Source organism: Arvicanthis niloticus, chromosome X, assembly GCF_011762505.2.
Source record: "Arvicanthis niloticus isolate mArvNil1 chromosome X, mArvNil1.pat.X, whole genome shotgun sequence".
NCBI classification, from domain to species: Eukaryota; Metazoa; Chordata; class Mammalia; order Rodentia; family Muridae; genus Arvicanthis; species Arvicanthis niloticus.
Window position 1 is genome coordinate 63,461,520 of NC_047679.1, and position 244,195 is coordinate 63,705,714.

The 244,195-nt window shown below is 36.0% G+C and overlaps 1 protein-coding gene and 3 pseudogenes across 2 annotated transcripts; 2 read left to right on the forward strand and 2 right to left on the reverse strand.

Moving 5' to 3' along the window:
- Positions 1-4,957: 4,957 nt before the first annotated feature.
- LOC117695271 (peroxiredoxin-1 pseudogene) lies at positions 4,958-5,608 on the forward strand (annotated as a pseudogene).
- Positions 5,609-84,976: 79,368 nt separating this feature from the next.
- LOC117694626 (pre-mRNA-splicing factor CWC22 homolog pseudogene) lies at positions 84,977-87,667 on the forward strand (annotated as a pseudogene).
- Positions 87,668-90,300: 2,633 nt separating this feature from the next.
- On the reverse strand, positions 90,301-201,405 carry Hdx (highly divergent homeobox). 2 transcript variants are annotated; one of them, XM_034485528.2, is made up of 10 exons: positions 201,269-201,405; positions 177,704-177,850; positions 167,452-168,558; positions 158,063-158,116; positions 130,197-130,343; positions 112,124-112,331; positions 104,496-104,575; positions 101,328-101,411; positions 95,141-95,263; positions 90,301-90,600 (listed from the first exon to the last, which is right to left on the reverse strand). In XM_034485528.2, exons 2-10 carry the CDS (start codon positions 177,848-177,850, stop codon positions 90,475-90,477), a joined length of 2,076 nt encoding a protein of 691 aa, XP_034341419.1. In that variant the 5' UTR covers positions 201,269-201,405; the 3' UTR covers positions 90,301-90,474. The 2 variants fall into 2 exon arrangements, with proteins under 2 accessions (XP_034341419.1, XP_034341420.1); XM_034485529.2 differs by lacking the exon at positions 177,704-177,850 and having other exon boundaries at positions 90,317-90,600; positions 201,269-201,392.
- A 30,573-nt stretch (positions 201,406-231,978) lies between these two features.
- Positions 231,979-232,332, reverse strand: LOC117694565 (large ribosomal subunit protein eL34 pseudogene; annotated as a pseudogene).
- Between the last annotated feature and the right edge of the window lie 11,863 nt (positions 232,333-244,195).

Genomic DNA, 244,195 nt, shown 5'->3' on the forward strand with positions numbered 1-244,195 from the left:
CAATAGCTTTCTGTATATATTGTCATAACAAGCCAGTCTTATTTTATCAACATACAAAAGTATTAAGGACATGGGTAGATTGGTATTAAATAACAATATTAAATATTACCCAAGTTAAAACATACTTGGAAACTGGCAACATGATGAATCTCTGTAATTTTAGCACTCAGAAAGTTGAGGCAGGAGAATCACAAATTTGAGTCCAACCTGGGCTACATAGTACAATGTCTCAAAAAAAAAAAAAAACCCATAACATCTAGGGATATAGATTAAAAAAGTAGAACATTTGCCTAGGATGTACAAGGTCCTATATTTTATTCTCAGCACTCAAAAAAAAAAAAAAAAAAGGAAGAAAGAAAGAAAGAAAAAAGGTATTTGATATTTTAGTTTGTAAATTAAATTATAATTTACAACAGTAGGACAGTACATATAGGACACAAGACAGGTTGGATATAATACTTTTTCACTTTCTCTTTCCTTGTGTTTCTTTTCGTTGCTTTTTAAATTTTGAGAGTCTTAGTATGTAGTTTAGGCTGGCCTCAAACTCTCAGCAGCCATCCTGTCAGCTTCTTAAGTGCTCACATTTAAAAAAATGAACTACCACACCTAGTTTAAATAATACAAAATTTATAGTTTATTTATTTATTTATTTATAACTTATACTCGGCTGATGTCTTTTTTAAAAAAGTATTAAAGGCAAATGAGATTGAATTGGAGATTGCTACAATCAACCATGTATTAAGTTTTTATTCAAATATTTTAAAGTGAATGGCTTTGTATATTTTTACTATTGTCACGCTCATCTAAATGACCCCAAATAGCGAGGTGGCAATATTTGTTACCCTTTTAAGGAACTGTTGCTGCTGAGAGGGATTGTGAAACAAACTTCTTAAAGGACAGTCTTTCATTGTAAGGACTGTATAGATAACAGAACATTTTTCTTCATCAACCTAATGTTTCTCTATCTCCTTCCTTCACATCTATCTCCAATGATGTAATATAATAGAAAAATAGAGGCCTCCCCATTAAAGATAAACATTGTTACTATTGTCAGAAGGTGTCTTTCCCCCCTCATTCTTTAAAGTTACTCTTTGAGTAGCACATATCTTTACATTAGCTGATAAAATCAATTATCAAAGCCACTAAATTTGTTGGTGGTTGTGACTCTGATGTAAGTTAATAGTTAGCTATAGGATTTGTGGTTTATAGAAATAAAAACAATGGAAAAGTATACAGTTTTATAAACAAGGGTAGTTAGAGTAAAAAATGAAAATGCAAGAAGAAAAAAGTGTTAGACATTTATATACATATTATCTCATCAAATTCTTGAAATTTTACAAAGCAGGCACCATCAGTTCTACGTATCAAATAAAAAACCCTAAGTACAAAGAAGCTGAGTGTTAATAGATAATTTAGTAGCATAGTTTAAACTACAATCACAGTTTGTTCACATCCAGTGGATTTCTCTCTTCCACTTTTCCCACTGTGAAACAGAATGAAGACAGGTGCATGAAAACAGAAACTGTTTTTCTATTCAGTGACTGCGCATTCCTTTCTCCTCAATTTTTCTACCTTTGTTCAAGAAGAAAGCAAAATGAATTTCTCTTTCATTATAAAAATACATTCTTGACCTGTACCTATATAAGTTATGTTCATAAATTTGAATATGAACTTTGTATTTTTTCATTCAGAAATGAGGGCCAGACCTCTGCCCCTCAAAAAAAAAAAAAAAACGATTTCCAAGGATGAAGTGATTTTGATCATTGTCTTTCAGATAAGACTATATAACCTACCCAGTTAGTTCTATGGAGCATTGAAAATTTACCAATGTTTGCAAAATTCATACTTGCACTAAAATGCCCTTTGAAACCCAGTCAAGGGAAATGAGGAATTGAGACTATCCCTGTCTCAACTTTTTGATCAACATAAATGACATTATTTATTTAAATGACTTCTTTTTACAATTCCCTTGTTTTTTTAATCATTGCCTTTAGATAGCATGAGTATGGTGAAATGCAAGCCATCTATTGATCTAAACATCTCCTTCTCTGGCTGTACAATGTTGAGATACTCAATGGTGGTGGAAAATATAGCAAATTAGTTTGATGCAAATTCTTGGTCTCTAATCTCAACTTGCATTCAAGGTTACCTAGTAACATTTTTTCTTTCCTTTTCTTATAAAAGCTATTTTAAGCCTCTTCTGCTCTCTTGTTATCACAACCCATCTGTTTCTTCATTTAACTTATTCACCTCACACTGTGTGGTTCTCACAAGAGAACCCTTCAAATTTCCTGGCATGTCACCTATAATCATACTTGCTTACCACTCTCCTCCTCCTTTCCTTTTTTCTACAGGAAGCAATGGAAGAAATGACCTAGCGCTGGTCTAAGAAGTTGTTAACACACATACTCTCTTAATCTTGACATCTCAGTTGCCACATGACAATTGCCACTTGAGATGTTTCCAGCTCGCCCCAAGTGCCCTCTCTTGATCACTTGATCACTCTGTTTATCTTGCCTTGTCTTGTAGCTTTATCCTTACCCTCTCTACTACTTTTCTTCACATTAATGGAAAATGTTGTTTTTTATGTTAAAAACAAAAACAGATAACATGATTTTACTTTGATATACACTTCTACAAACAGCCAAATTTATTTAAAGAGGTTTTCTTATTCTCATTTTTTTCAGTGTCCATCACTCCTATTCACCCTGAAATTTACGATACCTTTTTTTCCACCTCACTGATTCTTGTTACTCAGTGATGGCTATATGGTTAATACATTCAATGGTCACACTAATATCTGTTACTTTCTAAAATATCCCTTCTCATTCTTTTGGTTATGACATTACAATGTTGACATTACATGTGTTTTCTCCTATCTATATTCCATGGTTAATCTCTCTTTGTTTGTTTTTGTTGGTGGTGGGAGGGGTGAGATTTCATTAAAAAGTTTTTTTAGATGTTGCTAGTTGATAGCATTTCCCCCTCAGCCTTCTAAAAGCTCTTATTTTACATTCAGTTCTCTGTGTAATCTTATTCATATATGCTAATACAACACAAATTTCATCTCCAACCCAGATCACCTTTCTAAACAAATAAGTCTCTCATTTTAACACCCCCTAAGCTATTTCATTCAATATGTTCCATGGGATTCAGTCAACAAATTTACATTTCCAAACTTAAATTCCTAGAATCTCTTGTTTTTAATTAAAGTAAATGATATCATTATGTACCTTAATGTTCTAACCCAGAATAGTATTTCCTATGCTTCAAATGCACTTTTGTTTCCCTGTTTACCTAAAATATTTCCTGTTTATCTCACCCAGGTTATTACTATAAGTTTTATACTAAGAATTCTTTCAGGGCTTCACTTTTCTGAGCTCCTGGAAGAACCTATTCATAGATTGGTTTCATTCAGGGCTCTATACTTTCCAAAGACTGTAAGTACAAATGACCCTCAACTTACCATGAGTAATGACTAGATAAAGCCCCTGTGAATTGGAAATATATTTAGTATACTTTCCCTATTATGCACCATAATTTATCACAGTTCACATGGCTGACTCAGGTATCTTAGCATTGCAAAAGAGTATCAGGTCACATAGTGGTAGTCAAAGAAAAGATAGAAGTTCAAAATTTGAAGTATAGTTTCCTGTGAATGATATTGCTTTTGTATCATACTACAGCTGGAAAAATCATTAGGGTACAGTGTTGTAAGCCATGGGACATCTGTAATATGAAGGATGGTGTTTGCTCTTTTGTCTTCCCACTTACTTCAGTATTATCATTGACACTTAAAAGTGGTCATTGAATATTTTTAAAGACAATCAGAATTTTTAAAAATTGAGGCAAAAATCAAAGCTAGATGAAATCATCAAAACAGTCTTAGTAAAAAAGAAAAATAGAGAACTGTTCAATTTATAGACACTTGAGGTTTTTCTTCCCATAGTCAGTAGTAACCATTTTAATCACCTTTTATATCATTTTAAAACATACACTGGCCAGGCAGTGGTGGCGCATGCCTTTAATCCCAGCACTTGGGAGGCAGAGGCAGGTGGATTTCTGAGTTCGAGGCCAGCCTGGTCTACAGAGTGAGTTCCAGGACAGCCAGGACTACACAGAGAAACCCTGTCTTGAAAAAGCAAAAAAAAACAAAAAAAAACAAAAAAAAAACAAAAAAAAAACATAAGCTGTTGGCTACAAGATTACTAGAAAACATAGATAAGTTTTTAAAAGAAAATAACACCCCAAAATGTTATTATTACTCTTTTTGTTATCAAGTGTTTTTATAATAAAAACTTGTGACAAGTATAGCAAATGCTCCACATATTAACTGTTATCTTTCTCAAAAATTCTGAGACTCCATCTTTCTTATACATTTCATTCCCACAAATTTCTTACTATTCTGTTTTCAAAATAATGCCTTAAATTTTTGTTTTGCATAATAAATTAGAGAAATTAGTAAATTAAGGAAGTGTCCCTACGTGTGTGTGTATGTGTGTGTGTATTTGTGTGTGTATGTGTGTACATGTGTATGTGTTAAAGAAATTTAAAATAAGATGTAAGATGTTTGGGGCAAACCAAAGTTTATCCTGTTTTGAAATTAGGCTGTGGAAAGTTTTCTCCTCTCCAAAAATATTCATGATCATACAAGACTATGTATACATGACCCATATCTCCTTTTCCTCTACATACACTTCATTCATTTTCTTTAAACAGCAATTATGTTACCCTTATCATTCTCCTCTTCAGACAGAATAGGCTTAATTATGTTATGGCCTAGTCTCCATTTTGTTTATTATATGGGTCTGGTTCTTGCAGAGTCCTTCCTGTTTTTCCAAGCCTTAAACCAAACAGAATGATATTTGGTATTTCCACAAAACAGAGAAGCTAAATAGTTATTTGGTTATAATAAAAAGACACTTAATAGGACGACCTCTTCCTGCATTCTCATGGTTGGTTCTATTCCTGAGACCTGTGATTCCACCCTGCTGATAGCAAAATGTCTTCAGGAAATGCAAAAATTGGGCATCCTGCTCCCAACTTCAAAGCTACAGCTGTTATGCCAGATGGACAATGCAAAGATATCAGCCTAAGTGATTACAAAGGAAAATATGTTGTGTTTTTCTTTTACCCTCTTGACTTTAATTTTGTGTGTCCCAGGGAGATCATTGCTTTCAGTGATAGAGCAGAAGAATTTAAGAAATTTAACTGCCAAGTGATTGGAGCTTCTGTGGATTCTCACTTCTGTCATCTGGCATGGATTAACACACCCAAGAAACAAGGAGGATTGGGACCCATGAACATTCCCTTAATATCAGATCCCAAGCGCACCATTGCTCAGGATTATGGAGTCTTAAAGGCTGATGAAGGTATCTCTTTCAGGGGCCTCTTTATTATGGATGATAAAGGTACCCCTCACCAGATAACAATAAACGATCTTCCTGTTGGCCGCTCTGTGGATGAAGTTCTGAGACTAGTCCAGGCCTTCCAGTTCACTGACAAACATGGTGAAGTGTGCCCAGCTGGCTGGAAACCTGGCAGTGATACCATCAAGCCTGATGTCCAAAAGAGCAAAAGAGTATTTCTCTAAGCATAAGTGAGCACTGGACCATTTTTCTGCCAGGCAGCATTGAGCAGCCAGAAGAAAGTCTCTTGTACTATACTCATGCTTATACACATGATGTGATGTGATTCCAGATAAGCCTTTTCTACAGGGCTGGGTGTGGGTAGCCTTTCTTCCGCTATTGGTAATAGTCTGAGCTGTGTTTGGGGCAGACCATCTTATATGAGTCACAAAAATCAACCTTATAATTCTTTCTTTCTTTCTTTTTTTAAAAAGTACCTATTAAACTCGAATTCTGAAAAAAAAAAGACATTTAATAGATAAGCTGAGAACTTGCATCTTAACAAGATAGTATAAATGCTTTCATGGTTTTTTTGTATTCTCTATTGAGGACCACACAGAGGCAATTTCTCTTTTCCTCTTAAGCCATGCCTGAAAATAAGAGTGTTTGGGGGTTAAAAAACATTAATGAATTACTCCTAGTATACAATTTGCAGCCCTTTTTAACTGTCACTTTTCTTGTTCACAGTCATAGTCCATGCAAAGGCATTTGAAGATTAGTAATAAAGTATTTCTGCAAGCTGATTGATTTCTCACTGACTCACTCTAATGGATTGAGGTTGGTATTTTTCGTTCCACTTCCACTTCCACCTACGCTATAGAGACTAAAGTGTTTCTCATCATTTCACCTCTAACACTTGACTTTTCACAGAATCAATTCACCCTCCACCCCAAAGTGACGCAATTGTTTCCAATTAATTGGAATTCTGTTCCATTCTTTCTTTAAAACTTTTCTCTTCAACTTCATAGTCAGTCAGTGCCCTCAAGGGAACACAATACCCTGGCATTCTGTGAACCAGACTTGTTTATCTTTTATTCTTGTCTATGACACTGAAAAGAAAGGAATCAGAAAGGCAAAAGATAAGGCCAGTGGTTATTAGATGCCATGTTGTACTATCATGGCCATCCTCTGGTCAACAAGAGCCTGAAGAAAATAGATCCAATAGACATGAAAACACTGTACTTGAATAGATAACCATTAAAGGAGAAATGTAGAAGTTTATCCTTGTCCTTGTGTCTTCTTTTTCTCCTCGTTTCTTCTAATTCCGGCCCTAGTCTTCCACTGCTTTTGTAGCATCAGCCCAGCTGCTCGGGTTCCCATTGAAACCTATTTAACTGAAGCAACAATTTATACTTTGGACGTTTTGCCATCTATTACTTTCTTTATCTATGGTGCTTTTACTTCCTGCCCAGTGCCTTGAAATCAACTCCAGAAGGTAGCTCATATTGAGATAACTTAATTAGATGACAAAGACTAATCAATGTTTTGCTTACTGAGTATGGCGAAAAGAGACTTCCTACCTTCTTCACTATAACATTTTGATACACTGTGGAGGAACAATTTCTAGAGATAGATGTGAGGCCTTCTCCAGTATCCCTTAAATCATATTCCATATATGGAAGTCAGAATTTCTCGAGCTTTTGATGTGCTCCTTTGCCTTTCCCTTTTATTTATATCTATCGAATTCTCCCTGTCAGTGACAGAAAAAGACCTCTATCATTTATGAAATATTGCCTGGGGATATCTCTCTTCTTCTCTATCACTAATAATGTGATTTTCAATGTTTGGAACATGCTTAAGTGTCTGGACAAAGAAGCCCATGTTATTAATTATGAATACATCCTCAAGAGCCTCTGCAATAGCCCCCTTTTCCCAAAAGAACAAGTAAACCAGTAAAAGGATCACATTGCTTAGCACTTAGGGGAAAATGGACATTTTTGAGTTCTGCTCCACTTACAATACCACCCTCCCAGCAATACCCAATTAGTGTGCAGTGCACGGAAAGGCCAAATGCAACTATGCCTCTTCAGACCTCTGCACCGCCCTTGTAGAGATCCACTCACCACCGCACTAATCAAGTCATTAGGCTGCACTCTGCAAGTTACATACATGATAGGGCTCGCACTTTAAAATGTTAATGTCATGGATAAATCCAAACCCATTTGAAAACTGCTTGGATACACAATTGAAAGCACTAAAGTTCAGAGCACATTTAATTATTTCCCATAAACATAATTCTGAAAGCTTTCTTTATTTAAAAAGGAAGAAAATTTATTTTCTCTCTGCTGTTATTAACTCAAATAAAGGATGGGGAAAATATTTAATTTGCTATTTTATTATCTCACCTTGGATTTTTGTACCTCAAGATGTGGTTTTATTTAGTACCAGTCACAGAAATTTGAAAATATAAAAGTCATAAAAATCATCCAAACAGGGTTTTTGAAGGAAAAAATATTTGATATCAATATGCACAACAATTTCTCTTTAGTGATGACTTAAATAGGCTTATTTTATAGACTGTCACCCATTGCTTTAAAATTACTTCTATTTTTATACTTGCCATGAATCACTATTAGCTCTCCATCTCCCTTTCTGTCTCTAGGTCTCTTTTCTCCCTCAGTCTCACACCTACACATTGATTCACAGTCCACAATGTTGGAAACTAAATGGTCATTCTTTGCTGTTGCTGTGGTCAAGGCTTCTGATTCTTCAGAGTCATAAGGAAGCAGCTAGAAGTGCTACAACCCTTTCTGCCCATCTGTCTAATTACTGACCAAACACTACACCAGAAAATGCAATAAATAATCACAAAAAAGAAGCAGAAACTATCAATTATCTTCTGATAGAGCAAGCAAGTATGCGGGGATTATGGGGCACGTTTCCTTTGGATTTTAACTGATATTTGTAATTAAATGATTGGTGTTTTTTTTTTTAAAGCCAGCCAATGGTTTGTACCTGAGATGTGCAGTGCACTTTGCAGCAGCATTTCCTAGCACCCAGAAAAATGGAATGATATATTGCTGCAGTAAAAATGAAAATGCTAATGCACATATGAATAATGTTTTTCTTCTCTGAACAGTATATACTAACTCCGGCTCTGTGCAGTCATTTACTGATGCATGCACTGATTTAACTCCAAATATCCTTTAAAATTAACAACCTATTTAACATTACTGCAAAGATTATGGTCAGGAAAGCAAATGTTATTGTCTCCCTTGAAGTATTGTCTCCCAGTAACCAGTTCAATATCTTAGATTTGTAATCAAAATTAGAAATCGAAATAAGCTCTTATTTGACAATAATTGGCAAAATACACAAACTCTGTGGCTCAATTTTTTATCCCAATAAGCTCAGCATGTACATAAACACATATCCCCTGAGCTTCACTATTTGTTTAATGGATGAGATTCAAGCTTTTGGTTTAGTTGAAGGCTTTGTGTATTCAGTCTGGAATAAATTGCTATAGTTTTAGAAAGAACAGTTGTTTGGGGGTGGGGGCAGATATAATATTTAATTGGTTTCTAGATTTTTTACTTATTGTTTTCATAACTATAATTCCTGGGATGATTAAAAAGTGAAGTCTGAAGTGAGACATGAAGAGATCCCAGAGGAAAACAGTGGATTGAAAATACTGGATTGAAGACAGTGACACCAAATTCCTTTATAAACCCTTTATCCTTTCTTCTACTTGCAGAGTAATAGAAATCACTTTGCTGTGCTGTGACTACTACTATACACCATATAAAAGTGGCCAAAGGAAAAGTGGTCCAAATCTCAATTATAGTTTTAAAAATCTAGTTTGCATTATGTGATCAATAAATAGTTGTTTCCAAGAGTCTCAATTTTCAAAAGAAAACACAAGCTCTAAACTGAATTCTCACACTGCCTTTTGCCCTTATGGCTTTGTCTTCTCAGATTACAAATACAGTCTACTCCCTGGAGCTGAAAAAAATCAAACAGTTCATACTTGTGAAGCAGTAAACACAAAAGGACCTAAGGATAAAGCAATCCACAAACCAGAATCCTTTGTTTTCTAATGTACCTAAAAAGCTCAGTTTACTGTAACTAGATATGAAAGTATAAAGAGGTGGATAAAGCAGTTCATTATTCATCACTTAAGGCAGTCACAGAAAGGGACACATTTTCATTAACAGTGGGTTGAATTATTAGAAAACCTGAGCTACTCAATCCATATTCAGTGCTTGCTCTGTTCTGCTCTGCTAAGCGAATACTGTGGAGGTGGGGAGATGGCTGTTAAATAAGATTCCAATTGAGAGCTTATTTTTCTGAGCCCAAACCAAGAACTCAAAACTTCAAAGGCAGTTAATTTTGATCATCTTTTTAGAAATACTAAGTTATGAGTTTATCCCAGAGTTTCCAGATGTCTTTAAACTGTACCTCATCTAACAATAGCTTTTAATAATGTTTGAACCAGTGAGTTGTTCCCTTATATTTTTACAGAATGCATTGCCCCTTAGTATGGTATTTGTGATATTTAATGTTGATTATCAACTTGATATAATGTGAGGCCACTTATGAAATAAGTCTTTGGGTGTATTCATGAGGGATTTTTGTGGATCGTATTTATCGATATAGGAAGACCCACATTAAATGTGAATGGCACCATACCATGACTACAGTCCCTAGACTAAATAAAGGGAAGCCAGTGAATTGTACACAAACATTTGTCTTGATCTGATTCTTGATTATGGACCAAATGGGTTCAGCTGTTCATTTGCCTGTCACTATGACCTATGTGCCATGATGGACTACACCTTAAATTGTGAGCCAGCAACTTTTACTGTGTCAGAAAACTGTACTATGTAAACTGAATAAGACTGTCTTATTAATCTGTAAACACTATGAACTATAATACCTACCTGCAAGGAAGATATGCTCACATGTGCAGTAGTAGCATGACTGTAATGGGTGTAATCAACCATTCTGTGTTTGGATTTGCAGCTTGATCCTCATTAAAAACCCATACATTTAATGTACAATTGGTCCAATTACCATGCCTAGGGAAGTCCCCTGAGTGAGAAGCTATGTTGTTTAGCTAAATTGGCATAGCATCAAACTGGCTTCTTGAAATTTATATTTATACCAATGAACAAATGGTACTTTCAGACCTAATCAGAGAAGCCTCTCTTTGCTGTGAACAGCAGTTAAAGGAAAGATCAAGGACTATCAGAGATGCTCAAAATAAGTGATGGTTGAGGGTTCATCCCTAAATAAGACAGTTATACCATTCTCTCTAAGGTTCAGGGAACATTGCAGAAAGAATGTGAGGGACAGAAGAAACCGAGAAAGGCTGTGAAAGGCCATCCACTAAGCTTGACACAGCCATTGTAATCATGAACTCAGAGCAACTGAGGTTACTGGCACCTGACCTTCATGGGACTAGCCTTGCCAACACAGTCAGTCATGGATTGAGAAGGGGTTCACCAGTCCCTATTACTCCCTGATGAACTATTGGACACTGATGAATTCTGGGAGAGGGGAGCAATTTTCTTCTGTTGTGTACTTACAGGTGAGCTGATCAGGATCCAACAGACAGTTGCAAACTCATGGTCACACATATGACACTGGTCAAATTCAGTAACTCGTTAATAAAACATAAGTAAATGAATAAATGAGTAATAAAACATAAGTAAATGCATAAAAGAGATTAATAGCGAATAAGATGAAAGGAAAGAGGAGGAATGGAATGAGAGAGGGATGAATGAGTGCAATCAGAATGCATTATACCCATGCATAAAATTATAAAAATAAAATGTGGGGCCTAGAGAAATGGCTCAGCAATTAAATCACTTGTAAAGTGTGTCTCAATAGCTTGTAACTACTAAATGGTACAATATATTTAGTACCATCTTCTGGCCTCCAAAGGCATACACACAGATCTCTCTCTGTCTCTCTGTCTCTCTGTCTCTCTCTGTCTCCCTCTCTTTCTATCTGTCTCTCTCTCTCTCACACACACACACACACACATGCATACACACAAAAGAGGGACAGAGAAAATAATAATAAAAATGAATCTAAAAGAATAAAAAACATGAGCCAAAATAAACACACCCCTCCTTAAATAGCTGTAGTCCAGTATAGTTACAATGAGAGACTAGTACGACAGTATTGCTTTCCACCTGCCCAATTTTTGTTTTTACATCTTTTCCTCATTCCCACATATTTCTACTTTAATATCTTCTCAATATATTCCCATTGGAGTCTCTTTGAAATATATTTTTACACAGTCTAACAGTTTACAATGCACCATTTCCTTTTCTGAATAATTATTCTTATTCTAACTTCTTCTAGACCTTTGGCAGCACCAGTTCCATGCAGGTGAGGTAACCTTATCATTTTGAATTCAGAACTGACCTCAGTTCTTATTATTATGAAAAGAAATAATAATTGTGGAGGAAATATTAATATAATGTTCCTTATCCTTTATTCTTGGTAATTGGAGTATTAACTCATCAGTTAATAAACTCTTACCTCTATTTCCTACAGACCATCATTATAGGAATCTTACAGTTATCCATCCATTTTCCAAAATAACACCTATCTCTTATTGTAGTTTTCTCCCAACTCTTAAAATATTACTATTATTTTAATCAAGTTTATTATGTGTAATTTTAAGCTATTATGGTTTACAACTTGAGAGTTTTGTAACACATTAACTTTCTTGCTCAATCTTTACAAATAACTTTGAAATAAGAATTAATTTAAGGGCTGGAAAGATGGCTCAGCAGTTAAGAGCACTGACTGCTCTTCCAAAGGTCCTGAGTGCAATTCCCAGCAACCACATGGTGGCTCACAACCATCTGATGCTCTCTTCTGGTGTCTGAAGATAACTACAGTGTACTCACATAAATAAATAAATAAATAAATAAATAAATAAATAATTCTTTAAAAATAAAATAAAGATAAAATGTCCTAGTACTTACTAAATATTCTCTTTGAACAAGTTTTGACTGAAGCCCCTCATTATGGAGAAGTTGATATATATTGAATATTATTTTAGTCACTTTTATAAAAGGGTAATATACTACATCCCCTGTATCATAACTCATAATCTCTTATTTAGAACAGGCGCCAAGATAAAATGAACTGCTTATATGCTTTTGTTATTCCCCTATGCTTTTCCTCATGTTTTTCCTTTCTTGGTATGACTCTCAACCACTAATAATAGTAATAATAACCATCCCCTAAATATACAGCATCCTACAGTTCAACTGATTTGGGTCAACTGTCCTCAACAGTAAAGCAAGTACACACTATTATACCCTTTCCTGTGTAGTCTCCATTTCATGTAGTTTAAAGGTTGAAGGGTTGGCAGGTCAAGCAGTATCTTAAAACACACAATCTTCTCTAATGTTTATATAAAGACTGAGAAAAAGGAAATTTAAGCAATAATCTGGTTCAAGAGGCAAATATTTCCTTAATCTGATGACATATAATCCCTTGCAATGATAATAAGTCTTGAGTTCTTCATCTCTGGTTTAAGCTCTAGTTTCTCTAAGTAATTTAAAGATTATGCCTAAAAATGAGATGTAACTGTCTAGCCTGAAACCTACTAATAAGTGTTGCTCATCACACTAGTTGATATGATGGATATCATAGTACCATCTACAAGAAATGTCAATGAATTGACCTTAAAGACTTGCTGAAATTAAAACTGTAATTTAAGGAGAGCACTGTACATACAATATCAGCCTTAATTATGTAAGCCCTTGTTTAAAAGAATCAGAGCAACAACACAAAAATGAATTTAACACAAACTCCAGTCTCAAAAATGTCCTAATAATAATGACATCTCTGCCAATATATGCTCACTGGTGCAATAAATAATATGGGAACAACCAAACATTTTCTGATTGGGTTTAAAGTGTGATCCACAAAATGAAACCCAGACCTGGCACTAATATCAGGTCCACGAAATTGTGAGTAGTTACACAAAAGTCCCTAAGGGAGAACATACTATTATTATTCTACTAAACAGACATAGTACAAAACCAACTCTCAGTGACTCTATCCACAAATTAATGCATCTCTCCACCTTCATTCATAAAACTTCATCTTGCAGTAGATGGCAATTAATGCAAACACACACAAATGTTCAATGTTCAGACAATAGAGATGGCAGAATGCTCAGCCTGAAATGGAACATGTATATCACATATGATGAATATGATCAAAATACATTGGAGGAAATTCTCAAAGAATTGATAAAATACTGTATAAGAACAAACAAGTACACTAGAATGTACCTTATCAAGTTCTACCAGGTAGACATTTAACATCTAACAAAAAAATTCTAGAAATACTCAAGCTGTGGCAAATTTACACATGATGAAAGGGACCAAATTTAAATTAGTTGAAATAGACATTTGTCTATTTGGTGTGGTTTCAAGAGGAATTGAAAAAGGTTACATATCATAAACTGCCCCCTTCATTAATGGTTGAAATAATTTTATGGACTTGTTTTTGTTATTATCTTATATGAACGCATGTTTTGTTTGCAGATATGTATATATACTATATTCATATCTAATCCCTGAAAAGGCCTGAAAAGATCAGTAGATACCATGGCATGGAGTTACTGACAGCTAGGAGTCACCATATAGTTCTGGGAACTGAACCTTGGTCCTCCTCTGAAAAGGTAGCAATTGTTCTTAACTTCTGAGTCATCTCTTCAGCCCTTCTGTAGATTTTTAAAAATATTTATTTATTTATTTTGTGTATATAAATACATTTTAGCTGTCTTCAGACACACCAGAAGAGGGCATTGAATCCCATTACAGATGGTCTCAAACCACCATGTGGTTGCTGGGAATTGAACTCAGGACCTCTGGAAGAGCTCTTAACCGCTGAGCCATCTCTCCAGCCCCTGTAGATTTCTTAATTCAAGGATTTCTAAATTTGTGGGTTTAGCACTTTTCTCTTTTCCAAATTAAAATATAATTATTTCTTAAGAGGTCTATTGACTAATCTTTCTGCAACCATCAGTTATATATCCTGTAGTAATATATTTGCTATATTTGGTTAAAGGAGCTACAATCTATATTGCAAAAGCCCATATAGCAAAACTGCCACATAAGAGGATATTAAAATAAAGAGGCAGGAAGAAAACTTTCCTTACTTCACATATTATAAGTTAAGCTTGCTGGTAAATATGATGAAATATGAGGCAAAATTCTTGTAAAAGCAGAATAAAAGTAGAAGTAATAACATGAATGTAATAAATGAAAAACTCTGGTACTTCAGATAGAAGAGAATGTAGAGAGAGAGCAAAGTGGAAAGACAGAGATTTGACATGGCAAGATTGGGGTCCTTCATTTACCAATTTCAACATAAGGACTTTTAAGAGGGAATGTGAGGAGGCTCAGGTTAAACTTTCCTGTTTAAGAATACTAGAGAGAATTTGGAAATTTGTCAGAATTTTCAGTTTTCTTCAGTTGAATATCTAGATATAGGAAGAGAAAAGAAAAACATGCAGAAGCATCAGATTGCTAATAACAAAATACCATATGGCTCACATGAAAGCTGTAATTCAATGGTTTTTCACATGAAGACAGAGAGGTCATTCAGACTAAGAATTAAAATTGCTTCCAAACTGTCACACTTGAAGCAAACCTTTTAGAGCAAGTATGATTATAATCTATGTAATAGTGTTGGGAAAATAACTACCTCTATACCTCCAAAATGGAGAGTAGGAAATGGCCTGTGGTTTCCTTGATTATACTGTAACAACCTAATGGCAAAATCGGCCTTGAAAGTTGAGTTTCACTGTTCTGAGTTATACTGGTTTAGTAAAGGTTTTAAACGTAATGCTACAGTGAACTCTTTTAAGGCTAAAAAGAACTTGCTAAGAGGCACTGAAGAATTTGATGATAATTTAGGATAGTGATGGTCATTAAATATGGTCTTTAAAAATAGCATTAAGAGTGAACTTCTGGGTAAGTTATGGCCTGGGAGCTGCCTCCATGTGACCCAGTTAAGAAGAGCCAATACAAGAACAAATAAGCCACATTTCAGAGAGAGAAAGATAGGGAACTGAAATTCACGAATTTCAGGTATAGAGCAGGTGGGTATAGAGCAACCGAAAAGGGTCCAGAAAATAGCAGCTGATATATTAAAAAGAAGCTAAGCTGCACATAGCTCCAGCAGCCCAGTTTCCTAATAGAGGAAGGGGAAGCTAAAGAAATTCCAAAAGGTGAGCCTCCTGAGAAAAGACTTGAAGCCCTAACCTCAGCACAAGCCCATACAAGCCTGAAATCCAGCTGCAGGTTTTGGTGAAGCTGATTCCCCCAGTGAATGCAGCAGTAGAGAAGAATCTCCTACGGATTTGGCTCTGAGTGCAGCTGCCAGGCAGCATCTTGAGAGTGATCTTTTTGTTTAAAACTAAGCTACTCTGGGGGCCAGAGAACAAGGAATAACCTTAAGTCAGAGAGCTTGAATTTAAATTACCATGGCCCCTGACAGTTTTCATATTCCAAGACAATAGAAAAAAGCTGCTACAACTCTTGTTTTTAACCGGTGAACATCCTGATTCTTTTTCTTTTTGCTAGGATTTTAGCAGTATTTTTATTTAAAATAATTAATACTATAATTCAATTACATAATGTAATCCCTTCCTTTCCTCTCTAAACACATATATCCCTGCTTATTCCCTTTCAGATTCATAGCCTCTTGTTTCACAAATTGTTGTTTTATATATATGATATGTGTGTATGCCTGTACATATATATTCCTAAATACATAAATATAACCTGATATTTAATTTTTCATAGTTTTAAAGTTATATTTATAGCTTTCAATTATTGAGCAATAATTTTTCTCTCTTCTTTCCCATTTTCTTGTTTGCTCTGTATTTTCCATTTCCCCTCTCACTTGACTTTGTTTCTTTAAAAAAATCATATATATTACTTTTTATTACATTTTATATTAATTTAGTTTTGCTCTGAACTTTTTCATAGTGATAATTTAAAGATTATAAAACAGTATTACTTTGTTCATTATTGTTGTTCAAAAATATTTTAGCAGATTAGTCAATTTAATTATAAAAAAATCTATGCTTGGGCTGGAGAGATGGCTCAGTGGTTAAGAGCACTGACGGCTCTTCCAGAAGTCCTAAATTCAATTCCCAGCAACCACATGGTGGCTCACAACCATCTGTAATGGGATCTGATGCCCTCTTCTGGTGTATCTAAAGACAGCTACAGTGTACTCATATACATTAAATAAATAATATATATATTTAAAAAATCTATGCTTTTTTACTTCTCTGAAATATATAATGAAGAACAGAAAGATAATTTCTTCCTTACATGACCATTGCTAATATGTTGTCTTATGTCTATAAGAACATGGCCGGAGTGGTCATCTGCATTAAAACACTAGTTGAACCTATTCTTTTGCTCTCCATAATGTTGTATGTATACTTTTCCTAAATAAATTTGTTCTTTAGTAATTCCATACACATATTTAAAGTTTTGTGATTATTCTCCTCACTCACCCTCCAACCCATGTCAGCCCTATATAAAATAGGAGAAAGCCAGCTGAGAGCAAGTATGCATGTACTCATTCCCAGTCTTGTCCTACTTGTATGGCCTACTGCTCTCTCCTGCACACTTAAATCTAGGATGTACATATAATCAGAGACATGCAGTATTTGTCTTTCTGTTCCATGCAAGTAGAAAAGGGACTATGAGATAGGAAGAAGAGACCTTAAGGGAGGGGTGTAGATGGAAAGTTAAAACAATATAATTCATGTGAAATGAAATTTTTAAAAAGAGGCTTATTTGGGAGAGATGAGTTACTAGCAAGAAGAGCACAGGGTGGGACACAGTGGGGGAAAATGGATAAGAACAAAGTGTTGACAGATGAATGAAAATGCAATCATAAAGGCCATCGTTTTGTATGCTAACTTGAAAAATTGTTTTAAAAAAAAAGAAAATAGACTAAACTACTATTATCTTAAATTGATAAAATCCCATATGCCATCGGAAAAACTAAAGATGTTTTACTTTCAAGACATAGAATAATTAAAGTGTATATTATAAAAATAAATGTGGTAATTCTTACAAAGTATTGGGCTAAAATAAATAGTACCATGACTTAAGCAGTCAATTAAGAGAAATTGGCATATGAGATACAAAGGGTTGATATAAAATAAAAGACAAAAATTCACTGTATCTGCTTCCTCAGGCACCAGCTTCAAATAGAGCTGATAATTCTATGAATGTGCTTGATTATAATTATAATTAGAACTGAGAAAGAACTGTAACAACAAATCAATAAAGTCTGGCCAAGCGACAAAGAATTTGTCCATTAAGTAAAACCTCTACACAATAAATACTCAGATGTAGCTATTAAATGCAGTAAGCCAATTTCAAGTAACACTTTCACAGGATGCAAAATATGTTTAAAGAGTCATCTCTGCTAGTCATCACAACTACCCATGTATAATTGGTTTCCATAGACTATGGAAGTATGCCTAAGGTCATAGAGACAGGGCCAGCACATGAAACCTGAACCTGACCATCATGCTCTAAGTCTCTTTCACTTTGTTGTTCTACAGTTTTCTTGTAATAAATATATTTTCAAAACTTTCCCATAAATCAATTAGTATATACCTTTGGCAAAAAGAGGAAGAAAATTACCAAGCATTAGTTTGAAAACTATAAAGTGTTCAGAAATCTGGATATCGATCATGTTCTAGCAACAATAGGTGCTATTTAAAGATACCATTTTATGTTATCATGAGCTTTCCACTAAAGATAAAATCACTGTAATAATATTAGACAAGTGATTTCACATTTTAAAGAATTCATACTATATCAATATATGAGGGGTTTTGATTATTTTATGTTTTAATTTCTCTGAAAATGGCACAAACAAGATTGATAAATTTCTCATTATGTTTAAATGAAAAGTAATGCACCTTTTAGGAAATAATGTATTCTTTAGTACTTATATTTGGGTCCTACTAGAGGCGAAGTCTTTCATTCTCATCAAAAATTCAGGAAAAGCTAGAACTCAATAACAAATTTACACTCAGGTCTGGAGACATGGCTTAGATGTTAAGAGCATTGACTGCTCTTCCAGAGGACCTGGGTTCAATTCTCAGCACCTACATGGCAGCTAGTAATAATCTATAACTCCAGTTCCAGGAAATTCTATGTCCTCTTCTGATGTCTGTGGGCCCCAGGAGCTTATATATGTGTTTAAAACACTTATACACATAAGAAAATTTTTTTAAAAATCTATTCTTCACTGAATTTTAAGACTTTAAATGAGTAGCATCACTTCTGTAAGCTTTGCTTCTGCTTGCTACAAAGAAGGAATCATGATGGTAAACAACAGCTATAGGTTATATGACAATATATTGCATATATTATATCATTTTCTAAGTGTATATATTATTTATAAAAGGTAATATATTTCATTGTGATTTCATACTTGCACATAATCTAGTTAATACTCATCCCGTTACCATTTCTTATCCCCTTGCTCATTTTATCACTTTTCTAGTTCCTAATAGTCTAATGTATATATAGGGTATATATACATATATATGATGTATATATACATCCAACATATATATGCATATATGTGCATATATATATGTGTATATATATGTGTATATATATATATATATGCATATATATATATAAACATACACATCTTCTAGGTCCATTTGAGAGAAAATAGTATTTAATTATGAGATTTTTCTATTTTTCTCCAGATGATGCATTTATTAGAGGAAGTGGGGCATTGAAATCAAGGAGTATTATTGAGTTTGTGTTAATTTTTGAATTTAATTTTATTATTATGTTTTTTTATGAAGTTGAATGCACTAGAGTTTGATGCAAATATGTTAAGTATGTGGTATTTTCATGATTGATTTCTTGTTAATAGTGACATGCCCTTTGTCTCTGATTAGATTTACTTGGAAATCATTTTCTTAGATATTTGCGTGGCAATTTCTGATTGTTTCTTGATCCCTTTTGCTTGCAATACTTTTCTTTTCATTCTTTCATTTTAAGGTAGAGCCTATCTTTAAAGCTGAGTTTCTCAAAAAGTGTTCATATTCCCTAGCTGTTGGGGAAATGTAAATCAAAACAGTTTTGAGAATTCATCCTGCCTCAGGCAGAATGGCAAAGATCAATAAAACAACTGAGAAGTGCTAGGGAAGATGTGGGCAAAACTGTTGGTATGATTCAGAATGGTCCAGCCATTCTGAAAATCAGTGTGAAGAGCCCTCAAAAACCTAATATAAGTATAACATATGATCCAGCTCCTCAGGATATCCCCAAAGGACTCAGCATCCTATTCCATTCATACTTGCTCAACAATGTTATTGCTGCCTTATTCACAGTAGCCAGGAAATGTAAACAATCTAAATGTCTTGTGATAGATGAATGGTTAATAAAAATTATTACATATATACAACATACTACCCAAACTCACCACCATGCCACAGGGGTACATGCTTCACAATGTTCACAATGGCCTTATTTGTAATAACCAGAAGCTAGAAACAACCCAGATGTCCCTTAACCAAATAATGGGTACAAAAATTGTGGTTCATTTACACAATGGAATACTACTAGAAAATCATGAGTTTTGCAGGCAAATGGATGGAACTAGAAAATAACATCCCAAGTGAGGTAACCCAGACCCAAAAGGACTTGCATGGTATGCAGTCACTAAGAAGTGAATATTGCCCAAAAAGTACAGAATACCTAGGATATAACCTACAGAACTTTAGAAGTTTAACCAGCAGAAAGGCCCAAGTGAGGGTGCTTCAATCTCACTTAAAAGGGAGAAGAAAATAATCAAGGGAGGCAGAGGGAAGGGATCAGAGAGAGGAGGGGAGAAGAAAGAAAAAACAGGATCAGGTATGGGGCTGTAGGGCGGGGGCAGGAGAGAAGCCCAGAGGGACCAGCAGAATAAATGAAAATATGCATTTTCATTTGGGGAGGGGGACATTTCCTATAGAATGTGCCAGAGACCTGGGAGGTGAGAAAGACTCTCAGGACTCAAAAAGGAGGGACCTTAGATGAAATGCCCAACACTGGGGAGAAGGAACTCAAGTCTACCTCGAGTAGATAGACAGGTCCTCAAGTGGAAGGATGGGATTGCCAACCCACAGTCAAAGTTTCTGGCCCAGAATTGTTCCTGTCTAAAAGAACTGCAGGGATAAAAATGAAGAAGAAACTGAGGAAAAGGGGATCCAGTGACCAGCCCAAATTGGGATCCATCTCAAGGGAAGGCACCACGGCCTGACACTATTATTAATGCTATGGTGTGCTTACAATAGGAGCCTACCATGGCTGTCCTCTGAAAGGCCCAACCAGCATTTGACTGAGAGAGAAGCAGATGAAGTCCGTGAGCCCTGTGGTTGAATTAGGGAAAAACTGGAAGAAGCTGAGGAGGAGGCGACCCCATAGGAAGACCAGCAGTCTCAACTAACCTAGACCCCAGACGCTCCTAGACACTGAGCCACCAACCAGGTCCAAAGCCAAGCCCTACTCCCCCAAGACAGGACTGCCCTATTTGGTCTCAGTGGGAGATGAGCCTAATCCTCCTAATCCTTGAGAGACTTGAAGCTCCAGGGAGGGGAAAACCCTGGTGTGTATAATAGGGAGCATCCTCTCTGGAGACAGGGGGAGAGGAGGAATGGGATGAGGAACTTTGGAGGGGACAACAGTTGGATTATAAATAAATAAAATAATAATAATTTTAAAACGAAAAATAATTCCATAAAACCTCAGCACCAAAAAGAAAAAAGAATACTCTCCTCAAAACTTTAGTTACTGGTCTTCTTTGAATATTATGTAGAGCTTGACAAACAAGATAGTTGCAGAAACTTATTCAGATGTCTTATGTGTAAAACAAACAAACCAAATAAAACTCTGATGTTATAGTAACGTTCATTTAACAGTTAAGGCTCAGACAACCTCTTATAATAATAAGCTTAAGTAGAAATACAGAATGGAGACAACTGCAGAGACCTTAACACCTTTAGAGAATAAAACCTCACTCAATAGGACTACTAAAAGCAGCAGATCGAACGCCAAACTTAATTTCCACAAATTAGAAGCCGGTCAAGAAAATGCCTCTGGGATATTCTCAAGTTAAAATAAACAAGAGAGCATACCCTCTTCAGTAGTACTGCATTACCTAGAAATTTGCTATAGTAACTGTTCTGACATGACTCGTAACAAGTAACCTATATGAAGAAGCCCTACAGTATGATATAACTTCCTGCAATTTATCAAGGAAGATGTGCATACAAAGAGAGAGTGCATCATTCAATCATGTGGGTGGGAACACCCATGCATTATACACAGGCTCACTAACGATTTTTTAAAAATATCTGATTGATGTGGCAGCTTAGAAACCAATTGTATCCTTGTAGCTTCAAGTTGCAAAAATCAATTTTATACTGATTTAACAGATTGCTTTGGCGTGGGAGAAACAGAGCAATCAATGGTGATGTCAGCAGCCTCTTTGTCATGCAGGCCTAAAGGAGTTGGCTATAATCAGTCTGGAACAAGGAGCAGCCACTGCTGCCAATATTAGCAATGGATGTTCAGTTTCTCTGGTGCTGAAACAATCTCATATAAGCAAAGGAAATAAACCTTTTGGGTTTAAAATAAAACTACAAATAAGGTATATATGCTGAAAACAGGAGAGATTTACAGCAAGAGTCGGACTTGTGTTTACATTTTTCAAATATCATAGAAAAGTGAGTTTGAATTGTTATGGAGTCCTCAAAGGGAAATGTCAGAGCTGATGGTAGAATGCTAGAGGGATATTGTACAAAGAAAAAAATTCAATAATTAGTATTTGGAAGGGGGGCTTGTATATAATAATAACAACTAGAAAGGGAAGGGAGAAGGAGAAAACTATTTTTACTCCAAGTCCTTGACAAAATTCACTCACTGTATTTGTAACACATTAATAAATGGGGAAGAAAATAGAAGTATTTATCCATTCAGAAACTTGTCCATATTGAGATCACTTGGTATACATTATTTCTGAAGGTTTTGTAAAAATGAGATTGCCAGTCTAGTTGTTCAAGAATAACAGAACTGGCTAGATCTACCTTCCCTTCCACTTTCTTCCCAAAGTACAACTTCCTATCACTATACTGAATTTGCAGAGGTTTTCTTCTGAGAATTCTAAGTCATGTTAGATTTGGGATCACTTCCTATGATGTATCTACAGGAAAGTTGTAAATAATGGAAGAAAAAAAGACCTGATTATTTTTGTAAATATAGCAAGCTTATGCTACCCATGCAGGTAATCATAGGACGATAATAAAAGGTAGCCTGGAATTCAACTCATGTACATATGTGAAATGTCATTGAAAATACACAAATATTTTTTATAGTTTTTTTCCCTCAGGTCATGTTACCAATCAGCATAAATATTTAATCAGAATAAGTAGCTATCTGTAAAAGAACTTACACAGAAACATTGCTTGTAGATGATGGTCAGTATCACTTTAATCTTGTTTGACTCTATGAACTTGGAAGATCACGTGAGTTCCAAAACCCACAATTTTAAGTTCTGAACAGAAATTCAAACCCAATGCAATTTTATCTATTTAGAAACAACTGAATGTCTATCACATGGATGGCACCATAATGAATATATTAAAGATGCCAGCCATGCCTTCTTGTTTGAAGCAGCCCTTACTCTAATAGTAGGGCTGAGACATGCTGGCACACAAATAACAATGGAGCAAGAGACTGGAGACAGAGAGGAGGCTATTAAAATACTGCAGCAACCTTTTTATTTTTAAAAATCTAACTGAAACATGAACTAGCATGGCTAGCAATAGAATTAGAAAAGAATAAGCAAATATGAAAGCTGTTTCAGAAATAGACTGGGCAACTAATTTTACATGATAGATAAGAAAAGAAAGTTAAAGATGTCTTCCAAGTTCCCTGTTTGGGTAACATGGGGAATGATATTGATAGAAATAAAATAGTTCAAGAGGACTCATTAGAGAAATGGAGGAATTTGATCCAAAGTATGAGCTAACAGAAATTATCTATGTATATATTCCTTCAAAGTAGTGATCTTTAATTATTTTATGTTGGCCATAAGCTTTGGCTGTGGGTTAAATTGGTATGCTGATTGTATTAATGTATCAATCTAATTATATATCCAAAAACGTAGAGTGAGTTAAAAGTGACTAGAAGTGCCATACTAGTTTCATTTCCACACTTCAATAAGTTGTTGTGCATAACCCCAGTAGTGTAGGAGACAACATAATTGTATAATTATTTTTGAATTTAATATATAAGAAATATTGATTTTCCTAACCCAAATTAGTGATAATAAATTCATATTACAGGAAATAGAATATTTTGCTATATGATAAAATATATGTATATTTGTGCATATTTGTATTAAAATGTCCAATATTACCTTAATAATATCTTGACATCACTTTGAAAGAGTGATGAGAATCTGATAAACTTGATTTGGTCCACATATACATATTTCATTTGTGAACTGTTAAAAAAAACTAAGATTTCCCTGAAAAAGTTCAAAAGTAAAACAGTAGGATGTGAATCACCATTGAACAATTTTGTTTCATTTTTATATCTCTTGTAAGAAGGAGTCAGGAATTTAGGCTATATCTTGACTCTCCTTTAACCATCACAACACAATCCACTAGATACTGGCTGTGTCTATAAAACACAAAGCTAAGCTTGTTGCTTCCGTGAATAATAAATGATTGGTCCAATGTAAATTAGCTACTATGTGTTAGAACTCAGATTTTAATCCAAGTCTTGATATAAATGTATTCTCTTTTTTAAAAAGATTTATTTTGTGTGTGTGTGTGTGTGTGTATGAGTACACTGTTACTGTCTTCAGACACACCAGAAGAGTACATCAGATCCCATTACAGATGGTTGTGAGCTACGATATGGTTGCTGGGAATTGAACTCAGGACCTCTGGAAGAGCAGTAAGTGTTCTTAACCACTGAACAACCTCTCCAGCCCTCACTCTTTTATTATACCACAGTTGACTTAAGCCATTGGCTTCCTTTGTTTTTCAAAGTTGAATCAATGTTATCAATATGTGGTCTTTAAAATTTCACCTGGTCTCTAACACAAATACCCAGGGAGGAAGAAGATCACTCTTGAAAGGAAAAGACTACTGTTTCTTCTCCTGCTGACTATCTCTCCTCATGGAACATTATATTCTCTCAACACTGTCTGTTGTGTTGACTTGCAGGTAAGATTTTTATTTAAAATGTTTGATTCTAAAACAGAAGATCTATCAACTCAAATTTGAATTCTGTTTGAGAATGGTTAGTGTAATAAAAGTACTCGGAGGGCTGGGGACTTGTGATTTAACTCTGCTACCTCTATATAACAAACTGGCAAGACAGAGACCATTTAAAAAGATAGCATGGGTTAAAAGGCACAAGTCAGGCCAAACTAACCTTAATTCCTTTTTGGAAGTGTAAATAATCTTAGAAAATCATATCAAAGCCTTACACCTAGAATTGAACAAAATACAATGCCCCTTTTGTTAAGAGAGACAAAATGTGGTTTGAAAAAATAGGATTTATATTTAGGAGACTAACCATTCTCACCTAATTGTTAATAATGGTGGAAATTTATAAGGTCCTCTTTTTTTATAGTCACATTGTGATCAATGTCACAACTGAATAATACAGAGAAGCAGTCCTTTCGAAATTGTCAGTTGACAAAACTGGAAAGAAAGGCAATCCGGTTTGAGACTGGTTTAAAAGGAAGGGCAAATCTAACCATATTTAAAAGATTAAGAAACAAAGACAAAATATACTAATTTAGTTCCAAAAATTAACTATACAAGGGGAACTGTCTTGACAACAATATACAACTACATCTATAAGACATTGAAAATATTCTTGCTGATCATAAGCATAGCCTGACAGCAGTGAAAAACAAAAACACAAAATGAGAACAGCATGTTAGGGGCATTGTCCAGTTGATAAGCTGTTTACCTGGAATACACAAAGCCTTGTCTTTGATACATAGTCCTACATAAATTGGATGTGGTATTGCTTGCTAATGATCGCAGCACTTCAGAAGTGGAAACAGGAGAATCACAAGTTCAAAGCCAGCCTGGCTACACAACAATGTTGTAGCCACCCAGAGCTATTTGAGATAGTGTTTCAAGAAAGAAAGAATAAATAAACAAGTAAATAAATCACAACCACCAAGCAAAACAAGAAGTCAATTTAAAACAAGGCTAATTTCATTCAAAACATTACAGCATTCAAATCCAGCTGTAACACATTCTTCTGTATGTACTATACCAGACGGAATGGGGGGTTGTTATTGGGCACACTCACAGATTACTGGCAAACTTGTAAGTAAATGAAAACATAAAAGCTTTTTTGAGGAAGAGATTGAAGACCAGAGGAAGGGAAATGACACTGTGCACAGAACAAAGTATTAAAAATCTACTTCTTAAATATGAGATCTCAAAGGTTTTAAGGTCTGCAACATATTGACTATATTTTTTGTTTCAATGAAGCAACATTTAAATTATCAATGAATGAATATAATGTTTTTGATAACTGAACAGTGAGACTTAAATGAGGTAATGTAATAAAATTTCTACAATATGTATGTTATTGACTGATTGCACATGATGTACTTTTGGCACTTTTTGGGTACTCTGCTCTTATGCTTTCATTTAGTTTTCTACAATAACAACATACCTCTGGAACAAGAGCAAGTCAAAGCTACAGAAGCTTCCAAATTGCTTTTACTTTTGATGCTGGATCTCACTCTGTAGCACAGTTTGGTACTGGACTCCTGGCAATATTTCTGCCTCAGCCTCTTGAGTGTTCATGTTCCAAGTATTGTCATCATGTCTGGCTCAAAGGCAAGTCACAATTTACTTGACATCAAATAAAAAACATTACTACTGTATTTGTGTGTGAATTGAGGGCCATCCTCACATGTATAAAGCAGAAAAATTCTGACTGCATAGCATCTGCCCCCAAATACCTATGTTCAATAACCTGCCACACATCAAGATCATTCTTAGTAGTTTGAAGAATTAAGAAAAATCATTCAATGTCTGTACTATTTCAAAATTTGAGTTTGGGCAATAACAAGGCAAATCTAGGAGTGAACGTAATTACTTAGAGGTAGGTCATCCTGACAGTGTACTCATGAAAGAAAGGAAGAATAAAATTGTCCTTGGCTGCTTTGCCTTGAAACGAAGGTAGGGATGAAGCATAAGGAGAATGGTATGTCATGTATCTGTACATATATGTCTCATCTATTTAGAATTAGTAAATGAAATGTTTGCCTCACTCTCTATGCCCCAACAAAGTGCCTGAAACTGCAGCTCTAGGAAGAACAAATCACACTTATCTTATTAAAACCAGAGCACCAATGGCTGGCTGTAAAGAGAAGTGAGCCTTGTGGCCCCCACTAGGTATGAAACTCACTGTTTATTGCCAAAGCTTTGCAGTTTGGGCTAGGGCGGCTCAATGGTAGAGCAGTTGTTTGGCATGAAGAGGCCCAGACTTTTATCCCCAGCACTGATTAAAAACACAAAGTACTAATTCTGTGCTGGTAAAAAGGAGAAGAGGCTAGCTACTGAAGAAAGCAATTTTGAATGCTGAAAAGTTGTTCAGTTATACTGAGCCACATTAGCTTGTAGTCCCCAGGAACAATCAGTGACAAGATAGTTTTTCACTCTGAGGTTTCCATGCCTGTTGTGAGAACACTTGAAAAGCTACTCACCACAGAGAAGCTGGCCCTTCCCATTCATCCAGAGGCTGCCAGCCTGCTGCAGTTCGAGGGCACAGGACCAAGAATCAGGAGTCCTGGTTTTGGAGTTCCACCTCTGCCACCAACTTGCTTTGTGACCTTGCAAGTTCCTTTACCTCTAACACCGGATTTAATCACAGACCTGAAAGCACTTTGCAAAGCACAGAGCACTGCAGAAGTGTGAGGGATGATTATCCAAACAGCTTTCATGCCAAGCCTTCTGGTATCACCCTAAAGGCCTCCTCAGCTTTGGCACAGATTTCTCAATTCCCTGGTTGCTCCCTCCAAGCCATATCTGGCTTGGGAGCAAGAACCCTAACCCTCCCTTCTCTTGCCAGCTTCCTCCTTAATGGATACAGCTGAATATAGTTATTCTTCATCAGCTCTAGGCTATCCTGCAAAGGTCCAGTTTTTCTCAGGAAAAGGAACTACCTTTTAACAAATACCAACAACTCTTCAGAAATAACATATCAGTGATAGGTGTGAGAGAGGGAATAAAAAAAAATTGGAGCAATCGTCGGCTTCGGGGAAGAAATAATCGATTTGAGTGAGACTTGCTCAAGGAGCTCTGAGTACTCAGAACCAGAAAGCGTGCATGTACGCACACTCATGCATGAGTGCGCACAGGCACACAAGCACACACACGCAGGCACTCACACGTGTATACACATACAAATCCTTAACGATTTCACAGTCCACATACTAGAGCAACCAGAAATCTTACCTGAATGCTGCTTTCTGCTTCTAAGCCTGTGCTGGCCACTCTGACTGCCTTCTCTCTACCACCTGTGAAGATTCTAATTCAGTGCAGCCCATTTATACCCTTTTGGGAGTGGCAGGACTCCAGGAATCCCTGTCCTCACCAATCACAAGTGAGGACTCCTCAGTCTTTGGCCATGTCTAATTTAACCCTGTCTATGTAGACATATCAGTGTTGTCAGCTTCCTAACTGGGAGGCCGACTTGTCCTCAAAATTAAGGAGCTGCTGTCTCCTGCCTGCTGTGGAGAAATTGTACCTGGTTTCCTTAGTTCTCCCAGACAATTTGGTGTACCAGTGAGGCAGAAAGCATATTCCGGTGAGCAAGTCTTACTCATAAGCAGTTTGTGGATAATAGGAAGAAGAAATCAACTGCTGCGGAATAAAAGGGGCAAGACATAAAGGGTAAAGCTAAGGTCAGAGACTGGTTCACTTGTAAAAATGGAGAGAACAGGAAATAGACAGAGTTAAAATAGGCAGTGGGCTTAATGCTTTCTGATCCAGGCTTGGCACAAAAGTACATACCAAAGCAGGGTCCTAACATGCAAGCAGCACTTGGTAACTTGACATCCTAACTGGCACAGGCAGAAGTGGATTTCTGAAGATAACACATGAGCAAAACTGAAGGCACAAATTGAGCCAAGGAGGATGCTCTCAGCATCCTCCTTGCAATACATCCCCAAAGTACCGGCAGAAGAGAAGCCATTGCATGTCTGAAATTCTCAGGCTGGAAAGTACAATTTTCAGCAACTGGATTGATATAAAAACTCATAAAAGACATCACAATTGAAGCTGTAGTATGGAAATACAGAGGACAAGATCAAGCCTAAGTAAATCCTGAGTTGATGATGGAAGTGTCTCAGTTCACTGTCAGTCCTGGCAATAGGATTAGTGGGCAAATAAGTTCTCCTTTTCTCATTTTATGTTCTCTCCAGCTGTTTCATCTTTTAAAATTTATCCCAAATTTAGGCTTATTTGTTACCGAATGTTCCTCAAGACCTGGATTTCCATGTCAAAAAGAAGTCTACTTTGCTTTTATTTTTTACAGTCCAGAAATACCAACACAAGGTTAGATAGAACTCATGGAAGAATAGAATTAGCATCTTGATTTTATGCAGTACCAAACTGGTTCCCACCAGCAGTGTTTGAGTTCATATGAGTGCTAAAACAGAGGTTCTCAACCTTTGGATCGCAACCCCTGGGCAGACTCAAACAACTATTTCACAGGGTTTGACTAACTTCATCGGAAAACTCAGGTATTTACATTATGATTCATAACAGTGGCAAAATTAAAGTTATGAAGTGGCAATAAAAATAATTTTATGGTTGGAGTCAGCACAACACCAGGAGCCGTATCAAAGTCTTTCAGCATTAGGAAGGTTGAGAACCAGTGATCTGAGGCATGCTGCTCATTCATAAAAATAACTAGAGGCATCACTATTCACCATGAAAATGGAACAGATGAATGCACTGCCATAATAGGGCCCAGGTGGTAGCAAATATTATGCCAAGGGCTGAAGCTGTGAAAGGCTGAGCAGATGTTGAGACTGTGTAGAAAATCACAGGAAAAAAATGTGTTCTCAAGTGTCTCCATTTAAAATAATATTCACATAAAGGTTTTCTTGTCACATAAAGATGGCATGGTGCCTACTTAGCACAGAAAGTGACAGATAGTAAACCCCCAGTAAACTGTTGCTAATTGAATGAATCATAAATTATACATTAAAAAACCCAGGGAAAACTTCCCAAGTCCTTTAATTACAGCTGGTGAAAGATACGAAGCTGTAGTAAAATTCTTCATATAGTAAGTAAATCAATTACTTTTAAGAAGTAATTGTACATTTTGGAAGTTTTATTGTCTCCTATCATGGTTTGAAGGACTCAGTTCTCTACAAGTATTTTCGTAGGTGTAATGGATAAAACTATTTAAGACTCATGTAGAATCATAGGCAGTGGGAAAGAGAAGTTCTGAAACTGGAAGAAACCTATCTTTCACTTTGGTAATGTAATAGTAAAAGTTTGTATTTTAAAATAAGTGATAACTAAAGATAAAATGGAGGGCTTGGGTTCTCAGTAGTACAGTACTTTCCTAACATGGGCAAGACCCAGTAAGATGATGAACAAATGAAAGACTGAATGAATCAGTGAATGAGTGAATGAGACAGATACTCTGATTTCTACTGTCAGCAATTGCTCTTATTTTGTTCAATAGTATTCTAATACGTTACTATATCACATGGAAAGAAGACAGCAGGATTTATGTGTAGTCCTAAATTAATATACAGACTGGATTTTGAGGTAAGCAAGGTCCAAGGGAGTAGAAGGCTGAAATTTGGAGAAAAAAATCATAGATAAACCAGATGAATTATTGTTAATATGAGGGCAGCAACTATTTGATTTTAATCTATTTCTAGAATGTAGTTGTACTGGCATGAATCACAACTAAAAGAAATTAAGAAACCATTAAGTGAAGACCAAAGAGATGTCTCAGTGGGTAACAGAACTTGCCATTGTCCACAAGCTGTTCTCTGGCCCGTACACACAGAATAAATAAATAAATAAATAAATAAATAAATAAATAAATAAATGTAAATGTAGAATTTTAAAAAAGAATCTTGTAAGTGAACTTGGCCATTATTGAGCCAGATAGAAAAATGATAGATTCAATTCTATCTTTGTTCATTTGCTTCTTTCTCATAGGATTTCTATCCTGAATCTTAGGGTTAAATTTTAGGACCTGTCTTCTTGCTTACTTCCCCAAGTTTGCTGTCTCTTCCATTCTGAAGATTCTCCACTGGGCTGTTTTTGTCCAACTCCCTAACCATTTTTACTTATTCATTCCTTGGATCTCTGGAATATGTTAACATCATGGAACTATTGAAAATCGTTGTCTCTAAAGTTATTTTAAACCTGAATATATCTGGATGCCCTTGGCTCATTGTTCATTTGTAACCCCACAGGTACCAAGTTGACAAGAAAAAAAAATAAAGAGAAATGAAACCAACTTCTAAATGTTGAGGAAAATATATCCATCTACCTGTGTACTATTTTTTTTTCAAATTTTAAAGGTATTTTACCTAATTTTAATTATGAAATTTGGACATTTGGTGATTTTTAATTTTTTTTCCATTTTATGAAGGAATGTCTATTCTCAGATTGTACTATATATCAATTAAACATTATGGTTGTGTTGAAGAAAACTTGAAGTACTCTTAAGGAGAAAAAATATCACTAGATCAGAAGTTTAGCATAAATTCTAATCTCTATATCATTTTATTCTCTCATAGCCTTGAATAAGTGGTTTGTCTTCTTTAGCATAAGAACAATAATTATTAGTATAAAGACATATTATTTGCTAAATGATAAAGGGAATAATTTAGGTGGTATAGCCTACTCAATATTTATAAAATCACTACAAAATAAAAGCTATTATAATTACCATATTATAAATTTAAAGTTTAAGAGGTTGAAAACATTGCTCAATGTTGAGAACTGAAGTTCAAGCAGCTCTCAGGGAAGATTCAGGTCTGTCTGACTCCAGGGCACACTTAACCACTATAAAATGATGTTGCTTTATAGCACTTTATTGAATCTTATTTTCTTTATTTATAAAAGAGTTTCTTAGATGGATGCCTAGAGTTTGTTTCATTTCTAACAGATTAAAGGTCTAATACCAAGCAGTACTCTGACCTTGGCTATTATCTGAGAGGGCAATAAGAGCAAAATGCTGGGAATAAATTCTTACTTTTCTATCACATGGAAGCCTTGCCAAATTATGGCTTTCCTAATGATTTGGGGAAGAAGGAAAAAAATGTATAGCATCAAAAGGTTCTGAGTCACATGGACCAGGGTGTCCAGTCTTTCAACTGGGAAAGAAAGATCTGAGAGAAACATTCAGGTTCTCCGTTCATGAATCTATGTTTGGTAGGGTGAAATAGACATTCTTTTCTAAAAATGGAAGAGAAAAATCCCTGGCCCTATTGGTAACCAATAATAATGAAGCAAAAAGCCTCTGAACTTGCTAAGGAGAATTCAGAAAGGCTTGGCTTTCAAGGAGGAAAGCCTTGGTATATTAATTTCAGTGTCATAAATAACAAATTACTACCAGGGAGTAATATTCCAGAAGAGAAGTACATGCCTCTGGTTGACATACCAAAAAGGCATGAAGCCCTAGTGAGGCCAAGAGTTATTCCGGGAGTTATTCTCCCTTCACATTCTCTTCCTTTAAGATCTTGCCCACTGCTGTAGCTTCAGCTATCATATCTATGTGGATGACTCCCAAATCTTTATCTGAAATCATATTCTATCATACTAGCTCCAAATCTGTATCTCAGCTGCCCCTTGGACAATTCCACAGCGACATTTTGACGCCACTTCAAACCCCTGAAGTGCCAAACCTGATTCATTTATCTTTTGCTCAAAGCCAGTTCCTGATAAATTGAAGAAAGCCCTGCATAATTTGTAAAGGCAAGTACAAATATGAACTATTACTGTTTGTGTTTGTCTGCTATGATTTCTGGAAACAGTGTCTTTCTTGTGTAGCCTAAGCTGGCTTGCAGCTTTCACTTTCTAGTGACAGCTTCCTGAATGATGGAGTGAGTACTATGCTGTCAATGACAGCACTGTTGTTCTAGGAATCCAAGTATGAGACTCCAGAGTAGTCTTTCTTTACGTTCTCAATATCATCAATCACCACCACACTGATGAATCTTCAATCTTTATTTCTCACCTTACTTCAAGGAATGTACATTTGTAAATCACTTGGCACATGGTGACCAAAAACTTTTAGGTAAAGCCAGGCATAATGGGACATATCTATAATCCCAGTACTTGGGATGTAAAGATAATGGGATCAGAAAGTCAAGGCCACCCTAAACTTCAGGAGACCCTGTCTCAAAAATATTAGATGTACTTTCAAGTACCAGCTATCTCTCCTTGGATGTTTTTCTGGCACCTCACTCTCCAAATATCCCCAATTAAATGACTTTCTTTCCCTAAATCAGTTGTTTCTGACTTCTCAATATTAATTATTAAACACTACAGTCTATTCAGTCACTTAAAAAACTCAAAGATAAGTGTGGAACTAGAGCTCAGTGGTAGTGGGTACATGCATCATACCCTGGGGGGTATTTTTTAGCAATAAAATTAACAATAATGACAATGATTGTGATAATAACAATCATCTTCATCATTAATTCTAGAGGCAAATTGTTTCTGAATTTCTTCTCTTTCTTGGTACCTACATCTACTATCCTCTGAGCCACCAATATTAAAACAACAACAACAACAAAACAGCTTTAGATTCAGACCTAGACCTAAATTTGGTTTGACAACTTACTGTCTGATATTGGACAATTTTTTAAACCTTTTTGAGCCATGATTTCTTCCTTTGTAAAATGGTGGTGACATACTTATTTCATGAGGTTGCTTTCTGCAATAAATGAAATTATTGTGTATACAGTTCTGGTAACAAAGTAACTCTCAAAAAATGTATTCCCTCTGTTCAACTCACAATTCGATTACAAATAGCTTCTTTTCTCTATTTCATTTATCTCTGCCATGGTCTGTATTTCCTTTCTTCTACTGGCTTTATGTTTGGTGTAGTCTCCTTTTAAATTCTTTAAAGTGTAAAGCTAGGCTGTCGATTTGAGATATTTCTTCATTTTTTTCTGACAGAGCCTTATTCTGCTACCCAGGCTGGTGTCCAGTTCTGCAATTTGTGACCCTCCCAAGTAGCTGAGCGAACAGATGTGAGACACTACACTGGCTCCCTTTCTCCATTTTGTAATATAGTAATTTATAGATATGAAGTTTCCCTCTGGATACTGTTGTCACTATATTTTACACATTTAAAATAGTGTTTTGCATTTTTATTATTCTTAAAGTATTTCTGAATTTCTCTAGTAGTTTGTTCTTTGACCTGTGTGCTGTTTTTAAAATGTTTGCTTTGTAATAGTGAATTGTTTTATATCCATGTATTTGTGAATTTTTAAAACTTGTAATTACTTTAAAAAGTATTTTTGTGCATTGGCATTTTGCTTACATGTATATCTGTGTGAGAGTGCCAGATCTTGGACTTACAGACACTTTTGAGGTGCCATGTGGTTGCTGGGAATTGAACCCACATCCAATGGAAGAGCACTCAGTGCTCTTAACTGCTGAGCCATTCTTTAGTCCTGTATTTGCTAATTTCCAACCTTTACTTTTCTCTTTATTATTAAGTCTGTTTTGACTAGTATTAGTACAACCTGCTTTTTTTATTGGTATTTGTAAGAAATACCTATATTTCTTTTCACTTTCAATTATCTTGTGACTTTGTGTCTAAATTTTAACAATGTTTAAGCATGTGCACATGTAATCCTGGCACTCAAAAAGAAGCAGGACAACTGCCATAAATATTAGACTAGCATGTTATTCGTAGTGAATTTCAGACAAGTCTGGGCTATAGAGTGAAACCTTGGCTCAAAATAAAAATGTATCTCATAGGCAGCATATAATTGGAGCACATATTTTTACCTTTATGATGATATCTATTTTTTTGTTGTTTAATCCATTTACAGGTAAATGTTTACAAATATTTATGGACTTCTGCTGTCTTTCTACTTACAAAAATATTTTTTATATATTCTTTAGGAATTTCATACATGAGGCTCAGAAAGTTGGCTCAGAAGTTAAAAGCACTGGCTGTTCTTCCAGAGATCCTGAGTTCAATTCCCAGCAACCACATGGTGGCTCATAACCATCTGTAATGGGATCTGATGCCCTCTTCTGGCCTGCAGACATACATGCAGGCATAATGCTGTATATGTAATAAGTAAGTCTTTTTTTAAAAAAAAGAATTTCATACATGTATACAAAGTATTTTTATTGTATTTACCCCACAATCTACCTTCAAACTCTTAAACATCTCTAGTCATGATTCTCTCCCAATGACATACCCTCTTTTTTTATAATCACTTAAGTCCAATTAGTGCCTCTTATATGTGTACAGGTATAGAGCAATTCTAAAGCAGTGACAAACTATGGTGGAGCACATTCCTGAAAAAAAAAAAAAAAACTAGTTCTCTAGTTCTCTCTTTCCCTTTTTTATGCCAGTATTTTGTTTGTGTGTGTGTGTGTGTGTATGTGTATGTGTATGTGTGCATGCATGTGTTTGTGTGTGTGTGTGTGTTCCTTGGTTTCTCCACTATTATATTTTTGCCTTTGATTAATATTTTCTAGTATACAATTTTGATTTCTTCTTCATTTTCTTTTCTGTATATGTTATAGTTATTTTAGTAGTTACCATGGGGATTATAGTTAACATACTAAATTTATAATAAACTAGTTTGAATTGATACCAAATTAACTTTGAACATTAGCCACAATCTACTCTTGTCTAGCTTTAGCTCCATCCTTTTCCCTTACATAAACTTAATTTTTATATATAATTAATCTTTGTATATATACTCTTTAACATTGATTATGATATATACTTGCATTTGTCTTTTAAATCATATATGAAACAAATACAAGACTTACAAATAAAATATAACAATTCTAAAAATAAATATAATAATGCTAACTGTACAGTTAAACTTATCAGACATCTCTTTTTGTTTGTACAACTTTAAGTTGTATGTTGTTTCTATTCATTTCAGTCTAAAACCTTCCTTTTGTTTCTTCTTATAAGGACTAGGCATGCAGCTACCATTCACTATATTCCCTTAGCTTTTACTTATCTTGGGATGCCTCAATATCTGTTTCACTTTTGAAAGACAATTTCCAAACATATTGTTTTCAGGTTTTCCAAGCATATTATTTTCAGTTGAGGTATGAGTCAGCAACACCATTTCTAGGCATATAACAGAAGGAGTTGAGAAGAATGTTCTCAACAGAAATCTTCATAATGTTGGAGAAATAAATTCAGGAAAAATAATATTTGAATAGTAATAAGCTAGAAACAGCAAGGATATCAATAAAATTCATAAGATTAAATTAATCAAATAGAAGAAAATTATATGATAATCACAGTGAGTGCAGAGAACAAAGACAAAGAAATGCCATTAAAGAGAAAATGATATAGGGGAATAAGAAAATGATCTAGTAAGTATACTGTAAAGGAGGATAACATTTACAAATGGAATTAAACATTAGAAAGCGAACAACCCAAATTCCCAAACTAATGCAAGGAATTGATTTGCAAATCTAAAGGCTACAGTCTGTACTTCAAGCAAATTTAGTATATGAATTGAATTACATCATTACATTTAAAGAAGACAGCCAAAACCAGAAAGCAGGTCATGTACACAAAAGAAAAACTGCTTGATATCAGATGTGTTGCACCCCTTCAGATATAGGTAATATCAGAAGGCAATAGGAAAGTATCTATAACATTATAAAGCACAGGATGAATCAAGTATGAGGAAAATTTTTCGATGACATAAATTTCAGTATTAGTAGTAGTCACCATGGTATGTGTGTGACTGTGATGTATGTGGATGGGAATGTGTGCAGCCATGTGCATGGATGGAAATGAAAGGGCAACTTGTGGAGGTAGCCTTTTTTTAAACTTCCACCTTTATCTGGGTTTCAAGCATGGCACTCAGGGCACCAGGTTTGTGCAGCAAGTGCACAATGAAATATGTCACCACCAATTCCTTCCTTCCTTTCTTCTCACTTCCATCCTTCCTCCATTTATTTCTTGTTTTGTTGTTTTCTTAGTTTATTTGCCTGTTGTTTTTGAGACAGTCTTGCTATGTGGCCAAGGCTGGCCTCAACATTGCCATCCTTTCTCAGTTTACTAACTGTTGGGCTTATGAATGTAAGTCCCTAGACTTAACTTAATAGGCATTTTAAAGCCTAAAATAGCTCAGAATGCCCAGCAACCATGAACCCTCCTTGAGGGAGAAAAATAATTACTGAATGATGTTATATGCCATTAAATTAGTTAATGATGAATGACTAACCAAGAGAGAAGAATGTGTCAACTATAGAGAAAAGATTGGTAGTGAATATTTATTCTACTTAAACATAGCCTCAAGAATAAACTGTAGGCTATAAATGTATGAAACATGCAGGCTATAAATGTATGAACAAAATAATAAAATAATAAATGATATGTATTATAATTACTTGTACATATATATAACATGAGTAAGTGTGAAAATATCACACAATCATAAAATGGTTGATGAAAATATAAGAAATATACAAGTGTTATTTACTTCATCTTTTATGTCAGGGCATAAAGATATATTACATAAAACTGAAGCATAAATTTAGTAATTAATAATTATGAAATTTATTTTTATTTTTAATTCTACATTTTTACATTGGTTAGTCATAAAACATTCCCACTTTCCCAATTAATGTATGATTATTATGAAGGTTACCAATCCCGACTTATAAAAAGGAAGAAAGTGTATTTTGAAGACTAGAAATAAGAGCGTAGAGTTCAAATTAAACATCCGCCAGAATTGCAAACCTCTTATTACTACACAGTAGTCCCTTAAATGTCATAGCCTCACCAGGACTTATAAAGCAAAGGTAGATATTAAGGATTTGACTCCCTAGAGATTTAGGTGCATTAACCAGATAAATAAATCACTTTAAACATAGTACTGGAGTACACTAAGATGAATTCAAGATTCCTTACTGTGTCCAAGCGTGGAAAGAATGTCGTTTTAAGAGAATTGCTAAAAGTAGAATGATTAAGGGGTAGTTATTGATAAACTCTAGGGCAGGGGTAAAACCTGGATGAGGGCAGGTGACCAAAGGTACACAGACAAGGTATATCTTCACCGGGCAAAGTTCTTCTTTTTGGAAGCTTCCAGAGCAGTAAACTATGAGGTAAGTCGTGGTTCTACTGCAACTTTACAGCTACGTGACTGTGGACACATTTAAATTCTAAACTCTAGAGGCCACTACTTTCCAAACACTGTTCTTAGTTTTTACATCGCTGACGCTCTTATACCCAGGATCCCTCTCTTCCAGGGCAGGCTGCATATAGAACAAAGCTTCCTAACCAGGATTACTAGGCATAGCATTTTTATTCATGGTCTTTGGCAAGGCTCTGAAACTGGCAAGGCTTATGATTAAAACTCGTCCATTTACCTTGTTCCAGTTGAAACTCTTGCACTTTTTTAGTTGAATGGACACTCCTCATCCTGCTGCTTGCATCAATTCCTGTCCTAATCCTCCACCAGCTAAAGTCCTTCAAAGATTGGCTGATAACAGAGCAAATAGTGAAGGTGGGGCAGAGATTAGGGAAGCATTTATAGGGAGAAGTTTTAACCTAGTGGGATTATGTGGGCAAAGGGAATAGTCCAATTTGCTGGACATGCAGGGTAGATTTCTGGGAGAAAAGATTAGGAGCAAATGTGGAGACTTTGTTCCACTGGGTTGATGCTTTTAAAATTAACTTGTTTGACAATGGGTAGGTTTAGAAAGTTTTGTCTTGGGGGTGATATGAACAGGGTGAAGTGCTGTTCTCTAAAAGCTCCGGTTAAAATGTAAATTGTATTCCCGGAGAGGGTAATGTTTAGTTCAACACCTTAAAAGGTCTATTATCAGGGAGCAAGGTGCCTTAAGGTACTGGCTCACAGGCATGGGGCAAGGTAATATTGATTATAAAGGAAAAAGGAAAAACTCTGCACCTAAGGTGGAGGGACAAGACCCCCTCCTTTGGTGTCAGACTCATGTTTGAGGAACAAATAAATAATGTATTATAGTTCTTTAGCCTCATCTTTCTCACAGCCTCCTTTGAAAAATCTAAAATGCAGGGCTGGAGAGATGGCTCAGCAGTTAAGAGCACTGGCTGTTCTTCCAAAGGTCCTGAGTTCAATTCCCAGCAACCACATGGTGGCTCACAACCATCTGTAATAGGATCTGATGTCTTCTTCTTGTGTGTCTGAATACAGTGACAGTGTGCTCACATATTTAAAACAAATAAATCTTAAAAAGAGAAAAATCTAAAATGAGACTAATGGCTGCCTTGTCTAACATATATTTGAGACAATCAAATGAGGCAGCAGGTTTTATAAAATTTTGCAATTGACAATTGCTGGAATAGTATAAGTGATATAGCTTATTTTTCTAACACATAGTACCTAGTAGAGAGGTGGACACTCTGTAACATTTATTAAAGTTTAAATTTACTGTATTTATATATTATATTTTATAAAAATTATATGCAGATGAAAAGTTTCTTAAACAGCAAAGACTAAAATAAGAAAAACAGTCTAAGGTGATGGTCAATTTAACTTAGATTTCAGAAGATATAAGGATGCTTAAGAAAGAGAACGAAAAATTATTTACCATTACTCTCGTAATAGCTGCTGAAAGATATATGAGTGCATTGCTAATACCCAACTATTGCTTAAAAGCCTATCATTACTGTGTAATTCAATACAGGCTCTGAGTAGTTCTCTGTGTTATTTAATTTTAAATAAGTGATCCAGTATGTTTTGCATATTAAAATCATTTATTGTTTTTAGTTTTTAGTATAAGAAGTGGTAAATTATTTTGCTCAAAATATTTTATATCAGTAGTTATCAGTTTCATTATACCTGGTTTTATTTTTCCTGGAGTGAAGTGATCATTTGAGGGCTTTATCTAAATTTAAGGAGGATAAAATAGGGTCTACAAATTTAAAAATATTGTCTAATTTTCAAGCCGCAATCTAATAGGACCTGCATTGGACATTGTGAAGTGCCTTGACAGTGACTTGTGCTACACCGTATTTGCAATGATTTTGTTCTTTGTCTTTCTTCTGCTTGTCTGCTTCCTTAACTATAGCTTAGTCTGTTTGACCCCTCTTAACTTCATAAAATGCTCTCAAATTGATATAAATCAGTGAAATATATAGGAGTAAAGGAAGAAATGAGACTGATCTATGGAACGCTCATTTCTTAGAAAAAGCATTGTGAGTTTCCAGACCTCAGGTCCAGTACTGTTTAGATACTTACTGCTTTTGCTAAGTCACTTTCTGTCTCAGAGCCACAGTTTCTCCATATGCAAAATAAATTACTTTAGTAGATTATACAGAATACATCTATCTCTATCAGTTGAATTTCCATGTGTGAGATTAACATTGATAAAATCCTGTTCATTGCTCATAGTGAGTGATATCAAAAGGCACGTAAATATGTAGGTGCTGGCCCTCATGATTTCATTACTTTATACAGAACTCTTGGCAAAATAATGTGGAAGTAAGGCCATTTGACTAAGTATTCAGTTTGTAAGATTGGGACTTTTTGATAGTGCACTACACCTTTCGAAACACTTGGTATTTAAGTTTATCACAACCCACAGAGCAAGGAACATATAATGGCACAGGCTTATAATCCAAACCCCGAGGAAGCTGGGGTTGTAAGATCTTGGAATCTGTGTCAGCGTGGGGTAAATGATGAGACACAGTGCTAAAAGATAGCGTAACTCTCATAGGAGTCGATGGATGCTTTATTATAATGTCCTTTCCACAGCTCCATTTTAGACCTGTTAAATAAGAAAGGTGTAAAGGTGGAGACTGGGTTTGCACACTAACTAGCTCTTTAGCACAATTCTAACACTTTGATTACAACACAATACTTGCTTGCTGCAAGAGTGAGGGTGAGGAGGTATTTATTCAGGGCACTCAGTACTTGAAAACAAAAACCCTGTTTGAAGAACAAGACATGCAATAGAATGTGTAAGTAACAGTAGGACATAGTAGTATACACCTAGACTCCTAATGCTTGTGAGGCAGAAGTACTTACACCAGCTCACCAGAGTCATATCATACTGTGACATATTGAGATTCTACTTTGAAATAAAAAATAAATAAAAATTAAAAGATAGCAAATATGGTAAGCTTGAAACATGATAAATGTCACCTGAGAAATGGCCTGAGTGTATCTTAGTGGTAGAGTGCTTTCTCAGAATGTACAAGGTCCTTTGCCAGACTCCAGAATTAAAAAGTACAAAGACAGAGAAGGAAATACAGAGGAGAGTGACATTTTAAATTTTAGACACAGAAAAATAATACTCTGTAGCTACATTTTCAAAACTATCCCCACCTCATCTTCTGGGATTCCAAACTACATGAATACTGAAATCTCCTATATAAAAGTAGTATATTTGCAAATAGCTTACATTTATCATCCTACATATTTTTAAACACCTCTAGATTATTATAGTACCTAATACAATGGAAATTATAAATGGTTATTGTATTGTTCAGAAAACAATAACAAGAAATAATTCATACATGATCAGTACACGTCCAATTAAAAATACTTTTCAGAGAGCAGTCAGTCTAATCCCGTAATACAGAACTCACAGATGAGAGAGTCTAACCATATCCATTACATTTTCCTAAAAGACAGGATCGTGACTGTCTTACTGAGGTGTTGAAAATTTCTCTTTGAAAAAGAGGATTTCCTGACAGTTTTCAAAGCCAACTTGTCAGCAGCTTCTCTGCACTTGAGGTTCCTGATAGGAAAAAGAGTGGAGAAAAGAAAAGAAAAGAAGAGAAAAGAAAAGAAAAGAAGAGAGTAAATGAGAGGGACAGAGAGACGAGAGAGACACAGAAACACAGAGAGAAGGCAGAAAGGCAAAACTAAGTCGTATAAAATAAAAAATCAGTGGCTATGAGTGATTAAATAACACTGGAAGGAGTTGAAAAGCAATAGGCAAATAGCTTTTTAGTTTAAGTAATTTGTCATATAAAGAAAAAAAATTAGTTTGACTTGGTGTCTAACCTGCAACAGGATCCACTGGAGATCTTGGTGCTCATCCAAGTGACTCTCTTCATGAAGTGCTGAGCCCGTTTCAGGAGGGCTTTCGCTTTAGAATGCTTTTAAAGAGGTGGTGCTTAAAAAAAAAAAAGTATCCAAAGCCTTTTGCTCACAGCTATATACTAATTTACCAGACAGACAAATCCCTCTGGGTGACAGTGTTAGCCTGAGGTACAATGAAGAGCTCTATCTTGTGACTTTAGGACAAAGGGACATCCCACCCAGAATTATACTCCTTACTAGGCTATCTAAAATTCCCAGCCTCTGTTAAAATGCAAATATCATTCCTGGAAGCAGTAACACATTAACCAGTTCACACCATTAACATTAAATAGTTTCCCAGATGAGTTTTAGCAGGTTTTCTTGCAAGAAAAGTTCTAAAAGCATGGAATAAATGCCAGGGAATTTAGATTCTTATTCAGAAGAAGGAAAACAAGGAGAGGAAGATGATATTGAGAAAAATGCTAGGAACTGAGTCCTTTTGGTAGGAGGCCTTGAGCTCTTGAGCTACCTCTTGGGTTTCTGGAAAGTGTTCCAGAAAAGGAACATTAATGGAAGATGCTTGGGGACAGGAAGATGAGGTGGGAGGAGAAAAGTCCGTGAAGACCAATTTCTTTAATAACTTTGTATGAGTTCTCTAGAGTTTAGTATCTTTGTTGATAAAATAAGTGAGATTGATGAGATAATATCTGAACTCCTTTGCCAGGGTTACATACTAGGATATTTTGTCAAAAATTTTTTTGCTCCCCTACAAAGGACATTTAGCTTCCAAAAAAGTTGAATTCCTAGGACCTTGGCAGGTAACAAGCACCGTGATTAGAAATGGGAGACAAAGGAAGAACTTAGCAATAACTTGCTGCATGATTTTTCTGCTGATAAAATTTCAATAAATCACCCATTGGGTTGAAATTACTAAAGAAACTGTACTCTGGCCGAGATTAGATACCTATACATAAAGACAAATAACTAGAAAGAATGTGTAAAGTTTTTCAGTTCCAACTATTTTGTGGCAAATGAGCAAGAATAACTCTATCTGAACCAGCAGAAAGGAAGAGCTCATGAGTCTTCAACCTGATGATATTACAAAAATTCTCTAAAGAAAAAAAAAGTCACAAAGAAATTTCTTGGCCATTACATAACACTCATCTCACAAGAAATAATGTCATTGTAAAGTCTGTGTGTGTGTGTGTGTGTGTGTGTGTGTGTGTGCGTGCGCGCGCGCACGCTCTTTCAGGGGCTTACATTCTAGGATTGTTTTGCTTCAATTTTTTTTTTTTTTTTGCTCCCCAACAAAGAACCTTTAGCTACTAGGAAATTTGAATTCCTAGGACATTGGCAACTAACAGGCACTGTGATTTTTTCCCCTCATCTATATAAAAGTTCTGATACTCGTAGGATAATAAAGAATCTCTAATTCATATATTGAGAAACAGTGTAACAACAAAGTAGTTAAGGAAGATATTTTAGAAACCTCTACTGGTGGCAATGGGATTAGCAAAACAGAGCAAGGGAATTAAGAAGGGTAAAAGGGATAGAAAGCATATCTACTTTTAAGCAAAATTATGACTGTGTTTTTTTCTTGAATGCAGCTAATATTCTCTCCACCAGTCTTTTTTTCTTTTTTTTTTCTTTTTTAATTATAATGTCAGAGATCAAACTTGAAGGCCTTGTACATGCTAGGCAAGCATTATAAGTTCTGGGCTATGTCCCCAGCCCCTAGTGGTAGCATTTCTACCTCCCTTCTGAACATTTAGTAAAAGCCTTAAGTAAGAGAGAGAGAAAGCTCTCTGTGCACCTCAATGACATAAGCCACTTCTTGGGCAAGGGGTCTTACCAGGGTGCAATTCCTTCTGGTATTCCAAAAGACAATTTTACTTATTTCTTTACATTAAATATCCAACTCCTAGATAGCTCTTTAAAATTAATTGTTCATATATATATATATATATATAAAATATTTACATATATAATATTTTAATATATAAATTATATATTATATAATAAATAATATAAATACATACTTTAAATATTCATATACATTAAATATTTTATACTTATAGTATAATATATATTATATAAATAATGTGATAATATAATAAATATATAATAAATATATTTATATATTATATTTTATATATGTATAAATATATATTATACATTTATATATTTACATATTTATATGTACATATTTATATAGTTATATAGTTATCATACATGTTTATACATAAAATACATATGTTCATATATAATATATACATATAATAAATAAATATATATAATAAATATAATACAGTATATACATAATATAATAAATATATTAAAATGTATTTATAAATCTAATATCTAATAAATATATAAAGTATTTATATATAATTTATATATAATTCATGTATATTTACATGTTCATATATTATACATACTTATATTTTATATATCACATATAAATAGTTATATAATTCATGTATTCTTACATATAAATTATATATAAGTATATATAGAAAAACAATTAACAGTGGCCTAACGGTGGCCTAGAACATATATATATACATATATATATATATATATAGATATATATATATAATTAGCTTATGGTAGCCTAGAACTCACTCCACCCCAGGGTGGTTTGAAACTCATGATAGTCCTCCTGCCTCAGCCTCCTGAGTGCTGGGATTACAGGTATAAGCTACCAAGCTCAGTTTAATTTATAGAGCTGTCAGCGATTAAAACACGTAACCTTCCTAATCCTTTTAATGAACCATTCAGGTAATCTTTACTCTCAAAGTAGGTTCTCATGAAATACAGAAGTACCTATGCATAACATTTTCTCATCTAATATTTTCCCAGAGGTTTGCTAGCATATTTACATCTGAGACATCAAAAAGTAGTGAATCTTGTTTCTAATTCCTCTAAGGAAAGCAGTGGAAGGACCCATGGCTCCAGCTGCATATGTAGCAGAAGTTGGCCTTGTCAGACATCAATGGAAGGAGAGGCCCTTGGTCCGGTGGTGAAGGCTCGATCCCCCCAGTGTAGGGGAATGCCAGGGCAGGGAGGTGGGAGTGGGTTGTTGGGTGGGTGGGGGAGCATCCTCATAGAAGCAGGGGGAGGGAGGATGGAATAGTGGGGTTCCAGAGGGGAAACAGGGAAAGGGGATAACATTTGAAATGTAAATACATAAAATATCCGAGAGGGGGAGAGAGAGAGAGAGAAAGGGACCGGGACGGAGGGAGGGACGGAAGGAGGAACGGAAGAAGGGACGGAGGGAGGGACAGAGGGAGGGAAGGAAGGAGGAACAGAGGGAGGGACAGAGGGAGGGACAGAGGAAGGGAAGGAAGGAGGAATAGAGGGAGGGACAGAGGGAGGGACAGAGGGAGGGACAGAAGGAGGGACAGAGGGAGGGATGGAGGGAGGGGCCGAGGGAGGGGCCGAGGGAGGGACTGAGGGAGGGAGGGAGGGGGAGAGAGAGAAGAGTCAAGAGGGGGCGCTAGTGAGATGTCTCTATGGTTAAGAGAACTAGCTGCTCTTCCAGATGTCTTGTGTTCAATTCCCAGCAACCACATGGTGGCTCACAACCACCTGTAATGTGATCAGATGTCCTCTTCTGGCATGTAAGTGTACACACAGATAGACCATCCATATACGTAAAATAAATAATTCTTTTAAAAAAGAAAGTCAAAGAGGCTTACACTCAACCACTTCCTTTGTTTTCAAATTGCTACCATTTAAATGGAACTCTAAACATAAGAAAATACATCAGTGATTTTCATTTTCCCCATCCCTTGCTATCATGTGTGAGTCACTGTTCAAATCGCTATTTTGCTAGGCAACCCAAGGCTGTCTGCGTCTTTCTCCTTGCTTTAGTCATTCCACAAGGCGTGACTTCCCCTGAGATTTGGGAATTGCAGTTCCTGTTATAACTGACATAGTTGTCAGATGGATTTGTACAGCACAAGCTTTTCACTGTCCTGATTCAGGCCATAGTGACAATAAACCAGGCCAGTGGAATGTTTATGTCAACAAATAGGCTTTGAGACTATAAAAGAGTATCAATATCTGCTAACATGTCACTGCTCTCCCAAAATGAGGTTAGATTTTGTACATGAAACAAGAACTGAGCTCGATTCCCCAGTGTAGGGAACACTGAGGCAGGAGTAGGTGGGTGGGGAAGCACCCTCTAGAGGCAGGGGGGAGGGGGAATGGGATAGGGGGGTTCCGGAGGGGAAACCGGGAAAGAGGATAACATTTAAAATGTAAATACATAAAATATCCAGTTTTAAATAAAAGAACTGAGCAAAGCAATAAACCCTTTCCTTCTACAAATTTATCTCTGGTCTTGTCAGTGATATGAAAGGAAGCTAACAATTGTAACTTCAAAATAAAATTAAACAACTTAAAAATCTACTTAAAAATCTTTCGCTTTTCAGAACTGTACAAAAAAAGAGAGAGATGTAGTCCTGGATGGTCTGAAACTATGTAGTCATTCTGGCTTTGAATCAAGTTCCAGAATTACAGGCATATACTTCTACCCCGGCGTAAGATTGCATTCCTGTTTCTGCAGGGTTTTGTTTTGTTTGTTTGTTTGTTGTTGAGACAGTTTTCAATATGTAGCCCAGGCCGGATCTAAACATTTGTTAATCTTTTCTCCTGCTTCCTAGGATTCCAAGTCCCGGGATTCGAAACTAAGAAATTCATACGGAGTCCAGAATGTGAGTACATGCCTGTAATTCCAGCACACGCACGTGCTCCGTGGAGGCGGAAGAATCAATTCTAGTCCAGCCTCTGTACAGTGGCTAGTGTAGACTCTGCCACACCATACCCTACATCAAAATCAGTAATAAAACAAATTTGGCATTTTATTCCAGTTACACCAGTTTTCTGAGTTCACAGAAAGACAGTGTAGGGGAGCGCATTGCTCTCTCACTTTACCTGTTACCAACAAAACAGAGAGTAAACAATTATAACAGTAGCAACAAGAAATAACAAGAAAATAATATTACCTGAGTGAGGCTCTAAAAGAAACGCTCTGCCTGCTCTGTTGCGAGCTTCACGGCGACTGTTGCGACTACTGCGACCGCGGTGACCTCTCACTAAGGAAAACTCCCAAGCCTTTCTTTCCATTGGGAAGATAAGGAAAGTGGAGCAAAGAGGTAAGGATACAGGAAGTGATATAGGACTGGAACGCAAGCCAGTGTGGCTCCAGGGTTAACACTTAATCAATGGGTTAAACTGCCTTAACACCTTGTAGCACTTTAGTCCCCAGGCCCATCCTAGAGTAGTCAATGGCCTAAATTAGTACCTTTCAAATCATTGTCACAATCTCACTCACAGGAAAATCATCCAAGACATTTGTTTAAAAAGTATGCTGCAAATGAGGGCATCCCACCAGTATACATTCGAATCCCACCAGTGAGCCTTGTTAGTTGGGTTTTTAAATACAAATATTCCAAGCGACTTCTCCCCGTTTGAGAATCTTTTTGTACAAACTCTGTGCTCCGATGTGCCTTGAGGGTATGTCGGTACAATCCAGCTACCTATCTCCTGCCAGGCTTCCCAGTGAGGAACACAGTTCTTTGAATTTAGTGGCGTCTCGGGTCTATCAGCCTGTATCCTCCAAGCAGATAGAATCTGATTCTATAAGAAAGTCCCATTATGTTTTTACCAAGCTATTGAAATTCTCATCATTTCTTTCCCCTTGAGCTCTTAGCAGCTTTCAGATCAAGTGAAATGATGTTGTTACCTGTTATTTTGTATTTCCTGTGAGTAACTGCTAAATACTAACAATCTGTTAAAAAAGAATCGAGTTTGTACCGTAGCATTTAGAATTATTCCTGAAAACCATAACAGATTTGTAACAGCAGCTGTTTCAGAAGAACACAAAATTTCAATTTTATAAAGGCAGAAAAATATGATTTAGGCAGAGCTAAAGTTTACAAATGTTGATGGTACTGTTTTAGTTAAATTGTCACATTGCTAATAGTTCACTCTTAAATAGAATACATCTACGTCACTGCCTTATCTACCTTTCTTTCCCTCCACTTCTCTTTGTTCAGCGGCTTTTGCTTTACGGCTTCTACGGGAGAATCGGGCATTAGAAAAGTCATCCAGGGCCTTTACTATTGCAACTAAACACACCGCTTCATCTATATATTCTGTATCCCCAGATCTGGTTCTAACTGGAGCAATGAAGGACTTATAGGATAGGAGAAAAACTATAGGATCTTTAGGACAGACTGTTCTCAGAGTCCATGTGATTGATCCGCCCGGAGCCATGTGAAACTTCAGGGGTCCAGATTCGCACAGGTGACTTTCCCGAGTCTCTGAGAGGCACCCAGGCAAGTTGCACATGTAGTTATTTTTATTATACTTGCTAAAGCAAATAATTTATTACTACTGGTTCTAAAATAATATACCATAGTTTAAGTTTCAACACCCCCCACCAAAAAAAAAAAAATCTTCGTCTACCATATTGCAAGAATTTCCTATTTTCTAAGTAATCCAGAACCTGTGAAATGCATTCCAAATAGACATATTTTTAAACTAAAGTAAAAATATATCCCGCTGAGACTGAACAACCTCACTTACCTGAAGTGAGACTTCAAACTGCAGCTCCGAGGTCAGATCAGATTGTGCAGGAAAGAAGCACCTTCGGTCTTTCACCTAAGGCCGGTCTTTCTGGCTCTGGAGGCTACTGTGGGTTTTCTGCCCTTTGGAGTCCCAGAGCGAAGTGGCTCAAGCAGAGAACGTCTGTTCACCGGTCTCCCAATTTATATGCTCACTCCCAACAAACAGGAGGGGTCATGACCCAGTCCCAAGCTCTGTTTTCTCTTATGTCCTACTTATCAGTTCTCAATCAGGACCTGAGTTGAGATGAACGGGTTTGGTATCTTCCATGCAAAGCAGAAATGCTCAGTAAAAACCACCAGTGATCCAATCTCATCTAAAGCAACGCCAGCATTTTTTACTTCCTTGTTCTGTGAGCAGTGCCTCTAGACAAGTTTTAAATGCAAAGAACTTGATTCAGTACTCAATATGTGCAATGGCAAAGGAAATAATGCCTGCACATATGTCCCAGAGGAAAATTACTTGTAATAAACCAAAGTTTGGTCTTTTATTCTGTCAAGGCTTCAGAATAACCTGCTTCAGTAACAAAAAACATTTTTTTTTGTATACTACTGGGCACATGGCATTATGCTAGATGTCCTCATGATTTGATGTTGTTTAGGGAAAATTGGCCTCCTGCTTTTTGAGTAGAGAAACTCCAATTAGGAGTAAAAGCTTCACAAGGCTGTTCCTAGGTCAGTAAACAGAACTGAATAAAACCAGAAGAGAAAAATTTCTCTTTATAACTTGGTCCAAGCAAAATAAAGAACCACAGTGCTGGATTATAACTCACTGTGTATATGAAATAAAAATCCACACACAACAGCATCTCTATTTGATATTATCATCTGTAATGTAATTTTCATTATTTAAAATTTGAAAATATTGTACATCAACTCAAAAATACTCATTTTAGTTTAATGTGTAGCCAATAGTTTTATAAAACCATATTGAAAATAAATATATTACTAATTTATAAAAAATATCAAACCACATTTTGTATAAATAAATTAATGTATAAGTAAGTTAAACGAAAGTATGTATTAGGTGGGGGGAATGGGGAAAGGGGATGCCATCTGAAGTGTAAATAAAATATCTAAAAAAAAAGAAAGTATGTATTAGTAAAAGTTCAGCTAGTAGGTATAAAAAAGAGTGTAACTAAAAATTGTTTTATTGAAACTACCACAGTAATAACTATTTCATTCACATATGAAGAAGCTAGTGACTGAACCATTATAAAAATAGAATGCCTAGACCAAAGCATCTGCCTATAAAATAATTATCAGAGAAAAAATGACTTTAGAACAGAGAAACCAAAGGATCAAAATTAATATCAATTATAATAGGACATATAGAAATCATTTGTTTCATGAGATGATAAACCTAAAATGAAGAAAATTCTACAAAATAAATATCAAAACTCTTTAAAGGTGTCAAGGTCCTGAAAGTAAAAGGAAGATCTTAACGTCACTTCACTTGAAAAGAAACCAAGGCAATTAACGTAGTATACGATCTTAAATTTACATAGTAGATAAGAAAAAGTTCATTGCCAGGCTTGGTGGCACCAACCTTTAATCCTAGCACTTCTGGAAAAGAGGCAGGCAGATCCCTGCAAGTTTGAGGGCAGCTAGGGGTACATAGTGAGATTCTGTCTCAAAAACACGTTCATAGTTGTAGCCATTGGTAGATTTTAAAAATGTCTCTAATGGGCTTAGAATAAATCATTTAGATCAGATATTACTATCCTGTAGTTAATTTCATGATTTAAAAATTATGCTATGGTTATGAAAGATGACGATGACTGGGGAAGTTGATGAAAAGTATCTAAGTATCTGTTCTACAGGACTAAGGGTAGTGGAACAATGGTCCCGTGTTCAAAACAAAAAAGTAAGCTGAGTATGTAATCTCAGCACTTTCTGGGATGGGGGTGGTGGTGGTGGTTGGAGATCATTACTGATTCAAGGTGACCCTCTGCTATAAAAAAAAAAGCATTGCAACTATTCTGATCTCCATTAGACTCTGTCTTTTTAAAAAAGTGTCATATAGCTGTTATGATTTTTGTCTGAAATTATAAAAGGCAAAAATCAAGACAAAAATACAATTACAAGTTGAATTGCTAATGAACGCAACACTTGTCTTTGTTTCCTTATTAACTTGCTCCAACATTTTGGATGTGATGTTGCTTGGTAATAATATGGGCTTGGAAAGATTCAATATGTATTATGTTGAACAAATCTCATCTTCTAGCTACACCAAGGCACAGAAGACCCCTAAGTGAAGTCTTTTCTCAGAGTTCACTATAATTAAGAGTAAAGACATACTCAACTAAGACAAAGACCTGTAATTAGTGTTGTAATAGAGATTAGATAGTGTATTATAAACACTCAGGAAGAGTTGATTTCTACCTTGAGTGTATCAGAAAAAAAGGTCACTGACAAATTAATTTTTGGGTTAGGATTTAAGAGCTAGCAGGATATTAACGGGCACAGTTTGGGAGTTATTTGGTAGTAAAGGATGTACAGGGCTAAGAGAATGACAATAAGAAACCTCAGAAAAGGAAAGAAAGTTCAAAGACCACTCTACCTCAATGGCTCAGCATAACACATTTGTACTTTTTCTTCTAAGATACAAACTGCTATCACTTGATTATTATGCTTTTGGTTACTGATGAAATTTTAGGCTCACATATTCAAAATGCTCAGTTTGTGAGGTATCTTAGGAATCTATCTAATGACTTTACCTTTCTGCTGAGCTAACTGTGGGGCTCATCTAAGACCTTACAAAAGGAGTGGCAACAGAAAGTCTAGGACTTCAAGTCTGTCTCCAGCTTTATCACTCCATCTCCTCTGACGTTGTGAAACTTTCTTTAAACTTTGAGATCAGTGGGATGCATTGATCCTCATGCTGGATTCTCCAGGTTCTTATCATCCCAGGATTAGGTCATCCTGCATCTGGCTCCCTTTCTTTGTGCCTTTCCTATCTTTGTGATAAAGTTTCACAGTGAATATAGGCATAAAGGAACAGTTTCAAGGTACTCTGTGACAGCCACCAAATAGCCAGCTATTAGCTAACTTTAACGTTCTATTGTCAGGTAAGCCCACTCATATGTTCGTTTCTTCTGGTTGTAATTGGCTGATGAATCATTCTTCAGTCTAAAACAAAACAATCAACAGAAAAGCCAAATTATCCTGTCATTTGCATCTTTTCAGGTGAAGTCTTCTTAGGCAACCTACACACCACTCCCTCAGAATCATGTGCTTACTTTCCTTTTTGAAAAGATGACTTACAAATTCTAAAAATGCACTTGCTGAAATAGTAATGTTTCCAGAAGTCATGAAGATAGTCCAGGACATGAGGGAGGAAGTTAGGTCAGAGGCTGGAAATGAATAATTTCTTCTCTGTACCTACACAACTGTCTGTGTGCTCACTGAAGGCTTATCTCTAACAATTTGCTCCTTGCTGTAAAAGCAACCCTATCATCTCTCAATTCATCACTCTCATCTATGTGCATGTAGGTCAGATTTATGTGCCTGGCATAGACAATTGCTGGAGAAAGGGAGTAGGGATTTAGAGATCTTCTCACCTCGATGCTCACTAGGCCTGCCAGGTCAAAGGGACACCGAGAGCTCCTTCTGGAATTCTAAGCTGTTTGCCAGTAAATCTTGAGATTCAGATTGCTGAAGAAATAGTCCCTGTTATTCCAAGAGACAAAGTTAAATCCATTTAAATTTGAAACCAAACATCCAAGCTTGCCTTGAATAACAATGAGAAAAGCACAGAGACATGGACAGAAGCAAGACACCGTGGCCAGCTCAGCAAAAGGGACACTGAGGTTTCCTTTGTTAATGAGTAATTAAAGGCAGAAGAAACTGCTAGTTTTCCTACTCTTCTGTTTAGAAGCAGCTGCTCTTATGATCAGGATCACAATTAGAATACATGAAGGCTCTGACTTTTAGTCTGAGACACACATATCTACCAAATTAATGGAGATCATATTGTCTGTTGCCTTTCTTTCATTCAGCATGTATCTCCAGGATTCCTATGTCCTGCAAGCCAGTTTGTTCTCATTGAACAGAAGTTCTAAAGAGTGACATGCTTGTCTTCGATTTTCTTTTCCTATCTAATACTTCTGTCTATTTCTTCCTCTCCCACCATCAAATGTGTCTGTCCATTGTCATATTTTGCCAGGATATTGTACAAAGAACTTACTTAAATGGTTGAGACTGGTGATTAGATACATTCTCCATCACAGAAATATTCATATTTTAACAAGACCTATTGATCCTTTAAAGAAGGAGTTGAGGGCTCCAGAAGAGCAGAACAAGATACCACATTTTGGGTAGTGGTTTTTTTGAAACAGTAACTCACTGTATACCTAAGATTAGCCTTGAACTGGCAATCCTTATGCCTCTTAACTTCTGGAATTACAGGTGTGTTTCATCATACTCAGTCAAGATACTTAAGAAAAGTAGACAGCTTCTTATATACTTCAGGCTGGCCTCAAGCTCATCATTTAGCCAAGGTTGACATTGAACCCCTGATCCTACAGCTTCTACCTTCCAAGTGTTAGATTATAGGTATATGCCATGACTCTTTAAGAAACTTTTTTTAGCTCTTCATATCACTGATTGAAGCACAACCTGGCTACCGATTTTACCCTATGCATAAAGATATCCCAATACAGTAGAGAGCTGTATAGATGGTGCTATGATAGCAAACAGTGTGTTTATTGTATACTCCATATAAATAACCTACATGAGTTAATAATACAGAGCACAAACAAATTAGGTTTCTAATATGGGTTCACTGAGAAGATGAGCAGTTACTAATTGAACTTTTTCTTCAATAACCCATCTTCTCCATCCACATACCCCTCTTGTTACTTCCCCTAGGACTGCTAAAATTGCCTCCAATATAACATTCATTATCCATCCTGCTCAAACCCACACCACTTTGGATGCTGCTAATTAGCTCTCTTTATGGATGGACACCATCTGAGAATTATATAATGAGAACAACCACGAGGTATATGACTTTTAATCTTTAGCTCATATAGCTGCTTTGTAGACATTTCTAGCCATTCTGAGGCAGAGAACATCTTCATAATTTAGATGCTATCAGAAGAATAGGATTTTCTGTTTTATATCTTAGCTACAAAACAGTTTCTGAGATGGCAAATCAAAAATTGGAAGCCACTTCAAACAAATTAAACATCATCATAGTCAATATGTTTTTCCTTTCCTTTTACTGTTTCTATAATAGGTTCAAAGTCACAGAGTTGGGCTTCTCAGCCCCGGGGAAGCAAATTATCTCCAGGGACAGCATGACATTTTCCAAAAGGAAATTATCTTTAATTCTAAGCTGAAGGAAATAAATATTACCCAGACAAGCATTTTTTTAGGAAGCAGGTGGGGTCATATGTGTATTAAAAATCAAGCAGATGACAAGGTTGTCTTGACTTTCCCCTATATCAGAAATAAATAAAGGGGAATACGTAGGTAGCGAGAAAGCTGACAATGGAGTCCTCTCAACTAATTCTCTCAATGTAAGAGACTCAGGCATGAGTGGAATTAAAAATATATATCTTACACAGTCATCTGAAGGTCGATGCCCCAAGCAGACTCCTTTCTGGAGTAGAGAGTTCCAAAGGCAAAAAGAGCTGTTTTGGCTTAAGGCAGAGCAGAACATCCTCAGGACCTGAGTGGCAGGTATACATTTTGGGTGACAACATGGGGCAAGATGCCTATCCAGCAACTATGTATGTAAAAGAGGTCCTAAGAATGAGAGATGTGTGATTCACCATTGAAATAGGAGCCCAAGGAATTCCATTCTGCCATTGTGTGTGAGGGTATGGATTAAAATTAACATTTCTTAAGAGGCAGCAATAAGCACTGTAAACTAATATGGCAAGAAAATCCATGTGACAGTTTAAATATACTTATGAACAGAACTTGTAAAGTTAACTTGTAAGGCCTGTCAGTTTAAGGTATCAAGGAAATCAGTAGTGTAGGTTAACGATTAAAATTGAGGCCTGTGCTCTTGGTTGACTATTTTGTTAAAAAAAATCCTTTCTTTTACTAAAAGTTTCTTTAATATTTTAATAAAATTGATTTGTTCTTTATTTACACTTGTCAGATCTAATGAAAAGGTAAGTTTCAAAATTTATGCTTGCCTAATTTCTTTCTTACCAATAAAGATGTGTTTAAAGGAGGATATAGCTCAGTTGGGGAAGTCCTTACCTTGCAAGTATGAAAACCTTTATCAGGTTCCTAGAGCCCATACTAATACTAATACTAATACTAATACTAATACTAATAATAATACTAATAATAATAATAATAATAATAATAATAATAAAAACACCAACCTTGGTGTGGTAGCCTGAATACCAGAAAACCAGCACAAGAAAATTGGAGACAGGAAGTTCCTGGGGCTTACTGGCCAGCCAGCCTGGCCTACTTAGTGAGTTTCAAGCCAGTGAGAAAACCTGTTTCACAAAATAAGATAAATGACAACTGAGGAACAACAGCTGAGGTTGTCCTCTAGTCTCTACACACAATCATACACCACACACACACACACACACACACACACACACACACACACGGAAGAAACAGAGAGACCAAAAATCAAAAGAAGAAAAGAAATATCCTACCATCTACTGTTGCCATTATCTGTCACCTGTTAACTCTTGACAAGATGATACATAATCCACTGAGTTATTATGAAGATTAGATGAGTCAATACACATAGATGTTTAGAAGACTATCATAGTGAATATTTAATTCTTGCTATTTTATGCTCATCATTAACTCATTATATATAATGTAATTAAATACAAAATTATAAAACAATATGATTATAGACAAAGTTGTTCAGTGAATTGAACTTTCTGAGTCAGTTTTGGTGATAGACACCTGAAATCCCAGTATTAAACAGGTGAAGAAAGGAAGATTAGGAGTTTAATGCCTACCTCAGACAGATAATGAGTTCAAGACTAGTTATAGCTACACGAGATCCCATTTCAAAAGAATAAAAAACAGCTTGATAAATAGTTCAATTTGACCTAACAGTTCTTTAAAAACACTCTTATAGGCCAGGACAAATTTATTATTTGGCAATCATTCTACTAGGTGGCGTTTGACTGTTTGGTGTTTGTTTATGAGACAGGATCTCATGTAGCCCACTCTGTCCTTAAAGTGCTGATATTCTTGATTCAACTTCTTGGAATTCTAAGCATGAGCCATCATACCGGCTGGATAAGATGATCTGAAACATTACTCCCAGCACTAACACATTATTCCTAGAGTCCATTTACAATTTTACAAACAACTACTTAGTAATATAACACATTGAACTTTATGGAACCACACAAAGCATTTACCAGGATTAATTCTAATGAATTATAACAAAATTGAGAAGTATTTAAACTTGCTTTATCACCCCTTTTCTAACATTAAAAGATGATTTTCTCTTCTTTTATCCAGAACGGATGTCAGTCATTCCTACTAATATCTTTTAGACTTCCATGTCTAAGCCTTTAGGATTGCTCTTAGTCAACTGTGATAATCACTGATCCGCTGATTAGACAGAAGTGATTTGCTGGCCTAGGATTCACTATGTCGGCTGGCTTTAAAACCCACAGAGATCTGTCTGCCTCTGCCTTTTTTTCAAATGCAGAACACAAAGGTGAGAGCCATCATGGCCAGCTTAACTCAAAATTCTTAATATGTCACTGAGAAGGTGAATTTTTGACAATCCTTTAGGTCCAGATATCAGTGGGTTAAACCTTTGCCTAAAAGGGAGTAGTGCTGACTCCCTCAATAATTATATTTGGCTGCCAGAGTTCAGTAGGTCACTGACAATGCATGGTTTTGAGAGGAACTTTCTTGTTTCTGATAACCTGTGTATAGTGGGCAGTACAGTACAGTTTTTCATGACAAGGTACATTTACAAAACCATATTCTATATAACTCACTGGAGTAGAGGAGGGAAGATTCAAATGGACAGAGGAAACCTTGAGTCAAGGTATCATAGCCAATCCAATGAATAGGAAAAATGATTTAGCACACCTGCAATCTAGTCCTAATGACTAGCCTGGTTTTTAGTTGGGAATTTCTGGCACACATCACAAAATGGTGGCATGATGGCAATAACCCGCCTTGGCTTTGCGAAATCAAGTGATGTGCCTGTTAGAGAGGCTGATTCTCAGAGATGCTATACATTGATGTTGGTAGGTAGAAGAGACAGCTAGTGAAAGGATTTGGTGGGAAGTACAGGTTTAGTGAGTCCTTAAACCTGTAGGAATTATAATCTTAAATTGTTACTACTTGCAAGAATACATAAGTCCAGACCACTGTAAATAATCAGATGGATAGTGAAATAAACAAGAGAAAGAATACAAGAGGCAATGGAAGAACAACTCATTTCCAGGATAACCAGGGGTGAACTATAGCCAACTGGATACTCTAGCAAGTTTCACAGCACAATATTATTAAACTTATAAACCACACAATCTTAATAAGAAGACAGGAGTTAAAATTGAGAAAACATTTCTCTTCACAAAGAGAGTAGTTATCAAGACAAACCTAGGGCTGTATAGGTTGTTGTTCGACACTTTTCCTTAACGGTAGAGTACTAAATAAAGTAATACTCCTATAAGTTGAAACATAAAGAATTACATCTTTGTGGGTGCTTTGGCTTCTCCACTTCACTCATATCTGGAGTTTATTTTCAAAGAAAATGTGATTTTCAAAGCTCTTTTCAGAAATCAGACTAACTTTATACTAAAGGTCAGGCTGAATGTCATTGTAAAAATTGTGCCTGACATTTTTCCACTTTGCTCAAATAGAAATTTTACACAGTCATGAAGTGAAAGTTCAGAAAGGTTCTTTGGGAGAACTTTAGATTTTCTATGAGCTTTCAAAACAAAATTATTATGCTTTAGATGCACTATGTCCCAACAGACTCATGTGTTTGGACACTTGTTCTCTGGCTGGTGCTTCTGTTTTGAAAAGTGGTTGGACCTTAGGTACTCAAGGCCTAGGTGACAGATGTTCATCACAAGAACTAGTTTTGAAGGTGATATCCACTTTTGGTGTTCTCATGAACTGTTTGTCCCTGTGAATATGTGGTACTAAAAGTTTCTGCCACTATGAATGTAGCTGACATAGCCAGCATGTCTTTCCCAACATAATGACTAGATGGATATCCTCTGAAACTGTGAGCCAAAATAAATATTTTTTCCATTAAACTATGTCAGCTATTCTAGCACAGTGAAAATAATGCTAGCTAATACAAATGCGAATTCATCTGTATTTCTGTATTGCCCTTTAGAGAGAATTCAGACAAAACCACCAATTAACAAGGACCATATCATTCTTTTCATTTCACAAGTCAGTCTGTGCACAACCACTGAGATGAATGAGACATAGAACTGTAAAAGACAGAATAGTGATCAGTTACTCACCATAATCATGTTGGCCTTTCTAAAGGTTGTATGTAGATGGGGATATCAGATTGGCTCTTCTGTCTAGGTTGATAGATCAGTAGAGTCACACAGCCAAAATATTTAATAGATTATTTTCACCTCACTGACAGAATTGATTGATCATTTTGCTGTCAGTAGACTCAGCTTCAGTATTTTCAGGGACTCATTCTTGTGGGCATCTGTTAGACAAAATGTTTCATTATATCTAGAAGAAGTAGGCTTAGAGAATGCCTGGCATTATGTTATGAATATAAAAACACACACACACACATACACACGTACACACACACACACAAGCATGCACATACATGCACACACATTTTCTTTTGCTTGTTTGTTTTTTTGAGACAGATCCACAAAGCTAGCCTGGAAATCAGCATGCAGCCCAAGCTGACCTCAAGCTTATGTCAATCTTTCTACCTCAGCTTTCCAAGTGGGATCTAGTGTATCTCATTTGTATTACCATTTTATATTCTTGGTTATAACACAAAATAGATAGATTATTTTTGCCTAAAACGTGAAAAAAAATCAAAGTGGTATGGTTCAGTTATCTCAAAAAACTAGAAGGTTGTACTATTTCTGTTTAAATTATTTTAGAATACTGCTCTCATGTTGTAGATTATCAGTAATACAAGGAGTATAACATATAACTGTCTTGTCTTTTGATTTATGTATGCCATTATCCTAGTATTATAGAGTATAAAAATGTCTTTTAAAATAATGTGCTTGTCCATGCAGCAATCAAGTTATTCTGTGCAATTCCTAGAAAAATATCAAGGAGAGGGTTAACAGAAAAGAGAAATAGAAATTAAAATCAATCAGTATAGAATCTCAGAGAACACCAAATTGCAAAAAATCCTGAAAAAAATGGAGTCAAGGGATTCACATACACACACACAGACACACACACACAGAGACACACACACACACAGAGACACACACATACAAAATAGTTAAAATAATGTGTTATTCACACAGATTCAGATGCATTGGCCTAGAGAATATAGTAAAGAACCCAGAAATAAATCTGTATATATGATCTAGGGTACAAGAATGCCAAGAGTAAGAGGGCGGTTTTCTTCAAAATCTGGTGTTGAGTGATTGGCTGCCCATGTGAATTAAGTGATTAAACACCTAAACATATAAATTTATAAAACTCTTAGAGGAAAACATAGACAAAAATATTAAAAGAAAACATTTGTCACAGATTTCAAGGACATAGGCAACAGCACCAGAATGGCCACGTAGGACTGCACACTGAAGAGAAACAGTCATCAGGGTGAAAGGCAATCTATGGAGTAGGAGGAAAACAATAAATGTTATGAAGAATGAAGACATCAGGAGTTGTTCAGGCACATGGATGGAACTAGAACATATCATCCTGAGTGAGGTAACCCAGTAACAAAAGGACATGCATGGTATGTACTCACTAATAAGTGGATATTAGCCAAAAAAGTACAGAATACCCAGGATACAATCCACAGAATTCAAGAAGGTTAACAAGCTGAAGGGCCCAAGTGAGGATGCTTCAATCCCATTGGGAGGGAGATGAAAGCAACCACAGGAGTGGGGAGGGACCTGGGTGGGAAAAGCTACAGGGAGGGGAAGAGGGGAACATAATCAGGTATTGGAGAGGTGACAGGAGTAAAACCCTGAGGGCCAGCAGAAAGAATGGAAACAGGCAACCTAGGGAGGTAAGAGGTAGGGAGACCCTCTCAAATACACCAGAGACCTGGGAGGTGAGAGACTCTCAGGACTCAAAGGGAGGGACCTTAGATGAAATGCCCAACAGTGGGGGAGAGGGAACTTGTAGAGTCCACCTCCAGTAGAAAGACAGAGCATCAAGGAGAGGGATGGGGTTGCCATTCCATAGTCAAAAACTCTTAGCCAGAATTTTTCCTGTCTAAAATAACTGCAGGGACAAAAAACGGAGAGAAGACTGAAGGAATGGAGGTCCAGTGACAGGCCCAAGTTGGGATCCAGCTCAAGGGGAGGCTCCCCTATTACTGATACAATGGTGTGCTTACAAACAGGGACCTATCATGACTGCCCTCTGAAAGACCCAACAAGCAGCTGAAAGAGTCAGATGCAGATATTTACACACAACCAATAGATGGAAGCTGGTGATTATGTAAATAAGGAAAGAGAAAAACTTCACAAAGCTGTCTTTAGATCACCAGACATCAGCTTTGGTACATGCACACATACATATTCTCTCTGTCTCTGTCTTTCTCTCTTTCTCCTCCCCCTCCCTGTCCTCCCTCAATAAAATAGTTAATAGTTAAGAAGGTACATTTTATATTATCTATTTTAACATGTGTTTGTGTGTGTATATTTGAGAGAGAGAGAGAGAGAGAGAGAGAGAGAGAGAGAGATGACGAGGTGACACTGAGTGTAAGAGCAGAGATCAGAGAACAACTCTCAGGAGTAAGTTCTATCACCACACTGTTCCCAGGGATTGAACTTAGGCTGTCAGACTTGGTAGCAAGTGTCTTTTCCTGCTTAGTCATCTTGCTGGCCCCTATATTACATTTTAACCACAATTTAAAAAAATATTCTAGAGGGATTATCTTCCTTGAAACTATTCTATTAGTGATTAAATAAAGAATTTCCATGAGACGTCATGCTGCCTGCTCCCAAAGAAATTTTAATTAGGTATTTTAAAGGTTCACATCTTGGCATATGTTTCTGAGATATATTATATTTTAATATTTAAAATATGGCTTAATTGTGACATTTTGCTCAGTTCCATGATCTGTGTAAATTAGTTTATTTCTTTAGTTCTAGATACTGCACATTCAGAGATACAGTGTAGCTCTTTCGGCATCCTTCATCTCATCTCAATGTCCTTATATCATCACTTTACACTCACATGTATAATGTGCAAGACAAAATGGCGCACTCATTTCTTTCAGTGGAAACTCATCTGACATTCGCTCCACAAAGTCATTGTAAATGGGGAAAACTTCTGACCTGGTTGAAATGTTCAACTACTTCCTTAAAGTTTATCTGATTGCCCTCAATCAGATAGTCTCCTTCCTCTGAACACAGGAATATCACAGTAACACCATTCTTAAAGCACTAAGGTCATATTGTTGGGCTAAAGTTAATTCTACTTATTTCCTGCTTTTAATCCTAAACTCTTGAAAAAACACATTTCATTGAACTTTATATTCTCTTTGCACTGAAGGCTAATAAATATTTCTTGAATGTGTACATAAGTACAAGGTACATTTAAAATTGAATAAAGAGGTTTTCTAAGTCTTTGACTCAAATATGAAATTGAACACTAACAAATATTTCTAACCCATAAACATGTTGTGAGGATCAAACCAAAAGGGTCTAAGTTGATCAGAGACATGGGAGGTGAGAGGATCACCTCTGATCCCTCAGGATCAGAGGGAGAGACCTTAGATGAAATGCCCTACAGTGGGGAGAGGGAAGTTGTAAAGTCCATCTCCAGCAGAAAGACAGGGCATCATGTAGAGGGATAGGGATGCCATTCTACAGTCAAAAACTCTGACCCAGAATTGTTCCTGTGTGAAGGAACTGCAAGGACAAAAATGGAGAAGAGACTGGGGAAAAGGAGTTCCAGTGACAGATCCAATTTGGGTTCTATCTCAAGGGGAGGCTTCAAGGCCTGACACTATTACTTATGCTATGGTGTGCTTACAAATAGGAGCCTAGCATAGCTGCCCTCTGAGAGGCCCAACAAGCAGCTGAAGGAGACATAGGCAGATACTTACACCCAACCAATGGACAGAAGCTGGTTACCTCTGTAGTTGAATTAGAAAAAGGCTGAAAGAAGCTGAGGAGGAGGGCAACCCCATGAGAAGACCAGCAGTCTCAACTAACCTGAACTCCCAAGATCTCTATGAGCTGGTCTGAGGCTCCGACACATATACAGCAAGAGGACAGCCTGGTCTGACCTCAGTGAGAGATGATGCACCTAACCCTCAAGAGACTTGAGGCCCCAGGAAGTGGGGAGGCCTGGTGGGGTGAGGTGAGGGTGGGTGGGGACATTCTCTTGGAGATAGGGGAGGAGGAATGGGATGAGGAACTGAGAGAGGGCAGACCTGGAGCAGGGTAATGACTGGACTGTAAAAGGGGATTAAATAATAATAATAATAATAATAATAATAATAGAAATGTGAGCTACTATTAAATAAGTAGTATTTTATTTAATGGGCACTGTGACAAATTAAAGATGAACCTGATAAGTTCCCTAAACTCAATGAGTTTCTTAACCTTTACAATACTTTATTGGTTTCCTTAATTATATATATGTATACACACACACACACACACACACACACACACACACACATATATGACTCTTCCACTACAATGAAAGCTTTAAAAATAATGATGTCCATAATAGCCAGTGATGTATCACCAGTAAATATTTGTCCAAAGGATAAAAGAATGATTGGCAATATCTAAGGAAAAATTGACAGTATTCAACAAATATTTACTAAACTGCTGTTATGAGCAAGATACTGAAAAATACAGAAGTGAGTAAGAAGACAGAGCATACAGAAAGGTGAGAGAAATTCTGTGAGAATCTGTAAGATTTCATGGTGTGAGTGTTTGCTTTGGAGCTTGAATTACAGGCTGAATTTGAACTATTAGAGATGACAAGAAAATATGTAATCAAAATAGCAGCATGAGTAAAGGCACAGACTCTAGGAGGGTAGGTACACTTGGCAAATTGAGAGAAAACTCTATAACTTGGGCATATGATCCAGAGGCAGTAAAATGACTGAGATACTTCTGTTCAGGGCTTTGAATGAGCCAAACCATAATTTGTCTGAATACAGAAGAGTTTTGCACAATATTGCAGGGAGTCCAGGGTTAGGCTTGATGACTTAGAAATTCACCCTCGACCCATTATTTTCTGACCTTTAATGCTGTTACCAGTTTCGTTACTTTAGTTTAAAATCCAATTATAAAAAAGGTAGGGTCCTAGAGGTGAGTTTTAATCAAAGATATTTTCTGACCCTGTCAAAAATAATCTTGGCATTTGGGGAGAAACTGTGCTTTTGCCAGCAAGAGAAAAATCTAAAGTAAAATAGCAAACAACAGATACAAGGTCTGCTGACTACCCATCAGACATTTGACAAGGTATTTGCTTATAGTTCATCTTGTTTTACTGTCCATAGATCAGTACAAATGAAGCAATACAAATGACATAGAAAATGCAAATGAGATTTTGAGCAAATACCTTCTAAAAAATTAATGATCAGAAGGGAGACGTAAAGAGCAAATCACCAAGGTCAGATTCACCTGACTGCCCAATTTGAACAGTAGGAGGGACATGCTACATTCTTACAGGGATGATTATATATAAACACAAGAACTGTTCTTTTATTTGGGAAATTTGAACAATGATAATTCTGTCTCTTCATGCTAGCCCCAGTTTGTTTCTGCACAACCATCCTGCAAACTGTTTCAGAACAGAATTGTAGCAGTAGCTTTCACTACTGCTGAAAATCAACCTCTGAAAACAACAAAACAGATTGCTTTAAATGTCCTCTTCCCTGTACACACATACTCCTACAGCACTGAGTGCTTGATATGTACCATCATTATCCATTCATTAACCCATCCATCTATCCTGTGAGTATATACAGTCAATAAACAAGCTTCTACCCAGTATGAACTCATTTCCATATACTCTGGCAGGCTCGAAGGTAATTGTATTTTCTGTTATTAAAGTGATGTACATTGATTCCCAGCATATTTACAGCCAGTCTACTATGGGTTTAGAAAACAAATCTATTTGCTTATATTGATAGCTACCTAAAATTTTGAACACTTATGATTTGCTTTTAATTGATTGGTAATTCCCAGAGGCTAAATGCATTACTTAAAAAAACATTCCAAATTAGTTTCATTGAAAAGCTTTGATAATTAGACAAAATATTTCATTTTTTATAGGAAATACAAGAGTTTTCTACAATTGTAAAGAATCTTGTAATCTGAGTGCTTTGCCTGGGCACCTAGGTATTTCATTCAAACTGAATGAGAGTTTCTACCATAACAACATCCACCATTGTTATTATTTCTTAAAGACAATCCATACCCTGTGTAAGTAGCTGTAGTGACTAGGATCTACTGATCTCTTTTTACTAACAACTTCAGACTTTTCCCCTTTAGAAGATGTAACTAAAGTATTGAAAATTCAATCTTTAATATTTCTTTTTGATGGAAATAACCAATTCTCATAAACCTCTCATTTGTCATAAAGATAATATTTTCCTATAAAACAGTCCATTTTTATATGAATTCTCCTATTTTATAGCAAGCTGTTTTGTGGTATAGAGATAGTGAATACAGAAATCCAGTTTGTTTGTGGTTTTTTATTTTTTGGTTTGTTTCTTGCTGCTTTTTATGTTTGGTTGCAACAGTGTCTCCTGTGGCCCAGGTGAGATCCAGGATCCTTGTGTTGTTAAGGCTGCGCTTTGAGCTCTGGCTTTTCCTGCCTTAACTTTTTAATTGCTGGGGTTACAGGTGTGCACAGCTGCCCTCTTGTTTTTCTGTTTTTTTTTTTTTTTTTTTTTTTTTTTTTTGGTTTGCCCTTGCTATCTCTGTTTTTCTCCGGACCAGCTAAATTTCAACTGGAAGAAGATAAAGTTAATCTTTTGGTCCAGTGATTTCAGCTGTTCTTCTAGGCTAGGCAGATTTTGAGTCTGATTTTGGAACCACCTGCCTAATTGTTGGAAAAGACCAGGCCCTCTGGACATTGCAAAACTGCCCATTAGGGAAGAAAAACTGAACAGAGAGGACTTGAGGAGATTCCACAAACCATGACAAAGAGTTTTTCTGTCACTAAGGTAGTAAAATGTGAATTAATAGGTAGAAGGTAAATGAAGTCAGTTTTTTTTAAAAATATATTTAAGGTTCTTCCCAGTAGGATTGAGTTCCAGCTGACAGAGTGAAATTCCTATCACTGGATGAGCTCTGGTAGAAGTTTAAAGATTATGTGCTCCTGGTATCTGCAGAGATTTCTTTGTTTTTGTGAACGTTGACCTGAAACTGTTTAAAGTGGCTTCTGCCTTGGAGACTTTAAGACTCTATTCCAAATCCTCCCCAGTGGATTTTGTCCCATAGGATCAGAAGTTATAGAGTAACATGCTACTTTGGCAAACTTTTTGTTTTTGAGTGACTATGGTATACAGGGTCCTTTACTCTTTAAATATATGGACACTGCAATATGTTATTAGATATGGTAATAGATTATACGCCCCCAACCCCATAGGTACAATGTATGTATTTCCAAGACATTAGTGGTTTTTGTTATCCCATTTTGTACTAATTGGAATTGTTAGCTTCAAAGTGTTTAGCACATGAACCTAAGGTTCTTGAATTCTATCTTCACTATTTTCTCATCAGACTGAGATGAGCCACTTGTGTTGTGCTGACTTTTTTCAACAGTCTTCATTTCTAAAGTACTTCTGTGTTACGACTGTTAGTGTTCAAGTATTGTGCACAGTCAACTATCTAAACTACCCCTTGGCAGACACCCTCTCCAATGCTGAGATCATGAATGTAAAAGTGAAGGACAATAATTTTATTAACTAGACTCATAAAGCTGGTTGGAGAGCAGGCTTAGTCTAAGTGTTTAATATGAGTCTTTTCTGTTGGGTGAAGACCCAATCCACCATGTCAATCTCCAACAGGATTCTTCATATAGGAAATTCAAGTGATGTGGTTGAGAGGAGGAAGGTGAATACCATGTATTTTGTCCTAACTTTCTTTTCTTCTTCCTTTTTTTCTACCAATAATTTATTTCTTAAATTCACTTTACATCCAGATCACATATCCCTTCCCTACTTCTCTTCACAGTCCCACCCTTATAAGTCCCTCTCCCAACTGCCCCTCCCCTTCTCAGAGAAGGGGAACCCCCACCTTGGGTACCACTTAATGATGGGAACATCTAGACCCAGCAAGATTAGGCACATTCTCTCTCATGAGGCCCAACCAGGCAGTCTAGGTAGTGGGAAGGGGATTCAAGAGCAAGCAACAGAGACAACCCCTGCTCCACTTTGTTAGGAGACCCTCATGAAGGCCAAGCTGCACATCTACTACAAATGTGTGAGAGACCTAGGCACAGACCCAGCATGCTCTCTGGTTGGTGGTTCAGTCACAGTGAGTCCCCATGGGCCCAGGATAGGTAACCCTGTAGATTTTCTTGTAGTGTCCTTTACCCCTCTAGCTTGTTCACTTCTATCCCTCACTCTTCCAAGAGACCCCCAGAGCTCTGCCTAATGTATGGCTACTGGATGAAGCCTCTCAAGAGACAGTTATGCTAGGTTGTTTCTGTATGCAAGCATAGCAGAGTATTAGTAGTGTCAAGGTTTGACTCTCTCACGAGGTGGGTCTCTCGAGTTGGGCTGGTCATTTATTTGTTGGCTGTTCTCTCAGTCACTGCTCCATCTTTACCCCTGCATATCTTATAGGCAAGAGAAATTCTGCGTTGAAGGTTTTGTGAGTGGGTTGATGTCCCCCTCCCTCCTCTGGAAGTCCTGCCTGGCTACAGGCAGTCTCTCTACCCCCCTCTGAGAGGAATCTGACTGAGGGTCACCCCTACAGACTCCAGGTGTCATCTCCTATTTTAGGCTTTCAGATAGTCATCAGAGATGCTCCCTGCTGACTGCTATTCTCATTCCTGGCCCTCTCCCTGAGGCTTCCAGATCCTCACACCTGAGTCTTATCCTGAGTCTTTCCGCATTCTTCTCCTCTCCCCCTCTCCTACCTAGTTCTCTGTTTTCACCTGCCTCAGATTTATTTTCCCCTTCTGAGTGAGATTTAGGCCACCCAACCTTTTTAATGCTACAAGCCTTTAATACAGTTCCTCACAATTTGGTAACCCCCAACCATAAAATTACTTTTCTAAAGATTTATTTATTTTTATGTATATGAGTACAGTGTAGCTGTCTTCAGACACACACCAGAAGAATGCATTGGATCCCACTACAGATGGTTTTGAGCCACAATGTGCTTGCTGGGAATTGAACTCAGGACCCCTGGAAGAGTAGTCAGTGCTCTTAACCACTGAGCCATCTCTCCAGCCCCATAAAATTATTTTCATTGCTACCTCATAGCTGTAATTTTGCTAGTGTCGACTCATAATGTGGATATTTTTTAAAATAGAGGTTTGCCAAAGGGGGTGCAACCCACAGTTTGAGATCCACTGATCTAGGGGATGAGGCTATGGATCAGATTTAATTTTGGATCTGTAGCACCTACATAAAAAGCCAATAAACCAGATGCAGTATGTGCCTGTGATCTCAGCTCCAAGGAGGCAGAAATAGGTGGAGCTCTGGAGCTCATTAACTATTTAGCCTAGTTGAATTGATAAACTCCATGTTCAATGGAAGGGCCTATCTCAAAAAATAGGGGTAGTGGTTAACTTGAAATTGTCCTCTAGCCTGTACATATATACGTATACACACACACACACACACACACACACACACACACACACACACAAATACATGCATATATTGTTAGTATTCTGTCTAAACTCCACCTCCTCAGTTACCTGGCAACAGCCAGGTATGCTCCTCCCCAGTTACCTGGCAACAGCCAGGTAGGCCTGGCCCACTATAAAAGAGGCTGCTTGCCCCCTCCTCTCTCTCTTAATCTCTTGCTCTCATGTCTCTAGCTTCTCTGTCCCCTCCCCCCTTCCCCCTTCCCTTTCCCCTCTCTCCATGTGGTCATGGCCGGCCTCTACTTCTCTGTCTCTCTGTCTCCCTGTCTCTGCCTCTAAAACCCTCCTGGCTCCACTCCCCATGCCCTCAATAAACTCTAAACTCTATTCTATACTGTACCTGGGTGTGACTAGTCCCTCAGGGGGAAGAGATGCTTCTGCATGGGCCCGCTGAGACATCCCCTTTCCCCATACCTCTCCACACACCCACAGAACATACTCTACCTCTTTATCTTTTTATAAACACTTCATATATGGCATAGGCATGCATACATACACAAGAATAAAATATAATTAGAGAAAGAATCTTCACATACTAATGTTTACTAATGGTTATTTCCTTATTTGCTTATTTGGTGGGGGAGGTTTGTTCATTGAGACAGTCTCACTTTGTTCTCATTCTTGCCTCTAACTTGCATCAATCCTTCTGCCTCTGTTAAGATACAGGCTTTGAGTCACTATGCCTGACTTATCAGTGACGTTTTCATGCATAATTTTCTCATCAAATAGCAACAGGTAACCCAATTATTGCCTTAGATACAGTACTTAGTGACATCTTTCTGTGGATTGTTATTATGGGTTCCATGTGTTTGCTATTTTGTATTTCTTTTCTTTCTAGGATGCTGACTAACAAATTCAGAAGGTATGGAAGTTTCGCTATAAATAATATTTTAATTTATAATTTGAAAGTTTCCTATAATTTTCAATGTATTTTTATCATATCCATCTACAACTACCTCCCTTTAACTCTCCATAATGCTGGTCTCCATCTCCCTCCTCACTTCATATTTCCTAGGTACTGTTTATCTTATGTTAGTTTCTTTTGTCTTTTCTTTCATTTTATTTTACAATGTTTAGTGTTGAGCTCAGAGCCTTGTTTGTACTATGCAAGTACTCTACAGTGGAAGTACATCTCTAGCCTGAAGTGTTGCATTTTAATAGAATTGTAATGGCTCTTTCCATGGGGCTTGCATTTATTGTTATAAGACATCGTTGTAGTTTTGTGAGCACCAGGTGCTCCATTGTAATACAGAGTTCTTTCTTACTTTTTGAAAACACCAAACAGATATTGATTTATGAGTAACAATTGAGTCTGGGGTCATTGCCATGGTGGTTATGAGGTAGTCACTTCTGCTAGAGGAACTAGAAATCTCAAGAGTATAAAAGACTTCCATATTAAGAAGAAACTTAAAATTTAGACTCTTCCTATCAGCAAAGGCAAAAGCAAAGACAAAGACTAATAGATATAAATGAAGTTCTTAATATCATGATGAATTTTAAGTACAATAAGATCACAGAAAAATTGAATATATAGTCACTACTTGCAACTTCAACACAAAGTTTCTTTGAGGATGATATGAGGAAAGCTTACATTTAAATCACTTGGCTAAAGAGTCATAGACAGGGCTGGAGAGATGGCTCAGTGGTTAAGAACACTGACTGCTCTTCCAGAGGTCCTAAGTTCTAATTCTCAGCATGGAGATCTTGAGGCATAGTGGCTATGAAAAGATTATGCCCTGCCAAGGTAGTACCTTTAATCCCAAGAGACTAAAGCAAGGAGATCTCTGAGTCCAAGGTCAGTCTGGGACAAAACAAGTCCCAGATCCAGGCTTGGTGATACACACCTTTAATCTGGGCTACACCTTCTGCTGGAAGACTTCATAAGGACATTGGAAGAAGGAAGATTTGCTCTTCTTTGCCTGCTTGCATTTACTTGACAGCACATCTGTTGGAATCTACTCCTACAGAAGTCCAGCTGAAACAACCAGCCTTGTGGGACTGAGCAACTACTAGATCCTTGGACTTCCCTTTCACAGCTGACCATTGTTGGGGAGTTAGACTACAGGCTTTAAGTCATCATAACAAATTCCCTTACTATATAGAGACTACCCATAAGTTCTATGACTCTACAGAACCCTGACTAACTAATACAGAAGTTGGTACTGGGATCGGTTCTAGAGGATCAGAAGTATAAGAATGAATCTTTTAAGAATCTGAAGTCGGCTTAATAATTGACTAGCACCTTCTACTGAAACTATTCTCTGTCCTGGGAGCTCGAAAGATATTGAAGGCCCACAGTGGAAACTATATTTAAAACTTAAAGAAGCTAATGCCTTTGATTATCTTGATCCATCAATTGTAACTGAATTAGGTGACCCAGTGTTCCAAATTTTCTACAATTTGGGAGAAAAAATCAGAAAATGATTTTGCTGGCTTGTTGCTCTTAGTATTTCTGGAAAAATTGATGAAGGAAAAGAATGAAATGTATGATAAAATTGAACGGCTCCAAATGCAAATAAACAATCTAAAGCTTTCTAAATGTCCCCCTAAGAGGATCCTCTCTCGAGCATTTGTAGAACTTGAGTTGCAGAAAGTCATACTGGAGCCCTCATTATAAGATTGACTGAATTACAGTGAAAATTCAAGTCTCAGCCTCAGAGTATGTCAGCAGTTAAAGTACGGGCATTAATTGGCAAAGAATGGGATCCTATATCTTGGGATGAGGATGTGTGTGTGAGGACCCTGTTGAAGCTGAGAACTTTGAATCTTCAGATTCTCAAGGGCTTACCTCACCTGAAAAAGTAGTACCCTCAGCCCCCACCCCTTGAAATAATGCTTGTTTTACATGAGGAAATTAATCCCTGAATCTGATAAGCCAGCAGTGACTTTCTTCGAAGGAAATGCCAGGCAAAACAATACTGATGTTCTCCAAGGCCCACCAATAGTTTCTTCTAGACCTATAACCAGACTCAAACCACAACAGGCCCCTAGAGGGGAGGTAGAAAGTGTGGTCCATGAGGAAATGTGCTATACTTCTAAGGAGCTTAATGAGTTTGCTAATTCATTCAAACAGAAGTCTGGGGAATATGTGTGGGGATGGATTTTAAGGGTGTGGGATAATGGTGGAAGAAACATAAAACTAGATCAGGCTGAGTTTATTGACATGGGCCCTCTGAGTGGAGACTCTGGGTTTAACATGGAAGCTCACACAGTTAAAAAAAAAAAGTATCAGAAGTCTGTTTGAATGGTTATCAAAAGATGACCTACCAAAAAGGAGTTGGAGATGCCTGATATCCCTTGGCTTAGTGTTGACAAAGGGATTTTAAGGCTCAGGGAAATTGCAATGCTAGAGTGGATACGTTGTGTAAAACTAAATCCCCCACAATGGGAAGGCCCAGAGATATGCCCTTCATGAAACCTAAAAGACTCAAACTGGTGAGAGGGGCACTAGCACATTTGAAGAGTTTTGTTCTTGCCCTTTACCTTCTGGCAGACCTTACGGTTGGAGATGCTGCTGCTCAATTAGATGAATTAAGTGCAATGGGTTTAATTGGACCCTGAGATAGCAAGGGCCAGGTGGCAGCATTGAATTACCAGAGACAAGGTGATCATAGTTATTATAATGGGCAGCTCAGACAAAATGTTTATAATGACTGAGCCCATAATGTTCAGCACAGGAAAGGTGAATTTATAATGGCATGACACATATGGACCTTTGGTACTGACTAATCAATCATGTGTTTCCAGGCATGAAATAGATAGGCAGCCTACTGCATATCTGTTTGATCTATATAAGCAGAAAAATTCTCATGAAAATGAAAGAAAGGCTACATTGAATCATGGGAAAAGGCAATTTTGACCAGTGTCTTAGTTAGGATTTTACTGCTATGAACAGACACCGTGACCATGTCAAGTCTTATAAAGGACAACATTTAATTGGGGCTGGCTTACAGATTCAGAGGCTCAGTCCATTATAGTCAAGGCAAGAACATGGCAGCATCCAGCCAGGCATGGTGCACACAGAGCTTAGAGTTCAACATCTTTACTTGAAGACTGCTAGTGGAAGACTCACTTCCAGGCAGCTAGGATGAGGGTCTTAAGCTCACATCCATAGTGACACACGTACTCCAACAAGGCCACACCTCCTAATAGAGTCACTCCCTGGGCCAAGCATATACAACCCATCACAACCAGTAAATCAATTTCCAGACTTGAGCCAGTTTGCAGACACAGAACTCCTTGAATGAGGGGTGGCCAGGTTCCCCTGAGGAAGGATCTTGATCAGACACCTAAAAGTTTTGCTGTTATCCTTTCTCCATTTCTTCTCCAGAGGAACCTTATACAAGGATAATTGTACACTGGGGAAAAGAAAATAATCAGACTTTCTGGGGTCTATTGGATACTGGTTCTGAATTAATTTGAATTAATGCTGATCCCTGGAGATCCCAAGAAACATTGTGGCTCTCCAGTTAAATTAGGGGCTTATGGAGGACAGGTTATTCATGGAGTTTTGATTGATGTCTGACTCATAGTAGATCCAGTAGGTCCCCAAACACATCCTGTGGTTGTTTCCCCAGTTTCAGAATGTATATTTGGGATAGATAACCTTAGAAATGGACAGAATTCTCACAGTGGTTCCCTGACCTGTGGAGTAAAGGCTATTATGGTTGGAAAGGCTAAATGGAGGCCTTTAGAGTTGCCTCTGCCAAAGAAAATACTGAATAAAAGACAGTATCATGTTCCTGGAAGGATTACAGAAATTATTGCCACCATCAAGGACAAGAAAGTTGCAGGGGTGGTAGTTCCCACCACATCTCCCTTTAACTCCCCTATCTGGACAGTGAGAAAGACAGATGGATCATGGAGAATGACAGTTGACTATCAAAAATTAAATCCGGTAGTAACTCCGATTGCAGCTGCTGTACCAGATGTAGCTTCATTACTTGAGCAAATTAACACATCTCCTGGTATCTGCTATGCAGCTATTGATCTAGCAAATGCCTCTTTCTCAGTACCTGTTCAAAAGGACCACCAGAAACAATTTGCTTACAGTTGGCAAGGCCAGCAGTATACCTTTACAGTTTTGCATCAAAGATATACTAACTCTCCTGCCCTGTGTCATAACTTAGTTAGAAGGGATCTTGACCATCTGTTCTTCCAAAAACTAGCACATTGGTGCACTATGTTGATGACATTATGCTGATTGGATCAAGTGATCAGGAAGTAGCAACCACTTTGGACTCATTTGTAACACATATACATATCAGAGGATAGGAAATAAATCCAACCAAAATTTAAGGACCATCTACCTCAGTAAAATTCTTATGAGTCCAGTGGTGTGGGGCATGCAGAAATATTCCTTCTAAGGTGAAAGATAAGTTATTTCACCTGGCCCTTCCCACCACCAAGAAAGAAGCACAACATTTAGTGGGTCTATTTGGATTTTGCAGACAGCACATTTCTAACTTGGGTGTGTTGCTCTGGCCCATTTACCAAGTGGCTCCGAATGCTGCTAGATTTGTGTAGATCCTAGAACAGGAAAAGGCTCTTCAACACGTCCACGCTGCTGTGTAGGTTGCTCTACCACTTGGACCATATGATCCAGCAGACCTGATGGTACTTGAGATGTTGGTGGCAAATAGAGATGCTATTTGGAGCCTGTGGCAAGCCCCTGTATGTGAATCTCAGAAGAGACCTTTGGGATTTTGGAGCAAAGCTCTACCATCATCTGCGGAAACTATTCTGCCTTTGAAAATCAGCTCTTGGCCAGCTATTTGGCCTTAGTGGAAAATGAACATTTGACAATAGGACACCAAGTTACCATGTGACCTGAACTGTCTATCATGATCTGGGTGTTATCAGACCCTCCAAGTCATAAAGTAGGATGTGCACAGCAACAGTCTATATTATCCATTATCAAATGGAAGTGGTATATATGTGGTTGGGCCTGAGCAGGTCCTGAAGACACGAGCAAGTTACATGAAAAAGGTTGCCCAAATGCCTATGGTTTCTACTCCTGTTACAATGCCATCTGCTGCCAAGCATGCACCTATAGCTTCATCATCGGGTGTTCCCTATGATTGATTGACTGAAAAAGAGAAGACTAGTGTTGGGGGCCTGACTTTTAGCAGAAAGTGGCTATCAGCTTTGCAGCCATCTTGAGCCATATACCCTGACATGAGACTTGGATTACAATAGCCTACAACAGCTGAGCACACTCTGATAATCTTGGTTTAGATACCTTGCATGTGTAAGATTAAAGGTGTGTAATTTAAGAGTGTGACTTAGAAGTGTAGAGATCAGATTTAGAGACAAGACCTAAGGGCATGATTAAAGGTGTGACCAAAAGGCATGGCTTAGAAGTGAGACATATAAAAGGCAGAGGCAGACGATAGAGAATCAGACTCTTTAGGGAGACTCTCTAGAGAGTACAGCTAGACTTGGGACTTGGACTAGGAAGAGAGACTGAAGAATAAACGGGATTGAATCACACTCTGTCTGGTCTCCATTCTTCGAGTCCGTCCTCTCTCTCTTGCTGAACCCCGACCCGCAGACCGGATCGGCAGCTTGGGCCGGGATACAGTGGCCTCCAAACGCGAGGCAGCCCGGGCCTCAACATTTTGCTCGGGCCGCGACAGACTAGGACCTGGTTTGCTGACGGCTCTGCATGTTATGCAGGCACCACCCAGAAGTGGAGAGCTGCAGCATTACAACCCCTTTCTGAGACAGCCCTGAAAGATACAGGTTAAGGAAAATCTTCACAGTGGGCAGAACTTGAGGCAGTACACATGGTATTACAGTTTGTTCGGGAAGAAATGGCTAGATGTACGATTTTTCACTGAATCATAGGCTGTAGCTAATGGATTGGCTGGATGGTCAGGGACTTGGAAAGATCAAGATTGGAGGATTGGTGAGAAAGACATCTGGGGAAGAAGTATGTGGACAGATCTCCCCAAATGGGCAAAGGATGTGAAGATATTTGTGTCCTATTTAAATGCTCATCAAAGGGTCACTTCAGCTGAGGAGGAGTTCAGTAATCAAGTGGATAAGATTACTCATTCTGTGGACACTCAGCCTCTTTCCCCAGCCATCCCTGCCATTGCTCGATGGGCACATGAACAAAGTGACCATGGTGGCTGGATGGAGGTTATGCTTGGGCTCAGCAACACAGGCTTCCACTCACCAAGGCTGACCTGGCTGTTGAATGCCAGATCTGCCAACAGCAGAGACCGACAATGAGCCCCAAATATGGCACCCATTCCTCAAGGTGACCAGCTAGCAACCTGGTGGCAGGTTGACTACACTGGACCACTTTCTCCATGGAAAGGACAATGTTTTGTTCTTACTGGAGTCGATACTTACTCTGGTTGTGGACTTGCCTTTCCTGCACGAAATGCTTCTGCCAAAACCACCATCCATGGACTTACAGAATGCCTTATCCATTGTCATGATATTCCACACAGTATTGCTTCTGAGCAAGGAACTCATTTCACAGCCAGAAGTGTGACAGTAGGCCCACAATCATGAAATCCACTAGTCTTACCATCATCATCCTGAAGCAGCTGGTCTGATAGAGGGCTGGGGCAGAGTTCAGAAGGCAGTATATGCATTGAATCACCATTGAATATATGGTACAGTTTCTCCCATAGCCTGGATCCATGGGTTCAGGAATCAAGGGGTGGAACAGAAAATAATAGTTCCACTCATTATCACTCCTACTGACCCTCTAGGAAAATTTTTGCTTCCCATCCTCACAACTCTAGGTTCTGCTGGCCTAGAAGTTTTGGTTCCAAAAGGAGGGAGTGCTCCTACAAGGAGCCAAAACAAACATTCCATTGAATTGGAAGCTCAGACTTCTCCCTGGTCATTTTGGGCCCTTAAACCAAAAGACTAAGAAAGGAATAACAGTGTTAGGAGGGGTGATAGATCCAGATTATCATGGGTAAATTGGATTGCCTCTCTACAATGGAGGTAAGAAGGATCATGTCTGGAGTGCAAAAGATCGCTTAGGGCATCTCTTAGTACTACCATGTTCTGTGATTAAAGTCAATGGGAAACTACAGCAGCCTAATCCAAGCAGGATGACAAAGGATGCAGACCCATCAGGAATGAAGGTATGGGTCACTCTTCCAGGAAAAGACCCAAGACTTGCTGAGGTGCTTGCAGAGGGTGGAAGAAACACAGAATGGGTAGTAGAGGAAGGTAGTTATAAATACCATCTAAGGACACTTACCAGTTGCAGAAGTGAGGATTATTAAGTAATATGAATGCTTGTTTTATTTTGTTAAGAACACATTTGTATAGTTATTTGTGCTTTCTTCCAATATCCTTAACATCAATTGGTATTTAAGTTGAGATCCCAAAGGAATGTTCCCAAGGACATTGCCCCATTGTAAATTTACAAATGTGTTTGCAATTGTAAGAGTAATAGTTATATAGGCTTATTCATGACCTTGTTATTATTTCATGTGGACATGAGATATTGTTTGTGTCGAGTTGACAAGGAGTAGATTGTAATCCTGGTTGTCAACTTGACTGTATCTGGAATGAGCTACAATCCAGAATCAGAGTGGACCTTGGCATGGAGATCTTAAGGCACAGCAGCTATGAAAAGCTTAGGCCCAGGCAGGGTAGTACATGCCTTTAATCCCAAGAGACTAAAGCAAGGAGATCTCTGAGTCCAAGGTCAGTCTGGGACAAAACAAGTCCCAGATCCAGGCTTGGTGGTACACACCTTTAATCTGGGCTACACCTTCTGCTGGAAGACTTCATAAGGACATTGGAAGAAGGAAGATTTGCTCTTCTTTGCCTGCTTGCATTTACTTGACAGCACATCTGTTGGAATCTACTCCTACAGAAGTCCAGCTGAAACAACCAGCCTTGTGGGACTGAGCAACTACTAGATCCTTGGACTTCCCATTCACAGCTGACCATTGTTGGAGAGTTAGACTACAGGCTTTAAGTCATCATAACAAATTCCCTTACTATATAGAGACTACCCATAAGTTCTATGACTCTACAGAACCCTGACTAACACAGCTTTGGTTGTTGCCTTGTTATACAGGACTTAAAGAAATCCAGCTAGGTATGATATGGAAACCCTCTCCTGAGGACTAGTTTTCAGAGTACTAGTTGTGATACCTATGGACCACAAAAATGATCAGTGCAGATACTTTGCTATTCAAGTGCTCTATCAGTGAGCTACAACTCTAGTCAGAAAGTGTTGTATTTAATGAACTTGTACAGTGCTAATATTTTGGTGGTAGCAATCAGTTGTTTAATATAGGTAAGGCCCACTTAATAGGAGAGAATTCATGCCATGCACTGTGACATCAGGTTGGGAAGCCATAGAACCTACAGTAAAATCTTCTACTGCCACTTCCCTAAACCAATATAATTTCTACATTCATTATAAATACTTATAATCACAGGTAAGTGTAGCTCTCAACCTACACCAAAAAAAAGGGATTCATTTTTTTGCAGCAGATAGAGGTCAGACCGAAAGCCACAGCTTGTAAAAATGTGCAGAAAAACTATGTGGTGTCCATCTCTATTGGATATATCTAAATTCCCCTATAAGTAAGGCTCAGGGAACATTTCAGAAGATGTGCAAAGATTATAAGAGGCAAGAAATCAGTAAGTATACATGAAGATATTATCTTTGTCATGGCAGGGAAGCTGTACCCACAATATCTCAACAATATGGCTGTCTAAATAAGACCTGCATAATTATTTTATAAATTATTTATTTTATCTTTGAGATTGTGATATAATTACAACATTTTCCTTTTCCATTTCCTTTCTCCAATCCCCCCACTCTCTTGCTCTTTTTCAAATTCATGGCCTCTATTTTCCCATTAATTGTTGTTACATTTAGCTTTGAGAATCATTGCTTTAAAGACATATAATTTTAGCTCAGTAAAATACAGTACTATTCTCTGATCTAGCATAATGGGAAATATAAGAACCTGGTAGGAGAAACCTAGGATAGAGTCTAGTTCTAATTTCACCATTTATTATCTGGGAGAGCTTGGGAAGATGCTATTGTCATCCCTTTACTACCATTTTTTTCTTGGTATAATCCTGACAAATTTGATCCAGAGAAACACTAAGATATTTGTCAGTATTAACATTGTATGGTTGTACACAAAGAACCATAATCAAACATTCCAAGTGATCATAGAATCTAGCAACCAGATTTATGGCTGACAAATAATATGAATTCAATAAGTACTAATTATATGAATGTAGATGTAAACTATGAACAGGTAAGAATTAAATAGTAGTCAAGTGATGAATATATAATGACCATTATGGTCCCAAGGAAAACTAATATGTTTAGAAACTACTTTTAAAACTGTGAAGAGAATCATAAGTTTAATTCATATCTCCTCTTTGTAGACATCAGAAACTTAATTGTCTGAGTAGTTGTATTTGGATCCAAACCAATTCAAACTTATATTTTACATAAAATATTGCGTTTCTTTTCCACTCACTCACCACTGTTCTTTTAGCAGTCTATGATATAAATTTTGTTCAATTGTATGCTGTTTTTCATGTTTCATTTTATGTATTTAAATGTAAATTTTTAAGTTATTACAAACTCCAGGAGACTGGAGAATATATTCTGTTTTTTTTTTTTTTTTTGCCTCAAATCCCAATAGTTTTGAATGTATAGGTCAATTGCAATAGTTTTAATCTTTTACATTTCAAAGTGTCTTTTAAGTTATAAAGTTTTCTTACAACCAGTTTCTTTTATATCCATAATCAGAGTTGTAATCTTCCAGAGGAAGTATATTTATTACCATTTAATAGATTAAGAAACTGGAGCTTAAAGAATTTTATAACGTGCACAAGTTTTCACATGAGGTTCCAGTTACTTCTTCCTACACACCTCCCCAAGTTATATGCAGTTCTGTCCCAGATGCATATGGTGTCCATGGTGTTGGGAAGTGATAGAGTATATAGAGTGTGGAAGGTTAACCGACGTTGGGACTCCATCTATGCAGCTATGGGGAAGGCACCCATATTGGGGTAAGAATTTTCAGAAATACTGTTGTTTTGCAATGGCTTATGCTCCTGCAAGTAATCCATTTCCCATATGCTAGTTATTATTTTCTGTCAACTTAACACAAACTACAGTCATTTGAGAAGAGGGAGCCTCAGTTGAGGGATTGCTTCTATCAGATTGGCTGGCAGACATGAGTGTGGGACATTTTCTTGATTGATAGTTGATGTGGGAGGGCCCACCTCAATAAGGGTAATCCAACCCTATACTTATACAGTCCTGGGCTGTACAAGAAAACAGGAGAGTAAAGCAGCAATCCCTGTTCCTTCTTAGAGTCAGCTTCAGTTCCTACTTCCAGGTTCTTGCTTTGAGTTCCTATTCTGCATGATAGACTCTAAGGTGTAAGATGAAGTACTGCCCCACCAATCTGATTTTGTCATGGTGTTTATCACACCCACAGAAAGAAAACTAGGACATCCAAGTTTCTGTGAGTAAGCCCAATAAATCCACTGGTTCATCAAAGCACACATAGATAGAACCATTAGTTTGGGTTACTATTAGTGCGTCATCTGAAATCAGTAGGTATTTCTTTACATCTCTCCCAGAAAGAGTTCATGCAACAGTAGATATGCCAACACTCCTCATGCTTTAGCCTGTTTTCTTTGATTTTTTCCTTTCTTTATTCTTTATTTTCTTTCTTTCTTTCCTTCCCTCTTTTCTTTCTTTCTTTCCTTTTTTTTTGTCTCAAGACAAATATAAACCCTGTAGCCAGGCTAGTCTAATAGACCAGCCTCAAACGTAGAACAATCCTCCTGCCCTAGCCCACAGTGCTGAGATTATAGACATGAACCATCATGCTTAGTGTTCTAATGCTTTTGTTAGTAATATAATACCAGAGTATATGGGGTTTTGTTGGACAAATGAGAGGTTGAGGGGTAGCATTTACAATAAAAAATTTTTCTACAGTCAAAAATTTCATAACCTTCTAGTAAAAATATTTGCATCATGAAAAGAAAAGGGAGAGACAAGATTTAAGCCAATTTGAAGCATTAATTTGTGAGTACTAGTTTGATTGCATTTCAAATGGCAACATCTTACTTCTAAGGTATTCTAGGTTTATTCCACTGAACTCTTGTTTTCCTTTTGAGTTTTCATTTGTATTCAACTAGATCAATGTTTATTTCAAATGAACTTGGAGTTTCTTAACATTTTGTTGTTTTTCCAATTAAGATATCTGATAATTATCTGAAAATAGAAGGAAAATGTTATAAGGTTAAATAAGAATGAATTCCTTAAAATATTTAATTGGTTCAGAGCCTCTTTTATGTTTAGAAAAAATAGCTCTGTGTGTACTAAACAGGCTTTACAAAAGATCAAGTGACCCTTTCCTCTGACTCACTGCATCATCGGAGATAGAGGTTATATAATTTTTCATATATGTGTGAACTAAGTATTTGAAATGGTATGCAAAGTGTGTGTTCATGAATAAAATAGGAAGAAAACATGAGAGTACCAAACCTGTACTTACGAAAGCAATGATGCAGATCCCAATGAGAAATGAAACATGCTTGAACAAAGGGTGCTAGTCTGCTTTAGAAGCAGTAATAACTAGGTAAAAATTACCCAGTAGGAAACATAATGAAGTAGAACAAAACAATTGCACTCAAATTTCTGTAAGTCATTAAAAAAAGTTTCAAAAATTTACCAGAAATTTGCACATACATTAAATTAGGGAGCAACATTTGATAAAGTGAATTAAAGTTTTAAAGAAATAGCTTTTCTACAGTGAGTCTAATTATGCAGTTTTATCAAATATGTAAAGATACCTATACATAATGGGCAGTAAAAGTGGATGAAATATGTTACATGGTATTAATACCTCATTCAATGCAAAGCAAAGAGTCTGTGTAGCCCATTCCTCTAGCTATGAGAGGAACCGCTAGAGTCTAGCAGTTCTTTGGTAAGGAGAACACCAAAGGCTCCCTAAGAAAAGCAAATTACCTTTTGAGTGTGACAGCTGTGCTAGTCTTATTCTATATGTAGATGAGACTTCTGAATTGTTTTGGATCCACCTATACCCAGGGCCAATTTATTTTTTTATTATTTTTATTTTTTATTCATTTTACATCCCAATCACAGCCCCGCTCTCTTCTCTCTTCCCAGTCCCACCCTTAAAAATCCCTCCTCCTTTTGTCTCACCCTTTTTCCTCAGAGAACGGGAGCCCCCCCCCCTGTAGTACCATCCTGACCTTGGGCATCTAGTTCCAGCAGGTCTAGGTACATCCACTCCCACTGAAGCAGTCCTAGTATGGCGGGAAGGGGATCCAATGGCAGGGAAAAGAGACATAACATAGCAAATTCTTGAGTCAAAGTTCTTGAGTTTCTTCAATCTTTCCTCCCCACCTTTTGTTTTTGGAAAGCTATAATAATAGTATTGGTATCCTAAATACTTTGTGTTACTGAGGCATTGTGATAAGCACTATATAGCAGGTTATCACATTCTCATTGCCACATGGATACTATCTATCATTATCCCATTTGCTAAACAGACAGGTCAAACAACTTCTCACATCACTGCAATTTAAAAAAAATATTTAGTTTTAAAGATTTATTTATTATATGCATGTGAGACTTTGTGTATTTATGCATACCACATGCATACAGGGGCCCATGGAGGCTAGGAGGTGTTAGATACCCTGGAACTAGAGTTACAGATGGTTGTGAGCCACCATGTAGGTGCTAGGAACTGAATCTAGGCAAAAACAAGTGCTCTTAACCAAGGAGCCATCTCTCCAGCCTCTTACATTGTTTTAAATTACATGTTTATGTGTAGGAATGTATACATGTGTGTACAGGTGCCTGCAGAATCCCGAAGAGTTTATCAGATTTCAGATTTGCTACAGCTGGAGCCACAGACAATTATGATCAATTAAGTGTAGGTGCTTGAACCAAATTCCAATCTTCTACAATAGTACAGGCTTTTAACTGCAAAGCCATCTCTCAAACCTTACACCCTCACATCTTAACTCCTATAATAATCATCTAAACAGTTACTGAACTTGGCTATCAAGCATTATACACCTTGTTGGTCCAGCATCTTGACTACCTCTTGCCCCTGCCCACCGGTCACTTACTGTCATCTATTACAATGGTTCTATTAAGACTTTGGAGAGGTTCTTTATTTATGTGTCTTCAATTTTAATCACCTCCAACTGTCAGAATCCTGGCTATTCATTCAAATATTGTAAAGAATGCAGTTGATTAAGCAAATACCATCATATGAATGAATGTTTGATAGGTACCTCTACCTTTTGTTAGGAATGACTGCATTATGACAAACTATCCCCAATGAATAGCAACTAGTAAACTTCCCACAGACATATGTAGTAGAAGACTATATAAGATAGCCTCCTCAACATCCAGCATTTCATTGATTGAAGTAACATGTAAGATTGACTATATTGCCTGCTGATCCTATGTGATTAGTGACAGACTAAAAGACAAGGTTCTGAATAGAAATACATTATGATCCTACAATAGAGGGATTTTTTTTCTTGTATAAATAAACTTATCTAGATGACATTCAAAGCTGTGCTCTGGGTATTAGAGCTGTGAGCTATACAAATTAAGCTAACAAGAATTATTGATACAACATCAAACATTGGAGGCATGGGCAGAAAAAGCCTTTTAATAGCTTGAAATAGTAATTATTTTTAAAGGTATAACATCTTGTGTTTGTATCCCTACAATCTATTACATTTTCCTAGACATTCTTGAGTGCCTATAATCCCAGAATTTGAGAGAACAAAATATGTGGATTGCTGTAAGTTTGAAGATGGCCAGGACAACAAAGTAAGATCCTGTTCTCAAAAACAGAATGACAGCTGGAAAGATGGCCGAGCAGTTAAGAGCACTTGCTGCTCTTTCAGAGGACTTGGGTTTGATTCTCGGCACCCACACAGTAGCTCACAAACATCTATTTAACTCCAGTTCCAGAGGACATGATACAATTTCTTGGCCTTTGTGGGCACCAGGCATGCATATCCGATACAGGCATACATGCAGGCAAAATACTCATATACATAAAATAAAAATTAAAAACAAAGTTTGTCTTTTAAAAAATGCTAACAAGAATATTAAAACTTCTTTAGCTTTGAGGAGTGTGAAAACTATCATGTAGTCTTATGAGCATATTTAGTCATGAATTTGTCTTTTAAAGAGATAATGATTTTCCTTCATTTGTATGAAAACAAAAATTTTTACCATCTTATGTCAATTCTGTTGAAGAGCTTGGAAGGACCTGAATCATTTGAATGTTTGTATGTGATATTTCTCCTTGCAACAGTTTTGAAAATCTATCAGCTGGGAAGAAAAGCTACTTCTGTGCTATTTCAAACTCACACTTTGCCCTCCTGTTTCCCTCCTCCACTAGTTAGGCAACACAGAGAGTTTTAATTGGTATCAGGCTTTGACAAAGGAGTCATAGGCATATTTTATCCAAATTAAAAGCATGCCAAATTAGTGTCAGAGAGAAGCAAGGCAAGTCAGATGTCACTTCAGTATTTAACAAAAATCTTATAAAACTGCCATTGTTATTTGCTGTTTATACTGTAGCAGTGTATTTGGTTGTCTTACCATTTAAGTATGCTACTAAGGACAAACCTGTTACCTGTTACAGAGTATTCACTTCATCCCATTGATTCTGGCATTTTCTGGCTTTGTACTTATCTATGGAAAGCTCATTAGAATGATATACATGTGAACTTAAGACGTCGACCAAATTTTCACTTGAACATTATATGAGTCCCAAACACCCTATTATTTCTCTCCTTATCAGAGCCTTATCTGAGGGAAGAAATAATTCACTTTTAAAAGGAAAAACACAACACAAAGAAAAATGAGCTTTAAAAGAGAGGTCTGTTAGTTGGAAATCATTTATTGCCTCTATAAAAGTTTAAATAAAAACTCTACAAAAATTCACATTACAATCTGATATGGTTTTAAGGAGATAATATGTTTCAGAGGTAGTACCAGTAAAATGGGATGCAGGATTGCTAAAAGGGATTACTCAGTAAGTTAATGCAAAATAAAATTTCAATGAAGAACAAAATATACCCAATATACAATTTAATGGAACAATCATAATTATATTAGCATGAAAATATCCCTTTCTTCTCCCACCCCTTGGCAAATCTGTTCTTAATAAAGGCTTGTTTATGTCAACTGTAGGTTCACAAGTTAGTAGGCTATTTCATTAGAGTATTACAAAGCATACCTTGGCAAAGGGCATAGCACAGTGCTGTTGTCAAGGTTAACACAACTTCAAAAAGAAATCTAGCCACCATTTAGAAACAGTGGCACAGGTAACACTTCAAAGCAAAAATTTTTTTTGTTTTAATTTGGGGGATTTGATTAAAAATAAATTTTATTAAAAGGACACACCATTCCTGGTATTTTATCACTACCTCATGGATAAAAGGCAGCAGTTAAAAATTTCAGGATTTCATTCAAAGGAGATTGATAAACAATCAGGCTAAGCGGCTGAACACCCCCTCCACAAAAAGGGAGACAAAGTCATTTTGACCACTGTCTGTTTATATCCACCAGTTAACTTACAAACTGGTAAGGCCCCCTAACAGAAGGGCCCTAAAAGTAGCTGTTTCTGTCTTTGTAGAAATGAGCTCTTGGACATCTTTTGAGGCTTGAGATTCACAATATACTGAACACAGGATGTGACTGAGCCACAGCATTTTTTCTCCAATAGTAAGAAACATTTCTAACACTGATTACTGTTGCTGTGTAAAAGTCCTGTTGATAGCTGACCTTACAACAAAACATCCCCAGGTTCCCCAAACAGGCCAATTTTCGTTTAACATTTTCTTTGCATGTGTTAATTTTCCTATTCTCCAGGGCAACTGCAATTTTCATTTCTTGCAACTAATTTTAGCTTCACTGAATGAGGAAGGTACCTTCTTTTTGTTGTTATGTAGTTTTAGCACTGTGCTTTTAACTTGAATTTTAGAAGATAAGTACTCTCAGATATACATTAGAAAGTCCTTGATATCCTAAGTTAAGCATTTAAATACAGTAAGTAAGAAAATAATTTCCCATTCACTTCAGCTTCTCGGAGTAACACTTCTGATAGTGTAATAGGTTTTAATACTGTCAAGGAAATACTAGTTAGTTGATTTTCACTATAAGCCACAAATATGTTCATAAAACAGCCAGTAGTTATTATTTTTCCTGTTTTTTTTTTTTAAATCTCAAAACCAAATCCACTACATATATATGAAAACTGTTCCCATAATAGTTTACGGTTTTCCTATTGAAGTGCTTGGGATTGAACCTGGGGCCTTGTACCTGCTAAGCCAATGTCCCAGTTTGATAGTCATTTTATAATACTTGATCTTAATTTCTTCAAGGTCATTGCTATATTTTCAATCTGCCAAAAACCATTGTTTTTGCATTGACAAAGCTATTTCCTTTGGGTCTGGCTATAGAACACCACCATTTGACACTTCCAGAGTGACATAGGTTTGGTGGAGCTTTAGGTGACATGTGGAGACAGAAAAAGAAAACTGTCAAGGAACTCAGACCATTGAGGACAAGTCACTTGAATGAACCTGAGGCATCTGGTTTATTGGGTCAGCTGACAGCAGAAAATGAAAAGTAGTGTGGCACACATGAAACAGTCCTCTGGTCACGACAGAAGGGAGAGCCACAAATCATACCACCATACCACCAGAGCTCCTCCCCAGAAGACAAATATGCAGAACAAGAATGGTTCTCCCTGGATAGAGACTACTCTGATTACAGCTGGTCAGACCATGAGCAGCTCTAGAAGAGGATACTCTTATGATGACAGCATGGAATCACAAAATAAGGACCAAGAAAAATGCAGAGAAAGAGATAGAGATGCAGATCATTGGAAATGATCCTGGAAATCCCCATCTCCTGAAAGAAGGAGCCTAGACCAAGGAGTAACCCAGAGTTCTACTCAGAAAGAACCTACATCGAAGAAGAAAGGTGAGCTGGATCTGCTGCTCACCTGCACTAGGGAAGCATATATTCGTCCTGCAAAGATCAGGATGATGCAGAAACAGATAAAAACAGCTTAACATACCAGATGAATTGAGAGGCTCTGAAGAAATCAATCAGTGGTCTCATCAACAAGGTCAACATCTCCAATATAAGTATTATCCAAAAGCTCCTTCAAGAGAACATAGTCAGAGGGAAAGGATAGCTGTCCAGATCTGGACAGATATCTGTCAGATTCTGCAAACACAGAATATGTCTCAAACTTCACTCATGTTTATGCAGCTTTGGTGGCAATAATCAACTCAAAATCTCCACAGATTGGAGAGTTAATCCTCAAGAGACTAATTCTTAATTTTTGGATATTGAAGAAATGATAAGCAACTTTGCCTGACTGCTTGTGGCACGTCTTATTAACCAAAATGTGGCATATGAGGTTCTGTGCCTGGAGATGTTCACTTTGCTCCTCAAGAGACAAACAGTTGACAGTGTTGATGTAGCTATCGGTTGGCTTCCTCAAGGAGGGTGGTCTCAAATTAACCCAGGTGAACCAATGCAATGAAAGGGAATCAATATAATCTTAGAACACCTGCAAAACATTTTACATGCATCTAAGATCAACAAAAGAGTTCAGTACATAATTGAAGTGATGTTTGTTGTATGGAAGGATGGATTCAAGGACCATCTTGTTATTCTGGAAGGACTTGATTTAGTGGAAGAGGATGATCAGTTTACACATATGCTCCCTTGGAGGATGACTACAATTCAGAAGATGTTCTTAATGTTTTCAAGATGGATCCTAATTTTATGGAGAATGAAGAAAATAAGGCTACTAAAAAAGAAATTCTTGATGAAGGAGACAGTGATTCAAACACAGACCAAGAAGCTAGAGACAGTGAAGATGAGGAGGAGGAAGAAGAGGAAGGACAAAAAGTAACTATTCATGACAAAATGGAAATCAACCTAGTCTCATTTCCCAGTACAATATATCTTGCCATTCAGTCAAGTTTAGATTTTGAAGAATGTGCACACAAGTTGCTGAAAATGGAATTTGCTGAGAGCCAAAGAAAAGAACTCTGCAACATACTTGATTGCTGTGCCCAACAATGGGCCTTTGAAAATATTTTGGCTTGTTAGCTGGGCAGTTTTATATGCTGATAAAAGAATACGTGGAAACATTTGAAAGTATATTCAAGGAACAATATGACACCGTCTATCGCTTTGAGACAAACAAATTGAGAAATGTTGCTAAGATGTTTTCTCACCTTCTATAGACAGATTCACTTCCATGGAGTGTTCTCAAACGTATAAAGCGGAGTGAAGAGACCACAACATCGTCTAGTAGGATTTTTGTCAAGATCTTCTTCCAGGAACTGTGTGAATACATGGATCTTCCTAAACTGAATGCGAGTTTAAAGGATGAAACTCTTCAGCCATTCTTTGAAGGACTGTTACCCCGAAACAACCCACGCAATACCCGGCTTGCCATCAACATCTTCACTTCCATAGGTCTCGGAGGTTTGACGGATGAACTTCGAGAACATCTGAAAAATACACCCAAGGTCATTGTAGCCCAGAAACCAGCCCTGACATCTTCATCTTCAGAATCTTCCTATGCATTTGATTCTTCTGACTCAGACTCTGACAGCAGCAAGACCAGCTCAGAATCCTCCAGTGAAGCGAGCCACTCCTCCTCCTCCAGCTGTCAGAGCTCTGCCTCAGTTAAAGGTACAAGAAAGAAGAGACAAGGGAAGGCCAAAGGCGAAGAAGTTGATAAGTTAGCCAGAGACCACCAAGTACATGACAGGAGGCAAGAAGGGTCCTAGCAGGGAGGACCAAAGGCACCAGGAAGGGAGGACTGAGTGAGCAAGGTCTGAAAGACACAGAGCTCCGAACTCACAAGATGCAGATAGGCAAGATCCCCTACCAAAGCACATGGAGGACAGAAGCCGTGAGAATAGTTACAGCAGAGTTGGCAATGGCCGAGAACAAGGCTCGCACAGAGAGCCAGAAGACAATCATAGCAAGCAAGAACAAGCGGCAAGAGAGAAGAGGTTCTTTTTCTGAAAACGAGAAACCAAGAACTCGAAATCAGGACAGTGGCAATGTTAGAAGAAAAGACCGATCCAAGTCGAGGGAGAGGGGTAGAAAGCACTCTGGTCATGAAGGAGCTGACGGCAGCTGTCAGAACGGTGCCAAGAGATGCTGGGAAAAACCTAGAGATAGCTATATAAAACGCTATATCTACAGAATCAAAGAGAAGTCAAGACTGGAGGAGAGTAAAGTCTCCAACAAAACAAAAATAATTCTAATGGCAACTGAACATGCCTTACATTCAATCCAATATCTTTTTTACATTGATGGATTTTATAGAGAACTCTTGTATAAAGTACCTGTTTGTAAATTTTAAAGATGCTTTCTTTTTGACATGTTTTATAATTGATATATCTCAAAGTCCTTTGTGTAAAATCATAAATAAAAGATTTAACAAAGGGGTAAGTCATGTTTTGTGAATAAAAGGAACAAATGTTAAAAAAAAAAAACAAAAAAAGAACACTGCCATTTAATAGTTTTAAATGTTTTAATCCCTATGTTAAAGATATAATCCTGTGGCTAGAAGAAAAACACCAGGATAAAAGTAGTCCTAACCAGACTGTTAGGACCTATAGCTTCTATTTTAATGAAACTTTAAATAGGAATAAGAGAACAATTTATGCATCCTCCCAAAATTACAGATGTAAGATTCTTTCTAAGAATTACATCTATAAGAATCCTTAAATCAATTACAACTGCTAGTTGAAAAATTTTTATTAATAGACATGAAAAGGTTAACAGGAAATATTTCTTTATGTTTTGAAGGGCAGCTTTCCTCAGCCTTTGCAGTGCTAGAGTTATCACTATGTGCCCTAGTACCCAGATGAAATAATTCTTTTTATAGTTCATAGACTATTTAAAAATCCAGTGTTCTTCCTATAGCAAGAGCTCCAAGGATATTTTTAAAAATGTAGTAACACATTTCTAAGATGTGAAAAATAAATTTTTTTTGTGTGTTAAAACACATAGGAAAGAATCACCTGCATTTACTCTGTAATGAAAACCAACTAGGAGGAGTCTTAAACTGAAGCAATTTAAATTTAAAGAGAAACTCAATGATACTAAAGATCACAGAGAAACTTGAGACTAGAAATGTGTTTATACTAAAAGAAATGGTACCTAGGTATGGTGGGGCACACCTGCCATCCTGGCATTTGGGAAACAAAGGTAGGAACAGCAGGACTCAAAGTCATTCTCAGCTATATTGGAAATTAAAGGCCAACTTGGACTACAGGAGAATTTGTCTTAATCCTCCATGTCATAAAATAATGGTTTCTGTATTTATTCTATATAGTGAGGACTCTTATTTTATGGAGAAATTTATGTGACCAAAGAGCTTAATTTGAATGTTTGAGCTTCTGTTGCTCAGTGGTCTTTTCCCTGAATGGAATTTGGTTTGTCAGCAAGGAATACCAAAAGTTGTTTGCAAAGAACCACATGACTCTCAGTTAACAGACATGTCTAGCTGACTACTAAAATATTTCTGCTGACAGGAAGCCATAGAGGTTGTGTGGCAACAGTGTAAAATCAAACATTTGATGAACTGAATGGTCATCAATGAACTTTACTTGTATATATCGATGAGAAGGGACATTTCCAAGCTAAAGGGATTTATGAAGGCCTTTCTGTAGTCATAAATTGGTATCAGTAAATTCTGAGATCAGAATAGCTTCAGTTAAGAAACAAATGTATTTGAAACTTGACAACTGAAACAGATATCTAGATGCTACATGCATCTTTCAGGAATAGATCATTTAATCGTGTAATATAGTTCCACAAAACCTAGTTACAAATATATGACATTGTGAGTTTAGGCAGAAACTAGTATCTTCCCATCTAAAATCCTTAGCAATGCCATCTGGTATCCTAAAAGGGAAGATACAAAAAGATGTCTACAGTGTGCTGCCATTTGGTACCTACTAATAGTAATAGCTGGGTACCATGCCCATTTTAGGTGTGTATTCATAGAATAGCATCCAGGAGATTCAGAGGACTTTGATTTTATAATCAAAGTACTATAACTCTTTTTTTTGACATTATTGTTGGCTCTGTGCAGGCCTCATATGGAAATGAGGTAAACTTTGTGGCAAAGTTTTATGTCTAGAATTAACTAAAAACAACCAAATATCAGTGGCATTTGATTTCCTGTTTCACAAATTTTAAGATATGAAAAATATTATGAAAATGTTGGTAAACTTGAAGTATTTGTGCAATATTTTGTCTGACTCAATTATATAAATTTACTCTATGGTAGAATATGAATCATTAATACTTATCACTTACTGTATACAAGAATTGAGATTAAAAGTATTTTTTTTATAAAGTACAGTTTTTGTACACTTAAATGTTTTGATGGTTTGATGATGAATCAACTTTTCAGAGGAGTTTCCCCTCTCCCCAGTGTCAGGGGAATACCAATAACTTACAATTACATCCTACTAATCGTTTCAATTTTCAATCATTAACTTAGGTCAAATGCTCACAGGAGTTAAAAAATAAATCCCAGGATTCATCCAGGTTAAATATATGATTAGGTCTGTTTTAAATTTTTAGCCCACTTTCCTGAGTAAAAATGTATATGAATGATAAGAAAATGAAGTAGAAAGAAAGCTGTAATGGCTACAAAAATAAAACTAACCAAGTCTTAACAACTCAGGAATATTGAGATAAGCTTATTTTTATATGTCTGGATAAAATTAAGATTCTTCTTAAAGAATAAGCAAAAAATTTTTTCAGAAATCAGATATAATAGATTTTTATACCTGCTTGGTCAAAATTAAATATAATTTTCTAAAATTTTATGTAAGTTTTAAAAACAAACCATTTCAAGTATTTTACATGCCTTTTTTTGTTTTTGTTTTGTGTTGCAGCCATTATATCTTGCCATTCTTTCCCAGCATACCTCTGTTTTAACAATGCTTTTTTCCAGTTGAAGACTATTTGGGAAACATAGTACAGTTATCTTGAAATGCACATCTGTTAGGCAACCAACAGACTATATCATATTCCCCACCCCCAATCACAAACTGTCTGAGGCATTTTTCTCTGATAAAGAAGACACACTGAATGAGGTATCATCAGGATCCGGTGAGGCATGACTGAAATCCACCTCTTCTAATTCCGGAGGTAAATCTGACAGCAGTGCCTATGTCAAAAAAAAAAAATCAATTGTGTTTGATTAGTATGCAGTCAGACATTTTAAAATAATTTTATGTTAATAGTTATAGTTCTTTAAATTTATTATTATCGATTTAAAGAAAAAATTTTTAAGGATTTTACACAATTCTTTACCTAAAACAGTAAGTCTTCATATAATATTAGGAAAGAACAAAATATAGATGCCAAGTATGTGGATTAAGTAAAGTAGAATCTTAGACAAAGGGGCAATCAAAAGGGAAATGAGGAGCTCTTCTGATGACACCAGTGACATCTAGGGAGGCATGGTTGTAGACATGAACAACTATTTCAAACCAAGGACCCTTAGCAAAGGGCTTTTAAGTGGTTGAGGCAAGCAGTTTTTGTGCTAGTTTAGTGTGTTCACTTCTTACTCATAAAAAGCTTAAAATTTCATTCTTTATTGGAAATATTCATGCTTCATTACCCTTTAAGGAAACCTACATTTCAACAAAGACCTATTTTGTTTTGTTAAAAGAATAAATGTAGCAGTTAGGGAAGATATTCTTCTATTTTACTTTAGCTAAAAGGCTAACAATTTGAAAAGACCATGTGGAAATTTTGTTTGTTTCCTTTCCTTAGACTACGTCCACACAGGAGGCAAAGCACCCACTAGGGACAGTTCAATATAAGATTATGGTGGGTTTAATGATGTATTTGCTTATTTCTTTACTGGAACAATTAGATATTCCAACTTCTATGAGCTAAGCTTAACCATGTTCTAATTGTTTCTAATTGTGTATTTATAGAACATGTGTCTATATTAGAGAAATAGTCAAGTTTTATGTGGCTGACAGTTCTGGTACCCACTTAACCATAAGAAATTGGACATAAAATAACATAGTCTATATGGAAATTTTTCAACAGCATCACTTGTATTGTGGGTTTGTGGAGATTAGTAAACAAGAAGCAAGGGAAAAGAAACAAATGAAAGCTGACTAGAACCCAATTAAGGAACAGAAAGATGGGACATGCTGGGGGAACATAAGAAATATACTGTTGAAATAAGATCTGATTCTCTTAATATAATAGTTACAATTATACATCCTGTATTTTTTTGCCTTGTAGCACACAAATAAGAAAAACACATTCTACTTTTTGTCAGGCTATATAATGAAAAACTAACATATGTGGAAAAATTTATTATTTATTTTTGTATCACTAAATTACTCATGGGTGTATACTGAAGATACCACATGCTTTCTGAGGTACTAAGTTGCAGTAATATGAAACATACCAATTTCTTTTAGGACACCAAGCTACTGTGGATCCAGTTCAGGTACAAAGGGGCCTTTGTTAATACAAGCCGTTCAGAATGTAACATTAGTGAATTCAGTTCATGATGCAGTTTAAAATATACCATGTTAATGATGGAAAGAGGTTCAAATTGGCACTGACTGAATATGAGCTTCATATATTGGAAAATCAAGTGAATTAGAAATTTTCATGATATTCCAAATTCTAGTCAAAAGACCCTCAAACTAGAGAGTGGTGTTATTTATTTCTTCTTCATTGCATTAGATACAGTTGACTGACTAAAATTGAGAATAGAACTTAAAATGTTCATTATATGAGGTAGTTCATAGCACTGTTGATGCATGGATTTCACTTCAAAATTCTTTCAATATCTTACTGGACAGAAATACTAGGACATTAAGCAATTCTGTCAATGATTGAAACTGCCCTTTTCACAAAGATACAAGTAGGCACAATTAAATTTCTTCTATTCTCCCTTCCCCCATATTGCAGATTGAACCCAAGGTCTCATTTACTCTGAGAAAAACACTCTGTCAATGAATCACACATCTACAGCCTCAATATTTTTTATTACATGTTTTTCATCAGTAACAAGTATTTTCGAGCTCTGACCAAATGCCATTTTTCCCAAGAGATCATTAACACTTTCTCCAAATAAACACTCAGTCTCTGTAATACTTATTCTAGGCTCTAAGATGCGAATGTAAAATTGATAATCATTCTTATCCTCCTTGCAGAGTGGAGAAATTGAAGTTTAAGAAAGGCGATCGATCTGGCTAGGATCACACAGTGAATTATCAGGGGAAGAAAGACCATAACTAATGACTTAGAGCAATGTTGGCAACATTATCTGGATGTTAAAATGGCTATTATTGATTTTAAAAAGACAACCTTTAGGTAATCTAATGTTTCAGTTGTAAAGTAATATATATATATATATATATATATATATATATAACCCTGGACTTCTTTATAGGGGCAAAATATCCCATAGATCACTTATCCTACTTATCCAAATAAAGATTAATGAAAAAAATACTGTATATTTTTTAAAGAATAAGAAAGTAGTGACAAGAGTTTCTATTTTAGTAAATCAGATAAGATATATTTCCAGAAGTAAACTTCTGAGTATTTCAAGGGTTAAATATCATCAATTTAAGATATAAACTGGATTACTTTGTTTATCACTACTAGTATCATATATATGTAACTATATGTATAATTCATTCATTTTTCTGTTTAGAGGCTATACACATGATCTTCCTGCCTCAAGTTTCTAAGTGATTACAGGTGTGTGTATCCAGCATAGCTAGTGTCTTTTATGCTTGGAGAAATTAGTTTGAAATTCATTATACTAAATGAGAAGTACAAAATAATCAGTTTTTATTTAGGCTGCTGACTCTATAAGCTGTGACATTTAGTATAATTTGGTATAATTTTCTATTTCAACCAATGCTTTGTTCATATCTTATTTTAGAAGGTTTTTATCAGAAGAAAACTAGAAAAAGAAAAGCAACATGCATGTTCCTTTCTTATTTGTTAGTAATCTTTGGGAAAGAATGATAGTAGAGCTGAAGTTGGAAGTAGAAATCCAGACAATGATTTATTCTAAGATGCCAAGAGACAATGACAACTACTGGTTAACTAGTTCTAGAACTGAATTAAAAATGATATAAGATGTTTCAGACAAGAAACATCTAAGTTAGTCTAAACTTGGGGCCTATTTGTGTGTGCGTGCATATGTGTGTGTGTGTGTGTGTGTGTGTGTGTGTTCTACAACTATTTAAAGCTATGTTACTAATGGGATTGTGTTCAATACTATCACTCTTATTCATTTAAAAATCTGTATTTTAGGTTCTTAAAAAAACATCCTTTTTCTTTGTTTTTTAATTTTTTTCTATGCTTTGCTTGCTTTTGTTAGTTTTAAGGTAAATTCTCAGTTTATAGCCAAGGCTGAACTCAAACTCACAGCATTTCTACCATCTGAGCTTCCTTAGTGCTGGAGTGATGGCATAAGCCACCATGCCTGTCTTATAAACACGTTTTCAATATGCCAATATCATGTATAATGAAGCAATAAGTTTAACGCTGGCCCAGGCAACTAGAGGCTTCTGAATTGTGATCTCTATATATGGTCAGAGCTGAAAGAGTAAAATTCATCAATCTGGATAAACAATATTCATGATGGCTTTAGTCTTTTGAAGAGACTCATAACTTAAATTTTATGTTTCAATATAACAGTTAAATATACAAATATACTTTCTTTCTTTGAAAGAAAGGAGAATTATGGGATGTTCAGACATTACTCTAATCGCTGGGATGAGCTATGTATGTATAATCTTCTTTGGGTGTTTTGTTTTGTGGTATGTTGGGGGTGTATTTTTATTTGGGTTTTTACTTTTGACATTTTTTTGATGAATACAATTTTCTAGGATAATTTAATAAAAGATACTTACCTATATTTCATATTACTCATATATAACTTTTATGATAAGGAATCAGCATGGTGTGATATAACTCAGCAGCAAATTTGATATCATTTAATATTAAATGTAATATTTTATACAATCAGGCTTAAATATCCATATATTATATTATATTATTTATATTATATTGATGTTGTCTCAAGAAAGACCTGAGGGCCAAAATTAATTTGGAAGGAATGTATAAACAAATATACATAGCAAAAAACAAAAGGTATTTCATTTTTGGATAGGAAGACTCAACCATTTTTACTTACATTGCAAAATGTGATACACTATGGTCACAAAGAATTTCATGAAGTAATTTCATGCTTTCTTAGTGAGGAGCAACATATTATAGAACAGACTATGTCCAAACATTTGTGAGTTCCAGCAGCTGCTGGTGAATAAATAAATGCCCATTTTTTTTTCATGCAGAAAAAGTTCCCCCAAACACTTAGTCTAGTTACGGGTGGAGATAGCTGTATCTCTACAAAAGTTTTGTGGAATTTCTTGAAAATTAATTTTAAAATTTGGTTTTCTCTACTTAAAGGCTATCCTACAATTAAGAAAATATTCTAAGCAGCTATTTAGACTTTGTATTATAGTAGCACACACACAGAAATAGGAACCTCAAAAACTATGTTTACAAAGATCATAAAATAACCATTTGCTCCATGAAATTCAAAGCTGGAACACAGACTACAAATGAAGAGATATGAAGAATCCATATATGACATGCCATTTTTCAACTTGACACACTGTGGCTTACTCGTCTCTCATGGGACTTACCTGCTGCTGTTCTTTATCATCAGCTTTCATAGCGAGAATCAGGTTTCTAACAAAAGTCTGGAGCTTAAAGTATTTTTGCTTTTGAATCTCTAGCTCATTTTCAATGAATCTGACTTCTTCATTCTAAAAAAGAAAACATCAAGCAATACAATTATGCCATGTAGACTCAAGCCTGTACACGTTTGATGAACAATAAAGCACAAAAGTAATCACAGAATAGGAACAATAAAGAAAAGAAAATTTTATCATAAATAAAACATAGAAGGACATTATCCTAGTATTCAAAGGCTGCATTTTAAACAAACCATCAATAGAAAACAATTTGCAAATAGATTCCAGGAAGAGAGGAAAACAGGAAAGACTTATCTTCTTGGAAACAACTTTCCTATATCAAACTTAATTAGCATTTGGATTAGTGTTAAGGATACAGTCCAACTAACCCCGAGAACAATAGAAGATGAAACAATATTAAGTATATTATTCACAAAGTCAAACTCTAAAGTGAATATTTTGTACCAGGAAGGAACTGAAATTACTAAATGCAAAATCTAAAATAATAAAATGCCAACAATAAAATAGGAGGCAGAGGCAGAGGATCAGGAGTTCAAATCCAGCCTTGACAGTCTACTGAGTTGAGGCTACATGGAGACTTAAATAAAACAACAACAACAAAACAAACAACAACAACAACAAAAAGAATTGAAGGAATCATTAGAAACATGCTCTAAAATTAAAACACAAACTACATACTGGAAGAAAATACTCTAATTCACACAAAGAAAAAAAGATATCAAAAATTTTAAAACTAGTCACAGAAAAATGTAGGCAGAAAAATTCAAGCAGACATTTCATGAAAAAAGTTATACATTCAAATCATACTTAACATAATTCTCATTAAGAAAATGCAGATGAAAACCACAGAGAGCTACTATCACAAGACTCAATTGCTAGTGAGAATATGGAGCAATCGAAAGTCTCAACATGGCTTGGGGGATGTCAGATAATAAGGGGATTTTGCAAATATTTATCATAAAATTCAAGGTATTCTTTCTTAGTAGTTCTACTATTAATTATTTAGTTTACAACAATGAGAACACATAAATTTGTTTTTGCATGGTTCAGGCTGCGTTCCATATTGTTGTAGTTTGAATGTGAAATTCCCGCCTTAGGCTCCTGTCTTGGAGGCTGTGAAACATTTATGAGCTAGAGCCTTGCTAGAAGGTGTGAGTCACTGGAAGCTGATGTTATTATAACTGCTACCACTTCCTGTCTTCTGTCTGCTTGTGGATATCCATGCACTGTGACCAAGCCCCTCACACTTCTGCCCGGTGCCTTTCCTGCCCTAATAGGCTGTGTTCCTTTCAACTGCACACCAAAACAAAACCTTAAATTGCTTGTCAGGTATTTGATTACAGCAATGAGAAAAGTAACTAATACACAAACAAATAAACAATTTGTCAAATTTGCTTAAAATACATTAAATTAAAAATGTGAATGTCTCTGTATGGATATTTTTACTGTTTGGGAGCTATGTACACTGATTAATTCTTGTTGTCTAATAGAAGCTTTGCACTATTTGACTATTAACCATCTTCTGAGCCTCTCACTGCAGCCTTGAGTGGTCACCATTCTGTTTCTTTGAGTTCAATTATTTGAGATACCAAATGTAAGTGGGAAAATGCCATATTTATCTTTCTGTACATGACTTATTCCACTTAGCATAATTTATGTTCTCAAATTTTATTCATGATTTCATAAATGGCAAATATTATTTTTGTTGAAAAGTACTTGTAAAGAATATTGTAAATAATATGCATTCCATAATTATTGAAAAGGCAAAATTTAAAATTCTTATTATAGAAAATAAGTACTCAAAGTGATGGATATGTTAATTCACTTAATTTAATTATTTTACATTGTATTCATAAATCATACTATAACCTTGTAGCTCATGAATAAATAAAGGTATAGTTTATCAATTTACAATTAAAATATAAATTATTAATAAAATAAATAGAATAGAATAAATTATCACTCATTCTCCTTGACAAAAACTGTATAAGTAGATGGAATATTCTTTCTAGCTGGAGACCTGGTCTGGGAATACAGCAGGAAAGGACTTTAAACAGGATCAGTTCAAAATGCTTCCTAAAACCATATTAAAATTAGTTGATTGTATGGCTATTTTGGTATTTCAGTCAAGTGGATGTTGTGGTATTAATCATATCCAATCTGTGGACATGTTTTCTATCTACTTATTAGTTCACTTCAAATCTTAATTTGTGTGATGAGACTGCTTCCTTCTAGGCCACTTAATAAGTGAAACATCTGTCCAAGCTAAATTTCTGTTCAGTCACTATACAACTAAGCTAAAAGTAAGCATTCTAAAGAAATTCAACATGCTTCTGCCATTCTATGTTTTGCAATTCTAAACCTTTGCTTTTATTAGAAGTCATTGTCAGAGTGTTAGAAAAATGTTGACCAGAAAATGGTTTTCTCTGGTTTTGCTTTTTTGTTTCATATTTCATGCATATACATATGATATATGGATAGTACGTGTGGTATGTATGTGCACATATGTGCATGTGAGTGCATGTCTGTGTCTCTGTGTGTGTGCATGCGTGTGCATCTGCATTAGTGTGTGTTTGTGTGTGTGTGTGCATGCAAGCATATGTTTAGTTGCTTGCCACCTTAATTTTTGAAACAGGGTTTCTCACTGAGCCTGAAACCCCACTGTTTTAGCTATGCTCAGTTTGTCTTTTGTCCCTGTATGTCCAGCACTGGGTTTACAAGTATGTGTCACAAGGCTGGGCTTTTCATATGGGTACTGGGAATCCAAGCTCAGGTCCTCGTGACTTTATAGATTGAGCTATCTTCCCAGGCCCTGTTTTGCTTTTGCTGTTGAGGTTTTTGAATTGTTATTTTATTTTTCAGTCTCATTGAGACAGAGTCTCATAACTAGGCTAGCGTTGAATATGCTGTGCAGTGAAAGTACCCTTGAACTTCTGATCCGTCTGCCTCCAGTTCCTAAATTGGATGCACTAAGCACACTAGGCACAAAGTCATTTGAATACAGGCAGTATCTATCATCATTTAATGGTGGCTTATTTGCACACACACAGTCCTCATGAGCTATACTTATAGTCCATCAAAAAACATTTTAAAAATATTAGTTCATATTTGCAAAAGTCATGAAAGCATCTTTTCATATGCAGATCTCTAATTTTCCATGCAAATATTTCCCTTCTTTGGTATTTATGAAATGTTTGAAAAACATAAACAGCTTTAAGATAATTTAATATTGCAGACACTTTCTTCTCAGAAATGCTTTTTGCAAGCCTATTAAATGCTTCCTAGATTACAGGCAGTAATTTATGTGTACTTTAGAGATTTTCCTTAGTAAATGGAGTACTTGTGAAAGCATTGAGTAAGACAATAACAGTCACCAAGTTTTACAAAATAATGTCTACATATTTTGGTAAAAATATTCTCTACATTCCCAGTAAACTGTTTATATTTTGCAAGATGATTGTTGTGAGACACAAGGCTGCAAATATGCCAGAATTTTGATCTCTGGGAAGGCTATTAATGGCTACCAAGTCTGATGTGCTATTTTATGATATAGTTACTCATGCCACAGGTATTGTGCCCATCAGCATGCCTTCTAAGGATTTGGAATTAGTTACAACTCCCAGAAATATGGGTTTCTAATGATGTATATCAATCAGGAATGCTACCACATCTAAACTCTGTGTTAATAAAATGCACTATAGATATATTCTTTTAGATTGCTATAATAAATCTCAAGCATAAAAGATGAATTCAATGTGGAAAAGTTTAAAAATGCTGTAGCCCCCAATACTAAATGAATTTATATCAATAAACACTTGGGAAATGGTATTAAATATATTTCCAGAGACAAAATAATCTATTCAATTACTTTCTCATCAACTGCTTGCTAAACATATATGTGTAAGGGTCTCCCAACCAAGTAATACCGAGGCAATTAAAATACGTTTCTGCCTTTGAGAAACTTATGTTGAATGTACTTAAGAAATGAAAAAACACTTTTACCCTTAACAATGTGTGTATATTTCAATAAAGTACAGCAATTTATTTCAATATATTAAATTTCTAAACTGGCATGTTCTACACCACAATATGCGATGGCAACTCCAGGCACAAATTTTAAAATAATGTATATACATACGTATGTATGTATGTGTGTGAATATATATATATATATTTCTGCATATGCACAAATAGAATGCAAGAAAAGAAGTTTAAATATGATAGAGATGATTATGAATGTCCCTAATGACATATTATGATGACATTATACCACAATATTTCCCACGTTTGAAAGCATTAGGTTACTAAACTGTCTTTTAGAATTCAGTGCAAACATTCACTGACATTTCTAGGCTGGCTAATAATCTATGCTGCCTTCCTTGGTCTTTAACTGCAAACCTTCTAAGTAGACTGGCACTGAAAAGGGGAGAGGTCTTGGAAAGAATCCTCTAAGTCTTGAGCCCAACCCTATTTGACCTGTTCAAGAGTGCTAAGTGGGACACACTTAACAGCTGTGCAATCCAGTCCTCTCGGCTGGACTTTCCACAGCCTGTGCCAAGTAGTGACCTGGCCTGCAGAGTCATTTTAATCCTGAACCAGTATTTAAAAGTATTATATGACCATGGAGGAGTCATTTGTGTGATCTCTTCTAATTCAGAACTAGCAACTTTATTATTAAGCTAGTTGAAATACAAGTTTATTTTCTATTGAAAATGTATTTATCAATTTTTAAGAAAAGATCACTTTCTAGAACCCAGACTGATCTTGAATTCCTGGAACTTACCCTGCCTCAGCCTGATGACTGCTGGGATTACAGGTGTGTCAGAGCATATCTAGCCATCAATGTAGCTTAAATATAGAATTTTATTGTGCCTTCTGACCACTTAGCAAATGAAATTCAAAAATCAATTTCCCTCTGTGTTTATAACACTCAATATTTTAAAGCTTGCCCTGTTGCGAACATTAGAAAAACAATTTTCACAATGGCATCAATTTCAGTTATACTATACTAAAACTGAAAGGATTTTTCTGAGAAAAGTGACAGCTGTTTTCTAATTAAATGGTGGTCTTTGTTACTAGCATAAGCTGTAAACGCTGATTATGTTCCACAAAAAGAAATTTTGTATTTAGAAAGAAGCACTGTGTGCCAAAATTTCAGAACGACCAAAGAGTTTCCTAGCAAGATAAGCTGCCGAATATCACTGGGAGAGAGCACTGTACATTTATCCAAAAAACATATTGGTAAACAGACCGATAACTTATGTCAAAATTGAGTAAAAACAAAATTATGCATGACACACTATCAAAGGATGCCGTCCAATTTAGTAACAAATGACATTAAGAAAAGGCCATCTTTATTCATATTTATCCCATATTTTCTTTGGGAATTGTGTTTTAAATTCTCATAACAATTGGGTATGAGTATAGTCTTTCAAGAAACTGCAATCCCCTGGGTAGTGGTGGTGCAGGCCTTTAATCTCAGCACTTGGGAGGCAGAGACAGGTGGATTTCTGATTTCGAAGCCAGGCTGGTCTACAGAGTGAGTTCCAGGACAGCCAAGGCTATACAGAGAAACCCTGTTTCGAAAAAACAAACAAACAAACAAAAAACAACCCTAAACCTGCAATCCAATAGAAAATTAGCAATGGACACTGAAAAAGAAATTCTCCCCTTAAATACTTAGCCCTCACATGTTACTGTTGTGTTTATTTTGTTTGAGGCAGGCTTAATGTTGCCCAACCTGATTTCAAATTTCTGGGCTAAAGTGATGTTCCTGCCTTATCCCCACACATAGCTGGGGCTCCAGCAGCTTTACCACCATTTAAAAGAAAACAGTCTTTCCCATAAACTTCACATTAATTGTCACTATGTGTTGTTATCACTTGCTGAATACTATTGATGTTAAATTTTGAGCCAGTAAACAGTTGGTTTAAAACCATAAACAACTACATAAGTCAGAATTATGAAAGTGCCCAACATTTTGACTAATTTTCAAGATGCCTGAGAAAAATCAGTACAGAAGACCAGTCTATCAGACAGAAAACTGAGACGCACCCTATATCTTTTCTATTCACTAACTTTCCTTAATAAAGTCAGGCTTTGAAGTACTTTTTACCTTGTAATCCAGGAGAGTATTCTCTTGTTCAACCTCAGAATTGCTTATCATGTCACTTTCTTCATCATCGATAATTTCTATTTTCTGTAACACAAGCAGAGAAACTTTCATATATATACATATATATATATATATATATATACACACACACATATGTATATGTATGTACATACATCAGATCAATACATACAAAGTATACAACATATCTCTTCAATATTTAGTTTGGTGACAGAGTGATCTAGGCTATCTAGATTAATTAAACTTTGATAATTGGCCCCACCATGTTATACACAGCATGTGTGTTGACCCTCATATCTTTAATTGGTGATTTGTAGCTCCTTCCAGTGATAACAAACCAGCCTGAAGTAAGGGTAATCTATTTTAATTATACACAGGCACACACACACTATAAAGGGGTTTCCTTTCTGTTCCAATAAGGCTCTTCCTTCTAATGAAAAATGTTAACATATGGCATGCATCCCAAAGGAAAACACAATGTCTAAAAATTCACATGTTTATTGCATTCCATTAGCTACACAATTGAAAGCAGACATCTATGATATGATGATGAAAATCGCATGATGATTAGTTCTCTTCATTGGACAGTAACAAAGACAGTAAAGAGAGGACAGAGACAGGGAGAGGGGCTCCCTCAGCTTCAGAATTAGCACACAGCAAAACATGTGCAGTATCTTGTGCACAGTACATACTTAAATATCTGTCAAAATAAACAACACAGCACAGTGTTGATAAAAACAATGACCAATAAGCTCCAATCAGGAGGGCTAAGCAAATTCTTTAATTTCTGTTTTCAAAAAAAGGAAACAAAAACAAGATCAATGAAAATGTTTTTCTTTATATGTAAAAAATGAAGTTAAGGCAAAACAAACTATGTTAAAACATTTAAACACTACCAACCCAAAAGAAAGTTTCAAAAAGGAGGAAACTAAACCTTATTTAGTCACTAGACAGTCTTTTAAGAACAAGCACCTTAATAGCATCATGCCATAGGCAGAATATAAAATTAGATTTCTTACCCAGATATATTGAATATATGTGTATATAATCCTAGCGTTTTCACAAGAAAACTTAAAATGATCGTACTTGGTATACTGCCACTAAGGATATGATACTACACAGTGTTTCTGACCTGTAGTCTATGAGTCAGAAGGACAGCTGTAGTGAAACTGCCTTCTACCACTGCATGGACAGTAGCCTAATTTTTTGTTTCCTATTGCAATCACTATAAACTTAAGTCTTAATCAAATCATACTTCTTGTTCTAAGGTCTTAAGCTTTTCTACCTATTTTAATTGTTTCTTGGAAAATGGAGCTAGGCATTTAAGAGAAGGAGGCCCCAACGGCCACTGTATAGATTGTGCATATAAATAGATCTTATGTGTCTTGGATTTGTCATCCATGACTAATAATTGGGGGCACTCAAAACTTACAGGCAGAGGAGATCAACCTTTGAAAGTTTGAAGTTTTGTCTCTGAAAATCAATTGTTCTTGAAAAATTAGGTGCCTAAGTGACTCTGAGTCATACCTCACAGCTTCATTTGTTATTTTCAGCTGTCTGCTGCTGATGAGATGCGATGCAGAGAAATTCAGGCTAAAAATGAACACATCTTTAGGGGAAAAGATATTTAAATTGTAAATAATTGTTTATATTTTATACACTATAATTTACATCTAGAGCAGAAGGAGATATTTGCTGAGGTTTAAAATATTAGGACAGTTTGTTGTGGAAACAATGATAATTAGCTACTTGATGAGGAAAATGACTGCCTCAAAACCAAACCTAAATTTTCAATATGCCTGTTGAATTTAGTGTTTTGAAGAATCAAACATGGACTTAAACTGGGAGTTAAAAAGAAAAAAAATACAATGGAATGCAATTCTGAAGTCTATTTTATATGTAGAAAATGTGAGATATTGTTGGTATTTAAGAAATATGAGCCAAAATGTATAATTTATGTGCTCTGTTTTTATTGAAGAGGTGCTCAGGATTATAATGCCAAAGAAATTATGATTGTGATAAAAGCCAGAGTAAATTTTGACATCATAGTTACTTTGAAACAGAAAAAAAATCCATTATAAGGTCTGTTTTAATGAGAATCACACATAGAGCATTGATTCAAAAGCAAAAAGAAAAACATGATTGCATTTCCTTTTGTGTCTGGCTCGGTTTAATACTGTCTTGATTCCTATATAACTTTATGTGGCCAACATCTAAACAAATTCTGCTAAAACAGCTGCTAAGGGAACATCACTACATGTTTATATTTTTACAAAACCCAATTTAATCCACATACAGCCTGTTCCTGCTGCTATTCAAATTCTTAAAATACCGCCTTTCAATCTTTGCTGTGATGTTGAAAGCAATTAACAGAGTCCAAGTTAACCAGAAAAAAATAAGTTTCTAAATACAATATAGATAGTGTGATGGTTTATATATGCTTGGCCCAGGGAGTGGCACTATTAGGAAGTGTAGTATTGTTGGAGTAGGTGTGTCACTGTGGGTGTGGGCTTAAGACTCTCATCTTAACTGCCTGGGAGTCAGTCTTCTGCTAGCAGCCTTCAGATGAAGATGTAGAACTCTCAGCTCTGCCTGCACTATGCCTGCCTGGATGCTGCCATGTTCCCACCTTGATGATAATGGACTGACCCTCTGAACCTGTAAGCCAGCCCCAATTAAATGTTGTCCTTATAAGAGTTGCCTTGGTCATGTTGTCTGTTCACAGCAGTAAAACCCAAACTAAGACAGATAGGTATGACCTGAATAGGGAAATCCTTGGATACAAGCACCAGCACTAACAAAAGCTTCCTTCATGATCTCCAGCTAAACTCCATTTCAATTCTGCCATCTGCCCAATGGAATCAATCTGCTCCATGCTCAGTGTGTTGAAGAAATTAACTTGTTATATATAAAATATGTCATACTTGAACTATTAGGTTTTCATACTTGGAAATTTCCAAAAGTTAAAAAAGGAAGTATTTTAAATTACTTATTGAGTAGTGAACGAGGTACTAAATTCATATAGAAGTTCTGTTTTGGTTTACAGAGTAAAGCAAGACTTTATCCTGACAATACAGATGTTGTCATCAATTGGCACAGTGTCCTTGAAATCCATCCTGTAATGAGGAAAGAATCTCAAACTGTACATACCACATTATCTGCGGATACTGCCTGATGCTCTTCATCCTTATGTGCCCTGGTCTCATTTGGGATAAGTTCATTGGACTCCTCTATAGGAGAAAAAAAAAAGTAGAGTTCATATCTTGTATCTCAAAATCTTAATATATATTTTTTAAAAATACTTAATTTGTCTGTTTTTTCAAAACCATACACATGGCAAATCACAAATATGCATTGTTTTTAACTTTATTCCTATCTTATTTAGTCATACATTTTTGTTAGTTATACAGATGGGTAGAAATATATAAATAATCATCACTCTACTATTTATGATAGGAAAGATAGGAGAAACCTGTTATCTTCAGCAATGAATAAATACAGAAGCCACTTATGTGGTATGAAGCTGCTAAAAATAAAGTATAATGAGCTACTTGCAAGTGACAAAACTGAAAGATAAAATTTATGATGTAGGTACACACAATCTTATATTTGTAAAATACACACACAAATGCATATTATGTGCATATATAAATATGTGTATTTAATAAATGAAAACAAGAGAGGACACTAGTTTTCCAACTATTGTTTCCATTATTATCCCTGGCTAGAATTATATATAATTACAAAGGATTTTTATTTTTAAGTTTTTAAATTTTGTTTGGTTAAGCTTTTTGTATAATATTACTCATTTTTCTTTTCTTTGGTGGATAATGTCTTGCTACATAGCCTTGGCTGGCAAAGAACTCACTGTATAGAAACTTTAACCTTAAAGTTTTAATAATTTTTCTGTTTCTGCATCCTAAGTGGTGGATTTATTTTCAGGCCTTTGCCACCACACCTGGCTTTGTTCATTATAATAAGATAAAAACAGCAAAATGATTGTTTAATAAATAGTATAAAAATTTAGATGCAGATTTCCAATTGTATTAAAAGGCAGGATCATTTCAACACTTGTATACACACATCACCTTTGTACATCTTAAACATATGCAAAGAGATACTACTCATGAAAATATCCCTCTGCTCTTGTTTATATAAAGTTATTCTCTAAGGAATAAGATTATTTCTGTTCCCATAGTATTTCCAAATATTTTCAACAATAGACATAATGATCAAATTAATTATTTTAAAATAGAAAATAATAAAGCAGTAAGAGAGAAACTAATTCAGAACAACTAGTCTAATGAAAGCTGTCTGTGATGAGCTATGGCAAGTGTCTGCTTCAAGGCGCTGGGTGTGTCTACTACATTGCCCCTTTATTTTGTAATATCCTTGCCCAGATGCCTTAAAAATAGAGTAGGAATGTTTATCTCTGTGTCTCTCTTTTCTACACAGCAATTTCATGGAGATTATTTGGATAAATACTAGTAAAATTTCTCAGATCCTTGGTAAATAACATTTCAATTCAACTTAGAAAGCAGAACAAAAATATACATCATCCCGCCTAAGATTTTCCCAGTCCATTCATTCCCATGTATAAGCATGAAGACGGATTAGGAGAAGTCCATTTTTAAGGACTGTTTATGAGAATTCAAGTGTATGATATCCATGAAAACTTCAGCAGAATTTTAATACAATGTTCTGTATAAATTCAATTTAACTTTCTTATCTCTACCATATATTTTAAATTAAATTTTATTGTATGTTCTTGTGGTATATAACACAATATACATGTATATAGCACAAAGATTGCTACAATGCAACAAATTAACATATTTATCATCTCACAGTTTCCCATCCCCCAGGCAACAGCTGCTATCGTCACTTATTGAAAATCCTGAATACACAATACACTATCATTAACTATGGTCTTCATGCTTTTTATTAGATCTTTCCCCTTATTCATCACACACATTGTAACTTTGTACCCTCTGAATTCCATCTCCCCATTCTTATACCCCATTCAAAACTCCACTCTTTTATTACATTTGCTATATTTGACCTTCCTTGCCCTCCTATTTGCTGCAACACGGATGAACCCGGGGGATGTTATCTAAGTGAAATAAGCCAGACAGACAGAAAGAAAGAAAATAAATTGCATGATCTCATCTATTTGTGAAATGTAAGAAAAGTCAATTTAAAATTTTATAAAAACAATGATTCCTACACAAAGAAAAGTTTACCTATTCATTAGTTCAACATTTCAAGTCACAGACAGTTCAAGTCCTATATAATCAGTCATGAAATGAAATGGAAAGAGAGAAAATTGTCATTAGATTTAGCTGCAGTTCTAATATTAGGAATAGAGGTCTCAGAAGAGGGGTTATATTGCTCATCAACAAGATCATTACTGATACTGTTCCTTGTGGGATTGCCGTATATTCTTCTTCATATTTACTCATAATTTTATACACAGTTCCAGTTCACTGACAGCATATGTATGGTTTGATTATTTTAGAAAATTTATATAAAAGCTATTTTGAGGCTTCTGCAATAAAAAGGTGTAACATGATATGCTAAATAAGGAATGTTTTCTTCTGCATATAAATACTTTCAACATTAGCAAAATTTGGGATATAAAAACTGTCAGTGTGTCTTTGTAATTCCTCATACACACACAAAAAGGCCAGCTTTGCTAATTGAAAATAAAAAGTAGAATTAATCAGTGAAGACTCCAAGGGCACTCTATGGGGTAACTTAAGCTCACACTAAGCCATATAGAATTTATCTTTTGTTGCACACACCACATATAACCCACACATTAAGATATAGCTGTAAAAGATGCACTGCTAGAAATCTAAGGTTGTAAATATTATTTACTTTAAACAATTTGAATCTCAGGATAGTGAAAACCTTTAAGATTTCTCAAGTTACCCAGGCATTATTTTTGCTACAGTCTCCAAATTGCAGGAATCAATCCCACCTATTTTCACTCCCTCCCAGGAAAACAGAATAGAAATGGGGGGAAAGGAAGGTCAAGTGCAACGCAGAACTGACTGAGGTGATTCAGAAGGTCTGTGTCAGGGACCTACATGCTTGTTCAAAAACAAAGGATTACATGTGAAACTGTTAAAGAATCATGCACACTTTCTGTTAGCTGGCAAAGCCTGTGTCCTTTTGGAATTTGAAGGATAATATTTTCCCTTGCAAAGACACTGAAAGAAAACTGTATATTGTTTTTATGTGTTCATTTTAACATGTATTGTAATATGGAAGCACTAATTTAAAGATATTTTCCCTTTGAGATAGTTAAAACACTCCACTCTTTTTACATAAATAATTGTGTTTAAGGACTCTGAATTGTAGTAGTTAGGTTGAAAAATATCTCTACATCTCTTAGAAGGAATCAATGGAAATCTCAATGTAAAAGTAATTAAGCTACATTTTCACGATCAGTGTATTTCAGAGGTAGGTTTTAGCCTCAGCCAGATGATACAATTAGTTCTTACAAACGGGTCACAGAGTTGACACAGACAGATTAGTATTCTCCATCAGTGAAATGAAGAAACTGTACAGACCTAGTAGGAAACAGCACCACAAGGGCTCCTTCCAGTCTTTGAAAATGCTTTTCTGCAGCAATTTCTGAGGAGAATGAAAAGGTTACTGTTTGCTTGTGAAAAACAAGCCACTGGGAGAAATTCTAGGCAACTGCTTACTTCTCATCATGTGTTTTCTGATTCATACATTAAATTCTCTCTCTCCTTTTTCTCATTAGGTCTTGATTACTATGCTAGCTATCTAGACAACACACTATTATATGACAAAGGACCCTAGTACAGGAGCAGCAGTTTATTAAATGGGGACCATTAATGCAGACTTTAAAATTAACATTCGCTGTTTCCCCATTAAGTGCTTATTTTCTAAAATTCTGTTTCAGGAGGGGAAGCTGCAGTTGGGAATGGAAGTCTGCACTCAGGCCTATGTATTTTGCTTATCAGAATAGTTCCTCACAGCAATCCTGCCCTTTCAGAGAAACATACAGACCCTTCTTCCCTACCTACTTCAAATAACTGTAGGGCATTAGGCTCTAAAGACTCCATCATATAATTATTGGGAATAACCCAAGGATCTCCTGGCGCGTATTATTTTGGAAAGACTAACAGAAGATAAACATATATTTACTGGACCAACTATATGAGAACAAATGACCTTAGAAATCATGAAACACATTTTTCTTGATGATTTTTAAGCCTGCATCAGTTTTCCTATATCCTAAGCTCCTTTATCATTTGCAACCACAGGTGAGGAGGAAGAGAGGCAGGAGGGAAAAAGGAGAGGAAAGAGAGAGAGAAAGATGGAGAGAAAGAATATTCACATTTGATAATCTTTCAAACACCTGGATTTAAAATTCATTGCCCTCTTCACAATGACAGCTTTTCTATCCCTTTCATTATTCTACCCATTACAATTTGCCTGCCTGCCCCCTGGGCATGCAATTAATTGCTTTTGCAAAGAACCTCTTAAAGACTGATTCAATGGCCTCTCCTTTCTACTCAATTTCTATGAGATCATTGAGATAATGACCCCTCTTATTTCTGAAATCTTTTTCTTTTCTTGGATTTACTAATGGCACACTGTCCAGTTCTGTTGTTTGTGAATGTTCTTTCAGTAGCTAATTTTTTTCATGAGGCCCCAGCATGTAAATATTTCTCAACACACAGCCCTTCTCCATTGTCTTGTCTTGTTTTGTTTTTGGATTTTAATTTTCTCAATTAAAACTCTACTTCTGTGGGTAGGTGCTAATTGGCCTCAGTTTGGCAGATTACCACGTTTCTTGTCCTGATTTAAAATCTCTTTTGAGCTCCAGACCAATATTATCCAACAGTTCTCTATGTCCTGCTATTATCTAAAGTTCAGAACTGCAAACTGAATTAATCTTCCTAATGATAATCTTTCTACATAATGTTCTGGCAATAAAAATTTTGAAAAATTTTAAGGGGAAAATTGTGAAAAGACATAGAGCTAAATAATTTTACAGTTTTTCTAGAGTTAAAAGTAAAACTTCATCAGATATTAAGAGATTTTATAAAGTCATAGTTTAAAAGAGTTTAACCTAATACAATATGAAGCTTATAATTTTCACATGTGTACATGTATGTGTACCTGCATATACATATGCATAAACATATTTTATTTGTAAAAGCTACACTGCAACTAACTAAAGAATAAATTATGCAATAAATAAGTGTGCACTAATTGCTTAACTATTTGCAAAAATAAAATTAGGTATATTCCTCATACATCTTAAGATGAAGTAAATTTCCAGTGAAATTATTATACAATTGCCAAACTAATACCATAAAGATGTCAAATATATGAGTTTCCACATCCATAGGGCAAGAAGAGACTATAATTAGTATTACAAAGTCAGAAACCACAAAGAAAAATACTGCTATGTATGACAATGTAAAAATTATACGCAAAAAAATATCTACCACCAAAAATTCCAAAATGAAGGTGGTGACAGGAGGATCAGGAGTAATGAGAATTTCTTTTTTTATTGGTTATTTTATTTACATTTCAGATGTTATCCTCTTTCCCCATTTCCCTTCCAGCCAGGAACCCCCAACCCTGTCCCCCCTCCTCCTGCTTCTAGGAGGATGTGCCTCCACTCACCCACCCACTCCCACCTCCCTACCACTTCCTCAACACTGGGGCATCCAGCCTTCATGGGACCAAGGACCTTCTCTCCCACCTATGCCAGACAAGGTCATCCTTCCCTACAAGTACAGCTGGAGCCATGGGTCCCTCCCTATGTGCTCCCAGACTGGTGGTTTAGACCCTGGGAGCTCTGATTGGGTGGTATTGTTGCTCTCCCTATGGGGCTGCAAACCCCTTCATCTCCATCAGTCTTCTCTCTCACTCCTCCATTGGGAACCCCATGATCAGTTCAATGGTTAGTTGTGAGCATTCACCTCTGTATATGTTAGACTCTGGCAGACCTCTAAGGAGACAGCTATATCAGACTCCTGTCAGCATGCACTTCCTGGCATCCACATCAGTGTCTACCTTTGGTGACTGCACATGGGATGGATACACAGGTGGTACAGTCTCCAGACAACCCCTCCTTCAGTTTCTGCCTCACACTTTGTCTCCATATTTGCTCCCATGAGTATTTTGTTACTCCTTCTAAGAAGGACTGAAGCACTCACACTTTGGTCTTCATTCTTCATGAGCTTCATGTGGTCTGTGAGTTGTATCTTGGGTACTGCAAGGTTTTGGGCTAATATCCACTTATCAGTGAGTGCATACCATGTGTGTTCTTTTGTGATTGGGTTACCTCACTCAGGATGATATTTTCCAGTTCTATCCAGTTGCCTAACAGTTTCAAGAAGTCATTGATTTTAATAGCTGAGTAGTACTCCATTGTGTAAATGTACCACATTTTCTGTATCTATTCCTCTGTTGAGGGACATCTGGGTTGTTTCCAGCTTCTGGCTATTATAAATAAAGCTGCTATAAGAATTTCTAATTCAAAATAATCAAACTCAAATATCATCACTTCAAACAATACATCTTGTGTCCCGATCTAATGTCACTTTGATAAACCTATTCAATTAATACGTTGTTTATTTCCCTAATCAAAAACAAGGAGCAGTTCTTCACCTCACTTTTAAACCTAGGGTGATAGTGTTTCCTACTTGATCCAGAATCCTCTCTACACTGGAGCTTCTCAGGTATACTAAGTAATTGGCTAACATTCTAGAGCTCAAAGAAAGACTCAGTAATAGCACATAAGTGAAATAGATAAATAAACCAGAATCTAGTTGCCAGTAGTCTGAACCAATAGCTGTGAAAAATAGAAAAAGAGACAAGCAAGTGTGCAAATGAGTGGTTCTAAATTCCTCAAGTACAGACCGAAAAGACTATAGATTTTATTACCAGATTCAGAGAAAGTACACAGAAAAGACACTTACATAGTCAGAAAGCAGATTAATGTGCCTGAAGCTGAGGACACCAGGGGCACTGACTAAACATGGGATGTTTCCTGGGGTGATAAAAAATATCTAAAATTAAACTTTAGTGGTACAAATCCAGAAGCTTTACTAAAAATAACTGGATTGTGTATTTACAGAGAGTATTTTATTCTATGTAAACAGTAATAAACATTTTAATAAAATGACATTAGGAGTATTTATTTCTATGCTTGAAGTCAAATAAAATATTCTTCTTGGGTAAATGGTATTAATCTATGCTATGGGGTTCAGTCTCACTCAGAGATGTATTGAGAGGTATTGTAAGATGAGCCAGTTTAACTTCATTTAACAGGTGAAGAAAAGACTAATGAGCTGAGTTAAATGCTTTGCCCGAAACTGTACAATTTGCTAGTAGAAAAGTTTTGAATAGCACCTATTATTTCCGATCACAAGCCTATTTTCATTATAATATACCATATTCTATTTTGTTCAAGTCTTTGTAATCTCTCACCTAACTGACTAAGCATGCCAAATATAATAATTTACCTGCTTCTTGTATAAGGACTATTGTAATAACTAATATTTTTTAAAGTAGGGCATCACTATTGTGATAGATGAATGTTCTTTGTGATGACTTGATATAGAAGACTTTTTACATAGAAGCATTATAAAATAAATCTTTTTCTTTTCAAATGCTTGGTCATATGTTTTGAACACTCTAGACTTAAAGTGGAGTACACTGAAAAGCAAGTAAAAATACATCAAATTTCCAAAGGCTGTTATTAGAGGTGCAGAAAGTACCTTGAGAGCTTGCTTCGGACAAACAGATGGACACTTCATCATTTCTGTCATTATCCTCTCCTACTTCAGGCCCAGCTTCCTCTCCTGGTGTGAGTGCAGACAAAGAACCAGACTCAGACTGCTCAGAGAAATCAGCAGGGCCTCCTCTTGGAGGTGGGACTTCAATTCCCATTAAACGATATTTTCTTCTTCGATTCCCAATCCAAGTCTTTGTAAGAGAAATATAAGCAATTTTAGAAAATCTGGGCATTAGAATAAGAAACAAATGAGGCATAAAATATGATTAGAAAAGACATGTAACAAGAAAAATTTCATTAATTTTTTTTTTTAGCAGAAGAGGGTTTTTATTTAACTATTTAGACTTTCAAATGATATACAGGCTATTGAAGATTGAGTTTGTTCCTGTTTTTGTTGTTGTTGTTTGCAAGGAAAACAATTTACCAAATCTTTAAATAGGAAAAAAATTGGTCTTTTTTCAATGAAATAAGGCTTATAGCTATAACTATAATACAGTTCATATTCCACTTTGAATTTTGCTCTTTGTAGTTAAAACTGTGCCCTCTCTGTGTGTGTCTGGCTTCAAAATACTTGTTCCTAATACTCTGATTTTTGTTTTTATTACATGTAAAATCAATTGAAGATTTTTTTGTCAATATTTGAGATTAAACCCAGAGAGCCAAACATGTTACTACTGAGCTACATCCTTAGACTTGACTTTTGTTATTTTTGAAACAAAGTCTCAATCTGTCACCTGGCCAGGAGCTCACAATGTAGCCTGTGCTCCCCTTAAACTAATCCAACCCTCCTGCCTTAGACCTTGCATTGCTAGGATTATTGGTATGAGAAACTATGGCTAGCTCTAAAATTTTTATCTTAAAATAACTGGAAAGTCAACAGAAAAATTCAAAATTCAGAGCAAATTTTGTCTATTATTAACTTTGTTTCTTGTGACTTATGTCTTACAGAATTATAATACACTATTCAAAACAGTAGACAAGGTATAGTGGTGCATGCCTATAATTCTGGCACTTGGGAGGCTGAGGTATAAAGATTGCTGTGAATTTGATGCTAACTTGGGATACACAAGGAGTAACAGGCCAGCCAGGGCTAATTAGCAAGATAGATATATAAGAAATAATTGGATATATGCCTTGCCCAGCTCTTGGCTATTTCATATAAGAAGCCCTATGTAATCTATTTTGTGTTAATGTATGTTTTCATTTTATATTCTTAACAATCTATATGAGATCTTGATTCATATATATGTATATTATAAAACCATGGTTACCATCATGCTAAGCAAGTACTCATCAATAAAATTCATGGAGTTCTTTTTCATTTTCTTAATGATTAGAAATCTTAAATATCATTCCACATATTTATTTGCTACTCATATAGCCTCTTTAGTGAAATGTCTCTTTTCTTTTTTATTGATTATTTTATTTATTTACATTTCAAATGTTATCCCCCTTCCCAGTTTCCCCTCCACAAGCCCCAATCCCCTCCTCCATCCCCCTGCCTCTATGAGGGTGCACTGTTACCCACCCACCCACTCTTGCCTCAGTGCCCTAGAGTTTCCCCTATCCAGGGTCATCAAGCCTCCACAGAACCAAGGGGCTCCCCTCCCAGTGATGGCAGATAAGACAATCCTCTGCTACATATCCAGCTGGAGACATGGGTACCCCTTGTGTAGTTTTTGGTTGGTGGTTTAGTCCCTTGGAGCTTTGGGGGTCTGGTTGGTTGATATTGTTGTTCTTCCTATGGGGTTGCAAACCCCTTGAGCTCCTACAGTCCTTGCCCTAACTTCCCCACTGGGATCCCTGAGCTCAGTCTAATGTTTGGCTGTGAGCATCCACACATTTGTCAGGCTCTGGCAGAGCCTCTCAGGAGACAGCTATATCTGTCAGGCTTCTGTCAGCAAGCACTTCTTGGCATCAGCAATAGTATCTGAGTTTGGTGTCTGCAGATGGGATGGATCCCCAGGTGGGACAGTCTCTGGGTGGCCTTTTCTTCAGTCTCTGCTCTACTCTTTGTTCCTGTATTTTCTTTAGACAGGAGGAATTCTGGATTAATAGTTTTGAGGTGGGTGGGTGGCCCTATCCCTCAACTGGAGGCCATGCCTATCCACTGGATATGGTTTCTACAGGTTCTCTCTTCCCTTTGTTGGGTATTTCAGCTAAAGTCCTCCCTGTTGGGTCCTGAGACCTTCTTGGGTCCCTGACAAGTGTCACGTTCCTAATCGAAGATATTTAACTGAATAACCAAGATAGTATTTTTAGAGTTCTTTAAATACTCTGTATTAATTCTTTGTCAGATATGTGGTTGACAAATATTTTATCTCAATGTATAACCTGAATTTCTATTCTGGGTTTGCTGCAGCACAAATATAAAACATCTTTAAAATTTTAAAACACTTTTCCTCAAGTTGCTGGTCAGAGGTATGTCAGACACCCTCAAAACTGCAGACCATTTTCATTGCTCTTGGTTGCCTACCAGACCTTGATGGTAAGACCTTGTTGTTGATCACAGAACTTGGGGAAATCAAGCTGATACTAACTAGGAAGCTTCCTCCTGGCTGGCCAGCTTTCATGGTACCAGAAAGTGTTATGTTGGTTGCTGAGAGCAAAAAGTCATCAATAGTCTTACCCAGCTGTGAATGCTGTGAGCTACAATAATGGTCAACATGGCTAAATACTCTCTTACCACTGATATAGTGGCACAGATATTATAGGAATAATCAACCATTTTCTGATTGCACTTAATTTAAGGCCTGCTCCATGGGAAGAAATGCATGCCTAGTTTTATAAATCTGATTAAAAACTCATAGGTGGGGAGCTCATAGGCACTACAGGTGAACATACTATTATTATGTTGCTTAATGGACATAGTGTCAAACTGTTCCCTAAGTTTGTATATTTCTACCTATAGATTAATGTAGCTCTCAGATCTTATTAGAGAAGTGTCTGGGCAGTGAAAGGGAGTTAATATAGAAACTCATAAATAGTCAAAGTGCAGAGAATAAGAATCTACTGTTTGAAAAGCAAAAACTGAGACATCTATATTACACCCCTTCCTCTAAGGCTCAGGGAACATTTCAGAAGATGAAGGAATGTAAGAATTTGTGAAGACCAGAGTGAAATAGTGTACCCTGGACACGACTTAACTGTTGTATTCATAAACTCATGGCAGACATAGCTGGATGCACAATACCTGCATGAGCTCAAGCCAACCAACATTTCAACATGGAGGGTACAGTGGCTCATGAACCCTGAGCTGAAGAGCTATTAACAGTTGATAGTTTCTGAGGTAAGAAAAGTGAGTTGTTTTTAAGGGTGAAGCCATAGGTAGGGTGACAGCTTCCTATTGATGGCTTTACATCCATGGTATATAGCCAATACAAACTGAACTCAGTGGCATTTTTTAAAAGAGGACATGCAGTACAGAAAGGGAGTGTGCATCAGGATGGGAGAGGATGTGGAGAGGAACTGGGAGGAGTAGAGGGAGGGGATACTGTGTTCAGATTATATTGTATGAGAAAAGAATCTAAGTAAAATAAAGGAAAAAGGACATGAAATTGGGAGGAAGTGGATCTGAAAGAAGTTATGGGGGATGTTGGGGATTAATATGATCAAAATACACCACATGCATATATGAAATTATCAAATAATAAAAATGTTTTTAAAATAAAATTTATTAATGTTTTTGATAATGGGTTCATTGAAATGATCAGTGACATTGGCAATTAGACTCACAAAGCAAAAGAGAAATGGCCCCCATTATTAATATTAAAAATAAACCAGAGTATATCACTGTAGACTTTGTAGACACAAAATAAATAATATGGGGACATATAAACATCTCTGATCAGACAAATGGATGACTTGGATAAAATGCAGCAATACTTTCAAAACTGCAAATTACCACAGTATAAACAAATTACTTGAGAACAGCATCTTAACTGTTAAGAAAATTTACTTCATCATTAAAAACTACCCTGTAAAGAATTCTCCAGGACCCCAAAGCCCATAGATAATTTTATGTTTAATGATAAAAAGTAGAATGTAAAAAATTCAAGGAATGAGAGTAAACAAGATATTCATTCTAGCTACTTATACTTAACATAGAAGTGATTTTAACTTACATACCAATTAAAGAAAGTATAGGACTATATACAGACTGAGAGGAAAAACTGAAGTTTGCAGATTATAGGATATAATTTATACAGAAGATCCCAAGAAATACTCCTACAAATAATAAGTGAAGTCAGCAATATCTGAGAATACTAATCAACACAAAGAAACCAATTGTGCTCCTATATAGTAAAACTAAATATACTGACCTGTGTATGGTGGCACATACCTTAAACCCAGCACTCTAGAAGCAGAGGCAGGAAGATCTGTGAGTTCCAGGACAGCCAGGGTTACATAAGTAAGACTTTATATCAAAAAGTGAATATATTAAAGTTATAATTTAAAATATTATATTATTTTCTCCCCATCCCTTGTTTTTGTGGTGTTGAGGATTAAATCCAGCTCTTTACCACTGGACTATACCCCTAGTCGTAGACTATATTCCATCCCTCAAGAAATATACCCATAAACTTAATAAAAATATGTGTAGGACTCATATGCTAGAAATTACTGTGTGTGTGTCCATATCTAAATACCAATACATGCCCCACTGTGTTTGTGGGGTCAGAGAATAACTTTGGGTGTCAGTCTGGCTTTCACCTTGCTTGAAATAGTGTGATTATAGACATGCATTATCATACAGGCTTTTCACTAGTTCTGGGTATTTAAACTCTGGTCCTTACATTTGCAAGGCAAATGTTTACTCATTGAACTAAGCCCCCAAGCCATCTTTCTAAGTTATAGTTTTGTGGGTGTAGATTAATGTATGTCCACCCACTCAGGAGTGTTTAAATATCATTTTTAGGTGTTGTTCCTCAGGCACCCTTGGTCTTTTTGTCTTTTGGAGAAAGGGTCTCACTATTTAACCTCACTATGTACAGCAAACTGGCTTCATACTCAGAAAAACAACTGCTTCTGACTCTCAAACTCTAAAGTAAAAGAGGGGTATGTCACCACATCCAGCCAGTTTAGACAGTGTTGCTCACTAGCCTAGGGCTTAATGGCTAGGCAAGTCTTGTCTGGCTGGACTGACAGCCCCAGGGACTGGCCTGAATCCATCTTAACTGTTCTAGAATTCCAGGTGTGTGTGTATGTGTGTGTGTCACCATGCCTGGATTTAAAAAATCTTACTTTTCATTACATTTTTTTCCTCTGAGCATTTCATACCTGTAAAAATGAAACATGAAATATATGTACCTCTCAACTCCTCCTTATTTTTCCAATTTCCCTGTAACCCTCCTAATACATCTGTACTCCAAATTTTATGCTTTCTTTGTTATTACTGTTAACCGCCTAAATTTAATTTGTTTTGTTGTATTTTGTTTTTTTTTATTGGATATTTTATCTATCTACATTTCAAATGTTATCCCCTTTCCTGGTTTCCCTTCCAGAAACCCTCTACCCCATCTCCTCTCCCCCTGCTTCTATGAGGGTGCTCTCCCAACCTACCCACCCACTTCTGCCTCCCCGCCCTAGCATTATCCCCCTACACTGGGGCATCGAGCCTTCACAGGACCAAGGGCCTCTCTTTCCATTGATGTCCGACAAGGCCATCCTCTGCTACATATGCAGCTGGAGCCATGGGTCACTCCATGTGTATTCGTCGTTGGTTGGTCCCCACAAGCTCTGGGGGGTGGTCTGGTTGGTTGATATTATTGTTCTTCCTATGAGATTGCAAACCCCTTCAACTCCTTCAGTCCTTTCTCTAACTCCTTTATTGGGGACCCTGTGCCCAGTCCAGTGGTTGGCTGTGAGCATCCACCTCTGTATTTGTCAGGCTCTGGCAGAGCCTCTCAGGAGACAGCTATATCAGGCTCCTGTCAGCAAGCCCTTCTTGGCATCCACAATAGTGTCCAGGTTTGGTGACTGTATATGGGATGGATCCCTAGGTGGGGCAGTCTCTGTATGGCCTTTCTGTCAGTCCCTGCTCCACACTTTGTCTCTGTGTTTCCTCCCTGAGTATTTTGTTCCCCCTTCTAAGAAGGACTAAAGCATCCATACTTTGGTGTTCCTTCTTCTTGAGCTTTATGTGGTCTGTGAATTGTATCTTGGGTATTCTGAGCTGTTAGGCTAATATCCACTCATCAGTGAGTGCACACCATGAGTGTTCTTTTGTGACTGGGTTACCTCACTGAGGATGATACTTTATAGTTCCATCCATTTGCCTAAGGATTTCATGAAGTCATTGTTTTTAATAGCTGAGTAGTACTCCATTGTGTAAATTTACCACATTTTCTGTATCCATTCCTTTGATGAAGGACATCTGGTAGCCTTCCTCTACTCGAAGGATACACAGGCTGAGAAAGAAATTAGGAAAATGACACCCTTCACAATAGCCACAACTAATATAAATACCTTGGAGTGAATCTAACCAAGCAAGTGAAAGATCTGTATGATAAGAACTTCAAGTCCTTGAAGAAAGAAATTGAAGAAGATCTCAGAAGATGGAAAGATCTCCCATGCCCATGGATTGGCAGGATTAATATAGTAAAACTGACCATTTTGCCAAAAGTAATTTACAGATTCAGTACAATCCCCATCAAAATTCCAAATCAATTCTTCACAGAGATAGAACAATTTTTAAATTCATTTGGTATAACAAAAAACCCAGGATATCGAGAACTATTGTCAACAATTAAAGAACTTCTGGGAGAATCACCATCCCTGACCTCAAGCTGTACTACAGAGCAATAGTGATAAAAACTGCATGGTATTGGTACAGAGACAGGCAGGAAGATCAATGAAATAGAATTAAAGACCCAGAAATGAACCCACACACCTATGGTCACTTGATCTTTGACAAAGGAGCTAAAACTATCCAGTGGAAAAAGGACAGCATTTTCAACAAATGGTGCTGGTTCCACTGGAGGGCAACATGTATAAGAATGCAAATCGATCCATTTTTTGTTTATATGCACATGAGTGTGGCTCCATCCACTGGAGTATGTAAAACCTACGATTGGCCATACCCTCAAATAATAATTCTTTTTCTCCTGGTAGCCTTCAATTGCCAATAGCTTCTCAGTAACTGATGAGGTTTGGAAACTACCCCTCCCCCCTACAATCTCTGCTGGAATATTGGCTGGCCAACAGTACCTCTCTTAGACATCTACCCACTTACTTTTTGTTTGTGTGTTTGTTTGTTTTGTGTTATCTAGGGATGAAACATGGGTTTTCATATTTATACAGTTAGCATCTTATACTGATGGGGCTATCTTCCCAGACTCTATCTATCTATCTATCTGTCTGTCTGTCTGTCTGTCTGTCTATCTATCTATCTATCTATCTATTTATCTATCTAAACTAGAATTTATTCAATACAATAAAAGCTACATAAATACAAAGCCATCATAGATACTTTCCAATGTAAATAAAATGTGATTAAAGTTAGTTTTATACTTGGTAAGATTTTTCAGAAAAAATATGTCTGGCACAACAGAAGAACTATTTAGTTTAAGAAGGCTAACTGTTGTTTGTATTTCCTGGGTTTGGGAGTAGGAAAACAAATTCAGAAAATAAAGAACTTTAGATGTATTTAGCAGTGTATACTAAACACGAAATCTAAAAACAAACATATTGTGTTAGATGAAAAGTAATCCAAGAGAAAATTCTTATAGATGTCAGATAATAATTTTTTTAAATTGGCTAGTTTTCCCACTAAGGAAAAACACTAGTTTAAAAAGTAGTTTCCATTTCACTTAATGTTGCCTCATTACAAATAAATTGCTAGACTTCAGAAAATCTAAAGAACTTGACCTTCTTACCAAAGCTCATTTTATTTGTCATGTTCTTTCACTATTTCCTATCTGTTAGTACTGCTGCTAATGAAATGTAATGCAGACCCGTTTACTACAATCCTAGACAGAGACCCTGTGTAAATGAAGGCATCGGCAACAGGAGGAAGATACCTTCTCTTTAGAAGGCTTGTCTTATTTACATCATAAAACCTGAAGAAAAAGGAAAGAAAAAGAGAAATCAAATTTCTGCTTATCTTCAACTATTTTGTACCCTTCCTGGAAGTGGCGAGTCTCTCATGTATAATGACAAAAGTAAAATACGTGATATGAATATTGTGAAATATTTGAGAGGTGGGTTTTTTTTTGTATTCTAAGGTTCAAAATATTTTTAGATGCTCTTCAAACTAAACAACAGAACCCAGAGTGGCAAAATGCACCTACAATGAGTTTCCAGTCAGCCCAAGTTATGTAGAGAGACTGCTTTCAATGTCCGCACCCTGAAAGGTGGGGAACAATTCAAAAGAGAAATGCAATGGTAAAGATCTCATTTCATTGTGTAGACTAATAGAAAAAATGGGGTAATCTTAAAAGCTGCTCTGATTTGAATATTAATGTTCTCTAACCGTATTAGTATGATTAGTTTCTAACCTGTAGGTGATAGGTATTAAGAGGTAGAGCCCTGGAGAGGTAACTAGGTCATGAGGGTGAATCTCAAGAAGAGATTTACTGCTGTCTAAAAAGAAAAACAAATGGATGTCATATCTTCCACCATGAAAAAGATAGCTCTCTAGAACCGGCCCTAGCCAGACATTACATATGCTAGCTGGCACCTTGACCTTGGATTTTGTAATCCTCAAAAGTATGAGAGGTTTGTTTTTTTTCACTTGCTTTACACCCATTTAATGATATTTTGCTCTAGCAACTTGTGATGGCCACTTGACTGAGTGAAGGGATACCCAGAGAGCTGATTAAACAGGATTTTTTTGTTTGTTTGTTTTAAGAGGGCCCTCTGGAAGGCAGTAGCACTAGAATAGCTCAACTGAGGAAAAAGATAAACATACTCCATTGAATACTAAGTTCCCATTTAGTCTTTTCATGAACATTTCAAAAACATCAAATATACCACTCTTTAAGGTACTCTATTCTAGGTTTTGGAAAGATGTGGGATCTTTAATTAATTAATTAATTAATTAATTAGCTGTTATTCTCAAATATTATTCCTAATAGTGGAAGGGCTACTTATGTTTAATCTGACACAAACTAGAATCACCTTGAAAGAAGGAACTTTCATTAAAAAATTGCCTCCATCAGACTGGCCTGTTGGCAAATCTGCGGAGCATTTTCTTGATTAATGATTGCTGTCATGTTGGAGAGTCTAATTCACTGTATGCAGTACCACCAGCCCTGGTCAGGTGATACTAGATGGTCTAAGAAAGCAAACTGAGCAGCCATGGGAAATAAGCCAGTAAGCAGTATTCTTCCAGGGTTTCTGCTTCAGTTCCTGCCTCAGCTTCCAAGGATGATGGACTGCAACCTGTAAGCCAAATAAGACTTTCCACTCCCAAGTTGCTTTTGGTCAGTATTAAATCATAGCAACAGAAAGCAAACTAGGACAGTGGATCAGTGTCTAAGTATTGTATTCAATTCTTTGCTCCAGATTTTCTTCAACCCAAAGTCCTTTCTTCACTCCAGCTATTGAATATATGTAAAGATAAATTTCATCTATTTCATATTAAACTTGATTAGTTTAGAACTATCCAGTTTTTTTAACATATTTTGAGACAAAGTCTCACTATTTAGTCTGGTTGGCCTTAAAATTGCTGTGTAGATATGAATGGCTTCAAACTCCCAGAAATCCCTCTGCCTCTGCCTCATGAGTGCTTGGGTTAAAGGAGTGTTTCACCATGCCTGGCTGTTGTTCTACTATTTTACATGATCTTTTGGCAAGTTATTTTATCACTTGGGCTCAAATTCCTTGTGTGCAAAATCAAGGTTTTCTGGTTTCAAAATCCTGTCCTTTTTAAGAATGATAAGTATCCTTCCAGGATGGTCATCAATCGCTAGAATAGAATTGTGTCTTTTTAAGTAGAACACCTGTGAATAATTTCACAAGTATAATGGCTATTAAAAATAAAGACTCTTAGAGCATAAATTTCTAATAATATTTATATTAAGCAATGTGAAAGTATACTCTTAATTTTTAGTTCAGATGTATGTTATCATATAGTTCATTTCTCTATGTGATACACATATACATGTATATATAAATATATATAGTACACATTTCTGTTAGATATTTATTTGTTCATACCACAACCACAAACATTACTGACTACTATACAGCAAGCATATATACAATAGTGGAGATAGCAAGCATTATATATATATATATATATATATATATATATATATATATGGAACTTGAACTTACAATATAGCACTGGTGATACATATAAAAGCAAATGCAAACTAAATATTTTGACCAGATGTTACAATGAGAGCCAGCTAGACTATTTCACTATAATGATTTATTGTAGAGAAGACTTTTTTTCATATTTAACTCAGTCTCTCAATTTTATAAAAAGCACTGAACTAAATCTGAATTAAATCTCAGGGTACTTATCAGCATATTTCCTGTACTTCCTGTTCTTTATTGAGACAGTGTATCTCTATGTAGCCCTGGCTAGCCTAGAACTTATTATGTAGAGGATGCTGGTCTAAAAATTATAGGTTATCTTCCTGCATCCTCCTCCTGAGTTTTAGGTCTAAAGATGTAAATCAAACACTAGCCTGTAAAATGTATTATCTTAACCTTTTTTTTTTTTTTTGAGTGCTAGGCTTGAAACCAGTGTGCTGTGCATACTAGACAAGCACCCTAGCACTATGCTCACTTGACTTCTTTTTTTCCTGCTGAGGATTTAATCCTAGGCTTTGCAAAGCATAGTACTAGGCTTTGCTAGCACTTTTCTGGGTAAATAAGTGCAGTGCTTCAGTGCTCACTGGCTAAATTAATGTCTAAGACAGATAATAGAAGCCAGGCTTGGTAGCTTTTATCAATAATCCCAGTACTTAGGAGGCTACGGGAAAAGGGTTGTTGTGAGTTCAAGGCTAGTAACCTCAGCTACTTAGCTTAGACTATAGAAATACTGTTTTAATAAACAAAACAAAAAAAAGATAACAGAATTTACTATATAATCGAAAAATTATGGTCTGATTAAAGACATTTCAAATTTAGCCATGCTATTCTGAAAATAAATGTAGTCTTAAATTTTAAGATGTTCATGTATTTATCCATGTAATTAATTTAAATTTCACAAAATCAATATTAAATATTTAATCATGTATTGTTCACACTAATATCTGGTCATAAATGAGTATATTTGGACCTGTCCACCATAAACAACACACAGACGAAAAAGGCAGGTATTATAAGAATTATCACAAGATAGGGGCTATGTTACTGCTTTTTGAGTTCTGTTCCCATATAATTTTATAGGCTTTGTAAAATATCATCCAACTTATGGCTAACTGAAGCTCAGAGACATTAAAGCACCTGCAAGTTCCTTAAGAAAGCTGCAATCTTCATATAGCACAGAGTTCTGGCACATGGTAGGTTCAACATGCACAGTTGCTAAATGAATAAGTTAATAAACAATAGACAGGAATCTAGAAATAATATTTAAAATTAAAAAAGTATGTGCACTGTAACTATAATACTTAATTAAAATCACACGAACGGTGTACCAAGTTTTCTTCCCAGGCTTCTTACAAGTACAGTAATCCTCTCATATCTTTGCTTTTGCTGTTTGTAGTTTCAGTTACTAGTAGTTAACTGTAGTCTGTGAATAGAAACATTTGTCTTGACTTTTATCAATGAAACCACAGTCACATGGCTTTTTATCACAGTATAGAGTTATAATTGTTTTTGTTTGTTGTCAATCATTGTCGTTAATATCTTGTAGGTAATGTAGAAACTAAACTTTATCATAGACATGTATAAATAAACTAAAATCAATATACAAAGGGTTTCAGTTACAGAAATTCACTGGAGGTCTTGGAATGCCTCCATGAATCAAGGATATAACAATGTGACAGAACAAGGAAAAATATCTAAGATGTCAAAATTTCATCATAAGCAATAGTTAACTAGCTTAATATAGTTATCTAGAGGCAAAACTCATTTTAGTAATCAGGAACATGAACGCCCTCTGTACTAAGATTTCTCCTGAAATCTCAAGAAGAGAGGATAGGTTGTTAAAGGACTTTTTCTATAATATTTAATAAATTGCTCTGAGCCACCAAACAGGCAGCATACAACAGCTGATATGAGGCTCCTGATACATATACAGCAGAGGACTGGACTGTCTGGTGTGGCTTCAGTAAAAGAAGATGCATCTAACCCTCCAGAGAAACTTGAGGCCCCAGGGAATGGGGAGGTCTGGTGAGGTGGGAATGGAGGGGTGGGGACATCCCCTTGGAGATGGGGCGGAGGAGGTATGAGATGGGGACCAGTCAGATGGGTGGACTGGGAGGGGGATGACTAGACTATAAAAATGGAGTAAAGAAAAAAATAATAAAAAAGAAGTTTTCACTAACTTTAAGCAAAAACTAAATCATCACTTCATCTTTGTCTTACATATTGTGAGTTTCTGTAGGTACAGATTATGCACATAACTGATGAGGGACTTCATATCAATAGCACTAGCTTAAAAACATACTAAGTACATGCCTAAAACCCACTGAGAGAATCCTAGCTGTGAATACTATGGCTATATCACCTTGCATTTGGGAAGTGTATATTTCTGAAAATAATCTGTCCTTACATATTTTCTTTTGAAGTGGGGGGGGGGGGCAGGTGTCCCAGGAAAGCCCTGAAGCACAAGCTCCTTATTATTATCAATGGCAGATTAAACAGAACATTTGAAAAAAATATTAAATGTTCTAAAGAAAAGTTAGAAGATAAATTTGAGGATACCTTACTGAAGGTAGAGTAAAAAGAAAAACAGTTTAAAAATACGAATTACAAAGAGACAGTTGTATCCCTGTAAAGGAAGTAAGCAATTCAGATTGAAGTGAGTGAGTCATAAGATTCAGGAAACATATCTTCAAGGTGATGAAACTGTTCTACTGTCAAATGTGTGGGGATGTATTGAGAAAGTATCTAAAGAAACTAGTATCAAGTACTTAGAAGTAAGCAAACATGTAAATATCAGAAATACAACCTAAGAAAGATAGTGTGGTAGCATTTTCTTAGGTAGCACTTGGAAGGCTGATGTTTCCACAAATTCAAAACCAGCCTAGGTTACATGATGAGTATCAGACAGCTAGAGATACAGAGGAAGGCCATGTCGCAAAAACCAAAAGCGAAAACTACAGAAGTTATAAGTTCCATGTGAATAAAGTATATAATACATAATGAAAAACAGTATTGCACCACATAATTCAAAGGTGTCAAGGATTTACATTATTATCATATTAGTATTTTATAAGTTTGCTTGGGGATTCTAGAAGGGGAATGCCATTACTTCTATAGTTTTCACAGAAGAATGGTCCACCTCTGTTGAGAATGGTTGCTGTCTTTAACCAAGCCTCTGTTTCAGGAGGAACACATACAAAGTTGTAAGGAAGAAAAGGAACCTGCATAGCTGACCAAATTGGCTGAATCACCCCTAGTTTGTCAGGCCAGATCACCCCAACAACCCAATGTTAATATTGAATGCCACGCTAACCAACATTAAAGGAGGATGGGAAGGAAGAAAAATGAACAGAAGTGAATGAAATGATTCATAAAACAATGTCAGAAGATTTTTAAGGCCTTGAAACATAATGCAAAAATGTAACAGACACTGGTTAACATGGAAAAAATGAAGTAGCAATATAAACAGGATTGTGAGGGCTAGCTAGATATGCCTTATATTTGTTTTCCTTTCTTCTAAACTAATAGCAGGTTTATCTGAACACAAGATTGACACAGTAAAACTTTATTTGCAGCTTCCCTTGCACTCAGGTTATGGCCATGTGAGTAAACTTTAGCCAATTTGATGGAAGTGAAAGTGTTTAATGATAGTTTCTACTGTTTCTTTTTGAAAGGTAGTTGGTATATACCCTTGATATTTTCTCTGCTCTCTGTTGTACACCTTGGAGTTATATATGCCACTATAATGGATCTTGAAGAAGTGTTGGACCACAGACGTGGCAGAAAAATCACTAGGCTACCATAGCAGGTTTACAAAAGCTGTAGACAGCATAGCAGCTGGACAGAATTGGAAAGGTTTGTCTAAATCATTGTTATTTTGAATCTTTCTGTAATTCACAGCTAATTCTAATAAATATAGAACATCATTCACAGATGGTAGTAAATACCAAAGAGACTATCTAATTGAGTAAAAACTAAAAGGCTCTAGTTACTGGAAAAGGTAGGAGGAGAGGAATAGGGAGAGTTTTTCAAACAAATTCTACAGAACTTGCTAGCTTGGTTTCTCAGTTGAGCTAAGGCTAGAAGCCCTGGAGACCCTGAAGAGACAGTAGGAGCTTTGCCTGCTCCCAGGCACCAGGCTTCTGTCACTGTCCACTGCCCCACAACAATTAGCCTGACAATGTTCCCCACAGCAACCATAGCCTAATAAAAACCTTAGTAGCAGGCACAAAAATCTTCCTTTTGGATGGTTGATCAGAGTAGTTCAAGTAACTACCAAAACAATATAGATTTTGAAAGTAGCCTCTTCAGGGTGTATCCCTGTTGCTAAAGACATAACACGCTTAGGGCAGAGCCTCAGATGGTTTGAATTGGATCTGACTTGAAAGCCTCTAGTTTCCATTGTTCTAGAACATTTATCCAAACTTCCAAGGAAGAGAAGTGGATAAACTGTCCCTATCTACCTGCATCACCTGTGAACCATAATAATTATCATAATAGCAAGATGTGCATAAAGGTACAATAAGAGGCCTTCCCATGTATGTGGCAGCTAAGAGTTGTCTAATTAGACCTGAACAGGGGATGCTCCAGGGAGTCTGTGAAATCGACTCTAGCTAGGACTCCTCGAAGTGGGGAATATGGAAGCTAAAGTGGCCACAACCTGTAGCTTGGCAGGACTCCCAGTGGAGGAATAGGGACACCAACCCACCCACGAAACATTTGACCCAAAATGTATCCTACCTACAAGATATGCAGGTACAAAAATGGAGCAGAAACCGAGGGAATAGCCAACTAAGGACTGGCCCAACTTGAAACCCATCCCATGGGCAAGAAATAATCCCTGACATCATTAATGGTACTCTGTTATGCTTGTAGACAGAAGCCTGGCAAAACTGTTTTCTGAGAGGTTCCATCCAGCAGCCAATGGAAAGAGTTGCAGAGAGTCACAACCAAACATTAGATAGTGTTTTAGGAATCTTGTGAAAGAGTTGGGGGAAGGATTGAGACTCCACATGAAGGCCAGCAGAGTCAGTCAACTAACCTGGGACCTTGGGGGCTCCCAGAGACTGAACCACCAACTAAAGAGCAAGCATGGGCCGGACATAACATCCCCTGCCCTGCACATATGTAGCAGATGTGCAGCTTGGTTTTCATGTTGGTCCTCCAACAACTGGAGCAGAGTCCCTGACTCTGATGGCTTCCTGTGGATCCTGTTCCCCTAACTGGGCTGCCTTGTCTGGCCTCAGTAGGAGAGGATGCGCCTACTTCTGGAGAAACTTGATATGCTAGGGTTCCTTGGTACCCAGGAGGGCCTCCCATTCTCAGAAGAGAAAGGGAGAGGGAGGGAGAGGGGCTATGTGTATTGGGGGAACTGGGTGGGGGGCTGCAATCAGGATGTAAAGTGAATAAATAAATGAAAAAATAAAATAATAAGGAATAATGTTTTTAAAAAGTCTCCAGTCATTTTTTGTATCATTTCTCTTGCTATTTTTGAAACTCCTTTAGAACAGGATGTGTCTGATGCATTTCTCTCTCATTGAAAGTATACACTTTCACACAGCAGCATACTTGGCAAACACAGGATGAAACCTGGTTTTACATCTGGATCACAACAAGAAGGAAAGCACTGACTAGGACAGTAAGTGTTTTTAGAGTAGTATTTGAGAAACCTTTGCCCTTTGTCTTCTCTTTATGTATTTGAAAAAAATGTTATTTCATCTGGAAGAATTTTATATTTTGTTACTTGTTCTTTAACAGTACCTCCATCTTAGTCTACTGAGATGAACCTCAAGTATGGCTGATGCCACATAATAACTTTGCACAATGCTAAATGTTATCATTTCTTCCTGAGTTGAATGAGACTTGGAAACTCAATGGTAGAAATCTCCATACCAAAGAAACCAGCATATGGTTAAAAAAAAGAGGCATTTGTCCCTTGAAGAAACATTAAATATTTAAAATATCACAATTATCTCAACCTCCTAGAAATGTCTTTCAAGTGGAATATAAACTAATTGTCCCTACAATTGATCAATACAATTATTTTATTTATCATTTATTATGAATGCATGAAGTACTTTGGAGAAATGTTTATTGTACCTTTTACAATTAAAAAATGCTTTATTTGCCTTTCTAATCATTCAGTTGTGTTATTTACACACTGGATATAATTTCCTTATCTGATACATAATTTAAAAAAAACATGTTTCCCATTAGTAAGGGGAATACTACTGCAAGTTGATGGGAATGCAAATTACTCTGTCAATCAATTTGGTGTTTTTTTCAGAAAATTGAAAATAATTCTACCTCAAAACCCAGCTATATCACTCCTGGGCATATACCCAAAAGATGCTCTACCATTCCACAAGGACACTTGCCCAACTATGTTCATAGCAGTTTTATTTATGATAGCTAGAAACTGGAAACAGCCCAGATGTCCCTCAAATGAAGAATGGATACAGAAAATATGACTCATTTATACAATGGAATACTATTCAACTATTAGACACAAAGACATCATGAAATTTGCAAGCAAATGGATGGACTAGAAAATACCCTGATTACATGGTATGTACTCACTATTAAGTGGCTATTAGCCATAAAGTGCAGGATAACCACACTGTAATCCACAGACCCAAAAAAGTCAAATAACAAGCCAAAGGAGGATGCTTGAATCTTTCTCAGAAGGGGAAACAAAATAGAAATAGGAGGTGGATGGAGGGAGGGAACTCGGTGGGAGAGGGAATGGGGAGGGAAACAGGATGAGTAGATCAGATGTAGGGAAAGCAGGGGAGAGAGAATAGAAAATGGCAATGGGCAGGGGTGGAGGGGAGGTATCTATGAGGTCTCATTAGCTGAGACTCCTAGCAGTGAGAGACATAGATCCTGAAGTGGCCAACTCCTATAGCCAGGCAGGACTCCTAGTGGAGAGATAAGAACACCTACCCACCCACAAAACCTTAGACCCAAAATATATCCTTCCTATAAGATATGCAGAGACAAAGATGGAGCAGAGACTGAGGGAATGGCCAACCAATGACTGGCCCAAAATGAGACCCACCCCATGGGCAAATACCAATCCCTGACACTTTGATATTCTGTTATGCTTGCAGAAAGGATCCTATCTTTCTCTGAGAGGTTCCACTCAGCAGCTAATGAAAACAGATGCAGAGACTCACACCCAAACATTAGATGTTCAAAGAGTCTTGTAGAAAAGTTGGAGGAAGGATTGAGGGACCTGAAGAGAATAGGAACTCCACATGAAGTCCAGCAGAGTCAACTAACCTCTACCTTTGGGGGCTCCCAGAACTAAACACCAACTAAAGATCATATACATGGACTGAACTGAGGCCACTGACACATATGTAGGAGATATGCAGCTTGGTCTTTATGTGGGTCCCCCAACAACTGAAGCGGGGACTATCCCTGACTCTGTTGACTGCCTGTAGATCCTACTCCTGTAACTGGGCCGCCTTGTCTGGCTTCAGTGGGAGAGGATGTGCCTAGTAATGAAGTGACTTGATGGGTCAGGGTGGGGTGATAATGAAGGGGGCCTCTTCCTTCTCAGAGGAAGAGAGGGAGGAATGGGTGGAGAAGAGGGGGCAAAATGAGTAGAGGAGCTGTGTGAGGTGGGGATTGGGAGGAGGGGGGCTGATATTGAAATGCAAAGTGAATAAATAAATTTTCATGTCATTAATGATATTGTTTGCAGTACCCCATGCTGCTAGTTTTCAAGCTCTCATTTTTGCTGTTCATTAAATAAAGCGTGAAAATTATTGAACATGTCTTACCCGAACTATTTCACAGTCAACATTTAATTCAGTTGCAACAGCTTCAATCTTCTCTCTACATACAGAGCCCAGGCTGGTCATACCATTGTCCCAGTACTTCTTAAGAGTAGCCAAGTCTCGGTCACTGAATTGAGTGCGGTCCTGTAGCTAGAAAATATATTTAAAATTTAATACAAGAAAGTAAACAGGGTGGAAAATAGCAAGCTAAGTTCAATACATAACATTGTGACAGTGATCTAGAGATATTTTAAAAGACATTTGATTTGTGCCTCTTCTTTCAGCTATCAGACCGCATTTTTTTACTTGCAAAATTAGCATGTTTAAAGGGAACAGAGGTGTCAAAAGTTCAAACTGACCTATGAAAAGGTACAAAAGGCTGGCATTTCCACCTCTCAAAGCAATAATGGACTTGTAACAAAGAATTCTTATCAAGCCCAGAATGGGTAAGAATCTTACACTTAATAATATCATTTTCTCTTTCAAAGTGGTGGGTCTTTAAGATTTTGTGTTTCTCTATCTGAATGTAAAATAAAACAAACAAAACACTTTCTCAGAGAAAACTTAGGATCCAGGTCTCCTTGTTCCCACAATAGGGCCCATTGGTCTATCTCACAGTTAAATTGTGTATGCTTGAGCCTTGTCTCCTGGCTTTCTATAAATTATGAGATGCCTACAGGCAAGGTGGAGAAAAAATTTGGTGCTCCCCACACTTTGGCCAAAACATAAATAAATAAATCCATTTGCTTTGACTAATTTCTGTTTCTTAGATTGTCTAAAATCCAGAAAATCTGAGACTCTGAGTTTATGAACCCAAGTATCCAGCAAATATAACAGATAAAATTTTTTTACAAGTTTTGCCATATTTCTTCGTTATTAAAATATACATTTTCACTGTTTTAAATTTGCATAATAAGTATGCTAGGACTAAAGAAGTAGAATTGCTTTTAAGTGACTGGAATGCAATGCTCTTCACTCTGCGAACATGTTCATTATAGCAAACAAATAAACAAGAAGATGATTTAAATTAACAACCTAGAATAACACTTATCATTTTAATTTATATTCTTTCAAACTTTTACTTATAATGCACACATTCCCACTCATATATTATACAAAATTAAAAAAGATAGAGGCTGTGGATAACAGGTTACTCAATAAAGTGCTTACTTTGCATGCAAGAAAATGCTTAGCTTTTAGTCCTAAACACCCATATAAAAGCCCAAAATGATGGGGCACTCTTATAAAGCCAATGTTGGAGAGACAGAGACAGATTTTCTGGGTCTCAATGGTCAGTCAATCCTAGCCTAATTGTTGAACAGCAGGCCAATTTGAGACTCTGTCTCAAAGGAAGTCTATATTATTCCTGGTGATAGCAGCCTACACTATGAGCATGTGTAAATTTATACATATATGTACACCTGAAACATATAGAAACATACATACACACACACACACACACACACACACACACACACACCCCAAAGATAGCCTAATATCATAGTGCTACTTGCCCTTTGGTTTTAATCTAAAGTTGTCTTACAGGTGGAGAAAAACTCTAAAGGCCCCCAAAGCATTTGCTTCCCAAGAAGAACTTTCACACAATTCTAACAACTTAAATTAACCAATATATATTTCATAGCTTATTTCATCTTTTCTATAACATCCTAACACTGCTATAGGAAGTTTAGAAACTATAAATCTCTTTTTTCCTCCAAGTTTGTTCAAACTGTGAGCAAATCTATTTGCTTTATCAATTTGTTACTTAATTCTTTTATAATGTAGCAGGTTTACAAATTTAAGGATTTTTGGTAACATGATGAATTTAAATGACAAATTAGTCTCCAATAAACTTAACATGTTTTGTTCTTAGGCTTTAAAAAACAATATAATAATATATGCTTTATACACTTTTTAATTCAATGAGTCTCAGAGGTGTCCCTAGGAAGTAAACTAGAAAAATGATAGAATAATGACTTTCATTTTGCTGATAAAGCATCAGGAAAAGAAAGGTCAATGAACTTGTTCAGTAGGTCACAAAGGGTCCAATGTAGAAGTAGAAATAGAGAAATATCTCTAATTCTTTTTCTGTAAGCTTTATCCTATGATATACCAAACTATATTGTGGAATACTGGAAAAATGGGCCTTACATATACAATTATATGCAGATTACATATTTTATGTTATATATTGAAAATCTGTGTGTATCCATGTTTGTGTGATAAAATAAAGGAGAAAGAAAAAGGGAATGAGAGGTAGGAGGTAGGGAAAGAGAAGGGATGCAGTGAAGGGAACAGGGAGTTGGGTAGATTGACAGGTGGAAAAAAAGAGGGAGGGAGGTATGAAGGAAGGCAGAGATAGATAGATAGATAGATAGATAGATAGATAGATAGATAGATAGATAATTGAGAGACCTAAAGAGGAGACTATAAGAATGATGTTTGGGGTATGTGGTTGTTTTAGTATAGTTAGTTCATCTGAGCATAACATGACTTTCTTATTACCAACATAGAGCAGAGATAACCCTGGCCCACTCATCAGGCAAGGAAATAAAACAATATACTAATAGCCAGGGCTCTGCTAATAGTAGTGGGGCTGCTAGTAGTCTCTAGTAGGGCAGATGGAAGAGTATAGGACTTCAACTGGGAATATAACCAGTACTCCCTCCTGCCTCCTCACTGCAAGTGACCTTCAGAAGTGCTAAAGTATAGTGCAGGGTAATTGAATGCAGGGCTCTATGAGGCAGTTCAGTGAGTTTGGTCTCACGGATGCTGGGGTGGGCCTTTTGTATGATGCAGGTGGTTCTGAGTCATTGTGCTCTAGGAAGCAAACCCAACAAACCCACTTGTTCCGCAGGCTGGATTTGAATGGAATCTTGCCTTTCGTCTGTCTTTGTTGCTAGATTTGGAGTGAATAGACATTTGTTCACATCTCCACAGGAGAAGCAATGCAATAGAGGCTCCAGTGCTGCCTTTTGCCTAAGATAAAGTTTATTTAGTTCCCCATTAAGAGTGCCCTTCAAATACTTCCTACACATAAACTCCTTTTTAATGTGCTGTTTCTAACTGCAATTTAATATGGAGGACCTCCTAAGTCAGACTCAGAAGTAGGAAATAAAAGATGTACAAGGGCTGGGGAGATGGTACAGTAAGCAAAAGCACTTGCTGTGTAAGCATGAGGACCTGAGCTCAAATCACTAGCTCCCACATAAAAGCATGCTTGCCTATAACCCCAGTCCTGGGAAGTGGAGCTACCTGGATTCCTGGTGTTTATTACCCAAGCAATCTTGGCGAAATGGCAAGTTTCAGATTCAACGAGACTTTCTTCTTTCTGTCTCTGACTCCATCTCTCTGACTTTATGTGTCTCTCCATCTCTTTCCCTTCCTCTCCCCAACCCTCTCTGTGAACATGCATATTAATAAATTCAATTACAAAGGGATAGAAAGATGGCTCAAAAGTTAAGAACATACTGTTCTTTCAGAGAAACTAAATGTGATTTCTAGCACTGATACTGGGTGGCTCACAACTACTTATCACTATACGTCCAAGGGATCTGACCACCTATTCTGGTCTTCACAGGCAATTGCAAACATGTGGTGCACAAGCATATATTCAGGTACACACAAACACATACAATTAAAAAATTAAAACTTGAAAATAGTTACTAGTTAAATCTATTTCTCCTTACTTAAAAATAACATTTATTGTAAGTACTATTATTAAATCATAAGTTTTCAATGAGTGAATCTAAACATGCCATCTAAAGTCTTTTGTTTCTCATCAAAGGGGTCTAAGTTAAGTTATTTGCAACATAAAAATCACATCACTTGTTCATTCTACATTGATTGCACAACAGTTGTGGAATTAAAATTCTAAAAACCCAGGATAAAAATCAATTGTAGAAGATTCTAGGAAGGTTCATGACAGCAACTGCTGTCATGAATATTCCCGTGAATTTCCATTGCAGCAAATTCTCTAGTGCGAGTTAACCTACATTACTGTCAGAACGGAAGAAGTAATGAACAGAACACTGAACACACTCAGCCAATTAATTTGTAATTCATTTAGAGGACATCCAGAGCTGATTCATTCTTTAAATTGAACTAAATAAAACCTGATTTTATTTGCTAGAAATGTGCTGGGGTCTAAGCATTAGCAATGCTAAAGGCGACCTATTATGACAATGCCTATTAAGTAGAAGCTTATGAAAGAAGCGCAGTTCTTTTTAAAGCTCCTAAGAGCATATTTTAACTAAGAAAATAAATAAGGTAATAAAAATCAATTAGCATTAAATTTTCAAAGACCCATTTAGAGAGGGAACAGAGTGAGTGGACATTGAAAGGCTAAGGTGAATTCTCCCCTAAGGAAGATTGAAATTGAAGTCAAATTTGTCTTTCTATTGGACTCTCAGGTCAACTTCGTTTTAGGAAACACACTGAAGCCTAAAGTTCTGGCTTAGGTAAAGGACAGTGTCAATAATTCTGTTGATTCTGTGCAAAGGGCTGCATTCCAAAAGTCCAGGGCTTCCTAAATGTGACATAAAAAACGTGTTGTCGGTGTGCTACCCTCAAACAAGGCCTTAATATGAAATACAATCAAATAAAAATAAAAGAATATAAAATCAATTCCTATTTTCTTTTTCTTCACCTGAAAACCTATTAATTTTAACATCCAACATAACCACTAGCAATAGATACTTCAGTAATATTATAGGACTAAAATGCATATAGAGAGTCAGGTTCAATGGCTTACATTGTAATGAGCTTCATAGCAAGCACTAGGACATGCACAGACTATGTGTGAGATTCTCCCTCTCTTCTCAGCACGCACACACACACACACACACACACACATACAACTATATGTGTGTTAGTATATGTGCATGTATGCATATATATATATTCTTACTTGAAAACCTATAAATGTAATACCAAAAGTAAACCACTAGTGATATATATGTATATATATACATATATATATATATATATATTAGATATGATACCATAACTTAAACTTTTCTACCTAATAGTATACTATGCTAAATTTTTTGTATCAACATTTACAAATATACCTACATTATCGCCTAGGCTAGCCTGAAACTCCCAATCCTCCTTGGTTAGTTTCCTGAGTCCTAGGTTTATAGGTTTGAACCATTATACTTAGCACATTTGACTATTTTAAAAAATCACTCATGTAAGTAAAAACATGCACTGTTTGTCACTCTGTGCCTAGCCTACTTCACTTAACATGACACTTTTCATCATTATTCATATACTTATAAGTAGCAAGGTTATCTTTTATATGGGGTGAATAATATTTTATATAAATACCTACATACAGTGTAATAAAAGGTTATGTGCATGTATTCAGAAAAACCACATTTTCTCTATTTATTCATCCCTTGACAAAATTTATGTTGTTACCATATTTTAGCTATTTCAGAAAATGCTGCAGTGTAAGGCAGGTATATCTCTTTGGGATTTTCCTTTCTAATCTGTTAAAAATATATTATTGTTGCTGTTGCTGTTGTTTTTGTTATGTGTACATGGATGTATAGGTGCCCATAGAAACTAGAGGAATCTCTTATTCCACAGAGCTAGAATTACAGTTGTAAATCTAGGGTGCTAGTAACAACTTGGATCCTCTAAGAAAACAGTAAGTACTCTTGGCCATTGAGCCATCTCTCAAGGCCCAGTTTTCAAATATTTTGATTATATATCTCAAAATGGCAATTCCCAAACACAGGCTACTTCTATTTTCATTTTTCAGTTTCAATTTTTAGCTAACATATTGTGTTTCATCCTATGGATACACCCATAACAAGTTTATCTATTGCTATGTGTGGTGGGAAGAAATTCCCAGCAGTGTGTTTTGATATTTGATTATTTCCTCTTCATATTGTTAGAAAGAGATTCCTGCCACTGGATCATGAGAATGGCTAAAATCATGACTTCCGATACTATGAAAATGAGATGGGCAATAATAAATTTGCTTCTAGTTGCAGACACTGTACTCTATGTAAAGCCATATTAATGTGCATTTGGGAACAAAGTGAACATTCTGAGGTGGTGGGAGACAGGATTTGTAGAGAATAAGCACTGATGGCAACTAGTTCCTAAGCACGGTTCAATATTCTGTGAGCTAATAGCAAACTAAGACCTGTTACTCTGAGATCAGGTATTGTTCCTAGTGTCCATGATAAAGGTTGTTTAAATAATGTAAGTGCAGCAACACAATGGAGCAGACCAGTTGAGACACTCCCAGGTTTCCACAGATACTTAGGCATGCAGAATAATGCTTTTACTTTAGTAAATATGAGCTTAAAATTTTTATTAATCATTTTCATTCATTTATATTTCAAATGATAAGCCCCTTCCTGGTTACCACTCCATAACCCCCCATCCCATCTCCTCTCCCCCCTCCCCTATCCCTCTATGAGAATGCTTCTTGACCCACTCACCCACTCCTACCTCACCCCTCTAGCATCCCCCTACAGTGGGGCATCAAGCCTCCTTATCCTCCCACTGATGTCAGATAAGTCCATCCTCTGCCACATCTGTAGCCAGAGCCATGGCTTGTTCCATGTATACTCTTTGGATGGTGGTTTAGTTCTTGGGAGCTCTGGGTTGTCCAGTTAGTTGATATTGTTCTTCCTATGGGATTGCAATCCCCTTCGGCTCCTTCAGTCCTTCTCCTAGCTCTTCCATTGGGGTCCCCAGGGCTCAGTCCAATGGTTGGCTGTGAGTACCTGCATCTGTATTAGTCAGGTGCTGGTAGAACCTCTCAGGGAACAGTCCTATCAGGTTCCTGTCTGCAGCGCTTCTTGGCATCAGCAATAGTGTTTGGGTTTGGTGTCTGCAGATGGGATGGATCCCTAGGTGGGGCAGTCTGTGGATGGCCTTTCCTTCAGTCTCTGTTCCATTTTATTTGTCTCTGTCTTTCCTTTGGACAGGAACATTTCAGAATGGCTAAGAGCAAAGACTCAGGAGACAACAGATGCTGGCAAGGATGTGGAGAAAGAGGAACACTCCTCCACTGCTGGTGGGACTGAAAGCTGGTAAAACCACTTCGGAAATCAATCTGGCATTTCCTCAGAAAATTGTTAATAGTTCTACCTGAAGACCCAGTTATAGCACTCCTGGGCATATTCCCAAAAGATGATCCAACATATAACAAAGACACATGCTCCAGTATGTTTATAGCAGCCTTATTTATAATAGCCAGAAGCTGGAAAGAACCCAGATGTCCCTCAGCAGAGGAATAGAGACAGAAAATGTGGTACGTTTACAAAATGGAGTACTACTCAGCTATTAAAAACAATGAATTCATGAAATTCAGAGGCAAATGGATGGAACTAGAAAATATCATCCTGAGTGAGGTAACCCAATCACAAAAAACACACATGGTATGTAGTCACTGATAAGTGGATATTAGTCCCAAAGCTCACAGTGCTCACAATACAGCCCACAAACCATATGGAGCTTAAAAAGAAGGAAGACCAAAGTGTGGATGCTTCAATCCTACATAGAAGGGGGAACAAAATAATCACAGGAGGTAGAGAGAGGAAGGGAACTGGGAGGAAGAAAGAAGGGGAAGGGGGAAAGCAGATCAGGTATTGGAAAGGACAGGAGAGAGGTACAAAGGTAATTAAATAGAAACATGTAACAGTGGGGGATGGGGAACTGGGGGTAGCCACTAGAAAGTCCCAGACTCCAGGGAAGTGAGAGGCTCCCAGTACCCAATGGTGATGGTTTAAGCTGAAATAGGTAACAACGGGGAGATAGAACCTGTAGAGACCACCTCCAGTAGATATACATGGCCCCCAGTTGAGGGACAGGGCCACCCACACATCTCAACATTTTAAGCCCAGAAATGTTCCAGTTCAAAGGAAAGGCATTTTAAATTTTAAATGCAGTGCTACAGATGAATTGTGAGTCTCATTCATGCATGGCATATATGCTCTCAGACTGAGTGAGATTCTCAGTCCTTAATTTTAAAAATAAATGCAGTTGGTTCTCCATGTCTATGGGTTGTGCATCTATAATCAGATTGTGGATTGAAAATATATGAAAAATAATCTCAGAAATTTTATAAGACAAAACTTGAATTTAACAGTGCTAATACCATGCTTACTCCATAGGAATGAAGTCTCTATCTCTTGAGTTTTTCCATTTGAGGATTGTTCATCTTCTCTCTTAGTCATGTTCTATGCAGTTAGGCCTGTTGTGGTTGGGTCTGCACTAAATAAACCAATTTCTTCTTATTATTAATAAACTAAATAAACTAATTTCTTATTATTATTACCTAAAACAAGATAACACCTATATACAGCTGTACACTGTGTTAGATATTATAATATAGGCATAATGTGATATGTTTGGAAGGATGTGCATATCTTATATACAAAATAATGCAGATTTATATATAAGGGAGTTGAGCTTCAGTGGACTTGGATGTTCCTAAGGAGAGCTGACATCATTGTGTTGCAGATTCCAAAGGGATGACAAAATCGTTAAGTACTCTGGAATGAGGGCAGGAATGGATAATAGACCCTAGTTTTTGCTATCCTCATCTGGATTTTGGCTTTCTAACATTGTAGAAAAATGCTTTTTTTTCTTTCCTTATTTTTACTTTCCATGCTTCTAGTGTCTAAAATTATCTGAATTATATATTTGAGTTATTTGTGTAAAAAATACATACACACATATGTGTGTATGTGTGTGTGTTGGTTCTTTGAGAATTTTATATTTTTTTTTATATTTTTTAATCATAAATACTTCCTCAACACTTCTAAAATCAATCTTCCCTTTCCTACCTCCAACTTGGTGTCTTCCTATCAACTGGACCAATATATGCTAATATTCTTAGGTATGTGGCTTTTCACTTAGAGTGTGGGTGACTCCTTAGTGGCTATGCTCTTAGAAACAGCTGATCTTTCCTTTTCCAGTAGCTAATAGTTACTAATAGCTCATCTGATAGAGGTGGAACTGAATGCCCAGCTCTCCCTCTCTATGCTGAGGTTTTGTCTGGTCTGATCTTGTACATGCTGTTGCAACTGTTTTCAGTTCATACAGACCTCTGCTCTACTGTATCTAGAAAACAGTTTCCTTGCAGTTTTCCACTGACTTTGGCTCTTATATTTTTTTTCTGGCCCTCTTCTTCAATGATCCCTGAGCTTTAGGAGGAGGAGGTATGATATAGGATGTGTTCATAAAAAGATAAAGAGAGAAGGGATATGTTCTATGTCAGGTGTAGTCAGCTATGGGGGCAGGGGGTGTCTAAAAGGGCCCATGCCAAGGGATCCCTTCCCCCTGAGGGACCAGCCACAGGAGGGAGGATGGTATAGCATAGAATAGAGTTTATTCAGGGCATGGAGAGGGGAGTTAAAAGGTTAGTAGAGGCAGAGAAAGGCAGAGAGAATAAAGAAGAAGAGTAGAGGCAGGCCATGAGCACGTGTAGAGAGAGGGGGAAGGGAATGAGGAAGGGGAAAGGAGAGGCAAGAGAAACAAGAGAGGGAGGAGGGGCAAGGAGCAGGCCTATCTGGCCGTTGCCAGGTAACTGTGGGGTGGAACATACCTGGCTTTAACCACGTAACTGTGGGGTGGAGCTTAGACAGAATGCTAACAATATAGGTGTTTTATTTAGGTCTGAATATTCTTTGGTTTTAGTCTTTGCAACTTGAACAGATTTGGGTCTCTGTGCTAATCATCAACAACTGCAAACCTAAATTTCTCGGATGAAGGTGGGGATTACATCAAATAAATGTTTCTGTGATCATCAGTAGAGTCCCCTTTGAAATAAGTATATAATTTTTTCCATAGAAAATCTGCACAGACATATATTCCACTTACTTTGTTTAATAATGTCCCTCTCTTCAGTGAAAAATTCCACCAACAGTTAACAAAGATTATGATTTTGTTACACTCTCACCAACGCTTGTCTTGCTTTGTCTGTGTTTATACCTTTTAGAATAAATATTTTAACTATATTGAGGGGGTACCACCACAGATTTTGAGACTTCTCTGACTCCATATTTGAGTGAGTTGATTCTTTGTCTTCATTTGTTGGGAACCTAAGACATGAGATGACTATGCAGTTTTAATTTAAAAAAAAAAAAGAAGAGGAAAGAAAGAAAATCGGTTTCTTTCATAGCTAGAAGCTGGAGTTGTCCTTGTCAGATAACAAGGACATCTGCCTCTGCACCTGGCCGGAGACCTGGGATGCCTCGAAGTAATTTTCTTATCTCTTTCCCCTTCAAGGTTTACCCCTTTCTTGAAAACAGACCTGAGAACATTCCTGAGACAGTGAGGCACCTGGACACCTGAAGTGAATAGTGGAAAACCAGAACAACCAGCTCACTCCCAGCTTGATTCCTCAGGCTACTGAAACCTTATTAACTCTAAGGGAATGATCCTCAATGGGGTCGCATTCTCTGAAACTCTTCCTTCTTAGTCATTCTGTTTTCTCTTAAGCTCCCTACAATAAAATACTTCTTTCTAAAACTCTCTCTCTCTCTCTCTGGTCTATGAATTTCATTCTTCAAATTTTGTGAGAAAAGAACCCCAAAGCTGCTGGTATGGGGTGGCTTTGAGATCCATCAAGTTTCTAGGACCCAGCATCCCCAGCAAGGCACACCAAGGGCTAAGAATGGCTGTCACTATGAAGCACATTCCAAAATTGCAAATTCATTCACTTGGATTTCTTTCACTAGAGAAATCCAACTAACACAGGTCACAGGTATTTGTAATTCATTCTTGAGAAACCGGTTTCATTTCACAGCCTGAGTTTGAGTAAAGAATATCTTGGGGTTTTTTTGTTTGTTTTATGTTTTGTTTGTTTGTTTACTTTCTAGAGTACATTGGCTTAACTTAAACTTATTGCATGCCAGTAAACCCATTATGAATAAAAATATGTTTTAAATGTATTTAATATATCAAACCTCTTGAATATCACAATTTAGTAACCAACTGTTTACCCTCAAAACCACATGGCTGACTGGAGCAGTGGCCCTTCCATAGATGTCCAGAATTATGTGTATAGTGTGTTACACACAATTTGCCCATAAAAACAAAATTCTAAATCGCAAACACATATTTTTATTGAGTATGTACTTTGTTTTGTACAAACGTAAAAATTTAAAAAAGTATTGTAAGTTAAATTACAATAATTTGGGGACTTCCAATACCATCATCTAAGTTAGTGATTCAAATCTCTCCTAAAGACACAACATGTGGGAACTTGGTGTCAGGCGTTTTTTCTTTCTTTTCTGTTTGTCATGCTAGAAACATGAGTTTTGCATATAGGAGGTTTTTCATACAGTGTGCAAGGTCTCTATTAACATTTGCAGATGTCAGTTTTGGGTTTAACTTGTCTTTAAAAAGTGAATGTTTTCTTGCCCTTTTGGCTATTATGGTAGTTCAGCTTACAGATATTAAATATCTGTATGACTAGAAACCCACTAAATACTGCCTCACTTTTTCTAATAAAATTAAACAATATTTTCCTTTGAACATAGTAGGAAGCAGTTTCAATAAAATTAGATGAATTTTGGCTTTTGATATAGCTCAATCAGCAAACTGCTTCCCTAACATGCATGAAGTACTGGCCCAGTCCTCAGCACCTCATAAATAGGGTGTAATGCTAAACAGGTATAATTCTAGTACTTGGGTGGTAGAGGCAGGAGAATCAGAATCTCACGGTCATCCTTGGCTACATGGTAAGTTTGAGGACCCACTAGGCTACATGAGACCCTACCAATATTTTTAACTTTAAAAAGAGGAATTGCAGGTCTTCCATATGTATAAGAGAAAACTAGAACAATAATAATAAAGCTCCCCAATTCTTTAGCCCTATCACCTCTCTCTCTCTCTCTCTCTCTCTCTCTCTCTCTCTCTCTCTCTCTCTCTCTCTCCCTGCAATTTTTCTCTTCAATGAAAATTAGTGAGAATCTAGAAAATCCTAAATTTAAATCTTAGCTCCCTGTCTTCCTAATTGTGGGCAAGTAACTTAATTTCTGAGACTTACTTTCTTTATCCTATAATGATGTGATTAAGATTACCCCCTAGCACCACTAAAGTGATTAAATAAGAAATTCTGGGGGCTGGAGAAATGGCTCAGTGGTTAAGAGCACTGACTACTCTTCCAGAGGTCCTGAGTTCAATTCCCAGCAACCACATGGTAGCTCATGACCATCTGTAATAGGATCTGCTGCCCTCTTCTGGTATGTCTGAGGACAGCTACAGAGTACTCATATAAATAAAATAAATCTTAAAGAGGGAGAGGGAGAAAGAGAGAGAGAGAGAGAGAGAGAGAGAGAGAGAGAGAGAGAGAGACCAGTCTCATAATCATAGGAACTTTATAAATGTTAGCATCCTACCTATATCCTAAACAAGAAAAAGGTACAAGATATTTAGAGGTAAACTTAATTCCATTGAAAAACCAGATACGTCAGGGGAATAACCACATTTTAAAAGATCAGAATTAGGTATAAACACTGGGAATTGCCCCAGCCTTTTTTGTAAAGAGCACCATACCACAAATACTATTTCTGTGATTTTAGAAAGTAACCCAGTCACAAAAGAATACACATGGTATACACTCACTGATAAGTGGATATTAAGAAAAAAGGTCACAATACCCACGATGCAACTCAGAGACCACAGTAAGCTCAAGAAGAACCAAATTTGGATGCTACAATCCTACTTAGAAGGGGAAACAAAATAATCATGGGAGGTAGAGGGTGGGAGGGATTTTGGAGGGAGTGAGGAGGGGGAAAGGGGGCAGGATTGGGTATGAGAGGAGATGGGGGAGATGTACAGAGAGTCAGGAAATTGAACTGAGGTGTGTAGCAATGGGGAATTGGGGAACTAGGGGTAGCCACCAAAAAGTCCCAGATACCAGGAAAGCAAGACACTTCCAGGACCCAACAGGGATGACATTAGCTGAAATACCCAACAAAGGGGAGAAAGAACCTGTAGAGACCATATGGAGAGGTTAGGCACAGCCCCTAGTTGAAGGATGGGGCCATCCACCCATCTCAAAAATTTTAACCCAGAATTGCTCCTGTTTAAAGGGAATACAGGGACAGAGGGTGAAGCAGAGACTGAAGGAAAGGCCATCCAGAGACTACCCCACCTGGGGATCCATCCTATGCAGATACCAAACCCAGACACACTATTGCTGATGCCAAGAAGTGTTTGCTGACAGGAACCTGAAATAGCTGTCCCCTGAGAGGCTCTGCCAGATCCTGACAAATACAGATATGGATGCCTGTAGCCAACCATCAGACTGAGCACAGGGACCCCAATGGAGGAGTCATGGGAAGGAATGGAGTTGAATGAAGGGGTTTGCAACCCCATAGGAAGAACAACAATACCAACCAACCAGACCCCCTCCAGAGCTCCCAGGGACTAAACCACCATCCAAAGAGTACACATGGAGTGTTCCATGGCTCCAGCTGCATATGTAGCAGAGGATGGCCTTATCGAACATCAGTGGGAGGAGAGGACCTTGGTCTTGTGATTGCTCGATGCCCCAGCATAGGAGAATGCTAGGGCTATGAGGCAGGGGTGGGTGGGTGGGTGGGGAAGCCCCCTCATAAAAGCAAGAGTGAGGGGGATGGGATAGGGGGGTTGCTGAGGGGAAACTGAGAAGGGAGACATTTGAAATGTAAACAAATAAAATAATTTTTTAAAAGAAAAAAAACACAAAATAGTAGGCATGGCCAACGTGTTACCTATTTACATTTCAGCTGCACTCTTCATATAGTACAGATGCCCATGGATCATTTTGACTATGAAAAGAATATGATTTATTTTCTTGACAGTATCATCAGGATGCAGTTAAAGCTTCATTACATTTCCTTCCACTAAAATCTATGTAGGACCCAAGATTCTGTGCAGTAAATTTGAACCTTGATAGATGTTTACCTTAAATTCTTTTTTCTTTTACTACCAATCCATTTTATAGATTTTCTTTTATTCTCTATCTGGTTTTCTCTGCTTTAAATGTGTTATGTAAAGAAAAAACAATATTTATTTAGTTCACAGTTCTAGAAGTCCAAGAGCACAGTATGCACATCTTCATGAAAGCCTGAGGGCCTTCCTACTGGGTCCTTGCACACTGGAGACCAGTGTGTTACAAAGAGCCTTGTATATTATGTTTTAAATATTTTCAGCCTCATTCAAGGAAAGTACAATAAAAAGGTAAAAATGAGAAGCTCATCTTGTAAAATGTACTTAAATTCTCATATATCATAGGTATGAGTTAGCCATGTTCTTATTTGTGAATGGGAAAACTTCTGCAAGAAGTATGAAATATCACTTATAATATACAACAAGCAGTTAAATTTAACAAAATATGCATGTACCAGGAAATTATCTTGCCATTCCGTCACTTGTCTAAAAGTCCCAGGTGCAAGACAAAACAGTGGTAATTACTTTGACAATATATCTAAAACATGAAATAGTTTCAAATTGACAGTGTTAAGATAGTTCCTCTCATTAAATTGCCTGAACTTAGACCTTTTTTGCTTGCATTAAAATTGCCACTTTTCTCTGTAGCTTCTTGTCTTGTCATTTGATTTCTCCCTCCTGCACTTGCTCCCTTCATTATGATACAGCCTGGCCATCACTAGAGCTGAACTGACCCCAGGACTATTCCCATAAACTTTCAGAAATAAACACACGAATCATAAGTGATTAATGTGAGCAACTGGGAAATGGGAAAGAAATGGATAATTTTGAGAACCATATAAGCCAACCATAATGAATTAAAAAGAAATTAAAAAAATCTAAGTGGACCAATAACAGGTAATGATGGAATTTATAATAAAAATCTCCCCAGGAAAGAAAACAGCAGCCTAGACATGGAGTCAGCAGTGAATTTATTCAAACATTTAGAAAGAATTAACATCAATTCTTCTCAAAAGCTTAGGAAACTCCCTCCAAAATCTCTCCCACCTTCTACCTCCCATGATTATTTTGTTTCCCCTTCTAAGTAGGATTGTAGCATCCAAACTTGGTTCTTCTTGAGCTTGCTATGGTCTGTGAGTTGTTGATTATAACAATTCTTTACCTAAGACAATAAATATATTGTAAAAATATCATTGGGATTTATATAACCATCAAAATATCAAATCTATATTTTTACACAAACAAAGGGCTTTGTGCATGAAGCATTCTATCAAGTGAGCTATATCCCAAGCCAAATATATGAATTAAAAAAAAATTAGGGTCACATTATTATGCAGCCCTGGTTAGCCTGCAACTCACTAAGTTCATCAGGATCACCTCAAACTCACAGAGTTACACATACCTCTGCCTCTAGTGCACATGATTTTAAATTTTAATGTTTTTTCTTTCTATTTTCCTGGTTATCTATAACATATTAAGAAAATGTCAGTGTCCCTATAGTAGTGAAAAATATTAAAAGGAACACCATTACAACTGTAGATAAATTGAAGAAGTCTTCATAGTTCTATTAAACTTTTGTAAAGAGTCATCTAAAGTTTTATTGAGATTAACTTGGTTCGATTAATACCAGGCAGCAAAACCTGATCAGTGGGCCCACAATCAGTAGAGCCAGGAGAGTATTCCATAACATCGTCATAAGAATCACACGAGGCATGTATTAGGAATATACTTTCCAGGTTTCTCCCTAGAGATTTTGAATGGATAGAGGATAAACATGTCCCGTTTTTAATAAGCCCTTAGACCCCACCATGCTAACATACATATTTCAGCAGTTCCTATGGTCAGACGGTGCTGGAAACAATGTACCCAATTAAGTGGATCTCCCTGTTATTGCCTCCTTCCACCAGGTTTGTTCTGAATTTTAGAAGCAAAATTTGTTTTCAGTTGGCTGGTTAAGAGTAGATAGACTTCATTATCCCTCCAAACTTGAACGAACAAACACCTAACCGACTTCTTCATTCCACTTGTTTATACAAGCCTATCGAAAACACAAAGGAATAAAAATTAAAAACCTGTTTCTACAAAAAAGAAGGAAGGAAGGAAGGAAGGAAGGAAGGAAGGAAGGAAGGAAGGAAGGAAGGAAGGAAGAAGAAAAAAGGCCCCGAAACTCATGCACAAAACAGACTATAGCTTTTCCCTTTCCTTGATTATACTACAAGGGAAAGCAATATGATCACGAAATGTAAATGAGAAATGACCTGAATTCTTACTCCATTCAATCATTTAAAAATGATGTAATATCTTAGCCACCGTGACTTTGGTTTTTTCATTTACAGAGTCACCATAAATGCTTGTCCTATCTCCTACACTATATTTTTACAAGGGTTAGAATGAGAAAATCTGTGTAACTATTAGAACAAAACATCAACAACAAAGTAAACAATCTTAAATTGCTGTTAAATAAAAATAAAAAGCTCTCAACAAGAAGGAAAACATCACTGAGTGATGAGATAACGTAAAAGGTTGGAGTAAATATATGCAAACTATACACATGGAGAATGATTAATATGCAGACAATATTAAGGAACTGAAATAACTCAACAGCAAAAATAAATTAATTTTTTAAAGGTCAAGTGAATTGAAAAGATATTTTTCAAGGAAAGTGTACGAAAGAGCAGTAAATGTTGCATTATCTTTACCTAGGGAGATGTAAACAAACATTTACATCAGACAAGGCACCAAGAATACATTAAATTTATGACTTCAGCAAAGTCAAACCCTGGTGAACTAATCAACTTATGGTGGTGAATATGGGTGAAGAGTAACCTAAATGAGCCTAAGTGACCCCAAAATATCTGAGTCTCATTTCATTACAGATGACTAGCTCGTGTACAATACATCATAGAATTCCTCCATTCAATCAACTGTCCACTTCCTATATATTCTAGCACTTCTCGAGGTTACCTGCAGCTAGGAGAGTAGTAGAATGGTATACTGGATGAATCTCCAGTGAAGATCTTGTGACCATCCCCCAACCTCCTTCTTCTAAAGGGTGATAACAACTCCATTAAATTTCCACAGACCTAACTATCACAACATTATTTAGCTCAATTAGTTGTCATGGTTACCAGGGCACGATAGTCTCATCTCTAACATCGTGATGAAAATCATGTTATGCCCAGTGAAAAAAGCCACAGTACAACACCAGTAAGTAAAAAGAAATAAAAGCTTTCACTAATCATTAAGGAAATGCTAATCAAAACCACAGTCATTCTGGTCCTTCAATAAATTAAAATAAAACATTGTATTACTAATTACTACCTCACATAGGCAGGAAACTTGTCCCTCTTAGAAAAAAGAGGCCTTCTAGCTAATAAGGCTCTGCACAGAGAAGGCTATAAGCAGGACAAAAAACGCACCCTGCTTCTCTAGCATTGGGTTACAGGCAGCATGACCACTGTCTTATCTCACATGACATGCACTAACCATGCCCATATATCCCACATGTCATGGCACACAGGTCATATGAACCAGGCCAACTGTTCTGTACACATCTCCATCTGAAAGTCTACCAGAGAGTGTGCTAAGGACTTTCCAAGTACCTAGCCTAACACAGTAGCACAGCGTGAGGGGCCTTTCAGCCTAATTCGGTAATGCCAAAGGACCTTTACCTACTTCTTTGTGGTTCACCATGTCCCCCCTGTATTCCACCTCCCAAAGAACCTTAAAAGAACACTTTTCTTTGCTCAGGTGGGCTGGTGCTTTGCTTTAGATCCTGCTGTGCTGTCATACCTAATACATTTCGCCTAATGGGCAACTTCAACACCTCCACGACTCCTTTAAACAGCACTCTTCTCTCTCTCTCTCCCCAGTCTAAGGTTCTGGTGCCCACATGTGAGGCAGGCACTACTGAGGTGGATTGCTCTGTGAGACTGCTACACCCTTGCTGTTGCTGTGTTTGCACCTAACAGCAGACCTTTGTCCTACTCTTAGTCTCTAGGATTCGCTGACTATCTGTCCGGAAATCCTAACAAGAGGTCAGGTGTTAATCTGGTTGTTGATTTGTTCTCTGAACAAGACCTAATGACAGTCAGCTGTCCACAATTCTCGAAGGGAACCTGAGGGACATGGGGATGTTTTTCTTGTTCATATCCTGTTTAACTCTGCAGACTTCATAATGAGTACCACCAAATCTCACCTAAGTAAAGATTCTCACCTTACTGGCTTTTGCATAACCTCAAAGCATTTGATTTTGGGGGAGATAGCAAAATGATTTTCTTTGGGTACACTGTCTGTCCACAAACAAAATGGATAACAAGAGTCCAGTGACCTGAAAATGGTAGCATTTAACATTCTTAGAGATTTAAAGAACTTCATACAGAGCAATTGCAAGCTGCCTGCAGTTTCTTACACGCAGGGTATCTTCTATCTCTGTTACTGACCTTCTCTCTGTCAATCTTTTACCACCTTCCAAATCCTGCTACTAAATGAAAAACATGTTTCTGTGAAAAATTTTACTCATTCCGAGGACTCCTTCATTAACTTTGACCCGGGTGACCATGCTGACCTTCCTTCTCCTCATGGCCTTTGGGCCCCCTCAGAGCCAGCTTCCTCTCCTACTCCTTCAGAACTGCCTTCTCCACCCTCCTTTTCTTCCACCTCTGGTTCCACTGACTGATTAACTCAAGCCCCCATGCTCCATTTTCTGCCCATGTAGCATTAGCTGAAAACTCAAAGCCACCCAAAACCCATCCTTGGTGCAGACCTGGAACTGTGTAGAGTGAATTCTGAACCAGAACTCTAAGTAGGAGCTCCAGAGCCCATCCATGGACTCTGGGACTGTGTAGAGCCCCCAAAGTATAATTAGAGATCCCCAGATCCTTCTCTGGCCATCTCCCTAATAAGCCACCCCATTTATCATTCCATTCTGTGACTACTGGGGACTCCACCCAGACCCAAGAGCAGCCCCAAGATTTAAAATCAAGCATCGTTCAGCTGGTCCATGATCCACACAACACATGTGAGAGAAGATATGCATATCACAAAACAGCACAAAATGACCTAACCACAGATGTATGTATCTCATTGCAAAACAACAAAACACGTGAACAGCAAAGACAATATACTTCCTTCTGAAACCAGAACTCTAAGCATAATAATCCTTAAGAAAAGCAATTTAGTTGGACAAGACAAGGGCTTAGAGCAATTATAAATACAACCAGTCCAAAGAGGATATGAACAAATGCCTGAATGAAGACTGAAAAAAATACTAACAGTTGAGTGGAATAATGAACACAATTCACTATATGAAAATAGAATTAAGCAAAAAGAATCACTGAAGAAAAGCCAAACTGAAATAAAACTTTAAAGGAAAAATTCAGGAAGTGAAGCAAGGACCTGAGAGGTAAGCTTCACCCACAGAGTACAGAGATGGAAGAAAGAATCTCAGGCACTAAAAACAAGATAGAAGAAAATAAGATACCTCAAAGAGAAGTTTTTTGTTTTGTTTTGTATTTTTGAATAGGAACAAAACAGCCAAGAAATCTGGGACACTATGAAAATACCAAATCTACAAATAATAAGAATAGAGGAAGGAGAAGAAAATCAGGCCAAAGGCATAAAGAATAATTTTCAACAAAATTACAGGTGAAAATTTCTCAAATTTAAGGAAAGAGATGCCTATCAAGGTGCAAAAGGTATCCAGCACACCAAATAGGCAGGAGCAGAAAAGAAACTCCATGTGGCATATCATAATTAAATTAAAATGTAAATGTACAGAATAAAGAATATTAAAAGCTATAAGAGAGAAACACCAAGTCACATATAAAAAGCAGGTTTTAACACCTTTTTTTAAAAAATAAGAATTTTTATTGGGATGAATGTTTGCTTGCATGTATCTTTGTATGCCATATGTGTGGCTGGTGCCTGTGGAGTCCAGGTTAGGGCACTGAATCCAAGAGAACTACAGTCACAGCCTTTGTTGGTCCTCGGATTCTAACTTGGGTCCTCTGGAAGAGCCCACAGTGCTTTTATCTGCTGAGTCTTCTTTCTAGCTCCAAGACCTGACTTTTTAATGGACACATTGAAAGCTAGTGTTCTGAAAAACCTATCTGCCAATCCAGCCAAACACTATCAGATCTAAAAATCACATATTAACCCTAATGTAGTGATAGTGGATGACTTCAATGCCCATTCTTACCAATAGACAGATTATCCAGGCAATAATTAGATAAACTCTGCAGTCAAAAACATTATATATCAAATGGATCTAACAGATCTCTGGAGAACATTCTACCCAGACACCCAAGAATACACTTTCTTCTAACAACTCACAGAACTTTTTTTTTCAAGGGACCACATATTAGGACACAAAAAAAATCTCAACAAATATACAAAAACTGAAATAGCATCCTACATCCTATCTGATGACCATAGATTAAAGTGTGATATTACCTACAATAAAAAATGACAGAAGGGGGGAACAGGGTTCTAGTAGTTACTGATCTTCTAGTAGTTACTGATCCAAGATACCTAAGTGGTGAAGGTTCATTAGCCATCCATCCTCACATGTATGTTTCATTATCTACAAACTTTCTTTTTTTCATTTTTTTTATTTAATCTTTTTTACAGTCCAGATTTTATCCCCTTCCCAGTCTACCCTCTAACTGTTCCACATCCCACATCTCCTCCCCCCATCTCCACGAGGATGTCCCCACCCCCCACACTGCACCCCACCAGACCTACCCACTCCCTGGGGCCTTAAGTCTCTTAAGGGTTAGGTGCATTTTCTCTGACTGAACCCAGACCCAGCAGTCCTCTACTGTATATGTGTTGGGGGCCTCATATCAGCTGGCATATGCTGACTGGTTGGTGGTTCAGTGTTTGAGTGATCTCAGAAGTCCAGGTCAGTTGAGACTGCTGGTCTTCCTATAGGGTTGCCCTCCTCCACAGCTTCTTCCAGCTTTTCTCTAATTCAACCACAGGGGTCAGCAGCTTCTGTTCATTGGTTGGGTGTTAAGTATCTATGTCTGACTCTTTCAGCTGCTTGTTGGGTCTTTTGGGGGCAGTCTACAAACTTTCTTAACCCACCAATCTCTATGACCTCCTCCTGTTTTTAACTCCAAGCTCTGCAAGTCATTCTCCTAAAACTACTGATATATCTCTACAAAGATGTCTTTCCCTAAATACAACTATACTTACCTTTTATTTATCTCATTTACTGCCCCCTCAAAACCCCTTCTCATGATTTCTCTAAGATATTAGACCATGTTCTTAAACCTTTTCCTAACATTTCTGCCTCTCCTTTACCTGCTGTAGTTCCTACACAGTTAATAGATGGGACCACAACCAAAATGCAGGAACCACCTAAGAAGGGGTATGCTATGGCTGCCTCAGACTCAGTTCTGGAGTTGGGGACCCCTCCCACCTAAAATCATTTTACAACCTCTGAGCTTCTTGAACTAACCTGGCATAACCCTAGCCAAGGGATCACCAATAAACTGTCTGCACTGATTCTCTATATGCCTTTTATGTTATCGAGTTACCATTTTGGAAGGAGAGGGCCTTCTTATCTTCTGAAGGATATCTCATAATCAAAACCATCTTAATCCTAAAAGTATTATAAACTGCTTCCTTACTATGGAAGGTAGCCATCCTTTATCATAGGTAACACCAAAATCAAAATCCTCCTTATAAGCCTAGAAAAGCCGAAGACTGGTAGGTAGGCTAAATTTCAGGCCACATGTTCTCCTTATTGCGCTGTCTTTTAACCTTCTTGTTATTCATATACATTTAGAGTGGGGGCTATCCCAGGAAGTTGCTACCTTAGATCAAGGCTGATATATAAAAAAAAGAGCAAAAGAATTTAAACTAAGGGGGATACATTTAAAAAATGTTGCAGTCCTTTATGCTGTCTGTATGACCTTCTTCTGTCCACCCCTTCCTGTGTTCCTGCCCTTTTACCTCCAGGGCTAGGCTAGACTCAGCAGTTTGCACCTCAAGCCTCTGCTGTGCAGCTGCACTGACTCATTTGAGAAACTTCTTCCCCTCAGGTCCCTTCTGGCTCATTATCTTATCAGCACAGAGACTCTTCACATTCCAGTTTGTTTCTCAATAACAGCTTCCCAGACCTCTTCAAAATTCCTTGCCCCTTTGTACTCATTTTGCAACATTTATACATGCCCACGTCCACAGACACACAGATGGATAAACAAACTAATACATTTACTTTATCGTGTACTATGTGGGATCTGAAATAAATATTGTTAATTAAAGTTAGAACATAGGAACCCGTGGGCCTTTCACAAGAGTTACCAAGGAAAAGGGGAAGTCTGGCAAGCAAGCTAGCATTAAAACTGCTTGAGATTTTATCCGTTCAAAATAAATTCTGACACTGTAGAAAAATATAAACATGTTCTTAACATGTTCTTATATATTTCTTACATAGCATGGTACTCAAGTTAGACTTTGGTGGAATCATACTTTGTTGGTAGTGCCCTATGTGAAATAAATGGATATTTATTCACATCTTTCATAGAAAAGTTACTGCAACAAGGTGACACAGTCAAAGACCAGAAGGAGACAGAGATTAACAGTTTCGGGAGAAACAAGTCTGCGTACGTGCTAAAGCTAACAAAAAACACCTGGACTCTTTAGCCAGCTTTGCAGTTAAAGATGAGTCATGTAAATTAGTTTACACAGAGAAGAGGGCTATTTTTCAAAACAAAGATACAAATTGAAATGTATAAAGACTATGAACGTTAAGAAAAATGGAAAAGCTTCTGTAAGGTGAAGGGCACTGTCATCAGGACAAAACAGCAACCAACAGATTAGGAAAAGATCTATACCAACCCTAAATCTGATAGAGTGCTAATATCCAAAATATACAAAGAACTCAAGAAGTTAGACTCAAGAGAACCAAATAACCCTATTAAAAATGGGGTACAGAGCTCAACAAAGAATTTTCAACTGAGGAATATTGAATGGTCATGAAGCACCTAAAGAAATGTTCAATATCCTTAGTCATCAGGGAAATGTAAATCAAAACAACCCTGAGATTCCACCTCACACCTGTCAGAAGAGCTAAAATCAAAAACTCAGGTGACAGCAGATGCCGGCGAGGATGTAGAGACAAGGACACATTCTCTACTATGTTCATAGCAGCCTTATTTAAAATAGCCAGAAGCTGGAAAGAACCCAGATGTCCTTCAATAGAGGAATGGATATAGAAAATGTGGTACATTTGTACAATGGGGTACTACTCAGCTATTAAAAACAATCATTTCATGAAACTTGCAGGCAAATGGATGGAACTTGAAAATATCATCCTGAGTGAGGTAACCCAGTCACAAAAGAATACACATGGTATGCACTCACTGATAAGTAGATATTAGCTGAAAAGCAGCTCAGAATACCTACGATAGAACTCACAGACCATATGAAACCCAAGAAGAAAGAAGATGACAGCAAAGTGTAGATGCTACAGTACTACTCAGTAGGGAGAAGAGAATAATCTCTGGGAAGTAGAGGGAGAGAGGGATCTGGGAGGGAGAGAGGACGGGAGGGAAAAGGAGGGGGTCTAATTCAGATATGGGAGATGGGGGAGAAGTAAAGAGGGTCAGGAACTTGAAAGTAGGTGTGTAGCAGTGGGGGAGAGGGAACTGGGGGTAGCCACTAGAAAGTCCCAGATGCCAGGGACCCAAGAGGTTCCCAGAACCCAACAGGGAGGACTTTAGCCGAAATACCAAACAAAGGGGAGACAGAACCTGGAGAGACCATATGGAGAGGTTAGGCATGGCCCCTAGTTGAGGATGGGGCCACCCACCCATCTCAAAAATATTAATCCAGAATTCCTCCTGTCAAAAGGAAATCTAGGCTGGGCAGTGGTGGCTCACGCCTTTAATCCCAGCACTTTGGAGGTAGAGACAGGCAGATTTCTGAGTTCGAGGTCATCCTGGTCTACAGAGTGAGTTCCAGGATAGTCAGGGCTACACAGAGAAACCCTGTCTTGAAAAAAAAAAAAAAAAAAAAAAAAAAAAAAAAAAAAAGGAAAGGAAATGAATGCAGGGACAAAGTGTGGAGCAGAGACTGAAGGAAAGGCCATCCAGAGACTGCTCCACCTGGGGATCCATCTCAAATACAGTCACCAAACCCAGACACTATTGCTGATGCCATGAAGTGCTTACTGAGCCTGGTATAGCTACCCCCTGAGAGGCTCTGCCAGAGCTGAACCAAGACAGATGTGGATGTACACGGCCAAACATTGGACTGAGCACAGGGACTCCAATGGAGGAGTTAGAGAAAGGACTGAAGGAGCTGAAGGGGTTTGCAAACTCATAGGAAAAACAACAATAACAACCAACCAGACTCACACAGCTCCCAGGGACTAAATCACTAACCAAAGAGTACACAGGGGATACTCATAGATTAGATCCAGCTGGATATGTAGCAGAAGATTGCCTTATCTGTCATTACTGGAAGGGGAGCCCCTTGGTCCTGTGGAGGCTTGATGACCCAGGATAGGGGAATGCTAGGTTGCTGAGGTAGGAGCAGGTGGGCGGGTGGAGAAGCACCCTCATAAAGGCAGGGGGAGGGAGAAGAGGATGGGGGCCTGTGGAGGGGAAACTGCAAAATCTAGATGAAATGGAGCTATAATTTTAAATTTAGCAGTTGGAAGATAAAAGGAAAAGAATGAATAGAAAAGGAAGAACAAAGAGCAAGGGGACTATGAGATCCAGTGAACAAATATGTGCACGAAAGGAGTCTCATAAAGGCAAGGAGAGATACTAAAGATCATTTAAACTTTAAGTTACATTCATTCATTTGTATGGCAGGATAGGACATGCCATAAACTTTGTGGGAACAACCTGTAAGAGTACGTTGTTCTCTCCTTTTACCCTGTGGGTTCTTAGAGCTAATCTCGGATGTTCAAGTATGGCAGTGTTTTTACCTGCATTGGCATCTTGGAGGCCCAAGTTCATTAAAATATGTACCATTATAAAAAATTACATTATATATTGCGAATTTACTTAGAGAACAGATTGCAGATGCTGCCACCAGAGAAAAAAAACTTCAGGCATTAGAGCATTTGCCTATAGCCTTTGCAAGGTCTTGGATCTAATCCTTAGCTCTTAACAAAACAAAACCAAGATTGATAAATATATGAGATGCAAATGCTAACTGTCTCTAATGTACAAACTTATAAAAATTATATTGCAAAATGTAGTGTAGTAATTTCCTTTAAAATCCAATATGTAATTCACACTTACTCCATTTTCAAAGGCTGCATTATTATTACATGTACTATGACTTTATTTCTATTTCATGAGATTGAGAGCTTTTAAATATTAAGAGTTTTAAAAGTATATTAAAATACTGATGTGTACCAGTAACTGAATGGAATATTCATTAAAGATTAATTGAGGTATAATTAAGATACAGTATAAATTCACTTCAATAACTTCAGCCTATCTTCTAAAGCTTTCTTTTCATTGTTTTGTTGCCTTAAATTCCACTTACTTGCTCTCATGTTCAGTTAATTATATATTCTTTCATCTCCAGCCAATACTGAGCTAACTAGCAAGTTGCTTATGGTAGATGTATTTTTCAACACTATTTTTACTCTGATAATGATAATGCTTTCTTTAGATTACTTTTTAAATATTAGGGATGGAAGCCAGTGCACTGTACCAACCAAGCTATATCGCCTTAGCCTCTAGCCTAACACTTGCTTGCTGCCACTGAAGATAACTTGCGCCTGCTTACTGAAGTGCTTTAACAATTTTCTTCTACCTTGTTTGTCAGATAATGCCACCATCTGTTTGTGCCAGTAGCCTGTTTTTTTATCAGTCATGGTGAAAGATTCCTGTGACTTTGTATACTGAGGGATTTTCACCTGGTTCCTGGATATCTTGACCATTATCTTCCTAGGCTTTCAGTCTTATCTTTTTTTAATAGATACTTATCTGCTTAGGTTTGGCTTAGATATTCTGGTGGCATCTACAGTCTTGTCCCATCACAAGACTGGGAATCCCATGCCCCTTGGAAACCAACCTTCCAGCAAGTTCTAAATGGAAGGGCTTTAGAAGGGCAAGAACACACTCAGTTTCCCTGCTTCCCAGGCCCAGAACAGGCCGACCATTGTCACATTGTTAAGTCATATATTATCTAGGACCTTTGTTCTGTGTTCTTTTCCATTCACCTCCTAACCGGAGATGTGCCTGGAACTTTGCAAACATCTGCCCTAGCCCTAAACCAGAGTTCACAGTGCGTTTTAACCTAATATGGTAATGTCAAATGACTTAAGACCTACTTTTTCTGGTGTGACAGTTAACCCTTCCAAAGGAAACTTTCAAAAACAATACCCTTTGCTTTCCCCTTTCCCTAAGTAAGCTGTACCTTTCTTTACCTCAGATACTGCCTCAAGACTGACTTCAGTTAACTCTTTGACTGTTTCAGGGCATTCTCTGGAAACATAATGTGGTTATAGTTTCAGTGGTTCTTTAATTTCTTTATCTTCTTTGATGGCATTTTCATATGATCTGACATCACTGATACATGTTAGTGCCACCTAAAGTGATAGAAACCCAGACACTTGTGAGGATAACTTCCCTATAATGCCAATCAACAGATCTATATCTGTAGAAAGAAAAAAAGGATTCACCATATTTCAGGAACTTCATGTTGTAGCTTAATTCCTCTTGATGATACCAATTAGAAACCCCACCTTAGCCCACGGAATGCAGTGCTGTGTAGTGTATAGGACACAGAGAGAGGCTCCACAGACAAAGCTGTTTGTTTCAGTGTCCTCTTTTTGCTTTCTATTTGGGCATCTCTAGGAGGAGGACTAAGCTCAGTCCCAGTTGGGAAGGTGAGCAATGTGCTAGCTGCAATGTGTCAGTAAAAGCTTCTTTCCAGCTGATCTTCCTTACCAAATTCCCAAACTTACTTATGGAAGTCTTCAGGAGGGTGAAGGTATTAATGCTGTGTGGTTTTTCTTTTCTGTTGCTAGTGTGAGTGTTACATGCCATTTAAATCAGGTGGCCTCTGCTTTTGCTGTTAAGTAAATGGCAAAGGACCTTATGATTCATCCATGCTCTGGGCTCTCTAATCATTTCCTTTTCTTTCCACCTTTGAGAAAGCTCTTACATTATTTTCAACATTGTATATCTACTTTACAGGGAAGGGAAGGAAGTAAAGAATCTGGACAGTCTTGTCTGAATATTGAAGTTCTAACTCTAATTTCATTTGTCCTCAAACCTATCAATTTTTTTTGTAACTTAAGTTACCTTTATAAATGTATATTTATTTTCCACAGCTTTGTAGTTTTTTGTAGGTACCAGCTACAACAAAGGATTCTGGGTACTTGGTTAAATATAGTTTTATGGGTCCTACACAGAAACAGTCAATGAGAATCTATGGGAAAATGCAATCTTACTGAATTTCTATGATATTATAGTACAGAACTTAGAGTAGTTATAAATATTAACTACATATCACTTCTAAAATCCTGAATTGTAGTAAGAGTAGTGAGGTATATTAGTAAATATTTATTGGCTGTTAAGATTAAATTATATGATCAGTGAAATAGAAAACTAAGATATTTTATGAGTTGCTTTAAATGTTTCCTTTTAGTTATGAATCTATTTTCTTTCATTTTTAACTTAAATGTTTCTTTTTTATAAACGATAGTATAGAAAACTTTCAAATAAAAATATAAATTTGTTTTTAAACAGAAAGATGTCTTGCTCACAGATTACTCAGAATATTGATTTCTGGAATTGAGGTTGCCTTTGAAGATTAGATATTATGATCTAGAAATATGTGTTTTGAGACAATTTTGTTTTATCAAATCTAGGTTTTATTGTTTCTATAAAGATCATTAAAAATGTCAATGATATTCCCACTAAGAATATGACAGGAAACTCATTTTTTGTGTTAAACCAAAGGTTACTTACTGCTCTTTTCCTAGAACACCCTGTAATCCAAGGCACAGAAAGGTTTCCTGAAATCTGTGAAGACAACAAATCGAATCTTAGTATGTATTAACATTGCTTGTAATGTTGATCAATTCTAAAAACAAAACATTGTCTATGATGTGGAGAAAAATAGATCTGTATTTAGAACATAGTGTAAATCAAAGGTATTCATTCCTTACTTATTTAAAGGGCCTTCCCTTCTAGAAAAAAAATAATTAGAAATGGTGTAGAATGTTCCAGAAATTAAAACAAAAATGCTTGTTGGGCACTGTAAGGGATATGAAAGTATGTAAAAAATAAAAGTATTTTTAAAAATTCAATGCTCTATGGATTAAGAGAAAAAATTTTAAATAGCATAGCATCACAAAACAAGAGATGACACTATAAATGAAACACATTAGTGGTATTTACTTTGAACACTAAGTACTTACTAATATAAATATTATTACAGGTACCTTCTTAATGTGGATTAAGATATATTCACATTTTAGGAATTAAGTAATCTTAGGATTCAGTACAAATCGCTGAGAACCCGTTTTACTAAATTGTGTCCTCATTAGAAAACTATCTTAATATGCCTTCCATCTTTTATCACAAAGTGACAAATATAGATTTTAAGATTACTGATTTGAAGGATGATTCTTTTTTATAAATAATATATAACTGTAAAAGGTAGCAAAGTGAAATTTTAAGCTATATCATCTAAACATAAAGGTTCTCTAGATAAAGAGTATCTCCAGTAAAATCTGTTCTTTTTGAGTTACAGCCCAGTGTTTAGTGTTGATTATGAAGTTCTGCAATGTGACAATCATGAACAGATAGATAATCTTCCATAACATACAAGTATTTCATATCCCAGCAAATATTTTCTAATACTATCTCCAAATTTTGAGAGATTTTTTAATGTTTACAAATGGAAGAGAGTTAATGATCAGAGTTAAGAATATACTTACTTAATTATCTGTATAACAGACATGTAAACGACTTAACATAAATACAAGTATTTTATTAATGTAAAATATTTTCACTAAATGTATAATAAAATAGTTATTAGGTGAATGTGGAAGGTCATGGCAGAGTATGAATAATTGATTTTTTATTTTAGAAATAAATGATAAATCAACTAAAATAACTCAAAAGTAGCTGTGCAGTTCCTCTAGAAAACAAGTATGGTACAGCAAAGAATTATGGATGAAACAGAATCTAAACTATCAACTACTAAAATGTTAGATGATACTAAAATTTTCTATTCATCTAATATCTACTGTAATGTATTACTTAATTCCTTACATTTCTAGTGAAATCCAAAGAACAGCTAGCCAGAATAGCTAGATTATATAAAAATAAAATTGACTAATACTACAAATAAACATTCCTTTGACTTTCAGGAGTGTTTTTTAGTGCAAGATTGAAAGACAGGATTCTCACACACTAGAACCCATAAAACACAGTACTCAAATGAAATGGACAGTTAGTTTAATTTTGCACATAAACAACCTGATTTAGAAAATTATGAAATAAATCTACAAAGTGGATCTCACAAACATTTCAGAACTTACACAGCCAAATGAGTGCTCTGCATTTCAAACTAGAAAATTTATGATATTATAAACTCATTACAATAATGTTGTCATTGTTGAAAGCATTTTGGAAACTTGGAAATGTCAGTTCACACCTTATCCAGAGATTCTGTCTCATTACTCACACACCTTTTATTGTAACTATAAAATACAGCCTAGATTAAACATTCATACTATTCACTAAATGTGGCTCAGAATGAATTCTATTTTCTAAAATCAAATTTTACTGATGATTTGTCATCAGTAAAAGCATTTAAAAGAATCCCACAGGTTCTTAAAACAATTGTAAAAGATTTCAAAAACTTTTTGACAAATTGAACATTATTAAAATAAGTAGATATAACTTTTCAAGGTATCTAATTTAAATTCTGTTCAAACGTCTATCAGGTATCTCTCCTATATGAGATGCCATTTTAGCCGTTACAGGAAATAAAAAGATAGGTAAAACCTAATTTCCTGGAGGGCAAGAACTATGATTTGAAAGGAAGAGATAAGACAGGTACATGAAAGACTTTAATACAAAGACAACTACAATAAGAGTTATAATGGATGTCCAATAAATAAAGTAATAGGAGTTCAAAGTATGGCAAAATTACACCCACTTGTGGATTGATATCTCAGCTGAATCTTAAAAAGTGAGTAGAATTTTGATAGAAATAAAAAAAGAGACATTCCAGGGGGAAAGAATAGTATCGCCTCTGTGGCGTGAAAGCACAACTATATCTGAAGAACTGTCAGTTCATCTAGCAGTGTTATGGTAGGCTGAAGTCATTTGGTGGAAGTGAGGAATGCCATGTATACTTCTAATTCTGTGGAAAGTATGGAGCTATTGAAATTTCTGTGGTATACCTGTTATGTGACAGAACTGTATTTTTATATATTAGAAAGTTTAATATGACTGTCCATATATAAGAACTACAGAGAATTTTATATGAATTTGTACAAGAGGTAATCCAGGCTAGAAAGTAAGATAGGCGAAGTAGGAAAGTAGAAAAGAAATATAAAAAAAAGTACATACACTCTAAGACAGATCTTATACAAGAGACAGAAAAATAATTGGATGCCTGAGATGACAATGACCTTTTAAAATGACCATCATAAAGCTACTTCCTAGACAGGCCAACCTATTTAATTCAACCAAGAATTACAAATTTAATACAAGGAAGTGCCTTTGGTTTGAAATCTGTCTTATGGCAAAAATGGATGTATTTTAAAAAATAACACAATTGCTTAAATGTAAATTAGAATTACATTGTTTGTGTTGTTGAGCATAGCAAATCCAAATGTAACACATTTCATGTAACATGCTTACACTACTTGAAACTGATGATGTATATCAATATATCAATTATACTTTAGATACTTATTACTTTTAATGGGTGTACAATCAAAAGCCATTTTTGATTGTAAAAAAAATTAACCATAAAAAATGGTTAATTTTTATGGATTACTTAAGGGATTTTTAAACAATGATTTTTCAAATCAATTTTTAAATTTGAAATTTGTTTCCTTTTAGAGAATTTTGATCCTATAAAAGGTCACACAGGAATCACATGTCAAAAGCATTAACTTGATTCTAAAAGTAATTTAGTTATTCTGTTAGTTAGTGTTTTGTCAATGTGACCCAGGTTAGTCATCTGAAAAGAAGATAGTTCAACTGTGAAAATGTCTCCAAAAGACTGGCCTGTGTGCAAGACTATGGGGTATTTTCTTGATTAATTGTTGGTATGGGAGGGCCCAGATCACTGTGGGTGATGCCACTCCTAGGCATGTGGTTCTGAGTTCTATAAGAAAGTAAATCATGGAGAACAAGTCAGTAAGCAACTTACTTTAGCCATAAGACACAGATTTCAAACCAAAGTCATTTCCTATAAGTTTCCACTTCAGTTCCTGCCTGCACTCCAGGTTCTAGCTTGTATTCCTAGCCTAAATTCCCACAATGATGGATTGGGATGTGGAAGTATAAACCAAATAAACCTTTGATTTCCAAAGTAGCTTTGGTCATGGTGTTTTATGATGGGATATTACTGTAACAGACCTGACCATGTCATTCTTAGGAAGACTATGATGTGTTTTGTGACACTGAGCTGGCAAAGTCATCGATTACCCTGAGCTTAATGAGCTGTTCTGTGGTAATTTAAAAGATAATGCTGAAAAAGTGCAGCAAATGGAAGCCTGCCCTGTAAAGTTTTAGGATAAAGTTTTGAGAACCCGGCAAAGACTAGATCCAGGCCACTCAAGTGATACATTGAAATAAAATACATGAGTTTTGGTTAGCTGGGGGTGAAAGTCAGTTATGATTAACAAGAGACCATCACTACTACAATGAAACATTTGCCCTCCTGGGACAACCATGCTGGCTGGTTTGGGCTGAGAGATCAACTATGATTAATTAAAGCCCAGCACCATTGAGGCAAAATCTTCGGGGAATGCTCTCTTAGGTTCAGTACATGGAAGCTGTGGTCCAGTGCGTGACAAGGTTGTATCTCGTGTTGGCAGCCAAACTTAGTAATGTTTAAGAATCTCCCACATAGTACTGGATTTGAACACATGAAGGAGTCCCAAAAAGCACTGAACTTTGCCACTGTGAAAGGCCAAGAGAGGCCATTGGTGAAGGTAAATCCTCTGTTGTAGTAGAAACCCCAGGACTGAAGAGCTTATAGAAAAAGGCTGAGGATTGGCACGAAGTAATAGGTCTGGAATTCCTGAAGAAAGCCTAGGAGTTCATTTGTCAAGGTGCAGCACATGGAGATTGCAGCATTTTGGAGATGCCAGTGCATCCACCAAGGATATCAATAGCTTTAGAAGGCCAACTTGAGCCTATGAAATGAGCTATGTGTGTTATGGATGGCAGAGACAAAGAAGTTGAGTTGCCTAGGTTCTGTGGAGTCCAGAAGATCACTAGAAAGTTCTAGCTGTGGGACATTCAGCCACAGGATTCGATTTATACTGCTGGATGTCAGTTTTGCTTTGCTTTGATTGTGACTATACATTTGTTCTTCCTTCTTGGAGCAATAAAGTATTTAGACTGTTTTCTTATTTTATGGGAACCCACAGTTATGAGACATTGAATATTTTAGCGACTTTGAAATTTTAAAGAGACATTGAGTTTTCAAAGAGAACTTGGCTTTTAAATTGTTGAAGTTTTTCAAGACTGGAACTTTTAAAGTTATTCTATGTTTTATATTGTAATATTAATAGTAACATGACATTTGGGAGACAAACAAGAAAGAAAATCTTATGGTTTAATAGTGATGTGTTTTTGTGTCAAGTTGACAAAGGGTCAGTTGTGTTAATTTTGTCAACTTGACAGAAGCTAGACTCCTCTGAGAAAAGAGAACCTCAGATGAGAAAATGCCTCCATAAGATTTGTCTGTAGGCAAGCCTGTAGGACATTTTCTTGATTAAATTTTGGTGTAGGAGAGTGTAACCCATTGTGGGCAATGCCATCAATAGGCAGATGGTCCTAGGGAATTTAAGAAAGCAAACTGATCAAGCCAGAAGGAGCAAGCCAGTAAGCAGTATCCCCCATGGCCTGTGCTTCAGTTTCTGCATCTAGGTTCTTGCTGGAGCTCCTGTCCTGGCTTTTCTTAGTGATAGATTGTGATATGGAAGTGTAAGCCAAATAAATTCTTTCTTCCCCAAGGTGCTTTGTGTTATGTCTTTATCACAGCAATAGAAACCTAACTATGACATCTATAAAAAATTCTATACATATGATGGATACCCTATTTTTAAAATTTCAAACCACTGAAGCTACAAACTGAAATATGTTTTATTTTATGTGAGTTAGGAAAACTGAATTTTTATTAATTTGCATTTCATTAAATGTGATTTGATTAATTGAAACAATTAGGCAATAACTGTCAAGAGTAAGAAATTCATAAATCAATGATTTAGCTTTCCTTCAACTGTTCTGGTATCAGACAAGTACCAATGCCTGACGATCATAATGCTTAACTGTCAGAGTTCCCTAGCTTTTTTTCTAGGTTATGAGGTGTATGACATGAGAATATTGCTGGGCATGTGACAGGAAGTCAATAAATACTTTCTAATTAATTGAATTGATTACAGCCTTCACTGTTCACTTGCTGAAACTACAAAAAGCTAAGCATGGCAAGATGTAAAAAACTCCTTTAATAGAATAAGAACATGGAGACAGGAGAGGAGAATTCTTCTGGTTGAAAAGAACATTTTACTTTCATATATATATATATATATATATATATATATATATATATATATATTCAGCTCACAAAATAACAGATTAACAGGTCCCCATAAGGTATTTTAGACACATTTCATTTGTACTGATTGTTATCCTATCGACTCCTTCCTTATCTTCCTACCTTCCCCTTGCCCTAGTATAGGCTTTCACTCCATTATTCTGCCTTTTATTTTATTCTATTATCTCCTCACTCCCTTCCTTAAAGATCTACTTTTCCCAGTCTCATGAGGTACTTTGTAGCTTCCTAGTTCATCCAATGCTTGTGCCATCCAATATGCACATGGTTAACAGAGGCTAGGAAGCACAAATGAGAAAGAACATTAGGTATTTGTCTCTTTGAGTATGAGTTGCTTGGAAACAAAAAGAAAACGATGTCATGATGCATATATCACGTTTTCCACTCTTCTCCTCCCTACCCAAACTCTATCAGGGCTCTGAGAAGCAGATTCACTTTACAAGTTATTTTTTAATATTATCATTTTGGATAAGCAACTAATATGCTTTAAATATAGAACTTTTTTCCCATTAAGTGATAATAGAACGATGCTTAGGAACATATATGAGCCTACCAAAATCCTTGCAATTCACAACCAAGATGCTATTTTGAGTTTATCTCTACATAATTTTAGTGCTTAAGTTTTATGAGTTACAAAAATAAAAAACGAGAAACTTGAAATTCTATGATGTGTAAATAAAATCAGAAAAGGTCCTCACACGTAACATAAAAAAACTCATTTTACTCTCAATTCTTGAAATACTGGTTGTAAAATATTGCAACATTATAACCAAAATGATATAAACTTTATCTGGAAAGACTTTTTTCTGATTCAGAGGCATGTGGCAGTATACAATTAAAAATTTGAAATGAAATCTTCCAGAATGCTTTATTACCCAATTTTGCTCACGTAAAAAAGACATTTGAGAAAATATAAATGTTCATTACTAATCTCAGAAATTATACCTGCCAAATGATAGCATTAAGTTTACAATGCCATTTTATAAAGGAAATGAAGTCATTTTATAACATGGTTAGCAACACATCAGAGCTCCAGGAAATAAGGGAACATCCATATTTTGTTAGTAAACTACCATGTTTGGAGGGTTGTGCTAGTATTTTTACCACACCTCTCCTCTGCATACAACTCTTCCTTGAAACAAACTACAGGGTTTTTGTTTTATAATGTTTTATTTTAAACACATGGCTTCTTGTTACACTAACCTTATGGGCTCTACTGTAGTAACTATATTTTGAAAACAAACGGCAGAATGAAGTTAGCAACAATAAGAGTTAGGAAGCTCAATTTGTTCTGCTAAGACAATATTAAGTAAACAACTAATGGGATAGAGGTCAGAGCACATAACTAGAACTTGGGAGTCTGGGGCAGGAGGATTACAAAACTGATGCAAGTTTATATAGGCAATTCTAAGCCGACATTATATTGGGTCTCTATGTCAAAACAAAATGAAAAAACAAGTAGTGAAGGACTAAACCAGCATTGTGGCAGCTCTGAAATCGTTTCAAAAACCTATGGCAACTAAGTAAATAACTAAGAAAATGTCACAGTCAAAGTGGTTATAAAATGTATGGTATTTTTATTGACCATTTTTAGAGCTGTGTTTTTAGTGTGACATGACATGAAAGCAGTTTTGGCCCAATCCCTAGTCTCTTATGTGAACAAGAGGCAGTTAATTTGATTGAATTTTTCATTACTGTAATGTGTCTGTAGATGTCTGAGGGTCTCTTTCTCTATGAACTGGAAGTTCAGATATCCAAAAGTGGGACATGTGAGCACTCGGACTGAAGGGATGGACTTTTAGTACTACATCATTTTTTTTTTTTAAATTTTTCTCCCCCTAGCCTTACTGTCTCTCTTTATTATTTTTATTTTGAGACATGGAATTACTATGTAGCCCAGACTGGCCTAGAATTTGTTATGTGAATTAGGATGGCCAGAAGCTTGTAGTGACTACTGCAAGCAGTATACCACTACAATCAGCCATTGCTTTCCATCTTAAACTATAAAACTGTAGAGAGAGCTAGGAGAAAATGATGTGTTAAATTCCGAAAATCCTGGAAGTATCTTTCCTTCAGTATTGTGGTTGAACATGTGGTTGAACAGATAAGGATGTATAGCCAGTAGCAAGGAAACAGCAAATATCCACATCTTATTATTCAAATTCTCAAATTCCATATTTGTTTTTGTTGTTGTTTTTTTTCCCTTTTAAGGAGAAGACCTTAAGGAAGGTTCAGAAGTAGACTTATAGTTCGCAGTTAAAGAGATTATTTGAGGAGGCTGGAGAGATGGTTCAGAAGTTAAGAGCACTGGCTGCTCTTGCAGAGGTCCTGAGTTCAATTGCCAACAACGACATGGAGGCTAACAACCATCTGTAATGGGGTCTGGTGCCCTCTTCTGGTGTATTTGAAGACAGCTACAGTGTTCTGGCAAGTGCGCTCGCGCTCTCTCTCTCTCTCCATATATATATACACACACACACACACACACACACACACACATATATATATATGTATATATATATACACATATATATGTATATATGTGTATATACACATGTGTATATATATATACACATATATATATATGTATATATATACACATAAATATGTGTATATATATGTGTGTATATATATATATATATGTGTGTGTGTGTATACATATATACATATGGATAGATAGGTAAATATATATATAGAAAGAGATAAATATGTAGATATATAATAAATCTTTTAAAAACAAGATTATTTGAAACATACCCAAATTATTGAATATGTAAAACAGTAAAGAAATAAATACTGTTTGGTTCCCAGTCTAATATTTCTCCAAAGTCTTACTCTGGATATATCTTTTCCCAATAAGCACCATACAAAAGATTATTTGAGGGCTGGAGAGATGGTTCAGTGGTTAAGAGCACTGACTGCTCTTCCAGACGTTCTGAGTTCAATTCCCAGCAACCACATGGTGGCTCACAACCATCTGTAATGGGATCCAATGCCCTCTTCTGGTGTGTCTGAAGAGATCAACGGTGTACTCACATATATGAAATAAATAAATAAATCTTAAAAAAAAAAGATTATTTGATTAATGCTCAATTTAACACTTTAATCAGGCATCTCCTTTTGAACACATGAGTTACCTAACCCATTCAAAGTCTAAGTTCTCAGCCATTAACAATCTAGAGTACTACATCACCTGCCTATCTATGCATCCAAGGAAGGCAACTGGGGACATGACCAATATAATCTTATTTTAAATGTGGGAAATCCTATGCATCTAAGTCTTGAACAAACTTTTTTTATGTTAGACAAATTTTATTAAGTATCTATATTCCTTTTATTTTTAAAAGTCCTCATTATTTTAAAACTTGATAAAGAAAACACACCATTCTTCAGGTGTAGGCTTCAACCCAACATTTTCAAAGAAAAGTCTCAAATTATTTCAACATATGAGTTGTGACCTAGGCTGTGATATAACTGTATAAAACCACCAGTTTTAAAACAAGCACACATATAAAAATCTTTATAAAATAAATGTATGCCTTACCTGGTAATTGTTTTGGTTTTGTGATAACCTCAGTTGGTTTGATGATACAAAATGTGGAGAAAAATTACTCCGTGATGGATTAGTATTACTGTACATAGTAGTAGATGCTGTATGTAATGAGGTCCGTGGTGTCAAATGGTAGTCTCTATTTTGATACAGTACATTGTCTGACAAATCTCTAATATTTACCATTTGTGAATTTGGCAGGTTTCTTCCTGGTCCAGGCAAAGTTGTACTTTGGTTCTCAGCTCGAAGGGAATTGCCACTTTCATAAAACCTTGAGTAGCTTATCTGTGCTCCCATTGATGCCAGCTCTTCTTCTCTGGCATATTCATCCTCTGCATCTCCAGTCTCCATTGCAATGGACAAACAAGTTCCTTCTGCTGAGCCTGGCTTCTGTGTGGTATTTCCTCCCAGAATTCTCTGAGGGTAATCACTGACTGCCAATGAAAACACTTCACGAATTTCTAAGTTTTGTGTTCTACAGCAAGGGTCTCTAATGGTTGGCTTTTGCCCACATAAGTTATGTGATGCCAGGCCTGCATGTTCAGGTTTATATGACCTTTGAATCCCAACTGGTTCAATTTTGCAAGGTCGCTGGCACACAGATGGCTTTTGAGGTACTGTCATTTCAGAAGCTTGCACCGGAGAACTTCCATAGCTTTTCTTTGTGTGATTGTACACTGAGTTGCCACCATTTAGTACACTTGTCTGTCTTGACAAAATAATTGTCTTTTCCCCTAGGAGCACAGAAGCATTTTTACAGTGTGCTACTTGTCTTTGAACAGGAATGTGCAATTGAAATTCAGTGTCATTTTTACTGACTGCCTTCTGAATAGGAATTTTATGTGCTTCTGTAATTTGTGTATTTGTATGCTTTGTAGTGCCTTGCTTACTTGATGAGCTTGCTGGACTGTATATACCAGTTACAATGACATCATTATTGGCAGAAGTCCAAGAAGATTGCTGGCTTGAAGGGCGGGGAATATTAACCACATTTCTGACAGTAATGTCTGGAGCTGCCAATGAGGTACCAGACACAGTTCCCGCTGCTCCCGATTCACAGCTTTTACTACTCATTTTTCTTCGCTTATTGCCAACCCACGTCTGAAAAGATAAAAAAAAAAAAGGTAATATGAAAAAGTTAACAACAAGCATAGAGAAACCCATTTCTAAATGGTAAATTGTATTCTTATCATAGAAACAAAGCCTACGCACAGGCAAAAGGAAAAGATCCAATAAAAGAGAAAGTAACCAAGGTATAAGAGCAAACATGATTAAAGACTAGCAACCTGAGAACATTAGTAAGAACATAGAACATATTACTACTCCTCTCTGCCATAAGATCCATCCAATTAATATGAACTGAGAATTGCAAAAAATGTTTAAAAATTTCTAAAATTGTTTATATCCTTTAAATAATATTCTAGGAACATTATAATATTATAATTATTAATTATAATAATAATATCATAATGTTCCTAGAATATTATTTATAATTATAATTAATAATTATAATATTATAGTTTGACGAGTTATAAGTCTCTGCATTTACCCCTGCCCACAGGAAACAGGAGCTTCTCTAACCAAAGATGATGGGAGCACTAACCTAAGTATAAACATAGTTATTTAGACAGGAATTTGAAGAAGAAATAGTATCCATTTTGCAAAATAACAGCAGTAGCTTCCCCAGCCACAGGTCATTGACTACCAGTAGTAGAGTCCTTCCTATATGGCAGGACTCATATCTGATCAGAGTAGTTAGTTACCCACTTAACTGACTTAAGCCCACCCCTTATTCCCCAACCTATAAGCAGATAATAACAGCCATGGAGAGGGCTTACCAGGTGCCAACCATCCTTGCAGATCTATAGGCAATTAATAGCTTCTAGGATAAGGAAAACACATTTTTTTTCTTTAGTGGCATAGCTTCTAGTAACAAGCCCATGTTTCTGTAAATAATTCTTTACCTAGTAACCTGAAACTTACAGTCATCCAAAAAGATAAAAGGAGAGAGTCAGAGGGACATGCAGAAAGAAATTGAAAAAGGACATGAAGATAGAAGTGGAAAGAACAAGGGGATCATCAGGAATGGGAGGTGAACAGGGAAGAGTAAGAGACGAACGATAAAATATATTATGTACATATATAAGAATGCCATGGTGCAATTCATTATTATCCACAATTACTATATGCTAATAACTATTAAAATGTAGGCACAGATGTACATGAAGTTAATAGCTAATCATATTCATTATACACTTTCTTATATCAAAAAAATGAAAGCATACTAAAGGTCAGCTCTTTAACTCATTAGAAAATGCTTACTGTAGTATTAATCAAACATTCATATATATATATAATTGTCAGGCTTAATGACCTCTATTGTATAGATATACATAATAACATAGTTTATTTCATGCTATCATTTATATTATTTTCAGAAATATTCATTATTTATATATACCTTAATTTGCATACAGTTTTTGTGTTGGCAATTCTTTGTCATGCAATACTAGAAGAGAAATAGCTAAAATCTGTATTTTCTAAGTGCCTTCCAACATACCAAAATCTTGTTTACCTCAGACTTCCAGTTTGAATCTCCTGTAGTTTTTACTAATCTGAGAACTGATAAAAGGTAAATATTTTAATTGGATTTTTGTGGCTACTATATTATTTTGATGGCCCATATCATACATTATATATTGTATTGGGATATTTACCTTTTTAAACTGATTCGTAAGAGCAATTTTCTATAAAGACAGTAACTTGATTACACAATGCCTTTGTTTTGCTTTGTTGTTAATTTATGGTAGTCATTTACCTCTTTTACACTTTTCTCTTCTTAAAAAGTTTTATACAATGAATATGTATTACTTTTATAAACATAAAAATGTTATGAATAAAAGTAATACAATAGGTTGGCATTTAGGACTTAATTATAAAATACACTCTTCTATATAAGTAATTTATTATAATTACCTTAGTGTAATTCCCCTGAATTATAGTTCTTCTTAAAATATACAATAAAAATATTACAGTCCAAATGTGATTATGCAACTTTATATTAAAAATGTATATCATATGATAAACTACTAAAACACTATAATTTCTTAAGAATTCAACAAAATAAATGAGTAAGTGAAATTCTTACATAAACTAGTCTCGCACATAAGTGATGTAAGGTTTATTTTTGCAAATTTTTAATGATGTGCTTTAGAAAACTTCATAAATTACCCAATTTTCAGTGTTTACACAATGTATGGACATAATGTTAATGTTGCTGAAATACTGTCTGTACTGGATTCTGCAATGACTATTCTTTATATATTTAGCTATTTTAGTAGATGACACTTTTTAAATTATGTAAATGAAGAAACTGAAGTCCAAAAACAATAGCTTTGAGAAAAATATCATGTTAGCAAGTAGCAATGATGCCAGGTGAATTCTTCTTGATCTCAAATGTATTCTTCTTCCATTATCCCATATAAAGCAACTAGAACTTCCTGTACTAGCTATCTACCAACTATCTTACTTTTATGCTATTTTCAATAATGAAAGGGTTCCAGAAACTGTAATGTTCCCCTTTGCTTCACATAACATAGTGAGAATTGCAAACTCACACTGACTTTCTTCAACAGGACAAGTGGGATCTACAAGCAGGATCTGAAATAGTTTTGGGATAAACATAATTCCCCAAAAGGTGAATTTCATAAACACAAATATCTAAAATATGTTTCCAGATTTTTAATTTAAAACTGTATAAGAATCATGTATTCTTACATTACAAAATATGTGCCACTAAACTTAATAGAATATTAAGGAAAAGCACAGTAAATTGGTAAAATTTGAATACAGAAACTATTTGTTATAACTAGAGGACATCTCTGGACCATATGTCTTAGTTATATAACGTTATTGTTTACATATATAACTGTATATTATACATAATAGCATATTAGCTTAATGTATTATGCACACATCAATGTAAAATACAATAAAATATCATGTATATCTGAAATTCAGATATCCAGTAACTCAGAAACCTTATTTTTCTGGAATACCGTCAACACAGATGTCACAAGATCAATCTATGTAGCTCATTAATACAGTGATTACTAATTTGTAGCCCACTTTCTCTGATTTTACACATATTTTGAACAAATAAAAAAGTATTATACTTTGCCATAAATTAAAAAATTAGAAGTGGAATCAGTAGTGATAGAGGTTCCTGATGATAGGGCTCCCTGATAATGATACACTAAACAATGCTCATTAAAAAGGAGGTTGAAAGGATGCAGACTCAGTCTCTGAACAACCACTACAGGGGTTTATATGTGTGTATGGACAAGAAAATGGAGGTAGTCAAGTTAAGAGTTCCCACTCCCTGGACTCTAATTAATATTCTTTTTTTCCTCCAAACCATTTTCTGGCAATGGGAGTTTATATTTGCATTTCTTTTTATTTGTTTCCAAACCATTAAAATGACTTAGGATTCTGGGTAGTGTGAAAGGCAGAAAAGTGGGAAGGAAAAAAATACTAGCAGACTGGCAGCCCGGGAACATTGGGCTCAAAAAGAGAGTCTAGAAGAGGTACAATAGTGATAATTGCTTTGTGTCAATGGGAAAACTAAAGGAGTGAATGACACTTTTAAATAACAATTCTAAGTAAAGCTAACATAGATGAACTGGCACAGATTCCCAGGTTATGCTTAGAAAATTAGAACTTAGTGGCAACATGATTTCTGGAAGTTTGGAAGTTTTTGCAGAGAAATGTCCAAAACTATCCTACCTCAATTTGAGTAGTAACAAAATTCAGGACCACAGTATCATAGCTCTCCTTTGACTTGTAGAACTGGGAGATTCTAAAGCTATTTTTGAACTGCTACAGAAAACCACACTTAGATGGATTTTTATTGGAGGATTAAAAATCATCAGACTCAGAAAAGGAGAAGTCTAATAATTAAGATGAAGAAAGAAGTCTAGGAGGACAACAATGAAACAGGCTCAGACTTGAAAGAAGAAAAAAAGATTATTTTTAAAAATTTTTTTAAAATTTATTTTATATATGTGAGTACACTGTCAGTGTCTTGAGACACACCAGAAGAGGTATTACAGATGGTTGTGAGCCACCATGTGATCGCTGGAATTGAACTCAGGTCCTCTGGAAGAGTAGCCAGTGCTCATAAATGCTGAGCCATCTCTCCACCCCTCCCCCCAAAGATTCTTATATTAAAGAAAAAGGGAAATCAGGATAAAGATGATGGTAACTATGTTAAAGAGAAAAAAGATGGTCTTTAGGAAGAGGAAAGGAGATACAGAAGATGATGGAGAAGGAAAAAGATGACTAAAATAAATAAGATCGGATTTGCTAGTATTCTTGGGTGTGCAAAACAGTGATCATATATTTCTTCTTCATGTATGATAGATATACCATTAAGAATGATACTATGTAGCTAGCTATTCAATAACTCCCATTGTGAAATTCTAACAGTGCTTTAAAAATTAGTAAAAGTGAACAGAAGGATTTTCTTTCTCCGTCAGATATGCAGAACTTGGGTATATAAAATGTGTATATAAAAATATAATACTAACTTAAATCAATTTCCCGTGATGTTCATTCTTTTAAAATCTGCACCAAACATGTGTTTTCAAAGAAAATCTTATTTTCATACTCAGATTTTGTACAGTCATTCATTTGCATAAGTGCACTTCATTACTGAACAGATTCTGTGCTGGCAACCTGGAAGTGTCACATAAGCACCTCTACAAAAGACTTGGCCAATCCACTCTCTCTTCCTGTGACCTGGACCTCTCCCTGACTTCCTAACACTTATCAATTTATAAAACTGTTTTTCTCAGTGCAGTTTTGTTCTGTATGTCCATTGGATTACAAACTTTATTTAAAAATACAAAACAAATAAAAAAGAATCTAAATTTTATGGTTCATAATGTTTTATGCATGAAGCTCCGCTTGTTAATTACTTTGTTGGTTAACAATGTGAAACCATATTAGTAGGATAAAGAAACAGCAGCATTAGCCCATTTCAGAGGCCAAACCATTGACCAATGTTAATAAGATTTTCAAGTCAAAGTTTTCAGTTGGTTTCCCAAATGATTTGTTTAGCAGCCCTGTGAAGTGTTATGTTTCTAAGTAGATTAATTATCCTTTTTACCATTTTAGAGCATTAACGGATATAAGATTTAAGTGGTATATAGTAGGCAGCTGGGAGAATAGTTGAAAGCAAACAAGAATTAAAGCTTAGACTTATTTTTAATACATCACCATTAAAATAGAAAAAAATTTGGAGTATATGCTTGCTTATATGGCTACTAAATAAAATACCATGAGCAGAGAAGACTATCTCATTTGTCATGTTGGCTCCATGCTCAAAGCAATTACTTTTTTAAATCTTGGAAATGTGATTTTGTTTTTCTGTTTGTTTACAAATTTGTAAATTTCCTTCATACAAGGCCTCTAGCACAGGCTAGGCTATGTGGCCAAGGATAATATTGAAATTATTATTCCCCTGCCTTCCTTTTTACAGGGGTTTTTCACATCACCCAACTTATGTGGTGATGAAGATAGAACCCAGGGCTTCATAGATGCTAGGCAAGTCCATCAGTTGAATCAGTATATCAATTGTACTTATGCATCTGAGATACTTTTAAATTACATACTACAGTACTATTATTGTTTTTGTAGTTTAGGTGTATGATTTATATTTCTTTTAAGACAGGGTATTATGTAACCAGACTGTCCTTGAATTTATTATATGGCACAGGGTGAGCACAATTTCTAAATATCCTGTTTTCATCTTCCATATGTTAAGGACACAGGTGTATGTAACTATGCCTTGCTGCTCGGAACTGGTGATTTAAAATTAAAAGTATTAGTACAGACAGTAAAAATGTTTCACAGTTGATTGAAATATAATACTTGAAGTAAATTTTGTGGGAGCATTATAATCTCAGAAGAAGAAAAATATTCACCTAATATGAGCAGTAGAGTTGTATTTTAGTCTTGAAGAATTCTCACTGTACACTTAATGCTTATGTTTTTTTAGAGACAGGCTCTCATGCAGGCCAGGATGGCCTCAACTTGTTGTGTACCCACAGGTGACCTTGATTTCCTGAGTCCTCCCTGCCCTTTACTCCCAAGTCCTAGGATTACAGGTGTGCCTCCAGAGTGCTTATTTTAAAAAATACTAGATCTCAATGGTATATGAAGAATTATAGGCAACTGACTAAATCTGGAAGGAGAAGAGGTGGTTGTCCCCAGGGAAGAACACACAAATTAATTATCCAGTGCCAGAGTTCTAGAAACATACATACAAGTAAAATAAAAGAACTAAATAGGTTATAGTCAAATATATATATGCATATATATAATTATATGCATGCAATAACAAGTGCAAAAAGAAGCCATGGATTTAAAGAAGAATGGGGAGCCATATATGGGAGGACAGGAGGGAGGAAAAGAAAGCAAGAACTGTGACTTTATTACTTTATATTAACATTTTAATCAATCATCTTACCCAATAAAATCAAATTTACAGTTGTCTGGTTTATAAACACTTAGAATATCTAAACAACCCTAAAGACTTGTTTATTTTTGAGGATATTTTTCTGCAGATTTTGTATTTTGTAAAATGTTGGAATTTATTTCAATGATTTTGTATGGCAATATTTATTTTCTTAAATCTTCAAAGTTAATACTTTTGTACAGCTTCTTTTTGACACAGGGTTGGGCTACATGGACAGGTTGGTCTTGAACTTGTAGCAACTCTCCTACCTCTGCCTCCCCTGTGCTGCAATCCTGTGTGTGCACCATCACACCCAGTTTAGCAGTACACTGAATAAGCCATAAAGTGTTTTTAAAAAAAATTACAACAGTCTTGATCCAGAAGGGAAATCATAAAAACAATGTAATGAAATTCATTAAGTATAATTGACATATGCTAATAAACTCTTAATAAGAAATCACTAAACAACAAAAAACTAAGAGTACAATTATTTTCCAAGTTTCCTATCAAAGAAAAAAAACAAAAATATGTACTTAAGAAATATTTCTACCTAACATGTTGTAAATAAAAAAAATTCATTGAGGGCTACAAAAATTAAATCTTACCCAAAGCTGCTTAGATACAAGATCTAAAATTCAGCAATGCTTATCAGATATAAATGTCTACCCCTTATAAATGCCTCATTCATCAAAGGGAAAATGAAAAACATGTCAGACAAACTAGGATAATGAGAATCAAAGGTGATGATCTAACAAGCAGGCTCTACATAGGAAAAAAGAAAGGAAAATATTTGAATTGCCAATATTTGGAGGTCATAAAATTCTCTTGTAGTTCTATCTTTTAAAATTACTACCTCTAAGATTTTTTTTCAGTACAGAGATATTTGATATCATCAGCATTTATAATTATTATCACTTAACGTCAGAATATTTTTTCTTCTTAGTTTTGAGGGTTAGCACACAAAAGAATGGGTTTCATTATAGCATTTTTACACTTTCGTCTTCTAAATTAGTTTACATTTTTCTATATTTCAGTTTTCTCTTGTCCATTTACTTCATAGTTATTATTTTTACTTGAATGTTTTAGTCAGCCTTTTAAGTTCACTTTACATACAGAGTAAATACTGAATATAATAGATTTAAAATTCTTCAGAAAATAGTAACTTTATATTAAAAATAATAAAGATCTCTCTCAAGTGGGACACATAAACAGCAAAAGATGGGGGAGACTGTAGATTTAAAAATGTATAAACTGCTCTGCTGAGCGCTTTTCTGAGTAAAAAAAAGAATGAATATTATGCTGGGATATAGCTTTGAAATACTGACTTTGTGTACCACTGATGATTTCCTGGAATGAAGAAAATTGCTTGCTTTACAAAAGTCCTTACATCTATACAATATTATAGTCACAATCCTACATTCTAAGAATTTAAATCTATTACTATCATTGTTTTAGATTTTCACTCCATGAGCAGTAAAAATATATAATTTCTATATTCAAACATAATAGTATTGGTTATCAGGGGAAGAATTCAATGATAAATTTGAAATATAAAAGATGGTTTACATTTCAGCTGCCTGGGAAGGCGATTTACTTCAAAGTTATGTTGAGACAAAGGGGAGAAAATCCAAGGAAATATCAGTTTCAAAAAGAGTTTATTTGTATACAGCACAATCTCGTCAACTTGAAATATTTTATTATTTTTAATTTAAATGGTGCATTTACAACTACCAAAAGGAGATATTTCTAGTTTTTATAGAAATGTGAATCTGATAGTTGATCTTAGACAGTAAGAATACTTTCCCTTCTAATTCATGGCATAATTTACTATTTGAAAGTAAATAAATTCTTAAATTCTTAAGAAATAATTTCAAAACCTCTCTATCTGAAGATCTTTTCTCTAGTGTCTTTGAAGGTACAATTGTACAGCAAAATAAACTTGAAAAACATATATCACTCTTTCCAAAAATTAACCTAGTGATTGTCATGGACAGGAAAGTTGTTAATCTTTGAATCAGTAGGGTTCCACACCAAAAGGATTTGTAGAATGTTTAAATAAACATGAAAGGACCAATGTATCCAATAAAAATCAGTCACTAGTTCTGTTAGATTTATAGATAAATCTATCACCTCATTGCTGTTCAGGAATGTGGAGCAGCTCTGATTTTATTTGTATACAGAATAAGAATGGGTGCAATAATTTCTTCCTTTGGGATTCCCTGTTTCACACTTACTAACCATTAAATAGATACATTTTACTTAGAAAGAGAATATACCCATAAAACCAATTGTACTTTCCTGAAAAGAGAAACTCAAATCCTAAATGTCTGAGAAAAAAATCTTAAATATAACAACAAAAAAGCTAGGTAATAGTAATTGCTTCTGAAAATCTCTGTTTCAATAATCATGGAAGAGGCCTTGTGCAGATTGAGTGTCAATAAAGCATATGATCAACAACCCATAAATGATGTTATTGGTATTTATTAGTTCAAATATTTATATAAGAGATATGTCGATACTGCAAGGGTTTTGTGTTTCCAAGGTATTTATAAAAATAAATAGATACTAGGTGGGTTTCTTTATTTATCAAAATAGTATTTTTACATCAGGGAAATGAAGCTATTTGTAAAGTTAGGATTTCATACCCTGAATAGTTTTTTCTTATAGTAAGCAAATATCATTTGTAATAAAAAGCTATAAATTCAAGTGCAAGACCTCAATACTTACCCTGACTACACTGAAGTCCAGCTTAGTCTCCTGTGCACACTGTAATATGAGCTGAAAGCAATTTTTACTTTGATTTGTCATTCCATTTTCATAATAACGCTGTAAAATCCTTTGTTGCTCTACAGTAAATACAGAACGTAGATTCATCTAAAAATAAAAGAAGATACTCTGAAAATTGGAATAAAAATTTGGTAGGTGTAGATTTTGAACACTTGTTTTTGATACAATTTCAGTGTTTCTAAGCTGCACAATTTATGTAAATTAATTAATCCTCAGTAATGGGCAGTAATTTGTGTGCTAAAGGGAGATAGCCTCTCCCTGAAAAATATATACAAACATTTAATTTGCTTGGAAAAGCACAAATCTCAAAGACAGTAACATAGAAAATGAAAAAGAGAAAAGAGTCAAGCTCTTATCTGGTTAGTGTCAGTTCATGGAGAAAAATGGTTTTCACGGAAATAAATATTTATGGCTAGTAAAGCCAGAGATGGTGTTAGCCATACACAGTCAATTATCAAAAGGGACACTCACTGTTCTTTGTCAAGAAAAAGCATCTGGCATATGTCTTAACAGTCAGAAGCTGTGCTCAAAAACAAAGGGGACTCTTTTTTACTCCCCTCATTCTGAGATAAAAGAAATTTTATCTTATATTTAAAAACCTCTCTTTTAAATTTTTTTGTTTGTTTTGATTTTGTTCTTGAGATGGGTTCTCATGTAGTACAGGCTGGCCTCCAACTCCTTATCTTCTTGCCTCTACCAAATGCTAGGATTACAGGGGTTCACAAACACCCTCAGCTCAACAAAACATTTAATTCAGGATTAGAAACAAATAGAAGGGGTTAACAACCATGAAAGTGCTGTTGCTTTATGTAATACTATCCAAAGTAATTATTTTAATAACTATAGTATATAAATTAAAATTCAAAATGAGTATAACTCACTAAAGCCACATGGAAACTCTGTCCTTTTAAATTAAATTGACACCATCAAAATTAGACAATGTAAGTTTACTTTTCCTGACAATGGATGAGATGTTTAACACAAAGGGCTAAGAATTTTGTGTATCTCACAAGAAAATGGCAAGTGAAACACTATTTTTAAAGGATGAATTATAGTAGTGCATTTTTTTAAAAGAACATTTGTAATTTGGTTAAGGGAACTTCAGGTTTCTGTTAATTTTTTTTACATAGAAAGAATTTCTTGAGGAAGTCAAAATTAGAAAACTGCCACAACCAAAATACCACCAGTCAAATTAAACATTTTCCCTAATATATAGTATATTGAAACAAGCAAGGTCATCAATATGGAAATACAAATTATTTTTCCCTACTATAAATACTTATAATATTAAATCCATCCGATAAAAATTAATGAATCAAAAAGTCTAACCATACACTACACTATGTTATTAGATTTTGTTTTTTATTTTTTAACTTTGTTCCTTGCTCATACAAACCCTTCTCTAACTGTTAAGAGATTTGATTAAAGTAAATTAAATGTAAGAGAGGCCACAGGAGAAATGAGTGTAGAGTTTATTTCAGGAACATCCAGAAATAAAGACCTCCATTAACTTTCTGAAGGAGAGTTCTGAAGGATGTTCAGTAATGTGGATGTCAACTTGACCAAACACTCAAGGATGATTGCAACAGTAGGTAGGGACAGTATCCATCAGATCAATTTGTACTATTATGGGTTTCAACTCTCAGAGTTTACCCCAAATGGTTCAACCACAATGAGAACATGATCCGGAAGATGAAATATCTCATCTGATTTAGAAGCAAGTTATCCTGAAATGGATTCTGAGGGTGCCGAATTCAAATTATGAATGTATAATTAGGAAAATCACTCTGATTCTTTCCCGTATAGCTGCATCTACAGTAAAATCCTACGCTCCAGGATGCAGTTGATACCCAAGTGTGAGCATACCTCCCTTGAAATATAGGATAAACTATTTTCCTATTGGCTGGCTACAATCACTACACTTATAAAGAACAGCTGGACTTCTCCACTGATAAACAATATGCAAATTACAAGTGACTGAACACCAAACACATCTATAGAAATGCAAGGACTTTTTCACTTTCTCCTTTAAATTCAACACTAACATCAAAAAGACACCTTGTTGAAAGGAGCTATTTTTCTTTTAAGTTACTAAATAACCCATCAGAATAAGATGTCATTATTCCTACCCATCATAGCTATTTTTGTCTATATTAAATGAACACACAGCCAAAATCGATAACCATTTACAAAGCAATAATCAGAAATATCCCTTTTAAAATAATCTATGTAAAGAACAAAATGGTGTACCATTGGTTCCATGGATTCAGTCACTGGATTGGCATAGAAAGAGGTTCTGAATTGGGTGGCTAATAAAATCACAGATCATTTAGCCTTACCTCAAAATTCTCTAGTTTTCTATTCTATGCATCTCTTCATCTACCCAGCACACACAAGACCACAGGAATAAGACTGTCTGTATGCTACTTAAGCTGAGCTGCTTACTATTCAGCAAATCACTTAATTTCCTTGAGCATACTGTTCCTGGTCTGTAAAATGCTGGGCTGCACAATTTCACTTGCCTACTAATTAATCTCAGTTCCTACAAGACAGAAATTTGAGTTCACTTTTCTCAAATTCTCAACAATGTAATTTGTATTGTTCATATAAATAAGCCCTTAAATTATTAATTTTAAGGATCAAATTTCTTATTCTTTTTAGCTTCAAGATTCAGTGTTTTAATAAGGACTCTGAGCTAATGAGAAAAGATAAATTATGCTCAGCATATCATATTCAAACCACCAGAGCAATGACTAACTATTTAAAATTTGTTTCTTTAGGAATACATAAGGCATACATCTTCTAGAAATGACTGCTTCCTTACATATTCCTAATACCCAATACTGTAAACTCAGTTGGAAATAGCTCAGGTCAATCCTGAGATCATAGTGCTTTTACATATTGGATGTCATCATATTTAAATCCCACATTTAAAGCCCAATGTTTAAACAGTGTTCTCACTGCTTAACTTATTTGAAAATTCATTAATAACTATTCACTCTTTGAAACTTTTATAAATGAGATAAGTAGACAAAGCTATCACTAATTCAGATATAATACATTTTTAGTATTAACATTTTGAGTTTTAGGTCAGCCAGTGGTGTTTTGTTTATAAAATGGAGTCAGAAATAATAAAAGTCATATAAGTCTTCAACAAATATGTCTGTATTAGCATTGTCCTTTTTACACATTACTGTTATTTCATTTTAAATTTCATGCAGCAAAACTCATTTTTTTGAAAGTAGGATTGTAGTAAGGCAAATGTATATACTCATAAATCTATCCTATCATGGCAGTCCAAATACAAAATCTTTCAAGTTCTCCCAAATATTTCTTTACACCACCTCTTTGTAATCAATGCTTCTAGCCACCCCGTTTGTGTCACCCACGAAGAATTCCAAATATATGACATCATACAGCATGGTCCTCTGAGCTTTGCTCTTTTCAATTCAGTATATTGTATTTCAGACAAATTTGTGTTTTCAATAGTGTTTTCTTTCAGAGTTTTATTTCATTGTGTGAATATACCTTCCTTAAAATATTCCTTTCCTGATGAACATCTGGGTTCTTCCAAGTTCTTGGCAATTATATACAAAGTGGTTAAGAAAATTTATGTGCAATTTTATGCATACAAATAAGTGTTCACTTTTGCATAAATGCCTAGGAGTGGTATTGCTGAGTCACATGCTTAAGTGTCTAAGTTATATGCTTTCAAATGCAATATTCAATGAAAGGTTACATTACTTCATTTCCTCGTATGCATTTGTTACTGCCAAGACAATTAAAAATGTGGTTGAAAATGTGTGAATTATACATTACTATGGTTCCATTACTTTGTATTTTTCTTGTCATTCACGATGTTGAACAAGCACATATACTCACTTGCTATCTATGTATCTTGTTTAATATTTTAAAGTTTTAAAGTACTAATTTAAAAAGTGATATCAAATAGAAAGACAGCCCTTAAGACACTACTTCTGATAAAGCAAATATAATCCAGTATCTATAATGAACACTGAAGATTGCTTTTGATTTAAAAAAATACCCAAAGTATTTGGGAAATATTTGAACAAGATACTTATATAAACAAGATAAGTGGAAAGGTGTAGAGGATCTAGGATGGGAAATCAGAATCAGAATATATTTTATCAAAAATATATGTTCAAATTAAAATTTTTACAATACGAATTTGAGAGTGAGTGAGGGGCTGGGGCCTGAGAGGAAATGAAGGAAGGGACTGTGGGAGAGGTCATCAGGACATTGAAGGGGGAAATAATGTAATCATATTTTAGTTAACATTTCAAAATATATTCCACAGATCAGGGGTTTAATTTTGTTGAAGTCTATATTTCCCCTTTTATTGACTGGGCTTTTTATATTAGTTTGGCTTGAATTGAACTATTCTATACCCAATACCTTTTCATACAATTTTCGGCCTTAGTTTGGAATCTTGCTGTGATTGTGTCTGTGATTATACTGAATCTATAGATCAGATTAATGAAATCAATTATCTTAGCATTATTGTTTCTTAATTCATCAATGTATTGAGTTACATGTTGATTTCTGATTTTTCAACATACAGATCAAACACTTGTAATGTTAAAATATACAAACATTTTATTTGCTAGTAGGTTGTTACTATAAATTTTATTCATTTTTAAATTTCCAGTTGTTCTTTGTTATTTTATTGACACACTGTTGTTTTGCTCTGTTGAATTTGCAGCTGAACACTTCACACAGTTCACATATTACTTACAGAAGCCTTTTATTTTGTACTTGGTACATTCTAAACTTACACCTTCCACACAGATAGGCTTACTTCTTTTCCAATATTTATGTCTTTTATTTATCTACCTTGCCTTATTATACTGGCTAGGAACTACAGATGATTTTTTTCTTTTACTTAATAAGTATAACATTTCTCCCTTTTGCTTAATTTCAGAAGCAAAGATTTAGTTTTTCACTATTAAGTACAATATCATTTGTAGATTTATCAGTATTACCCTTATTAGGTTAATAAGAATGTCTTGTATTTTCATTAAATGAAACACCATCAGCATCATCAGTAGGTCATTACTTTTTCCATGTTTTTGAATATCTATTGAGATGACAGTATTTTTTGCCCTCTAATATTTTGACATGATAAATTATGTTATTTGATTTTGAAATGGTAAAACTACTTCCATTCCTAGCATAAACCATACTTGTGGTACATCGCATTTGATTTTATATATCACTTGTGTTGACTTTAAATATTTCTATCACCACTTTTGAGTCTCTATTTTGGGGGATATTTCTAGTTCTCTTGTGCTATATTTAGCATTACTACTATGTTAATGAGTAACAAAATAGATTTTCTCTATGTATTCTAAAAGAGATTACATAGAACTGCTACATTTTATTTTAGATATTTGTTTGAAATTATCAAATAAAACTATAAAGGGTCAGCAAGATAACTCAGAGGATAAAGGTACTTGCCACCAAACCTAATGATGACTTAGATCCCCAGGATCCATACTGTGCAAGCAGAGAACTGACTCCTGAAAAATATCCTTCAACTTCCACATATGTTCACACACACACACACACACACACACACACACACACACACACATTAAAAATAAAACCATGGTTGCCATCATTATGAAGTGTTAAACTGCAAATCATGTTTTTATAATATCTAAATGATCGAAGTTTGAGTAAGTTTTGCCCCTCTGTGTTTTTCAGGGAATTGGTTCATTTAATCTAAATTGCTGAATTCTAAAGTGTGAATTTATTCCATTTCCCTTTTACTTGTCTAATGACTATAGAAGTCTGAAGTGATTTATCCTTTTCCTTCTTGGTATTGGTAATGTGTTTCTTTCCTCCTTCTTGTTAGCTTGGCAAGAAGTTTATCACTTATATTGATCTGAAAGAATGAGTTTTTCACTTCATTGATTTTTGTCAAAGTTTTTCTGTCTTCATTTACATTTATGTTTAATTTCTGCTCTAACTATTTACTGTTTGCTTTTCCCTTTATTTGGGTTTGTTTGGATTCAAGTTACACTTAAAACAGATTTGTAGGGAAGATCTTATACCTTTGTTTTGAGATACATTTTCCACAAATATAAGCAATTATACATTTCAATTTCTAAGAAGTATTCCATTCATGTTCTGCAAATTTTGGTAACAATTTAAACTTACCCTTCAGTTTACAGTACTTTCAATGTCCGTTTATTTAGACTTTAATTAAAATATGTAGGTATTCTATTTTTTGCTATTGATTTCTACTTGAGAAAGCATAGAACATACTTTGAGTTACATAAAAAGGAGGAAACTTACCCATGTATAGTCAGTCATTTCTCTAAATTCTGATTTCTTTCCAAGTCTGCTTGGTTTTGTTCAGTTCCAAAATTCTTTCAGGAGTTTTAATTTTTATGTATCCTGTCTTACTAAATATTCCATGTACAGTTAAAAGACTATGTTTTCTACTGTTGCATGAATGTTTCTTTAAATGTCGATTGGATTACATTGGCTCATATTATTGTTTGAACTTTCTATATCCTTACTGATTTTTCTTACTATCTTTTAAATCCGTTATTGAAAGAATAAAGTCTTCAAGTATAGTTATGAATCTTTTCTACTTTTATTTATATCAGGTTTCGCTTTATGTATTTTAAAAATCTGTTTTCAGCACATGGAGGTCTATCATATATTTTGGTATACTGAACTTTTATTCAATAGTCATTTTTCTACAGGCCATTTATATTCCTTGTGTTTTTCCTTGGTTTGCATTCAACTATGCTTGATATTAATCTATAATCTTCAGGGTTCTTTACATGTCTGTGTCTCAATATAACATTTCCTGTCATTTTACTTCTAATCTGCCACTATAATATAAGGTGAATCTTTTTTATAAAGCAAATAATTTAAGTCTTTTTTATTTGTTTGTTTTAATTTTTTGTTTTTTTGTTTGTTTGGCTGGTTTTGGTTTGTTTGTTTGTTGAGACATGCTTTCTCTATGTGTTGGCCTGGTTGTCCTGGAATTCACTCTGTAGACCAGGTTGGCCTCCAACTCAGAGATATATGGGCCTCTTTCTCCAAAGTTCTCCAAAGCAAGTAATCAATGTCTTTAGATATTAAATATACTGAGATAATTAGACTAATATATGTTATTTAATCATTGTTTGACTTTGACATTTTGTTCATTGATACTTCCCTTCCCACTTGTTGGTTTATTTATATAGAAATATGGGATCATGTAATTTTAATAGTTGATGAATGTATGTATGTTTTTCTCTCATGCTGGCTTTGAAATCACATATAGCTGAGGGTGGCATTGAACTCCAGATCTTCTTGAATCTACTCCTCAGGTACTATAGGTATGGGCAACCATACCTAGGATTTTTCCAATTTATTTGGAATTATTTTCATAGTTTTTCACTTTATGTTTAATTCATCAGATTTCTGGCTACAATCCTATATACATTTGTAGATAGTATAGCCTTTGCTCAAAGATAGCATGTTGACTTCTTAGATACTTTCTTTTTCGTTTTATACATTTCTGCCTTTAAATGTTACTTCCTGCCGAGCAGTGGTGGTGCATGCCTTTAATCCCAGCACTTGGGAGGCAGAGGCAGGCAGATTTCTGAGTTCGAGGCCAGCCTGGTCTACAGAGTGAGTTCCAGGACAGCCAGGGCTACACAGAGAATCCCTGTCTCGAAAAAAAAATTTTTTTTACTTCCTTCTTTTCCTGGTAGTGGGTGTAATCTTTTGTTTCCCAAAATTTAGAAATCTCCCAAATATTTTGATTATTGATTTTTAGTTTCACTGCATTATGACCAGAGAATATCCTTTCTAGGAGTTTTTTGTTTGTTTTGTTTCATTGATTTTTGACAGTTTGATATCCTCAAATATGGTCCATGTTGATCAAATATCTATGAGTACCTTAGAATTACATGTATTTTGTTATTGTTTCATAGAGTATACTAACCAACTAAAGTAAGCTGACTGAGAGTGCCAGTTAAGTCTTTAAAAAGTAATTGATTTTTGATTCTACATTTGTAGCAAGTACTAAGAAAATGTATCCAGCTCTCAGAATTCAACAGTGTCACTGTTTCTTTTTTATGATTTTGTTTCAAATTTTAGAGTGCTATTATTTGATACAAATTGTTTAAGCATTTTATAGTTTAATTTATTGATCTGTTTATTAAAAAGAATGGTCCATCTTTATCCCTTGTAATTTTTTTTCCTGTTTAACTCTTATCTGATATATTGATATAATATGGCTTTCTTCTCATGGTATATTTTTTCATCGATTTATATGTGTCTGTGTCTTTGTATTTAAAGTATGTTACTTGTAAGCAGTTTATGCCTTTTAGATGGCCTATTTTGACAATTTTTAAATGACATAAACATCAATATGGTTGAGTTTAAATGTATAATATGCTTAATTGTTCCCTATTTGTCTATTTGTCCAACACATTCTTAGTTTTTTATTATTATTATTTTATATTCGTTAAATGTTTTTGTGATTCTAACTTATTGGGTTATCCCCCTTTGTTTCCTTACTTTAGTTAACTCACTGGAGACAGCAGTATACCTGTTGAACTTATTGCCATGGAAAGAATCTTCCAATGATATCCTTTAATTTCTCCTTTAACTAGCCTTTATTTTGTTGCTAAACGATGTTGTCTTATTATGTTTTAAAGCTTTCCATAAATTTTCATTAAAAATTAATGAGTGATTTTTAATATGATTTCTTAATATGATTTTTAAATGGAAAAGATCTTCCTTTTTTTCACCCACAGATGTACTATTTCCAGTATTATAAACTCCATATTTCAATTTGCTTTCATTGTCTTCCTCTCTAAAAAGAACTTTAATAATATTGATAGAGTACACCTGCTACTAGAATGTTTTTGAAACATTTTTATTTCATAAGCAAACCACATTTATTTTGCTTTGACATTTTTAATAAGAAATTTGGGTTGATTGGTTTTTTTTTTTTCAAGAGACTCTGATGCATTTCAGGATAACCTTGGGCTCAGTCTGTAGCCAAAGACTCATTTTGTCACGAAGAACTAGATTTCATTGCACTTGTATTTATTTATTTATTTATTTATTTACTCATCTTTAATATTTATTTTTTAAAGTTCACCTCTCTCTCTCTCTCTCTCTCTCTCTCTCTCTCTCTCTCTCTCTCTCTCTCTCTCTCTCTCCCTCTCTCTCCCTCTCTCTCTCTCCCTCTCTCTCTCTCTCTTCTCTTTCTCTCCCTTGCTCTCTCCTTATAGTTCCCTTCCACTTTCCTTCTCTGTCCCACTCTCCATGTGCCTGGAGATTAGAGAACTCTCTAGAGTTGGTTCTCTCCTGCCACCTTGTGGGATCCAGAAACAGGTGGTCAGGTCTTTGCACAGGGTCAACAAGCTAAGTCATCTTGGAGGCTTCATTTTCTGGCTTTTTTGAGGCAGTTTCATATAGGCCAGCAGGATCGGAGGCTGACCTTGAACTTCATATCTTGCCTTTACCTCCTGAAAACAGGAAGGTGCTACACCGCACACAGTTTGTGGAGTATTAAAAATTGCACACAGGGTCTCATGTTAGACAAGCACTCTTTTAAGTAAGCGACATCCCCAGAACTCAAGATTATTTTTAGTTTAAGTGCTTAAAAGGTGTGGCTTCACTGATTTCCATCTTTTTTCAATGAGTTACCTCAGTCTTATTTCCCTGTATATAAAGTATAGGCCCCCGCCATCCCCTTTTCTGCTTTTCATATTTTCTGTTCCTCTGTATTTTAACAATTGGATAATTCAAAATGCTAAGATACCACATCCAACTTTCATTTCATATTGCAACCTTCATTTTGTGCACTCTTACATTTCTAGAATTTCAAAGCAAACCATTAAAAATAATCTCCAATTGTCTCATCCTACTGCTTCGTAATCTTTATATACATATATCATGTGATAACAACAGTGGTTTAATTAGTCTTCTAAACCTATCTTTCTTCCTTAAGGTGCCTTAATTATTCCCTCTTTGAAACGTCAGGTATACATCTTCCTGTTTCTGTGTATTCTAATATACTGAATCTTCACTTAATTCCATATATGGTGAACATTATTGTTGACTAATAAATACGTTTGTAGTCTTTGGGTATGTTTAGGTTTTGTTATGGGAAATATTTAAGTTATTTGAAAGTAGTTTGAAGATCTGAGGTTGGCAAATCTAGAATTGCTTTCATTCTAGAGTCACTACTCCATTACTAAGACAATGTCTTTTGAGAACCCTCCTAAAAGCATCGTGCAATGGGGGCTTTCCAAATTGGTTAGGTGGAACATTAATTATTATTGATCCTGCGTGAGTGAACACTTATTTATGTATTTATATTTATTAACAGACCATGTCATATGTAGTCCAAATTGTCCTTGAATGTGTTATGCAGCAGAGAATGGTCTTACGTTCCTGTTCCTCTTACCTTTACTTCCCAAGTGCAGGGAAGGGTGCTGCCATGCCTGCCTCTTACATGAACTTTATAGATAGTTTGGCATGTTGATTTCTAGAGATGTTTTTCTCCTCTATGTCCTCAACAGCTTGTTCACTTGAGCTGATCAGTATTCAACTTAAAGACTTGAACAATCTCTCTATAGATCTCTTGAGATCTATGTGTGATAGCCATCCCTGTGCTGGATTAATGTCTTTATTCCTTTGTCCCTCAAAGTTACCTAAACTGTTATCCTTAACTCAAAACTATGTCTCCTCATCTCAAAGAAACTAGGATGTTTGGGTTGCCTTTCTCTGGCCCATCATTTAAATGTTCCCTAGGCAATGAATCGGAATGATCTAAGAACTCATTTTTTTGGTTGTTGTCTATCAGAAATCATGGTCCTGGCCTGTCTATTGTCATAGGCCTGAAGTCCATTAATTCTTATATTATGGTGTGTTTTTAGACATTTAAGATGAAAGCCTGTATCTTGCTGCTGTTAATTCATCATGGCTGTGAGCAGCAAATTCAGATGGCCTTTTAGAGTAGAGTGGGAACATTTTAGGAGTCAAGACATCTTTGCATTCAGTGGACTTTAATACTACTCACTAGTTTCACAGTCTTGGAACAGATAACTGAACTCTTAGGCCTGAACATCCTCAAATGGATACGGGGAATATAAAAAAAAAAAGTCTCATGATGAGTTTTCTTCACTAAAATAACTGCTAAGTTATAATGTGCTACTTAAAAGCCATTTCTCAAAGTTTAAATTTTTATTCATTTGGGTTTTTGTTTGTTTATTGATTTCTCTTTGTAGCCCCAACTGTCCTGGAAGTAGCTCTGTAAACCAGACCAGCCATGAACTCAGATATCCATTTGCATTTGCCTCCCATGTCATGGGGTTAAAGGCGTGTGCCATCATGATTAGGAATAATTTAACAAATGCCACTCCATTCCTATACCATTAGCATAAAACATCAAAGGAAATATAGTATTACACCATAATAACAAAAGAAAGAATGATCCTATTCTTATCCATAAGGGTTTAATTTTTTAAAATATCAAAGAATACAAAAATGTTTAGTACAAAGATATTGAATACAAAAGGATGCCACAATAAAACAGACTAAATTTCATTTAGAAAAACTTGAATAAATATATAGTAATTAATTGGTATTTCAATGTTAAATCTGAACATGTGTAAAATAGTTATTATTATAAATCAACTCTCATATCTGTAACTTTTAGGTATCATCTACATGTAAAATTCTCCTCAACCCAAACTGTTCTATTTAGCTTATTTTACTATTAACTTACCAGAATTATAGATGTTGTAAAAATTAAATTCCTAAATCCTTTATGTATAAACTCTATTAATGGGTATCTGACATGTTCTAATAGCATGAAAATATATTCATTATCTGTTTATTGAACTACAATTTACTGGCATGACCTATATACATCTCTTGCCTTTTTTTAAAATACAATTGGTTCTGTCATTTATGACAAGGGGATATTATAAACAATTCTACTGCATGAATTCCTCAAAGCATAAAAAACTGTCTACTGACCTCATTTTAAGAACCTTAGATGTATCATTAGTCATGTTTACCAGATTCATAAAATTACATTAACATTCATCATGGCACAGAAACACATTGTAACACAATTTTATGTATACATGATCCACAAAAATAGATGAAAACATACTTAACTGGTACTGCAGAGATACTCACATACACATGTATAGCTATACTTATAATATTTGAGTCTTTTTGTTTGGGGGAGACAAAGTCTCACTTTGTAGTCCAGAATGGCCTAGAACTTAATATATATTGCCGTCTAGCTTCAATACTCAAGCCTTAACCTCCTGAGCGCTGGAATTTCCCACGAGCCACCATGTCCAGCTCTAATGTTTAAATTCTAATAAACTTAGAAAATGTTTGTACCAAAGGAGGAAAATGTTTCAGCAAGTAAATACCTGGGATCTCAGAGTACTTCACTAAGAATAATTTATCAGCTTTTAAGATATCTGCATTTAGCATGTGTTAATGATAAAATTAAACTGTCTATAAACTATAACAGCATTTTATATATTTGGATGACAAAATTCGTATTATTCCAGAAAGGAGAAAGATCAGTTTCAAGCAGATATTCCAGCACAAGGAAGAACCATAAATAAGGCTCTAATATATAAGGAATGTCCCTGTATCTTTAGTTCTGATTTCACCCATTCACATATAGAATATAGGAAATAATCACTAATATCTTGGATTCATAGTTCCACCTGATGAACTATCAAGCATTGTGATTCATACATCTTTCATCACTAATTATGCTTCTTTCAATATTGTTGTCTGTAAACAAAGTGTGCAAGAAAAACCTTTCTTCCTTGTAACACGTTCTTAATCATTTTCTCAATTTTTTAATCGATATAACTCCATCCAAATTTCTCGTCTTACTTACTCTACTCCCAGAAGGAATGTTTATTGGTAGATAAAATTTGTTTTAAGATTAGTGTCATTTTCTTTCCTTAAACATTCTTTTGTTATTTCTTGAATCAGATTTGCACTTTATATAAGCATTAAAGGTAGTTTTGTTTTGTTTTGAAAAAAAAAAAAAGACTGGCATATCCAATTTTTTTTTTTTACTCCTGATTTCTTAGATCTCCTGTTCCTGATTTTATATCATTCTACAAAATCCTAGGGGGGGAAACTTTTCAGTACACAAGCTGTTCTCTAGGGCTTAGTGTTGGGAGCCGACTTTAGTAGAAAGCGGCTAGATCAACTTTGCAGCCATCTGGAACCATATACCCTGATGAAAGACTTGGTTGTCAAAAGCCTATAACAGCTGAAGCACACTCTGATAAATATCTTGTTTATCCCACATAGCTTGTTTTGCTGTTTAGTGACCTCAGCTGTATGGTGCACGTGGTAAAATGTTTTCACCTGTGTTCTCCTGCTTGTGTATATAAATACCTCAGAATTCCCTTCAATAAGAGAGACTTGAGAAAATAGAAGAGACTGAATCACACCCTGTCTTGTCTCCATTCTTCGCGTCTCTTGCCCCAAGAGCCACACTCTCTCTCTCTCTTGACCAGAGCACTTAGCCCCAAAAGCGTTGAGGCAAAGTGTTGAGGCAGAATGTGGGCCTCAACAGCTTAGGATGAGTCCCTTGAAGCACACCATCGAGTGATACATAAGTACCACTGTATAAACATTCAGATATATAGTGGACAAACAATATACAAACAGACACAACTTTTACCTAAATACTGGAAACATATTTATTTCCCTCAAAGAAAAGAGAACTCAAACTGTTGGTAAAAAGTTAAATTTGTATAGTCATTATAAAATACATTATGGACATTCCTCAAAAAGTTAAAAATAGAACTCTTATATGATCTAGTAATATCATTACTGAGTATATATCCAAAGAAATGAAATTAATCTATGCACTTATGTGTTCTTATAGAAATATTCACAGTAGCCAAGATATGGTGAACTCAATCTGAGTGTCCATAAATGGTTGTCTAAATAAAGGAAGTGTGATATATATATATATATATATATATCTCACACACATATATATGTATATATATGTATATATAGATATACACACACACACACACACACAGACACACACTGATATATTATTAAGCCTTAAAACAGAAGGAAAACTTGTCATTTTCTTTTTTTTTTTTTTCCCCACAAGACGCAGGAGCGGGAGCGCGGGATTCGAATGCGCGCACCAAGAGACGGTGCGCCCTCTGCGGGCGGGCGCCTTAAGGGCCGAGCCACCGGCAGTTCGCTGCTTGTCATTTTCAACAACATTGATAGGACATTATGATAAGTGAAATAAGCCAAGAATAGAAAAAAATATCACAAGACTTTGCTTATATGTGGAATCCAAAAATAAAAAGTTGAATTCATAAAATCAGAGAACAATGGCTGTCAGGAGTTGGGGTTGGATAGATTGTGGGTAGATATTGGTGGAAGGATATAACTATTCAATTAGATAAAAGGAATGATTTCAAGAGCTCTATTGTATAACATGACTGTAGTTAATCATAGTGGATTATTTACTTTAAAAGTGATAAAAGAATAGATTATAAATGTTCTCAGAACAAAACCAATAAGTATGTAAGGTAATATGTATGTTAATTAGCTTGATTTAGTCATTCCACTATGTGCATATATTAGAACATAACGTTGGTTAGACACTGTATACACCTGTAATCTCAGAATTTTGGAGGGATTAAGACAAGAGGACCATAAGCTAGAGTTTAACCTGGGCTACACAGAAAGATTGTGTTTCTATAAATATTGTAGGTCATAAATATATAATTACATATATAATTGTTCTAATTAAAGTAACAAATAATTATCCTCATACATATTTTTAATAAACTGAGAAAATGTTGGATTACTTAAAAGCCTTATAAGAGAACAGTTCTGAATTCAATAGCCACAGGATAAGAAGGCACTTCGTTTCCGTTTGCTTGTTTGTTTTGAAACATGTTCATGCTCATGCTTTGTAGCCAAGGATAACCTTGAATTTCTGTTCCTCCATTCTCTGCCTCTCTCATGTTTAAATTACAGCCACATGCCAATAGGCCTAGTTAGATGTAATACTAAACACCCAATCTAGGGCTTTATCCATGCTAGGCAAGCACTCTACCAACTGAGCTACATCCTTATCCCTAATGACACTTGTTCAGTGTCTGTTTGAAAGAGACAACCAAAACATGATCTTTCCTAAACTGACAAAAATTTCTTTGAGTCTTTGATGTATTCTACCTTAAGATGCTCAATGCTTAGTACATCAGATGTCTTTCCATAGTTTACAACTGTAAGGCAAACATTTTTGCTTTATACCTGGAAATAAAGAAGTATACATCGTCATCTGTGTTGTGTATATACACATGGCAATTTCTTTTGTGACTAGTGAACAAAAACTTCTAAATTTTAAAAAATCACATTTTTCAGACATTTGAAAGTAAGTCACTGAACTTACTGCAGTATCTGCAAACTTCAGTTTAAGACACTGTCCTATGTTATGCTTGTAAAATCAAAATTGAGCATGCACATTATTGCCAAGTTATAACCATGTGTGTATTTAAAGAATATCATTAATTCCTAATGTATTTCTTGGCATTTTTCTCTTGCCTATTTTTTTTAAGATTTATTTATTTTATATATGAGTACACTGTCACTGTCTTCATACACACCAACAGAAGGCATCGATTCCATTACAGATGGTTGTGAGCCACCATGTGATTTGCTGGGAATTGAACTCAGGACCTCTGGAAGAGCAGTCAGTACTCTTAACTGCTGAGCTATCTCTCCAGCCCCTCTTGGCTAATCTTATCATATAGATATGAATAACAGTCGGGAAGATTATACAGCAAAATTTTTGACTCTTTCATTATAATTTTATTCTTTTGTGGCAATCAGAATAGATCTGCTATTCTGATAGAATAAACTATCCATAGTCTGATCCTGACCACATACAGCAATTGCTATTCTATCACTCATATTTAATATAGGTAAAACGATTAAAGTATATATTTTATGTTTAAGAACATAAACTTCGTTTTTGCACATATATTTTGTTGTTACAATAATTATGTGCGAGAGTGCATGCATTTGTGAGTCTATGTGCGTGCTTGTGGGTCTGTGAGCTTGTGTGTGTGTTGTTTTATTTTCTGAGACAGAATCTTGTTAGATAGCCTAAGCAATCATTAAACTTGTTTCAGTCTTCCAAGTGCTGGGGCTACAGTTGTGAGCCCCCATGTCGAGTTTGAAAATGAGTCTAAAACAAATTATGAAAAGGTCAAGAGAGTCCAAATAATAATGTTTCTCAGTACAGTGCTTATGCTTCTATGGAAAGCAGAAGGTTAGAAAGTGGGCAGTAAGTGCTGGAACTGGTCCAGTTGATACAGCATCCTGAAGAAAAGCTTTACAAAAGCTTGAGGAGTTGACCTACACTTGGTATTTTGTATGGATGCATAGATTTAATAAGTTACTAAAATAATAGAATCATAGTTTAAAAGTTAGAAATAACTTTATATTATAATAAATATAACAAATCTGGTATCATTAATAAACTGAAAATCAGAGATATAACGTAACATATTTCAGAACTTGCTTTATCAAAAATATCTAATTAACATCATAAGCTCTTTTATGTCTAGATTATTTTGTCAAAACTGAGGGTATTATAGGACATAAAGTATTAAAATAAATATTGTTAAATATCCTAAAAGACAATCTTGAGTAAATTTGTTAAAGTTGCCTTAATAAATTGAAGAAAAATCCATCCTGGAAATTCCAACTTTAACAATAGAAATGTATTCTGTCACAGTTCAGAAGACTGGTACTCTCCAATGTGGATGTTTAGGTTCCATTTAAAGACATGGCTTAATTCCTGGAACCTGCAAGTATTAGGTACATTGTAAAAGTAAATTAAGATTGCAGGTGAAATTAAGATTGGTAGTCAGCAACCATAAATAAAATTATTCCACATTATTAGAGTGGGCTAAATGTGATGATTACCAGGGACCTTAAACATGAAGATGGAACCATAATAGCTCCACGAATGATGAAATGTCAGAGACCTAATAAAACACTGTCAACTCTAAGAAGAAAGCTATAAGACAAGATATGTGGATGACTTCCAACAGCTGGGAGGAGCAAGGAAATGGATCCTTCCCCTAGAATTGCCAAAGTGGAAATTCTATTGACAAAAGTATTTTAATACAGTGAGAATCATTTGATAATTATTACTTTCATAGCACAATGCATTTATGTTATTATTCTTGTTTGTTGCAAGGCAAGATCTTGCTAAGAAGCCAGTTTTGGCTTCAGATTTGTGATTCTCTGTCTCTCAAGTGCTGAGGTTATAGTATTCCACAATGCCAAATTTATGTTATCTTAAACCACTAATTTTATGGTCTTATATCACAACAAACAGAAAAAGTTTAGTTTCAGAGCCCCTGTATATCTATCTATATGCTTTGTGTGACTCTCTGTTGATTCTGCCTATGAGTCACATATAATGATAAGTATCATTTCAAATGTGAGGCCACTGCTATCATCAAAGTCAGTGGATTTATCTAGACTCAACAGTTTGATTTATTATATAATTATAGTTCTCCTTCTAATCAAATAGTATCAGCTTCACGATGGAAGGAAGCTTATATCAATCAGTCAAGTAATAGAAAATAGAAAATACTTTGATTTCATATTTCTTTACATTTATGAAACTGGACAAAAAAATCAGTTTTTGTCTATGATCACCAGCTTTCAAAACTCTAGGTAGTGAAGAAATTCTAACTTTGATTTCCAACAGTGCTTCTCAGAAGTTAATTTGAATATCGATCACCTGGGGGATCTTGCTAAAAGCAAGTTATCTGGGCAGGGTCAGAAATTTTCAGTTTCCAAGCCCTTTCCATGTGATGATCATGCTTCCATTCCATGGAGCATTCTTTGACCATCAAAGATTTAATAGACACACATACACCAAACCTAACCAGAAAAGTCAATTTACTGATAAATGATTTAATGTTGCTAGAGGTAAGTCTGAAGTGTGTTTTCTTCTAACTAGAAATGATGCAGACACCGACTTTTTCAATACATTCGCGTTTGTAATATTATTTATCAGTATTAAATATATGGGTGAGAATTCTAAATAAAATAAGTAGCATATATTAAAAAATAACTCAAGTGGTTATGCTGTTGTCTTAGGAGAGATGAGTCAAGGCTGAAGATTCAGACATCTACTGTAATACTTCCCACTAATGTAGAACATATTTCTTTTTTCACATTTTACAGTCTCCTAGGTCTCTACCAATCATGCTCTTTTGTGAAGATTTTGACACAGAAAGTTGTCAGTCTATGAAAGGGCAAAGCTACTTTGAAGATAGGTCGCAGATAATTACTTTCTAAAATGTTACAGCTAGTCTGTCATAAAATACACAAAAGGTAGAGCCAGCTAACCAAATAGAAAAGTATTAAAGCAATAAATTAGTGAAGTTGAAAGCATATAATCTTATAATGCAATGTTTCATAAAACTCAATGAAGGGATGTATTCGCCATTGGCTGCTTCGACACAGTAAAGAATATGAGTCTATTACCCTACGACATGGGAAACCATGAGGGGTTCATATGATGACCTCTTTTTGGAAGAAAAACATGTATCCACTGAGAAAAACATGAAAATTTTATAGATTTTACAGGCTAAGAAAGAGAGAAAATAGTGGACATATACACAAACATATAGTACAAACATTTGGAAAATAAAGTGGATTTCAATAGTGAAGTGTTTAGCTTAGAATAATATCCTTCTTTATGTCCAAGCTCTGCCACTTACTAATAGCATGACCTTGCACAAAACAACCCCCAAAATGTCTGTTTACATGGGTATGTAAGTCACATGTTTGCAAGACTGCTTAAAACACATCAAAAGAAAACGTCTCCCATTCCAAGGAGAGACAAACTAAAGAGATGGTTTCCTGAATTTTTTGTCACTCTGAAAAATAAAAGGAGTAAAGATTTTGGATCAGTTCAATTGCTTATTGACCTAGCTGTAAAACAACAGGAGACCAAGAAAGTAGAGCAACTACTTCTCATATACCTTTACATGAGGAAGAAGTAAACTGTAGTATTTGATTGACAGCAAAAAAGATGACTCTACTTATACAGATGAGTTTTACCTTATTGCCTTGGTATTACTGATAATTAGAAAGATTCCAGGATGCCTGTAACAGTTTCTGAATATGCTAAGCTTTCCAGCTTGTGTGTGTGTGTGTGTGTGTGTGTGTGTGTGTGTGTGTGTGTTTAATGCTGAGGACCAAACTCAAGATCTAATTTTACTATGCTAGTACTCCAATGCTGAGGTAAATCCCAGCTCTAGCTGTTACAGCACCTTTCTTTTTCTTAAAGTGTCTTTTTTGTTTGTTTTTGAGATAGTAATTTAATTACATTTCTCCTTTCCCTTTTCTCCCTCCAAACCCTCTCATATGCTTCTCCCTAGTCTTCTTCAAATTCATGGCTATTTTTCATTAATTGCTATTGCATGCATATTTGTATTTCTATTGCTCTAGATTTCATCATCTTTTACTTCCAAAACCAGTATATCTAAATATAGTATACTCAATGAAATTACATGTCACTACTAATTTCAATTTTAACTGATTCCACTACAAAATAAACATCAGGAATCCATACTTTTATCATGTTGAGGATTTTATTGTTTAAAATTCTAATGTCCTCTCTAAAATGCAATTTTAATGTGAATGAATTCAGTGTTTTAAAACAATAATTTCATGCAAAATTTACTATCATTTATAGTTAAGGCACTGTATTTCTTAAAGATTTATTTACATTTTATTTTATATATGTGGATGTTTTGCCTGTGTATATGCATATATACTCTGTACATGCCTGGTATCGATAAAAGTAAAAAAGGGTCATTGGACTGGAGTTACGGAAACTAAATATATGCATACACCATTGGGTCAAGCTTTCTCATGACTGACATTCCACACATAGTATGGAAGATATACACCTGTCTCATGCCATCATCAGCTTGACAAGGCCTTGATCTTCTTAGAGACTAAACTGCAACTGGAAATCCAAAATGAGTATCTTCACATTTAGTTATAGATACACACACACACACACACACACACACACACACACCACTAGGCCAGGATGCCAGAGGCTCAGATCCTAGTTAAGTCTCTAAGAATTCATTGTTACCTTTCTCAAGGATACAGTGATCATGAGTAAAATAGAAGTTGGATCTTAACTGTGACATTTGAATCCTAGCTGTGTGGACCTAGACAAATCAACTACTTTGAGCCTCCAGGTTCTCAAATCTAAAATGAAAAATTGATATTAGTAACTGTTTGAGAGGCATGCTATATGGTTTAAATACAATAAACTGTGTAAGATCATGATGGTATATATAAAATGCACAATGTTTGGTACTAATATTAGCAAAGTACTTCACATCTCTGGACCTCAGATTTATGGTATGTAAGATGAGAAAACAGGCTTATCATTAGAAAGTTCCTTCTAGTTCAAACTCTACATCTCAAATGAAAAAAATCTGTCTTTCTCTACATATAAGAATCATAAGATGAACATCAAAACACATTCTCTTCTTTGATCTTTTATTTTTAACGATGTGAAATAAAGAGCATGTTCAATTTAAGCCCTGCATTTTAGTCAGAATTGCCTAACTGAATAATCTATTGATGTGCAAATAAACATGTAAGGGAATCATATTAATTATTATATTGTCTACAAGCTAAAACTGCTATAAAAGAACTCCATAATTTATGCAATAAGAGAAAAGGTCAAGGTAAAAGAGCATTCCCTAATAATAAATAACACTCATAGTTCACTTACAATAAACTATTAGCATTATTTTAAAATTTATAAATTGTAATACCCTTTTGAATTGGTTTTAAACTATGGACCTCAAACCACAACATTCAAAAAGTATTGGGATGGTGCCTCAAAATGAAATAAGAATTGAAATAAAACTGTTTATCTAAAAGAATTCTCTATAATAAACTATGATTACACTATCATTTGAGCAAAAGTTCTGCTCTATGAAACAATGAAATTTTATTCCCAAGGAATATATATATATATATATATATATATAATCTGTGGCAACCATTATGGTGATCAGCTGTCAAATTAAAACTGTCAAAGGTAGTCAATCTAACATAGTAATTGAAAGTATAATGCAATAAATAGTGATTAACAGCAGATTTTTCAAGAGGCACGTCATGACATAATGTGATTAGAAGGAAGTAGAGTGATGGGACGTCTCTAAGCAGTGTCTTCCAATGGAAAGAATTACAAATAAATCTACTTCTGAGGCAATGATGCTTTGGTCTTGTTTATGGCGTATTTGAAAGCCACTCATGAAACAGCTATCTCCATAAAGCCTTTTCCATGACTCACAGTCAGGCTTGTTTAGTCACCAGAGGAGTCCTTGCCTGACTAACGATGACTAAAATTTATGTGTGTGTGTGTGTGTGTGTGTGTGTGTGTGTGTGTGTGTGTAGTTCTCTTCAGAACATTATTACTTAGCTCCCCAGGGAATTTTTTTTCTAAGGAAATAAGAAGTTAAGTGACTATAGCTGTTTTCATTAGTCATCCAGGTGTGTGGGAAGATAGTAAAGAACTGGCTGGCCTGTTCCCAACCCCTAAGAATATAAAGTCCAGTTAAAGAGTACATAATAAGACACACATACATGGCACAAAGTAAGATGGTAAACAACAGGGTAGAAGAAAATGACAAATCAAAGAACAGATGTGAGAATTTTAGGGAAGTTGACCTATACAGCCACTGCATTACACTTGAAAGACACTTATAGGTGGTCTAATTTGAATAGAGCTTCCAAAAGGGACAAGATTTAAATTATGTAGACTAGAAAGTTACCTAGGAAAAGATAGTAATAGTGGTGTGAGAAGCAAAATTATTCAAGAAACATTAGGGAAATTTACATTGAAGAAAATAAGGTGCTACCATTCAAAAAGGCTAGATTGAGGTTTGGTTGTCGTTTTGCAATCTAGGTGAAATCTGGCTTAAAATAATAGATAACAGGAAGTGGCTGGAAAAAAATAGATAATAGGAAGCCAAGGATATTCTTGTTAGAGAAGACAATATTGAAGTAGTGTTCCCAGACAAGTAGTTTTGTATTGTGAAAGGTGTATACTGGCTAGGAAGCTCCTTTAGTTATCAGAGGAGTAGGCGAAGAATGGTGTGAGAAGACATACAAAGGAAAAGTTGCCAACATTTAACAAGATCTGCACCTTAAAAATTGAAGAAAATCCCAGTTTTATCCCTGTAAAATGGGAGTAAATGATGAGATCATGGTGGGGACTAATAATCCAACCACACGATCTTTCACCAAGGACAGAGAGGCCGATCGTTCCTCCAACAGTGAGGTGACACGGTCCCTCTCAGTGAATAGATGCTGAAGAAAGTCTCTTAAAATACGATTTCACTTAGATAGTTCTAATAGAAACACCCAGGAAGAAGAAAGAAGGAAAATCTCAAATCTGAGATAGAGGCCAAAGATTTATATGACGGGGCTAAGATGAAGAAAAGACAAACAGGTGAGTAAAATGTATTTCTCCAAGTCTCCAGAGTGATCCTCCAAATTACTGAATGTCATATCAAAACTAAGCTCTTTGAAGATCGAAAGTTAGATTTATTTGAAAAAATATTGTATACAACCCCCCCCCCCACCCCGCACACACACATCCTAAACTTTTCTTTTTTAATCTGAGAACTTTAGTCTGCAAGTTCTTCAAGTTCCTCCTTTCCATAGAAGTATCTGGAAATTAAGATTTGGTTTCCCAAATTTATCAGGCTCATTTTGATGCAGAGTACACTCAGTAGGCCAGATGCAAAAATCAGTAGCAGATCCCTTCACTTCAAATGGCACTTGAAACATCTCAAGGCCAAATCCCTAACCTTTCCCTTATTCAGTTCAGACACAGCTCAGCCCCTCCCCCTCTAGCTAAAGAAAAAAGGCGCCTGCGCAATTTCCAAGCCCATTCTCTCTGCAGTGAACCTCCCCCCTCCCCTCTAATCAGAGTGTTTATGCGCAGGCGCAGCGTCCTCGATGCGTTTGAGTGGGGCTATGAGAAATCTACTGTCCAGTAAAATCTAGAAGTGGTAGAATTCAATTCTGTTCTTTCTTTAGAAGCACAGGCGCCAGTTTCTCTTACTATCGGGCCAGTAGTATGTCCCAGCCATCGCCCTCTTTCAGAGCAAGGTCCTGCACTGTGTGGCAATAGCCACATTATCCCCATCCTCAGCTCCTTTCTAATTTCACGCTCTTTGCCAGTCTTTGCTGGGAGGGTAGAGGCAGTTGGCTTCCCAGAGGCTGCACCAATTTATTGGCTGTATCTTTAGGCCACAGACCCTACGGGCCCCCTACTGGGCACATTATCCCAGGGTTTTGTAAGTCCTTCTTTGCCCTTCACGGACAGCCAGGTTAGGCGCTTACCTCGGGTGTGGTGCGGTCACGGAAGAGATCAGAGGTTCCAAGATGAGACCAGGGCCAGAGCAGGCGGAATCCGCGAGATTTTTTTCCTGGGTCTCCACTGCCGCCTCAGACAATGAAATCAGCGTGTCCGATCATCAATTCTCATCATGATCGTGACGTCACAAAAGACAGCGGCCAATGAGAGCCCGAGATCAGCTCCGGACAGTTCCTGGCCTCAGCCCAGAACCCAAGAGTTGGAGGGAGGGCAGAAGAGGTGGCTTCCTGTAGTAGGGCTGCCTCTTCCTGGCACTTACCTGCTGATTCTATGGCGGGGCCTCTCAGTACTTCTCTCCCTGGATAGCTATGAACGTCCAGCATCCCTGTACCTACAGTAGTTTCATGACAATCCTTGAGTCAAGTGATGCCTGGTCTTCAAACTTGAGATTTGCTTTGAGCAAAATTGTTCTCCATTACCAAAACTGAATGATAGCATAAAGGTTTAATTGACATATATAAGCAATGATATTAAAATCAATGTTTCCAAAGACCCTTTGGAAATTTTCCAATAAGAATGAGTGTACTCATTTGTAACTGGTTGACTGTGGTGACTAAGAAAAGAAATGGATTTACTTCACTTAATCTCAATCCTTGTTTTGTCAGAAAAAAATCTGGGTGATCACTTGTAAATTATAGGGAAAAATAAAGGCAAGCCTTATGTTAACTTGGCAGCACTTGATGCATTACCCAAATTTGCTGGGTGACCTGAAAGATATAGAATTTATTTGTTAGTTACTGTTATAGAATTTGCAACACCATTTTGAAGATAGAATTAGCATGCAATAAACATTGACAACAATAAAATAGAATGCATGATCATATGTTCTGTCATTAAAGTCTACATTATTTTATGAATGAATGAAGGTATCAGTAAGATAGGAAAGTTGTGGAAGCATTCTATCTTAATATTTTAATTTGATTGTTGGTTAAAAGAAGATAAGAAAACAACTGTCTAAAAGGGGGAAAGGAATAGGCAACTGAAGATTATATATATATATATATATATATATATATATATATATATATACTGTAAAACTAGCTTGACTAATGAAGAGTATATAATAAGAACTAGTATGAAATTAAATAGGCTGAAAATAAAAACCTTTAAAAATAGACAGAAAACTGATTCAATTAAAAGCCACCAAAAGCTATGTGGTTCAATGGATATATCAACCTCTAGAATCAAAGATCCTCAAAAAAATCTCTGATGATTTGTATCAAACACAATTTAATTCATATCCAACTCTAGAGTTCTCAATGTTAATCATTCCCAGATAGTATGAAATGTAAATTTTTATCAACCATAGAGCAATGTGTTTGTAGCATTTTACCATATATATAGATGACTCATGTGTAGCATGGCTCGCAAATGTCTGTAACTCTGATTGCAGAAGTTTGATGGTCTTCTCTGTGGGCACTAAGCACACACATGGTACACAGATATACATACAGGCAAGACATCCATACATATAAGATAAATATGAAAAAAGATTTGCAAAAAGCTAATTGTGCTAAACTGTGTATAGGGTTCAGAGAAGATTGGAGACAGAAAGGCAAAGGATAAATAATATTTTATCTAGTGCTGAAAGATAAATTCCAGGTCCTCCACTTGTTAGACAAGTTCCCTACTAGTTATCAACACATCTAGTCCTCCTTTTGAGATAGGTTCTCTCTAGCTATATCAGAGGCTGCCCTTGCCTTCTCAGTCCTTCCACCTCCACCTTCCAAACAACGTGAGTAGAAGCACCTCAACCAGTTAAAATAAAAGTCCTTAGTCATTCAGACTTTTGAATGAGCAAAAACAATGAAGTGTTGAAATAGTTATATTTAAAGTAAAATCCATCATATATTTATACTCCTTTTGCATCATTATTTACCAGTGTAGAAAAGCATAGAGAAATACAAGGAAAATTAATTACCCAAAGCCAATGAATTAATAATTTACTAAACTATATCTTTCAATCAAATAGACTTGACAATCATTTGAGAATGACTTTTAAACAACCAGGTCATTGCCAGTTCAAGGTAGTAGATACAGGTTGAAGAGCTAAGGTTTGACAAAATGAGTTGGGGCTTCAAGGACTAGAGCTAAATCAAGATAGAATTAATGTTTTTAAATCACCTGAGAAAAGTAAGTATATAATATAAAGGTTTCAACAGCCAGTATCAGAAAGCAAAGTACAAATTGTAGGTACTTGGGAAAAATAACAGATGACAAAATTCAAGATTGCAGATGAAGAAATACTCAGGTTGGGTTTCAAAAAATAAGAATGTAGTTATAGAGATTAAGAATCAGGTAGTAGAGAAATTCCTGACAGGACAGACAGCATTAGAATCTAATTGGCAGGAAAAAGTTAGGCAAACATACAGGTCAATTGAAAAAGAAAGAAATTGGGGTCTCAAGCAAATAAAGACAAATAATGTCAGTTTGATATATAAAACTGACATTCAATGCAAATCAAGAAATAAAGAAATAATAGAAAATTAAAGAACAGAATATGGCAAAGTAAAAGACATATTAATCTCAAGGTGGACCTAATAAATAATAGAAGCTAGTCAGCTTTGAGCTGGAGCTTTAATAATCCCAATGTGCTCAAACTGGGTCCTGAAGGTGGGAAGAAATAACCAGGAACATCTGTCTGCAATGAAATACATGTTTGCTAGAACAAAGAAGTAATCTCAGGCAGGAATCTGAATATTAGACTAGAACAAGGAAGTAATTTCAGACAGGAATCTAAATTTTAGGCTACAACAAGGAAGTAGGCTTCAGACATGAAAATGACCTCGGGCAATGACAGGGGAGTAGGCTCAGATACTTTGGTCATCCTGATAAGCCCCTAGAAACAGTGATCACAGGAGTGTTCACTAATTGGGTTTAATGCCTTGCTTATTCTTTGACTATTTGTGTTTATTATTGTGCTTTTCCTTGACTATTTGCATCTATTGCATTGCTAGACCCCCAGCCTAGAACTGACCTTAATACTTGCATGTAATCAAAATGGTATAAAAGCAAAAAGGAGGAGGGGGAATGAGATAGGGGGTTCTAGGGAAAGGAAATGGGGAAAGGGGATGACATCTGTGTTGTAAATAAATAAAATAGCCAATAAAATTAAAAAAAAATACATGTGGGCAAAAAGGAGTTGCTTGTGGCAGTCAGATTTCAACAATAAACCTAGAAAAAATAGAGTGTTTTTGGCTGTCTCATAAGAATTAATAAGATGAAAAATCTTTCTTCCAAACTTGAATGGCATTTTTTCCATTAGAGTAAATTTTCTAAATGACATGTAGAAAAATTATTCAGCAATGAAATTTTCAAGAATACATTTCAGAACTTTGCATAACATTATTATATTATCAGTTGCATTACACAGACTGTGTGAAAATGTTACATCACCATTTTATAAATTTGTCTTATAAAATTATTTAAATTATTTTTTCCTCAATAAAATTTCTATTCAGCTTCAGATTGTTGATATGCATTGTGCTATCTAGACAAACAACATTCATTAATCACTTTCCTATGGTTACACTTTATCAACCCAGTATTTTTGGGAGCATAATGAGTAGGAAACAAATGACAATGAGTTTGTTTCAGCTGTTAGCCAATATAATCAAATATCTCTCAAGTGGTATGATACAAGACAGCATTCTGTACATTCAAAATGTCTAAATCTCAGTGTTAGTAGCATAGACATTCTATTTAGGATTCAGAAATTATTGTGACAGACCATTTTAATACTTAACATGTTCAATTGGTAATGTAGCCTACTTTTGCTGTTGATGAAAATCTCTCATAATTGTAGCCTCTTGTAGCCAAGGCTGCATATTAAGACCTGTGTAGCCTTGGGAGAAAAGGCAACATTTTCACCAAGTGGTACTGAAAAAAACTGTATGTCTATCTATACAAGAATGAAACTAGATGCTTCTCACTTACTCTGCACAAAAGTCAATTCTGTATAGATAAAAGACCTCAATGTAAAGCCCAAAATACTGAGACTCCTAAAGATAAAGATAAGTTGTGCAGTAGATAGATAGGTAGGTAGATGGATAGAAGAAAGAAAGAAAGAAAGAAAGAAAGAAAGAAAGAAAGAAAGAAAGAAAGAAAGAAAGAAAGTTTTTAAACAGGACTCTAGCTGTGTTGTGTAGGACATAAGGTAAAAAAAAAAATTGGCAAATTTTACCTCACAAAAATAAAAAGCCTCTGTTGAGCAAAGGAAATTGTCAATGAAGTGAAGAGCAGTCTACAAAATGGAAAAGAATTATAGATAGTTGCCCATCTGACAGAGGATTAATATCTAGATTTATAGAAAACTAAAAGATCCAAACATCAAGAAAACAAACAACTCAACAAAAACTGGACCATGGATCTTGACAGATAGTCTCAAAAGATGAAAAATAAATAACTAATGAATGTCTATAAATGTGAACCTCACTAGCCATCAAGAAAATGTAGATTAAAACTACAGTGAGATTTTGTCTCACCTTAGAATGACTACTGTCAAGGAAAAAAAAGCTTAACAAATCCTGGCAAGGGTTTGGGGAAAGGCAAACCCTTACTCTTTGTTTGGGAATGGAAATCACTATGAAAATAAGTGTAGAAATTTCTCAAGAAGAAACCTGAAAATAGAATTACTTTATAACCCAGACATATCAGACATATCCTTTACCCAAAGAATGCTACACCATACAACAGAGATAACTCACTGCATAACCACATTCATTGCTCTCCATTCATAGAAGCTAGAATAGGAATCAGACTTGATTTCCATCAATTGATGAATAGTAATGAAAATGTGGTATATGTGAAAAATAGAGTTCTAGTTAGCATTACAGAAAAAATAAATTATTAAATTTCCAGATAAATACATGGAATATGATAGTATTATACTGGTTGAGGTAACCAAGGCACAGATACAGAGCCTAACTTCAAAACTTTTAGAATTATGTATTTAAGTTGGAATAAGTATTTAGAAATGCCAGAAACCAATAAATGGAACATGAGAAGTGTTTGTAGGCAAATGTCTTTGATGGCACAGTGAGAGGTAAATATGTATTTGGTAAATGCATTTGATATGAAAGTAATGAGGAGGAAATACTAGGGGTGATTTTAATGGGCAGAAAGTTGAAAGGGATGAGAAAAAGTGGAAGTCACTGGAAGGGTCAAGCAAAAGTAATGGTAGATGAACAAACATGTGGAAAGTTGCTTCTGTATATACCAAGTAAAAAAATACTTTGAACAGAAATAACCTCCATTGGTTGGTAATATTGTATCTTGAAGCTACAGACTTTTAAATAAAAATCCCAGTGTTACATGTGAAGTTCTAAATAAAAATCCCAGTGTTACATGTGAAGTTCTTCACCCTATGATTTGCTGACTAGAATGACCCTGGAAGTTTCCAAAGCAATACAAGCTTATTGTCTTTGATCTTGGTTACTCACTGGGAATAGATGGTAAAAATTCTATTACTGAAAGCACCGCATATCTTGAATACAGGACAAAGATGGAACTGAGCTGGAAGCTTCCTCTTTGCTCGCTACTAGTGTTCACAATATTGAAAAATGCTGTCCAGAACTTCTGGGGAAAAAATACCATCAATGGTCTTTCACATCTGTGGACACTTCATGCTATAATTTTGATCTGCCAGCCTAGATCCACAGTAATAGTGCAAGAAAAATGTTCTTGAGTTAATCAACTAATTCTCAGCTTAATTAGACATTCATTGTACAGAACACACGTTTAATACATAAATCTGGTCAAATCCCATGGTGGAAACCACAGGACCTAATGGGGGTCCCTATGATTGTACTATTGATGTTTGTTAAGTGGGCATGCAGCCTAATTGTCTTTTAACTCATTGACTAGTGCTACTCTCATCTGGCTCAGAGATGTTTCTTTTTCCAGACTGGGATAGTTAATTCTGAGTCTTATAACCTGTAACATTGCTAAAAGGGAGTTTTGGGTGCTCAATACTAATAGAGTCAACAATAAAGAGAATATTACAGTACAGAAGCCTGAAAGACTGTGAGAACCAGAGGATTGAGAGGAGATCTATGAATGGCCATTACAATCACATCCTAACTGTGCACAAAAATCTATGTCTATACATGCATATTTGTATGTAAGTGCACATATATAAAAAGAGTTTTAAAGAGCAAGAAAGAATACATAGGATGGTTTGGAATGAGGAAAGAGAAAGAGGAATGATATAATTATAATATCAAAAAATAAAAGAAAAAGTAGAAAACAAATAACCAAAAAATATGTAGGCGTAAGAAAAAGAATAGGTTAGGAGAAGAGGAATATTCTGAGTGGGAGATGGATGGGAAAGGGTGAGTATATTTGTAATACATTCTATATGTGTAGTATTTAATGAAAATATATTTTGATAAATTCTTTGAGAATTTCATATACTTGTATTTATTTTGAAAATATCCACTCCCTTTACCACCATAGCAGCTGTCTCATCCTTCTCATCCAACTTTGAAATTAATTTGTTTGTTTTAACCTTTCCCTGTGCAGTCCAGTTTGTGTTGTCAAGCTAGTCTTGGGGTTGAAACCTGTTGTTGGGTGTGATTAGCCTACTAGGGGTTACATCATTAAAAAAAACAAAACCAAATCTTCTTCTTCTAGCAGCCAACATGCACCAGACAAATTTCCAACATACAGGAGAAAGGGGCTATGTAATCCCACCATGACTTGAGAAGTAAAACCATTTCTTTTCACAAAAAATACTGTGTGTTACAATTCAAAATCACAGCTCTTTGTATCTCAAACCCTATAAAATCTACTACTTTGAGTAAATTGAACTTTCATTTCATCTTAAGTTTTAAATATTTACATAGGTTATTTTACATCTATCCTTTCCTATAGCTAACTAATTTTTAGAATAGTAGGTGGAGTTTCTATACATACATGTACATTAAATAAATGTTCTAATGAAGTACATCTCCACATCCAATGACCTTCTCGCCACCCTTAAAAAGCATTACATCTAAACAGAGTAGATAATTTTAAAAGTAGAGACATTAAAGATTATGCTTTTTAATAAAGATGGGGTAATAAAGATAAGACAATCAAGGCAGTGATGTACTAGTGCCTGCCAACACCTGCTTAGAAAACTGATTATGCCCATCTCTTCACAAGTTCAATTCTAGTGACTATTCTCTGGTAAAATGCAGCTATGGTTGAAAACAAAAATTAGCCAGTGCTACAAATGAGGGCTACCTCATCATTTAAAAACTACTTTTTAAGCATTGACCAGCATACCGCTAAGCATATGGCAAGTCAGAATATGAAGATGGTAGAGTACAGAGTAGTGTTTTGAAGTTAACTCAGAAGGAATGGTTAACTTTAATTTGTTTACCATGAAAATATGAGGTACAACTGGAAAATGCAGCTGTGATTAAGAATGAAAACATATTTTACTAATTAACCTTTAAAACATTTAAATAGAATGTTTTTACAGAGAAAATATTTTGGATCCAATGTATACTTTTGATGTAACTAAGTTATTTGGTAATTATAATTTATTTCATCCTACTTACACCTACTTATGTGTTTTTTACTCAAATCTTTAAACAAGAATCAAAACACCATTGAGTAAATGGAAATGAACGGTTAAAAGGTGCTGCTTTCAGCGAACCGGTGGTGGTGCGGTGCATAAGGCGCTGGCCTGCAGAGGGCGCGGGGCTCTCTGTCCACGTGTTCGAATCCTGCGCCTTCCCGTTTCTCTCCTTCCACGTCTCGTGGGGGGGGTGCATCTTTCAAGGAAGTTGATTTTGGATGGGTAATAGTGGATGATATTATTCATCAAGTAATTTTATCTTGTCATATGGATCTAATAAGAAATACATGAGTATTGCCTGAATACAGAGTTATGCCTGAAAGTTTAAAGCAAGCCTTTGAATTCAGTGATCAGATATATGAAAGGAGTATCTGAAGAGACAGAAGGTCTCACACAATATATAAAGTATGGAACTGAAAATAATGCTGGGCCACATTGGGTATTAAGATAGACTCATGATTTAGACCTGTTTGTAAATCACTACTTGCTTGTAATGAGGCTACTTTGTGTGCTCTGCACAAACTCAGCTGAAGACAATGGCCAATAACCTCAAGTTTTAAAGATAATTTCTATATGGACAAAGCATAGCAATGATGACAAAGCAGGGAACATTGTTCTATATAACAGAATCATTGGACCGATGAAGACTTCATGTGTGCATTTAATATTTTAGTCAATTATTCACTTTCTTCATAGACTACTTCCTAGATAACATCCCCTGTAATATTTTTAAACTGTGTATGTCATGAACAATAAAGGATGAAAACAGCCTACATGATTATTTTAGTATGGTAACGAAGTAAAACATATAAAATCAGATATTTTAAATTCAAGTCTAATTTCTGTTTATTAAGTTTCAATGATACTAACAGTGTAATGGATATTTTCACATATGTCATCTTATTTAATCCTAATAATAAAAGACGAGGGGGTTGATTCTGTATGAGTGATAAAAATAAATGAATAATCATTTTGAAATAAAGTAGAAATTAATAAACAATTCATATAAACAAGTTTAATTAACATGAAGCTTTGACTATCAGATTTTAACTTTTGTAATACTTATTTAGATATTTAGATATAATTCATCCTCTTTTAAATAAAACATCCAACAATTTTAAGACCTGTCATTTCATTGAATAATAGCTGTATGCTATATACAAAATCAATTAAAATAAAATATATTTGTTCATATAGAATCTACAAATAGTCTATAAGAGATTATTACTCCAGTTTTAAAATAGAAATCAAATCTTAAGAGACATTAACATCACAAAGCTTGTATGTGTGAAAGCCAATATTCAAATATACTTTTTTATAGAAAAGCTCAATTATTTTTAGCTATATTGCTTTCTGTACTCATATGATAGGCACGTTGCTTTTAACAGAAGTCCCAATAGTAAGACTTAATCATGGACTGGGTAAATATAGTACATAGAAATAACTAAGAGTTATATACTGAAATATATCAACGGGGTCAATATGTGTGATATTTGGAGTTGCTCAATTATTCTCTCCTCTCTTTCTCATGTATTTAAGTATTAAATAATAATCTGTTTAAAGAAATCAAACCCTCTATGATCTTATACTTCCTAATGGCTAAGGTAAATGTTCTCATATTCTTACCTATATCATGCTATCTTGAAAAAAAAAAAAACATGCACAGAACCAAATGGATCTTATTTCTTATTTCCTATCAGGAGGTAATGACTTTGAAGTACTGGTCCCTGACATCTGATACAACTATACCATAACCACAAGGCTACCAGGCAATCTGAAGCAATCTCCAGACTGCTTGCTAAAAAGTAAACAAAATATATTTAATGTGATAGAGTAATAAGTTTTATGAGGAACTAATAGGGCTGTGTAAAATTTCCATTACTTCTAAGCCTTGAAAATAATAAAAATTCATGACCACAGAATGTTTTAACATTATACCTTTATCCCCTTTAGATTTTTTTTTAAACAAAATGGCTCAGTGGGTAAGGGAATTTGCTACTTTTATCCGTCTTTAAAAGAGGAAACATTTCCTTTTGACATTCTTATTCAGCCTTAGTTTTTGCTCATATAACTTACATGACATGAAATCATGCGTTGTGTACTTGCTGTTTGCTTTGCTCACTAGATGGTAAACTCCATGAGGTAAAGTCTTATTATTTTGATTAAAGGTAAGCTGGGAAAAAAGAGAGATTATTTTATCTTATTCTTCCAGGTAAGTCTAGCAATGAGTAAATTCAAGATAGGAACTCGAGAAGGCAAAGAACTTGAAGGCAGGAACAAAAACAGAGGCCATGGAGAAATGCTGCTGAGTTGCTTTCTCCTGATGGCTTGTTCAACATGCTCTCTTATACAATCTAGGATCACCTGTCAAGAGTACGCACCACTGATAGTGATCTGAATCCTCCCATATTAATCATTAATCAAGAAGATGCACCATGGACTAGCCCACGGGCCAATCTGGTCAGAGTATATTTTTCAATTGACTTGCTGTCTTCCCAAGTGAGTCTAGCTTCTGTCAAGTTGAAAATACACTAAGCAGCATAGTTATCCTGTTTATGATTATATTTAAAATGCTAGCACAATCACTGGACCATAGTAGGCACTTAGTACATACTTCTTGATCACATGAATAAATGAGTAGTTTTGTGGGTTTTGGCATCAAGCAAGGGAAATGTTAAATGATCATTTTATATATTCAAGAAATGGTAAATTGGAGTTTACGAAGTAATGTCCTTCATCCAGTAGCTTGCCAGTGGTGTCAAAGATGTGTACAGCAATCAGAGGCTCAAAACACACTTTAGTAATACTAATCTCATATCTATACTGAGGAATAATTAGAGTGATAAGACACTTTAGTTACAGTTCATTTTCATGCTTACCAGTTATAGTTAATATTCATTGTCAACTTGAAAGGATACAAATCCACTTAAGAAAAAAGTCTGTAGATAAACATGTGAAAGATTATCTAGATTAATTGGGAAGCTTCCCCTTAACTATGGGCAGCACAATTGTAAAGGGTTGGAGGCCTAGACTGAATAAAAAAATGAGTTGAGCACCAACACTTGTCATTCTCTGTTTCTTAATTAAAGATTCAACACAAGCAACTGCTTCATTCTCTTGCTTCCTTATTATAGGTTGTACCCTCCCAATGTGAGCCATCATATTGTTTCTTTCCATAAGCCAGGCATCTTGTCACATCAACTAATACAGCATCTGTATTGGTTAAGAATATTATATTAAATCATTTTTGAGCTGAGTAATTAATACAGTACCTATATGGATTAAGAGTATTATGTGAAATCATTTATGAGCTTGAGAGCATGTGACCCAGGATAACTACAAATATGTCCAAACACAAAATCATAAAATTTTAAAATATAGTTTTTTGTAATTACTTTTTCATATATGATTCCTGATTCTGATCCTTAAGGGTGAATTTTATAGATCATATCATGTTACAATGTTGAAAAGTGTGACATGTGACACACATGCCTGCTATAGTCTCAATATATTTGGAGTCTTAAGAACTAGCAAAAACTTGGTAAAAAAAATGTCCTTTGTTTCTGAGAGAAATGAAGTTTTTTGCCAAGTGATTATTGCTGTACCTTTGTGACTTAGGTCTGGATCTGGGACTGAGTATGGCTAGAAAAAGAAGAAAGAATATGAACAAATTTATACATTGATATTTGACACTGTGAGGACATTTAACATGAACAGCTCTTTTATTGAATTAGGAGTGTATGGAAAAGATTTGATTGACACATTATGAAAGAAACAGAAAATGAACAATAGTAGATAATAGAAAGAAAGTGATGAAAGAAATGATAATCTGTGCCTACTTTTTAATTCAGAAGCCTGTGCATCTGGAGTCTTGAGCAATTTTTCTTGAGTGATTTAATTCTTAAAATGCTTCTCCAAAACTGTATAATTTTAATGTCTATGACAAATGTTAAATTTTTAGAAAGCATTAAACTTTTGATATGAATTGATAAGGACCTACAGAAACCTTAAAGCAGAAGATACAGAAGAGAAATAGGTTATAACATATTTCTTATTTTATAAGTATGGAGTTATTGTACTAGCATAACACAGAGAAAATTCCCTATAAGTGTGGAAAATTTCTAAAGGCCATACAGAACTAGATTAAGCATACTTCAGCTTGATTAAGTATGCTTCTTTTTAAGTAGCTATATATACAAGTTTATGGAATGACTATAATGTACAGAAACTATTGTGCTTTAATGTCCACATTTGATATATAAGTTTTAGAGTTATATCATCATCTGAAATACATCATATAATATCAAGTATATCATATAACATCATATAATACATGATGGTGATGCTTTATGACCCATAATTTGTTTAAAAATCATGCACATCTTCTGATTAATAGAAAACAAGAATATTCCTGAAACTCCAAAAATGTGTGCAGAAATTTCTAGAAACAAGAAAAATTAAATACACTAATGATTGAAATTAAAGTCTGTTATGGGATATATTTTACAAAAAAACAAACTGTTTTCGATAAAAGATAAAGTAAAAAATAAAATATGGAACTATTAGGAATGAATTATAGGGATATTTATAAACTTTATCTGGTACATTATTGTTAAAATATGACAAATTATCCAAAGACCACAAAGTTATCTCTTAACAGTAGTTAAACCTAGTAATTTAAAATTTCCATGCTATGGAACAAGAATTAAATGCTTAAACTTCCCTACCACCACCACCACACTGCCACCCACTTCCCTGTAGCATTATACTACTCAGGGAGAGAAATAATGACAATGATTTAAAAAATAGTGTACTTAAAGATATACAATTAGGCATAACAAATAGTTTCACAAAACTGAGACTTTATCTAATTAAGTAACAGAAATATAAATGGCCTTAGAGTGGTAAAATAACTCTCTCTTACTTCCCAAGTAGTCAATGTGGTAAGAAAGGTAAATCTGGTGTGGAGAACATGAACAAAATTTGTTAGGGCTGGGTGTGCACCTCAGTGATAGATAGTTTAGCTAATGTGAAGTCCCTGAGTTAGGTACCTAGCACCACAAAAGCATCTGCTGAAGATCAAGGACTCAGGAAAAAGTAGACACATTACAGGTATATACTGACACTGAGTTGAAGGAACAAAAATAGGCCTGAGGCTCATATAGTTTGGCCTGACTAATTGGACAATATTTTCTGCAAATTTAATTAGGACATTTACACAATGGACAGTAGACTTTCCTTTCTACATTATAATAAGAAGCATGAAATTTGTCTAACTATATACATAGAAATGTTGGGAAAATAACAGCATCCTTTTGAATGTGTACATAGCTGAATTTAACAAAAAATGTAAAGGAAAGAGTTTCATGTTAGATAGATGTTACATTATTCATACTTCACCCATCTTGAGCAGAATTAAAATACTGAATAACATTTTGTTACAAATATATTGAGAAATACCAGTAAAGACATATTATGATACTTAGGAATTAACAGAAAATTTGAAGGGTGGAGGAAGAGTCAGAGTGGTAAAAAGGGGAAAGAAGCTACTAAAGCCCTGAGAATATTTAACAATCTAAGAAATTTCATAATTTTAAATCTCAGTTCTCAAGAATAGATGATTAAAGGCTGGAGAGATATCTCAGCAGTTAAGAGCACTGGCTGCTCTTCCAGAGGTCCTGAGTTCAGTTCCCAGCAACCACATGGTGGCTTACAACCATCTGTAATGGATCTGATGCCCCCTTCTGGTGTGTCTGAAGACAGTGAGAGTGAATTCACATACATAAAATAAGTAAATAAATCTTTTTTTAAAAAGAATAGACGATTAAGGTCAAAAAGCATCAGAAGTATACTGTTCTGTGTAATCAATTATACTACACTTGAGTCACTCAGGAAACATCACACTACAGATTTGTGATAGTTTGTATATGCTCGGTTTAGGGAGTGGCACTATTAGAAGGTGTGTCTCTGTTGGAGTAGATGTGGCCTTGTTGGAGTAGGTGTGTCACTGTCATGGGCTTTAAGACCCTCATCTAACTGCCTAGATGTCAGTAGTATTCTGCTAGTAGTCTTCAGATGAAGATGTAGAACTCTTAGCAACTCCTGTACCTTGCCTGTCTTGATGCTGCCATGCTCCCACTTTGATGATAATGGACTGACCCTCTGAACCTGTAAGCCAGCCTCAATTAAATGTTGTTCTTTATAAGACTTGCCTTGGCCATGGTATCTGTTCACAGCAATAAAACCCTAATTAAGATAGAAGTTGTTACCAGGCACTGGGGTATTGCTGTGATAGGCCTGACCAAGCTTTTGTTTGGGAAGAATGTGAATTTTGGGATTTTGGATTAGGAGAGCACTGGAATGCTTTAAACGGGGCTTAATGGGCTATCCTAGTAGGAATATGAAAGACTATTTTACTGAGAGTGATTTGAATTGTGCAGGCCTGGCCCAAGAGGCTTCAGTGTGGAAATTCAATGTGTGCCTAGAGACTGTTTTGTGGTACTTTGGTGAAGAATGTGGCTACCTTTTGCATTTGTATGAAGAGTCTGCCTGAGGCTAAGGTAAAGAGACTCAGATTAATTGCATTGACAAAGGAAGTCTCAGAAAAGCCCATCATAGACTTTGTTTTCTGGTTAAGTCTCATGACGAGTATTTTAAACAAGCATAGCAAGCTGAGAAAAGAAAAATATGAAATATATGGTTTGAGCATTAAAGGGGCACCAGGAAGTGAAATGAAGCTGAATCCTGTGTTCAAGGAGATAAAAAATTAAGGGAGTGGGACTTTGGGGCAAGATCCTCCCCAGCTAAATTTAGATCCAGGCATGGTGGTACACACCTTTAATCCCAGGAGGCAGGCATGAAGGTCTCTGAGTTCAAGGTCAATCTACCAAGCAAGATCAAAGACTTAAGCAGTGAAGGAGTTGGAAAACAGAAAAGTCATGATAATGTGATAGAACAAGAGTGGCCATGTTTCAGACCCAGCAAGCAGCTTGAACACAGCACCTTCAGCCATGTGAAGGTGCTTTACATTTTTCATTCTGGCTTTAGAGTCCAGAATAAAAGAGACTACTTGGACAATTGGTGGTGGTTAGCTGGAACTAAAAAAATTAGTGGTGATTAAGAAGAGACCAGCATCACTGAGGTGTAATTTTCTAGGAAGTGTTTTCTGAGAGCACAAAGAAACTGTGTTCCAGAGTTAATCAAGGTTGTACTTCCTGCTGTAGATGTACTTGGTAATGTGTAAGAGTCACCCACATGATACTGGTTTTGAAGGCATGAAGGGGTCATGAAGAGCAGCTAAGGGTTGGCACTGTAGTGAAACCCTAAGACAATATTTATTTTAATATTGTAACAGACTTGTCCCCACTCACCCAAAGGCAGATGAAAATTCTCTGGATAAAGTCAGTTTTGTTGCTGTGTTCAAGTTATTGTCAGTTAATTGTTTAGGGACAATAGATGAAAGAATGATAAGTAAGTATCTTAGGAACCCAGAAATCAAGAGTAAAAAAATATTTATCCATAACATAAAACAGATATTCATAAAGGAAAATTAAAATTCCTAAAGTGAAGCTTTTATAAAAAATATCATCTTAAAGAAGTGGCACGCAAACTATAGCTGATCTCAGCAAAATGGCCAAGAAGCCATTGTGGCTTCTTACGTACACCCATATACACATTATGGATAGCAACAATGCAAGTCAAAAGATAATGAGATGATGTTTCTGAGAAAAGTCAAGCTGGTCCAATCTAGAATTATATTTAAAGTGAAAATCTCTTTTGAAAAGAGCAAAATGAACAGATTATCAAACAAGAGTAAGAAGAAAAGGAGGATTTTCAAGAAGAAAACAAGAAACTAATGTTCTGCAAGCTGGAAATAAGAGATATTTGAAGACCATGTGGATGCCCCAGTGAATAAAAATGCTTGCCACGAAAGTCTCATAGCTTTGTTGTTGTTGTTTTTTATTGGATATTATAATTACATTTCAGATTTTATCCCCTTACTCCCTTCCCCCCACCACCCAGGAATCTCCTATCCCATCCCCCCTCCTCATGCATCTATGAGGATGTGCCCCCACCTAACCCCCCCACTTCCACCTCCCTACCCTTGAATCCCCCCCAACTCGGTGTTCAACTTTCATGGGATGAAGGATCTCCTCTCCCACCTTTGTTTCTGGGAACCTACAGTAAAAGAAGAGAACTGATCCCTAAAAATTGTATTCTGAAATCCACAGGCACTTCATGGCAAACAAGCCTTAATAGCATGTGCGCTTTCTCTGTCTGTTTGTCCATCTGTCTGTCTGTCCATCTGTCTGTCTGTCTGTCTGTCTCTCTCTCTCTCTCTCTCTCTCTCTGTCTCTCTCTCTTTCTCTGTCTCTCTCTCTCTCTCTGTCTCTGTCTCTCTCTGTCTCTCTGTCTCTCTCTCTCTCTCTCTCTCTCTCACACACACACATACATACCAATATGAATACAAATTTTGATGTGTTTTTGGGGGGTAAGCCACAAATTATTTTTAAAAAATCAGTAAATTTGAAATAATACTACAATTGAAAAGAAATCACTGTTGTACTGTAGCTGTTTCAAAGGGAAACCTATAATGAATAATAATTTTATGGCAGTGTTTTTGAAAATGTTGAAGAAGTGAGCCAATTCTCCCTGTTTTCCTCAAAACTAAAAACCAAATAGGAATTCTGAATAGTATTATGATATTAATAAAACTAGGTGGCTATCAATTTTTTCTAAAAAAAAAAGAATTCTATGCTTATATTGATGAGATGGTGATTGCCAGAAAATATTTTAGCAGAATTAATTTTACTGTAACATGAAATCTAGGAAAAACATGGAAAACAAGTGAACTCATTTTACAGGGATCAAATGTCAATGATACAGAATCCATCATGGCTAAAAGTAATAATCATTCATGGACAATACATATAAATTTCCTAAACAAAATGTAAACAGAATATAGCAATATATAAAAATAACAATATGGTCAATCTGGCTTATTATTAGAAAGCAAAATATGTTTGATACTATGAAATTAAGTAATACAATTAACAAATTGTAGAAAATATACACAATTATCTTGATGCCTTTGTAAATTTTAACATAATTGAATATCTATTTGTAACTAAAAATAAAACTTAATAGGGAAACAATAGATGATCTTGCATTTTTATTTTTTTTTATTTATTTAGTACATGTGCGTGTAAGTGTGTGTGTACATGTGCCTCTCTCTCTCTCTCTCTCTCTGTGTGTGTTCTGATATGTAAGTATGTGAGAGTGGAATTCAGAAGACAAAGTTCAGGAGTCAGTTCTTTCCCTCCACAATGCATATCCTCCAAACCCCATCTCAGATTATCAGGCATGGTAGCAAGCATGTTTACCTACTGAGCAATCTCCTTGTCTCAGGGTAAACTTTCATATTCCAGTTTCCAATATTTATTTAAAACCCATAACAACTATATAAGCTTTTTTATAAGACACAGAGACTTCTTTCATACCATGGTACATGACAAGAATGATTAATATCATTATTACTGTTTAATATTCAACATTTTTATTTAGCTTTTAGCACAGTAAAACACAAGTAAAATAAAAAGTATAAGGCTTGAAAGAGATAAAATAAACTGTAATCTTTGACATTAATACTGTTTTCTATATATAAAGTCTAAACTGATAAATTATTTGCATAAAAATTAAGGTCATATGTTTCTGAATTAACAAAAAAAACCCAGCAGTTACTTCAAATAATAGTACCAAACAGTTTGTAAGATAAATATGTCCTTACTTAATAGATATCTAACTATCTGAGAATAAATCTAATGTAATGAAATCTATCATAATACAATGATATTAAGCTATCTGATTTTTTCCAGGAACAAGCCCTGTAACAGTTTATTCATTCTCAAACAGTGAACTGTAAGTATTTGTACATAACTAAATGGATTAAGTGGTTACATAAATACATATATTATACACATGTGTGTAACTATATAGAACAAAGCATCATGACTAAGAGAGGGAGTGGGGGCAATAGTTGTAGGGTAGAGGAAGCAAAAAGAAAAGTATATCATGAGAGACAAAAGAAAGGCATATGAAATATCTTTGAAAATTATAATATGTATAATCAAATATACATATATATCCAACTTTTCAAATATTATATATAGTGGTGGTGGGGCATGGTTCAGTTAGTGAAGTGTTTGCAACACAAGTATAAGGACTAGAATTCAGATCTCCAACACCCACATAAAGAACTGGGCACAGTACAATATAAGGTCAATCCTATAAGTGGCTGTATAGATACAGGGAGATTCCTGGGTCTAGCTACATACACTCTTGCCAATCAGTAAGCACCAAGTTCAATGAGCAATTCTGCCTCAAAAGAATAATATTCAGAAGCTATTGAGGAAGAATCCCACATCAATCTCTGGCCTTGTACATGCAACTGCTTTCCCCTATGTACAACCTACCCTGCCATACACAATGTGATGGTCAGTGTTAACTGTCTACTTGACAGAATCTAGACTCATCCAGGAAATTTAGTCTCTAAGCATGGCTGTGGGGGTTGCTTGATTTTCTTAAAGTTTATATAGGAAGACTCATCTTAATTTTTGGTGGGATAGTTCCCAGGGCAGTGACTTCTGGACTATATAAAATGAAGAATGTGAGAGCAACGTTAGGGTGCTTGTTTTGTTGCTCTCTAGTTCTTGATTGTGAACTGATGTGAGGAGCTCTCCTGAGCCCTTGCTTATATGACTTTCTCACCACAATGATCTGTACTGTGAGCCAGAATAAACAGTTTACCCCTTCAATTGCTCTTGTCTCAGTATATTTTCAGAGAAATAAATTAAGGCACACATGAAAACATACACATAAACACACACATCACAGATGTTCTTTAAGGATTTGAAGACAGTTATTTAAATGATACTTAAAGATATCAACTTTCTAAATTAATGCTTAGAATCAATGTATTTACAGTATTTTTTCTCCTTTTATGAACTTAACAAGCTGATTCTGTTATTTTCTCTGGAAGTAATAATGGCCAGAAACAACCATAGTGTTCATGAAGAAGAAAGTGGGATTGCTAAGACAGTAAGTTAATGATCATGGATACACATAAGATAAAAACAACTGAAACAATCATAGGAATAATTTGACATTTCATCTATAGATAATTTGCTTTATTGATTTGTGAGGAACTCGTGACTATTACTGAGAAATGTAGTAACAGTGCATTGGGGAAAGCCAAAAAACTTCACATTATACCAAAAAGCAAAAGCAAAGGGGAAAAAAGGAAATAAGTAAAACAAACTAATTGTGGCAGGGGACAATAAATCTTTTCAAAAACAATATAGAATTTTCTTATTAATACAGGAGCTACTTTTAAAATTTAACTGTGTGCACATGTCTGCATGCATGCATCTGTCAATCCAACTCAGAAGCTTCTTAAACATATAAAAGTTGTGGTATGGTGTAAAAAGTATTCATTGAGGGAAATGGAAAGTGGTAAAAATTTTGTTAAAATAGGAAAAAAAAATCATCCAACCAATAAGAATTGACACATATCATTTTCAAACTTGTCCAAGAATTGCAACTTAATGTCACAGAGAAATCCAGATGAAAATTGTAAGAAAACCACAGAACAATATTTATTATGAAAATGAATTCTGTAAGTTATTAGCAAACTGCTTTAGGGATATTAAAATAAAAAGAAGTGTGTTTTTGAAAAGGTTCTGTAGAAGATAAACATAAGATGCTATAAAAGGTGATTTATTAGACTGCCTTAAATTACAAGGGCTGAGTAGTTTAACAATATCCGTCTACACGGTAAAGATGTAAAAAACTCAATAATCGCTCAGTTTGTTAAGACTGAATGCCTCAGCATGGGCTATTGAAAGCCTGAAAATTCCTTGGAGTGTCAGTGGTAGTGAGTTTACATTGGAAGGCCAAAGAAGCTGAAATACTTTATCAGCCAATGGTATATGAGCAGTGATAGAGGTGCTCACTCAGGAAGAAGCAAAGAAAAGCATGTGCGCACTGTATTGTATTTGCCTATATATTTCTATATATCTGGGTCTTCTATTGAAAAGTGATGCCTATTGCGAGTTCATCCCTCCTCCTCAACTAGAAAAACTCACAGAGAAATAAATCTGGTGTTATTCTAAATGTAAAGCAGACAATAAAAACCAGCCATAAAAACAGATATCGCCGGGCAGTGGTGGCATGCACCTTTAATCCCAGCACTTGGGAGGCAGAGGCAGGCAGATTTCTGAGTTCGAGGCCAGCCTGGTCTACAGAGTGAGTTCCAGGACAGCCAGGACTACACAGAGAAACCCTGTCTCGAAAAATATATATATATAGATATCATGACAAAATAAGACTTATTTTGAAAAGCAAGGATGATTTGTAAGAAAGTTAATTACTATACTATCTTTCTGTTGATTAAAAAGAAAGCAAATTAATATCCTTTTACTTGATATAGAAAAACCTTACTTTACAAAGTCCAACAGCTTTTATTGATTAATAACTGTATTCAGTAGGATGAAAGTTGTATAACTTGATACAAATCATCCATATTTGGAAAGCCCATAGGTGGAAGCAGTAAAAGGTATAAAAATGGAAAAGTTACCACAAGATCAGTAATGGAACAAAGGTATCCATTTTGTCAATTCTATTCAGTATAATATTGAATGCCCAAGCCAGAGCAATTGGGCAAGAAAAAGAAATTCAAAAAACAATTTAAAATTAAGAAAGATACCTCTATTTGAAACTGACAAAAGCTATTTACTTATTAAACTTGTATAGGCTTAGATATTTTAAAACCTACGTTTAATAAGGGTTCTCAAATACTTCGACCCCTCCCCTTCTAGCCCACCTTCCAAAAGTAAGGCAGAAAAGATGATAAATAGGACAAGGGATGTAGGCCTGTTTGAAAGTAGTTCTTTGGAGCAATTTCAATCTCCATTATCAGGATACCAGCAGTCCAGTTCAGTAGTGTCAGGATACCAAACATGAATCAGCAATACCAGCATGATCCAGCAGAAACCAAGTCCCTGCCAAATAGGCACAAGTCACCAGGAGAGACCAGGGTCAGCAGGAGACACCAGGAAAATTCTCTGCTGTGCCTCTTTCAACAAAGCAAGAAGGCCAACAAGGCATTGCAAAGCTAGCTAAACTATCCCCATGCCACTGTCTGTTGAGTTCTATTTATAATCTTTCCAAGCATCACTTGTCTTTCCACAGGTCCTACCTCAGGAAAACACTATGCAACACTATTAGAAACTTCTTCAAATGTGTATATGTTTATTCAGCAAGCTGCCTCTTCAGTTGGTAGGACGGAAGTTTTTATGATTGGTGTTTTCCTTTTAAGGAAGAAAGATTTTATTCAATTTATAATTCCATTATAAATTGAATAATTTATATTATAGGTTGGCTAATTTCATGAAGTCACATTTGTCTCTTGGTTCTGTTTCCTGAGCAACTGGAATCCTTTACAGAAAGTTCATACACAAGACTATACCATGAAGTGCACTTTATAATCTTTAATTTGGAAGTTTTAGAATATCATGTCTAGCATCTGATACACTGGAAATTTATTTGCATATAGGTGAGAAAGAAGGATCAAATTCTATCCTTTTATGCATAAATATCCAAGTTTTCCAACACAAATTGTTAGATATATTGTCTTTTCTCCAATGTGTATTTCTGGCATCCTAGCCAAACATAGGATGGCTATAAGTGTATAGACTTGTATTTGGGTCCTTTATTTTATTCTACTAACTAATGTGTCAATTTTTTATTGGATATTTTATTTACATTTCAGATGTTATCCCCCTACCCCATTTCCCCTCCAGGGACCCCCTATCCCATCCCCCTCTTCCTGCTTCTATGAGGATGTGCCCCCACCTACTCCCCCACTCCCCCCTCCCCACCCTCAAATTCCCCCCCACTCAGCATCTAGCCTTCATGGGACCAAGGATCTCCTCTCCCACCTATACCCGACAAGGCCACCCTCCCCTACATATACAGCTGGAGCCATGGGTCCCTCCCTATGTGGTCCCAGGCTGGTGATTTAGACCCTGGGAGCTCTGGTTGGTTGGTATTCTTGCTCTCCTCATGAGGCCGCAAACCCTTTCAGATCCTTCAGTCTTCTCTCTAACTTCTCCATTGGGAACCCCATAATCAGTTCAATGGTTAGCTGTGAGCATCTGCCTCCGAATATGTCAGACTTTTGCAGACATCTAAGGAGATGGTCACATGATCTTTGACAAAGCAGCTAAAACCATCCAGTGGAAAATGAACAGCATTTTCAACCAATGGTGCTGGTTCAATTGGAGATCAGCATGTAGAAGAATGCAGATCAATCCATTCTATCTCCTTGTACAAAGCTCAAATTCAAGTGGATAAAGGAGCTCCACATAAAACCAGATACACTGAAACTAATAGAAGAGAAGGTGGGGAAGATCCTGGAATACCTAGGCACAGGGAGAAAATGCCTGAATAGAACACCAATGTCTTAAGCTCTAAGATCAAGAATTGACAAATGAGACCTCATAAAATTGCAAAGCTTCTGTAAGGCAAAGGACACTGTCAACAGGACAAAACGACAATCAACAGATTGGGGAAAAATCATTAGCAATCCTACATTCGATAGAGAGCTAATATCTAATATATACAAAGAACTCAAGAAATTAGACTCCAGACAACCAAATAACCCTATTTTAAAAATGAGGTACAGAGCTAAACAAAGAATTCTCAACTGAGGAAACTCGAATGGCTGAGAAGCACCTAAATAAATGTTCAATATCCTTAGTCATCAGGGAAATGCAAATCAAAAGAACCCTGAGATTTCACCTCACAGCAGTCATAATGGCTAAGATCAAAAACTCAGGTGATAGCAGATGTTGTCGAGGATGTGAAAAAAGAGGAACACTCCTGCACTGTTGCTGGGATTGCAAGCTGGTGCAACCACTCTGGAAATCAGTCTGGTGGTTCCTCAAAAAATTGGACCTGAGGACCCAGCTATAGCACTCCTGGGCATATACCCAGAAGATGCTCCAACATATAACAGAAGCATATGCTCCACTATGTTCACAGCAGCCTTATTTATGATAGTCAGAAGCTGGAAAGAACCCAGATGTCCTTCAACAGAGGAATGGATACAAAAATGTAGTACATTTACACAATGGAGTATTTATTACTCAGCTATTAACAACAATGAATTCGAGAAATTCTTAGGTAAATGGATGGAACTAGAAAATATCATCCTGAGTGAGGTAACCCAATCACAAAAGAACACACATGGTATGTACTCACTGATAAGTGGATATTAGCCCAAAAGCTTGAAATACACAAGATTCAACTCACAAACCACATGAAGCTCATGAAGAAGGAAGACCAAGTGTGGGTACTTTGGTCTTTCTTAGAAGGAGTAACAAAATACTCAAGGGAGCAAATATGGAGACAAAGTGTGGGACAGAAACTGAAGGAGGGGCTGTCTGGTGACCATTCCGCCTGGGTATCCATCCCATGTGCAGTCACCAAAGGTAGATGCTGATGTGGATGTCAGGAAGTGCTCACTGATAGGAACCAATGTGTCAATTTTTAAGCCAGTAAAATGCTGTTTCTACTACTATGTTTCTGTAGTATAACTTAAAATTAGAATTATTAATAACTCCACCAATGTTTTTGTTGTTCGGGATTACATTGGATGTCTGGATCTTTTGTGCTTCATATGAAATTTTATTTTTATGTTATTTTTGCTTTTTTTGCTTTTTTCTTTCTTTCTTTTTATTGGATATTTTATTTACATTTCAGATGCCATCTCCTTCCCCATTTCCCCTCCTTTTTGCTTTTATACAATTTTTTAAAATGTTAACCAATGGATTTATAAATTTGGTAATGCTCAATATCAATCAGAAGAGTAACCTAATATCCAACCTAGATATATCAACTATCTTTGACTGGTGGAGACATGTGAACGTTTTGCCTCCATGTCTGGACCCCTCTCTCTTTCTCTCTCATCACCTAGCTCTTCCTCTCCTTCTCCTCCTCTCCTTACTCTTCCCACCTTAGCTCCTCCTACATATCACCCTTCCTGTTAAAACTTTTCTCTCAAAATACAGTTAGAGCATAACTATACCAATTTATGTCAGTAAGGTGCAAGATAGACCTAATACCCAGTCCATCATTTTGTTGACTAAGTAGAACCTCTGTCATCTCTCCTAAATAAAAGATTTAGTTCTGAACCTGGATTTTTTTTTCTTGGCTTTAAAATGAATGTCAGCTGAAAACCATCCTCTCAAATCTTTTCTCTCAAAGTAAATAGCTAGGATTGGCTATGAGACTATAAGTTTACAACCCCATCAGAAATCCAGAATGACTGAGTTAACTGAAATTATGGAAAGCACAAAGCATAGCTTCTAAAACATAACCAATTTATAGAGACCGCTGAACACCTTGACAGTCCCTATACTACAGAACGTTGGAGCATCTGATCTTCAGCCTTCTGGCCCAGCATCATCTGACAGACCTAGTTATGCAGAATTATTAAGGGTTGTCTAGGCAGATATAATCAGTCGACTATTCCTCAAGTGTGTCCTTTTCTGGACAGTAATTTGTCTGTAGATGGAAAGAGGCAATTCTTGCCTGGTGGCTGTCTCACTCATGAAGAGTCAGCGCCCCTATTCCCTGGGCTTGGGGACTAAGGTGTAAATGTTGGGCTGACTTTCTAGGGAAAAAGTAGTGGTTTTGTGGGAATAGAGAGGATTAGCTAGGATTTATTGCATAGCCATAACCTATTAGTAGAGATCTGTACAATTATTATCAAGATGAAGATATAAATTCTTAAATGGCACTAATTTACTTTGATTACAAATTTTAAGGTTTTCATTGGTACGAGCTTCTTATTGATATAAAAGTGAGATGAATATTGTTACTCTCATAGGCATTGTACCAGTATAACACATTTAGGAATACAAGGCTTAGACCCAGTCTTTTTTTTTTTAACTGTTTTAACTGATTTGAGATGGACAGCCTGTGAGTTAAGGGACTATAGCAAATTCATGGCTTAGAGTTTATTGTTAGGGTGTTTCCTATGTTTTATTTAGAGATACCTGAGTGGAGTTAACAGACAACAGTCCAGATTACCTTACATGGATAGTTGGTTTTCAAAACATCAGAAATCCACAGAATTGACGTGACAAACATCTCTGTATTAATGTTCATTTTCATTAAAGACCTGTCTGCTCCTGACAGCTTCCTATATTGAATTCTAAGAAGAAATTGAGCATCTTTGGAGTTACTCCAGTTGTGGTGAGACAGCCATTAGACAAGAATTGCCTCTTCCCATCTACAGACAAATTACTGTCCAGAAAAGGGCACATTTGCAGAATAGTCGACTGATTATATCTGCCTAAACAGAGTAATCAGCCCTTAATAATTCTGCAGCACTAAGGTCTGTCAGATGATCCTGGGCCAGAAGGCAGAAGAACAGATGCTCCAATGTTTTGAAGTAGAGGGAGTGTTCAGGTGTTCAGAGGTCTCTATAAATTGGCTAAGTTTTAGAAGCTATGCTTTGTGCTTCCCACAATTATAGTTAACTCAGTCATTCTGGATTTCTGTCGGGGTTGAAAACTTATAGCCTCATAGCCAATCCTGGCTATTTACCTTGAGAGAAAAGATTTGAGTGGATGGTCATCAGCTGTCATTCATCCTAAAGCCAGGTTCAGAACTAAATGTTTTAGTTAGGATAGATGACAGAGGTGCTGGTTAGTCAACAAAATGATGGACTGGGTATTAGGACTATCTTGTACCTCACTGGTACAAATAGGCATAATTATGCTCTAATTGTATTTTGAGAGAAAAGTTTCATTTTAACAGGAAGGGTGATGTGTAGGAGGAGCTAAGGTGGGAGGAGTACTGAGAGGAAGAAAAGGAGTAAGAAGAGGAGAAGAAGGAGAGGAGAAGCTAGGTGATGAAAGAGAGAAAGAGGGGGGGAGACAGGGAGGCAGATGTTCATGTATCTCCACCAGTCAAAGATACCTGAGTGGAGTATCAAAGATAGTTGATATATCTAGGTTGGGTAGTGGGTTACACCTCTGATTTAACAATACCAAACTTACAAAGCCTATGATTAACATTTTTAAAAAAACGTATAAATGCTAAAAGGAAAAGGGGGCATGGGTTCGGGGTTTTCTATGGGGGGGGAAGGGGGAAAGGGGATGGCATCTGAAGTATAAATAAAATATCTAATAAAAAAAGATTCCTTCTACCTTATGAAAAGAATATAAAACGTTTGACATTTTTTGTGTAGTTCTTTCTAAGCAATAAAGGATTCAGATATTGAAAAAAAAAAGAAAAAAAATTGTCTGTAGATGACAAGAGGCAATTCTTGCCTAGTGGCTGTCTCACCACAACTGCAGTAACTTCAAAGATGTTCAATTTCTTCTTAGAATCCAAAACAGGAAGCTGTCAGGAGTAGACAGGTCTCTAATCAAAATGAACATTAATACAGAAATGTTTGTAACGTCAATTCTCTGAATTTCTGATGTTTTGAAAACCAACTATTTATGTAAGGCAATCTGGAATGTTGTCTCTTAACTCCTCTCAGCTATTTCTAAATAAAATATAGAAAACACCCTAACAATAAACTCAGAGCCATGAATTTACTATAGGCCCTTAACTCACAGGCTAACCATCTCAAATAAGTTAAAAATTTAAAGAAGGACTAGGTCTAAGCCTTGTATTCCTTGTGTTATACAGGCACAATGCCTATGATAGTAACAATATTCATCTCACTTTTATATTAATAAGAAGCTTGTAAAATGAAAACCTTAAATTTGAAATCAAAGTAAATTTTGTACAATTTAAAAAATTATAACTTCATCTTAAAAACAATTATACATATTTCTACCAGTAGGTTATGGCTATGCAACAATCCTACCTAATCCTCCCTGTTCCAACAAACCACTACTTTTCCCTAGAAAGACAGCCCAATATTAACCACCTCAGTCCCCAAGTCCAGGGAATAGGTGCGCCGACTCTTCATTAACTTCTTCAAGCTGATTATGGGTGTTGAGATATTAGAAGAGTGGTTGGGGGAAGAATAAATTGATAAGCCTCTGACACTGTGTCTTCACTCTGTCCAGCTGGAATTCCAGGACATCAGAGGTTCGACCAGGCCTACTCAGCTTGCCTGATGAGTAGATACACCAAGGCTATGTATTCTGCAATATACAATTCTCAAAACAAATTTTAGTGTCAAGATAATTGTTTGAATTCTGGAATCTAGTTTTCTGGTGGTCTGCCTCTGTCATGTCTAATCCATATAATTCTGGGAGTTTCTATGAAGGTGTGCTCCCACCATCCTCCCATTTTTGCCTTCCTGCTCTCAAATTTTCCAACATCAGGGAATCCAAACTTTCGGGCACCTAGGCTCTTCACTTCCACTGATGCCTAACCCCTTACCCCATTAATTACTATGAGGGTGTGCTCCCACCATCCTCTCATTCCCGCCTCTCTGTGCTTACAATTCCCCAACACTAGGGAATCCAAACTTTTAGGTACCAAGGCTGTCCACTTCCACTGATGCCTGGCAAGGCCACCCTCAACTACCTATACAGCTGGAGCCATGAGTCCCCCCCCCCCCCCCACTTGTGTTCTTGGGCTGGAGAGTTTAGAATGGCTACTCCAGCTTGTTTCTTAGGACCATTTGCTTGAAAAAAATTTTCCAGCCTTTTACTCTAAAGTAGAGTCTGTCTTTGTACTGAGGTGGGTTTCCTGTATGCAGCAAAATGCTGTGTCCTGTTTATGTATCTAGTCAATTAGCCTAGGTCTTCTAATTGGAGAACTGAGTCCATTGATGTTAAGAGATATTAAGGAACAGTGATTGTTGTCTCCTGTTATTTTTGTTATTAGAGGTGAAGTTATCTTTGTGTGGCTGTCTTCTTTTGGATTTGTTGGGAGAGGGTTACTTTCTTGCTCTTTCCAGGGTATAATTTCCCTCCTTGTATTGGAACTTTCCTGCTATTATCCTTTGTAATGCTGGGTTTGTGGAAATATATTGTGTAAATTTGGTTTTGTCATGGAATATCTTGATTTATCCATCTATGGTAATTGAGAGTTTTACTGGGTATAGTAGCCTGGGCTGGCATTTGTGTTCTCTTAGGGTCTGTATGACATCTGTTCAGCATCTTTTAGCTTTTATAGTATCTGGTGAGAAGTCTGGTGTAATTCTGATAGGTCTGCCTTTATATGTTAATTGGCCTTTCTCCCTTACTGCATTTAATATTCTTTCTTTGTTTTGTCCACTTGGTGTTTTGATTATTATGTGACCAGAGCTTTTTCTTTTCTGGTCTAGTCTATTTGGCATTCTAAAGGCTTTTTGTATGTTTATGGACATGTCTTTCTTTAGGGAATTTTCTTCTATAATTTTGTTGAAGATATTTATTGGCCCTTTAAGTTGGGAATCTTCACTCTCATCTATACCTATTATCCTTAGGTTTGGTCTCCTCATTGTGTCCTGGATTTCCTTGATATTTTGTGTTAAGAACTTTTTGCATTTTGTATTTTCTTTGACAGTTGTGTTGATATTTTCTATGGCATCTTCTGCACCTGAGATTCTCTGTTCTATCTCTTGTATTCTGTTGGTGATGCTTGTGTCTATGACTCCTGATTTCTTTCCTAGGTTTTTTTATCTCCAGGGTAGTCTTCCTTTGTGATTTCTTGATTTTTTTTCTACTTCCATTTTTATGTCCTGGATGGTTTTGTTCAATTCCTTCACCTGTTTGGTTGTGTTCTCTTGTAATTCTTTAAGAGATTTTTGTCTTTCCACTTTAAGGGCTTCTACCTGTTTACCTGTGTTCTCCTCAAATTCTTTGAGAGTGTTATTTATGTCCTTCTTGAAGTCCTCTATCATCATCATTAGAAGTGATTTTAAATCTGAATCTTGCTTTCCTGGTGATATGGGGAATTCAGGACTTTCTAGTGTGGGAGAACTAGGTTCTAATGATGCCAAGTACCCTGGGTTACTGATGCCTATGTTCTTGCGCTTGCCTTTTGCCATCTGTATCTCCTTAGTACTATCTGTCCTGTCCACGACTGGAGCCTGTCTTTCCTATTATCTTGGTTGTATCAGAACTTTTTGGGGTGGGCGTAACTACTGGGATAAGCGCTGGGGTCCAGAATCTGCTCAGTGCTCAAGTACAGACAAGATGCTGCCCAGGTTAGAGCTCTGAGAGCCCAGTTTCCTCAGGGTTCTTAGAGATTGGGGGCAGAGCTGCCACCCCAAATCTGCTCAGTGCTCTGGCCCAGACTGGAAGAAATCAGTGCTCCAGGCCGGGAGTGACTTCCTGGGTCCTTGTGGGTCCCAGTTACTCCCTGTTTGGGGTGAACGTTGCTGTCTGCTTACCTAAGATACTGCCTGAGTTAGAGTTCCTGGGAGCCCCACTTCCTCTGGGTTCTGTGTGATTGGGGGCAGAGCTGCCACCCAAGATCTGCTCAGTTCCTGGGCCCAGACCAGAAGGAACCCCAAATGAAATTTTAAATTCTTGATATGTTTTTAATTCTTGTGAAGAACTGCGTTGGCATTTTGATCATAGATTTTATTTATCTTTGTTTTCCACCCGACTTGATGGTAAGATCCTTTTGCTGAAGATAACACATACTCTGGTCACAGAATACAGAGAAATCAAATCAAGCTGGTACTAATCAAGAAGCTTCCTCCATGCTGGTTAGCTTTCATAGAGTTAAAAGGCTCTATTCAGGTGCAGGAATTAAAAAAAAATATCAGAGGTCTCATCCAGCTATGAACCTTGTGAAAGATACTTTCATACATAGCAAGATATGCTCATGGGTATAATGGTGACAGAAATGTTATGAGAGTAATCAACCAATTTCTGCTTGGATTAAAGGCCAGCTCCATGGGAGAAAGCTAAGTGTGATACTGTAACCTGGCCAAGAACCCATGGCTGGATAACATAGCTCATAGGTTCCAAGGGTGGATCTATTACTATTATCTTGCTAAAGGGACATGGTATCAAACTAGGCTCTAATTCATATCTTTCAACCCATAGATTACTGCAACTCTCAGACATCACCAGAAAACTTTCTTTCAGTAGACTGTAATTAATATATAAACTCACAACTGATTATAGTGCAGAAAATAAGTGTCAGTGAAGTGCTCAGTCAGAAAGTGAACTTCTATATCATTCCTAAGGCTCAGATGCCAATGACAGAAGTTAAGGATAGATTGGAGTAAAATGGTGTCTTCTGGACATGACAAATTCATAGCAGCTGTGGTTGCCTAGACAAGACATTCATAAGATAAAATCCCTTGATCCAGGCTTCTATAGTCCATATGGATCTCAATACTATTATCTTTCAAGCCACTACTAGGATGACACACCAGGTCTCATTTACTGGCTCAACTGCTTTTCTAGTCCAACGTCCCAAAGTCTTCCATATTCTTCAAAAACTAGAACAAGAACAAGAACAAGAACAACAACAAGAACAACAACAACAACAACAACAACAACAACAACAACAACAAAAAAAACCCTCAGCATTGTCAAGCCTGGTACAACAGTAGCCCACCCCTTAGTACCAATTTCTGCCATAGTTACTTTTCTATAGTTGTAGTAAGACATGATCAAAGCACCAGTAAAAGAAAAAAAATTACTAGGCCAGAGTGTTAGAGTCCACAAACACACTATGGAGGAGCGCTTGACAGCATTCAGGAAGGCGTGGCACAGGAACAGTTGCTGTGATCTTACATTTTTATCCACAAGCACAAAGCAGAGAGAAATAACTGAGAATGGCACTGGCTTTTGAATCCTCAAAGTTTGTTTCCACTAACATACCTCCTCCAACATGGCTACTCCTCCTACTCCTTCCCAAACAGTTCTATCAACAGAAGACCAAGTATGGAAACATATGCTACTATTGGAATCATTTTATTTCAAACCACTACACTTGCCTTCCTTTAAATATTCACATTTAAAATAGAGTATGTTTTAAAATAATGTGTTATTTTTCTGATTAATACTTTTCTTTTTTTAGACCAAGCATTTTTTAAATATGCAATTTATAAAAAAAATTGCATATTTATTTTGCTTCCTGACTCTGTGCTTGTGCGTTCAACACTTTCACAATGATTTTCTGCTCCTCAATAAGGAAAGCCTGCTTGATCCTGTCATGGACACACTTGGCACACATGGACCCACCATAGGCCCTGCTGACATGCTTCTTTGTCTTAGACAATCTCATAAGGACTTTGGGTCTCACAGCATGGACCCCTCGAAGTCTGTCTGGGCACAGGCCACATGCAGATTTAGGTGCTTTCCCAACCTTCTTGGTGTAAAGGTAAACAATCCTGTTGCCAGGGGTTTGAGACAGCCTAGTTTTGTTAGAGGCTGTGTTATAGGAAAGCCTACGATGGTATGTTAAACGCTGGACCATCTTGAGTGCCTCTAAGCACAGTTCCCCGGAAGAGTGATTAATACTTTTCAATTTAGTGAATTTATAAAAGAACAAACACCCAGTTGCATAAAACTGGCATACTCTGTGTAGACCATTTAGGTATATGTGTAAACATGCATTTTTTCTTTACAAATATGTATATTTGAATTACACAAACATAATTTAAGATTTCACTTATGATAAAGTGAACTTTTCTTCCAGTATAGCTTTAATGACTCCATATTTCTTAATTTCACAGTCTAAACAATTTTAAAAATCCTCAGTTGCTGGAGGTGTTAATTGGGTTAAATTTTGTATACTTTAATCTGCAACAAATATCTTTGTGTTTCTTGCTGACACATTTTCCAATTTAAAACAAATTATATGTGAATATCTGGGTCAAAGGTTATGCACATTTTAAGCCTTTGAATACATATTGGTGAATTTCTCTTCATAAAGATTTTACTAGTTTATGGTAGCACACAAAGGGGCTTTTTTTTAAATCTCACCCTTTTCTGACCCTGAATATTATTATTGTTATAAATTGCTGAACCCTTAAGGAAAAACTGGTATCCCATTTTATCTTGCATTTCTGAGGTTATTATAATTAATTCTTTTTTCATTGGTGAACTGCTTATTCATGACCTCAGTTGGCTTAAAAATAATGTATTTTTATCTAATGACTATTAAGACGTATTATAAGATTGCAAATTAATTGTTTTAAATTATCATCTATGCCTTTAAAAAGAGATGTTGAGTAATTTACTCCAGCCCAACCAGATAGCCCAGATATACCACCAACTCAATATGTAATATTACTGTCTCCAACTTCCAGTGCTGGGATTACAGGTGTGTACCACCATATTCAGTTAAAAGACAATTCTTCATCTAGAATATATGTTGTAATTACTTTTTCAGTCTTCTTTTGCTTTTTGGTGATATTATAAAATCCAGTTTTCCACATTTTGAGGGTTTAAACCCTTAGAAATATCTTTATTCCTACCTATATACCTATCAGTGGTGTAGACCCAGCTATACCACTTTTGGGCAAATATCCTAAAGATGCTCTACTTACCACAAGGACACTTGTTTATTTATGTTCATAGCAGTTCTATTCATGAAAGCCAGAAACTTGAAATAACCTAGATGTCCCTTAACTGAAGAGTGATTAAAGAAAATGTGGTACATTTACACAATGGAGTGTTACTCAGTTGTTAAAAACAATATCATGAAATATACATGCAAATAGATAGAACTAGAAAAAATCATCCAGAGTGAGGTAATCAAGACCCAGAAATACAAACATGATATTACTCACTTATAAGTGGCTATTAGCTGTAAAAGATCATCATACAACAATCCACAGACTCAGAGAGGCTAAGTAAGGAGGGCTCAGGGATGAGAGTGTCACATAAATCTCCCTGGAAAGGGGAAGTAGAATAGATATAGCAGGTAGACTGGGGGTGAGTAGGGACATGAGGGATCAGGTGGGGAAAAGATGGAGAGAGAGAGTACTGAGACAGACAATTGGAACTACAAGGCATTTCTGAGTCGAGACAGAGAAATATAGTGCAATGGATACTCCCAGGAATCTCCGAGGGGAAACCTAGCTAAGACTTCTAGGAAGGGGGAATATGGAGTCTGAACTGGCCATCTCCTATAACTAGTCAGGATTTCCAATGGAGGGATTGGGACACCAACTCAACCTCAAAATCTTTGACTTACGATTTGTCCTGCCTACGAGATATGCTCTAGTAAATGTGATGCAGAAATTGGGGGAGTAGCCAACCAATGACTGATCCAGCTTGAGACTCATGCCTTGAAAGGGAACCCAACCTTGACACTTCCTGGAGGGCCAGGACCCAGAGGCTGGGTAGCCCAGAGACCAAGTTAGAACTGAACACAGTCAGAAAAAAAAGTAAATGAAATGATTCCTAATGATATTCTGCTACACTTGTAGACAGGAGCCTAGTATAATTGTCATCAGAGAAGCTTCATCCAGCAACTGTTTGAAACAGATGCAAAGACACACAAACATTAGGAGGGTATCCTGCGGGAGAAGAGAAAGGATCTTAGGAGCCAGAAGAGACAAGGACACCACAAAAAAACCTACAGAGTCAACTACCTGGGCTCATAGTGGCTCACAGAGACTTAACCCACAATCAGGGAGCCTGCTTGGGTTTGACCTAGGCCCTCTCTAGATACATTTTTATTTTATAGCTTGGTCTTCTTTTGGGATTCCTAACGGTGGGAGCAGGATCTATCTGACTCTCTTGCCTGCTTTTAGGGCATTTTTTTGCTTACTGGGCTGCCTCATCCAGTCTTTGTTGTTGTTGTTATTTTATTTATTTACACTTCAAATTACTTTTAGTCTCTTACCAAATTATTTTTTTTAGTCCAGTCATTACCCACCTCCTGGTCCACCCTCCTATAGTTCTTCATTCCATTCCTCCCACTGGCTCCAAGATGATGTTCCCACCCCCAACCCCACCCCCACACCCCGCCCCAGGCCTAGGCACATCTTCTATCACTAAGGCCAGACCAGTCAGTCCTCTGCTCTATATGTGTTGGGGGGCCTCATATCAACTGGTGTGTGTTGCCTGATTGGTGGCTCAGTGTCTGAGAGATCTCAGGGGTCCTGGTTAGTTGAAACTGCTGGTCTTGCTGTGGGGTTGCCCTCCTCCTCAGCTTCTTTCAGCCGTTCCCTAATTAAACTACAGTGGTCCCCTACTTCAGTCCATTGGTTGGGTGTAAATATCTGCATCTGTCTCAGTCAGCTGCTTGCTGGGCCTCTCTGAGGGCAGCCATGCTAGGTCCCTGTGTATAAGCACACCATAACATCAGAAATAATGTCAGGTCTTGAGGCCTCCCCTTGTGATAGATCCCGGTTTGGGCCTCTCACTGGACCTCTTTCCATTTTTGTCCTTGCAGTTCTTTCACACAGGAACAATTCTGGGTCAGAGTTTTTGACTATGGGATGGCAACCCATCCCTCTACTTGATGCAATGTCTTTCTGCTTGAGGTAGTCTCTGCAAGTTCCCTCTCCCCATTGTAGGCCATTTTATCTAAGGTCCCTCCCTTTGTGTCTGAGAGTCCCTCACCTCCCAGATCTCTGGTACATTCCAGAGGGTCCCCTTACTACCCCTCCCACCCCTGAGGTTGCATATTTCCATTCATTCTGCTGCCCCTCAGAGTTTTTCTCCTGTTTGCACTCTTCCCAGTACCTGATCATGATCATCCAGTCTTAATATGAGGGGGTATTCCTAGTTTTATTGCAACTAGATTTGCTATGATTGGTTGATATCCCTTGGAGGCCTGCCCTTTTCTGAAGGAAAATAGAGAAGTTGATGGGGTAGAGGGAGGGGCGGGAGGACCAGGAGCAGAGGATGGAGGGGAAACTGCAGTCAAGATGTAATATATGAGAGGGGGGAAAAGGGATGTTTTCAACTCCACCTTTATTGAAAACTGCAACTTTTATTTTTAATCATTTATCTATTTATTTATGTTCCAGATTTTATTTCCCCCCCTCTGAACTCCAACTGTTCCAGTCTCCATGAGGATGTCCCCACCACCCATCCCCCACCCAACCAGACCTCTAACCTCCCTGGGTCCTCCCGTCTCTTGAGGGTTAGGTGCATCTTACTACATATATAATGAAACAATATTAATAAGATTACATTTTGCTTATGCATTCATTTAAATGTCCTCTGGTGTTGAGATGGTTATATTTTAAAAATGTTATTCAACTCTGCATTATGTAACTCAATGACACCTGCAATTTCTTTTAGCCATTTTGGAATTATGAGTTTTGATATGTAATGCAGAGTTCAAAAGAAACTGGACTTTCAAACAAGGTATTTTTATGTTAGTGAATAACCCTTATTTTTTACTAAGCTATGTCAAACCGGGGTCTGAGTATCATATAGTTGTGATGATTTTCCGGGGATGACTCATAATATGACTACTCATCATGGAACTTATTGCCGTTGTCACTGCAGAGCAAAGGTCTACAGAAGGAAATTCAATTTCCAATTACTCACTCGCCTTTCACATAGCAACATGACACTTTTTCTTATGTTTTTGCTTACACATGAAGGCAACAAATCCAGACTTAACTTCTTATATAAAAAACAGTGAAGTTTTTCTCAGTTACTAACACCTTTCTTACTCATCCCCTCACCACTCTGTTGGAAGTCAAGAAAACATCTCATTACATAAACCACCAGCAGCATAATTGTGTAGCAATTTTATTTAATGTAAGCTCTCTCCAGGGGTTTACATTTCAGTCCTGTACACATCTGGAAATTTAACTTAGAAGATTGACTAAATAATCTGAAAAAATTAACTTTTAAATAAAAGAGAAACTTACTTAGTTGTTAAGAATTTAATTTTATGGTTCAAATGAAATCAACTAAAAGCCAGTGCAATTAACTAGATTCTAGAAGGATTATCCATGAAACATTTGCAAGCCCACTTTTTGTTTTTACAAAATATGCTTTTAATCTTTCAGTCTAATATCTGATTCATTATTTCAAATGTAAATTTCCTTAAAGCCATTCATATTGCTTTCTCTCAAATTGTTGTCCTCCCGTGGTCCAGACATTAATGATTAAATACTAAAGAGGGTAACTTGTTTCTTATGGTGAATAAATATATTCATATTATTTCTTCTACTGGAAAGAAAGCACCACTGATGAAATCTGGAAAGATATTGTTCTCCTAGTTTTACAATATTGTTTTGTTTAAATGATTGATGTTTAGATGAAAAATAAACAGTAGATCTCATAGACAAGACATATTTATTTTGGCAACATACAGATGATAATGTTATTAAATCAAATCATTTCTACTTTCCTCCAATCTCAAAAACTATTCCCAAGTAATGTATCTTGGGGTCTGGAGAAATGGCTCAGCAGTTAAGAACACTTGCTTTTTCAGAGGACTGAGGTTCAATTCCTAAAACATGATAGTTCACAAGCATTTATCTGTTTAGTTCCATGGGATCTCAGGCCCTCCTCAGACCCCATAAATGCTAAGTGCTCGTGTGGTACACATATATATGCATGTAAGCAAAAAGACACATAAAATAAAATGAAAACATGTAATAAAAAGATTGTAGTTATGGTTCAATTGGTCAAGGCACTTTCTACCAAGCCTGACAACCTGAGTTCAATCCCCAATATTCACATGGGTTGAAGATGACCGAGCCCTCTTTAGATGTCATCTCGTATCCACATGTCACCCTACTCACTGCAACAAACAAATAACTGTAATAAAAAGAGTGTTTCTATTGAGGGGAAGTTGTTTTCTTTTCTCACCCTGTGGCTTGATATCTTATCCAACACACACACACACACACACACACACACACACACACACACACCTCCAGTTTGGGCACTTCAGAATTAACACATCAAAAGTGGAATTCACCTTTTTCATATTTTTCTCTTTTGTATTCACAAGTCTGTATCAATGAAATTGCTATCTTAGAAGAATCTAGTACCACTCCTTACTCAGTTTTCCATATTTAAATAGTTGGCACTTCTAATCTTGCAATAATTTTGCAATATTTCCTATATATGTGTATTTCTCTAAATATATTAATGTTACTATTGTCTAGAAAGTAATTTCATGAGAAATATTACAATGTTTGCAACGTTCTGTGACAGTGTATAAAGAAAAAAATCTATCTGAAAATGCAACTCCACTTATATTACTCTGAAATTCAAGTTTCCTTACTATCTATGGCATAAAGCCTACACCTTTTATTGCTCAATACTTAAGTGTATTGAAAGGCAGACAATCTGTTCTTAGCTGTCTTCCTGTTTATACTCTCTGTTTTGAACTCCCACACATCTTACACTCAAGCTCTATCACACAGCACATCAAAATTAAATAACCTCTCACTCCAGAAGTGCTGTCATATATTTTGTTCCTGTACTATTATTCTCTCACAGCACTTTGTACTTTGATAATGTGTTTGGCAGTTTAATATGTTCCTTTTGGTCATCAACACAGTGAACTGTGTCACAGTTTATTTTCTGGCAAACTCAACTTGAGACTTTTGCTATTTGAGAAGCTGTAAGAAACACACTGAAGATGGAATCCTTTAGGGTTTTTAGAAACTATATTCTTATTCTAAGTTCAGTTATATCTAAAGCAAAATATTTAAGTTCTTTGATGATATCATTTCAGAGACACATTAAAATGCAAATATTAAATATATTTAAGATTAAAGTCATAGATTTCAAGAAGGTCCTATGAAGAGTGTGCACTCTTAGCTGTAACAACTTGTCTCCTTTGTGATAGTTTACATATATGCAAATATATAGATTTATCTGGTCATATGCTTATCTAATTATATGCTCCAAGGTTTTTCACATAGAAAAGTGTTATATAACTTCCCCTTTTGAATTATTAAGGATAAATTTTAGTTTTAAAATAGTTTATTAATAATTATTGTCCCAAACTATTTCATGTAAAATTTCTCACAGGCACATATTCACATTTTACTTTTAAGAACCATCTACTCAGAAAAGAATACACACATAAAATATAGGCTTAACCTGGGTTGGGATGATGGCTGGATCACGTTCTGGATTGCCCAGTCATCCATTCCCTTCCATTAAACAAGTTAATACAAAATGGAGGATTTGGAGCCCTTATCTGTGGCATCCTGCTATTGCTCTATAAAATAGCTGTCCATTTATAATTTAAAGTTTCAGATAGAATTTATATCCTCTTTCTCAAAATAATTAATAAGTATTTCCCAAACAGGATCTCTTATTCCATTGTTCATTGAACGTTTAAGAATGTATTTTTGTTTACTCTGTTTGGCTAATGTACAGTTTGAGAGTTTCAGTTCTATTTTTACTCGCTGATAAGAGTGTCTATCAAGAAATAACATGGGGAAATGATGGATACTCAGAGTCCCACAGGATATAGTCATAGTCACTACTAGTTTCTCCCAAATATTGGAGCAGTGATAGTCTAAGCCTCCCTAAACCTTGTACGCATGAATGCATATACAACCATATAGCAGAGGCAGTGATTTCCAAAAGCATTTTATCTTAAAGCTTCTTCAGGCTTAACGCCTCCTTTAAAATCATGCTGGTGAAACATGGTCCTAGTATCACAGTAATAAGAAGCTGAAAAGTGATAAGATACCACAAGTTTTAAATAAGAATTTCTTTTAAATAAAAGTTAAAGGCTGAGAGAGTAGCTCAGTATTTGAGTGCTTGCCTCTTATGTACATGGCCCTAGGTGTCATACCTAACACCAGTGGGAAAATGGAAAAAGAAAAGAAAGTCAACATCTCCCTTAAAAATGAAACTTGTACTTATTTTAGTATAAATTGTTCTGTTATTGCCATATGATATATATGATAATCAGTTTCATGGCTGTAAAGAAGGCCTTAAAGTTTGAAACTAACTTCAAATGCCATAATATAATGCTATCGTGAAGCACTTACATATTGATTATTTTTATTATTTGTGAAACATAATGCTATTTTTCCTGTTCACATTATGAATTTTAAAGGCTTTGCCACAGGTTCCATGTGAAGAAGCATTTTGTGTCAAATATGGGAGAAAATATTTCAGCATAAGTGTTTGAGGTATAAGTCGATTTCCTTTTTCAAATACAGAACTGTAAATCAAAGAACAGTGGTACAATGAAGGTCTTACAAACAAACATTCTTTTTTTTCTGCATTTGTCTTTCTAGATCTGAAAAATCGCCTTTTCATTTGAAGCCTTAACTTAATACCCTGTCCTGACATTCTGCAGCTCACACTGATTTCTCCTTTTCCTGGACTCCTACTGTACTGAGAAGTACCACACAATTTTGCACTTAATTGTTATAATAGTTTCATGAGTCAGTCTTCTCAACTAGATTGTAAGCTCTTCAACTGCACAAACCATGTCTTACACATCTTGCCTGGCACAAAATTGGATAATTGTTGATTAATAAATGCAGCCAGCAATTTTCTCCTTTTTGAATGTTTCTGCTCCTCTCACCTGAGCCTGCTTGAAAAAGGTTAGACTCTAACAAAAAATACTTTTAAAACTAGGCATTGAGCAGTATTTTATAATGTTTTAACTAAGAAAAGCAAGATTACTAAGAAATCAAGATACATTGCATTTGTAGTCTGAATATTAGAATATATATTATTATATGTCTTCAGAACTTTTTAAAATGGGTACATTCTGTATTAAAAATTCAGCATCATGCATTGAGCATCTATAATGCATTAGATATTATTTAAGAGACACGAATGAATGCAAAAGACCCCTAACCAATAAAGATCATTTACTCACATCACTAGGTTAGTTTATTTACATAATATGGTTTGCTTTTCATCCTCACCATAAAAAGAATCATGCTAATTTTACAGGTGAATAAACCACAGTTTAGAGGGGTTAGGTCATTTGTTTAAGGGCATAGTATCCAGATAAATGGTTGAAACGGTACTGAAATACATGTTTGTCTTCAAAACCTGACACCATCATTTCTAACTACAGAAAAAAATTATATAATTTCCTGAGTGGTATGATAAAAATATGTATCACATCATTTCAATTGTATATATGTTATGAAATGTCACAATATATGCTATCAATCTATATAATTAAAAGTGTTATTTAAAATAAAATCATGGCCATTCCAGCATTCCAGTATCTCTGCATGCTTGTGGTCAGAAAATCCTGGTAGGAGACTAGTGCCTGGTATTTGAGGAACCTGAAAACTTCCTTAAGCTGCAGTTGCTGTCCTGGCCACCTAGGACGTTCAGCAGTTGGTCCTGTCACCTGCCAGGTCTCCATATACTCAGCCAAATCTCCATAATTGTAAAACAAAACTGAGAGCCCTGGGTGGTAAAGGCCAAGGATAATAAATAAAGAATCCAGAAGATTTCCAATATTTGAAACTGGAAGAACAACAACAACAAAAAAAATGTCTGCTTCTCTGGTAAACACCCCACAGGCAAGATTCCACAAGTGAATCAGACAGAACTGTTTTGTTTCAAAATCTATCTTAAAAACGAATAATCTGAGACACCTGGCTGCTCTGCTCCATGTAGACACCTTATCCTGAACATTCCTAGAGCAGCAGAGCAGTGGTGGAACAAGGCATTCAGAGCAGCTGAGGTACCACTGCACTCAAAGCAGCAGAGGTACCATTGCACTTGGAGCAGCAGAGAAACCACTGCACTCAGAGCAGCAGGATTTCAGGATCCCAGAAGAAGTCTGAGTCCCAGGAGCTCATCTACCCAGAAGCTTGGGATCACAGGATCACAGACACGTCTGGGCTCTGAGGAGTTCTGACACAAGCAAGATAACTGGAAATACAGTCTCCAGTCAGAGACAGTGAGTGCAGGTAGCACTAGAGCAAAAGAGAAATGCAAGAACATAAGCAACAAAAACTAAAGTTACCTGGCATCATCAGAACCCAGTTCTCCTACCATAGCAAGTCCTGGACACCCCATCACACTGGAAATGCAGAAAATCACTTCTCATGGGGATGATAGAGGACTTTAACAAGGACATAAACAACCCCCTTAAAGAAATACAGGAGAACACAGGTAAACAGGTAGAAGCCCTTAAAAAAAAAACAAAAATCCCTTAAAGAATTGCAGGAAAACACAACCAAACAGGTGAAGGAACTGAACAAAGCCATCCAGGATCTAAAAATGGAAGTAGAAACAAAGAAATCTCAAAGGGAGACTATCTTAGAGATAGAAAACCTAGGAAAGAGATCAGGAGTCATAGATGCAAGTATCACTAACAGAAAACAAGAGATAGAAGAGTAAATCTCATGTGCAGAAGATACCATGGAAAAACATTGACACAACTGTCAAAGAAAATGCAAAATGCAAAAACCTCCTATCCTAAAACATCCAGGAAATCTAGGACACAATGAGAAGACCAAACCTAAGGCTAATAGGTATAGATGAGAATGAAGATTCCCAACTTAAAGGTCCAGTAAATATCTTCAACAAAATTATAAAGGAAAACTTTCCTAACCCAAAGAAAGAGATGCTGATGAACATACAAGAAGCCTACAGAACTCCAAATAGACTAGACCAGAAAAGAAATTTCTCCTGTCACATAATAATCAAAACATCAAATATACAAAACAAAGAAAAAATACTAAAAGCAGTAAGGGAAAAAAGTCAAGTAACATATAAAAGCAGATCTATAAGAATTACACCAGGCTTCTCACCAGAGACTATAAAAGCCAGAAGATCCTAGAGTGATATCATACAGAGCCTAAGAGAACACAAATGCCAGCCCAGACTACTATACCCAGCAAAACTCTCAATCACTATAGATGGAGAAACCACCATATTCCATGTCCAAACCAAATTTACACAATATCTTTCCACAAATCCAGCCCTACAAAGGATAATAGATGGAAAACTCCAACACAAGGAGAGAAACTACAACATAGAAAAGCAAAAAAGTAATCTTCCAACAAACCCAAAAGAAGATAGCTACACAAACATAATTATACCTCTAATAACTAAAATAACAAGAAAAACAATCAGTTTTCTTTAATATCTCTTAACATCTATGGACTCAATTCCCCAATAAAAACAGAGACTAATAGACTGGATACATAAACAGGACCCAGAATTTTGCAGCATACAGCAAACCCACCTCAGTGGCACTACCAAAGACAGACACTACCAAAGAGTAAAGGGCTGGAAAACAATTTTTCAGGCAAATGGTCCCAAGAAACAAGTGAGAGTAGCCATTCTAATTTCGAATAAAACTGACTTCCAATAAAAAGTTATCAAAAAAGATAAGAAAAGACACTTCATACTCATCAAAAAAAAAAAAATCTACCAAGATGAACTCTCAAATCTGAACATCTATGCCCCAAATGCAAGGGCACCCACATTCATAAAAGAAACTTTACTAAAACTCAAAGCACACATTGCACCTCAAACAATAATAGTGGGGGATTTCAACACCCCACTCTCAGCAATGGACAGATCATGGAAACAAAAACTAAACAGAGACACAATGAAACTAACAGAAGTTATTAACCAAATGGATTTAAGTGATATCTATAGAACGTTTCATCCTAAAACAAAAGAATATGCCTTTTTCTCAGCGCCCCATGGTACCCTTTCCAAAATAGACCATATAATTGATCACAAAGCAGGCCTCAACAAATACAAAAATATTGAAATAATCTCTTGCATCCTATCAGATCACCATGGATTAAGGCTGGTCTTCAATAATAACAAAAACAATGGAAAGCCCACATACATATGGAAACTGAACAAGTTCTACTCAGTGATGACTTGGTCAAGGAAAAAATAAAGAAAGAAATTAAAGACTTTTTAGAATTTAATGAAAATGAAGTTTCATCGTAACAAAACTTACGGGACACAATGAAACAAGTGCTAAGGGGAAATTTTATAGCTCTAACTGCCTACAAAAAGAAACTGCAAAGAGCATACACTAGCAACTTGACAACACACCTGAAAGCCCTAGAAGAAAAAGAAGCAAATACACCCAAGAGGAGTAGACATCAGGAAATAATCAAACTCAGGACTGAAATCAAGCAAGTAGAAACAAAAAGAACTATAAGACATATCAATAAAACCAGGAGCTAGTTCTTTGAGCAAATCAACAAGATAGATAAACCCTTAGCCAGACTAACCAAAGAACACAGAGACAATATCCAAATTAATAAAATTAGAACTGAAAAGGGAGACATGACAACAGAAACTGAGGAAATTTAAAAAAAACTCATCAGATCCTACTACAAAAGCTTATACTCAACAAAACTAAAAAATCTGGATGAAATGGACAATTTTCTAGACAGATACCAAGTATCAAAATTAAATCAGGA

Coding starts and splice junctions, on each gene's coding strand:
- Hdx (XM_034485528.2), bottom strand. CDS start 177,850: ATGAATCTACGTTCTGTATTTACTGTAGAGCAACAAAGGATTTTACAG. Junction 112,332..130,196: donor TTGACTGTGAAATAGTTCGG/GTAAGACATGTT, acceptor TCTCTTACAAAG/ACTTGGATTGGGAATCGAAG. Junction 104,576..112,123: donor GTCCGAAGCAAGCTCTCAAG/GTACTTTCTGCA, acceptor TTTCTCCTATAG/AGGAGTCCAATGAACTTATC.